This window comes from Crocodylus siamensis, chromosome 14 (assembly GCF_052110815.1).
Source record: "Crocodylus siamensis isolate JL-2025a chromosome 14, ASM5211081v1, whole genome shotgun sequence".
In the NCBI taxonomy this organism is placed as follows: domain Eukaryota; kingdom Metazoa; phylum Chordata; order Crocodylia; family Crocodylidae; genus Crocodylus; species Crocodylus siamensis.
The window spans coordinates 8,387,626-8,665,120 of NC_143408.1; the positions used below are offsets into that span (position 1 = coordinate 8,387,626).

At 55.4% G+C, this 277,495-nt stretch overlaps 9 protein-coding genes and 1 pseudogene across 21 annotated transcripts in view; 4 read left to right on the forward strand and 6 right to left on the reverse strand.

Moving 5' to 3' along the window:
• The first annotated feature begins 351 nt into the window (after positions 1-351).
• Positions 352-131,204, forward strand: NFIC (nuclear factor I C). Of its 6 annotated transcripts, XM_090027872.1 has the most exons (12): positions 843-1,893; positions 34,663-34,782; positions 38,855-39,386; positions 81,920-81,991; positions 88,555-88,629; positions 89,104-89,227; positions 91,659-91,783; positions 98,905-99,033; positions 99,948-100,132; positions 103,897-104,056; positions 107,679-107,764; positions 125,621-131,204. In XM_090027872.1, exons 1-12 carry the CDS (start codon positions 1,864-1,866, stop codon positions 125,636-125,638), a joined length of 1,656 nt encoding a protein of 551 aa, XP_089883998.1. In that variant the 5' UTR covers positions 843-1,863; the 3' UTR covers positions 125,639-131,204. The 6 variants fall into 6 exon arrangements, with proteins under 6 accessions (XP_089883997.1, XP_089884000.1, XP_089884002.1 ...); XM_090027871.1 differs by lacking the exons at positions 843-1,893; positions 107,679-107,764 and adding an exon at positions 352-779; XM_090027876.1 differs by lacking the exon at positions 103,897-104,056 and having other exon boundaries at positions 837-1,893; positions 125,621-125,757.
• On the forward strand, positions 106,636-106,790 carry LOC149853314 (U2 spliceosomal RNA; annotated as a pseudogene).
• Positions 131,205-146,429: 15,225 nt separating the features above from the next.
• SMIM24 (small integral membrane protein 24) lies at positions 146,430-153,910 on the reverse strand. Its single transcript, XM_090027366.1, has 4 exons — positions 153,751-153,910; positions 149,282-149,417; positions 148,005-148,043; positions 146,430-146,845 (listed from the first exon to the last, which is right to left on the reverse strand). The coding sequence occupies exons 1-4, from the start codon at positions 153,812-153,814 to the stop codon at positions 146,734-146,736; spliced, it is 351 nt and encodes a 116-aa protein (XP_089883492.1). The 5' UTR covers positions 153,815-153,910; the 3' UTR covers positions 146,430-146,733.
• Positions 153,911-159,017: 5,107 nt separating this feature from the next.
• On the reverse strand, positions 159,018-161,321 carry SMIM44 (small integral membrane protein 44). Its single transcript, XM_090027924.1, has 2 exons — positions 161,036-161,321; positions 159,018-159,647 (listed from the first exon to the last, which is right to left on the reverse strand). The coding sequence occupies exons 1-2, from the start codon at positions 161,319-161,321 to the stop codon at positions 159,412-159,414; spliced, it is 522 nt and encodes a 173-aa protein (XP_089884050.1). The 3' UTR covers positions 159,018-159,411.
• Positions 161,322-164,860: 3,539 nt separating this feature from the next.
• On the reverse strand, positions 164,861-172,022 carry DOHH (deoxyhypusine hydroxylase). 2 transcript variants are annotated; one of them, XM_090027652.1, is made up of 5 exons: positions 171,867-172,022; positions 171,338-171,671; positions 169,398-169,474; positions 168,224-168,461; positions 164,861-166,110 (listed from the first exon to the last, which is right to left on the reverse strand). In XM_090027652.1, exons 2-5 carry the CDS (start codon positions 171,609-171,611, stop codon positions 165,794-165,796), a joined length of 906 nt encoding a protein of 301 aa, XP_089883778.1. In that variant the 5' UTR covers positions 171,612-171,671; positions 171,867-172,022; the 3' UTR covers positions 164,861-165,793. The 2 variants fall into 2 exon arrangements, with proteins under 2 accessions (XP_089883778.1, XP_089883777.1); XM_090027651.1 differs by lacking the exon at positions 171,867-172,022 and having other exon boundaries at positions 171,338-171,860.
• A 2,632-nt stretch (positions 172,023-174,654) lies between these two features.
• LOC149853318 (uncharacterized) lies at positions 174,655-178,742 on the reverse strand. The gene is made up of 2 exons (XM_090027650.1): positions 178,314-178,742; positions 174,655-176,713 (listed from the first exon to the last, which is right to left on the reverse strand). The coding sequence occupies exons 1-2, from the start codon at positions 178,458-178,460 to the stop codon at positions 175,595-175,597; spliced, it is 1,266 nt and encodes a 421-aa protein (XP_089883776.1). The 5' UTR covers positions 178,461-178,742; the 3' UTR covers positions 174,655-175,594.
• Positions 178,743-186,492: 7,750 nt separating this feature from the next.
• On the forward strand, positions 186,493-219,815 carry FZR1 (fizzy and cell division cycle 20 related 1). 2 transcript variants are annotated; one of them, XM_090027348.1, is made up of 15 exons: positions 186,526-186,595; positions 196,916-196,956; positions 199,168-199,304; positions 202,975-203,100; positions 203,424-203,487; positions 204,028-204,155; positions 205,107-205,189; positions 205,577-205,760; positions 206,448-206,513; positions 207,565-207,667; positions 208,964-209,148; positions 210,406-210,639; positions 210,730-210,834; positions 214,108-214,200; positions 216,024-219,815. In XM_090027348.1, exons 3-15 carry the CDS (start codon positions 199,236-199,238, stop codon positions 216,063-216,065), a joined length of 1,482 nt encoding a protein of 493 aa, XP_089883474.1. In that variant the 5' UTR covers positions 186,526-186,595; positions 196,916-196,956; positions 199,168-199,235; the 3' UTR covers positions 216,066-219,815. The 2 variants fall into 2 exon arrangements, with proteins under 2 accessions (XP_089883473.1, XP_089883474.1); XM_090027347.1 differs by lacking the exon at positions 196,916-196,956 and having other exon boundaries at positions 186,493-186,595.
• A 2,824-nt stretch (positions 219,816-222,639) lies between these two features.
• On the forward strand, positions 222,640-228,664 carry TEKTIP1 (tektin bundle interacting protein 1). Its single transcript, XM_090027695.1, has 4 exons — positions 222,640-222,776; positions 223,712-223,944; positions 227,893-228,018; positions 228,521-228,664. Exons 1-4 carry the CDS (start codon positions 222,694-222,696, stop codon positions 228,661-228,663), a joined length of 585 nt encoding a protein of 194 aa, XP_089883821.1. The 5' UTR covers positions 222,640-222,693; the 3' UTR covers position 228,664.
• Positions 228,665-230,686: 2,022 nt separating this feature from the next.
• Positions 230,687-250,024, reverse strand: LOC149853321 (uncharacterized). 4 transcript variants are annotated; one of them, XM_090027286.1, is made up of 13 exons: positions 249,809-250,024; positions 240,375-240,512; positions 239,852-239,933; positions 239,355-239,424; positions 239,177-239,280; positions 237,691-237,789; positions 236,560-236,631; positions 236,026-236,100; positions 235,035-235,098; positions 234,169-234,237; positions 233,388-233,484; positions 232,988-233,095; positions 230,687-231,241 (listed from the first exon to the last, which is right to left on the reverse strand). In XM_090027286.1, the coding sequence occupies exons 1-13, from the start codon at positions 249,859-249,861 to the stop codon at positions 231,226-231,228; spliced, it is 1,047 nt and encodes a 348-aa protein (XP_089883412.1). In that variant the 5' UTR covers positions 249,862-250,024; the 3' UTR covers positions 230,687-231,225. The 4 variants fall into 4 exon arrangements, with proteins under 4 accessions (XP_089883412.1, XP_089883410.1, XP_089883413.1 ...); XM_090027284.1 differs by lacking the exon at positions 249,809-250,024 and adding an exon at positions 243,626-243,913; XM_090027287.1 differs by lacking the exons at positions 234,169-234,237; positions 249,809-250,024 and adding an exon at positions 243,626-243,913.
• A 17,494-nt stretch (positions 250,025-267,518) lies between these two features.
• Positions 267,519-277,495, reverse strand: part of MFSD12 (major facilitator superfamily domain containing 12) — a 20,481-nt gene continuing 10,504 nt past the window's right edge. Inside the window, exons 3-10 of one of the 3 annotated variants that reach the window (XM_090027599.1) lie at positions 277,035-277,167; positions 276,343-276,540; positions 275,367-275,459; positions 274,998-275,090; positions 273,040-273,210; positions 272,371-272,465; positions 271,526-271,656; positions 267,519-270,024 (exon numbers count right to left, since the gene is read on the reverse strand). In XM_090027599.1, coding sequence (XP_089883725.1) covers positions 269,936-270,024; positions 271,526-271,656; positions 272,371-272,465; positions 273,040-273,210; positions 274,998-275,090; positions 275,367-275,459; positions 276,343-276,540; positions 277,035-277,167 — 1,003 coding nt within the window. In that variant the 3' untranslated portion in view covers positions 267,519-269,935. The remainder of the gene's footprint in view (positions 270,025-271,525; positions 271,657-272,370; positions 272,466-273,039; positions 273,211-274,997; positions 275,091-275,366; positions 275,460-276,342; positions 276,541-277,034; positions 277,168-277,495) is intronic. The other 2 variants (XR_016439169.1, XM_090027600.1) reach the window with 2 other exon arrangements.

Sequence of the window (277,495 nt, forward strand, 5' to 3'; positions counted from 1 at the left end):
GCAAACCCTGCCCCGCTCGGCCGGCCCGGCACCTGCTCCGCCGCCGGCCCGGGGGAGCCGCCCCGCACCCCGCGCCCGTGCCGGGGGCCTCCCGGGCGCGACGCGCGCTCCGCGGCGGCCGCACAGCGCAGCCCGTGCCCGCGCCGCCGCCGCGCCCGCCCTACCGGCACCGGCGCCTCTGCCCCGCTGTCCGGGCGGCCCAGCCCCCGCCGCCGCCGCCGCCGCCGCCGCCGCCGCCGCCGGAGCTCCCCCGCGCGCTGCCGCCGGCGCCCGGAGCAGGGGGCGGAGGCAGAGGCGGCGGCTGCGGGGGGAGGAGGGAGGAGGGATGGGGCCGGGGCCGGGCACGGGGCGCTCCGGGCTGCCGGCTGCGGCGATGCCCGTCCTGAGCCGGGCGCGGGGGGGGCGGGCAGGCTTCACTCTCCGGCGGCAGCGAGGCGGCGCCCGCCCCGGCCTCTAGGCTGCGGCTCGGGGGCTCCCGACACCCCCGCTCCCGGCGTCCGGCCCTCCGCCGCCGTCGCGGGAGGATGCGCCCCGGGGCGGCCCCGCAGTGCCCCGCCGCCGCGCGCCGCTCGCCCCGCTGAGCCGCCCGCACCGCCCGTCCCGCAGCGCGGGCTGCCATGGGCCCCGGAGCGCGGGGCAGGAGGCGGCGCCCAGGACACTCGGCTTGCATTTGCGACCGCCGCTGACGCCCCGGCCCGGCCCGGCCCCGCTCGCCCCGCGGCTCTTGCTGGCGGCGGCGGCAACTTGCCCTGGAGCCTCGCTAGTCCCCGCGGGCGATGGTAGGTGCCGCGGCCGGGTCGTGCCCCGCGGGGACCCCGCGGCAAAAGTTGGCGGGGAGGGGGGGGGGGGGGGCGCGCGGCGGGGGAGCCTTTGCCGCGTCTCCTGCCCCGCCCGCCGGCTCCGTGGGGCCGGGGATGGAGGTCACGGCCGCGCGGGGGGGGCTGCGCAGCCCAGGGCGGCTCAGCAGGCGCAGAGCTGGATGGAGCTGAAAATGGCCGCTCGGAAAGGGGCGGGAGCGCTGGCAGCCGCACCGACTTGAACTTGGAAGTGACGCCCAGGAGCGGCGCGATCAGTCCCCGCCGCGCCGCGCCGCCTCCCCGCGCCCGGCCAAGTTCACGGCCTGGCGGGCCGGCTGGGCCGCGGCGCCCTGCCGGGATCGGGCCCCGCCGCAAAGTTATTTTTTGCAAGCGAAACGCAGCCGGGGCCGGGGGGCCGAGTCCGCGCCGGGCCGGCGGGCGCAGCGCGCGGTGCCGCAGTGGGCCGGGGCCGCTCCCAGCGTGGCGGGGCCGGGGACGAGGCGCGCGGGGGCCCCGCGGGAGGCGGCGGGGTGTCCCGCCCGCGGCGGCCCCGGCCCCGGCCCGGCCCGGCGAAGTTGAGCAGCGAGTCGGTCCGTCCCAGACAAACCTCGAGAGCTGCCGCCCCCCGCTCTCGCTTTCGGAATGAAGCGGCAGGGATTCCCTGCGCCCGCCGCGGGGTCGGGCCGGGGGCCGCAGCCGGGAGGGGGGACCCTGCATCTTTAAATGGGCCGGGACATTTCGGGACGGGCGGTCTCGGCGCGTCACTTCGCCGCTGGCTGTTTTCTGCCTTTTCTCCTTCTCCCTGCCGCGGCCGCGGCGCTGCCCGCCGCCTCCCGCCGGCCGCGCCCCGCCCCCCGCCGCGGGGTTCCCTCCGAGCCGGGTCTCCCCGCCCCCCGCGCCCGCCGGGCCGGCCTCTCCGCGCCCCCTCCCCGCCCCCTCTGCACCGCCGGGAGCGGCGGGAGGCTCCGGAGAAGGCGCGGGCGGGGAGCGGACGAGCAGCTCCAGCCTCCGAAATGACTCAGTAACTTTTGCGCCGCTGCGATCCGCTGCCCCAGCTCGGCTCGGCATGTACTCGTCCCCGCTCTGCCTCACCCAGGTAACGAGGCCCGGCCGCGGGCTCGGGCGCCTGCTCCGCGGGCCCTGCCTCGTCCCCCCGCGGGGCCACGCAAGTTTTGCGGGAGGCAGACGGGGCGGGCTGCGGGCTGCGCGGGTGATTTGAAGGCAGGGGGGCCGGGGTTTGTCTTTCTCCGTCCCTCCCGGCGCTCCAAGTCGGGCAGAACTTGCGGCTCCGGGCGGGGCCCGGGCAGGACGGCTGCGCGGGGCGGGGTGGGGCGGCGCGGGCCCGGGGGGCGCCCGGGCTCGGCTGCCTTCGCTGCCCGTGCCCTGCGCCCGCCGGGCGGCTCGGGGGTGCGCAGGATCGGGCGCCTCCGACGGCAGCGCTGGAGGGGGTGGGCACCCCTCGTGCCCAGGCCGTGGGCGCTGTTCCCGCGGGCGCGTGTGCCCCACCGGGGGCAGCGTCCTGGGTGGAGGCTGGGCCGCGCAGCTGCGCCTGCCTTTGCTCTGTCCTTATTGATCCTTGATGTGTGTTTAATTAGGGAGCCGGCCTCTTCCCTTTCCCTTTCCCGGCTGGAGGCTCCCGGAGCGGAGTGGCCCTCTCCTGGCCCCTGCCCGGGCTGGAGGGCAGGGGAAGTGGCAGCCCCAGTGACTGCCTTGGGGCAGGGCCTGGGCAGGAGGGAGGGCTGCTCTGCCAGAGGCAGCAGGGGTAGCAGTTCCCACCTCTCTGGCCCCTCTGTGCTGGGACTTTTCTATCCAGGGAAAGTTGGTCCAAGTTGGGTTCTCGCGTTTCCTACCCACGCCTCCCAAGGTGGCTGTGACGGGCACCCCTCTGCTAGGCGTGGGGAGGAGCCCTGTGAGGTGGAGGCGACATAAGGGGCCTGGGATCTGGGTGCTGCGAAGAGAGCAGGTGTCCCCCCGCCCACCACGGTCTAAGCGGGGGTGCTTGGGGCAGCGCCTGGGAACAAGCTAACCTCTCTGCTCTTAGCCTCTCCCACCCCCCAGTGCAGGCATCCTGCCGCTCCTTCCACCTGCCCGCCTCTCAGAAGAAAGGGCTGGAGTCTGGTGTTGCTCCCTCTACTGCTTGGTGTTTCCAGGCCCACCACAACCGTTTGGCATGATGAAGGCCTGGCATCCCTCTGCCAGGAATCTGTCACGCTCCTCGCATTTTGCAAATATAAGGCTGCCCAAGGTCACTCCTGGCAGAGCTGGTGCTAGAGCCCAGCTGTCTCGTTTGGCAAGCCCGAGCCCCGCTGCCTCGGCCCTGCTGCCTTTGGGGGAACGTGCCAAGCCTGTGTGCTTGAGTGGCGCCTGGAAGGGCTGTTCCGACCCCACGATCATGCTCTGCTCCCGGAGCCGGGCTGGGACTCCGCAATCCGGATCCTCAGTGCGTGACAGCTGCCTAGTAACTAACTGCGCAGCCCATTGGCAAAGTGTGGGCTGGTTTCACTCGGGGCAGGCGCTGGGCCACGTGGTGGGTAATAGCCTACGGCTGTTGCTGCTTCTCCCTTTCATTCAAGTGGACCGGGCCTGCGCTGTGAAAGGAAGGGTCCTGGCTTCGCTACTAGGACTCACTGCTCTACCGAGGGTGGGAGCGGGGGATGCTTTGGGAAGCAAAATGCATGCAGGAGGCTGCACAAGTGACCGTAGGCCTGGTGCTTCTTTCTGGGGGGGACTTGACTTCACCTACCCAACACCTGGGAGGCAGCTTCTTTCTCAGCTAGCACTTCCTGGGAGGCTGCTGCCTCTGGCTGCCATTGCTGGCGCTCCGTGTGGAGCTCCCCAGTCTGAGGCTGGCTGTTCAGGGTGAACCCTCGCTAGGGGTCGAGGTGGCATGGTGGTCCCGGACTGACGGAGCCCGCGGCGTAGACGCAGGTCTACTGGCAAAAACGGAGCTCTGGGCGGTAGAGCTTATTTTGCTGGAGGAGCTGGCGTCTCTCAGCGCTCAGGGCGCTTTGCTAGTATAGCACGCTGTTTTTTCCTGCGCGAGGCGAGTGCTCCGCCAGCAGCCTCAGAGGAGCTAGGGACAGATTCGGGGCTGTCCTGGATACTCCCTGACCATCCATGGCAGAGGCAGGGCAAGCTAAGGGCGAAGCCGTTGCCAGGCCACATGCTCGGCAGGGAGACTCACGCGGGCTCGGGGAGCTGCAGAAACGGTGATGTGGATGCAATGGAACGTGAACGAGACCCGCCCTGGGTTGGGGTTTGCAGAACTCCCCCAGACGCCTCCCTCCTTCCTCGCTTGTGGACTTGGGGGAGGGCAGCGGGGAGCTTCGGCCTTTGGGAATGTCCCTCCCCGGCCGGAGCCTGTCCAAGGCTGGCGCTGCTGACTGAAGGAGCCGCGTAGCCTCCGAGCTCAACCCAGCAGCACCAAAATAGCCCTGGCAAGGCCCCGCCGCCTAACGCAGCCCTGGCCAGGGCTCCACAATGATTTGCCTGATTCCCAGCCAGAAGCGCGATGACGCTATTGCATGCTCTCCTGCTGTGTCTCCCTGACGGGATTTCCTTCCACCTGGAGCCAAGCTCACCTCCTTCCCTTCTTGGGATGGTGTAGGGACAGATGGGGAGTGGCCTAGACTGGGGGTGAGGACGCTCAGCCCTGCCACTGGTTGTTGAGATGACCTTGGGCGAGTCACTACTCCTTCTCTGCGCCTTCATTTCTCCCCTCCGTAAATTGAAGCAAGCAGTAATCACCTGCCTCCACACAGGGGGGCTGTGAGGCTGAATTAGTAACTGTGAGGTGCTTTGAGATCTTCTTTTGGAAAGTTTTTAAGGAGCAGATAACAGTAGCAATGAAATTCATCATCATGTCAATGTTGTTTTATGGTGGTGGTTTTTTCTGGCTGCATCCATCCACCCTCTGCTTGTCAGATGATCTAAGACTGTCCAGCCAGGCTGTAGCTTCTGTGCAAGGGTCTTCAAGCTAGTTTTGAAGGGCAACTGCTTCTTTTGTAGGATGCAGTTTGATGGCACCCATAGCTGGCTTCCACCTGGCCTGGGGGAAAAGAGGCTCCTGGAGAAGACTCTTGGCTATTAAAGCCTGAGGGGCCTCCTTGTGCTCGTGGCGTCTGTTCTCCTGCTCTCCCTGGGAAGCTTTGCCTGCTCCCCTTTGCAGGCACTAATTTGAACCCCACCGCCCCAAGCTCTGCCCACCAGGGAGCTACCCCCGACTGCCTTACACCATTCCTTTTGCTGGTGCAAATGAGTGCAAAATCCTTGCTGTGTTGCTGTGGCTGACAGCACGAGGCACTGCTGGCCCTAGCTCCTGGCTGCTGCTCCAGGCTGAGGCTTGGGATCTGCTGTTTCGACTGGCCTTATGCCAAGCAGCTGCAGTCCCACATCAGCTGCACCTTCCCCCTCTGACCTTTGGTTTGCTGCATCCCTGGTGGCTTGTCCTGGGTCTCGGTCTCTGGTGCAGGCCCTTCGGTGCCACAAAGGTGCAGAGAAAGTGGAAGGTGTCCAGAGAAGAGCAGTACTGGGGAAATGGTCCTGAAGGGCTGAGCTAGGAGCAGTGATCTCCCAGCAGCGTGAGGGTCCAGGATCTGCTTCCAAGATGCCCTCTCCCACTCCCCTACTCTGAGTCTGGAGGTGTCTGGATTCAGGGCCGTGATGTGGAGAAGATCCCAAAAGCTTGAGTACATGGGCAGGCAGTGCTGAGGGGTGCCCTGCTTGGGAAGATGAAGAGGCATTGCTTAACGTGGTCCTAGGGTAGGAGTCCTGGGCAGAGGGAAACACAGGGTTGCTTCCTCCGTGGGCAGGGGTAGGAGTGGGGCAGTGGCAGCCAAGGGGAGTGCAGCCTTCTGCACCTCGCTGCCACGGGCCTTGGCTGTCGGAGCCTCGTGAGGTCCCCTATGGCACAGGCAGAGCTTTGTCCGGCGTGAGAAGCCCCTGCACCAACGTCTGCACACCTGGGCCTTGGCCGTGCATCCAACTGGTAGGGCTGGGACTGGCAGGATGTTGTCTCTCGTGTCGCTGCTGCTTCACCCTGTCCACAGCTCCCAGGAAGCTCCGCAAAGGGCCTAACTGATGCAGACCGGGACCTCCCCGCTGGCACTAGCTCTGGGCCGTGAGTAGTGACGCCAGCTTGCCCAGGTATCCTCAGGAGGAGAGCCAGGCAGAGCTCATTTTGGAGCAAGCCACAGTACGCAGGAGCCACTTGAAAAACTCACTTGAGACGAACTTGGCCCGTGTTGCGGCGACTGTGTGCCAGGCCTGGTGGCTGCAGGCCCAGCCGTCTCCGCAGCGCTTCAGGGCTCAGCCCCAGTGGCTGCAGGAAGGGGAGCCTGGGCACCTCCGTGCCAAGGGAGCGCAGAGCAGAGCAGAGCAGAGCGGGCTGCTCCCCTCCTACAGTAGCTGAATTCCAGCCGTGATCTCAGATCATGTGCTGGAGATGAGGAGTCACTAGCCAGGAACGCAGGGGGGGCGCGCGGGGGGGTGTAGAAGGTTGCAACATACTTTCAATTCTCCCATCTACCCAGCATTGTTTAGGAAAAACAATGAGGCCCTTCATTTGGACGGCGCCTTCGCCGGGCTCACGCTTACCCAGCAAGCATGCGCCCACTGTCCGTGCCCGGGCTCGGCCAGCTGGGCACTGTCGCAGGGGATGCAGCCGGGCGCTGGTCGTGCCTTCGCCACAGCCCGCTCCCCTGCAGCAGCTTAGCAATGGATTTCACTCCTGCCTGATCTAATTTTAAATCCCAAGCCGGTAAAAATAGATCCCCCTTTTAGTGCAATTTATGAACCCGGATGTGAGCGGGGCAACGGGCGCTGAGGTGAGTGGGGATTGCAGTGCCAGAGAGGGCACAGGAATGAGTTAGGTCAGTACCAGGGAGGCAGCAGGGGCTGTCTTGGCATGTGTGTGCGAATGTGGACATCAGGCCTAGCTTCCTTTTTTGGCCAGACCAGAGGCATCCTGGCCGTGGAGCAGTCAGGCTAACCGAGGGCAGAGTCCGGCCCTCCCAGCATGACAGCCCTGCCAACGGGGCCACTGTGAGGGGAGAAGTGCTGGGGCAGACTGATGTTTTGGAGAAGCCTCCTGGGTTTCCCTGGGATTGCACAGGGTAACTCGGGGCTTGACTTCGGCTCCACGTGTTCATTTATTAATCCTCTCCTCCCTTACCCTCAGCAAAACAGCTTTTAATAATTAATGCTAATCACCCAATTCTCCTTGCACTCTTTCTGCGGTGGGTTTATGTGCTGCATTTCACTCGGCTTGGGCAGGGACGTGTTTCTCGCTGGTGGTGGATTTTCCTGCGCAGGGCTGCGAACGCTGCGTGTTCCTGCCAAGCTGGGGCTTTTCACAGCCAGAACCGAAAACATTGGGCTCAAACTCTCCAGCCGTGTCTCTTTAAGTGAGCGGGAAAGGGCTAAGCGTGCCTGGTTGGCTTTGTTTTAGCTGCGCTGGCAGTAGCAGCATTCTGGGAAGTGTAGTCTAAACACCGAACTCAGTTCCTCCGGCTGCTCATCCTGACTCCAGGCTGTGACTCGCCTGCTTTGGCTGTGGCAGAAACGAGAACTGGTTTCCAAGAGCAAGGGCGGGAACCTGGTCTCAGCTATTCTGTGAGCAGGGCAGGAAGGTACAGGTGACAAGGGGAGGACAAAGTCAGCCTGGCGATCTCCAAAGAGGATGTGATGTTGGTTTGACTCTTTCCTCGTCATCGTACATTGGATTTGGGGTGCTGTTGAGGCAGAAGCAGTCCACGGGCTCGGGAGAACTCCTGACCCAGGCGTGCATGCGAGGGACATTCAGCCTTTCCTTGCCCTGGGCTGCTGAGCCAGTACCGTGTGCATGCAGCTGTCCCCACACAGATATGCCCAATGCGGCTGGACCAGGATAACGTGGCTGATTAAAAACCATCTCGCCCTCGACTGCAGTAGTTTTACCCAAACAAGAGCCATGCACAGGCCCAGGCTGCGTCAAGCTGATTAAAAACTACATCTGCTGCAGAGCCTGCGTGGCCTCTCATCCAGGCTTGGGCCCTGGCCACACGCAGCCCTCTGCCGGGTCGGGTGCTGGCTCCTGCATGGGCTAGCTCCCCTTCGGGGGGTGAGGGGTACAGCCAAGGAGCTGCTTTGACTTTCTAGTGTAGATGCAGGCTACAATCCCTCGAGCGCTGATAGTCCTCCGGGGCCTTCCCGCAATTCCCCCCTGCGCCCAGAGAGGACAAACAAGTTCTCTTACACGTCCCTTAGACGGGAACCCTAGAGCTGCTCTGTGTACTGCGGCACAGGGGACCCTGGGACGTGCCCTCCCGTGTCCGGGGGACAGATCGTGAGCGCAGGGCGAGCAAGGGCACCGTATCGCCCCAGTGGGCCTGAACGGGGCTGCTCCCGTCTGCCCACGCGGGCACCCTGTTTTGGGCTTTCTTTTGTTGCTGTCCCAGCTGTTTAAAGCCAATACTGAGATTTGTTAAGGCCTGATCTCCTTCCCCCGCGACAATCTCTTTACACAGAGAGCGTACACATACAGCACAGCGTCCTCCTGTGCGACCCTCCCGAGAGCCCCAGCGCAGGCGGGCAGGGCAGGTCTGACGTGCCTGAGACGCTTCAGACCTCAGTGAGCAGGGAACAGTCTGAGCCCTTTCTCAAACCTGCCCAAGCCACAGCAGGCTCGCTCCATCCATGCCAGGACAGCTCCAGCCAGGGCAGGCAAAGGCAGCACGAGCTGGGGTTGCTCACACTCCTTTGTTGGCCGCTGCAGGGAGGGCGTTGGATCCCCGAGCTATTTCTGGACACGGCCTGCTGCTGTTAAGGGGGAGCTGGGATCCAGGTCGTGCTCCTGGTGGCTGAGCCCCGCTGTGATGGATGGGGATGCCACGAGCCCAGCCTGCCGGGAGGATTCCCTGGCCAATCGTTGTGGCGGGGGGGGGGGGTCGGCTGGTCCATAATCAATAGGCACCGGAGCTTTTACAGGCACAAAGTGTAATTGGAGATTGTGCCAATTAATTATGAGACCTAGAGACCTCTGCTGAGATCCCCCTCCCTCAGTCTTTCCCCACACAAAGAGACATTGCACATCCTTGAGAGCTTGTGATTTAGACAGGGCCTCTACTGGGGCAGAAGGAAACTGAGGCACGGTGCGGGGAAGTGACTTCCTCTGCAGTGGATGTTAAGTGAGTTATGTGGACACCCCCCACACTCTTGCCTGCTCTCTGAACTGTGCTGATCTAAGCCCAGTGTGCCTCATTCAGACACCTCGGCAAACTGGTGACATTTGGCTCCAGTCCTGCATTTCCTGGCTGGCCCCATCCGTCTCACACGTCTGCCCTTTGCAGGCATTCACAAGGGTTTATCTTGGGCACGTGGGTGAGTTTCACCCATGCTAGAGCCTGCAGCAGTGCTGTGCCATGCTCAAGCTCTGTCCTGAGGTCTCAGCTGGGACTTGCACAGATCGCAGCCCTCCACCGCGGGTGAATGTTGTCCTGTCTGAACAGCCGCCCAACCCCCCCCCCCACCCCCCCCCCAGCGCTAGGGCATCTGTGTCCTGGGTCTGAACTTTGTGGCTCTGGCCCTGTCTCTAATTAGGAGGCACTGGTCGGAAGCAGGCCCTCTGGGTTTGATCCCTGTGCTTTTAGAAGCTCACGCCCACCCCATACAAACGAGAAGGCTGTAATTTTTTCAGCTGGCAGATCTGACAGGGCAGCCAAGCCGCTGGGGCTTTCCTCCCTGGCTTTTGCTGTCACCAGCACTGCAGCCACCTCCCCCGGAGTGGTGCCTTTGTCTGCTCTCCGCGCAGGGGACTAGAGACTCTCTTGAGGTTACTTTGTGCCCCGCACCATGTCACAGGACAGGGACCCTGCTCCCCTTGCAGCGCGGGGACACGTTTGGGCCTGCCCCGTTCCTTCCCCTCCCGTGTGCCAGGCACAGCCCCTGACTCCCTCGTGCACTGAGATGCGCAGAGCTGGGCGTCCCAGAGCCGGCCTGCGGCCCAGCCTGCGGGATCTGCGGCAGGAGCGGGCAGGCCTGTCTGTCCTCCCTTGTCTTGCACGAGTCTCCCTCGCCCTCGCTCTCCCAGTTTCTCTTGCACCTACTCGGGCTCTCGGTATCACACGCTAGCACTACGCTCGCACTCTCCTCTCCCACATACAGCCCCAAGCGCCGCCTGTCTCACACGCGCGCACACGCACCATTCCTCTCCCTCGCTGTTCTGCACGCCCCCCCTCGCCTCTGCTCCCAGACCAGCTGGGCCCGCATCTCCCTGGCAGGTTTATGTCCCACCCTCTGGGCTTGCCACGTCCCCCCCTCTCTCCAGGACGAGCCAGGCTCTGCAGCACTGTGCTCAGGCCCGGTGGGAGCCTGCGCACTCAGCGAGTGGGAAGGAGCAGGAGATTGCAGGGTCACTCGGGGTGGAATAGAGGACAAAAAAAATATCCGCCAGCCCAGATTACACCTCCCCCTTCCCCGGTGCCTCTTCTGGCATCGTGATGCACTTGAAGACCCCAGTGCTGCCGAGCGGTGATGGGCAGGGTTGAGCATGGCCGAGAGTGGGACGAGACCCCTTTGGAGCCTGGTGTGCCGGCGCTCAGCTCGCGTGCAGCCCTCCTCCGCAGCTCAACTCTTGTTCCCCTAAGCTGCCCCGGTGCCCTGGAGAGAAAGGGGTTGGTAGTATGTCCAGCCTGGGGCCTCGGTGTTTGTTCCAGCGGCGGAGCTGATGGATCAGGAGAGCAGGTGGGGACGTCCGTGTTTGGATCCCTTGGGTCCCTCACTGCTGTTTCGAAGGCCTGGGGAGCGGGTGGCTTTCTCTGAGATGCCCAGTTCAGGCTCAGGCCTCGTCCTCCCACACGCGTGGGGATTTGCTGTGAAGGAGCAGGACGCAGCCACCAGCTCTTGCCGTGCCAGGAGCGGCAGGCACACAGCCCTACTCTGGGTCAGGCTGAGAGCACATGGCATCTTCAGCCAGGAGCCTGCTCCGCCTCCCAGCCGCTTGCCAGGCTCCATTCAAAGGCTGGCTGCGATCTGCATAAGCCCTTTCCTCTGGCTGGTGTCTACGGGCTGACAGGCTGGACGTTGATCCCAGCAGGCGCTGAAGTCAGGGGAGCGACTTCAGAGCTCTGCACCAGGCCCTTCCCCTCCAGCCCAGGCTGATTGGGATCCGCTGGAGGCCCTGGATCTGGGCACCTGAGAGAAGGCAAGGGCTTGCCCTGGACGCTGGTGTTCACCTCCTTCGTGGTGCTGACCTCTGGTTGCCCAGCATGCCTCTGTCCCCAGACTCTGGAGGGGGCTGCAGGGAAGGGCCCCTTTGCCTTGTTTTCTGGGGGGCCTTGCTAATGCTATTTGTTTAATGTGTCCAACTGCAGCTGCACCTTGGGGAGTGTTGGGCTCCCAGGACACGCAGGGCAGGGAACTGCAGGTTCTGCCCGGGTCCAGCATGCCCCGCTCCGCTTGCAGAGCCCCTGTCCAAACTTCTTTGCATTTGTCTGAATATTTCATGAGCCAGAAATGCTGTTCCCACTGGCTCCACACAGCCTGGCTGGGCTTTGGGCTCATCCTCTTGAGTGGAGCTGAGTGCTGGGTCTGGTGTTTTCAGGTGCCAAGTCCGTAGCAGATTTTGGCGCCGTGCCCCTTTCTCTCACTATTGGGCTCCCACCTTTGCAGCACCTGCTCTTGGGGAGGATCTCGCGAGCTGGTGGCTTGCCAGCTTCTCCTCAGTCACCGCCAATTGTGGTGCTTGCAGCAGAGTGCTGTGTGCGGAGAGACACCTGCTTTTCACCACCATGGGGGAGAGAAAGGGGGCAAGATGGAAAAGGGATGTGTGGAAATTGGGACCCTTGTGCCCCTGCTGCCCCTGAGCACCCCTAGTCCCTGGCTCCTGGCTCTGGGATTCAGGAAAGCAAGCCAGCGGAAAAAGCTGTAATGCAAACCTCGCTGAGCACGGCTATAAAACCTCCTTTATAAAACCTCCTTTAGTAACCTGTGCGCCAGGCCGGGCGAGTGCCACGGTGTGAATACAAATGAAGTGGTGCTGCTGAAAAGTGCCGAGCAAAGGGTTTTCTGCTGGAAGTGGCAGTGCATGCAGGAGCGTGAGCGCGTGCGCAACCCCAGCTCAAGGGGCAGGCAGCCAGGATGGTTGCATCGGCTCCAGCCGGGGAGCCCCGCAAGGCTCAGCTAGTGCACGTGTCCCATTGGGTGCGTGGAGAGAACGCCCCCTCCATGGCCCCCCCCGGTCCTCCAGGGCTAGGGCTGGCTCTGAACACTGCATGTGTGCACAGGCGTGTGTGTGTAAGGAGTCATGAGTGGGTGTGCAATAGAGCACATGCACACAGGAGAGCTTGCACATGGGAGGGGGGGACCATGGAGGATACATTACGTGTGAGTACTTGCACTGGGGGTCTGTGGGAAGGGGGTGCCCATGTCCAACCTGCTTCTGCGGGGCAGGTATGCGAGTGTTTGTGTATAAGGCAGCAGCAGCAATATGAGGGTATGTTTGTGCCACGCTATGACAGAAGTGAGTTGAGCATAAGAGGGGCAGTGTGTGTGCGCCGGGGTGTGAGAAGTAGCTTGATGATTGTAGTCCACGACTGGGGAGCTGTTGACCATCTCTCCCAACCCAGCTCTCCTAGCAACCTGTTTTGGGGCCACCCCATGTTAGGTGTGGACCCTTCTAGTGCAAAGAGGCTGTGTCTTTGGGTGACATCTGGCTGCACTAGGGCCTGGGGTGGTTTGTCCCTCTGGCTGGGCATGCAGAGTGGCCTCTACTTCTTTCCTCTGGATGCATCGTGGGACTTAGGGAGCTGCATGCTGCATGCTGGGCACTCGGGTGGTCGCGGGAAGGGGAGCATGCTTGAGGATAGCTTGGAGTGCAGGGCTGGAGGGGGCTTCCTCTGTGCCAGGGAGGGGCCATCCTGCCTTTTCATCCTTGCTGCCCGGCCCTGGAAGGCTGTGCAGGTCTCGTGTGAGATGCACCAGACGGAAATATCCCAAGAGTTGAGAGTTCTATCGCGAGATCACGAGTCCGACTTAATTTTACTTAGAAATCGCAACTTTCACAATAATTTCACAAGAGTTGGCATTACTGCCGCTGTGCTGGCATCCCTGCACCAGGCAGCGTCAGCTCTGACTAGGGGAGGCAAAGGACAACAGGGAGCGTGGTCTGCCCAGGGCGCAAGCCATGAGCAGCACCCAGGGCCCGCCAACTGCACGCTCCCACCGGCTGGCACGGTGGCGAGGAGCTGCCTGCCGTGACCCACAGGTCCGAGGCGTGTGTGTCACGGTGCATTGTGCCGCCTGATGGGGGTTAGCCTTGGGCTCGCCTCCTGCCCCAGCTTCCACCAGCTTGTGGCAGTGGGGGAGGACATCCTCTCCCTGGACCACTCTGATGGCAGGGGCCAGCATCACTGTGCGCCTCTACCCTCCGCTGGATGCACTCAGAAGTGGGAGCTGGGGGGCTCCTTTAGTTCAGAAGGCAGCTCCGGGGAAGGGGGGCACTGTGCTTTCCGGAGCTGGAGGACCTGAGTCTTGTTTCTGCTCTCACCATGGAGCTCCCGGCGGCTGCAGCTGGCGGTCTGTGCATCTGGGGAGTTCTCCCCGTGTCACTGATGCCGCCGGGCAGCCCCGTCATCCTCAGCAGCTCGTGCGCGTATCTGGTTCCTCTCCATCCCCAGCGACTCTGTGGTTCCACAGCTATCTCTGCCCAGCGTTTTGTGACTGCTGTCTTGAAAGGGCCTTTGAAAGCTGCCCATGCGCCTTTGGGAACCCTTTGAAATCAAAACTCCTTCGTGGAGTGAGCTTTTAACAGGAATCAAAGCCTCCGGTTGGAGACGGTTTAATCTCTTTAGCAGGTCTGGTGCTCCGGTGACTGCCGCACCTAATAAAGGGAGATGCGGGCCTGAGAGTCTGCTTAGGCTCCAGCTTAGGTCATGGCTATAGATAGCCGGCAGCGTTGTAGATGAGCAGCAGCTAAGACAATATTAGAGCTTACTGAAGCGTAATTCCAATGAGGGACACATGCCAGCTCCAGAGGTACAAAGCCTAACTGGGGCCTGACCTGTATTAACCCGTGGGACTCTCTTGGGTGCTGTTTTCCAGCTGAGTTGCACCTCATTCCATTGATTTCAGCGGGAGACGTCCTGCAGCGAGGTCCCGGGTGGTGTGAGGGGGACATGAGTGGGGCATGCCCTGCCCCAGAGCACCTGAGTCCCGGCAGTGCCCTGCGAAGGGGAACACGTGCTCCGCGCTCAGGCTAGCAGCTCAGGTTGAATTAGCAGTGAAATCAAAGGAGCTGGGGCTTTCCCTGGGTAAGAGCTGGAGTTCGGTCCCCAGCCAAGTGAAGGGCACCCCTTTGTCAGCGTTGTCCGTCTGGAAGGCGCTGATTCAGGGCCAAGATGGCGCTCGTCCCGTCAGGCCGTCAGTGCCTGCCTCCGGGCCTGCGGTTGCTGGTCTGCAGTGCAACAGCCCTGATTTGCACCCATGCATGCAGCAGGAGGCTGAGCCAGGCCCTAGCCGGCTATGCCGACACACGCCCTGTGGTAGCGAGGCAGGCGCGTCTCCTCCCTGGCGCTGCTGCCAAGTGTACGCGGAGTCTCCTGGCTTGTTTTGGCCCACGTGGGTCCTAGTGCCAGGGGAGCACAGACTGGGCATGGTGCTGGGGAGAGTCCTGCCCCTTGCACCCTGCCCCCCCTCCCCCCGGTGTGTGCTAAGCACCGGGATCAGCGGTGGCAGTGAAGGGACTTTGGAGACCTGGATTTTTATTACTTCGTCGGGCTGTGCTGGTTCCCTTATGCCTTCTGAGTCAGGCTCCGCCGGCCAAAGATGGTGTCGCTTTCACTTTTGTTTCTTGCCCGTTGAGAGTTGGTTTCACTTCTCTGCCACCCTCGGGCTGCTGCTTTTGCTTGGGGAACCTGGGCACTGAATGGAGAATCGGTGCCAGTCCTGATTCTGCAAGGGTTAGTGCAGAGGGCAGCATGAGGCTGTGGCCCTGGTAGAGGTTAAGCAGCCTGCCTTCTACCAAAACCTCTGCGGGAGGTGAACTGTAGCGTCAAGTGCTTGGGCCCAATCCCGAGGTGCCCACTTTGATGAATACTCCCTCTGCAGTGAAGGGGCTGCCCACCCTGGTAGCCTCGCATTGGGCACTGCTGGCAGGATGAGGCTCTTGGGCCCTAACTTAGCAGAGAGCTAAATGGGGCTTTTGCCCCAGGGGAGAGTATGTTAGCCACCCCTTTTCTGGTTGATGTCTGAGAAGTACTAGGGATAAAACCATCAGAAGCTCCCAGGTGATTTAGGATCTTAGGTCCCATTTTCAGAGTGACTTAGAGACATAGTGGCCGGATCCTTGAAGTTACTTGGGCACTGAGATCAGTGGGAGTTTGGTGCCTAAATAATACCTTGGTCAGAATCTGGATGCAGGAGCTGGCTGTTTAAAGGCCCCTACAGCAGCAGATAGATGCCTAGGGGAATTAGTGCAGCACCCAGTCTCCCATAGCTGTTTGGTGGGACTCAGACTTCTCTGCATCTGACGGAGCACCCCTCTGTGTTTCGGCACAAAAGACCCGTGCAAATCTGGCCGCGGGTCTCCCTGGCAGCCCATGGGACTTAGACTCCGAGGCCGTTCTGGCGGGTTTCTAACTGCTGCCCCACACGGCCACGTCCCCTTTAAGGCGGCTGAAGGCAGGGCGCCGTAATGGAATGCCATTGTGTTTTTTAAGAGGCATTGTTGACGAGGCCTCTAAAAATAGTCATACTGGGATCTTAATGGGACTTTGTGGGAAACCTGGAAACATTTTCCATCCCTGTAAATGAGTCCAGATGCATTAGCAGTGACTGCATCGCATCCTGAGGCAGTGCCAGAGGAAGCAGGGACGCAGGCAAAATTCTCTGGCTGCAGCAGTACAGTGGTAACAGGGATGGATCGTCTCCTTCCAGCCCTCCCGCGAGAGCTCTGCCCAGGCCAGGGCTGCTGAGGACAGGGGAGCTCTGCCCACAGGGTTGCTCCAGGTAGAAGTTATAGTAGCCTGTGAGCAGACTGAGGTCCGTGGTAGCTGCCCCCTGCATGGCTGTTTCAGAGACTAGCAGCCTCGCCCCACCCCAGGCTGGGGAGGTGCAGAAGGGGAGCCCGGAGCTATGCAGAAGGGATTTCCTAGGCTGAGTGCTGCCCCCTCTCTCTGTCACAGGCCGGCAGGGAATGCAGGACTGTCCCTCTGGTGATCCTTGAGGTTGAAATAATGATCTGCTCACGTGCTGGCACGTTGATCATGCTAGGGCTAGGGCTAGGGCTGAGGCCTGCTTGAGTGTCGTGCCGCGCAGGCACAGCATATGCCCCGCTCTCTGCTAGGACACCCGGCCCCACGGCCACGCAGGCTGGCTGGTGCGGGAGCTTCGCTGCTCTAGCCTCTCGGCTGGGCCTGCCGATTTGGGGCCAGATGTACCGGCAGCTCTGGAGCGGGGGCCGCGCTGAGGTTGCCCGTGCATTTTGCAGAGGCTGGAGAGCAGGCGTCAGATGGAAGCACATCCAGTCCTGGCTGATGGGAGACCCCTGCTCCAGACCCTCTGAGTGGGCCACTCCCTGCCCCCTGCCGGCTCTTCTGCAACTGCAGCATGGCATGGCTCGAGCCCCAGATTGAGCCCATTTTCAGCTAAATAATAGCAAGCTTTTGGGCTCAGGATCAGGGGGAAATTCTTGGCCCCATCCCCTGGTCTTTGGCCACAGGAAGTTTGGCCTAAAGGAGGACCGGGGGGAGCTGTTGTCATGGGGGGGATAGGGGACATACTTCTTTCTTGTGCCATAAAGCAAGGTCTCAGGGTTGCTCCGGCTTACAGGTACATAGGGCTGGGCTGGGGTCAGGGTCAAGGCAGGTCTCTGTCAGCTGTCCCACTGTTGGCCTCCCGGGGAGGAAGGGCCAGCAGGGCTGACTGCAGTGCCAGTGGCGCTGATCCCAGACTGAAGCCCCTGTTCCTTGCCCTGGGTGTCTGGCACCACACGGTCAAAGCATGTGTAAATCTACTGGCTTCAGTGAAACCTGCCCCCTTGCTTAGAGGGCAGGACAGCTTTTCATGTCTTTGCAGAAGGCTCTCAGAGTGCCTTCCTGGCCTGAGAGACCATAGAGGACCCATTGCGCTAGGTGCTGTACAATGTGCATACTGTAAGACAACACAGCCCCCATTCCAAAGAGCTTGGAGTCTGAGCAGACAAGGCAGAGTGTGGGTGAGGAAAGGCCATGGCAGAGCCGGGATGATGACCCCAGTCCCTTAATTCAGGCTGGTGCCCTGCCCACTACTCTATGCCAGTGATCTAGCCAAGAGGCTCTCTGGTGGTGGGGAAGGGACTCGGCCACCCCCATCCTCTTTTCCTCAAGTATTTCCTGTTATCTCCCCCCACCCCACCCTCTACACACGTGCACTAATATGCACACACACATGCGCACACACACACATTTAACACTCCCATCAGCTGGCTCCTAGGGCTGCATTATGCCCTCCAGCCTCAAACCTCGCTGTGTTGCTGGGCTACCGTTGCGAGGGGGTGTGTGCTCCTTTCGGTAGGCGTCACAATTTTATCAGTGACCTAGCGGGCTGAGATAAGGGCAGCGCAGCATGGGACATGTTGATAACATGTTAGCTTGACACTTTCCATGTCATGGACCTGTTATCTTCCTGCTCTCTAGAGTCACCCGTCTGCTGAGGGCTTCTGTACGCCAATGAATTCCTCCTCTCGGCCCAGATGTCTGGTCCTGCCACGTTTCCTTCTTGGGCACCTGCTTCCCCTGGCATCGATAGTCTGCTCCACCAGTGCTCAGATTTTTCTGTGCAATGACTGGAGCTGAAGCTGGTTCCAGCACAGGTTGTAAATCTGGGGAGTCATGAGGGTCTGGCTGCCCCCACCGCAGGGGGCTACATCAGCCTGGCACTTGGACCCTACCCAAACCAATGCCCCTCCCTCTGCCTCGGCCTCCTCTTGTATATGTGGGCTCTGGGCTCTGGGTGGGGATTATCACTCATGGCATTGGGGGAGCACAGCGGGCCTGGTCTCCATGTGCATCTCCTGGCTTTACTGGGGCACGGATGACCACACAATCGCCATGCAGTGGCTGAGCCCCGGCATAGACCCTGAACAGCGCTGCGAGCAGGGTGCCTGGCTTGACTGTGACTGCTGTACCTGTGGGGGCAAGGACCCTCCTGGCTCTAGTGCTCTTCAGCCATCTCTGCTGCAGCATCCCATGGGACTGTCCCATGCAGGGAGGCTACTGCCGTGGTGTAGATATCGTAGATAATGCATGCAGGAGGTGGGAGCTCCCGGACCCTGGCTCCAGGCCGTACCCACTTTGGGTGACTGTGGATGGCTCTTGCAGTGAACAGCGATGGGGGTGTTCCCAGGGGACCAGGACAACAAAGTCCTCCGAAGCATCTTGCTCTGGTCACTGAGGGACTGGGCTACCTGGTCTTTGTCTTTGATGTGTTCCAGCAGTGCCAAGGGCCCCATGTGCCAGCAGATCTTTCCCCACAGGTGAGCATAAACCTGAGATGCCAGGAGAGAGCTCTGCTGAGCCCCCCGGACCGAGTGTGGCGCTGCTTGCAGTGGAGCAGACGGGTCCGTGGGCCAGCCTGGTGTCTACCCCCACACAGGCAGGTTCTGCTCCCACCATTCAGTGCCATACCCACGTCATAGCCCCTTGGTGGTTTTGGCTGCTCCTCTGTGCTCCATCAATGTTTTTGGGTGTTAGTGTGGTTCAGCAAAGGGCGTGGGGGCCGGGGCTGTCAGCTGGTGGGGCAGACCTAGAGACCAGGGCACTTGATATCCTATACAGCAGCAAGCCAGGCTCTGGCCCTGCAGCCCTTTCTGCCAGCGTTGGGCTCCTTGTGTACCCTCTGCCTTTCACGCTCTCCAACCTCTCCTCCCCTGTGGCTGCCCCCCTCCCTCCCCCCCACTCCCCGCAGCATTGCGGTCTGATGTACTGCGCCTTCGCAGCGAGTTTCTCGGCCTCTCTGCAGCACCACGCGATTTTCCACCCTCTGGACCTCCTGGCTCGTAAACCTGATCAAGTGCTCCTGCTGCGGGCATGCAGGCCCCGGCGCTCGGCAGAGCTGCGTGGCCAAGCCCTCACCCCCCGGTCCAGCCCAGGGTGGGGAACAGGGCAAGGGTTAATGGGGAGCCTGGGCTGTCTGAAAGCAGGCTCGGGTCCTTCCACATCGCTGTGGCATTTCGCTTCCCCTGGTCACACGCGCTGTAGCCAGCCCCTGGGGATGCCGTGCAGCTGAGCTAATCACACAGGCCCAAGTAGGAATTCCACTAGAGACCTGTAGCCGGTCTCCTAGGTTGTTCAGGTGTCTGCCGGCCTTGCTGGCTGGACGAGGAGCTCAGGAATGAATGGCCAATATAGCTCTGGCCTTGCTCCAAGAGCATGCTGCCTGCCTCCAGCTGGAATTTCCTTCTCTTGGAGACAGGTGGGCTGGGACCTGGGACTGGCCTGAGATGCCAGAGACTTGGGTTGTGTCCTTGGCGTGGTCGCTGCTTGCAGGGTGACCTCGAGGCCCAGGGGGCTACAGGACATATCCCCTGAGATGCTGCTGGATGGCCATGGTGGTGGGCAGCCTGTGTGTGGGAGGGCCTGATTTACTCCATAACTTTGTGTCAGCCACTTCTGTGCTCTGTGCCTCGGTTTACCCATCTGTAAGACAAGGTTAATGCAGCTAGCCAAGGGAGGGTCGCTGGGGAATGTGTGTGATGGGCAGTGCTATAGCGAGCAGGGTCCAATGTGCTGCAGCCTCTTACTTCAGCTGCAGTCAGTGGGGCTGTGAGGGCTGCTGGGAACATACCATAACCTTGAGGGGCTGAGAGAGGACGCCCCATGAGGCATGCACCAGGATGTATTGGTGCCTTCGCCATATCTGAGGAGTTCGGCAGGCAGTCAGTCGCTGGAGTGATGGATAGTTGGAGCCGGTCAGGCGTTGCTGCTGCTGTCCCTGACCATGAAGCCTCGGCCCAGGTGGGCCTGGGCTGCCTTTTCTTTAGAGTTGCAGTCCATCATTTAGATTTGGCTTGGTACAGAGACAGCCTGCAGGATGGGGCCCTGGGGCTGGAGCCAGACCCCCTCTTGGATCCAGGGCTCTGCCTTGGGGTTGGTTTTAGGGGTCACTAATACTTCACTAGCAATGTGGGCCATTGCCTGAGCCGGAGGCAGGTGCAGGAGGCTGGCGGAGCACCCAGCAGAGGCGTGCCCATCATGGTGCAGTTCTGCTCCCAGGGTTGCTCTGCAGGTCTCTGCCAAACAGGTTCTGCATTGGGTGCTGCCGCCAAGGTGCCAAGGTCCTTGGGGCTCTTGCAGAGGTCCTTGGGGAATCCTGGTGCGGCTGCTGTGAAGTGCCGAGAACAATCGGAGACTTGCTCAACTTGGGGAGGTACTTAGGAGCCTTGGGAAGCCGCCCTTGCTTGGTTGGGCCAAAGAGCCCTCAAGGACAGCTGTCTTCAGCCGGATTCAGGGTGTGTCTGGCCACACCAGCTCTTGGAAATGCAGTCCCTGGTGATCGAGGTAAAAATCTCTAGTCTAGACAGACCATCCCCATGTTACAACTTGGAATTAAGAGCTCTCCGTGTGTTGTCCTCTGGCTGATCCAAAGCCCCAGCTCACCTAAGGTTTGGGATATCTCCAAAATACATCCAAAACATAATGTCGCCAACCCAAGCATTCAAAAATTGTGGGACAGGCCAAAGCTCAGGAGTTTGCATTAAAATCATGAAGCGTCTTTAAAAGAATCTATCTTGGTGCCTTTCTGTTTGTATTTCTGAGCCTGGAGGTCACACTCTTGTCTATTTGAGAGCTTGTTCCTCGAGCCTTGAAGGCTAAAGTGCTGAGGATGTCCTGTTATCACAGGATCCCAGGAGCTGGGGCTTTAAAGATAGCAGCAGCTCTCAAGAAAGTTATCATAAAATTAGTTATCTGGTGGAGATAAAGGACTGTAGTGTAACAGGAACTCTCCTGGCTCCTTCAGGCACGAGGGCATTGGCAAATTAGCTGCCAGGTGCCACTTGACTTCCATTGCCTCCAGGCAGTGTGGGGCAGTGGGTGGAGCACAGGGCTGGGGGCAGGAGACCTGGCATCGCCTATGCAGCTCTGCTGTGGTCTTGCTGGCCGGTGGTTTGGGATGCAGCAGAAACAGTAGGTTATCAAGGAGGGGGCAGATTTGTTTCCACCTGCTGGGCGCCTAAATGCTCTATTCCATCCTACCCGAGTACCCGACAAACACTGGTAATGCAAAAGGTGCTGCTTTCTGTGACTCAGCCTTAAGGGAAGATGCTGGGTGTTACAAGAGCAGGTGAATTACGGTACTGTCTTTTCAGGGACTTGAACAAGGTAAAAGAGATTCACACTGAGGCACCTAAGTCCACTTAGACATCCAGCCTGTGGTTCAGGATGTGACGCATGCACATGTACACCTGCACCCACCCTCTTCTCTCTCTGTGTCTCACCAAGACTTTGATTTTATTTTCTCTGGGTGGAGACTCCTTCCTTGTCACCAGCCTGCTTTTGGGGTGGGACAGAGGGGAGCACAAAGAAGCCATCACTTGCTTTTAATTGCAATGGGAACAATAAAACAGGAAAGAACAAAAGTCAGGTCTCTGGAAAGACCTTGCGGGAGAGCTCTGTATCTTACCACTCCACCTGCTCCAGGCCTCAGTTTCCCCATCTCTAGCCGGGGGACGGGGCTAGGAACAGCATTTCCCTGTAACGAGCGTTGGGGTCTGGATGAAGAAGGCCTGCCACACGCTGAGCGCTGGCTGACGTGGGAGGGAGGTGAGGCAGAGCTCTGCTAGTCTCCCCGGACTGAAGCCCCCTTGGATATGACTCCACCTTTCATGGCTCGGGCCCCTTTCACCTGTGGAGCTCCTGGCACGTGGCTAAGCCCTCCCAGACGCGTGCTTTTAGCATCCTCCTGCTCCTACGGGGCAGAAACGGGTAACTTGTCCAGAGGCGCAGCTGTCCAGCTCCTTGTCTAACCTCCTTCGCTGCCTGCCCGGGTGTCCCAGCACGGGGTTTGCACCGCATGCTCTGCACAGACCTCCCCCCCAGCGCCTGCCTGGGTCACAAGCCGGGGCTCTCTGACCCCGGGCTCTCAGCCACCGTGCTAGCCAGGCGCCGGGCTACGTGCAGCTCCTTCCCCTAGCACACGCTGTGCAGATATTCGGAGCGCTGCCTAAGCCAGCTGCGTCCGAGGGCCAAAGCCCGCTGGTGCTGCTCCCTCCCTCCGGAGGACGTGAACTTTTCACCTCCCAATCTAGGGACAGGAAGCCTGTCGGCCTGCGCTAGCCAATCCTCTTGCGAGGTTACCAGCTTCCCTGCGAAAGGCCTGGGTTATTTTTAACCGGTGACTTAGCTTATTTCTCTGGGGCCTTGATTTGCAGTGCAGTAAACACGCTAGCGAGGTGTGCGCAGGGCTCGTCTGTGGAGCAAGGGGGGAAACCAACGCAGCCCTGAAGCCCGCTCCCGAGACCGGGCCGCAAGGACAGCTCCAAGGTGCTGCTCGCGAGCCAGCCCGTGGCGCCGTGCCCCATGCCCTCAACGCCGCGGCAGGGATGCGGGGCCTGTGGCGGGCAGCTGTGCCCCCTGCTCCTGCTGGCCTGCAGCGTGCAGAGGCTGCCGACCCAGCCTCGAGCAGCTGCAGGGGCCCGCGTGCATGTGCTGTGACGGTCCTGTAGTGGAGCGGGGGCTGTGCCTGGTCTGAAGGGATGTTTCTTGGGGGAGCGGGTGGTTGAGGCATGGCTGAGGTCTGGGTTCTTCCTGGGGGTGTGTTTCAGGGCGGGGTTTGCTTCTGTGCAAGCCGCCCCTGCTGGGGGGGCGGTTTCTTAGCTGTGCTTTGGGATTCACTTGCAGGCAGAGACTTGGTGTGACCCTTGCCGGGTCTCCTTCTGCTCCCCCAAGGGCAGCAGCACGGGACAAAGACCCTCCTCCTCCAGACGATAGGCTGCTGTGTCTGTAGTGGCCTGGGGCATGGTCCGTGCCAGGGCACCTCACTGTCCCGGGTGATAAGTAGATTCCCTTTCTGCCTAGGCTCCCACCTCTGCTTCAGACTCCAGGAGATGCCCGAGCTGGGCTCAAGGCACCAGCCTCTGCAAGCCAGGCATCTTCTGGAGCCAAGCTGAGCCGTGGCTGCCCAAGGGCCTGGGGATCCCCCACCCCCAGAATGTCTGTTTGTATAAACCAGCTAACTCTGGAGAGGAGATGCCCGGGTGGGGTGGGTGGGTGTGAGTGAGGCAGCGGTGGGCATCGCAAAGGCTGTCTGCGCAGCTCGCCAGGCAGCATGGGAGCAGCCCCCGGTGGGGAGCCCAGCATGGCGCCCTGGCTCACCTGGAGATGAGTTCCCCTGGCAGAGCTGCTCCGCACCCCACAGAGCCCTGCCTCCGCTGCCCCTATCCAGACCCCGCATCTTCCAGCTGCCCCCGATGTGTAGGACTGGCAGGGGGGCAAGGAAGTCTCTCCTGGGAGAGAGCCTGCAAAGCCCAGGGGTGTTCTCCTGGGCAAGGAAATGCAGGAGAGCAGACAGGTTGCTGCTGCGATGCCTCAGGTAGGACTGTCGCAAGATCCCCAGCAGATGAGGCATTTCAATGGGATGAGTTGGCCCAGGGGTATAACAGGGAAGTGTTGGATGGGGTACAAGCCCCCCCACCCCCCCATGTCAGGGCTGGAGCCAGTCTCTGTAGACAGGGTGAGACTTGTGCTCCCTCCCAAGGTATCACCTCCATCTCCCCCGTCTTGGGTGCAGGGCTCCAGGCAGCCCTCCTGGGCTCCGGCACATGCCGGCGGGCTAGCATACCATGTGGGCAGTCCCATGCCCCATGCTTCCTGGAGGTGCCCAGGTTGAGGGGCAGAAAGTCGCAGGTCTTGCCCCTGGTTATTCACCTGTGGGTTTTAGTGGGTCCTGAGGTTGCAGGTCACAGGATTAAGGTGCCTGTGGCTGTGGCTGATGGGGGAGTGTTATGGTCCTGCCCATTTCATGGAGATGAATCGCCCTTTCCTGAGCACAGGGCTGCACTATTCCAGCCAACCAGGCCACACGCTCCCAGGAGGGCAGAGTCTGGACTCCTTTGCATCCTGCCCTCTCTACCAGTCTCGTCCCTGCCTGCAGCAGCGCTGTCCCCTTGTGCTGTCCCTGCCTCCCAGAGCGATGTGTCGAGCGAGTGGAGACGCAACCGCTGCTCAGATCAGGAGTCAGTGGCTGTAAATACACAACGCCAAGTCTTTTCCTCGTCTCTGGACTGGAAGTCAGCTATCCCTTCAGCCTGGCCCTAGCTCAGTCTGTGTAGGGAAGACCTGTCCCATCTCTCAGATCTCTACAAGGGAAGTCACCGAGGGCTGCTGAGCAGTCCGTATAAACCGCCAGGAGGAACGGGGAAGGGGCTGCCCATGGTGCCCTGCTGCGGGGATCCGATCTCGTGGCGAGCAGGCCGGCCCGGCAGGCAAGGAAACAGAGAGGGGGCAGGGCAGGGCTGGGAGCTGGCAGGATCTGTGTCTTTTGCAAAACTTTTTCCAGTTTCGCAAAACATTTCCCTTAGTCTGAACCCCTGGGAGCTGGAGGCTGGGAAGCCACGTGGCTCCAGCTCTGTGATTCTCCAGCTGTTCCCCAGAGGACCTGCACTACTTGGCACCACTGATCCCTAGCACAGCTGGGGGCTGTCAAGGGGTGGGCTCCATCCACCTGACAAAGACATTTCCACAGGAATCTCTCATTGGTGTAGCTGCTACCCATATCCCTGCAGGTATCATGCCTCCAGAGCCCAGCAAGCAGCAGGTGGGGCATTTTGGTATTTTAGAGCTGGGCTCTAGTCCTGCTCCTCCTGCAGACTCCCTCCCCCGTCCATGCCTCAGTTTCCCCATCAGTCAATGCTGCTTATGCTGGCATAGTGATCTCACAGCCAGGAGGCAAAGCACCAGCCAGTTGTTTCGGTTCTTCCCATGCTGACGCCTGCTATGGATAGCTGGGCTGGATCGCACCAAAGAAACACCAGACAGCACTGGCTAGTAATGTTTAACTCTGAAGTTCCTGGCACAGGGACAGCTGTGGTGGACATGCGGGAGATGCAGCAGTAGCCTGGGGCCAACCCAGGCTGCAGAGTTGGAAGCAATGGGCTACAAACAGGTCCTGGCTTGTCTTAGCAACTCCTGCACTAATTCTCAGGGAAGCAACAAGGCTCCTCTGCCAGCTCAGGCTGCCCTGGAGCCTTCTGTCCTGTCCTAGGGACTCAATAGCAGGAATGCAGCTTTTTCCTTCATTTTTCAAAGTGACCTCCCACTCCCAGGGCTGGATGGAGCCCCGCAGCGACCCACAGAAACAGCCTCAGCTCTTTGCTTCCCATTACAACCCACGCCATCCGCAAAGGTGACCCACTGGCATACTGCTCCAGCTGCAGCCAGCGGAGACATGCAGGCTGCTTGACCCCACCGGCTTGCCTGGGTGGTGACTGAGGAGCCCAGCTGGGAAATGAGCTCCAGGGAGGATTCATGGGCCAGGCCTGCTGCAGGTCACGTGCTGAGAGCCAGTGGAGACACTGCTTTCTCTTATAGCAGCGTTGAAAGGCCCCTTCCCTCATCTCTGGGACAGCCTGTAAAACAATTCCCACCCACCCCCGTGATTCCTTCCTTGTCTCTGGATGGTGAGCTCCCTCGGGCAGGGGCCTGTGTAATGAGAACAGCCTACTCCAGAGCACTTCTCAAGGTCAATAGACACAGCATCCATATCTGAGATCAGACAGTGAGCTGCTGGGGGCAGGGGCTGCGTGTTGTGGTTGTTGTATTATCCTGCTACCCCTTGTATTACAGAGGGTCTGATTCTGGTGGGTCCTGAACACCTGGGACTGCCGCGGGGCTCAGGCCCAGGGGTACATATGGAGCTGCTCTTCATGGGTAGCCTGTTTCTCATTGGCACCCACTAGTGCTGGCCGCTGTGCCAATGTGCTGCAGTGTGGCTTGTATCAAGTTGGCATCCGGTAGCACCCACAGTCATGCCTGCTTTTTGCTTCCTTGCCCAGACCTCCACATCTACCCCAGCCCTTCACACCCCCTCACTACTCTGCACAGAACAGCAGCCTGGGGCCAGATGTGGATCCTTCCATCCTACCCCCGATCGCTCCCTGCAGTTGGATCTGGAGTTCATCACTCCCTGCCTCGAGCTGTTGTGTAGCAGCCTACAGTGACTGTGTCCACCTCAGAGGTGGCTGCAGCTGTGGGTATGGATGAATGAACATGTGATGGCAGCTGCCCGTGTGCCCGCTCTAGCCTGCGTGCCTGTTCTAGCCCAGCCGTAAGCAAGAAACCATCATTTTCTCTGCACTGAAATACGGCTCAGTTGTCTCAGTTCAGCTTCTGATGGCCATCAGGTAAGAGCAGGCACACAGGCCATTACCCCAGAGCACCTGGTGCAGTTAAATCCACACACCCTTTGACCTGGCTGCTGTTTGCTCAGTGCTTCATACTGGGAGTATGTGCAGGGAGCTGGGGAGGTGCCTTGAGGTGAGAGACTAGTTCAAAGGCACCGGGTGCTGTTCTGATCACCCAGGATCCTGGCAGGAAGAAGCAGTGAAGCACATTTTGTGCCGTTCCTCTGACTGCTTCATGGGCTGGCAGCAGACCCAGAATTCAGCATTACCTGCTGACCTGCCAGTGGGAGAGCTGCATTGCAGGCACGGACCCAGTTGCCAGAGGCCCTGCACCCTCCTGGAGGCTGGGATTACCCCAAGAACAAGCAGTGCCTGGGAAAGGTCCTGGCGTGTTAATGCTGCAGACTGACGGGTACAGCCTGGACAGATTTCCTGCACCTCTGATGCCCCCAAGCTTGCTCCACCGCCAGCGTGCTAGTGCCGGAGCTGGAACCAGGACAGCACATTTTTGGGTTCTCAGGGTGATGCTCAGTCTCAGAGGAGACCAGTTAGCCTCACTGGTGCTTGCATGGCTACCTGCCAGCTGGGCTTAGGCTCTCAGATAGCTGGCAGCAGTCTTCTGGCTGCTGCCTTGGGCAGGATTCAGACTGACAGCTTTGGGGTGGATGGGCCAAAACCCACTTTCAGCAGAGCCCGGTGTAACCCCCAGCTGGCCGAATGCTCAGTTCCAGTGACTGGCATTTCTATACCGTGTGCTGCCTTGGAGTCCAGTGGTTAGGGCAAAAGATCAGGCACCCAGTGCACAATTTGGGCAGGACTCCAGGCCCCTCTGAGCCCAGGTGCACTGGGGAGGTTTCTCCTCCTGCTCGGGCAGGCTGTGGCCTCTGGTAGCAAAACCCAGCCCACACCTGTGCCAAGAAGACAGCTTCTGCTGGACCCATGCTCTATCCAGGCATGGCACCACCTGTAACACAGCTGTCTCTGCACACCCCTGTGCAGCAGGGCAGTGCTGTTCACACTGTCACGTGGGGACTGTTTGGTTTGTCTGAAGTTCTAGCATCAGAGTGAGGATTTGAACCTAGGTCCCTCAAGCCCTGGTCAGTGCCCAAACCACTGAGCTTCCCTCCCCCTAAGCTCCTGGGTGCTGAGGAAGCAGGCAGGACTCGCACACAAGGAATGACTTGCTTAAAGCCACAAAGGGCATTTCTGGGGGAGCTGAGACATGACCCCCCCATTGACTACAGCCACAGAGCAGCGCTTTGCCCAGGAGGCAAGCCTGCCATTCTCTTGTATCTTGTCAGCGCCTTTCCTCTTCACCCCGTCTCCTTGCTCCCTGGAGCCCTCTCACTTTGAGCTGCTCTCCAAAGCCCTGGTCAGCCAGAGCTCGGGATGCCAGTGATTGCAGGGAGCCAGCTGGCTGCTGGCTCCCAATAGCAACATGATTAAATGCCACCTCTGGGCATGTGTCATGGGACGTTGCCTGAGGCTGGGCTGCCTGGGCAAGAGGAAGTGAGAGGCGAGGAAGGGGACGATGGAGATTTTATTCTGCAATTCATCATTTTCCCTTTCACATTTGCATTGATTCCTCCTAAACTAACACTCTCTGCCTTTGTCCCTTTCTTGAAGGCTCTTTTGTTTGGTGTTTATGAGAGCTGCAATGCGACCCAAGTACTTGGAAGCCAGGATGCCTGGGATGTCTTCACAGCTCCGCTGTGTAGTCCGGGCCTCCATCGTCTTGCCAATTCTGGTCCTCGGTCTCCCCTGTATAACTGAGCATTCCCGGCAGTGCTGCATGGCCGGATTATTGCAAGGCACCTGGAGAGCTGTAGATGAAAGGTGCTAGAGGCGTAGCTACAATTATAAACAGACTCGTCTTAATAATTAGCTAATGATGAGTAGAAATGGATTTCCGCCTCTTGATCAATTATTGTAAAATGGTTTCTAATATGTTGCAGAGAGAGCGTGCCTTTGAAAGACTGTACATATTTCAGGTGCTAAGTGCTGTGTAACAGTTGCTATAACATCCTATAAGTAAGGATTTTAAACTCATTAGTATTAGCTTGCAACAGGTTTCTAAGCTTTCTGTAGTAACGCATTACCAGAAGCCGTATCTATGTGCCGTTGAGTAACGGCTACCGGAGGCTTTGTGTGTGCAGCCAGACTTGGAGAGCTATGGCAAGGGCGATGCAGGATTCCAGCTGGTTGGGCCTGTTGTCTGAAGGCCGTGGCCCCCAAACTGGCACAGTCACGCACAGGCAGGCAGCTGATTGGGACTGGGAATATGCATGGTGAACCCAGACCAGGGAGCATGTGGTGGCTGCGGACATTGGTGCATTTTATGAAGGAGGGGGAAAAATCAGGTGGTGTAAAACAGAGGCTGGAAAGCAGGGAAAACTGCAGAGTGAATCTGTTTCAGAGCTCAGCAGCAACTCGGGTCTCCTGCTTCCCAGCCCCTGGGTTTACTCTCCCAGCATTTCCTGGTTTATAACAGCCCCAGACCAAACTCTGGGGGTGAATGCTGCCATATAAAGGTATGATATACAGGTTAAGGATACTAGGTTAGCTATTAGGACAAACTTTCTCACCAGGGTAGAGAAGCACTGGAACAGGATACCCAGAGAGGTGGTGGAGTCTCCATTCTCGGAGGTTTTCAAGACCTGGCTAAGCAAAGCCTTGGCTGGGATGACCTAGTTGGGAACAGACCTCCTGAGATCCCTTCCAACCCTCATTTTCTGTGATTCTGTTATTCTGATCTATAACTACTACTCAGTGGTTCAAATCCAGGCCAGATTGCTGTTCTTGCTTCTTTGATGCTCACCTCCTCGGACTCAACCAGCCTCCCATGGTGAACAGTGATGAGAGGCTTACCACAGGCTAAAGCATGGCTCCCAGCACAACCAGCTTGCAGGGGAACTGGTCAGGGTACCTGTGGTAAGAGGAGGCATTCAGGGCCTGGTTTTCCAGTGCCTTGATCAAGGCCAGGGCTCAGCTCCCAGTTCGGCGTAAAAAGACGAGCTCAAATCTGAAGACACGTGTGGCCCCCAACATGCAGCTCTCACACCAGGTGGCCATAAAGGGTCCTGGTCTTTGGGGAGCACTGCGGGACCAGCACTCAGCAACCAGCACGACATGCAAAGCCATCCCTCTGGGCCTCTGGCTGTGAAAGAACAAGCCAGAGAGCTCCCCGCTGGATCTCGGCCCTCTGCCGTTGGCACAAGACCTGGCTGCTCCCTGCCAAGTGCCATCCTCTGCTCCCAAAGGGATTGCGCGGCCTGGAAGTGGAGACTGGAAGCTTGCAAGGACTGGGACGGCAAAGCGTGGCCTCGGCCAAGGAGCCCCCTTTACCGGTCTCTCTGGGCCGGTTCTGGAGCTCCGGCTTCGGGGATGGGCGGAAGAGGAGGCCGCCAAGGCCAGCAGCATTTTTTGAGGTGTGCGGTTGGCTGGCAGAGCGGCGAAGCATCCTTTAGTAAAATAAACCCTGTGTGGTCTCCACACAGGCCAGGATACCATTAGGTTGCCCTGGTGTCTCTCCACATACTATGGGCCTCCCTGTGGGAACAGCCTCCTCCTCTTCTCCTCAGCTCTGAAGACATAATACGCCTTGCCAGGGCCAGTGGCTGGGGCAGGGGCTGGAGAGGTGGGGGACACTCGCACCGCGGGCGGCAGAGCTGACGCGCTCCGGGATTGGCACTCCCTGCTCGAGCAGGTCGGGAATTTCCGGATGAAACAGTGCTTCATTGGAAAATTCAGGTTGTCAAAACTAAAACCGTTCCTGGAAATGAAGCGGTTTTGGCGAAACTCTCGCCGGGGAAGATTCCTCTGGCTGGGGCAGAACGTCCGGTCCCAGGGAGAGAGCTGGAGCCACCCCGGAGCAGCCGGGCGTGCGGCGCGCGCACCTGGGGAGTGGGAGACCCGGGCTCAAGTCCTCACCTGCAAGCAGCGGAGGAGGGACCTGTGCCTCCTTCACCCCACTCCAAGCATACGCCTCCATAGTCCTGGGTCCGTAGTCTGTACAGGCCTCGGCCAGGTTAGGATGGTCTTGATGCCTCCGCTGGGCACAGCTCCACCTGGCACAAATACTTCCGTGCTCCTTGGAGAAGGGACTTGCCCTGGGTCTCCCACGGGGGCCCTAATGGGGCTGCAGAATCAGCCTCTCCTTATTTTTCATGACAAGCTTCCAGATGTCTCGGTTTCATTCCCAGCACAGGGTGGGGAAAGGTTGGAAATCTCAGCCATTTTCCCAGGGAGGAAAGTGGTTTCCTCTGCTCCTGGAGCCATGGGGTTGCGTGCTCGTTCCAGCTTGCTTTTGAACTCAAACTCCGCTTCTAGGGCTCCACCCCAGGACAGAGCCAAGACCCTGGATTCGGGGGCACAGAAGTCCTTCTCTCTCCCCCTGTAGCCGGGGCGGAGGGGAAGCACCGTTGTAGTTTGCTCCCCTTGTTTGCCATGAGCATGGGGGAGCTAGGAGCTGGGAGAGGGTGGCTTTGGGCAGGTGGGGCAGTCTGGCTTACCGGCCCTGCTTGGGACTAGGGGCCAGGTGCTCCTGAGGTCTTATCCCGGTTTCCCCAGTGACTCTGTGTTGATCTTACATGGGTTTTCATGTCTCAGCTCTCCACTTGTGAGTGGGGGCTATTGCTCCCCTTCCTGCTCAGGCTTCGGTGCATCTGCGCCGTGTTCTGGGCCCCCTGGTTCAAAAAGGCTACGGAGGAGTGACATGGACGGGCTGGTCTGGCTTGTGCCACAGTGACATGGCAGCTATGTTGGGAGAGGAGGACAGGGCCCCCTCTCTGCTCAGGCAGGACCCCACAAGCTGGCAGGCTTCTCCAGACCTTGCAGAGTCCACACAACCGGGCTGGAAATCTCCCAAGGACAGGATCTCCTGCCAGATTCCTGGCCGGAAATGCCACAAGAACAGCCTTTGCTGTGGTATTGCAGCACGTCTGCTCCAGCAGGCAGCCGCGCAAATGAAAACAACACAGGAGAAAGTTAACCAGACCGTTGCTGAGCCGCTGGAAAGGGCTGGTCTGACTTGGAGGCGAGTGGGGGGCCCTTGCTTTTTCAAAACCTCGTCTCTCGTCCTCCTGCAGTTGATGCTGTGATGACCTGGCTGGTGTCCGGAGGTGTGTACACCAACCGTCCTCTACGGGAGGAAAGCCAGAGTCACTCAATGCCTGTCATATGCCTGTCATATACCCTATACTGCCAACTGATGTGATCCTCCTATAGTCCAAGTGGGTGGGGGGGAGGGTCTGTGCCTCTGCGCCTGCTATTGAAGATGTCCAGGTGGCTGCTGTCCCCAGTTCAGCTCGTACCCATCAAATCGTAAGGGGTGCAGTTTGTTGGGCTGGGGCCAGGCATCAGTGTTTGTCCACCTACAACTTGTGATGTTATTGAGACAAGTAAATAGCTGGAAGAGCAGATGTGAGGCAGGCTGGGCTCCAAGCCTTCCTCTGGTGGCAGAGGGGGTGGCACCAGCTGGCCAAGCTGAGCTGGGCTGGAGCTGCCAGCTCTACAGACAGGCCATCCTGGAAACAATGAAGGAAGGAACATTTTGGCTGGGGGGCGAGGTTTCTGTGCCATTTGCTCTTGGCAGCTCAGGGCAGCAGGGCTGTGTTTTGCTTCCTGGCATCTCCCTTATGTGATAGTAGCACCCAGAGGCCGCAGCCAAGGTGTAGACAGCCTCTGCCCCAAGGAGCTTCCAGTCTCCACATGAGATCAACGCGGGTGCGGAGCAGGACCCAAGCCCCTCCAGCAGGCTGCTGTTAGGAATCGAACCCAGATGTTCTGGCCTTCTGTACAGTGAACTTCTTTCACTCCTGCCTGCGCATCAGCGTAACCCCAAGCCTTCCTCTGTCCTTCCATCCCGCAGTATTGATGTGGACCGGGGCTGGGCCTCACTTCTTCTTCTTTACATATACAGTGTCTACCACATTGAGGGCAGTGTCTGTAAGTGGGGTTCCTTGGTACTACAGTAGTAGTAGGAGTCCTAATAACAGGGCACGTGCTCAGGCTCAAGAGAGGATCAGTCATATTATAAATGGATGAACCAAGCTGGCTGGAGATGAGTATCAAGACAAGCACGGTCAGGTCGGGAGTGCTGGGCACGCTCTGGGAAGCATGGGAGAAAGCCATATGCCAGATGCAGAGAATAAGAGCATAGCAATAGTATGGGATGTCTCAGTCATTACTGTTCGGAAAGTAGGTGCTAGAAAACGAGGAAGCGGTGGTGATGACGAGGAGGGCGAGTGCTTAATTGCAGACTCCTTATACCTGTTCGTTGCAAGCGTTCAACTAAAAGGGCAAGAAAAGCGTGACAAGCCGAATGTGATAGAGCAAGGACTAAAGAAACCCTATGCGTTATAGTGCTGGTTGTGGAGCACAGGGATTTCAGGATGGGAGGGGGGCACAACCCTGCATTCATCAGAAACTGGCTCTATTACAAGAACCCGGGTCCCTCAGATGCTAATGCTGATGAACCGCTGAAGTGCTGGGGGAGATGATAACATGCAGTTACCGATGGGTTGGCCTGATGTAGACTTTCCTGGGGACCATGTTGCCTCCAATGCTTGAGTGGTGAGGATCCATCCTAATGCTCACTGGCCATCAGTCTGACCTCCTGCCACTGCTTTCTCTGCCCTTTTGCCCTTCCATGAAGAGCCCAAGCCTCAGCCTGTTCTGCATCAGGAATGTAACTCTCCACTGGGCATTTCCAGGCCCGAACCCTCACAGACAGTCCTCCCTCCACTATATATAAAGCTAATTTCAGACCCGGACAGTCACTTGCTGCTCCCCTACTAACACTTGTATTTATGTTCCCTTGCCCAGCCTGGCCCTTTTAAAGCAGATTAACTGTATGTGGCAATTTTGTGCAGAGATAATCCAGGCAGGGAGGGAAAGTGGTTGCAGTGGCTGATCGGATTTCAGGAGCTGCCCCTGCTTTCAGTTCGTCTCCAATCCCCGCTTAATCCCAGTGCTGAAATCAGTGCCGCAGCCCTTCAGGGCTTGGGGGGCTTCTGCTCCTGACAGGTCACATGTGAAGATAGCTTGGCTGTTTCCTCAAAGCCCTGGGAATAGAGAGTCCAGGGAAACTGGACCAGGGACTCAATAATAAACTATGGGCCCTCCTGCTAGAACAAGGGCTGATCTGTACCGGCCCCAGGAACGTGGCTGAAGAGTTAGGCTGGGAGCCCTTCTAGGCCTGCTCTGCATTTTGCAGGGTATTTGCCCACTGGGGCCTGGATCCTGGACACTGCTGCAGTTTAAATAGTCATTATAATCATGGGGCAGGATGATGCAATGGAGCCGTCAGCTCCGCAGACCTGGTTCTCCATTTTGGAGTCTGCTGGGACTCAGCAAAGCCCCTTCAGGGAGTTTGTTCATGTTAAAAAAGAAAGTCGGTCTGATCAGAAGGGGCCAGGAGTGGGGCTGGTGTCTGCTCTTCTTGGTGTGTAGATGTATGCAGGCACACCCAGGGCTGGAGCTGGAGGGGGTGGGTCAGCATTGAGGGGTATCTGCTGTGCTCTGTGCATGTAAGGTGCCCGGGACTGGAACAGCAGGAGGCTGCAGCTTGGCATAAGCGGGGTTGGCACAGCTGTGTGCATGTGGTGCTCAGTGCTGGTGATGGGCAGTGGGCTGCAGAGTAGTAGCATACTTGTGGGGCGGGGGGAGCAGGGCACCAGTCCCAGGTGCCGATGCAGAGGTGGCACGAGAATGGCAGTGCCCAGGGACCACGTGCCACTGCCATCACAGTGGTGGCAGCTGCCTGCAGCATCACCACAACTGTGGCCGCCCCTTCTGGGTCAAGAAGGAGGGGATGGAAAGTGTGGGCGCAACCCCGGCCTGTGTGGCCCAGGGTGTCTAAGAAAGCTGAGCCCCAAACTTGCCTCTGTCTGTCTGCTCCGTGCTATGTTTGCAGATCAGGGCAGGGATTCTTCTCTCCCATTGTTTTTCATGGGGGAAAGGGCTAAATGGGCCAGGCTGCTCGGGCATCCAGTGGCCCCTGGGGCCCATCATGGCAGGAGCTGGTGCAACTGCTGTAGTGAGTTATGGGACTTGGCCTCCAAGACTGCCCCTTGCCAGCCCTAAATTAATGTGCTTTCAAGCCCTCGTAGAGACCTGGGAGCAAGGATCTCTGCCTCCCCTGGAGAGGGGAAGCAGAGCCCCCAGCTCCTCTGCCCACCACCCCCATGCACACCCCTCAGGGCCAGCCTGGGCCTGCTCCCTACAGCCTCTGCTCCAGGGCTTGGCGAATGGTGCCAGTTGTCCTCGGAGGGCTCTATGTCCCCTTCCCTGATGGCTCTGAGGAGGGACATGCAGAAACTTCTTGACCCTGCCAGCAACACTAGAGGGAGGGAAGAGCAGAGCAGGGATGCCCCCACCGGCTCCGTGCAGAGAGATGCCCGGGAGGTAGCCCACTGGGTGCACGCTCACTGCTCGTCCCACCCTCTCCCTTTGCCCCCAGGCTCCTGGTCCATTCCCCTCCCCTAACTCAGTGCCCTGGGTTCCCTCCTACAGGAAGTGCTGTGGGCTCCCCTGGACAGGCTGCCGCACACGAGGACTCGTGGGCATCACTGGGAACAAAGAGGTCACTGCACACCGGCTGCTCCATGGGGCTGTACACTCTACAGGGAGCAGGTCAGCCCAACTGGAGGGGGCAAGCTGGCCCCCCAGCCTCCCTGCCCGCCTCCCCCCCAGCCAGTTCTGGTACCTGGCTGCTTGGCTGGAGAAGGGCCTGAAAGGCAGGGCTGGTTGGGGGGGAGGGGGGCACAGCAACAATTTGTAGGACTTGCATGAATAACTGGCCACCGTGAAAGATCAACCAGCCGAGGCCCCGGCCCCAGCCCCGGCCAAGTATTGTTTTTGGAACTAGCTGCTGCTTTTTTCAGCTCCTGTCTTACTTTTCCTTGACCTTCTTCCCTGATTTAAGACACATGCCCAGCCCTTGCCCAGCTGCAGTGAATTAGCAGCTCCTGCTGAGGGCTGCTGGTGGTGCCTGGAGCTTGTCAGTGCTGGGGAGGCTGATAGGCGATCAAGGCCGTCCTCCCCTGTGCCGCTCCATCCCTTCCACTCCCTGTGTTGTGCTCCAGCTGAGTGCTGGAGTTGACCTAAGGCAGCAGCTCTCCAGAGGCCTGGGGCCAAGTAAGCAGCTCCCTTGCTGTCTGAGGCCCCTGGCTGTGCTGCTGCCCCGCTTCTCCCTCCCGCCCTGCATGCATCACCGGGATTAGAGCCAGCACCGGTGATTCTTTGAAACCCAGCGTACGTGCCCAGCCGTGACAGCCAGTCTGGCTAGTGCCCACCTGACCCTGGGGATGGGGCAGGCTTTGGGCTCCAGCTCTCTCTCACTCAGGACCGTTGCGTTTTGTGACCCTGTGTCCCCCTCAGGGGGACGGGGACTCGTCTGGGCGGGGGGTTGCAAGTATAAAGTGCGAGTCTGCAGCAGAGTGGGACAGGGTAGGGGCCTGGGGGCTGGGAATCGCAGGGTCTGTGCTAGGGCTGGGGGGCTGCCAGGGCTGGGAGCTGTAGGTGCTACACAGGGTCATTCAGGGACAGGGTTTCCTCGGCCTGGGAACAGCAGAGTCTGCCCCAAGGTCAGGCTGGGCAAGGGCTCCCTGTCTGTCACACCGCTGAAATAATCTGCTGGCTGACCTTGTGCACGTGCGCACAGCCTGGGACAGACCCTAACAGGAATCCCCTCCCCCGGGCGCACGCGTGCCGTGGGCTCTCACCGGGCCCCCGACTGGCAGCCCATTCAGCTCAGCATGTCCACAAGTTGTGCGGAAAGGAGAAGCCGCCCAGCTGAGCAGTGCTGACAGCAGCCTGCCTGAACGCGGGACTCTTGGGTCCCCTTCCTCGCTCCGCTCTTCACCATGTGTCTGCAGCACATGGCAGGAGGCGGTGTGATGGCGGTGCTGGTTTTGCACCTGTTCTTTGCATAAGCTCAGAGCTGGCTCCCCAGGGCTGTCAAACTAGCACCTTCCGCTGGCACGACATCCGCTCGGGTGTAACCCTACGCTGAGAAGGAGCTGCGAAAAGCCCGCGCTCCTCTCGTCGTCCCTCTGCGGGCCCGTAGCCGATGCGCTCGGCCTGCCTCTAAAACATCGAGCTCTTAGTCTAAATTGCCAGTGGTAGCTTTTTTCCCCAACCCTTGGCAAATGCTGCCTGGGCTCCGAAAGCCAAGCTGGGCTCCTTCCTACTCCCACATCATCACCCCATAATGAGAGGCCTCCCGGGCCAATTCCTACCCTCCGTGACAACCTCATTTCCTCTGAATCCTGTTCTTGGTGACGCCTCTGCTTTCTTATTCCCACTGAGGGGGCTGCTGGGGTGCAACTCCCTGGCACACAGCAGGCGAGTCCTGCCGACCACGGTCTGATCCAGCTCTTTCTCCCAGAATTGGGATGTCCCTGCAGGCGTGAAGAACAAAAGCAAGCAAAGCCTTGGCTAGTGGTCGGGGGTCAGCCAACCTTACCCTGAGAACACGCAGTGGGCAGGTAGCACCCCAAAGAAGAGGCCGCTTTTATATATTTGTCAGAGCAAAACCACACTCCAAAGCAAAATCATTTCTAAGTGGTTTTCCAAATTCTTGGGTAAAAGTGCTGCTTCTCGCAGTTCTGGTGTTTTCTTAATAGCTCCAGGGGATGGATCCGTTTCTCCTCTGACTCCGGCTTCACCCAGAGGTAGCTGCACTGATTTCAGGCGGGCTGTGCCAGTTTACACCTGGGGCAAGTGGGGGGAGGGAGGACAGGATCTGGACCCCATGTGAGTAAGTAGGAGCAGCTTGAGCTGTGGTTTGCAACCTCCTGCCACGGGAGCGTGCTGAGCGGAGATTCAGCACTGCAGCCCCGTTCAAGGAAAACATTTCCCAACTGCTGCCATTGCAGAGCGGTCTTGGCATGCGGGCCTTTTTCCTGATGCAATCCCAATTATCTTTAATGCGAGCCATATTCAAAGCAACGAAAGAGCCCAGCATTTCAGGGAGGTCTGGCACAAGGAACCCACTGGCTCTTGGGTTTCTGCTTGGTTCAAAATCAACCGGGATTTTTCCTTCCTTCACACACACACGCAAGGGCGGCTGGGAACCTGGCTGGGCTGTTTTTTTTAGTGGCAGGAGGCCTCCATAGAGTCATCCCACAGCCTGTCCCTGTTGTGAAGAGCCCTAACAGTTATTGATCTCTTCCAGTCACTCTCACATGTACTTTCCCCCAGCCAGGAAGGCAGGATTTTCCGCAATGGGAAAATCAGACACAGGAGGGGGCAGAGACATGCTTTCCATGTTTTCTTTCTGGGATGGACTCGATCGGAAGTTCCCGCCAAGTGGAAAAAGGCAGTCAGAGCCTGAGCGGCTTGCCAGTGCCATGGCCAGGGGCCAGACGGGCCAGAACTGGAGCAAACTTGGGGCGTTCCCTGCATAGTAGGCAGCAAAACAGCTCCGCTGATTAACGTGCCACCTGTCTGTGCCTGGGCAAGCATCTCGGTGCGGAGGCCTGGGAGAGGAGTGACCACAGGTGCTCCCCTGCACCCTTGGGCTTGGATGGGGACGCCTGAGCTTGCGCACTTTCACTGCCCTCGCGCACAGGCACCGAGCGGCAGTGCCCAGGAGTTCAACTCCGCTCCAGCACGGAAATCCAATCCGCCTTTCCCTCCAGGAGGGGTTATTGGAAGTATGCAGCACCCCCCAGCCAGGGCTTTGCTCTCTTTTCTCGGGAGGGAGAGGAGCTGCCTGTGGCTCCTCTCCTCTCCTCGCTTGGCACCAACACAGGTTGCATCAAGGGATGCTCTACACCTGGCACAGCCTCCGTGAAATCTCAGCCTGGATTCCTGTGCCCGTTGGGAATGGATTCTAGCGCGTGGGTGGGAAGGGGAGAGGGTTAGGTTACTGCAGACGCAGCACAGGTTACGTAACGCCTCTCCCTCCCTGGCCCGATCAGCTCCATTACGCCCAAGCCGGCCTGGAGAGTTACAGCCTGCAGGATTTATGAGCAAACTCCAGCCACTTGTGCTGGAGCTGCTGCAAAGGCTGTGTCCTCCCGTGCCTTTGCGGCAGTGGGGCGGGGGCTGGAGGGCAGACTCCAGGCGCTTCACACCCCTGAGCCCCCAAGGCTGTAGGCTGCTGCGAAGGCAGAGGCCCTTGGGAGCGAGCGGGCAGCTGGGAGCAGGCCTCCTTCTCCCCAGGGAAGCGCACGTACTCGGTAGCACTGCCTGACCCCAACCAGCCCCTCTGCACGTTTGGCTGGGCCGCAGAGGCTGGGTTTGTCTGTTAAACAGACCCACGGGCCCTTGTTTGCTCAGCAAACTGCTCACATCACACTCCTGGGGGGATCCCCAGCGGCCACCTCCACTTCCCACCTATGAGTTGTGCCCCAAACCCTGGGCTCCTCTAGCCTGCTCTGGGGTGGGAGCAGAACCCGGAGCCACCCTTTTTTTGAGCACTAAACCCCATTCCCTACGCGGGGTTGGGAGACAATGCACGAGTCCCAGCCCTGGGTCCCCTAAGCTGTAACCCCTGGACCTCAGTCCTTTTACATGTCTGGCCATAGGAGCCAGGAGTCCTTCCTCCCCACCTTGCTGTGCTCTGCTCAGGAGGCTATGCTGCTACTGGACCATTGGCCCCATGAGAGTGTCACATGCGGGGCGCTCTGGGCATCTGCCTGTGCTGCCAGGCCCGTGCTGTGTCTGTCCTAATGGTGCGTCTCTGCTTTCCCCGCAGGATGAATTCCACCCGTTCATCGAGGCGCTGCTCCCCCATGTCCGGGCCTTTGCCTACACGTGGTTCAACCTGCAGGCCCGCAAGCGCAAGTACTTCAAGAAGCACGAGAAGAGGATGACAAAGGATGAGGAGAGGGCAGTGAAGGACGAGCTGCTCAATGAGAAGCCCGAGGTCAAGCAGAAGTGGGCCTCCCGGCTGCTGGCCAAGCTCCGCAAGGACATCCGGCCCGAGTGTCGCGAGGACTTTGTGCTCTCCATCACGGGCAAGAAGCCCTCCTGCTGTGTCCTCTCCAACCCCGATCAGAAGGGCAAGATGCGCCGCATCGACTGCCTGCGCCAGGCAGACAAGGTGTGGCGCCTGGATCTGGTCATGGTCATCCTTTTCAAAGGGATCCCTCTGGAGAGCACGGATGGGGAGCGCCTGGTCAAGTCCACGCAGTGCACCAACCCCATCCTGTGCGTCCAGCCCCACCACATCAGTGTCTCTGTCAAGGAGCTCGACCTCTACCTGGCGTACTTTGTCCGCGAGAGAGGTAGGTGCTGCGCACGGCCTGGCCTGGCCTGGTGGCGTCTTCTTTGTGGTCTGAGACCCCGTGAGAGCTGGTGCTGCGGTTTTCTCCTGAGGAGATCTGGACAGAGAGGGGAGGAGGATGGGTGCAGAGGTCCATTCCAGGTGGGCACTGAAATCCAGCTCTGCCTCTTACGTTGCCAGAGGACCTATCCAGATCCCACTGTGTGGGGAAATGGGGGTCCAGTTCAGGCTCTTCCCAGTGCGGCACCCATGGTCTCTTCCATGGGGCACATAAACTCACCTGGCTGTTCTCAGAGTCCATCCCAAAGGACCACGAATCTAGTTCTGGTTCTTCCCTCCCTTGAGCTCACCCCAGCTGTGCACTAACATCCAGCCTTTTCCTTTTACCTGCATAGCCAAACCCAGCACGCATCAAATTCTCTCCCCTGGGACCAGTGCCCCCACCCAGTTCCCTGCCAAATTCCTCCGCAATTCCTATGCCTCCTCTTTATGGGGTCCTGACCCCTGCTCCCCATGTTAGCACAGAGAAAACCTCAGCCCAAGGGTGCCATCTTGTGCCCACCTGGAATAGATGCTGGCTGCCAGTGGGGTTTGTCCCCGACGACTTTGCCCCGAGTGCGTGGGTGCCGGGGCTGTGTGTGTTTGCACCCTGTGGAGCACCATGGTGGGGTGGGGTGGGGTGTGGGAGTGTTAGAGACACACTGGAGTATGTTGGTTGTTGCGCTGCTTTGGGTATTCAGAGATAGAGAGACTCTGGAAACTGGGTCTTTAAAGAACTCGTCTGCAGTCTGCCCCACAGACAAGTTAGTTCCCAAACCACCAGTGAGACTCCTGCCCCCCTCCCACGCCCCGCAGGGTCTGCTTCTATTGCTGCCATGTTTCCCAGGCTCCTGGATGCAGTGCCAAGCAGACATGGCATCCCAGTGCTAGGGCGTCTGCATTGCCACATGGGAAATGTGCTGGAGGGAACGGGCAACCTGGGCCTGGCAGTGCTCCCTGTGCCTGCATGGGGTCACGGATGGGGAAGGGTGGCACGGTGACAGGCCAGCCCTACTACCAAGCAGTTGTGGCTTCTGTGTCCCCTGATCCAGCAGGGATCAGGTGAAACCAGGACAGGGGTGGTCAGGCTGGCTGGGCTTTGTGGGTAGTGGACTACTCTCCTCAAGGAAGTAATGGATGCTGTAGGTGTTTGAATGTAGACGGGAGGATAGCCTGCAGGGGACAAGCCAGCCTCACCCCAGGGAGCCGGACCAGGGTGGACACTGCCTCAGGTCCTGGCTTTTTGTGTCTCCTGGCTATGTAGCAGGAACAGGAGCAAGTCTGGATGTGCAGGGGTGAGGAGAGGGTGACTGCTGCTCCGAATGCTGTTACTACTGGCAGTCCCATGGTTCCTGGAGATCCACGCTGCGATCAGGGCCCCTCTGCACTGGCACAGAGGGGAGTCTGACCTAGGTGGGCAGATTGGACTGATTTAACAAAATAACAGATTGGGCCTGCCCCAAGGAGCTCACAGTGTACATAGTAAGATGACCGGAGGAGAAACTGAGGCATGGGGAGGGGAGGAAGTGAAGTGCCCAAGGTCAAGCAGCAGGTCAGTGGCAAAGATGCTACTAGCCCATGCTGCCTTCCCACATGTGAAGGGAGCCAGAGCCAAAGTGTTTCAAGTAGCAGATCAGGTCAGTTCTTATTTTATCCAGACAGGTCCCATCCCCGGGCGATAACGCGCTGGCTTGCGTCTCTCCAACAAATCATTTCTAGTGCATGAGTTTTGGGCCAAGATGGGACTTGCAGGTGTAGCTCTTGGAGGAAAGGGCCTTTTTTGGCCTGAAAGCTTGAGTGCTAGACATGATTTGTTGGTCCAATAAAAGGTCTCACATTATCTTGCTCACCGCCGCCCTGTGTAATTCACACTCCACATCACCCTGACGCACACGCCGTCCGTCTCCCTCCAGCTCCGGCATTAGCAGGATCTCCAGCAGCCCTGCTCGAGCTCCTCTGTGGGCCCTTGGCACGGGGGCTGAAAGAGCATGCGGAGGGACGGGGGTGTCACAGGAGAGGCGTGCTGTCCCCCAACTGCTCCAGGCCAGGGTGTCCTCTGTTAGGTTTCTTTCAGCCTGAGGCCAGAGCGTTTCAGCCAGTCGCCCTGGGATTCCTGGTATTATAACTGCAGTTTCCCTTAGGGAGCCTGCTTCCCCGAGGCAGAGAGCTCTGGCCCTGTGGGTGCTGGCCCAGACTTCTTTCACTCCAGGCGGGTGGCTTGGGCATGCCCTGCACCTGGTACCAGGACCAGGGGGTCACACTTGCACATCAGAACAAGCAGGTCCAGGGGCAGCTGGCACCTCCACTGCAGTCCTCCCTCCTCATGCAGGCCCCGGCGCTGCTGGATCCTCCCCTCACTGCCACGGGGCTGGGAGAGGCCAGGCTCAGCATTGCTTCTCCATCTGCCACTCCTGGCTCCCTGGCCCAAGGACAGAGAATGACACCTCAATGGCTGCAACTCCAGTGAAGGGGGTCTGACTAAATCACATGGAAGCGGGGAAATTGAAGAAGACGTTTCTGCCCCACAGGGAGGTTCGATTTGCCCTGTCATTTCTCCCACCCCGAATCTTCGCCCTCTCCTCTGATGGGCTGCTGCTTCTACAAGCAAGCCAACAAGGAGCAAGGCTAGCGCAGGGCAGGGCCACCATTGGGAGTATGAGAAGCCCTCGTACACCTGAGGGGCACTGGGATCTGCAGTGCAGCCTCAGGGAGGCTCTCGTGGCGTCCATAGGGTCTCTGGGCCATGATTAATCCACAGTGGGGTCTGTGCTGAGGCTGTAGGACTCAGATCGTCCCTGTGGTTCTCTTGCTCCGCAGCCCCTCGCTGGTCTCGAGTCCTGGTTTGGGTGCAGAAGGGCTTTTCAGACTATCCTTGTGGTTACAGAGCAGAGCGTGGCATTGCGTGCTCCATGTGCCGGGCCTGGCCGGTGCAGGCGGTTGATATGGGGTGGCACCGGGGAGGCTGCAGCGCATATTTTTGGCTCTGCTCTGCAAGGGCTTGGCATGCCCCAGGCCCCGCGTTCTCCTGCTGCGAATGGGACTGCGTGGCAGTGGGGGGCGGTGGGCAGGGCAGGACGGATTCCCCTTCCCTCCCCAGGCTGCTCCCAGACTTTCCCTGGGAAAGTGCCACAAATGCAGGAAACTGGATCACAGAGACAGAAACTGGATCGCAGCTGCCTCTGCACCTCCTCCAGGCCCTCGCTGCACGCTCTAGGCTCAGCAGGTCAGGCTGGCTCGAGTGACAGCCAGGCCCTTCGAGAGCGACCCCAGGGGTGGGTGCTGAGCCAGGCCATGCCCCTGGCTCTGAGACTGGGCACACTTTGGTGGTGCCTGCGACTCCCAAGCCATTTCCCGGGACCCTTAGACATCAGCATTCAGCTCCTTCTCTTGCATCAGCTCCTGCAGCCTGAGAGGAGCTGGGACTGCGATGCATGGGGGGAACCAGCCGCGAATGCAGAAGCACAGGAGAGGCGAGAAGGGCCGGAGGCAGGAGGACCCGTCCGCATTTCCAGGGGGGACCTCAAAACCAGCGTAGGAGAGGCCTTGGGCAGCAGGCGGGACCCAGGGTCCGAGTCCGCCCGCCCGGCCCCACTGGGAGCAGGGGTCAGCCTCGCGAGGCCAGCCCGGGCCTTCCCGGAGAGAGCAAGTCGGGCTCGTCGCCCAGGAGCGTGTTTGTGCACGTGCGCGTGTCTACCCTCCCCGTCGGAGGAGAGCAGGAGCGTGGCCAGAACCGGAGCTGGCAAAGCGGCTGCCGTGGCAGAGGGCCGCGCCAAAGGGCTGCGGGCCCAGCAGGAGAGAGGAGAGGCCGTCACGCCGCGTCCCGGTGCCAGCCGGGCAGGGACAGTCCACCAGCCCCGAGCACTGGCGGCTCCCAGGCTCGCTGGTTTCTGGCTGCGCGTGGCCGGCTGGGCTGAGTCCTCCTCCTCACCCACTGCCTCCCGACCTTGACCCCAGACGTCTGGGTCCTGGAGGCAGCCTTGGAGTCACCTGATCTGTCTAATTGGTAACAAACCCTGGGCTGTAAATACTCAGCTGATAAGGCTTCTTAACTTGTCACTTTCTCCAGGCGGAGAGGAGCAGCCCTTAAGGTGGCTCCTCGCCCCCGTTTAAGGCGGACCGGGCGGCCTCCAGCACGTCTCTGGAGCAGCGGGATTCGGGGCATTCCCACGCGGTCTGAAATGGCATGGGCACCGGGTGCATCCACTTCAGGGGATGCCAAGCCCGGGGCCCTCTTCTCCCACCGTGGAGACAGTGCCCAGCCCAGGGGCTGCCCCCTACGCAGGCAGTGATCCAGGCTAGAGCCCGGGACCCCTGCCCCAGAGTAGTTGGCAGGCCAGCGCCCTGGAGTAGCCACCTGTGTGAAGTGGCTGCAGCGCTGGGGCTGCCCCCATCTCGCCCTGTGAAGCCCAGCATCTGAGCTAGCAGAGCCCGCAGGGAGGCGAGGATGCTTGGGAGCCTGGAAGCTGGCGAGGGGAACTCTTTATTGCATTGCGACCTCTTTTCCCCTTCAAAGGCAGGGATATAATCCCCTGACAGAGGCCAGGTCAGAGATTAAATGGATGTGGCATTTGATCTAAAAAATAATCCCATGCCCTCCTGCCCTGTGGCTCCACAGAGGATCCCGGAGCGCTGATGAACTGAGCCTCAGCATGTGCTTTGCAATGCACACGTGTCACTAGCCTGGTGTCATGGGAGGAGAAACTGAGGCCTGACAACACTGAGACCCTCATGCAAGGTCACTCTGCAAGGCAGGGCAGAGCCGAAGCGAGACCCATGGGTGGGGGGGAACCCTGTTTTGTGCTGTAGTCACTAAAAAATGTTTGTGCTCAAAGAGACTCAGGAGTCCTGACCCCATCTGCTGCCTGGGCCCTTGTACATCCCTGAATGCAGGATCCTGGCTTTGGGCTCCGGGCGCTGGCAGGCAGCCTAGGTGGGCAGTTGAGTGCTTTGGGGCTAGGTGCAGGGAGCAAGGGGCCCTTGTGCCCCAGGGCTCTCCAGCTCTCGCTCCTGCCCCTGCTCTGTGCAGCCGTAAGTCTGTCAATCCGCCCCAGGCTGCAGAGCCTTCCCACCGTGCAGCCATGGAGGTGAGGCAAGAGGCCCGTGTGCGGCTGCTGGCAGCTCTCTCCCGTGCCCCCCGGGAAGCCCCGGGAGCAGGTTCTAGCATTGCACACGTGGGGGCTCGGTATCAGGCGTGTGCATCGGACTCGGGCTCTGACGGGAGCATGGACCTGAACCTGGCAATCTCCATCAGCTGAAAATCAGCTCCCTGGGGCTGGGGCGGTCCTGGGGAGCAGGCACTGTGTGTGTGCTAGCGAGGCATTTAACACAAGAGCTTCTGTACCCGTATCAAATCCTTCATGCTAGTAATCTGGGAGCTCAGTCCTGGCATAGGATCACAGGAAAAATGGGCTGGAAGGGATCTCAGGAGGTCACTAGTCCAACCCCCTGCTCAGAGCAGGATTAGCCCTGTCTAAATCAGCCAGATTGCCAAGCTGCCCCACCGGGCTCCCACCGCCCAGCCCACGGGGCCGTCTCTTTCCAGACCCACCTCCCAGCATGGGATCGTTGCCTCCGTGGCCCCTCGCTGCCTGCACCGTGGTCCTGTCGTTCCCAGCCCCCACCTGGCAGGGGAGCAGGCGGGGCGGTGCCAGCTTTCATCTGCTCCGTTTATTTTGAGGGGACGTTGAAATTTTTATGCTCGTAAAAGCACAAGGCTGGATCGGGAAGCTGGAGCCAGTCGGAGCGTGGGCGAGAGGCTTGCAGGCTTCCTCAGCGCCAGGCTGCCAGCGGGTTTCGATCCTCTGGTAACACCTCCCCAGATCCCTGTCCTTGGATCAAACCCAATCGGTAGAGTCAGGCATGCTGAGAGCAGGCACTGTGCAATGCTCCAGCGCCACCCCCGCCCCCTACCCCAAGCCTGGGCTTCACCCTCACATGTGCCAGCACCTCTCCCTCCGGACACAAAGCCCCGCTGCTCCAAGGCCCGGGCTCCTCGCGCATGCGCCCACATCCGCCAGTGCCCCTCAGTCCTGACCGGCAGCCATGCTGGGACACCCCCCTGCAGATGCTCTTAGTCCTGAGCCGTGCACCGTGCTGTTATTCCAGCGCTGGGGCCCTGCGCAGCCCTGCTGAATGGGGAGGGGAGTGGAGAGAGGCTGCGAGCGCCCTGAACTCCTGTTGTTTCATGAACTCAACCAGATTGATCTCCCCCTCCCCCAGGAGGAAATGTCCCATAAAGTATATGTCCCATAAAGGTCACCAAGTTCCTCGGAGCCTCCATCCTCCACAGCCTCCCCCCGAATGCTACCCACGTTCTCCCACTTCCTGTGCCCCACAACCCGCAGTCACTCTCTCCATGCTCAGACACACACGGTCTGGCATACACGCCCGGTCCCACTGTCTGTCGCACACACAGACTCGCGCACATTCCCGCTCGCCCTCTGGAGCAGACTGTCTCTGTCACACCCCCACACATTCCTCTTTCACGCTCATTCTTGCCCATTGAGTCACACGCGCTATCTCACACACATGTGCATGCCCAGGTTCACACATCTAATCTCTCTCTCTCACACACACACACACACACACACACACACACACACACACACACACAGGGAGGGACCAGGGCCCCAGGCCTCCCAGTGCAGGACCCAGAGCAGGAGAATCGGGGCCCTGGGATGGGGAGAGAAGGACATTTCCCCCTAAGCCAGCTGGGGCCGAAGGGTCGAGACCAGCCCAGATCCTGGGGCACTGAGGCCAGTGCTGGTAGGAGAAGCCTCGTTAAGATGCAGCCTCTGTTGCCTCCCCACTTTATCAGTCTGGAGCATGTCTGAGTGGCTCCCCCCGCCCCCCACTCCCAGCCCTGCTGATAACGGGCTGAGCAGCGCGAGCACTTCTCTGGTGCTCTGGTGTCAGCACAATTTCCCAGCCGCTGCTCTGGAAACTGAGGAGCGGGAGATATGGGAAGAAGGACACAGATGCCTGCACCTCCATGGCCCGTTCCACCCATCCTGGCTCCTTCACCCTCACAGCCCTCCTGCCGGCTGCCCCAGTGCCACCCTCACCCTTCCCCAGCCCCTGCCTTCCCATCCTCCGTGCCCCTTAAACTGTCCTCCCCAGCACCTCTCCCTGCCTCGGTGCTGATCCTAGTCCCCCTTGATCAGCCCCATCCCCGGCAGAAGCATAGCAGTATCTCCACTCTGGACGGGGCCTTTCTCAGGGCTTCAGGGTTGGGATTCAGGATGTGCAGGGAGAGGGATTGGACGCAGGGATGAGTGCTTGCCTCAGCCCTGGCCGTGCCCACTGCCTCCCGCCGTGGGAGCCTCTGTGTGCCCAGGTGCCAACATGGTCTAAATGCTATGGGGAGTCCCAGCAGCCCCCTGGATGTGCACCCAGGCCGCCTTCATCACTGTAACACAGAGACACAGCTCAGCTTGCCCCTGCTCCTTGTCGCCCACACCCCCTACCACTGTCTGGGGAGCAGCCATATCCATTGGGGGTTCCTTTCCTCCAGCCTAGCTCTGCAGCAGCTCTTATCCACGTGCTTGCCATGCCTCTTTCATCGGAGAGCCCCAGAGCACCACACAGGCCCCAGGGCAGCCTCACATGTGCAGCGCAGCTGTCCGTACCCATTTTCCAGATAGAGTCACTGAGGCACAGAGCAGGGAAGCAGAAAGATAGGCTTGAACCAGACTTCCGTGCCAAACTCCTCTTTCCTGGGCACCAGAGTCCTTCCACCAAAATGGTGGATCCTTTGGTTCCTCCCTCAGCCCATGGAAAGGCACCTCTGTAGACCCCAATGAGACAGAGAAACCCTGATTCCTGCTCCATGTTCACCTTTCAGCACAGGCCCTGCCCCAGCACTGGAGAAGAGGCAAGGCTGCAGGCAGGGCTGGACACAGGCATGGGTGAACCGAGCGGCCGCCTGCGGCCCAGACAGAGAGGGGGCCAAAAATGGTCATTTTTAAATTATTATTATCATTTTCTCTAGCAAAGGGGGGCCCACAGCTAAAAGTTTGCCCAAGGGCACCAGGAGTCTAGGTACGGTGCTGACTGCAGGCTCGCATGCAGCGCGCGGGTGGACCCCAGCACAGCCTGCCATCCCCCGCCCCCTCCCTTGACAGCAGAGACAAGGGGGAGGGTCCTGGTGCTGCCATCAGTCCTGGGCACCACCAGGCTGGCACCACAAGCACAGGCACTGCCCCATGTGTCCCAGAGCTGACGCTCCACAGAGGTGCCGGCTCTTCCTCCTGGTGCAGGAGCGATGCCATAAATAAGCCGTTCTGCAGAGCGGATTGATTTTATTACACATTATCTTGCAGGGGCCTCGGCAGCCGAGGAGAGCGAGTCTCTGTGGTTTATGCCTCCTGCTGAGGTGGTCAATGGAAAGGCAGGGGCGGGAGGCGGGGGAAGCCCCCAGTATGGAGCTGCCTTCAAGGGCATCTGGAATTAATAAGCACTGGGCACCTGCCATTAAGGCGTTCATCAGTGCCGAGATTTATAGCGGGGGTGGGAGGCCAGGGGTCAAAGCCCACTTGGAAGGGGTGGCTCCCATAACCTGACTTGGGGGGGAGCTGGAGCAGCCTCTGGGCTGAAGGCCTGGTCTTCCCTGAGATGGCATCAGGTGGAAGGGGGAGAGGAGGAGGCATGGCCACGAGTAGGGGAAGGGGCCCCAGGATCTGGGGGGAGCGCCTCCACCTTAGAGGGCAAGGTTCAGGCAGATTCACCCTACTGGGAAACAGCACCTCAGACAGGAGCTCAGCCTCTTTGAGTGACACTGGCTGGGATGGGGATGGGGATGGGGATGGGGCCGGTAGCAGTCTGGTGTCCCAGCCTCTCCGTCACCCCGCTCTGCTCCCAACATCAAGGAGCTCCAGTTACCGGAGCTTGTTGGTGTCTGGGTGCAGGGAAAGTGCTGCTCCTCCGGCTGCACTGAGCTGGCAGGCGATGCAGGGTGGACACGGGGACTGTGTGAACAGGGAGACGTGGCTGGCAGCCATCGTGGGGACCCGGGGCTGGGATGGCAGGTGGCTGTGGGCTGAGCCTGGGGGCACCGGCGGGGCTGTGGTGCTGGAGAGCCTAGGACTGGGGTAGCAGGGCTGGGTGGTGGGAGTGTGCCGTGGGGAAGCCTGTGCTCTGCCTTCTGGCCCTTTCCTGAGCACAGGGAGAAAACAGCCCTGGGGCTCTGGGCCCGTTGCTCAACCTCCCTGATGTGCCTCCACGGTGAGTGACCCCTTCCCCCAGTCCCAGCCTCCCCTTTCCACTGCAGCCTGGCTGCCGCCGTGTAGATAGGATTTCCGGGGGTGGCAGGGCTGGGCCCTGGGCTGATCCCAGCTGTGGCGCGCAGCCAGCCCATGCCCGTTCCACAACAGAAAGCATGGGTGGGACCTTGGGCACCTGCCCCTTCTTTGCACTTGCCCCTTTGGCCTGGTCCTCAGCACCCTGCTGAGCACTGCGAGCTCCTGCTTCCCCCAGCAGCCCTGTTCAAGTCAAAGCATGGCACAGCCCCTCCTCCTTGCTGCCTAGCCCTAAGTGCGGGCTGCTCCTCACCGAGGGCACTCAGCAGGCCAGGGCGGGGGGAAGGCATCTCATCCAGGGCATCGCTGCTACGGCTAGCTTGATCGAGGATGCCCCTTCCCAGGGGCGGGAGACAGAGGCAGTACATTGCAGTGGTGGGAGCAGAGCTCTGGCTGTCCGGCTCCAGGACCCCAGCTCCTACAGCCAGGTCCAGCTTTCACCCCCCCACATATGCCTCCAGCCCTGTCTGTCCCCTCACATAGCCCCGCTCCTTCCCAGTGCTCCCAGCACACACTGGCCCATCAGTAATGCCGGGGCCCCCCACCCAAACCCACCTGTCTCTAGGAGGTGCCAGGGCTGCACAGCCCAGGTGCAGGGCTGGGCTGGCTCCACTGCAGTGGGGGAGGGGGCCGCGCTCTGCAGCCCTGGGCTGGGAGCGCTGGGGGAGGAGGGGAGGCAGGGAGGTCGCCAATGAAAGTCAAAAGCATTGCAGTATAATGGTAATCAATCTCCCGGATCAATTGTGCCGGGACCTCCTGAGCATTAAAGAAAGATTCCTCTAGCGCTGCTTATTGCTGACTCGAGTCAGTTTGGGGGGAGACCCTCCTCCCCCATCCCTGCCTGCCACCCCTTCCCCTAAATAAAAGGTGGGGAGAGAGCAGCGGAAATGCCAGGCTACCACAGAGCAGGTAGCGATGCCAGGCGGGAGCTGGAGCAAGAGTGAGGTGTGAGCAGCAGCTCCCCGCTGGGGCTGGGGAGAGCCAGGGGCTGGCAGGAGCCAGTCCTCCCACGCCCCGCTGGAATCCAGACAGGGCCCCAGCGCTGCCCAGCACTGCCTGCCCCACGTGCTAGTGAGCAACTAGTAGTGCTGTGAGCTTCCCTCAAGCAGTGCCCTGCTCTGTGTGTTTGTGAGGAACCTTGAGTGCTGTGAGCTGCACTCCCAGGAGTGCCACATTCAGCGACATGAGTTAACTTGATAGGAGGTCACCGATCACTGGACCAGTGACCGCATGAGACCAGTGTTTCTGCGAAGATCTGGTCTGTCCATCCAGCCCAGCCCTGTTTCCAGATGCCCTCACAGCAAGCTGGGCTACGCCAAGCTCTGACACCTCCGCTGCTGGAGGATCTCACCGACCCAGAGTCTTTTGAACCGCACGTCTGATTCCTGCTTCCCCTGGCAGCTGCCTCCTGTCCTTGTCTTCTCTCGATACCCTCCCTCTCCTTAGCTGTCTCTCCCCCACTCGGCTGCCTGTGCTTGCCAAATGAGCAGGTGTTCAGCCTGGATTCCTATAGCAACACAGGCACAATCCCACTGCTTTGCTGGTGTGTGGCAGGGACTTTGTTTTGCTCCTCAGTCACGTGGCAATGAACTTGGAGCCCCACTTCCCCCGCCCCACCCCGCACAAAAACGTTCATGCCCAGTAGCGGTAAATCCCTGACTCCCATGTGCTGGCAGGGGCAGAGTCAGACCTGGGGCCAGTCGCAAGAGGTTTCAGGGCAGTCCAGACTAAAGGGCTGGTTGGAGCAAGGCAGAGATGGTAGGTTGGCATTGAAGCGTGGCATCAGCCTCTGTGGAGTGACCCTCATGTGCCAGTGATATAGCAGGGGTGGGACTGGTTAAACTCAGGGCACATTGGGTAACCCAGGCAAAGGCTATCTCCTCCCCCTGACTCAGTCTCAGCCCTCCTGGTCTCTGCAGCATCTCTAAATCCAGGGCTGGTTTAGAGCGGCCTGGGAACTGCTTGGTCAGCACTTTGGTGGTAGTGCAGGGCAGAGCAGGCAGGGAGGGCAGAGCACGTGGGGTCTTTGGGGTTGGAAGCTCCCACCCTCCACGGGGTGAATGCAGCCAGCGCAGGAAGGGGGAGGGAAGGCCAGCAGAGAAGGGCCATGCTGAGGGGTGGGGGAGCCTCAGTGTGTATGAGCCATGTCGCGCCCCCCCAGAGAAAAGCAGGGCATTGCTGCAAACTGAAGCCTGAGCCCAGCACCCAAGTCAAGAGCACCTTGTAGGAAGAAGCAGGAGGCAGAGTAATGCAGCACGGAGAGCCAGTCTGGGAAGCTCTCCTGTCTATTTGTGTTACCCAAGTGCCATGGGCTGGGAAGCTGTCCCGAGAGAACTGGAACTGAATTGCACTGCCCACCTGGACTGGGCTCTGGCTCCGAGGCTGCAAGGGAAAGGACCAGTCCTGCATCCCTGTGCTCACCTCCGTGGGCCATAGATAAAACACAGACTGGAATAAATTATTTCATTGAACTGGATTTGGGCACAAACACTTTGAAGAAGAAAACGATCTGGAGGCCTGTGCCCCGTGGAACGGATGCTGGTCCCTCTACAAAACTCTGCAGCTGTGGCTCTGTTGCGTGCTACTTTAAGCATGGCTAAAGCCCATCCCACTGCAATGCGATAGTGGAGATTCAGAAAGCAGGGTACCAAAGGAGCCAGAACTGCTTCCCTTCCAATGCCCTGCTGTCGGCTTTCCTCGGGGCGAGTTTTCCAGGCTGGTCTGGCAGAAGGTGGGACAGAAAAGGTGGAGCCAAGGGAGGAGAAACTCTACACTTTGCGCTGGGCACCGCTCACACACACAGCGAGGGACAGCCCTGCCCAGGAGCTGCGGGTGGAAGAGACCAAGAGCAGGAGGGGAAGGAGACACACAATGCGAGCAAGGCAGGTGGGAGGTGAGGCCAGTGTGACATCCACTAGCCATTGCTGCCTTCTTTCCTAGAGTTTCCCCTGATGCTTGAAGGGGCTGTGCTGTGTGTGAAGCTCCTTTTCTCTTCCGCTCATTGTCCTCATCTCAGAGATCCAGGACCCTTGGGGCTCTCCCAGGTGGCAGAGGAAGGACAAGGGGAGGGAACTCCTCTCTCAGCCAGCCCATCTGTAGCTTTCCAGCAGCCAGCTATCTCCACTCACCAGCCTAATGCTTGGAGAAAAAGCAAGGCAGATGGCACCAATCTGCCAGGTACCATGTGCCAAGCCTCTTGTCCTGAGCGTGCCTGATGTCTTTGCCAGGGCGTCTGTGCCAAAAGTCTGTGCAGCCCTTCCATATGGAAAAGAACGTGTTTCCTCATACGCAGGCTGTACACGATGCACCAAACAACCCGGGCACAAATATTTATCATCGAGAAAGCAAGGGAACTGATGACTTTCACAATATTTTGAATGTGTCTGTTGCAGACACATGCAGAGGTTGTGCACGCACATGCACACACATCCACATCCACATCCCAACACATGTATGCATGCACTCCCACACACATAATGATGCTTACATGTAGTTTGAGAGTATAATAAAGCACCCAGAAATACAGAGCTGTTGCAATTAGCCCAAAGCAAACAGTGCAAACCCAATGAATTCAAAGATACAAACACTCCAAGACGAGATTCGACCAGGGTAAAGTCTGTGCTGTCTGGTCAGGACTCCGGGCATGCACCATCCCATCGTGTTATGGGAGGTCCTGTTTGTGGCAGCTTCATCTGATTTTTAAAGATATTGCAGGGGGTGGTTCCCCCCTATTTTCTCTTTTATTAAACCCGTTCTTAGAGTGAGAATAAATTAGTCAAAAATATATTATTCACCCGCTGGCAAAGAATATTTGCAAATAATTTGGGAATTAGCAAGTCACGGAGCTGCCTGAGCGACGGGAAGACAGCTTTTGAATACTTTTGTTCAGCACAGATCACTAGTATTTGCAAAGGGGTTGCTCTTTCTTTTTGGTAAGTAATGATTTGACCAAATGCATGTGTGCATCCTTCCTCAGGGTGTGGGTGCACACTGCCAAATCCCTCTGTAAACGGCATAGGAGAGGGACATTTGCCATATGGCGCCTGGCAGAAATGCGAGTGCTCTGTTCAAATTGTACTGGCTGGAAAGAAGGCAGCAAGGACAGGGTACGAGAGAGAGCTTCGCTTGTCTGGAAAGGGCCGGAGGGTGACCCAGCCCCCACTGAAAACAGATGGAATTGTGCCATTGATTTCAGTGAAGCCGAGGTTTGATGCATAAAAACCAACTACCGACAGGCCACGTGGTTCCTCATAACTCCTGTGCAGCACCGTTCACAGTACATTGCAGCCTCTCACTGACGACTTACGAGCACGCTGCTTAGAAAAGGGTAACAGGATGACCTAGCTTATAGCTGTTCCTAGCATGCAGCAGTGCGCTGTTATTAATATTAAAATTGCACTTAGAGGTTGCTTTGTGCCAGGTACTGGATACACACAGATCCTGTCTTAAAACCTCTCTAACTCGAAGGGTAGGAGGAGAAGCAGAGGCAGGAAGTGATTTGCCAAAGCTCACACAGCAGGTCAGTGGCAGAGATGGGAAATGAACCAGGAGTCCTGCATAGGACTGCAAATGAAGGCCTGATTGTAGCAGGGAGAGGCGTACCCCTGGGATTTTAATCTAACACAGGTAACTGTAGCAGTGGAAGTAGCAGCACGGGATTGCGCATGAGCTAGGCATCTCCTGACTGCTTCTGGCGCCCCAGCCAGCTAGAGGAGGAGGGCTGTCATGTCGGGAACTGCAATCGTGAGTCCAGTGATTACAGATTGTGTGCCATCGTGGGAACAAGGGAGGATCCCAGGTGTGACACCCCGATCCAGCTCCGGAGGAGAATCCAGCGCAGGCTCCCTTCGTTCTGGAGTTCTGAGTCAAGCCTTTCTAGCAGCAGGTCTAGGGGCATGAACCTCACGGCTGGCTACAAACGTCCCCCAAACTGGGGAGCAGTCTGGATCTGGGGCTTGGCTGCACCTATTCTGAAGGCTGAAGTATTTCAGTGATGAACATTATAGAAAAGCCTAAGGTGGAAGCTAGCGAGCCAGCCGGCCAGATGGAGCGAGATCTCACTAGAGCCCAAGTCATGAATTTCAGTCTAGGATTGTGAAACCCAGGGCGGGGGCATCCCACGAGCCAGCGAGCTCCTAACGGTTGTATCTGGGTTGGCCTGGCACTGATGGTCTTTAGCAGCAAGGTTGCTGCCCACACGTGATGATGTCAGTGAAACCCTGCGTGACACGTGTGCTGTTTTCACAGGCCCCTGGCTGTATCACATGCCTCCTCTCCACCCTGCCCACGGGAGCCACAGAGCATGGCTGCATCCACACCCCAGGGAGACCGTGTCCTCTCCTGTGCCAGGCAGGGTAAGCCTGCTACTGCAGTGGAGTGATTGGCAGGCAGCAGGCCAGTCAAGGAAGAAGTATCCACCCCTTTCCCTTCCCAAGTCCAGCCCAGCTAGGAGCGACTCCCCCCGCCGTGGTGTCATCTGGACACGCTCCCTGCCAGGGTGACCCCTCTGCCCCGGACTTGTCCTGGACCCGCCAGCCAGGGATGCGGCAGGCCTGTCCCCTTTGAAAGGCAGCACCGAGTCGCCTCTAATCCCTCAACGCTTCCTGTTTTCCCTTTCTCTCCTTTATTTGGTTTAGGTACTTGGGGCGGTTTTGAAGATCTTAAGCTTCCTGAATCAATTTGCCAGTGACCTTGGCTAGGTCAGGACTTCCCCGTGTTTGATGCATTGTGTGGGAAAGCTTGCAGTATTGAGTGGGCTGGGAGGAGCTTGTGAGCAGCTGGCTTCAGACCTGCTGGGCTCCTAGGCCAGCCTCTGAAAAGCAATGAGATGCTGTCCCCGCTGGCAGGGCTCCAGGCTTCACCGCCGCAGGAAAGGTCGTTGTTTGAGCTGGGTCAGGGGTGGGAATGGGCCCGGCAGAGCAACGCTTGCCTTGCTGGAAAGCTGGGTGGGTTTCTAGTGGCTCCAGTGAGCTGTCACCAGTGAAGCGAGTGCGCCAGGCTCAGCTTTCTGGCTCTCAGAAAACCACTGCTAAGCCTGGGACTGCCCCAGCACCAGAGCGGGCAGAGGCGGTGAGTATGCCAGGCCAGGGTGGAGGTGCTCTGGCAGAGCAGTGCCAGGGAAGCTGTGTAGTCTGTGTCTGGCTGAAGGCACCATCTGTCTGTGCTTGGAAGAGGCCGAGGATGGGAATAAGAAGGGGTTTGTAGGCCAGGACAGAGGCGGATTGGCAAAGCCGTGCGGGGAAACCTGCGAGCTCTGTCGTTGGCTCCAGCTCACCTGGGGAAGCGGCGCTGCTCAGCACCGGATCACGCAGTGGCCCGTGGGGATCTCCCCCGGTTGCTGTGTTTCCAGGATCAGACCCGTGGCGCAGCACAGCAGGAGCCACAAGCAGGCTGGAGGGACATCCTCAGAGCTAGGGCGAGTGCAGGACGGGGCCAAGCAGGGGTGCGGACCAGGCTGCACTGGCAGCGCTGGCAGGGGGGAGCCCTGACTGCAGTGAGCAGTGGCGGGGCTGGCTCCTGGCCTGGGTGCATGTCACGGGAGCAGTTGAGTTTTACAAGTCATAATTTCAGCAGGCTTCTGGGCTTAGACGCCAGAGGCCTCTCCGGGAGCGTGCACAGGTTTGGGCTGGTGAAGGACCTACCGAAAAAGTGCCACCCCCTCAGGAGCACAGCGTGTGCACTCAGCCTCCGGACCCCTCGCTCTCCCAACGGGGTTGATGGCGCCAGAGGCTGCAGCCGAGGGGAACCCAGCGGGGCGTTTGAGCGACCGGGGCCCGGCATGCCCGTGCAGCGGGGTAGGGCATGCTTCCAGGTGCAGCAGGGTGTGTGGGTGCCACGTGGGCCAGCAGGGCCCTTGCCAGAGCTCGTGCTTTCTTTTCCTTCCATCTCCCTTCGTCTTCCTTTCCCTCCCCCTCTTTCTTTGCCTTCCTCCCTTACCTCTCTGCTCATGCTTTCTCTCTCCTTCCTGCAGTTCCTCCCTCTCCTCCCCACCCCCTCTAGTCTGGCTCTGACAAGGGACCAGAGCAGGCCTGAAGGAAGCAAATGTGTGTAGACCTGGAGTGAGCTAAAGATGTACCCCCGCCCCAGCCCCCAGGCAGTGAGAGCAGGATCCAGCCCACAGCAGGAGGAGAGCGGGATCCAGCCGCAGAGCAGAGAGGGGCTTTTGCTGCAGCGGCCCGGCTGCTGGCTGCTGAGTTGGGTTCCAGCCCAGCAATATGAAAAATGAATCTGCCGAGTCTGCTGGGATCCGCTCCGAGAACATTGCTGTTCTGCGAGGTTTGTTTATACAGAGCGGCTGTCGGAGACACCACTCCTATTACTTATTTATAGAGAAGGGGAGGAGAGAGCAGCCAGCAAGAGAGGCCACGTGTGTGGGGGGCGCAGAGCCCAGCTTCCCTGACAGTGCTGATGGCTATGGGGAGGGCATGGGGGGGGCTTGAGTGAGCACCAGGGAAGGATGGGGGCTTGGGCGGGCATGAGGGGTAGGGCAGGTATTTGAGACACGGGTGGCCTGGTGGCAACTGGATGGGTGGGTTGGAGGTGCGAGGGGGAAATGCTGGTGCAGGGGCTGTAGGGCAGAGACCTAGTTGGATCAGTGGCGGGGGAGTTGGTTGGGGTAGAGGGTAGGAGTGAGTGCCCCGGATGGGGGCCAGACCCCTGGGCGCAGGGACCCAAACCAGAGCCTTCCAGAGAAGCCGGTCCTGGGGGCTGGGCGTTTAGATCAGGAGAACTCGTGATGTCCCCCTTCGGGGAGCAGGAAACAGGGCCCTCAGTGCTGGCTCTGGGGGAGATGCACACAGGGAAGGGGCAGCTCATGGCTGCACAGGAGAAGGACGGGCCAAAGCTATGGGGAGAGAGCAGGCGGCAGGAGCGCAGGGGCAGGGCAGGAGTTAAACCCGGCACGAGAGGGCTGTAAAGCATCCCACGGGCAGTGCTTCCGTGCACGCACAGCCCTGGGCACGCACAGGCCTGGCAGCGAGGGAGGAGAGGGGAGGGAAGCCTTTTCCAACGGCATTTCAGGGGCTGATGAATAAAAGATGAGCGGGAATTTGTCTGGCTTGCACCTGTCACGCTCCCCCCCCCGCGCACAGACGTGGCTTTGCACACTCTGGCAGGCTCGGTGCCCTCTAATGGGTTTGCAGTTGCCACCCTGGCCGGCTGCCCACTTTCGCTCCGTGCTGTGGTGCGGGGAGGGGCAGCTGGGCCAGCAGATGCCGATGCTTTCCTCCCAGGCACCCCCTCTCGCCTCCTCTCAGCTGCTGGGAATGATGTACTCAGAGTCCAGAAAGGCTGAAATTGCAGATGCCCCTGAGCAGGGAAAGGCATGTGTTAACACCAGCCTTCAGGATCCGGCCGGGGGCAGGGTGCTAATTCCCAGAGGAGCGAACCCTCCATGACGCTTCAGTGTGACATTTGGTGACCGGCCCAGCTGCAGCCCTGCAGGCAGCCCACTGGCTTCCTGGGTACAGGGCACGTCCACGCCAAGGCCCGGAGAGCCAAGCACTGCCTGGAGTTTGTCAGGGTGCTCCCCCGTCCGTGTGGATCAGGATGAGCCCCTTGAAGTATGGTAGGCCTGGCAGGGGTGGCCCAACCTGGGTCTCCTGGTCTCAGCTGTGCTCAGCACTTTGGTTTTGCAAACATTGGCTCCCCCCACAGGGGGTTCTGACCCCCAAGTTCCCATCAGTGGGATTAAGGCTTCTGGATTTTGTTCCATCCACATCCAGGGCAAAAGGAAATCTCCCCCGTGAAACCAAAACCAGAGACTGTTGTGCTCAGGGATCTGGTTTAGTTGGGGGAAGAGAGCTGAAGGTTTTGGCTCTGTTCGGTCTCTGTGCTGGGCACAGCAGAGCTGGTCTGGGGCTTGTCAAGCTATTATCTATTATCCCAGCACCAACAGAGTACTGGGAGGCAGCTGGGAGGGGAATCACATTGCTCCTCTACCTCCAGCTGCTGGAGAGAGATGCTGCTGAGGTGCTGAACTGGCTTGGCAGAGCCAACGTCTTTCCTTGCTAGTCCCAGGCCAGCTGGTTGCTCCTTGAAGCAGCATCACAGAAACCTGAGCCCAATGCCAGCCACATACAACTTATGACTGCTCACTGTATCTTGGCCCTCTGATGAGCCTCTGCAGTCCTGACAGGAAGAACAAGGCCAAGCTCTGGGCCGGTGCTCCCCCCAGTAGGGCTCCTCCTCCGCCTGCAGTGTATACCCGCAACTGCCCCTGCCTCCCGCCCTGCCCAGCTGGTCTCTGAACTCCTTTAAAATCCCTACTGGCCAGTGGCTGCAGCCCTGAGCTGCATGTGGGACAGCCCCACTGCTTCAGGCCATGTCCCTAAACAGCAAGGGAAGGGGCATTTTCTAGCTGTAGCAGGACTTGTGGCGGTCGATCCCTGCCGCTGTCTCAGGGCACAGCCTTGCGCAAAGCAAATCCCCACTCTCTGCCGCAGTTTCCCCCTCTGCTTCCTGGGGCGGGGACGAGGCCTAGCTTAGACACGAGGCTCAATGAATGCACGCTCCTTGACGGGCTTGGAGACAGTGCCAGGGTAGCATCCACGTGGCTCAGGCTGGACTGTGGCTGCGTGCCCCAGCACTGAGGCACTGGATCACTGAGGGTTTGAAAGAGCCCTTCTGGCCGGCACAGGGAAGAAGAGCCCGGTTCCACGCAGCCCGTCTGCTCCTTAGCATGTTTGCAGCGTGTTGGGGTCACCAGCCCAGACACATGCTCATGCCCGTCCGTGCGGGGGGCCGGTAGCAGTGGGGGAACCAGAACAAGAGTCTCCCCCACGTCACCCGTTGCCAGCACAGTGTCATCATCACCTCCCAGCCGGAGCCCGGTGCAGGACCTTTATTACTGGTGGCGTGGGAGGGAGAGAAGCCCGAGAATCCATCTAGCCTCCTCCTCCCTCCTTCTCTGGGCTCCGGGGGGATACTGTGGTTACACTGCACCTTGTTTTGTTGCACCTGGGGCCCCTGTGGCAAATTCCCATCAGGCCTCGACCGGCTGGTGCCATGTCATGGCGTGAGACTGGCCAGCTGGCCAGACCTGCTCAATGCAGAGCAGAAGAGTCGGGGGCGCTGAGGGAACTTGGGGGTGAGACCAGAGGGGCTGAATACTGGGCAGGGGGGCCTCATCCGTACCATACCTCTGTCCGGCCAGACCCTACCCCCCTATAAGTGCCTCAGCGGACTTAAATGCCTCAGTGCAATCCTATTCCAACCCTGCTCGAGTGCCTGAAAACCCATTATTGCCTCTATTTTTGTAACATGCTGTCATCGGAGCCTCAACTAAGGCACAAAAAGCAGCGAGGGGGAGGACCCGCCCACCTTTTGCATAAGCAGCTTTTCAGGCAGGATGGGGTAGGACCAAACCTAAGCATCGGAGTCCACTTAGGGACATGCTGCTTAAGGCAGGACCCAGTGCAGAGCTTCTACAATGAAGGTCTGATTTGCAAAGCACGGGAGCTGCTCTAGCCCCATCTGAAGTCAAGAGCAACTTCTGGCTGTGTACATGCCAAGCCCTAGAGCCGCGAGCGGAGTCCGTAGCCAGCCAGTGACACGGTTGGTTCTACGCCATGGCCATGGTTAGCAGCCGTGGCAGCCAACCTGCCAAGGCCTGAGCTGATGAGTTGCTGCCTTCCTGGACCTGGTTCAGCAGTGTAACTGGGTTCCCCTGACTGCACTCATCCAGCTTATATAGCCTCCCTTTGTCAGGGCAGTAGGACATCCCAGGCTTCATCGCCTCACTAATGCTGCTTGGTGCACAGCCCATCACGGCTGAGGCACTGTGGGATTTTCCCACAATGCACAGGTCTGCAGCCTTGCGGATGCAGATCCAGACCCAGCCTGACCTGCAGGATGGCTATGAGCAAACCTGCCAAGTAGACCCCAGTGGGGTGGGATCAGTGGGGTGACCTACTGGGAGCCTAAAAGACACAACCTTGCAAAACTCCTCATGGGCAAGCAGCCATATCCCATGGGCTGCCTCGGCAAAGAGACCAAGCACCAGCCAGGCCCTGGGATTGAAATTTTGGTTGCCTATAGGGAGCTCTTAGCACTTGTAACAGTGGGATTCCTGGGTGGTGGGTGCTACACAAGCACAGGGAAAGACAGGCCCTGCCCCACAGACACAGGATTGAGGTGTGGGGGGGGGAGGAAAGAGATTCAGCAGCTTTCCCAGGGCCTGAAACAGGCCCTGCTGCTTGCCCAATGTGCTGGGATAGCCCCCAGAGAGCCTGAAAGGGAGGAGCAGCAGGGAGACCCCCCGCCACTGCCAGCTGAGACAGCTGGTGGCACCCAGAGGTTGCCACGGAGGAAGGCATGCTCAGCTGGCTCACAGCCCAAGCTGGGGAGAAGGGGGAGACTGGGCAGAAGGAGGGAAGGCAGCAGCATCTCCACATGGAGAGATGTACAGGATTCTGCTGAGCAATTAGCATTGATTAAGTCACCCTCTTGCATCTGGATGGGATAAACAGCTGTTAAATGAGACCCTGGTGCAGCGCATCCATCAGGAGTATGCTGGCTCCCGTCTTCTGGCCAAGGTTGCCTCAGCGAGCAGGAGAAGGGGGCTGCAGTCTCCTTCCTTGTTCTCTCTTTCTCCACCTTGCGCCCTGGCAATCCTCCTGGCAGGGCAGGTGGCAGCCCAGCTCCCTGCAGGAGTCTCTGGTGGGCAGTGGGCCCACCTTAAGTGGAGGACATGTGGATTAGGTTTGGGAAGCAGCTTGAATAGGGAACCCCACCTTGCCCTGTGGCAATACACTGGTCCAGAGCCCCATGGATCTCGCCCCATTGATTGGAGGGGCTAGCAAGGGGTCTTGGCCAGGGGGTCGGTGCGCCCCACCACACCCCTGTTAGGTGCCCTGATGAAGAAACAGGAAAGGCAGAAGAATTTGGCGAGTTAACCCTTAACATGCCAGCGTGTACCAGGCTCTCCGGTGCACCCTGCCGTGGGAGGAGGTGGTGGCTCCAGTTGGGCGCCAGCCGTTCCTTGCAAGCTCAGCAGTTAGGTCTGGTTGGTACTTGGAAAGGAGGCTTTGGAGACTAACGGAAGGTGGAGCCAGTGTTCTTGTTTGGAGCCCCAAGCTGCTGCCTTTTGGGTATGGCTCCAGGGAGCTTTGGGCCATTAAGCATCCCCTGGCCCTTTTTCTAAGAACAGTTTGTTACCCCAAAGTCCACGTTTGCCTGCCAAGTGTCACCATGGAGTTTCACCGGGGTCTGCCGTTCTGAACTGTACAGCAGTCTGTCCCCAACTGTGGCATGGCTGGACCCCGTGCAGCAGCTGCTGTGGTCCACCCTAGAGAAGGCTGCATTTCGGGCAGGGTGACCTCATCCATGGGTGGGCATGTGGTTCATTGATCAGCGGATGCATGCCTCTTGCTCCAAAAGGAGCCAAGTGCAAGTCAGCTGTTAGGGCTACGGTGTGAGGCATCAGTTGGCCCAGATCAGCTTCCCCGGCTGTGGGCTATTGTTTACGTTTCTCTCCATGTGGTTATGCACCTAGTCCCTGGCCTGCAAATAGACCCCCAACACAACCCCAGTGGTTCCCATGGTAAGGGAGCACCAATCCCCAGGCAGCGGCTGCTCCAGGCTCGCCTGCCATCTACGGCAGACAGACAGCTGCCATGCGAGCGTGCCAGCCCAGAGACAAGGAGGAGCCTTCCCCGCTCCCTCCAGCCTTGGCACTGCCGCACGCCCAGGGCAGACCAACGCCAGCTGCCAGTCTGAGGCTTGGGGCGTCGTGCTGATAAGATGAAGCAGCTAGCAGTGCCAGTCCTGGGCAGATGGTGGCAGGTGGCAGGCACCCCCAAGCCAGTCCCTCTCTACAGGAGCCTCACCATTTTCTCAGCTCTGGAGGCAAAGGGCTTTTACAACCTTGCAGATGTCTCCATTAGCCCCAGTCACAGCCCTGCCGGTGCCCCATATCTGCCGCCCTCCCCTCCACCCCCCACCGCCATCTCCTTCCCCTCTCATTTTCCTTTCTTTCCTTCTTTTCCTTCTCCATTTCCCTCTTTCTCCCTCACCAGCCCCATGCAGAGCCTCCCCCGGAAGCTTTCCCACAGACCCTGCTCCCACCCATGCCCCTCGCCCACATTAGCTCGGGCACTTCACTGGGTAAGCTGCATTTGCAGAAACCAGCAGTCCCCTCCCCCTCGCGTGTGCCAGGAAGGGGCAGTGCTGGCAGCTGCCATGAGCAGGTGGTGGAAGAGGCTTTCAGGACACTGCACTAAGTGCTTAATCAGAGGCCGCCCAGCTGCCTGGAGCCGTGAAGGTCCCTGGGCAGGAAGAGCCCCAGCGACAGGCGATCTCTTCTGGCTGGCGAGGACAGCCTGTCTGAGGAGCCTGCCAGCACCCTGTGGCGCGCCCTGGGCGCAGTGACAGAGGCTGGTTGTCCTAGGGAACATGCCGGCCAGGAACGTCCTGGCACTGCCTGATGCTGCTGGGTGACATTCGGCCTCGCTCCTCCTCATCCCTCTCGCTCTGTGACTCAGCGGGATGGCATGCGCCCCGCAGGGCCGAGGGGCCAGGCCAGCCGACAAGGGCTGCCAGTGCTGGAGAGGGCTTTGCTGCCTCTCCCCTTTCTGCGTGGGCACAGTGGAGGGCAGGATGTCATGAGCAGCCCAGGACTGAGGTCCCCCTCTGGCGCCTGGGGTAGCCCCATGATGCTGGATCCTTGCGGGGCCCCCCCTGCACTCAGCGACTTCCCGACGCCTCCGCAGATGCTCACGCCGCGGATTCCTCCTTAAAGGGATCCACAGCTGTGGGACGACGATGTCTCCTGGGGGCTGGGAAGCGACGCCCCCACCCTTCCCAGAGGCGACTCCAAAGTGCCCATCACCTTCACTCTGGAGGGTTGAACCCGGCTGTTGGGGCAGAGGCAGGACGGTCCATCAGCCCCTGAGCAATCTCTGGACAGGCCCCTGGCCTGGGCAGTGCCCACCCCTGCCTGCCTTGGCCGGCAGTGGGTTTCCCAGCCTGACAGAGCAGGGAGGGGACTCGTCTGGGGCTGCAGTTTGGGAGCCGGGGCTCGGTTCGGCACCATGCAGGAGGGAGCTGGCCCCAGCCTGCTCCTCCACGCTGCGCCCCCTTTCCGCTGTGCATTGCTCTCTCCACCTCCTTCAAGCTCCCTCTTTCTTGTCCCCTCCTCCTCTCCCAGCCCTTCCCTTTCCCCTGTAGCCTCCCCCCCGCCCCCCCGCTTTGTCTCCTCCATCTGTCCCTTCCTCCCCCTTGCTTTCCTGCATCCCTGTCACACTCCCCCCACCCCAGCCAGCCCCTGGATTCGGCCCAGCGCTGGCAGGAATGTAGGTCAGCCCAGGCGCTCGCTCGGAGCCCAATGGGGAGGTTTCCACATCGCAGAGCTGCTGCCATCTTATGCTGCTGGCTGGGGTCAGCTGAGGATAGCCAGAGCCAGCACTCCCAGCTCAGCAGCCTTAAAGGCGCAGCTGCAGCCGCCTTTCCCTGCCACACAGCGCGGCCCTGTCCTTCCCCGCACAGCCTCCGCCAGCTGGACGCAGCCCTCTAACGTGGCAGTGGGCGCGCTCTGCTGCAGGCCTCTGATTGCATTTGCAGGCTCCTGCAGACTCCGATCCCAGCGCTGCCTAGTGACAGCAGCTTGTGCATCATTGCCCAGGCCTGTCCCCTGCGGGGCTGCCTTGTAGAGTGGGTGCAGTGTCCCTTTGTGGGCTTAGGGCTGGCACCAGGCTCCCAATTCCACCCGGGTGCTGAGAACTCTGCTCCAGCAGTAAGCTGGGCCACTACCGCTGGGATCTTCCTTCCAGCAGTGCCTTACACTCGAGTGCTGGCTTGGGTCTCCAGCGACTGGAGGGCAATGGGAACCCCAGCACTAGCTTGCAGGGGCTAGGCAAGACAGATTCCTGCAGTGTGCCCCGCTCTCCCTGTGGCGTCCTCCCCATGGCTGTGTGACTTCCCCCAGCTGTGCAAAGCTGCAGTTGCAATGCTGTGCTCTTCTGAAGAGCAGTGCCAGCTGCTGTTCTCTTTCTGAGCTCCTTAGCAGCAGTGAGTGCTGGGACTCTGGCCCCACATTGGCCTGGGAATGAGGGCATGATATTTTGTGGGCCCTGGCACAGCTGGGGGTAGTAGGTTGCTGGCAGAGCAAGAAGCCTGATGATGATAATGGTACTCTGGATCTCAGAACTGGTGTCGACTGGAAACCGTCCTCTTGGTGAGGGATATCCACACCCCTCTCAGGGGCTAGTTCATCAGGGAGCTGTGTCATTGGGAACCTTGGGCAGAAGAGAGGCGGGAAAGTAGCTTTTCTTTTCAGGCTCAGGTTGGATCAGCAGCTGGAAGTCTGGGTGTTTTCTGACTTCCCAAGTATGTGAAATAGGGTTGAAGAAAACCATGAAACACCACACAGGATTGTTACACAGGGTGAACACAGGGACATAAAACTACTTGGGGCACAGTTGCTGCTAAACTCGGAGGGGTTTGATTTGAGCTGGGGCCAGGGCCTCTCTGGCTGGTCAGGCCTGGCTGGCCCCCACTGATAACAGGAAACTAGGTGTCCCCAATCCTGATCTTCATTGAGGTGGAGAAGGCCATGTGCATTTGGGGACCCAGCTGTCCCGCGTAAGTCAGCTGTCTGCTTCCCTTGGAGTGGGAGAATCAGGCCCCTGGGCTTCCAGCCACCTGCCCAGAGCTGCAGGCGGGTGTCCTGGGGCCAGAAAACGGAGCATGGCATCCACCCAGAGTCTGCTCTGTCTATTCTCCCCATCACCACAGCTTCCAGAGCCCCATTGCAGGGAGGGGTGAGCCTAGCACTGCAATGGTTAATGTCAGTTTATCACCAGGGATTTCCGGTCCGTCCTTTGGAAAGCTATTAATTAAATGAGCTGATAGTCCCGGGCTGTCAGTAAAATCGGGCGCAGCTGTCAGCTTATTTCTTTGCCATATTGAGCTCCTGCCACCAAATTTAAACAAGCGGGGCTGTCTTGGGCTTGTTGTCGCTCAACCAATGATTGCTTTTGATGGGACAACAGGCGCCCCCTCCTCACAGTTCTAGCTGGAGAGTGGCCAGGTTGGGGGCAGATCTGGCCTCAGCTGGGATCATGCCCACCCTCACCAGCAGCACTTCCCCAGGTGAAGCAGTGCATGTGAGAGCAGGGCATGAATCCCAGAACTGGATCAGCAGATCAATGGAGGCATCCTTCCTGGTCCATGGCATGGGGGACAGAGGTGGGCATGAAGCCCGGCATCAGAGAGGGGATAGGAGTGTGGGTGAGGCTGGGGAGGGTGCCCCGGCATGTGCCAGGCAGAGGTCTGCGCAGGTGCCAGCTGCGTGGGACGAGCCCAGGTCTGCTGCAGCTCTCACGGGTTGCTGTGCCATGCTCCCCATGTGCCCTGGTGTGTTCGTCCCCATGCTGTGCTACATTCTGCCTCGGACATGTGCCTCCCCCACACAAAGGGACAGGTTTCGCTCCCTGAGTCAGACGCAGGAGCTGTGCTTCAAGGGGCAGGGCTAGGGTGACAGCAGACCCGCTATGATGGGGAATCTGGGCCGCACCAGGATGCACTGAATCCCTGGGAGCTTCCTAATGCCAGGAACTGGAGAGCACAACAGTGAGCTGGTATCGTAGCACCACACCAGGCACTTCCCCAGCCACCGTGTGGTAGGCTGGACCAAAAGGAAAAGCGGTAGCCGACCCGTCCTGCTCTGTGTTCCTTGTTCCAGCCAGCCCGCCAAAGTCAGCGCTTCCCTTCCTCCTGGGTCCGGTGCTCAGACAGCAGTGGAGACCTGGGGACCACCCAGCGAGCGCTCAGCCCTGCTCCACACTCTTTTGGAAGCAGGAGATGAGACTCTTTCCCCTGTGAGCCAGCGCCTTCCTGTCTTGGAAGCACCCCCAGAGGCCAGCGGGATGGGAGAGAGGGGCTGGGCTGTCGGGGGCAGAGGTGGCGGTGGCTGCTGTGGCCCAATCTGGAGGGAAGCTGGCCCAACCCCTGGGGTTTGGGTTGCAGCAACCTTTACAGAGGACTCTATCCAGCCCAGTACAAACCATCTTGCACTTCTCTGTTCATCCAGGTCCAGCCACATCCCACCTGCCTGCTAAGCCCCTGCCCGTACCTGAGCAAGGGAGCAGGATGCAGAGCTCAGCTGTCCCCCAGGGCAAGTCTGGCCATTCCTCTGTGGAGCTGGTGGCCTGCTATATATCAAACATGGAAGGGAAGTGAGCACCCTGGCGCGAGTCCCTGGACACTTCAGCACCGTGGCTGCCACTAGGCAGTGATCCTCTGGCAGAAAAAAGGGAAAGTCTCCCCTCACGTTGGACCCGGTCTGTACGGTGTCCAGCCTAACAAACCTGCCGACAGGTCAATTAAATCCTGATGCCAGCCTCCGGGTTTCCTGCAGCTGGAGCCTCTTGTGCTCAGGAACTGGACTGAGAACTGCCAAATTCACTTCGCCTGTGATTGCCAATAGCCAACTGTGCTGGCAAAGCCAGGCCTGTCCTGGCACAGGTGGGGTACGATCGCCCTGCTGTAGCCACCCAGCGCTGTAGGGGAAGGCGAGTGACTCAGTTTTCTCCTGCCTAGGCTGAGCAGCACTGGCGAGCAAGCCACTGCCCTGGCAGGTGCCCCCTCGCCTCCCCTGTGCAGATGCCCGCTCAGCCAGCCGGACTGACCCTGGCAGGTTCAACCAGGATTTGCAGGGAGAACGCGGTGTTTGTGAGGGTATTATATAAGCAGAGGTTACACAAGCGGCGCTGTTCCGGGTTTTATGTAAGGGCTACTTTACCCGGAGTGTGTGAGCGGGAGCCGGGGAGAGCAGCTTAAGTATGCATTAATGATCAGCGCAGGCTGCAGCGGGTGGGGGAAGGGGCCCGGCCAAGCCCAGAGCCAGGACGGAGCCTGGGAGAAAATGGGAGGGTGTGAGGAGGGGGAGGGCAGGATTCAACCTGGCTCCGGAGGCTGCCTCCTGGTCCAGTTGCTCACTGGGTTGCATCCTTCTCAGCCTCCTGCCTCCCAGGCTCATTGGTATCCAGGCCTCTGTGCAGTGTGGGGCCAGACCTCTTCTTCCCCTTCCCCTCCATGCCTCCTCTCAGGCTCTCCGCTTCTCTGGGACAGGGGCAGCAGCAGAGTGCGTTTAATCTGCCCCTTCTCTCAGTCCCTCTGTGCATTAGCTCTCTGTCAAGGCCTCTGCATTTGTTTTAGCTGGTTGCTGATCCAGGTCCCTAGTGATGGACCCTATTGCCAACAGCCTGCCATAAGTGATCTTGGCTGAACCGTCCTGCTGCAGTGGGACCCACTGTGTTGGGTACTGCACATGTCCATGTGAGAAACAGCTCCCGCCCTGGTCTAGGTGTGCCAGAGAGGCAGGGAGACTGAGGTACAGAGAGGAGGAGGGACAAGGCCAAGTTTACTCAGCTGGGCAATGGCAAGGCCAGGAATTGACCTGGGTCTTCTGTCTCCCAGGTGGCTCAGCTAAGCCACTGGCCATTCCTCTGTGGAGCTGGTGGCCTGCCATATATCAAACATGGAAGGGAAGTGAGCACCCAGTGACCTTCCAGCTATGCGTGCGCGCACGGGGCTTTGCCCGAGCTGTCTGTGCAACGTGAAGCAGAGGGTTGTGAACCCGTACAAATGTTGCAAGGCTGGATCTGTTGTGCTGGCAGGGCCATAGGTGAGCGTGGCAGCACCGATGACAGTGAGGAGAGAGCTGGGTTGGGGCGCTTTCTAGACCCACTGACAGCATTTGAGAAGCACCCCCTGGTATTTCTCAGGCCTGGTTTGCAGAGGCAGCAAGCTGAAGCCCCAGGAGGGGCAGCACTCTGAATGCACTGAATTATCTATCCCCCAGGAGCATTTCAGAACGACAGGCTGCCTTTGCCAGCAGAGCTGTCATGCCTGGGGCAGGGGGCCACTGGGGCCAGTGAGAGCCCCTCACCCTCAACAGCCGGGTGGTGAATTGGGGTTTGGGTTAGCCTTTGTGATGGAGGCTGCAAAACTCACTGCCCAGAGAATCCCAGGAGCTTCAGCCCCTTCCTGGCAGCTGATGTGAGACCCCAAACAGGCCTGACGGGTTATAGGTGGGACAAGTGCTGGTCCTCATGGGTGTGCAAAGGGAGGAGCAGGCAGGGGGACCCCACACTGCTCCCCTGTACCCTCCCCACCCCCAACCAGTGACAGCCCTAGCTGGAGTGGGTGCACAGCTGTGATGGGGCACTGGGGCCCACCCCTTGGCTCCGGCCAGATGCCTGGGGAACCCGTAATGCTGTCGAGCATCCTTTGGTGCCCCTGCTCTCCCTCATCCATCCTCCAGTGCCAACCCTGCACTCTGGGCTCCAGGCTCTCCCCTGCCTTCCTCTCCTCTGTCTCTCCTCCTCCTGCAGTTGATGATAAGTACTGCCCTTGTTACCGTAACTGCTTGGGCAGGCAGCCAGAGAGCCGGGCTCTCCCTGCATTGCACATGGGGCCTTGCTGCGTGGTAGCCAGAGCACAGAGCCAGGGGAGTCTGCTGGGCACCGTTACCCAGGGCCACCCTTCCCAAGACAGGATGGGACCCTGACAGTGCAGTCGCCTTATCAGGGGCAGCCCAGGTGTGAGAGCCCTCCCCATCCGCATGAACCTAGGGAGGACTGGGTGCTGCAGGGTAGGTGGACAGGGCACTGGACTCTCTCTAAGCTGCCAGGGAGGTGTGGTGCCTCTTTAAGGGGCAGCTCGGCCAGGCTTGCACACTACATGCTAGCTTGGAAGGAGCGTGGGGATCAGGCTGTGAGGCAGCGCGGTTCTGGCCCCAGTGTCCCACGCAGCTGCAACGTGTCGCCCAGTACGGGGGCGCTTCGGATAGTGTCAGGGCTGGCAGAGCCCCCTCCTGTGCACCATGCTTGAGGTCCAGCGGTGGGGACAAACCAACAGGGACCCGCCATGGCCGTGTCGTCGGCGCCCAGATGGCACAGGGCGCAGCATCTGCACTTGCCTAGCTTTGCTGCTAAATGCTCAATCATTTTGGGGGCGGGGAGGGGGCGGCTGAGCTGGAGGGTGGGAGGGAAAGCTCGTTCCAGCCGAGCCCTGTTGTAAATGTTAATCAGGATCCGGCGTGCTGCTGGGGTCCAGCGCTCGATCGATGGCATTGATCCAGCTGCCAGCGAGCAGGCCTCGGGCGGCCCAGCGTGCGCCCACCCCTCCCCCACCGTGCTATTTTTAAGAAAACAAATTATTGATCTGTTTGGTCACTGATATTTTTTCCCCAGCTTGTGTGGGGTGGAAGGAGCAGAGGGGAGGAGGGGCTGGGAGGAGGTTAACCCCTTGGCTGCCTGGACCACATGTCTGTGGTTTAGCAGGTGGGCTTGGACTGGGTCCCTGGCAGAATCTGCTTCCCCCTTCCCCACCTGGCCGAGACACCGTGGTGCAGGCAGGCTGAGGCACATGGCACAGTGCCGCGAGGCAGTGTGGGCCCATGGGTAGGGCACTGGTTGAGGAGTGGCCTTGGGTAAGTCCCCGGGACTCAGTTTCCCCTCCCACTCTTGGCTGCTTAAACTGGGAGGTCTTTGGGCACAAGGGTCTTGTGTGTGCAGCACATGGGGCTGGCATTGGGCAGGGCTTCTGGGGGCCACTGCTTTAGTCATACTGATTGTCCTCATCCTTGTGATGCCAAGAATGAGCTTCCCCAGGGAAGATGCCCCCTGTGAGGGGAAGGGCTCCTTAGCGAATGTGCTTGGAGATGAAAGCACTAAAGCCGGCAGGGATCACTGGGAGATGCAGGCTGTCCTGCCCAAACCCGGAGTCCTGCATCCCAGCCAGGAGTGCCTGGATGAGCCCAGGCAGATCTCGGCCAAGCTTCATTCAGAGACTCTGAGGGATGAAGAATGCAGCTCTCTCCCTGCTCCGCTGCCTCCGGGGCTTGTGGTCTGTGCCAGCAGAAGTGTGAGCAGTGCCTATCTCCTCACAGGCATGGCCATCCCCAGAGGGCTTGACCAGGTCTGGCACCATCGTGCCAGGCCCTGGACAAATGCATGGGAGATGGCAGCCTGCCCTGAAGAACTCACCCCGCCTGTGGCCCCGGACAGCCTTATTTCCCATGTGCCTCTGTCTGGTCTGGTTCCAGCTGGCTCAAGAGCACAAGCTTCTGCCTTGGTCATCACAGGCTCTCAAGGCCTCTTCCTCCATGACTGTATACCACATAACTTGGTATCACCAGGCCGCTATTCACTCCCCTGGGAAGAAAGAACAGCTCCACTACTCTCCAGACCCCTCTGGCCCTACTGCTTTTCCTGGGTGGTGGGGTTAGCGCAATGTAGGCTCCTTGTCCCCATATCAGTGACTCATTGCACCCCTATGGGCTTCCTGGGTTGGTTCAGCAAAAGTCATCTACCCATGCTATCTGCAGGACTCCCCGATGGGGTATCTAGAACCAGGGTGGTGTGGCATGCTGCAGCGTAGCCTATTCTGTGCAACACATGAATTTTCTTAAAGCCTCAGCTCCCGGTGTCCTGTGAATCTCTGAGAATGTCATTTGTATTTGCTCCAGCCTCACGGGAGAAGCCAGCTGGTGTGTATCAGTGAATGTATGGGGTTCACTCTGCTGGGGCGGCCTCAGTGAAGATGTCAGGGTCTGGACAAAGCAAGACAAGGGCTGCACCTTGCCATGATTCAGCCTAATTCCAGCCTAAGGAGGGGAAGGGCACAGTGCTACCAGCCAGCACATGCGAGAGTGTATCTCAGCAGCCACAATCCACCTGGCCCAGGGAGCAGGCATGTGATGTATTAAAGCCCTGGGCTGGGAGGAGAGGGGGACCCTGAATAGCAAGCTGATTAGTGAGATTTCCTGGAGCCTACAGTGCTTTCCCATCCTGACCTCTCAGATGGCAAGGCTGTCTTGTGACCTGCTCCCTCCCTACCTGGCTCCACTCATTTGCCTCTCTGGTATCTGGACTGTGAGGTCTCTGGGCCATGGACTTGTCAGGGCAATGCTCAGTGCAACAGGGCTGTGACTTGTGTTTTTAGGTAATAGTACAGCATTGGTGTTAATGTAATGTGTGGGGGGTGAGGAAGTGCATGGTACCTAGTGTGGGTTGTTTTTCTCCAACACCTGGCGCTGTGCCCTGCACCCTGCCACTGCAATAGGGGATGGATCTCTGCAGCGTCTTGACTTCTGTGCTCTTTAAGGATGGAGGAAGCAACCGTAGTGTAGCAGCAGCAGAAATGATAATGCAGTGCTTCTCCGCTGCAGCAACAGCAGGCTAGTGGGAGCCAAGCTGGGGGAGGCTCCCACACACCGCCTGTCTCAGGAGCACTCCAGGTTCAGACAGGGACATGTCCTCCCCTGCATAGGAGGCTCACACGTGCTGGGACAAACTGGAGTAACCCCATTGAGGTCACTGGGGTGAAGGCAGCACAGAGGAGCAGGAGATCTGGCTCTCAAGGTCTCCCTGCACAGCTGGATCCTGTCTCTAATCACAGATACTCACAGGCAGCCTCCTCGTTGAGTGTTGTCACCTGCAGTCCCAGCCACACCTGGAACCCAGGGGCCAAAACCCATGAGAGCAGCAGCCCCTAGGGGTTAGAAAAGACCCATCTCAGTCAGATGCATCAAACCTCAAAAACAGCTCAGGCCTGGGGTGAGTCTGAGCTGAGGGTTGCAGGCTGGTTCCTCTCATTAGAACCACTCTGGAGACCCTGAAAGGAAAGATCTGAAATACACCCAGCACGGAGCTTGAGAGCAAAAACAGCAGAGTTGTAGCAATGCTACAGACAGTTAAAGATTAAAGGAGCCCTAATGAATACATGGAACATCTGTCATGTCAAATACATCAGCACCATCAGTCTAGGATGTACTGTACAGCGCATTCAAATGATGGGAAACCACTTTGTGCGTGCACGCGTGTGTGTAGAGGGAGAGGGAGGCAGACAGAGAGATTCTGATTTCATAGACGCTAGTGCAAATCCAGATTAAGCCCAGGAAAGCAACGCAGCTTCTCTGGATTTCTGTTGGGTGTATCTGAGATCAGAGCCTGTCTACTTTTGGACACCGCGTACAGCAAAAATGCTTTCCTGCAAATTAACTGATGCACTTGCTATCACCACACTAGGCATAAAACACAAAAGAAAATTTCTGCAGGAAATCATCTGGGTCTAAGGAAGAGGCAGCAAAACTCTGCCCTGCCACCTACTCCCCAGCTTTTGATCTCAGCGGGTTGTGCGTACCATTTCTTTAAACCTGTAGCAGGAAGCCAGGGGTCTGGGAAGACTTGAGGATGAAGGGGGAAAGGATAGTTGTAGAGATAATCCTGTTTATGTCCTAATAAAGCTCTTTGTTCGCTGTCAGAAGAAAGTAACTCTTTCTGTGATGCTTTCCAGAGTAATGTGGGGATTGCTGGGCTGTGTCGGGCCAAGGCCGAGCTACTACAGCAGCATGTCCGTGCAGTGGCCAGCCCCGATTGCATTCAGCATTAGGCAGCTGTGGGATACAAATGGCTTTGTGCTAATTTCTGCTAGTTAGAAACTGCCTCAGACCCTCAAGGAGGAGGTCTGCGATCCCTCCACAAATTATACTCTGTGTTCCCTGTTGCAGCTCTGGCTGTCATAACTCAGTGGTCACGTGGCACCGGAGGCCACATTTGGCCCCGTACCTATTAATCAGGGATCTGGGAGCACGCTGCAATTCATCCAGTGGAGCTGACAGAGTCATGCCAGCTAAAAAGCTGCCCTTGGCCCTTCCTTTGGTGCCTGGGTGGGGATGGAGCTCTTTGGAAGATCTGGGCTGCACAGCACAGTGGAGCACCTGGAAGGTGTTGCCCTTCGCCATCCCCTGCCACAGTTGGCAGACACCTCAGGCCTGGAGCCTATGCACGGTAATCCTTGTTTTATGGGGTTCTTTCCTAACACGCATCCACCTTTACCTGCTATTGACAGCAAAGCCTGCAAGTTATGACAAGTTAAACCGTGTTTGGAGCCTGCTTATCCGAGCTCCTCTGCACTTCTAACGCTCCACCACATCTGAGCCACTTTCTGCAGGAGCAGGGAAGCGCACAGCCTGCTGTGCAATGTTGTGCAGTGCTTGACCTGGGGAGGGTTGGCTCAGACGAGTTTTCCCAGGGCCAAATGTGCCAATCTGTGGATGCTTTGACCCCTAAACATGTCTCTCTTGGGCTGTGGGAGGCTGCTCAGATGCTTTTGATCGAAAAGAGTCACGTTCTGGGTCAAGCCTTGGGGAAGCAAGCTGGTTTTCTACAAGCTGCAAGGCCTGGTAGATTCAACTTAGGGTTAGGACTCAGGATGCCACTGGCTTTCTTCCCGCTTCTGCAGCACGTGCCCGTTTGCCCATTGGCAGTGCTGTCCAAGCATGAGTAACGCTGGCCAGTTGGCTGCGGCTGTCCCACAGAGCTCCGCCAGTACCAAACACACATCAATTATTAACCCACCTGGCAAAGTGCACCCGGGCTGTGGCTTCCTCGCATTGCAGGGCTGCACAGAGTGGCTGCTAAGGTGGGCAGATGGGAAAGAGGTCTCCGGGGCTCCAGCACCAGCCTAAGTTCTCGCTTCGTGGCAAGCTTCCTTGCGGCCAGATGGCAGGCTGCTCTCCCACTGTGCCGCCAGGCTGGGCTTTCTCTTGCTCTGGTCTGAGTTTGACCCTCGGCTGCGTGCGCACTTCTCCCACTGACTTCTGGGGACGCCACATCCAGCAAAGCAGCAGTGCAGCCCAATGGCTTCGAATGGCGTTCCTGACCTGAACTGCCCTTCTTGCCCCTTTTTAGGCCTGGTGACACATCTCCCTGGGGCCTAGCTCTTCCTTGGCTCTCCTTCCTGGCCCCCAGCCCCTCAGTGTCACTTATGTCAGTATTGTGCCCATTTTACAGAGGGGGAGCAAGTGAAACAGAGGGAGGGGCATGGTTACCCAAGGACTCAGTGGCAGAGCAGAGGGTAGAGCCCGGGCATCTGGATTCCCAGTCCTACCCTTCCTGCTCCAGTAGCTGCGCCCCCATCCCAGCACCGGGACTGGACTCCCAGCTCTCCAGGTCTCTTCGCCCTAACCACCAGGCACGCCCCCGTCCATGGGCGCCGCACTTGGCTCTGCCCGTTTCCGTCACAAACGACTTCCAGATGCTACATGACTCTTCATGGTCAAGGAAGAGGGGAGGCACGTCCTGTCCATAAGCGCCAGCGTGCGTGTGTGTTTGTGTGTACGCGCACGTGGAGCCGGGTCAACAGCGTTAAAGTCTCTCCTGGTGCTGCCAGGGAGGGATCCGAGGGCAGCCCTTTTCTCTGTCTTTCCTGGCACTACTCACAGCCCGTCCTGCTGTCGCGTCCTCCTCTCTGCCCGGGAGTGACGTATTTCTAAATCAAAAGGAATTGGGGGGGGGGGAGAGAGGAAAAAAGACACCCACCCACCCCTGCTGCTCTCCCCTGCCTCAGCCCTGGCACCGATCCCCATGCGCCCCCCTCTCCCGCCGCTGGCACCTTTCCCTGGACTGCCGGAGGAATTCATGCTACCTAAGATGGCTGCCAAGAGGAAACTTTGTGTGTGTGTGTGTGTGTGTGTGTGTGTGTGTGTGTGCAAGTGCGCGTGCACGAGGGTGTGTGTTGGATTTCTCTTCCCTCACGCTTCTGAAATGGCTGCCAGATAAAAAGGGAGGCATGCGGCGGGGAAGGGGGGGAAGTGGAGGGGAGAGAAAAATGCCGTGTGGAAGGAAAGCGCAGCCAAGCATTAGACCCATAAGTAAACAGGCAGGGAGTGGAGTATGTATTTTCCTTCCCTGGATTACTTCTCTCATTCATGTCTTCTCTCCTCTCTTTTATTTCCCCCCCGCCAATAATAACCCGTCCCCGATTAGGGATCGGACTCGTTCGCGTGCCTCATTCCAGGACATTTACTTAGAACCAGACTCGGTTTCTTTGCTGTTTTTGGTCAGCGAGGAATGTAAATTGAGGAGGAAAAACCGAAAATGGACGAGGGAGGAGTGCCTGGGGTGGGGGGGAAGAAGAGAAAGCCTCTCAGCATGGCACGACGGGTATCATTTAACCCTGCCTGGGCTGGAGCAGCGTCCCCGAGGGGCGCGCGCGCCATGCATGATGGCTAGAGCATGAGCACAAAATGGCCGCCGGGCCGGCATGGGGGGGTAATACCAAAAAGTGGGGAGGGCAGAGAAACAAAATGGCTCCCTCTCCCATTACGTCAAGCAGGATGCGCTGCTTTTTCAAGGCTTCCCCATCGCCTCTTTCTCTCTCTCCCTTTTTCTCCCCGCCCACCAAAAACGTGTGCCGCGGGGGTTTTTGGGAAAACAATGCCCTTTCCCTGTTTTTTTGGGGGGGGGGCGGTGGTGGAGAAAACCGAGGTCTGAACCACCCACGCTTCTTTGTCCCCCGGGGCCGAAAATAGCAGTCGCTGCCCCGTGAGCCGCGCTTCCAAAAAGGTCTCGGGAAAGCGCGTGAAAGGAAATGTGAAAAAATAAAAAGCTGCCAGGCTGGTTGGCAAGGCTGGGCCGTTGTGTTTTGACTGCGTTGTTTGGATTGTCTGAGCCCTTTCCCGGCATCGGCCAAATCTGCGAAAGAAAAATGCCGAAGGCCAAACGGGTGGGAGGAGGAGGAGAAGGATGGAGGGAACGGGAGAGAGAGAGAGAGGGAAGAAAAAGAGGAGGGGAACAAGTTTTGGGCCGCTTTGAAGCCAGCCTGGCATCTCACCAGCTCCCAGAGCGGAGCGTGAAGCTGGTGGAAAGCACGGGACAGACTCCCGGGGAAGCAACTCGGCAGCTCAACGCCGCAGCCCGACTCGTTTGGACTGCGAACCGTGGCGCCGCAGGAGAGCAAAGGCCCAGCCAGGCCCCGGGCTTTCAGTGCTTGCCCCACCGTTCGCTGCTGCAGCGATAGTAATGGCTCCAGCCGCCTCAACTTTTCATTTAATCAAGGACTGTGCCTGTTGGGAATAAAGAGGCTACCAGGCTCTCTCCGCTTAAAAAGCATCTTTCATCGCAGCATCTCAAAAGCACCTCACAGGCGCTCACTGAAGAAGGACTCGCGACACTCACCCCGCCTCCTTATGTGGACTGGAGGAATCGGATTATCACCTTTGTCCTGGGGGAAACTGAGGCACCGAGGCAGGAAGTGCCTTGTACAAACCCACAAGGGGGAATGGCAGAAGTGGCACCCGGGAGCTCTGGCTTTTAATCCCCACGTGCCAAACACTAGGCTGGCGATGGGCCCTGGGGTGCAGGCGCTCGCGGACCTGTCCTTGAACGGCTGACTCCTGGTGCCCCACTCCTGTGACTACCCCATGTCTTGCGCCAGAGCCGGGAGTAGTGTCGGCACCCAGGGATCCAGGCTCCCTGGCTTCTTCTCTAACCATTAGCCAGCCCTCTTCTCCCACAGCCAGGCTATGGGATAGCTGAAAGCCCAGCTGATCCCCCTGCTCAAGGAATGGGGATTTTCTTTACCCTGGGCAAAGATATGTTTGCTCACCTCCTGCAAATTCATGCCCTATCCAGACCTAACAAGCAGCAATTCCCAAGTGGGGGGCCTGTCCCGGTCTCTCCTGGGGGAGCGCTGGTTCCCCCTCAGACCCCAAAGGTCTCTTTAATTTCAGGCTGAATGGATGCATGAACACAAACAAGCTGCACATATTTATCAGCACTGCTGGTGCGCAGTAGACGGACCTTGCCTCTGTGATTAATGCTGCTTTGCTCTAAGGTGACCCTGAGGGATGCTTGGACCAAGGGTTCCCACCGCTGATGTGTGGAAAAATGGCCCCCAAGGGGCATGAGCTTCCCTGGGACAAGGTCTCTTCCAAGCAGCCTCAAAGAGGGGAAGACAGAAGCAGTAGAGGCTCCTGGAGCACTGCCCAGACCTAAGGAAATGAGCCACTGGGAAGATCCATGGCCTGTCAGTGCAAGTTGCTGAGCACCCTCCACTCACACGAACCCAGCAGGATCGGGCCGCAGCATCAGTCTTCCAGCACCAGTGTCCAAGCTGAGATGTGGTAAGGAGCGCTGTCCTTGTGGGGCCCTTGGGGTCCCAGCTCAGGGCTCAGGATGACCCTTCCCTCCTGGACTGCTAATGGAAGAGGGATCCCAGCTTGATCCTGGCAAGAGAAGAGGGAGGTCCAGATATGCATGGTACGGATAGGCACATGGACAGTAGAGACACAGGATATGTGTAGTCTCACTCTGCTACATGCTTCAAGTACGTGAGCAAGGAGGAGGAGGAGGAGAGAACCCTGACCCTTCAGACATCGCTCGTGCCGTGGGTGGAAAGACCGCAGACAGCGCCCGCACTTCCACTCCTCTGAGCGCTGGGTGAGGCAGGCCGATGCTCAGAGCAGGGAAGAGACTGAACTCCCTAAGAACTGCCATCCCCTTGCACAATTCAATTCAAATCAGACTCCTACCCCCAGGTTTGCATCCCACAGCCCCACAAATTGTGGGGGACTGAAATCCCCTGTTACCAGCACAGGGGATTTGGAGCATCTCATCTGTAGTGATCTGTATGTGGGTCCGTCCTACTAGTGCTACAGCCCGCTCGCTCTCACGTGCCCTGCTCGGGCACTGCATGGGGACCCCGGGCCGGATATGCCCTTCCTTCAGCCTTGCACTGGGGTCAATGCATCAGTCTCGGTAAAGCATTGTCATCAGAAAAGTATCCCTCCCTCGGCTGGCTGTATGCGGGGGGCTCAATTCGGTGGTCCTTGCTCAGGCAAGAGCCCCAGCTGAAATCAATGGGCATTTTGTTTGGTTGAGGGCTTCACTTTCATTTCTGGCTTGGTCCAAGGGCCAGTGAGTCGGACGGGATGGCTTGCAGCATTATGCTGTGGTGAAGAGTCAACCTGGGCTCGTTGTGCCCAGACACTGCATCCTGCCTAGGGGGAGTCTGGGGCACAGACCAAGCCCTGCCCTGGAGCATCACATTCATCCTGCTTGGGGCACCCAGGCCTGGGCCTAGCTGAGGATGAGGGCCCAAAGCTGTGCCCAAGTGCAGAGGAGGGCACCCGGGGCTACCCAGCATCTAATAGGAGAGTCAGAAGGACCTTCCCCTGGGGTCCTGCAGTGCCAGCTGAGAGGCAGGCCATGCAGGCTGAATTTTGGCAGCAGCTGCAGCACCCCTGAGCCAGGCTGGCACTGGCTGCTCTGCACCCATCGTTGGCACGGGCCTTCCCCCAGCAGCCAGGGGTATCAGCTTTTGAACCTCAGCTTTGTGGTCAGGCCTGCTGCGCCACGCTCCGGGGCAGCGAGCAGAGCAGCAGCACGGCCCTGCATGGTAGATGAGGGTGGGGGAGGGAAGCCAGCTGTGAATTTAATCCAGGATGCTCTAGAAACCAATAGCGCTGAGCTCAGCGTCTGCAAGGCTGCCCAAGGAGTCTGATTATTTTTAGATAAGATGGAGCAGGGACGGGGAGTGCTGGGCTGCAGCCCGCCAGCGTGAGCGTGTTTCTGATGAGGCGCGGAAGGAACAGGACGGGAGGGGAGAGGGGGCTGCAGCAAGCACTTCCTTTGCCTGATTGCTCTCAGAAATGCAAGCCAGGCTGGGCTCTCCTTTGCAGTATTATTATGTGTTCTTGCCTTTCCCTTGGGAGGGACTGGCGGGCATGTGAGCCCTGCAAAACTGGAGCACCGCCCCCCCTCCCCAAATCAGTGGAGCTGCCCAGGATTTAGGCGGCCCAAACTGAAGCCAGGATTTGGCCTCTGCTCCCAGGAGCTGGCTCGACACAGAGGGTACCGTGAGGCTCAGATCTGGCAGTCTGTACACAGTCAAGGCTCCTTCTGAACAGGAAGATCAACCAAGGCAGCCCCATAGGGATGGACTAGCAGCTTGCACGGTGGGGAGCGGGTGTACTTCACAGCTGGCTGTGACACTGCTCAGAGCCACGTGAAACAGGAAGTGAAGGGAGAGTCTGTCTCCAGATGAGAAAGCAGGAGGAATCATAGGAAGCTGTTTGACAGGACTTTGGCCAGGATGCTGGGAATAATGCCCAGACATTGTCACGGGTTCTGCAGTGACCACAAATGGACCAGGATCCTGGTTCCAGGTCCCAGTGTACAAAGGGTTAAGCTTCTGCAGGAAGTTGAAAGTTGCCAAATATCCTGCAGGACACTATGCAGAGCTGGTAGCACGCATGCGCAGACACACGCGCGCACACATACGCTTCACACGTGTGTACCCCCCCCCCGACACAGAGGAACCGGTTGCATAACATGAGACAGGCTCCATCACAGGAGCAGCGAGGCTGGGCTTAGTATGTATTTTAGTCCTTGGTGTTAATGAAGGAAATAAGTTGCCCAGTCATCGCTCAGTTGCCACGTGGGACCAGCAGTTGGGGCAGGGAGTGCTGGAGTATCTAAGAGCTAGGCACGCAGGTGGCAGATACATAATGGACATTTCACAAGCCGGAAGGCAAAATGCCACCACCTGCTACGTGATGGCAATAGGCACTTCCCCCCTAGAGATCAGAGCAGGCATGCCACGGTTTCAGGCAGCCGTGTAAATTGGCTGAGAAAGTCAGAGGAGCTGGCAAGAGGAAAAGGAGCAAAATTATACATCCCAATTGGTGCTGTCCTTAATGTGTTCAGGTGCAGAGACACTGGGTATGGGCAATGGATACGTGGAAGGGGCACATGCACTGGGTATATATTGTAGGGGATATGCCATGGTATGTGACAGTGGATGGCAATACGTGGTAGGCACACGTGTAAGAGGGCAGTATATGCAGTAGGTTTGGCACTGCATCCGTGTCAGTGGGTCTCACACTTCTTGGATTTGAGGCACCCCTCACTGGACTCGAGGCACTTCTCCATGTGAATTGAGTGCCACCAATTTAAAAAAACCAAGTTATGTATTGCAGTGCTTACCTCCTTGCAGAGGGACAAGCCTGAATCTGCTTATCTCCCCATACCTCGGAGCGACCTTCAAAGTATCTGACAGTACTCCAGGGTGCCCTGACACCCTGGTTGAGAATCCCTGGTCTATGCCATGGGTCCTGGATCAGGAAAGGAGTGGGGAAAGGTCTTGAAGGAGACATATCAAAACTTGGGGATCATGGAAGCCCTAGAAAAATGTGTGCCCCATTCAAGGACAAGGACTTAACACAGAGGGGACAGTAGGGCTGATCTTAGGAGTTTCTGTGGACAGGGCGTCATGCTGGAGGCAGGCTGGGAGCTGAGTACCCTGAACATCTTCCTGCCTAAGGGTCAGAGGGTTTTGGGAGCACAGCAGAGCCAAACCATGCAGGGCAAGGCTCCTCAGCTGGGCAGTGGGATCGTAGACACAAGGCAGACATGTATGCTGGGGTGCACGGAGCTGGGGCAGGAAGGGAAGAGGCAGGAGGGACACTCAGCCATGAGCAATGTCCGGTAGCTGGGCCAGGGAGAGAACATGGCCAAAGCATGGAGACTGGGAGCCACCCAGCCACGTGGCAGAGCGAGCAGGGGAATGCCCAGGCAGATGCTCCGGGCAGCAAACACACTGGTGTCAGACTCAGGATGGGCACCAGCTTGCCCAACCTGCCCAGCTTGCTGACACGGTGTTGCTTTATTTGTGCTATGACTTCACATCAGGCCTCGTGCTCTGCAACTGCACTGCAAGACCCACTGGCCCCACGCAGGCCTGCAAGCTCCCCGCAGGGGCCAGCGCTGTACCACCAGCCATGGGAGGGGGCAGCCGCTGGCCCCATGGGGCAGTGGCTCACAGGCTGGAAAAAGCAGTTCCAGCTGCTCCGTGATTTCCCTTGACACCGCTGCCTATAAGTGGCCTGGACTTGCTGTTGCACAGGGGAACAGTGGCCAAGGCAAAGGCTCTGCAAGTGAGGCAGCCGTTGCTCCGGAGCCCAGCTGCAGTGGGGAGCAGTGATTTCTGCAGGCATCCACGGCCGCCTCGTTGGAGGGGGTGGGAGGGTTAAGCCACGGTGGTGTAACCTGGGGCTGTTTAATGGCGCCATCTGTTCTGAGGTCACGCGCTTCCTCCATTACCGGCGGCGGGCGGGCAGCGGTGAGGTGAGGAGGCTCCGTCTGGCACAGCGGCTCATTAATCATCGCACGGGGCAGCAAAGTGAACTCTGGTTAGTGAGTGCAGACCACGGAGGGGGCCATTACGGCAGCAAATGATATTACATAAAGCAGCCATTAGTGTTTGTCTGTTGCCATGGGAACCCTAAGAGGCCAGGACCGCTCACGGTCACTATTCATTATTAACTGTATAAGGGAAGGGCCTTTCTTGTTCAGTGGCTCCTCTTTCAGCCACCGTTGGGCAGTTCCAGTCTGCCTCCATCATCCCCCCTCCCCATGCCTTCTGCAGCTTCATCTGGATCTGGCATACTTCTCTAGTTGCAGTGCTGTGCCCTGGGAAATGGCTGCTGGGTCCACCCCAGGGGTGGATGCATTTCAGGGCTGAAATGGGGATGTGAAGCTTGTCTGGAATTGCTAGGTGGCCGCTGTGGTCAATCCCAGAGCGGGTTGCTTAAAACAATGTCAATGACTCGTATTCCCATACAAGGTTGACTTCTCACTGGTCCTCTGGGTGGGGCTGGCAGACAGACAGACAGAAACCCTAGTGTCAGCATCCAGCGTCTAACCGATACAGGGCGCAGCATCGTAACTAAGGCCGGGCAACCGGGGCAGTGAACTGGTGAGGGCAAAATTGTCAGCTGCACAACTCTGCCAGCAGCAGCCAGAAGTTGCCACTGCCCCTGTGTCACCGCTCCCTGGTTGCACGGCTGCTCCGTTACACCTCTGGGGGAATGAGACTGTGTCACTTATGTGGGGCCATTTCTAACCATAGGTTCAGCGTGGGTTGGTGTAAGGCTCTTTGGGGCATGCTGCGCAGGGGAAGCATGAGAGGGTGGTGCTGCTGGTCCAGCGAGAGCTGTGGTGGCCAGTGGCCATCTGTTGCCCTGCTCTGATGCTGTCATTGTTCCTGCTGTCACTTAGTGCAGCCAGGATTTAGCAAGACTCAGTCTGAGGCCCTGAGGCAGTGCTGGCTGGGAGGCAGGGAGAACCGCTGTGTCTGTCTGGGTCCAGCAGCCTCTGAAGAGATTTGCCCCCCGCTCCCTTCCTATTTGCTACAGTCTAGTTCCACCTTTTCTTGATTGGGAGGGATGCTGAGATGCCGTGGCTGAGGCAAACAGGTCCCACCGTCCAGACAGCGGTGGGGGTGCTGCTCAGGGTGGTGCCTCTACAACTGATGGAGAGAGGAATCGGGCAGGGCTGGGTAGAGGTGCTGGCAAGGTGATGTCTCTAGGCACTGGGCAGAGTGCCTCACATGTCACTTTTCATTTCAGATTCAGAGCAAAGCAGCAGCCCGAGGACAGGGATCGGCTCAGATCAGGAGGACAGTAAACCGATCACATTGGGTAAGTAAGGGGGGGTCCTGAGATGGTGTCTGCAGCCCCCTCTTCCACCCAGGCCCCACTCTCCCCTGCCTGTTTGCGTGAGGCAATGGGTAGGGTCTTACATGCCAACTCTATTCAGAGCTCTTCCCTGAGGCGCCTGCTGTAAGAAGGACCCCACGCTGGGGCTGGCTCAGAAGGGTTAACCGCCTGCTCACTTACCCGTCTGCAAACGGGATGTGAATCCCTAAGAGGTTGCAAAAGTAAGGAGTTTCGGGGCTTTGCTCAGCCTTATGCCCCCACTGGGAAATCATGGCACAAAGGGGCATAATTAACAGCTTCTCAGCGCTGTCGGTCCCATGATAGGTGCTATGTTTGCTTGAAGCCCCAGCTCCTGGAGTCAGGTGATTAGGTGAGAATCTCAGCTTTCCTTTAAAAAAGAGGTGATTTTCCAGCCTTTGTGGCTGGAGAAAAAGTTGGAAAATGTTAAGTGAATGTGATATGAAGTCTTAAAACCCAAAGGCAAAGAATGAGAACCTCATTTATCACTGTCTTTATTAAATCATATGCTGTTTTCTGGCCTGCCTCACTTCTAGGGTTGGCAGAACTGGTTTCTGCTCTGGGTGGGACCCAAAGGGGACTATCAAGGGGGCACAGAGGGTGTAGGTTAGGGCTGAGAGAGGCCCGTGTTGCTGAACTGAGGAGCCCAGGACCAGGACAGCATGAAAGGAGGGCAGCTGGGAGCATTGTGTGGCATTTGCACAGCTGATCATGCCAAATTTGTCCCCACACTACGCCCAGGACTCTCATCCAGCTGACTCCCAGTTTCTTTCTAAAACAGCAGACACTTGCAATGAGATACTGAGGAGCACAGAGGCCAGTTGAAACCAGGCTGTCCCCACTGCAGATTCCTTAGTATGGAAACCTTCAGCACAGGGGAGAGAGCACCAGGACAGTATAGCACAGGACAGGAGCACCTTACGTGGATGCACCCAGCAGCGCAAAGTTAATGTATCCGAGTGATGCTCACAGCCTGCTTGGCCAGGAGCTTCAGGTTGGCTGCTGGCAAGTTGAGCATCTGATTTCAAGAACTGCTCACCCCCATTTGCCGGAGGTGTTCAAAGGAGCTGGGCTCTGTTTGGCCCCAGGGCTGCAGGGCACAGCTTACTGATAAAAGCCCTCTGAATTAAAGAGCTCCCAGCTCAGACCCATATATTTCTCACAGGAACGTGCTTTGGAGGTGCTGCTGGTCTCTGATTATTGCAAGTCAAAGAGTTGCTTGTAAAAGAATTGACTCCCCCTACCAAGCAGCTGCAGTGTGCTAGCCCAGCACTGAGAAACCACCAGAGAGTTAGTGGGTTTTTAGTCTGTAATTGGGAGGCTCATACATTGGCAGCATAGGGCGGAGGGGCTAGTGCAACACCACTAGCTTCCACATCAAAGATGTATTTGGCCCACGTAGCTTTATCGTTGTTATTCATTATCACACTCCAGGGAGCAGTAAGAAGCCCGCCCAAAACAGGTCAGGGCCCTGCTGTGTCACATACTTCACAGACACATAGGGAGAGGCAGGCACTGACAGTCTAGGAGCCATAGGCGACTGGTAGGGGGTACACGGGGGTGTACATGCCCCTCCAATGGGGCTGGTGCCCCCCTGACGGCCAACACTGATGCTGTCGGTAGGGCTGGTGCCCCCCCGACAGGGCTGCTGCCTTTGGTGGCTTCTGCAGGTGCCCCTCCAGACTGAGGAGGCACCAGTCACTCATGCTAGGAGCCAAGACAAGGCAAGGGTGAGAAGGGAGTCAGAGCACAGAAACCTGCCCAAGTGGTTAGCAGCAGAGCTGAGCCACGATGCCCAGTCTCCCATGCACTAGATCTAAACCCCCAGCCCTGGGACCCTCTGTGGCAGAGAGCGCAGTCCTGCATGTCACCTAGAGTCCTCCTTGTCCTCCTTGTCTGGCTCACAAGTAAGACGCAGGCTGGAGGGTGGCGGGGGGGCTCCTAGCCCACACTGGGCAGACTGTACTGGATGCCACTTCCCTGGGAACAGCAAACAGGAAGCGCAGAGTGTATGAAAGGTCAGGAACGAGGTGGGACGGGAAGGAAAAGATTGGATTTTGTTGGATGAAATAAATGCCACAAAGGAGAAACTGCTGAGCAAGGAGTTTCTCGCAGCCTCAGGCTTCTACCAACAGCTTCTCAGCCTCGGGTGATGCGTAGACCCCACCCGACCCCGGGCCACTGCTGCACGGACCCAGCGCGCTCTCCTCCGCAGCACAAGTGCTGAGTCGGCAAAGGGAGGCTGCAGCATTTGATCGGCTCCAAGGCACGCGGGTGTGAATTATGTATGCCGGATAAGGATTGCGGCTCCAGGCAGATCCTGAATAGCTTTCTTTGAGGACACTGGGCCCAGGCGGCCACCCCTCTGGGTGGCCGTAAGCAGAGTCTGGATCAGCTGGATTGTGGAGCGTGGCACGAGTGTGGCGCAGTCTCAGCCCAGTTCCATGTCACAGCAGCTGTCACTGACAACAGGACTCCTTGCTGACAGGCTCAGCAGAGAGATGGACATTTGCCTGGGCCTGGGCTGGAGTGCAGCTGACAAGGGGTGGCCAGGTCAGGGCTTTAGGATGGCTGCCTGGGGCAGAAGGGCTGCAGGGCTCTGGGCTGATTCCCCGGCTGGCAAGTCTCCAGTTTGCTCCCACTCAGCTTTTTCACCCGAAGCAATGATAGGGAAGGAGTCTTCCACCAACACCTGCACTGCTTTCTGCTGAGTCCTGCTTGTGGTGAGGTCTGTTTTCCTGCCCAGGCATCTCTCCAGGTTTCAGAGGCTCCCCTCCCTCAGCCTCCCACCATGCCAGGCCCAGACAGTGCTGACAGGGCTGCCAAGGGCAGCTCCCCACCTGCCCCTCTCGCATGGGGGGTATCCTATGAATTAGGGATTGCAATATGGACTGTGGAGCCATCGGGTATTATATGCACAGGAGTATTTGCAATTCTCAGCCTGGAGGCACATGAGCCCTAGGCACTGCACCGACTTAAAGCTGAGTCCCGCCCTGCCCTGAACTGCCTCCAGCTTGTCAAGAGACAAGACAGATCAGGGAAGGATTTGTAGCTCCTTTTTACAGGCAGGGACCTGAGGCCTACGGGGTTTAAGTGACTTGCCCAAAGCCTGGCAGAGAGGCTGTGGCAGAGCAGGACTTGGAAGGCAGAGCAGTAGGTTCTCGTGACCCCCAGCCAGCGCCCTCTCTACCAGGCCGCTCTCCCTTACCGGCAGCCCTGCTACTAAAAACAGTGAATGCTGGCATGACCCAAGTAGCATAATGTGACGGACCCATGAGTCACACAGGCAGAACGGCATGCTCCAGCTCTTGGCTTCGAGACAGCACACATCAGGCTCCTGGTACAAAAGCGGGGACGGGGCGCTGGCCACATTTCAAAGAGGGGGAAACTGAGGCACAGGAAAAAATCCTCTGTCAAATGAGTTGAGACTTTTTTTGACAAGATCACAAGTTTGGTTGATTGAGGTCATCATGTGGATATTACGGACTGAGCTGTCAGGAGCAGAGAACAGAGGATGGGGGCAGGGGGCTCCTCAGTCACTGAGCCCAGACCCTGCTGTGACAGGCAAATACATCATGTAATCACGTAGTTTGTGGAGCTTCCACTTGGTCCCTGCACAGCAGTTCGATTAAGATGAACCTGGCCCAGGCATTGAAATGGCCAAATGATGGGCCTCAGAATGCATCTGAAAGGGAATCACCCACATGTGACCCTGTTTCTAGCAGGGTCTCGCAGGGCTCTGTTCCCAGCTTTGTATCAGTGACCTGGGGGGAGCCCTAAAGCCCTCGCTGACAAAGCTGGCAGGTGACTGTAGCTGGGGAGGTGTAAGCAGCACAGGGAGCAGGGGCTGGCACGGAGCCCTGTGTATCATGTAGAGAGCTGGGAGCAGGAAACCGTTCACATTTCAGCGCATCCATATGTAAGGTCCTTCCACCAGGAAGGATGGGGAGAGAGGGGAGGATCAGCTAGCTGTGGGCTCCAGGTGATGCTGCAGCCTGGAGACCTAATGCAGCTCCTGGTTCTGTGAGCTAGGGAGACTTGAGCAGGAGCAGGGAGGTCCTCTTCCCTCAGGTTTTGGCACTGGTGCGGCTGCTACTGAAATCTGGTGGCCAGTCCTGGTGTCCCAAGGTCAAGAAGGAAGTTGATAAATTATACAAGGGCCAGAGAAGAGTCACAAGGGAGATAAAAGAATTGGGAAAACACAGGCTAAAGTCAGAGATAGCCCTCTTCCCATGAAGGGAGCTGGCCAGTAGACAGCTTTCCAGGGTGCGGGGCAGATTCCCCACCACTGGATCGTGAATCAAGGCTCATTCTTCTCCAAAAGTTCTGTTCATGTTGTCCTGGGCTGGCCAGGCCTGCACTGTGCAGGAGGGCAAAAAAGATGATTGCAATGGTCCCTTTTCTTGCCCATGGAAAAGCTAAGGGCCTTGATTCGCACACAACAGTAATAATGGAGCCATGGAAAAGCTAAGGGCCTTGATTCGCACACAACAGTAATAATGGAGCCAGGACTCAAACCCTGGAGCCTCAACTGTAAGACCTGTGCCTGCCCCATGGACCCCTGAGATGGGTGGTAAGAATCCAGGAATAAATATTTAAAAAAGCGAGGAGATTTGGAAGGGAGCTGAACCTTCCTGTTTCAGGGGATCTGATCTGACCGGGGTCAGGAAGGAGCACCCCCGCCAATTCTCACATCTGTCCTGGGGTCTTGCCCCTTCCACCATGGCAGCTATTGCTGATGGCTCTCAGGGTCAGGATCTTGGGTTGGTCAGGCCCTGGGTCCAATGCAGTGTGGTGATTCCTCTTCTGCCTGTGGTGTATCCCTGTTACAGTGCCATTTCAAGTCAGGAAATTCAAAGTTGCAGCCCCCCCGGGCACCTGTAAATCAGCCCCTGTACACCCATGGCATGAATTAGATCTGCTTTTGCACTGTGGGGCTGGGCTCTAGAAAATGTGTGTGCACGAAATGAAACCAGGTCAGCCTGACACGTACGTCATTTTTTACTATCTGACACACAGGTGCAAGGAGTGGGAGCCAGCGCCAGCCACGTGGTAGGAAATTAGATTCACAGCCGAGTGGCAGTGGCAAGTGACCCAGCCCCCTTGCTCTGCCGGAGCCCAACAGAGTCCAAGTGGCAGGGGCAAACCATGAGCAGTGGGCAGCAGTATAGGGTGGAGAGGGAGCCCCTCTCTTCCCCCCCAGCGCACTGTGGGCTGCTGCTCTTGCATTGTCAACAAGGAGCAAAGTGAATGGGGGGAGCCAGGGTGTTGGCAATGCTGCCCAGGGGGCTTTGTCTGCTCACTGGTCTGGGATGCTGGCAGAAGTCCCAAGGGCAGCAACTGTAGTTTTACTGCTTGCAGAATGGCCTGGAGTGCTAGTCACCACTAGAGCAGGCTTCCCCCCCTTGCAGCTCAAGGAGGTACCAGGAAAGGCAGAGGTGGAAACACCTGCTGCTATGCTCACCTTCATCTGCAGGGTTGCCACTGGCCTGGGGACAGCACCATCTGGACACCCCAGTCCTGGCAGGAAGCAGGAGGGACAACTTCCCAACATGGCCTGGCAGGGACAGAGCCCTGATGGTCCCAGCCTCTCTACTGAGACTGGGTCCAACCTGGGATCAGCTGTCTGACAAGTGTCTGTCACTCCCCTTCTGTAGGCTATTGAGGAGCAATGGCTCTCAGTCCCTAAGGAGGTGGGCTGGATTGTGACTCAAGTGCTAGCAGGGGCAAAAGACTCTCCCTCTATTCCCAACTCAGAGGCCTCCTGCCCTGTGACTGCCACAGCCAAGTCTCCCTGAGCCTCATGGCCAACTGCATTGGTGAGAATGAAGGCCACCAGTTTCTATAGCCAGTGCTACAAAAGGAGTGATGTGGCCTGTGTCACACTGGTGCCTTTGATTCCCCAGCCTGTTTACAACTTGGTCAAGTGGGGGCAGCCCATAGCAAGACCCCAAAGCAGGGCACGATGGTGGACCTCTGGAGCCATAGCAGGGCACATCAGTGGCTCTGCACCACATCAGTGCCTGCTTGGCTGTAGGAGCTCTTAAGCCAAGTTGATAGGCTGCAGTTAAGCACATTCGCATGTTCAAATGTGCTAGTCTAGGCTATAAACATTGGTGGTTTGGGTGAGGCCTCAGCTAACTCAAGTTATTGACTGCTGAGTAACTCAGGTTGAAAACTAGTGTGGGCAGAGGAAAGCCCCAGAGCTTCTATGGGATCCTCCCTCCTCTTCCTAAAGCCAGATACTGCCGATGAGCCTGCCAGCTTCCCCCACAGAAACCTCATCCCGGGGCTGGTGCACCCCTGACACAGCAGGAGGCAAAAAACACTACCCCTCCAGGGTCCACCAGCAGGGCCCAGTGCAAAGGGCAGATGAGCAGCTGGCCATGGGATTCATGGTGAAGGGCAGGGGCAGGTGGGTGGTGGTGCCCTCTGAGGTCAGCTGGTGCCTCTGCCAGTAACTTCAGTGGGGCCAGGCCCACGGCGCCCAGCTCCTCTCAGCTTTCCCCTCTCTTTTTCTTGGGCAGATTCGACAGACTTCCAGGAAAGCTTCGTCACTTCGGGAGTGTTCAGTGTCACGGAGCTCATCCAAGTCTCCCGAAGTGAGTACCGTGTGAGTGGCGGCAAGCTTGCGTCACTGCAGCGGTGCAAGCTGCCAGGGCACTGGTGTGTTCACAGGGGGCTGGTGAACTTGCTGTTCCTGGGTGTGTCAGAGCCATCCAGACAGACTTCCCTTTCCACCTCCACAGCCCCTGGAGGGAGAGCAGAACACGCAGAGCTCACTGCAGGCCTGGTGAACAGGTCTGGGCAGGGCCAGGTGGCCTTGTGTCAGTAGCTGTGTTACAGAGCCCCTGCAAGACACCGGTTAGGACTGGTGAAAAGGCAGGGAGGCTGTTGGATCTGGGGCTGAGTGTACCACTGGGGCAGGTTAAGAGATACAGTCAGCAAATGCTTTTCCCTTGGCACAGGCCCAGGGAAGCCTGGGATGGGGGCACTGTGCCCAGCATGGGTGAGCACACCCTTCCAGCCCTCCCCCATTGCCTCTCTGACGCACCTCTCTCTGTTGTGGTCCACAGCACCGGTGGTGACGGGTACAGGGCCAAACTTCTCTCTGGGAGAGTTGCAAGGTCATCTGGCCTATGACCTGAACCCCTCGAGCACCGGGATGAGGAGGACGCTCCCAAGCACCTCCTCCAGTGGGTACGTACTAGCGGGTCCAGGAGGAGACGGCACAGAGCGGATGGAAAAGCTAAGGCAGGTCTGGGCTTGGCTTGGCTGGTTTGGCCCTTCCCTAGAGCCTGCCTGTGCCTCGCAGCATGGGAAGGCCCAGCCCTATGCATATCCTTAGCTGGTGCATGGAGCCTGCATGAGAGTCATGTGAGCACATGCAGAGCTGCCCAGGCACTCGTGCACACATGGCGCGTCCATTCTGAGGGATGCCCGCGATGCACAAAGGGGGGCACTCACTCACGGAAGCAGAGCCTGGCGCCGTGCACATTGGACATGGAGTCACCTGCCTCCTCCCTGAATGTCCACGTGGAGACAGCCCCCCCAGAGATCCCAGCAAGGAGACGGGGCCACGCAGGGAACCACCCACACACATCTCACACGTGGGATCATGTGGACAGTCCTCTCCCTCACAACACATGCAGTGCAGAGTTGTGAAACAGCTCCCCTGGCCCTGCTCTGCTCCGTGCCCCTCGGTATAAATCCAGGTCCAGCTTTATCCTGGCTGGGGCTGCCAACTGGGGCCAGGCAGGTGGGCACAGCCAGCTTGCCTGGGTTCCTCTCCTCCCCTTCATTCTTTGCCCTCTCCCTGCCTGACACGGCCACCTAGGTGAATGCATTCCTTCCAACCTGGCCTAGAGCCGAGCTGGGGCTGTCTCACCAGGCAATGCAACCCTAGCCTGGATGGGGATGGGGAGGGAGGAGGAGAGCGCTTATTGTTTAACCTCATCAGCGCTGCCTCGCATGCCAGGGACATGGGGCCCAGCACAACCCTGCAGGGAACAGATCCAGCAGTAAAAGGGTTAACCTGCGTGTTTTTTTGGCGTTGTGGCTTCCAGGCCCAACTTCGAATGCCCTTGACCTTGGCAGCTGTAGTGCTGGAAGGGGGTGGGGGAGATGGTCTTGTCAGCTCTCGCAGGCGAAGCAGGGCCAAGGCTACTTATGACTTGGATGGGTGACAGGCTGAGGAGCCCTGAGGTTCTGCAGACAATAGCTGGGTGACCCAGCAGTGGGGGCTGTTCCCTGTGACGCAGGCCTGGAGCTGTGCCCCAGCACGCTGCTCGGGGCCACGCGCTGCTGGAGGTGATTTCCTCTGGAACAGACCTCTGAGGCTCAGGGAACTTTTGGAATGAGCAGAACTGCTAGCACCAGACACAGCTCCCACCCTCAGGTGGGTGGATCTGCCTCCCTCGACTCCCTCTCATGGTTCCCAAGAATATGGTCTTCATCACTTCCTGTCCCAGACACGGTGGCTGTCAAAGAGCCCCCGCGCTCCATCCCAGGCGCCCTGTGCACAGGGAGATGGGAGCTATTGTTTAAGTGCCCTGTCATGTCAGTCGGTACAAGATCACAGGCTGGGGGAGCTGAGCGCTTGCTTTGGGCCTTTGGGCAGCAGTCCGTCCTGGGCTGGGGCTGGGAGCAGAATTTGGCCCAGAGCAGCCTTGCTCTTTGCCGGGACAGGCCCACTAGATATTAGATGGGTTGTAGCTGCAGTCTCAGCTGAAAGGACAAAGTGAGCGGCACAATGCCCTGAGTTTATATATAGCTGCATTAAGCATCTTGAAACTCTGCTGGGCCAAGTTCATTTCTGGTGTAACTCGATTAGTGTTGCGGTGAGAACAGACTCTGTGGCACCCTGTGAGGAGCCCACCCCTGGCGCCCCATTTGCAGTGGTGTGGTGCCAAGCCTCCATCCTTGCTGCTAAAATCCACTGCCTTGTTGTAAGGATCCCAAAGCAAAGCCCTCTGGATGTTGGGTTTCCAGTCTCTGGTTCTCCCGATGTGCAGACCCCCGTGACCTCCACAGACCCACTGCTCCACTGGAGAGTATCCCTGTAGCTAAGAAAGCTTTCCAGTGGCTCTGGGGCTGGATGACCCTGGGCTGTTGACTTATGGGATAAGGGCTACAAGACCGCCCCAGACTTGCTGAGGGTCAAACAGCAAATCAGAGGTCTGGACTCCTGTCCCTGACAAACCATTGCATGACATTTCCCTCCTCGAGCTGACAGTAGAGCCCAGGTGTCTCAGCTCTCAGTCCTTGGCTCTGCCCAACAGACTGGTCCACGCTGGAGCTGCTGGTGGGACCCAGGAGTCCTAGCTCCCATCCCCCAGCTCTGTTCAGGAAGCAATTCCAGTGAAATGGCTTGGTGCCTGGGTATTATTGAGGTGATGTTGTTGCCATGATGGTCCAGGAGGTACATGAAAAGCAAGAATTCTTGTGGGCAATATCTTTTATTGGACCAGCTGTATGAATGGTACAGATATAGGCAAGCTTTTGAGTATCACAGTGCTCTTCCTCAGGCCTCGGAGACAAAAGCAGACACAGCTGGGCTAAACGGCAGCTGGAACTGATGCCTGGACACAGCCCTGTGGGTTAATCACTACTAACCACATCCCTTCCCCAGGAGTAAACGGCACAAATCTGGCTCCATGGAGGACGACATAGACACAAGCCCGGGGGGAGAGTACTACACCTCACCCAACTCGCCCACGAGTAGCAGCCGCAACTGGACAGAAGACATGGAAGGGGGTAGGTCTGCCATCCATGCGGTACCTGCCCCTCTCCCCGGTGAGGCAGCCCCCGCCTGCAGGGCCCAGGCTGGCCTCTGATCCCACTGTCTCTTCCTGGCTTTGTGTCAGCTTGGCTTCCGAGGTGGTTACAAGTTCAGGGAGGCCCTGCAGAGGGAGGGAGGGTCAGGGCATGGGGCAGGGCAGGGATGGGGCTCTTCCCGTCTGGCCCCCGAAGGACCTCCTTCTCGGTCTGCTTTGCATTGCAGCGGACATGGCCACATGCACAATACCTCTTGGGGCTGAGCTGAGTTCAGGGGCAAATTCCCTAGCAGGGCAGGTGGCCACAGGAGCAGGAATTGCAGCCCAGTCTCTCCAGGGCTGCGCTAGAGGCTGTGTATTCTCTCCAGGCGCACACGGATCACTAGGGCAGTGTCCCGTGGTCTGTTGGCATTTCAATAGTCCTGCCCAGGAAAGCCCCTTGGGTGCCCCCAGGATATCCCTGATGGAGGCACTCATGGGGTGTCCCCAGTGCAGGGTCTCTGGTGGGGCCAGATTCCCACTGTGGCTGTCTGAATGAATCTGCTGGCAGAGATCAGATGCTTGCTCCAGTAGTCCCCCCAGGCAGGAGCCCACAGAGCCCCCACTCCCGTGCACCGGAGGGCCGGGCCTGCCTGTCTCCCACACTCATCTACCTACCCCATAACCCCTCAGCGTCACACTAGCCCTGCACCCCGGCCAGGCGCCTGCCTGCCCCGCCACTGCCCGCGCCACAGGTGCCTGATATTATTGGGGACAGCTTGCTTTCTTGTGTAGGTTTTTGTCTTCCTGTCTAGACAGCCCAATTAGCTGTTCATTAAGAAAGGGGAGGAGTGGGACGGGCTGAGCTAATTAAAGTGATACTGCCCCTTTTTCAGATGCCTGCTTCCCAGACTCCCACGCTCCTGGGTTTCTCTCCTTAGAGCCATGGAAGGGGTGAGGGGAGGTGGGGGGAGTCTTTGCAACTTTTACTTTGTTTTAATGCAGCAATATCTATTCCCCGCTCCCTCTCCTGCCTCCTGAAAGCACCACTTGCAGCCCAAACTGGGGAGGGGGTGGCTCACAGACTTTGCTGGGAAGAGCAGGTGTCCCTCGGATGCTGGAGAGCTGCTGGGCTAGAGCCATGGGGGATGCCAGCAGCTACATGACAGAAAGTGGGCTTGCCACCCGTTTTACCTGTCCAGGGACAATTTTTAAGGGGCCATTTTGCTTTCAAACTGGGAGCATAAGTCTGGTCCGTTGCCCTCAACATCCATACAACCCCAATCCCAACAGCCCCACTCTGTGTGTGTGCGTGCATGTGTGTCCATTTGAGTGCTTGCATGCATGCGTGTCTGCTATCACAGATCTGCCCCTTTCAGGGGGAGCTTTTCCTTGAGGCACCCCAAGAAGCAGCCTCATTTGCTCTCCCCAAGGACCCCCAGTGCCGATTCGAAGGGACAAGCCTTTGGCTTTGAGATCGCAGCTCCTCTCTGTCCCTGGCTTCCCTGGTGATCAGTGGCACTCCCCACTCAGAGAGCTCCTTCGTTCAACTCAATGATCTCCCGAGGTCCCTTCCAGCCCTGATGTCTATGAAATCTATGAAAGGGGGGGTATTCCTCCTCAAAGAGGGTTCAGAGACTCCCCAAGCTGCACAAGAGGCAGTCTTTATTGTGCCATGCTGTTCCCCCAGTCCTCCCTTGGACTCTGCTGTCTCACTAGCTCTATCCTGGGACTATGCCTTTCTCTCCCCATCTCTCTCAGAGCCTCATTCTTCCTCTGGCCCAGTCAGCCACACTCACAGCAAAACTGCTGCAAAAGGATGTATCAACCCAGGCACCAGCACCCAGTCAAATGAAACACATTATGGGGAAACAGCTGGGGAGCAGTCTCTGTGGCCTGTTGCAAGCCCCAGATGGTCACCTTCCCTGGGCACGACAAGGGCTTTCTAGGTGTCCTGTTTATGAAGCTGTTCACAGCAAAGCCTGCTCACGCTGAGCTGCCCAACATGTTCCCCAGCAGGGGCAAAGGGGCCAGGAACAGGTTTCAGCTGGATGGTAGAGAAGGTTTCTCACCCTTGGAGCAGGAAGGCTGGGGAATACCAGCAGTGCCCAGACACCCGGCTGGCTGCGAGGTGAGCCTCTGGGAACTTGCAGGCACCCGGCCATCCCCGTGTTCCTACTTTTTGGACAAAAATAACTTATTTTTCCCTAAATGATTTTTTTCCAAAAAAAATAGTTGAGCCCTGCTGAAGCGTGGGGACATTAACAGACCAAACGCACTAGGCGGCTATTTAAACAAAGAAAAGTTGTTCGCACCAAACAGTAGCAAACCCCCTTATCCAGCTGCCTGTTCTCATTGCTATTCATTGCTGATAGCAAGAGCCCCCCATCTGCGGTTCTTGCAGTTCTTTCGACCTGTCATTAAAGACCAGCTTCTAATAGTGACCGGATCCTGCTGGCGCCTGGGGTGCTGCTCCAGATAGATTTCACAGGATTTTTCAGTAGATCTTTTGCTCTGGTTATGGCTTTGCCTCAGGGGCCAGCAGGAGAGTGCAGTAAAACTTGAAGTCCAAAAAAAAAAAAGGGTTAGGTAAAAAATGTAGATTTGGCCTCATGGACCCATTTTCGCCTCTTTTTTGCCAAATTGTTTGCATCCAGGAAAAAAAAAACCAAAATATTTCAAGAATGTTTCTGTTTTCCCATTCACTTCTGCGCCTCGCTTGGCTGCTCCCCTCCATTTTATTTTTTTAAAAAGGGCTTAAAAATTGCTCCAGGACAGCTAATGTGTCTCGTTCAAACCCAAACAATTGCTTTTGTGTATCCTGGAGTTGTGAGCAAACTGCATGAGATCTGCAGAGTGCCAGGCAGGCTACTCTGGAGGACTGCAGAACAGAAATGTCACTAGGACCTCAAACTTAGATTGTACTTTGGGTGTTGTCAACTAGGGGCTTGCACTGGGACCAGTTTACCCCTAGCAAGCAGCTGAATACCTTTGGGGTGGCTCTTCCTTACCCACTGGCCTACAGAGCAGTGCAGGGCCCAGATCAACCAGCACACACGGCACATTTTAAGGTAGGAGCTAACCAGTAGACAGAACTGTCCTTAGGGGGTGCGAATCGGGATGACTACCTGAGACCCTGCGCTTTGGGGGGCCCTGTAGAGCCAGGCCAGCTTCACGTCCAGCCACTCGCCATCCCCTCCCTCCCCCACCACCATGCCACCGCCAAGTCCAGGCCCCGCACCCTGCTGTGGTCATCTCTGCCGGTAGATACAGACTAACTGACTGATCGGGACCACTGAGATGATAGAAGTCAGCTTGAGGGGTGCAAGTGTCAGCACAGCAGCTGCTGAGACTTTGTAAGCATCTTGGCAAAGGAGGATTGCTAAGAGGCAGCATTGTGGTTTGCAGGGCAGCCTGTATGTATATCTATACCCGCAGTTCAATCCCGTGCCCTCCCAAGGCTGCTGTCTCCTAGTTGAGCAGCATAGGCTGAGGAATGCTGTCCACAGGGGCAGGCTGGTATGGTCCAGAGCCAGCGTATTGCGGGAGCCCAGGCATTCTGCACTGCACACACAAAGCTGCCCTGGGAGCAGCATCCTTGTGGTCTTTGAAATGATTTGCTCTGACTCACGCAGCTGGGAGTGCAGAGCTGGGAATGGTGCTGTGTGTCCAGGATCCCCACCCCTGCTCCCCCCCAACACCTGCTCCGTTCACTGCCCTGCACACCTGCCCTGCAGCTTGCTTCTCATTTCTTATGGTTAGCTCCCTATGGTGGAGTCTTGGCTCAGTGGCTCTTGAAGTCATCAGGGATCAGAGAGGTGCATCAGCTGCAGGTGTGTGTGCACAGACACACATCCATGTGCTCTGGTGTGTGTGGATGTGTGCATGTATTTTCATGTGTGGGGGCATATCTGTGAGTTCACCTGTGCCTGAGAATGAGCAGATGTTTTCATTTGTGTGTACACATGCATGCATTTGTGTGTGGATGTGTGCTTTTGTATGTGTGCTCACGTATATGTGCATGTGTATATGTGTTCACATGGGTTTGTGTTTATGTGCAAATGTGTAAGTGCACACGCTGTTTCATATGAGTGCCCCCCACCCCGCCCCACCGCCCTCCTGAGCCTGGCATCCCAGCAGTGCACTACGCCGGCTGGTGGGGGCAATAAGCCTTGTGAGAAGTGACGTGCTTAGCCGGCGCGTCGGAGGGGGGTTTATTTCAATCCTGTACTGGATGTTCTGTGAAATCCTCCTAAATGAACGTCTGAGAAAGGGCTAAACCCATTAGCGCCAGCTAGGCCACATGGCCACAGCTAAAGCCTCTGTGTCATTGTGGCAGCAGGATCGCCTCCCTCCAGGAGTGCCAGCCCATGGCACAACCCATGCCCCCACTTAGGGCCAGGTCCCTAATATGCTGTCATGGGAATGGGCAGAGAAGCAGACCCCCTCTTTAGTGAGGTGCCCAGCATCCTGCAGGGACTTACAGGGCCTGGGCACAGGGCAAGGAGGACTGCAGGATTTCCTGGCACAGAGGTACCAGGGAAAGCAATGGTGGGGCTGAGTGCAAGGAGGGCAGAGAGAGGGACACAGGATTGAGCTGGGGAGTTGGCAGCAAAGGAGGGGCAGCAGAGAAATAGGGAGAGGGGTGGATGGAGGCTGCAGTCCATCTGCCACTGTCATGTCCAGCCAACAGAGAGGCCAAGGAAGAGGGAGCAGACAGGGAAGGAACCAGTGCACAAAGGTGGCTCTGTGGCATCCTATGTAGACCCCCTTCTGGGCTGCCCTTGGGGGCCGGAGACCCTGGTATGGGTACAGTACCTCCGGGGCAGCCTGCCCCCCCCACGCTGTGCAGCACAGGAGAGCAAGCACGCACCTCAGCGCCCTCCCCAGCACTCCGGTGCCTGGGGCTGCCTGCATCAGACCTAGGTCGCACCGCACGGGGGGCTTTCTCTTATGGCCTAAGGAAGGGCAGTGCATGCCCCAAAGCTTGTGCAACTCTTCTCCCAGCTATATGATTGATCCAGTAAAAATGTCACAAGAAGCCCCTGGTGTAGTGACCCGACGGGGCCACAGGGGAAGAAGGTGTCCTATCCATCAGCATGGAAATGTCCCAGGCAAGGAAGCTTCCACATCCTGTGGGCAACAGCCTCCCCATCAGGATGGTTTCCCTGCTCCGAGGCCTCCTATCAGCCTTCCCACCCCCCAGCCAGCCTGAGCCCGCCCCTCCTCCTTGGTGTTTATGCCATTCAGATCCTCGTGCTCCGTCTCATATCTCCTCCCGGTCAGTGCCCGGCCAAGCCAGACATATTTTTAGTTCTCTTAATCTTTCCTCATAAATCAGCAGCCAACTGTCTGAGCTGGGGCCCAGAATGGGGCAGGGCAGGGCTGGGCTGCAGGGTGTCCTGTCCCATGCCTGCCGGTGACTCAGCACGACCTGCTGCCCCACTGGACAGGTGAGGGGCAGGGAGTGCTGGCGGCGCTCGGGGCTAGGGGAAGAAACAGCATCTTCCTCCTGTTTGTTCGCCCCTGCCTTCCCAGACCTCCCTGTCCCACCTGGGCAGAAAGCCACAGCCCAGCAGCCTTGCTGGGCTCTGGGGCAAGGTGCCCGACTCCCACAGAGAAACTGGGGGGAACATACGTGGCTTCGTTTTCCTTGGGCCCTGGAGCACCCCGGGGTGTGCTTGGTTCCAGTTGTGTGGCCCCACTGCAGTCTGGCACCAGTAACGTAACCAGCCTGGGCCTGCACTTGCTGTGCCCCGGGCCTGTTCCCCTGCCCTGGGCTTGTCAGGAGGAGGCAGACCCGGGGCAGGTTAGAAATGCTGTCCTGTGCAGGGGTATACTGGGAGCAGGTGGTGAAGGGCACAGGCTTCCTCACTAGAAAGGGGAGAGAGACTTTCATCCCACGGATCCTCCGCAGATGCACACGCACACACATGCTGGCATGCCAGTGTACACCTGCACTCACACACCTGCAGGTCACGTGCATACACATCCACACACCTGTGGGTACCTACACACACATCCACTCACACCCCTGCACACACAGCAGCAAACCCTTCATCACAAACACACCTGTACACCCAGGCACACACATGCACATCTGTGCACACCCACAACATACACACAACACAGCACATCTGCTTCCATTTACACAAACGCCTGCACATCCACTTGAGTATACACACACGTGCACACATCCCATACCTGCACACCCAGCTGTACACATAGCTGCTCAGCCATACTCATCCATGTGCACACAGCACGGCTGTGCCCGCCCTGGGAGTGGTCCAGTTGACACTTAGGCATCCCCAGAGGCCAGTGCTGGCAGAGCTGACATGCCCTGCTTAGCAAGTGACTTGGGCCCTCAGTTTCTACCTCCTTAGCCAAGAGCAAAGTGGCTGCTGCCTGTGGGCCCAAGGTCTCTCTTCGGGCTCCTGTGCCCCCTGCCGTCTCTGCCGCAGCAGTAACCTCCCCATATTCTCCAGGCTGATCTTCCGACACCAGTGCCCCCATTCATCTCCCCTGTTCCTCAGCTCGATGGACTCAGTGCAGCAGTTATCCTTGCTGTCTCCAGACACGGCCAGTGCTGGGGTTAGCCTCACTGCAGGGATGGGACCTTCCTCAGTGCAGCCCCAGACACTTGAAACACCCTCTCCCTACCCCGGTCAAGGAGCTCCCATTAACCCCTAGCTGCTTGGCATGTGTGCGCCCCCTCCTGACACCAGTGCATACTCCCACCCTAGTGTGCCCCCCACCCAGGCTGAGGTGAACAGCCCAGCTAGGCCCAACCAAAGGGGTTTCTTCCCCTCCCTCCCTAGGCTGTCGAGCAGGCTTGCCAGCCCATCAGGGCAATTGTTTCTCACTCAGGATTACTGTCCTACTGGATCAGAGTGCTGGCCTGGCTAGGCCAACATGCAGCCCCGATAGCAGCACCCCAGAAAAGTCAATAAAACCGTGGGCTGGGGGTGTGGGAATAGCCTTCCTAACCTGGGGGAGATCAGGCTATGCAGTGAAATGCTCCCCTGGTAGCACCACTCAACTCAGACCCAGCTACATCCCTCCCCTTTGTCTCAACCTTAAGAAAGGTGGTACCCTAACGATTGCTGCTTTTTTGGCCCCCAGGCATCTCCCCCACCGTAAAAAAGACAGAGATTGACAAGTCACCTTTCAACAGCCCGTCGCCCCAGGACTCCTCCCCAAGGCTGAGCAGTTTCACGCAGCACCACCGTCCAGTCATCGCCGTGCACAGCGGTAAGTCAGGCGCCTCTGGGGCGTCCTCTCGGAGTCTCCCAAAGCACAATGGCATGGCTCTCTTGCTGTGTGATGTCAAGACAGTCATGGCCTGTGTGACATCAGGACAGATGCAGGCGGCCACACTGCTGCAAACACAGTGGGGAACTGCTGGGGGACCAAGTGGTGCTGTACAGACCCATGGGAACACAGCCAGCCTGTGCTAAGGAGCTTCTGAGCTGAAGCAGAGGCCATGCAGGCACAGGGAAGCCAGGAAGTCTCTGTTCTGTTTGGGCCCACATCCATGCGGGGAGGCAGGAGCAGATAGAGTTCAGCCAGGCATCCAGCTCCCTCTGGTACTGATGGTTAGTGTGGACTGAGCCTATGTAACCTGGCAGAGAGGGGGGCTATGATGGGCATCTGTGCCAGGCCATTCCCACAGCAGCTTCTCTAAGTGGGGCTGAACTGGAAGTGACCATGGGTACCACTGTTCATGTACTGAGCATGCCTCCTGCACCAGGCGAGGCGTCCATGCCTCCCCCTCCTGAAAGGCAGGTAAGGATCCTTGTTCTCACTTCACAGAGGGGAAACTGAGGCACAGTAAGATGTTTGGTGACTTGCCCAAGACCACAGCACGGAGTCAGTGTCAGAGGCAGGGGGAGGGAGAGCCCCTGGCTCCCTGACCTGTGCCTGGATCCCACTCCCCCACCTCACTGCCCATGTGCTGTGTGACAGAGACATAGGTGTGAAGCAGCTTGGGTCACCAGGGGCTGCCAAAACAGGGGCCTTCTCAGGGGCCTTTCTCCTGCTGCCATGAGCCCAGAGTGCTCCTGGGGTGGGGCTGGGGAGCAGGAGCGGGCGCTGGGTGTGTCTGCCTGGCCTGGTTCTTGGAGTGAAGGCCGCCCGGTCTCCTGTTTGTCTCTCTCCCCCTCCAGGTATCGCTCGAAGCCCACACCCTTCATCTACTCTGCATTTCCCCACCACCTCGATTCTCCCCCAAACAGCCTCCACCTACTTCCCCCACACCGCCATACGGTACCCGCCTCATCTCAACCCGCAGGACCCTCTGAAAGATCTCGTCTCCTTGGCCTGCGACCCGTCCAACCAGCAGCCTGGACCGGTAAGGAGCTGGAGAATCGTCCCTTTCTCTCCCTCCCACCACCACTGTTCCCGGCCTGGGGCCTGGGTGGGGGAGAGGTCCTGACTGGGCCGATACCGCTGGGCTCCTGCCAGACTGGCTGGGTATATCCCTCCCTGAAAGCAAGTCATGAGGCGGGACCAACCCAATGCAAAAGACTCAATGGCACCTCTGAACCCCTGATTATCCCTGTTTTGTGGTACAGCCAGTCCCGAGGCAGTCGGGGTTGGGGCTGAAGGAGCATCTGGCCAGTAGGTTAGATAGAGTGGTCTGTCTGGCTCCTGCAGGGCAGGACTTCCTTAGCACACATGGAGCACACCATGCACGCCCCTGTGTAAGGGCTCGCCTGGTGCTTTGTTCAGTGCTTCAAGTGGGCTGGCTTGAATACAGTTGCAGAAGACACCTTTATTTTGTACCATCTAGGGCAAGCGGTGCTGCCTGACCCACTGCCCCCTGTCCTGGCAGGAATGTGACAGACAACGGATGTGGGGCTGGTGACGGACCCCATCATCCCTCACAGACCACTCCAAGCACTAGTTTGGCTGGCATTTAGGCTTGTGCTGACCCCTGCGTGAGGACATACCTCACCCTGGGAGAACTTCCTCTCACGTGCTGCAAAGAGATAAGAGCCCTAACTCTTTCCCTAGCTGAAGGGGGCGGGTAGGAAAACCCTGTCCCGACCCCCCTCCCCAGGAGGTACCCTTCTTCCCCTGGGACAGCAGGGACCATGGCCCAAGAAAGCCAATCCCTGGCAGCACAGGCTTGATTAGCTTCAAAATTTTTCTTCCTGTTAAATTCATTGAAGGAGGACTAAGGGGGGTGGTGGAAAACATGGACTCAGACCTTCCCCAAAGCCCAGGGAGCTGCACAGCTCTAACCTGCTGGTGAAGAGCAGGAAATGAAACAGTGAGCGCATGGCGGGGAATGAGCAGCCTGAGCCAGTGGGGAGGGGAAAGTCAGTCTTTGAACGGCTATCGCTCATAACATTTGATGGTGCCAGTGGCACGGAGCAGGCTGAAAAGCTGATGGGCAGGCAGACGGACAGACAGACTTGCAGAGTAAAGAGCTACTGAAATCCTAAACTCCATCCTTGGTGAATGCGAAGGACACGTGGACATTATTTCGTTGCCCATCCCACCAGCCATGAACTGCTTCAGAGTCCAGGAAAGTGCCAGGCGTGACCCCTGCCCGGCTGTACTGCCCAGCTGTACTGCCCTGCCCTGGGTGGGCACCACAGGTTCTTCCTGACCCCTGGAGCACGGGAATAGCTGGGCACACATTTGTGCCCCGCTCGCCCCATGCTTGGAGCTGAAGGGCAGCCCCCGGTCCATCTTATGTAGTGGTCCGTCCTTGGAGGGGGCAGAAGGGAGGGGACTGTTCTTTCTGTGTCATCTTGTACTATGAACCCCCTTCTCGGCTTCGCTGGACCCTCCTTCCCTACCCCCTTGCAGTACCTTGGACAGCTCCGAATACGAGGGACAGGCGCGGCCCACCTCCCACCTCCCGCGTTGCCCACACCCCAGCACCAGCGCGCTCCCTTTGCTGTCTGTAGTAGTGGTGCTGGGCCAGCTGCCCCATGCATGGCCCGTGAGTGACCCCAGCCTTCAGCTCATCTCTGCACACTTGCCCTTGGGCTCCCTTCCCCAGCGTGGGACTTTGGCTGCGCCCCAGCCGTGCCCCTGTTCCCAGCCCATATCTATTCTGCTGCCAGGAGGCATCCTCTGTCTTCCCAGCTCAAGCATGTTGCCTCGTTCAGCCCCTTTCCTGGTTCCCCTCTGTGGGCTGCAGTTGAGTTTTGCACCCACTGCAGGGGACTTCCCCAGAGAGACTCCCCTCTCCCATGGTGAACAAGAAACCTCTGCTTCTCCACTGGCCCTCCTAGAAGGAACAGGCCTCCTCGGGGACATTTCACCACCCTCGTTCCCCACATCCATAGGGACGCTGATAGAAAACTGCTGTCATCAGGGCTAGCAACCAGGGCTAGACTCCCTGCACTGGATATCCCAGCACCCGCTAGTTGAGCGGAGGAAGTCAATTCTCCCACCAGGTATCAGTGGCCACCAGCAAGTAACATGACCCCATGCCCCGAGCTTGCACATCACTCTCATGGTGTACCAGGAACAACCCCAGGAGCCTTTGGGGGTTTCTCTCTCAACTCATTTTGGCCCCAGAAGGATAGGAGGCTAAAAGGATATTCAAGACACCTGTTCAGCAGCCTTCTGCACCACTACTGGGTCTCCTTAAACTCCTAGGCAGAGGAACCAGAAAGTCAGAGGCCAGAGTGAGGGGCATGGTTAAAATCCCCCCATCTCCCTCCTTCCTTGAAACCCAGCTCTGTGGAGAGTACAAGGAGATCTCCCCTGTGCTGCCTGCTGCTGCCCTCCCCCTTTGAAGTGCAGGGAGCAGCACCCAGGATCCCAGGCAGCAGGCAGGGCTGGCTGGAGGCATTTCCAGCAGGAAAGGCAGAAGCCCCCTGCCAGTGTCAGGTAGGGGAGATTACAAAGGAGCCTTTGAAAGTCACAGTGGGTGGAGACGGAAAGGAGTGGGCTCCACAGCCTTTGAAGCCTTTCTCTGGCTTCTCCGTCTTCACCAGGCCCCTCACCCCCAGGTTTTTGATGTACCAGCAATTGCTTCCCAGCTGCCTGTGCGCCACCCAGCTGGGTGCCCCTTCCCCACGGGTGGTCTCTTCAAAGAGCTCCCTGCTGTCTCAGCTACCTGCAGCAGAGACGCTGCCCAAACCAGGGCCCAACTACAGAATTCAGCCCGTACTGCTGCTTTTGAATGCTGAGCTGAATTTGGCCAGTTTTAGTGAGTTTAAAGAGAGAGGCTGTGAGCGCAGGGCCCTGCCGGCACCCATTGATCTGGTTGTGTACCCCCTGTTATCCCTGCGCAGGGCTGCCCCCGACAGCACTGCTATTGTTCCACTGGCGCCCTTCGCTCCTGACCCACGGCCCCTGCTTCTATGGTACTGGCTTCCCTGCTCCTGCTCTGCCTCTCAGGCCCAGCCTGCAGCCTCCGGCTACTCCAGCCAGTGGTGCCGACAGAGCCGTTCTGGTCCCCTCGGCCCCGGCTGCATGTTCCTGCTGCTTGTGGCTAAGCCTGTGGTATTGAGTGGCTGTTTGGTGATCTAGAGCAACACCCACTAGGGACTGATCTGGGACCCAACAAACTCGTTCCACTGGTGAGCCAGGCATTGGGGAAGCCCCGGTTCTTGCCATGGGGCTCAGTTGCTGGCTTTATCCAGAGGATCCTCTGCTTCTCCTCTGTGTGCCAGGGCCTCGCCTCAAACAGGTCTAGTGCTAGTGTAGGGTATCAGAGGTGGCAGGTGCTGGGCTGCTGGCCTAGGCCAGGCCTCTGAGTGACTGCAAGCCTGCATGTACCATGGCCTGGGACCCTCTGTGATGTCCCTGACTTTAGGGACACCCCTTGGCTTTGTGTCCGCTCTTTTCTATCAGCTGGTGCCAGAAGCCCCTCCTTCCCAGCAGCCCTGGGGACCCTCAGGGTCAGTCAGGATTCAGCTCAGGGCTCCATGCCCATACAGTCCTATGGGCACGAGGGGCTCTCCTCTCCCTGCCTCTGTCCTACTGCTGCTGCGGCCCCTGTCCTACCTCCCGCCGGTGCCTCCCCTGAAGCACTGGGGGGAGGCTAGCACTGGCAGCCCTGGGCAGGGCACACCAGCTGGGCTCTGTGCTGCTCTTGCTTCCTAATGGCTTGCTGTTTGTTTTTTGTCTGTGTTGTGTCCCCAGTTAAATGGAAGTGGTCAAGTGAAAGTGCCCAGCCACTACATTTCCACCCAGATGCTGGCGCCGCCACCTCCCCCTGGCATGCCCCGGTTGGCAATCTCTCCTGACACCAAATCCACCACGACAACTTCCGAGGGCGGGACGACCTCACCGACATCACCCAGTAAGCAGCCCGCGGTGCCACCAACCCTTGCTGGCATGTCCTGGTGCCATCCGTCCAGTCAGGCCTCGCCCTGCCATTCCCATCATACATACCTCCTCCCTGCCTTCTGGCTACCCTTCTCCCATCTCGCTGGCAACCTGGCTTCATTTAAGTGCTTCTGAGCAGCGGGGGCAGTCTGCAGGCTGTGCCTGGGACCGAGGGACTCAGGGGCTGGTGTGTGGCGCCATGTCGTAGACAGGGACCCCCTGTCCACTAATGAGCAAAAGCAGTTGCCACCTGACAGCCTGTGTGGAATGAGTTTGCTGGGTCTCAGTTAGTTCTCAATGGGCAGGTCTTTTCATCCCAAGCCCAGGTTAGTCCTCAGGGACATTCTCCCCAGAGAAGCCATGGGTGCTGGGCTGCCTTTGTTCTCATAAGACCTGGCCCCTGGGTCAGGTCAGGGCAGCACACTGCTGGGGGAGATTTCCCAAGCAGGTTGGTAGGGTATCGGTCTCTGCTGCAGCTGCTCTAACATGCGCAGAGGAGAGTTACTGGGCAGCGGATCTGAGCTGATGCTGTTGAGAACCCCCACCCAGGGCTGCTTCCCAGTCCACCCAGTGACCCTGTGCCCTCAAGAGCCTTCTCCAAGCATGTCTCACTAAACTGGTAGGTCTGTAAAACACAGGGTGTCGGGGAGAGTCAGGACTCCTGGGTCTATTCCTTTCTCTGACCCATGATTCCTACCAGTCTTGAGCAAACTATGTCACCTCTCTGTGCCTCAGTTTCACCCTCTGAAAAATAATGGAGGTGGGATGCTGCCTGGGGTGGCAGTAAGGTTTTTTGGCGCATTGGGAGCTCAAGATGAAAGTGTTTGAGCAGGGTGGTTTTGGCTTGCTCACCCCATCTGCCTGCATGGTGCCCTGGATGGCCTAGCCAGTCTGAACCATGATTCCCTTGCATGCAGCAGGCCAGCCTGCATTTGGCATAGGTAGCACCTGCTGGACTGTCTCTTCAGCAGGGGAATTGTTACTCCTGAGTCCTGTGTTAAGAGTTTCATGCTTCTGTCCCATGGAGCTCTCAGGAGATGCATGGAAAAAAACCACAATGGGGCAAGCTGCAAAACCCTTGGGCTTTAAAGGAAAGAGAAATTTAAAGAGTGAGCAAAGGGCTTTGCTAAAGCTGGCAACCTAGTTCCAACCATGATCATCTCCAGGGCAGCTCATGCAGCACGTCAGTCTGAAGGCCTGACCTGGTCCCCACAGAAGTTGGGAGAAGCATTTGGATGGCATTGTTTCCTAGAGTTGCTGAGCATCAGCAGTGGCACTATTGACCTAGTGAGGCTCTTGGCTGCTTTGGAGAACAGACCCACCAGCAACTGGTGGTGCCCCAGCCCTTTCCTTGGTACCAGCAACTGTGATGCAATGTGGCTTTGCAATAGAGCCAAGTAGGGGACTCAGGATTGGACAAAACAGGGACTGCTACCTCCATGGCTTCCTTGCCGTCCAGTCCACCTGCCACCATCCTGCTCTGTCTGCCCACTGTTAGATAGCACAGCCCAGAGAGCATCTTCTCAGCTTTGCTTGGCTGCCAGTTGTCTCATCAGGACAATCATGGTGGGCAAGTCACACTGGGGAATCCCTGTGCAACATCAGCATCTCATCATGAATCGCACCACAGAGGCTGAGCTCTCTGGGCACTGCTGCTGCCCCCTGACCTGGGGGGATGGCACATTGGTGCAAGGCACTGGCATGGCTCAGAGCTGCCTGCGTGTGAACGTACACTAAACTGCAAAGCAGCAGAGCTGAGTGCCAGCCCTGTGTGGAGTTGAAACAGCTCATCCATGCCAGGCCCTGCCTCTGTGAAGAGAATACCTTACCTGCTAGAGAAATGTAACTGCTGCACTTAAATATTGTTGGATAGTAAATAGATGGATGGATCAAAAGAAATTCATTAAGGCTTGTCCACTAGGAACAGGCCCGCTTTGCATGAGCTGGAGGAAGTACCTGTCCAGGTAGCAGGGAGGCAGCAAGATGGAAAGGGGGCTGGGGGCCCTGTTGGGAGCCTCTCCCCTCCAAGACTGAAGGCTGACTTCTTTGTGCATGCAGTCTGCTCGGTTGGATAGTTAGCAGGGGGCAGCAGGACCTGAGAGCCGGTTCCAAGTTAGAGGAGCATCCTGGGAGCTAGAGAGTGGTGGGACAACAGTCAGGAGAGGGTGTTGTGCAGGCCGGGTTAGCTCCATGCCCCTGGGAGCAGGAGAGCAGGGGTCAAGAGTAGTGTGGGACATGCTCCTCCAGAGCCACAGCCCAGAAGGTGGCAAGCTGAGACAAAGAGCCAGCACTCAGGGAGCAGCAGCAGGAGCAGATCCAGCCATGAGAGGGAGACAGCGAGCCCCCCTTAGTGAGCACAGGTCCCGCCTGAGGCAGCAGCACACAACGGACCTGAAGCTCTGGCTCACTGGCCTGAGGTCACCACATGCGGTCAGCCTGGTGCCCAGGTCACAGCCAGGAATGACTACGGCTGGGGTTGCTTGGAGGAAAGCCCTCACACAGGCCCCTGCAATGGCTACTTACCTGGCAGGGGAAGCAGTGTGACCACGTGGGCGAGCTCCCCAGGGTAATTGTCTCTGATATGTCCTCCATAGGAGGTCTATATTGAGCAGATTCTTTTTGGTATTGGGTGGTGGAACTGGAGCGTGCTCCATCCACTCCATGCATTGACCTGGTATTGCAGTGCTTCCAGGACCGGTGCAAAAAAACAGAAAAAAAAAAAAAAAATCCCTCCCGACCAAAGAGGGGACTGGAGACGTGGGCGCGTGGGCACTCTGGGTGTGACAGCTCTCAGCATGCCCTGCAGCAACCAACGCTGCCTTGCTTCAGGGAATAGCATTAAAAAAAGCAGCAGTAGCTTATCTGCAACGGTGTGTCCTAGTGGCTAGAGCAGGGAGCTAGAAGCCAGGCTTCCCTTGGGCTAGTACTGTTCTTGCCACTGCCCTGTTATGTGACCGTGGGCAGGTTGCTTTACCCCTTGGTTTCTCTACCTGTGTCTCTGAGATGTCAGTGCTCCTCTGCCCCAGGCCAGGGCTGTCACCTGGATGCTTGTGAAGCCCTCTGCTTCTTGCTTAGAGAGGGCAAAGCATGATGATAAGCTGGCTTGTGTGTGTTACTCCATCCCGGTGCTGAATATGACTAGAGCTGTGTATCTTAGCCCCCATACTGCAGTCTCAACCCAGGGCTGCTCAGGCGGATTCTGCGGGTAACCAGGACTCCAGCCTCACCAGGACATTGGCACAGCACCTTTTGCTCTTGCTGAACAAATGCGTTTGAGAAGCCGCTGTGTGAATGGGCTGCAGCCTGCTTCCCTGACCCTGCCATCAGCCCCCATCCCACCATAGCCAGCAGCACTGGGCCATGCCTTTTAGGAGACGCACAGAGTAGCCGCAAGGGGCCGGGAAGCCAGGAGCTGCCAGGGTCTCGTTCTGCAGTGTCACTCTGTGGCCTTGGCCAAGCCACTTTGCCTCTGAGCCTTGCTTGTCATGTGGAGAGAGTGATGCTGAGCTGCTCCTCAGGGGGTTGCACTGGTTCATGAGCATAGCAGGGGGTCTGCCCTCAGCCCAGTTAACGAGCTCTCTGGTTTATTTCCCCAGCCTACTCTGCACCAGGCACGCCCCCTGCGAACCGTTCCTTCGTGGGATTAGGACCAAGGGATCCTGGGAGTATCTATCAGGCACAGGTGAGAGCCGTGAGCGCTGCGGGCGGGACTCTTCCCCACAGGTGTCTCTTCCGGCCCAGCCTGTCCCAGCTCTGGCAAAGGGGGAGGTCTCGGGCCTCCTGCCTCCGGGTCCATGTGCCAGACACTTGCACAGAAGGGACCACTGAGGCAGCTGGATGCCAGCAGCTGTGTCCTGTGGCAAGGAAGTGCAAGCAGGTTGTGCTGAGGAGGCAGGTCAGGAGCTAGGCAGGGGAAGAGCCAGGGAGCATGGTCAGAATGGCGAGACCTTCACTGGAGACCAGCATTTGCGAGGCACCTGGCTGGAGCCTAGGCTGCCTGGGGGGATGTGAATAATCCCAGGGGCCATGCCTCCTAGGGTATAAATGCCTGGACGGACAGACAGACAGGTGTCCTGCAAAGGTGGAGTGTAGCCACCACCCCAGCTGGTAGTGTCGTGTGATAGCAAATGAAGCCTTGTAGCTCGCTGGAGTCTAGGGTGGCTGAATTGGGGCCTGGCTCCCTGTTTGCGCCGGCTGCTGAACTTTATCCCAGGGAGCAGGGGTGAAGAACGCCCCAGGTCAGAGGTTCGTGCTGCACCAGCAATGCTGCCCAGGCCTGAGCCACAGCCATGATGGGAGGTGCAGGATAAGGAAGCTTGAAACTGTCTCTGGGCTGTCCCTATACTCGAGCTAAGGGCAGACCTGCTCTACCAGTCCGGGCAGCCCCAGGGTGGTTGCGGCAGGCATGCTCCAGGGATGTTAACAGAGGAAGATTCGTAGGAGGCCCTTTATGCCAACTCTAAGGTTTCTTAAAGCCAAGACAGCTGAGTGGCTGCGAGGATCGGGCTCGCACCGGTTTCCATGTCTGTGCCTGTGCTCCAGCCTAGATGCAGCCGAGATTTGCCCCCAAGCCATGGGTTGCGTCCACATTGCTGCCTTGTGCGTCTGCCCTGCCCACGCTTTCAGTCTATGTTTGTCCCAGGGCATTGTGGGAGACTCCAGCAGCAATCCCATGGTGCCTGAGCAGGGGGTTCATCACCCAGAGCAGGGCACCCAGTAGCACCCTGTGGTGCAGTGCATTCTGGGCTATGTTAGCACGCAGGGAGGAAGGAGATGTTGCCCAAACTGGTTACCACGGAGACACCCAGGAGCTAGGCCAGGCTTGTGGCAGTGGCACAGGTCCAGTTGCCATGGTTACTGACCCAGCAGCGGCCATGTGCGAGCGGGCACCAGCTGCAACGAGTGGACGAGGAAGGACCTGATGCGCCAGGCACTGTACAAACCGGCAGGGCGGGTTTCTGCTCCCGCCGCGGAAACACCCAGATAAAAGCTGTGCCAAGCACGGGCACGGAGGGGAGCCTGGAGCTAGAGGAGGGGCCTCTGCTCTCAGTCAGCAGTTATTTCACCTTCTTAAAGGACAGTGCAACTCTGGTCCTCCTAAGCCCGAGGAAGGCTTGGCACAGGCTGAGCTGCCAGAGACGGGCTGCGGGGGCCAGGATGAGAGCCAGGCTCCCCTCGCTGGTGCCCAGCTGGCCCGTGCAAGCTGCAGGCACCACTGTGCAGGGCGCTGGACTCTCAGCCGAGTTCCCAGGAAACAGTCGCCTTCAGTGGCCTCGAAGGGCGGCCAAGACCTGCTTGGGCTGTGAGTTGGGGTGTCCTGCATGGAGATCCCTCCTGGGCACAGGTCAGGCAGAGGAGGATGTCCCCACTGACGTCCACACTGCGCCCAGCACGGGCAGAACCCAAACCCCACTGCAGCCAAGGGAAGGCGCCCCACCGGGTTTGGCTCGGGGCTGGGGCTTGGCCCACCTCCCACACCCATCCTGGACTCTGCTCTCCAGGTCTTGGCTCTGCTTTTGAGTCCCTCGTGTTTTCCCAGCCTGCTTCTGTGGGACTGCAGCTGCTCGGAGCCCTGCTCCCACCTTGGCACCCACCCAGCACGGCGGAGCCGCGGCACAAACATGCCACTGAAAGAAAAGTTGGCACCAGTAACTGGCGAGGCTGCATCCACGCTCCGCCCCCGCCGCCCGACTGGCACAGCCACCGTTTGGCACCTGATTGGTTGGCCCCGTAGCGTGATGGCCATCAGCCAATGGGATTCCTCTTCCTCCTCCTCGGGCAACGTTGGCACCTGGCAGGGCCGTTAGGCGGAGCGCCGGGCGGAGGCGCGGCGAGGTTTTCCGGGCCGCGAGGATATTGCTCCCCACGAAGCCCCCCAAGGGGCAGCTCTTGGCTCTTAAAGAGACAGGGCCTTGCACCAGCAGCTCACGGCGGTGCCAGGGCACTGTCCACTGGGGCACAGCCCTGCTGTTGGGAGCGCCTTTGCCCCAGGCCACGTCCGTACACTCCGCCACTCCGCCACTGCATCCCCGATGGCCTGTTAGAGCCACAGTGGGATCTGGCATGTGCGTTTCCAGCTGCTTTTAATTAGTCACACTTATTATTTAATCCATAATTCATTAGCTGATGTGTACCCAGCGCTGAGCGTGATCCACAGCATTTGTCGCACCATGCTCCTGCCCATGAGTGGGCTTCCCTGGGTCACTAGAGGGCACACTTCCCCCCCAGGCACCAGTGGGGAGCAGCACGCTGGGGGTGCCGCGCACCCGCAGGTGGTTGTCAGTAATTTGATGGTAGGCTGTGAAAGCTCACACCTCTCTGAACACGTTAGTCTGTAAGGTGCCACCTCGCCTTGTCTTCTGACTGCTCCTCGTGGCAGCCCAGAGCCATCGCGCTAGGCACCATGTCTGCATAGAACAGAAAAAGCCTCTTTCCCAGAGTTTCCCATCTGAATATAAGACAAGAGACAGGAGGATAGAGGCACAGGCAGAGGAGCTCCCAAGTGACTCTAGGGCAATTAGACATAAAACCCAGCACCTGGGGGGAGGTCACAGTTTTGTGGGGTGTTTCATGAGGGTACAGTGAGGGCCAGAATCCTGCCAGGGCTTCTGCTCTCTCCAAATGATCCTGGGATTTCCAAGTGGCTTAGGAGCCCTTATTTCCCATCCTACATGGCCACTGTTCAATGCTGTGCTCCACCCCAGAGCTAGCTGCATTTCAGGAGGAGGTGAAATGTTCTCAGTGACCTGCCCCCCCAGACACCCAGGTTTGATGGGCTGGTGTATGAGAAGCGCTGTGCAGCTCACAGGTGGAAACTCCTGCATGAGGCATTATTGGTGCCCAGTGTGTGCATGCAGGCTCAGAAGCAGACTCTGCTGAGGGATGCTCCAGCTTTCCCACTCTGGCTTTGACCTGGCAGCACAGTCACACGTAACACAAGTGAGGCAGGCTCAGCTGTCCCCAGGCACTGCCTCAGACATGCAGCAGTGCGGCTCCACACTCAGGGCTTACACAGGGCAGCCATTGCCATGGTGGCTATTTCTGCACCCCCTTGCAGAGGTGGTGGCTGCTGCAGTGGCTCACCAGCCCCTAGAGACTGCAGCCTTCTCTGTAGCTCCCCCTGCGCTGCCCAGTCCTTGCCAAGGGGCCGGAGGGGCTGGCAGCCTTTCTGACTCATCCAGCCCTTATCCAAAGTGCACCAGCCAGAGTGCCCATTAGTGCCCATTGTGCTGGCGCCTTGGTGCTGCACAGTCGTCAGTCAGGAAGCAGAGAGCCCCGGCCTGCCGGAAATTCCTTCCCTTTCTGCTTTCCCCTTCTCTCCCTGCGTCCCACGTGCTTGTGGAATAAATGCAAGGGCTATAAACACAGGGCTGTTTGTCTAGTGTCTCTGGAGAGGCCAGAGGCTGGGAGGGAGCCCAGGTGAACACTGACTTCATTCATTGTGGTTTTAATCCCCAGGGAACAAAGGCATTTGCACAGAGACCAGGTGCAGCATGCAGCAGGCTGCCTGCAGAGCCCTGGCTAGCATGACCTGCAGCTCTGGGACTGCTGCCGGGGACTCACTCACTCAGAAACACCCCATAATTGCTGACCCGACAAAGTCAGCCCCCTGCATTCGCTCCATCCTTAACGAGAGCCAAAAGCCTTCCCTCATTGTACCTCGCCGCTAATTACACCATTGCTTTTTCCCATGATACCAGCAACACAATGGGTAGCAATGAGCTTGCGGGGGTGGGGCTATAGTGTGTGTGTGTGCACGTGCACCTGCACCTCTACTGGTTGGCCTTGGAAGTACACAAAGGTGTGTCATAGCCCCTATACTTGTAGCTAAAAGAAATACTGTGTGTGCATGAGCTGTGAGGGCTGTTCCTAGCTGTGGACTGGGAGGAGGGACCAGCTGGTGTGGTGAAGATAAGCCATGGACCATGCAGGCAAAATTCTTCCACTGAGTCAGCTGTGGAGCAGCGACCCAGCCGTGCAGCAGTCGGCACCATGCAGTCAGAGTGCTTTCTCCCCCCAAGTCAGTAGCAAGTGGCCCCCAGCCCGGAGACAGAGGGTGCTGTGCTGCAGGCCATGGGGGAGGACTTCAGTAGGCAGCACTGTCCCCTGGCAGTCAGCGTTAGGGGGTAGGATGGGACCTCAGAAGGGGGCACCCTCCCCTCAGATCCTACCCCACCCCTCCTGAACACGAGTGATGGGCGCTTCCCAGGTGCCCGGCAGTACATGAACAGTGTTCCCAGAGCCACGTGAATGCCGAAACTGTGTCTGCCTCTGCCTGCCCTCCCCTGGCCTTTCCCCACTTCCTGGCCTGCCCTGCCTGGGCCCACTGGATCGAATGAACTGTCCAAGGGAAAGCAGATCTTTAAAGCAGGAGCGCTTGCAGAGCTCCAGCCATCCGCAGCCCCCTGCTCTGCCCGGCCAGTGTCTCTGCTCCATCCTGGGGAACAAAAGCGCCTTGTCTCCCTCCTTTCTGCCCTAGCCCTTGCCTCTGCCTCAGTTTCTCAGATATGTCCCCATGTGCATGATCTGAGGGCTCAGTCCAGTTCTGAGCAGGCAGGTGTTGCTGGCAGGTCCCTGATGGCAGCCAGCAGGGAAACTGCATGGGATGTTGGGGCTGAGCCCAGGTCCCCTCCAGTCCAGCTGCAAAGTGCATTGCCAAGGGATGCTGGCAGGTGAGGCACTGGTGCTGCCACCTGCTGGGAGGTGGCAGGGCTGCAGGAGGGGGGTCTCTTGAAAGTGTTTGCAACTCCGTTCACTGCTACTGCGGTCCTGGCTTTATGGAAAGCAGCCACTCAGCCCCTGCCAGGGTTTGGGAAATGCATCTGGTCCTTTCTGATGATTCATTCTGGCCTGGGACATGTAAGAACTTTTTCATGTCCCAAGCCAAATCAGCCAAATCAAGTCCAAATCCATGAGTCTGTCTAGAACCATAAGTGGCATAAGGTTTGGCTTTTTTCTGCCTAGAAATGCAGGCTGTATCTACTCTGGAAGTCTCTGTAGGTGGCTGGTGAATGCCACAAGAGACTTCCGCTTAGCTACGTTGGCACACTCCGGCTGATGCAGATATGCCAGATACCTCCTGTCCCCACGTGCAAAGGCTATTGCCAGCTACACCTTGTCTTTCAGGAAATGGCAAGGCAAGCCTGGCACAAAGGCTGCTTCTCCCGCCAAGTTCCCCGTGTCCACCAGGGAACTCCACTACCATTGCTGTGCCAGCACTGCCGTGACGTCAGCCATGCCGTCATGCAAACAACCCCTGAGGGTCCAGTGATGGAGAGGGAAAGAGAATAGTCCACACCAGAAAGGTTGCATGGCTTCACATCAATTCCTTTGCAAGGGTGCAGGTCCTTCACTTAGGTGCTCTTAAGCTAGAGTGAGCCTTGCTGATGGGTTTAGATGAGGAAGGTTTAGAGTTAAGCTAAATGTGTTTAAGCAAGGATCAAACCAATGTGTGTCTGTCTGGGGGATTAGCACCACTTGTAAAGAGCTGGGTTTTAAATCCAGGCTGTTCAATCAGTGCAGCTTCTCTCATGTGGACAAGGCTTTTGTCAGCTAGTCATAAACCTTCATGTCTGCTTTTATGTTATTTGACTCCAATGCCTAGCAATTACTTGGGAGGCAAGAAGCCTTTGAGGCATTCCTTATCCCCAAGCCTTCAGCTGAAGGGCCCAAAGAGCGCCCACGTAAGAGGACTGCGTGCAATGAGATTTCTTTCTCCCCATTTCCCCGGCCTCTCGTCCCAACCTCCCCCTCTCCCCAGCTAGCCTGGCTCCTATTTCTCTGCACTCCAGTCAGCTCGTTTCCTCTTCCTCCTCCCCTGTGCTGCCTCTGCCAGAAAAAGGGACATCAAAAGCACAGGAGGGACAGGCTCCCTGCACCCACTTGGGGAGATGTCTGCACAGCAAGATGCAGTGCCATGGTGCCGAGAGATATCCATGCTCATTTGCCAATTAGCAGTTTGGCTAATTAACCTTGGCAGACGGACAGACAGAGAACTTGCTTCCTTAGCATGGGGAACTCTGCATGGCACTGCAGTATGTAGACACACACTTAGTTCCCGTGCCTGGCCCTGCAGTGGCCTGGGTGCCAGGTAAAGCAGTTTCAGGGAAAGTCCCACTCAGCCGTGGTAGTGCTGGACTAAAATGTAGCGTGTCACCAGATGGGGATTGTGTATGCACAGATGCGCTGAGTGCAGGCAGAGCATGCTCACTGCAGACAAACTTTTCAGAGCAGAACTTTTCAGGAGTGCCGCTTGCCCGCTGAGCATGTGCAAAGTAAGACATGGAGGGTCACAGTTTGGCCAAACCAGGGTGATTTTTCCTGAGGACAGCCCAGAACACTGCAGGTCCCTGCTCTGAAGCATGAGAATGCTACAACTTCTCTGTTCAGTCCCCCTGAGCTTTTGTGTGGTGCCAGGCCTGGGACCAGAGCTGGGAGCACTTCCCTTCTGCTGGGATGGAGGAGACTTGACTGAGGTACTCTAGAGATCTAGGCACATCCCCCACTAGGGATCCTGCCCTGTGTTGTGGCATCCTGTGCTGGGCTAGCAGGAACTGGCTGCCACCTGCCAGTCCCTTAGTCACTAGGCTGAGCGCTTTTCAGAGCAGTGCCCCCGTTGGCGTGCAGCCCAGGTGCATGCACTTGCAAGGTGGTTGCAGGGTTCATAGTTTCATAGTTTCATAGTAGCTAGAGTCGGAAGGGACCTAGGTAGATCATCTAGTCCGACCCCCTGCCTTAGCAGGAAAGAGCACCGGGGTCAGATGACCCCGGCAAGGTGCTCATCTAACTTCCTTTTAAAAATCCCCAGGCTCGGAGCCTGCACCACTTCCCCTGGAAGCTGGTTCCAGGCCCTAGCCACCCTGACTGTGAAGTAGCGCCTCCTAATATCTAATCTAAACTTACCCTCCGCCAGTTTGTGACCGTTATTCCTGGTCACTCCTGGCAGCGCACGGGGGAACAGGGACTCCCCCAATACCTGCTGATCCCCCCTGACCAGTTTGTAGCAGGCCACAAGGTCCCCCCTTAGCCTTCTCTTGTGGAGGCTAAACAGGTTCAGGTCCCGTAGCCTATCCTCATAAGGCCTGCCCTGCTGACCCCTGATCATACGAGTGGCCCTCCTCTGAACTCTTTCCATATTGTCCACGTCCCTCTTGAAGTGTGGCGCCCAGAACTGGACGCAGTACTCCAGCTGCGGCCTGACCAGTGCCGCATAGAGGGGGAGGATCACCTCCCTGGACCTGCTCGAGATGCATCTGTGGATGCATGATAGGGTACGATTGGCCTTCTTGACTGCCTCCCCACACTGCCGGCCCATGTTCATCGTGGAGTCAATGACGACTCCAAGATCCTTTTCCGTCTCCGTGCTGGCAAGAGGAGAGTTCCCCAACCTGTAAGTGTGGTGCCGGTTCTTCCTCCCCATGTGCAACACCTTGCACTTATCAGTGTTAAACCCCATCCTATTCTCATCCGCCCACCGTTGCAACCTGTCAAGGTCAGCTTGTAGCCTATTGCACCCTTCTAGTGCACCCACATCCCCCCACATCTTAGTGTCATCAGCAAACTTGAACAGGGTGCTTTCTACCCCCTCATCCAAGTCACTGATGAAGATGTTGAACAGTGCAGGCCCGAGGACCGAGCCCTGCGGAACCCCACTGCCCACATCCTTCCAGGTCGAGAAGAACCCATCCACTACCACCCTCTGGATGCGGCCCTCCAACCAGTTGGCGACCCATTTGACCGTGTGGGCATCGACACCACAGTCTCTCAGCTTTTTGATGAGGACAGGGTGAGAGACAGTGTCGAAAGCCTTCCGGAAGTCCAAAAAGACTACATCCACAGCAACCCCTGCGTCTAATGATTTGGTGACCTGATCGTAAAAGGCCACCAGGTTGGTCTGACAAGACCTGCCACTGATAAACCCATGTTGGTTGCCCCTGAGCATGCATTCCCCCGCAAGGCCCTCCTGGATGTGTGCCAGGATAATTTTTTCAAAGAGCTTACCCGGGATTGAGGTCAGACTAACTGGCCTGTAATTTCCCGGGTCCTCTTTTTTTCCCTTTTTGAAGATAGGGACCACATTGGCCCTCTTCCAGTCCTCCGGCACCTCGCCAGAGCACCACGAGTGCTCATAGAGCCGTGCCAGGGGTCCCGCAATGACCTCAGCCAGTTCCTGTAGAACCCTAGGGTGAAGATCGTCCGGACCAGCGGACTTGAACACGTCCAGCTTCTCCAGAAGTACCCTAACTAACTCCTCGCTAACCCTTGGCCCAGGCGTGTCTCTCTCGGGGCCCGAGGGGGGCCCAGCAGGGAGGTGGCTGAACTGGTCCCTACTTAGGAAGACAGAGGCAAAGAAATCGTTAAATATGTTAGCTTTGTCATCTGGCGTGATGACTAAGTTGCCCATCGTGTCCTGCAGGGGCCCCACATTACCCGGGACCCTCTTTTTACCCCCTATGTATTTGAAGAAGGACTTCTTATTGTCCTTAATCCGGGAAGCTAGTCCTATCTCCAACTCTGCCTTGGCCCTCCTGACTGCCCCCCTACATCCTCGGGCGACTATAACATAGTCCTTCTTGGCGATGACCCCATCTCTCCATTGGGTATATGCCTCCCTTTTAGCAAGGAGACATTCCCGGATGCTCTTAGTGAGCCATGGGGGTTTATGTGCCCTCCTGCTCCCTTTGACCCTTGTTGGGATTACCTCCCTTTGGGCATGGAGGATCGTCTCCTTAAGGAGCAACCACTCACCTTCGACATCTGATTCCCTTCCCCTCTGGGTCCTCAGCGCTTCCCCAACTATCCTCCTTAGCTTGTTGAAGTCAGCCCTCCTAAAGTCTAGGGCTGTTGCCTTGCTGCAGCCCTTTGCCACCTTACGCTGGATGGTGAATTCCAGCAAGCGATGATCACTGTCTCCCAGGTGGCCCATCACCCGCAGCCCCCTCACCAGGTCATCACCCGTGGCCAGCACTAGGTCCAACAAGGCGTCTCCCCTGGTGCCAGCCCCCCACACCAGCAGGCCATAGTTTCTTCCCTAACCGTCCACCCTTGGGCCCTATGCAGAGAGCAGCCCCAGCTACATGAAGTATTAATATAACTCAGTCAGTCCATGCTCAGAGCTGAGCTGCTGGAGCCCCAGGGATGCAGGGAGCTGCAAATAATTCATAGTGCTCTCCAGCAAGTTGGAGGCGAGAGGTACAACTTCTCCCCACCCTCTCCCGCCCAAAGCACAGCAGGAGCCAGGACTTCAGAGGGACCCTGCCCAAGCCCTGCTGATGGACAGAGCAGGTGGTAAGGGAGGATGCAGGGGGTGCTGAGATGCCCCCAGCAGGGTCCTGCTGTCTGATCTAAGCAGGCTGGGTGCTCCTGGGTGCTCCACATGACCCAGCCTGCCAGAGGTCTGAATCTGTTGTGCAAGACTTAGACCCCTGTGCAGGTTCCCAGCTCTGGGATGGGGGGGAGGCTTTGTTTTCCAAGTCAGCTTGGGGAAGCTTAGGACTCCTGGCTTCTCTGCCAGGTTTTGCTATTGTCTTGTCCTGCAGTTTTGTGGGAGCTTCGTATGAACTTGTCATGAAGTCTTATGTGTCCCCACCTCTGATACTCAACAACAGGGAATTGCAAACACTTTCCTTGGGGAACAACAACCCCTAGAGAGCATTGTGCCTGGCTGATGGTCCTTCAAAGGACACGTGAGCCCTCCCGGCTGGCAGCATGGCAGTAGCATGGGGCTGTATGTGCCCCAGGGTGAAGCATCCTCACCCCAGACAGCAAACAGGCTCCACAGCAGGTAGACACAGGGGCTTGGAGGAGCCAGGGAGCATCCTGCAGGCCACCCTACAAGTCAGAGGCAGGCTCCCAGGACCCAGGCTGGGGCTCTATGCACACTGCCCTGTTCTCTCTTGTCCCTGCTGTCCTTTGCATGGGGCATGCTCCATCTGGGGTGAGGACAAGTAGGCACCTGGGCAAGGGACAAGCAAGCCTGGAGGCTGCCCAACCTGCACATACACCTGCCTTCTGCTCCCACTGGCACACCCTTTACCTTCTATTTGTTTCAACCATCTCTTCCCCTCATGTCCATGTGTCTGTCCCATCCAGGCCCTTATTCTGTAAGACCCTCATGTAGTGTGTTCATTGTCCCTGTATTAAAGTAGCTGCCTCCTCCCCGTTCTGCTCAGCACTGAGGGGTTGGGAAACTCCTAACAACTCCAAAGACAGCAGGGCTGAGCCTGTGGCAGGCCAGTAGGGGGCGCTCCTGCGTTGAGCCGCCCACCTCCCTGTGCCCGCCCACCTGCCAGGCTCCAAATGCCTCCCTAGGAGCGCCTTATGCTCGGCTGACCCCTCTCCCGGAGCACACTCGCTAGTCTGGGGGTAACATCGCTGCCACCACCCCAAGAAGGGACTGTCTTGGCCCCGTGTCCTCAGGGAAACACAGGCCTAATAGTCCGACGGGTACTCGACCCAGTACAGGCACTTGGGGCACTTCCCCAAGTCAGGGGGCAAAAAGTAAAGTCTCCCTTAGTCCACAGATCTAAGAGGTCTCTTAGGCATAATTTAGACCCACCCCTCAATAAGTCTCCCACACCAGTCAAAAAGGAGAACTTTATTGGTTACAAGGGGTAGGGTAAACTAGGGTACAGGGTTGAGCAATATCTTAGAAATCCTAGAGAGCAAACAGTGTGGCTGAGGTAGCCTTTTGATTACGCATCTGTGTTACTGCCAGCTAAATATCTAATCAGATCTCAAGTAGCTTACTCACAAGCATCTTCCAGAGGCTGGTGAAATTCCCCTCTGTAAGCAGGCGGTTTCTAGCTTGTGAGTTTGGGGTGAGAGAGGCAACTTTAGATGGTAAAGCTCCTCTGTGTCCCCTGCATGGCTGCTGCTTCACCTCATGGCCAAAGAGAGCGAGCCTCCTTCCCCCCCTGACATAAAGCCACCGTGACCTCATTCACCTGGGCCAGTGGAGGTCAGCCCCAGTTGGCTGTCAGCCAACCAATTTATAATACATCACCAGTTGCCGGGCAGATTCCAGCTCCCCAGGTAGATGCCCCTCGCCCAGGTAGCTGATGCCAGTCACGTAGGCAGAGGGAGCAGGTTTCCCCCCTCCCTCAGGAATGCAGCCAGCTCAGGTTACCTAAAGAGACCGGCTGAGGTGTGACTCCTCTGTGCTGGCCCATCTAATCACATTGTCGCAGGGCAGAGATTTTGGGGAGAAACCAAAGTGGCTTTCTGCCACAGAGCCCTTCCACCATCCAAGGGCTGAGGATCACTTCTCCCGCTCTTAGGATGCAGCCACCTGGGGTGCGTCCCAGTGGCTACTAAATATTGTACAGGGTTGCACAGAGGGATGGAGCCCAAAGCACGGGAGGCCCCTGTGCATTGGGATAGCAGCGGTGGGTTGAGGTGCCTGCCCCACCGTGGAACTTGCCTGGGACAGCTTGACTCTTGCAAAGCAAGCCTGACGAACACCAGACTCTGAATGGTCCCATGCGGCCAGCCCCCAGGGCTCGCACAACCTTTAGGCCCGCAGCACTGCCCAGTCGTAGCACAGCGCTGGGAAAAGGCAGGCAGTCAAGCTCTGAGACGGCAGAGAAACCCAGTGACCCAGAGCAATGGCTCTCTGGTTGAGTGACTCAGAGTGGGAGGCATCTCCAAAGGGAGGCAAGATCTTGCTGCAATGCCCTAGAGAAATGGAGACATTGGGGACCAACAGAGGCAAAATGAGCGCAGACCCCTGCACTGACAGGTGTGCCAGAGATCCTGCAGGCTCTGATGCCTGCCTGTGGGCAGGGCCTCCAGCCCCTGCCACCTGGAGGAAGCTGATGAATTTGGAGAGGGGTCACACAGTGCCTGGTGCTGAGGACATGGCTTTGTATCGGGTTCAGGGAGAAGTGGGGGTACATATTCTGGGAGCTGTGAGTCTGGCAAGGGGCCTGGTTCTGTACAGGGGTCACAACCAGCAGCCTTGATGCTTTGTTCCTGGGTAGTTTACAAACCTCACAGCACTGGCGCTGTGCCCACAGGCACCAGGACCTTGCCCCATTGCTCTTTCTTCAGTATTTGACAGCAGGGCCCAGAAAAAGCCAGGGTGGGAAATTGAGACCCTGAGCAGCAGGGACTTGCCCTGGTCACACACTGCTCTGTGGCAGAGCAGGAAGTGACCCAGGCCCAGACACTGAGGAAACCATGGGGAACGGGTGGCAGGGAGCCAGGGTCCTGATCCAGGGCATGGCTTATGGGCAGATGGGGGCTGCGTAGGGTGGGCAGTGCACAGGGTCCCCAGGGCCTCAAGGGCTGGGCCAGGTCTGCTTCAGAACCGGGGTTCTGCTGGGCCTGATCCTGGGCCACCTCCAGCCTCTCTGGCTGGAGGTGGAAGCAATTCCCCATCTCTATCAGTGCTTGGTGGCACTGCAGGGAGGCTGCAGCTGCTGTAGTGCAGGGGGAAGTGTTGCAGTGGTGGCTGGGCAGCAGCACCCACATCCAGCTCTGCCTGGGCTGGGGAGTTGGGTGCACAGCTCCATCAGGCTCCCCACTGCAACCCTGGGGCTGTGTGGGCGTGAGGTGAGCATGGCACAGCATGGGGTGGGGCAAGGGCAGGGGCAGGACAGGAGTGGGGGCCTGGGGCACAGTGCAGGGTAGACTGTGGCGGCTCGCCCAGCTCTGGGTTGGAGCACCTTTGCCCTGCCACCACCCTCCAGCTGAGGCCACAGCCTGCTCCAGGGCCAGTGGCCTGCACAGAGTGCAGATGCAAGGGTGGGTTTCGGGGCCTCCTGCTGGGGCAGTGCTGCCTAATGGCTCCAGGATGGGGCTTAGACCAGCTCTGCCACTGGCTGCCCTGGGCAGGCCATCCTGCTGCAGCTCCTAGCACAGAAGAGCCCTTATGCGGATCCAGACACCAGCAGAGAGGCCCCGTCCCTGGGGCCAGCTGTCTTGGGTGTGAGCACTGACCCAATGCAGCCAGTGCCCCAGGGCAGCCGGCCAGAAAGCTGCTCCTGCTCTCTGGGATGCTGGCTGCCTCCCTCCCTCTTCCTGTGTTGAGCAGGCCAGGATTTTGCTGGTGTGACACTAAGCGCTTGTGGGAAAAGGGGAGCCGAGAACTGAGGACAACTTGCCGAACAGGCGCCACTGGGCAGGGAGGACTCCCGCCCCCCCGGCTGGGAGGAGGCTGGGCTAGCCTTCGCTGCCCTCTGCCCCACACACCTTCCGCTGGGGCCACGAGGAGGAGACAGGCCTGCCCTGCACATGTTCCTTCTCTTGGCTAATTATAACAGGCCTAAACCACACCAAAGGCCTGGTCTCTGCGGAGGGTGGAGGCGATCCGCCCCACGGGCTGGGGTTCAGAGGCCAGCCCACACCGTGGGCGCCCACCCAGTGCCAGTTAACCAGGAGGGAAGCTGTGTGATTACAGAGGAATCCAGCAAATTACAGACCTCTGCTTCCAGGATCAGAGGAGGCGGCAGTGGCACTAATGGAGGCTTTTACATCCCTGCTGTCCCTCCCCACAGCTGCCTCTCCCTAGGCTGGGCTGCAGCTGGGGTTTGGAGAGCAGCAGTGACAGCGCACTCCGGTTGCCTTCGCCTGGCTGGGGTTGCCGATCCAATTGCTTCTGTCCAGATGCCCTCAGGCTCGCGCAGCCTTTGAGGTGACCATGCCCAGAGAACCTCCCCTGGGTGCTGGGGTGGGAAATCCTGGAAGCTCTGCCTGCCGTCCTCTGACATAGCGAGGGCTGAGGGAGGTGACACACCTTGGAAATTCAGGTCCTCTCCACTGGCGGATGCCTTATGGTGGCTGGAGATGTAGTAGGAGGGAGAAGGGAATTCCACTGAACAGAGAAGGGAAAGAGTTTGCATTGCAGCTTCTGAGCTGCGCTATATTTAACTCCCACTTGACACAACCACTTGAGTGACCCTTGGGAGAAAAACACTCTGATAAAATACATAATCCAGGCCCCATTCCAGCCTTGTGCCGGAGACTCCTCCCAGCCTCTCACCCCACCCCAGTGACCTGTCCGTCTTACACCTATCTTGTATATCTTGATGCTGTATCTGGGCACTTGCCGGTCTTCAGACAAGGTAAGGGGTACTTGGGCAGGCCAGATGAGTGGCATGGGGCTGGTGCATAGGCTGGAGTAAGCCTCCTGTGGCCTTGGATCAACCCCATACACTGGGATTTGGCCCCACCCCATCCCTGTACACCAGGATCAGACCCTATGCCAGGATCAGGCCCTGGGGCCCTGCCTGACCCCACGTGCTGGGATCAGATCTTATGCTCTGGGATCGGGCCTAGGGTGACCACTTTTTCAAAACGGAAAGACAGGACACAAGCCTGCCCCTCCCCAACCCCCAGTTCCTCTGCCGGGGAGGCACGGCTGGAGCACAGCTGAGCAGAGAGGAATGGGTTGCCCACTGCAGGCTCAGGACTCCCCACACTGCTGCCTTTCCCCCAGGAAGCCACGCTGCCATGGCAAGGCACCCCCTGCCCACATAGCAGCAGTGGGGGGCACAACTCCACACCAGTGCCACCCCCGCTACAGCCAGGCAGGCAGGGGGACCTCACCATGGTGGCACGGGGAGCCCTGAGACCGCAACAGGCAGCCCATATCTGTCCCAGCCCTGCGTACAAATCGGGGGGGGGGGGGCACATGTCCCCCCCTGTCCCCACAGGGGGCACACACAGCAGCAGGGAGCTGGCCCCATTGCTGCCCCCTGGACAAGCCGCCCACTCTACACCCAGGCCTCATGCCCCACCCTGGCTGAGCAGCATCCCCAGCCTCAACCACACTCCCTCCCTTGCTGTGGTGGCCTCAATCTGCCTCCCCCTCCTCCTTACAGACTTACCTGCAAGGAGCTGCTCTCTGCGCTGCCTGGCTGTGATCCCGGCTATGTGCATGCATGCAGGTGCGCACATGCACGTGGCACCCCTCCCCCAGCCCCAAGCAGCATTCCAGGGGCAACCTGCCATTTCCCACTATTTTCCCTGGCAAATGGGAAACCTGGATCCCTGCATGATATCGCAAATCCAGGACAAATGCTGTCCCAGAATCGTGCAGTCCTGGACTGGGACTTGATGTTCTCATTCCAGGACTGTCCTGCCCAATTAGGGATGGGTGGTCTCCCTAGTCAGGCCCTATGCCACCCACACCTGGTCCCTTGTGCCAGAATTGGGCCCTGCATGCCAGGATCAGGCCCCATGTTGCCCCTACCCAGCTCCACATGCTAGGATTTGGGCCCACTCCACCTTGTACACCCAAAATAGCCTGCAAGGCCCTGTCTGTCTGGCCTGTGGAGCTCCCCACAGGTCTGGAAATTAGTAACGGGAGTGGTTGCACTGCTCCCCCACCACTAAATTTAAGCACCTCCGCACTAGATGATTGCAAATGATCCCTTCTGGCATTACAACCTGCGGGGAAACCTTGTTCTTACCCCTTTATATAGATGCCCCACAGCTTGGTGACAGAAATGGGGAGACTTGGTCCTGTGGGCCAAAACAGCCTGCATGTTGCCATCTATGATTTGCCAAGATCCCAGAGGCCCTTGTAAGCTCAGGGCTGCCAGCATCCCAGGCCAGGACCCTGCACCTGGGCTCTCGGGGCTAAAAAGGAGCCCATTGCCAAACTAAACCATCCGCGGCTGGCAAAGGAGCAAGAGGTGCCTGTCCCCACCCTGGGCCATGGGCCAGAAGGGCGCAGCTGGTCAGGCCCCGTCTGCTCTGGCCAGTGTCCCCCTCATGCAGGTTTCCCAGGTGTTTCCCTCGGAAGCCCCTGGGTTGTCACTCCTGAACGTGGCCTCAGAGGTGCGGGGTGACGGGGAAGGCCTGCTCCTGACCTGATCTGAGCTCTTGGGCATGTGGGTCTGCAGGGCTGAGAGGTGAGAACTGTCAGACCAGCTGGGAGGGGGAAGGCTGGCATGGTACTGGTGCTTGCTGGCTCATGTTGGTGGCTCTGGTGGGCCGGAGTCAGTGCACTATAATTCCCCATGAGCCTCCGGGGAGACAGTCCTGGCCCCCGTTCTGCAGTGATTATCCCTGTGCCCCAGTCATAGCAGTGAACTGTGTCAGAAGAGGCCAAGCACAGCAGGGGGGCTGGTGCGTTCCCCTCTGCATGGCAGGGCACGCTTGCTGCGTGGTCGGAGCCTCTGAGATCAGAGTAGGGCGGCAACAAGGTCCCAGGGCAGCTAGATGGGGCGTAAGGCTCCCATGGGAGAGGGAAATGTAGTTAGCCACGATAGTCTCAAGTCAGGCAGGCCAGGGTGGTGCTACTGTGGCAGGAGGGAGATTTGCCATCTCGGGGAATATTTAAGCTCAGATGCATGCTTCTTGGGCAAGACGTTCTCCAGCTATTGGACTAGAAGCAGCACCGAGTTCAGTGCAGCCTGTGGCCCAGGCTGGGCAGTAGGGCCATCTAGAAGATTGCAGTAGATCTTTGCAGCCATGACACCCACATATGCCCGGCTGTCTGTCCAGATGTTTGTGAGGCCCTGGGTACGCAACGGTAACTTGGTGTATGCTCACAGCCTAGTTCTGAGGCAGGGAAGGGTTAAGTCCAGTTACAGATCATGGTGCCCGTCTCCGAGGTGATCAGTGCTTTACAAAGGAGGTCGGCATCTTTGTCCCTACCACAAAGACAGGGAAACTGAGGCACAGGAAGGGTGACTTGGCGGAGGGGCTCAGAATGGTATTCAGATTCCCGGAGTTGCTTTGCAGCGCCCGAACCCGCCTCCCTAACAGGCAGCCCCTTCCCTCCTCAGAGCAAGGGGGAACCATGCAAGCCAAGACCCAGCCCTGCTATTTTTATCCGCTTCAGCGAGCCTTGGCAGCCAGACACTCCTGCCCTTGCAGCGGGTCTGGGTGAGAAGTGGGGGGCCCCTGTCCAACATGCCCTGACTTCAAAGTGAATGAAAGAGCACAGGGGTGAGGATGTGCAGTGCCTGCTTGTGAACATGAAGGGGTGCTGGGGGTGCAGAAGGCAGGGGAGGAGACCAGCCCATGGGAAGAGCTGTCCAGGCTGCTCGTGATCTGCAGCTGTGGCAGACTCCAGCAGCAGGCATGGGTCACCGTGTCCTGCTCGGTGGGGTGGATGCCCTCCCCAAGTGGGACAGGCGCTGTGCTGGGGTTTGCTCCCTCTCTCCCTAGAAGCCTCCCAGTTCCAGGCCTGCCAGCAGGCAGAGCTGCTCAGGGCACCCCAAACCTCAGAGTATGCATACATGCCCCTCACACCAGTGGGGAAACTGAGGCACCAAGCCAATAAGGGACTTACCCGCATAGAGCCATGTCTCCCTTCCCCAGTCAGTGCCCGCCTCCCTTCTCTCTCCCTGCCCCTCTTCTTGCCCTAATGTGCTCTTGGTAGCACAGCTGTGTCGCAACTGCCTGCAAATGGCACAACACCCACAGGCTCAGGCCTGGATCAAAGTGGCAGCTGGCAGTGCCAGTGGCCTTTTGCCCCTACAGAACGACGGCCGGTGGGAGGGAAAGGGGGTGGCAGGAGCAGGCAGCAGGCAAATCGCTAACATGAGCCTTTCTCTTTTGTTTCCCTTTCTCGCTGCTTCAGTCCTGGTACCTAGGATAACTGCAGCTGCCCCCTCCTTCGCCTCCCTCCTCCTCTGCTTTAGGCATCCCGAGAGGAAAACGTACCACAGGACCAGGCCCAGCCTTTCGGTGACGACGGAGAGAGCGAATTCACAATGATGACGACGACAAACACACAACGTGACAAGAAAGGAAGGAAGGAAGGAAGAACGAAGGGAAAGAGAGAGAGAGAGAAAAAAAAAGGTTCAAACCTTTTTAGAAACTAAAAACCAAGAAAAAAAACCCCTAAAAACCAAGCGAGCCCCGCGTGCACACATGGCCGCCCAGGCAGACTCGCCACAAACACTATTTGTCCCATCGGTCAACCTGGCAAGAGAAGCAACGCAGTTCGTCCCATTGGCCGTCTCCGCAGCCACGGCGCTGGAGTCTTGCTGCCACTCTCCAAAGGGTTGTTTATGCAAAATTGTCTTTCTCGTTTCCTGTTTCATTTTTGCCTCTTGTGAATGAAAAAGAACAAACCGCGCCGGGCACCCTCGCCCGCCCCGCAGCAAACTTTCTACTTCCCGGGAGGGCTCTAGGAACGAGACGGCGGGTTCAGAGCACAGCGGCCAGTTGCTTCTGAGCCCATGGGCGCCGGGTGGGTCAGGAGATCTCTCGTTAGTGCTGTCGCTTCCCGCTCCACCCCAGACACGCTGCAAACAAGATGCCTCCGGCCTCCCGCTGCCCCAGCGTTCGGACGACATGTACACCTTTCCTTTGTTTTTTCTGAAATCCTCTATGCCATTAAATGCTCTTTGGGGGCAGGAGTGAGCGACATCCCCGCGGGACTCCTTGGAGCAGCAGTATTGCAGGGATGCAGGGACACGGCCCCTCTCATCCTCCCACTTCTCCAGTTGCCTTTGTCCGTGACCATCTACGGAAGGGGAAGGGGATTCCATGACTCCTGCCTCAGGTCTCCACCCTCAGTGCGTGCGTGGGGAGCAGGACCTGGGTTCAGCAGCACCCCAGCCCCATGCTCCCGGTCAAGGGCAGGCTGGCCGTGGAGCAGGGCACTGGGCTTCGGTGAGTGGCATTTCCACAGCTGGGAGATACTGTGCGACGGGCATTGCAGGGAGGAGACGGAGGGGAGGGGCACAAGACTTGTGATGGGCACAAGTGGGTGCAGCAGGAGGGTAGGGCAGCCCACAAAGAGCAGAGCATACTGCTGTGTGGATTGGCATGGCCAGGCACTGCAAATTATCACTGGGTCTCAAATCCCAGAGGTGAAATTTCTTAATTACAGATTAACGACTGCATTATGGAAACTCCTGGAATCCAAAATTCCAGACCCTTCCTCCACGGACAATCAAGTCCACTGGCACCTCCCCCACTCTTGCCCCACTCCAGACCTGGGACAGCCACAGTGTCCAGGGGAAGCGGGTCTGTCTCTGCAATGCCTTCGACACAGCAGAAGGAATGAGGCCAGGGTTGGGTTCCTCCGCAGTGCAGCATGACGGCTCCGCCACCCTGCCCCAAGTCTTGCCAGGACCAGCACCTGGCCAGGGATGACCGTGGCGCGTGGCTTCCGTGATGTAGCCTGGTGAGCTTCCCATACTGTAGCTTTCCATTTGCAGCTCCTGGCAAGCGCAGGCCATGTCTCCTGCTACCACAGTTCCTTCTGTGCATTTCCTTTGTGCTGGGGCAGGGAGGTGAGGCGGGGACAGACTCTGGGTTGGTAAGCTGTAAGAGCAGCTCGTGATGGGCCAGGGCCTGCTGTCATACTGGAAATGAGACTGACTTAGGCTAAGGCCTGTCCCTAAATGGCAGGTCTGGGCAGGGCGAGACAGGCCAGCTGGGTGGGAGGGCTGGCATGGGACCTGGGCACAGCTGTATGTGCAAAGCTCTGCGTGCCAGTGAGCAGGGACTGTGTGGGCTGGGGGCAAGATGGCTGTGATTGTGTTGCACATTTTGTAGGAAATGCACTTTGAAGAGGGAATGATAGCAAAGCCCATTCGTGGCACCTGGTTCCCAGCACTGGCTTGCTGGGACAGTTTGTAGAGACAGAGTCTTTCTCCCTGAGAGGCCACGCCGCAAGCAGACAGCCCCCCTTGCGGTGGCAAAGTCAGCCTTTGACTCCAACTCGGGTTAGCTAGGGGTCCTGTGCTCTTACCTGCAGGGACCAGAAGCCCCCCCCATCCAGCTCGCAGGCTCCCCTTCCCCACTGTGAGCCCCTCCCTGCTCAGCCCTGCTGTGAGGTGATGCCATCACATTCCCAGCAACCGCAGCTCGGAGGCAGAAAGCCGTCACTGACTGGTTAAAGTGCCTGAATTTTGTATCCCAGTCCTCCTGGTTTGGAAAGCTCACACCCCACGGAGAGTAGTGCGGTGGGAAGGGCCAGGCCACCAGGAGCTGTGGCATCTCCCCTGGCCTGCAAGGGCCTTGCATCTATCCTTCTCCCCATAGCGTTAATGAGGTCCCTGCACACGAGGCAGGAAGCCAGACTGAAACACCCTTTGCCTGGCCTAGGCTGGAGAGCACCAAGTGCAGATATACTGGGGGAAATCAGTTGAGTTCAACTCCATGAGCTGGAGAGCCAGGATGTGCACCAAGCAGGAGAGACCACCCCAGCACAGGTCCGATGGGGCCTCACTCCCCCAGACGGTCACGGATCATGAATCACAAGCAGTACATCAGACAGACCTTCTTGGTTGATCTTGGGGACAGAACAGCACTATCCGGCTGGCTGCAGAGGCCCAGCTTCCCCGTGTCACACATGCTGCACCAACAGAGACCAGGGCATCTGGCCTCACCATTTGTCAACTCATTTTGCCATGAGGGACTGGGAAACTCCTGCTTCCTGCCCTCCCTGAGCAGAGCTGGCCTGGATGGAGCAAGCTGTGGGAGGCAGAGGCACCTGCATGCTGTTGGCTCCGCGGTTTGCTCGTTGCAAGACAGAGACCTGCGACTTCACCTGCCTGGCAGGGCAAACCTCTCCATTGTTCTCTCTTCCTGCCTGTTTCCTGCCTCCTAGGCTGGCACATGGATCCCTTGCTGTGCCAGGGCCCTAGAAGGTGTCCTTAGATGCCAAGCAGCTGGAATAAAGCAGATGAACCCACTTCTTCGCAGACACTGCCCAGCACATGATCCTGGACAGCTGGCAACTCCTGGGCTGAGAACAGCTTTTGCTTATTCTCTGGACCTGGGTTTTGGCTTCGATCATTGCTGCTGCGAGGAACAGGTGCACGGTGGTAATGTTGCCTGGGAAGCCTCAAGGATATGGCAGGGATGGACCCAAGGCCCCTGCCAGGATGCGTGGGGTGGCTGGGAAGGGCCCATCTTTGTGGACATGCCAGCAAACAGAGTGGCAGCAAAAGTGACCCACTGAGCCAAACTCTGCTCTCAGTCACACAGGCTTACTTTGCACAGTAACATGGTGCAGCAAAGTCTGCACAGGGCGATGGCCAGGGTCTTCAGCAACCAAGGACACAAAATCCTGTCCCCCTGCTATGCCTGAAGCCCAGTTCCTGCCCAGGCACTGTCTCATCATGGAGAAGAGCAACGCTGGACACTGACCGAGCCGTCCGTGGGCTGTGACGGGGCCTGAGGGAGCAGATCCGCTCTCCTCCCTCCCTGGCCCACACACTGGTTAGTGCCTTAGACCCCAGGAGGATGCTCGTGGGCTGCCCCCAACCACCCCACCCACCACAGGGCCAGGGGCTCCTCCCTAGGGCTCTCCTCTGCTTTACAGAGGCTGCAGGAGACACGGGGCTGCTTTCCCCCTTCTTCCTTCCCCTAGTGACCCTGAGGGAGAGGAAGGGAGATTCAGCAGCAGGACTGAGGCACCAGCTCTGCAGGAATCCAGCAAACCCCACTACCTGCACCCAACCTACAGAGCCCCAGCACCAGGCCAGCCCCCAGACACCGCAGGGCTGGGGAATCCCAGACTTAATCATGTCAGTCCCTGGCCTTGGGACTATCGAGGCCGTTTGGGAGGTGGGGAAAAGGTTCATCCACTCACAGCAGGGCTGGCACTTACCTGCCCACCTACCCTTGGTGAAACCCTGACACCCCCATGAGCAGTAGTGTCACAGCCTGTCCCCAGTTCACCCCCTGTGCCCCACTCCTGAAAGATATCCCCAGGCCAGGGCCCCTTCTGCAGCTGGGCCCATCACCCACCCGCCCTGCTTTCTGCCAGCCAGAGCCAGCCAGCCTCTGCCCTGCTCCAGGGTGCTGGATGCTGCTCTTCTCCTCCCTGTGCAGGGGAGCAGGGAACATGGGGATGCCACCACCAGCCAGGCCACATTGACTCCAGCAGTGGTGAGGCAGGAGAAGGAAAGAGGTGACAAGAAACCTGAAGGGGACAGCAGAGGAGAGAGGGCTGTGCAGGCTGATGGCAACGGAGCAGATGGGCGAGGGGAAGGAACTGTCCCCATCTGGGGGCCAGGAAACATTCAGCCGCCTCTACGCCAGCCTGCGTCCATTCCAGGCAGGTGGTCCACTCCGGTCCAGGCACCTCCCACCACCTGTCTGCAGAGGGCCCAGCATCCACTTCAGGCAGTGCCAGGCAGGTTCCCCCTGTGCCCACGAGTCATCCCAGGTGGGCAAAGAGCTCCAGTGCCAGTCCGTCCACCGGCCAGCCCGTGGCTGCACCTTGAGTCCAGTCCAGGGGTGCACAGACAGATCCAGGCCCAGCTTTGATACCTGATCAGTAACTGGGCAGGAGCGGAGGCTGCAGTAGGTGCCGACCTCCAAGAGTCACTCACAAACGCCCCGCCACCTCCATGCCCATCAGAGCCGGGCTCCCACTCAGGCAGTGCGCATCTGTGCATCGTGTCCCCAGTGGCATCTGGGTGCTGATCCCAAAGGTGACACAGCGAGCTCCCCTTCGAATGAGTCCCTGAAGCCCAACACAGAGGGATCCAGCTGCTCCTCTTATGCAGGTACCCGTGGCTTTGTAAGCAGCATTAAACCAAAGGCTGAGTCGCACAGGAAGGACGTGCGGCAGCTCCTTCCCATCCAGCTTCCACTCTGCTCCCTGCTTCCCTGGAGCTTCCAGCAAGTCGCTCTGCCGAAGCGCCCAGCCCCGGTACGATTCCTGCAGCTCCCAGCACCTGCATCCCAGCCGGACACCGACCACAGCCAGCACCAGCCCTGGGGAGGGGACCCTGCTGGATCCCAGCCCAGTTTTGCAGCGGAGAGTTGAGCAAAGGGCTGTCACGTAGGCCCCACTCTACGCCAGGCACCTGGGGTCAAGCCACCTGATCCCAAGCAGCTATATGCATGGTCCGTCAGCACTGCAGAGCCCCGAGGACCAGGGCCAGCTTAACAGGGGAGGGGCAGGGGGAAGAGGGGCCCCAGTGCAGAGACCCCTAGTGGAAAGGCCTGATGCAGGAAGTCAAAGAAAAGGGCAATTGATGGAGAGGGGGGAAAAAAGAAAAAATTACAAAAAAAAAAAATTACAAATAAACTGCATGGTGCTTTAACAGGAACTCATGTGACCTAGCTCAACCAATCAGCGAATGGCTGATAATGTGCATGGCAGACTGTATAACTGGCTCTACCTTCCCCCCTTCCAAAATGATGTATAAAAAGAAAAAAAAAAGTGAAAAAAATCCATGTTTTCCTAATTTGCACGAAATTTTATACCACATGATGTGCCTTGCCTTCGAAGACTAAGTATTAACTCTACTGATATCACTGCACAGGAATAACTGCATGCACTGGGTCTCGTAGTAACTAAAGGGGGGATGGGACATGTTGCCATTTGTAAAAACGTTCACAGTTCAATTTGGGGCTGTTGGTTTGTTAACCTTTTTTGTTAAACCGTGTGTTCGGACACCATTGGGAAGATTCCTTGTGGCTCGGAAATATTGTGATATCATCGCAATGTGCCAGACTCTCGTCTCAGCAACACCGGCGTGAATCCAGGGCATCTCCTTTTCGTCCTGCTTTTATCTATTTTATGCCCTTCCTGGCCCTGTTTGCGGCTACTGGAGTTACTCCGGTCTTATGCCGTGATAACCCCATGTGTGTGGATGGAGTTACTCCAGTGCCACCCCAGCGTACCTGAGACGACCGATCTGTCTGCCCTCACTGTCATGTTATTTTCTAACCAGGCACCTCCATATTGGCAGAAAGGATAAAGAATAAATGACTAAGGAACTTTATTGGGTTTCCATCAACGTGGCAGCGCTTGACACTGATGGACTCCCAGGTGCAGTGTCGGGGGCTGATGGCAGCTGGTCGGGATCGAGCGCCTTGTCCCTCCCAATTCGCTCCAGCCTGCTGGTGCCATCAGCCAAGGGGATCTCTCCATATCGCCCTCAGCCTTGCCCTCCCTTGCCCAAACAAGGAAATAGCTGTCCATAGTAGCCATGTGCATGTTCCCTTTCTCCTTGTGTTGGGCAGAGTTGCCAGACCATCCCTTTTCTCTCTGTTTTTTAACAGCTTCCCCTCGTATACGTCTTCCAGCTGTTAATACAAAGTGCATCCTGTATGGAAAAATATGCAATACCTGTTTTGTCTACAGTGATAAATCTTTTAGCTAAGGTTCTCAGTGACTGATTACAAACCTGCAGGGTGCGGGCACGGGGGGGGCGGGAATTTTCTTCTGGTGGGGTTTTTGTGCAGGGGTGGGAGGGGAGGCGGGATTTTTGCATTGTGTTCCTTTTCTTCTTTTCCTTTTGATTGACCAAAGCGAGCAAGCATGGCCATGCACAGGTGGCCAACACCCTTCCTCCCGGGCGGATTAGGGAGGAAGGGGAGGTGGTTTCAGTTGTGGTGGTGATGGAATTTGTCGTTGGTATTAGCGCGCTGTTTCTTTAAAAAGGGCAGATGTCTCCGAAGGGGGTGGGACTAGAACCCTGGAGATCAGCTGTGAAGCACCTGGCCACTCCCACACCCGGTCCCGAGTCCCAGGATCCAGCGGGGGGGAATCATTTGGATCTTCCCGGCAATCTTAATTTGCAATCAAATCAATTCGTTTTGTTGAGAAGAACAACAAAACCCTGTTGAGGTGCCCAGCGCACCGGTTTGCTAAGCTGAGCGGGAGCTGGAGATGCGGCCTCGCCAGCTCCAAGAGGCAGCATGGGCAGCAAAGGCTGCAGTCCGGTCCCTGGACCCGTTTCCTAGGAAGGGCACGGCCACATGCTCGGGGCCCAGGGCCTGCGCTTCCCAGTCTGACGGCGGGGCGGGACGTTTTGCAAAGGACAGGGGTTGCGGGGGGCTGGGCTGTGGGGGACCCGGCGGGGTTGCGTTGGGCTTGGTGTGGTAAGGCAGGGAGGAGAAAAGCAGAGCAAGGGGCAGGCAATGCGGATGGGAGATGTCTTAGTGCTGAGTGTGTCGCCTCCTTCCCTGCAGATGTTCCCATGCAGACTCTGGGGGCTGGGCCTGGGCTGGCCAGGCCGCCTGGTCTTCTGCAGAAGCATCTCCCACCTCCCCACGTTGTCCCAAAGGGCCTTCGGGCCTGGGGCAGAGCTGTCTGGGAGCGGCAAAGCCAGGAGAAGGGAGTTCTGCTGCAGCAAGGAGCAATCGGTGGGCTGTGGCACTGCCACCTCCCCCTCAGGCAGCTGAGGCCCTGGTCAGCGATGCTGCTACCACAAAGCACTTACCATATGCAATCCACATTTGCGTGCGCACTTCTTTCAGGCAGGGCTGAGGCTGGTTTGGGGCTAGGGTAGCAAGGGGAGTATTGAGGGGGCTGTATGAGCTGTGTGCCCCCCACCCAGGCTCCCCAGGCCCTGGCACTCGGGGCTGCCCAGGTGCTCTGTTGGGCCCTTTGTCTTGCTCTGCAGGGACCCGCTCTTGTTAGCTAGTCAGTGCATCCCTAAGGCAGAAAGAAAACCTGAAAGCACCTTTTGTAATATAGAGAAAAAACACAACAACAAAACCCATGCACATGTTTCCATGACACTAGCTGGAGCGGGATGTTCCCATCCCCCAGGCACCTCACAGCTCTGGCATCCTTTTGGTCATTTCTTTCATCTCCAGGGTTTCCTTTCACCAGGAGTTTACATATTCTTCTGATTTCTGGGGGCACGGTGGGCCTGAGTCGACCCCTCTCGAGGCTGGGGGAGGCTCGGAGGCTCGGGAGTAGTTTAGCTTAGCTGTCCCCCCATCCCATAGCCAAGGACATGCTCTTCCCATATCCCCACGCACAATCAGAGGTGGGACAGCCCATGTCAGGGGCCAGGGTCAGAGACTGGCTTAAGAATTCATCATAATGTTGGGCCTTGCTTTTTGCCGTCTGGATCCTGAGTCCCCCAAGGGATGTCACACTTGCCCCAACATGCACCCACCAAGGCTAAAATCTCACCCTTTCATTTTAAATAGGACCTGGGATTCTCTATATCCCCGAACCTCCTGGAGAGGAGAACCGGCCTGGTGAGGTCCATGATTACAATGGCACCAATGGGCAATGCTGGATACAGCATTCAGCAAGGCCCCAACCCCCTTCTGGACATCACACTGCAGGGCCTGCCCCGCTGCCAACACCTGGCCCCAAACTGTGGAGTCACACCTGATTTACAGCAGGGGAGTGAGATCAGGGCCAAACCCCCCTCACCCCTGCCCCTACCCTGGGAAGGCACAAATGACTGTCCGCTGCAAACCCAGCAGTTGTACGGACACCCCTGAGCGAGTGGTCACCCTTGTGCTCAGGTCTTGTGCTAGACTTTTGTTCCTGTTGGGCCCAAGCAGCCCTTGAAGTGAGGCCCGGAGCTCACGGGACTGCAGTGGTCTTGCGCTGGCTTTCTGCAGAGGGGTAAACTCCACCCCAAAAGAACAAGCTCTGTACAGACTGGGTCTAAACATGGGGGCAGTCAGTTATCACCCCCCTTCTGGTCTCTAGATGACCTCTACATTGCAGTCCAACCATGAGTTGAAGCCAGTAGAGATGCCTTCAACCAATGGTGCATCCACAGAGGCAAAAGTGCCGGAAGCCACCACGCTAAGCACAGGAGACTCCCTCCATTCATGCAGCATCTCAGTCAGACACGCACACACTCCATGAGCAATGTCAGCCGGAGCCATTGGACATGGAAGAAAAACGTGGCTTTGTTTTCGGAAGATGTTTTTGCCGGCAGCGTTAGGTAGCGGGGTGGGGAAGGGGTGGGATGAGCCATCGTGGTGTTGTAAGGACTTTTACTTGTAGAAAGCTCTTCTTTTTTTTGTGTTTTGTTTCGTTTTCTCTCTCACTTTTCTAATGATCTGTGTTGAGTTTCCATGCTGTGGGCCGGACGGGCAGGCATTTGAAGCAAAGGACGGCGGGATGCATGCTTTGGGGGCTTGGAAAGTCCTTGGGAGACTCCTCTTTATGCAATGTGCAGTATTGTTTTCTGCAAGGACAATGCAACGCGAGTAGCTTTAGTTTATTTTAAAAAAATGCAAAAAAAAAAATTGCTGATAAAAATGTTTAAAATGATTCAATTTAAAGCAAAAAAAAAAAAAAAAGACAAAAAAACCAAAAAAAAAACAAAACCAAAAAAAAAAAATCACATGCAACCTAAAAACAAACGCAAGTGAGTCACATGCCTGGCGGGGACGGACTCTGGCGGCGCTGTGGCAGCCCAGGCTGGGATGTAGCATTGTTAAAGAAACCCTTGACAACAATCCAATCCCTTTAGTGCAAGAGATACTGACACAGCAACTTGATTTGTGTTCTTATCGAGGAAAACAAGGGGTGGAGGTGGGGGGCACTGGAGCTTTCTTGGTGGACAGGGGACGGAGGATGAGAACGTGCATCCTACCCAGATATCTCTCCCTCAGCGCATCTGATCTGGCTGTTCTCCTCCAGTTGTACCTGCCTGGAGACCAGCTCCAAACTGCACTTGAAGGCAAAACTCTCATGAACCCAGCTGGAGTTTGGGGGGCGGGCAGCTCATACCTCTAAGCCTTGGAGCAATCTTACCACGTGCAGTAGATCATGGCCGCGGAGGGAGCGGCAAACCAAGCCAGGCCAGATATCTGCTGGGCATGTCTCCACTCATAGCTGTCAACTGCGGCAGCTCTGCTGGTGACAGCTCTTGAGCTAATGGGACCTGGCAGGTCAGTGCTACCCAGATTCCAACCCCAAACCCACAAGCACCGAGATAAAGCACTTAATTTTTGTTTGGTTGTTTCAAAGACAGCAACAAAAAAAATCCCTACAGAGAAATGCACCTTAAACCAAATGGTCCTAAACATCCAGACAGGCACTATTGGCGCTCCAGGAGCACACAGATGGGCTGGTTGCCTGGGTAGTTTCTCATTGCCTGTTGCCAAGATGGTGTCCACCATGAAAGGAAAGCACACACCGCCCCCTCCTCCATCCCTGGGAAAATTTGCACTGTTCCACTCAACACATTTTTTTTCCCGTCTTGTAGCTACGCCCAGCCACAGGGCCCACAGAGGAGCACACCTGACACCGCCTACCGCAGCACTAGGGGGAACCCCAAGCAGGGGAGGCATGGACCATGTACAGCCTGGGAGGTCTTTTTGGGCTCCAGTGTCTGGGACTGTACAGATCACAGATCAGGCCTCCCAGGTGCAGACCTGGATCCAAACTCAACCAATGTCCAGGGTTGGACAGGCCCTGGGTTGGGGCTTCAGCCTATGATTGAGAGAAGAGCCAGGCAGGAAGTTTGCATCTAGATTCAAGCTTCCTGCAGGTTTGGGGGCTGTTTAGACCTGAGGTCCTGGTCCAGGCCCATCGTTGCTAAAGACTAACAGGCCAATTGCACTGTTGCTTGCACTGCCCCTCTGGGGGTAGCTCTGCTGACCCCAGTGGTGTTACACCTGCTGAAGACCAGTGTAAGTGAGAGCAGCAGTTGGCCCACTGGCTTCTCCTCCCAAGGGGATGAGCAGCCAGTGACCTGCTGAGGACCCCCCCACCCACCCGCTCCCATCAAGATGTGTCACTGAGCTCCGCCTGAAGGGAATATGCAAATTCCATCCCAAATCCATCTCTAGTTTCTTTTGTATCTGTTTTGGGGGGGTTCTTTTCTTTGGGGTTTATTACTTTTTTCTTCTGTGACTTTTTAACTCAACACAAGGCAGCAGGGAGACCCTGCAGAGCAGACATCACTGACTGCAGTAGATCATCAGCATGGGATGTTGGGTTTGGTTGTTTTTTTCCCCTCCGCCGTGTTGATGCAATCAAATAGCTCAGCCATTCAAATAGACAAGTAGGTATGCTCACAAGGATCTCTGGAAATATCTTGGGTGGATGAGGGTCTTGGCAGGGGAGACGGAGGGAGAGAAGGAATTGTCCGTTGTTTGTCGGGAAGGGTTGTGCTGCGGGACGTTGGCTGGAGAGGGCAGGGAGGGGTGGTAGAAGAAGACAAGCACGGTGGCCACCACCGACAAGCTAAGGGTCGTGTTTCTTGAGACAACCTCCTGGAACTTGTAGCTCTTCCAGAGTCTCTAGACAATCAGGCTGGGCGGCAGCATGCATAGCCTTCACTTGCATGGGGGCTGGTGGGACATGAGCAGAGCTTCTCCGTTGGGTTCTGAGCAGTCGAAGGCCAGCTTCCCCAAGAGACAATCCCCGGCCTCAACAACAGGTGGCAAGGGAGATGTGGGAAGAGAAACGTCCCTCCCTAAGGCTCCCGGTGCCCACCCTTCAGCCTCCCTAACCCTGCCAAGCAGGACCCAAGCGACCGCCAATCAGCCGTAGCTTCCATGCAAAGCAAGGTTAGGCACGATGCTTAGTTATTTCATGCACTACAGTTTCTCGGGAGGGGTCCTCATTTGTTGTTGTTGTTGTTGACTTCTTTAAAAAAGAAAAAAACTAAAAAATGTTCTTGTGATCTATAAATAAAAAATCCTGTGTACATATATATATATATATATATATATATTTAAAATATATATATATATATATATGGTGCTGCAGGGGCTGAATCTCAGAGCCTGGGGAACCAGGCACCATGTGAAACGTACTACAGCTCTCCAGCCTTCTGCCTCCTCTGCGGAGAAGATGATGTGGCTGTGTTGTTTTTATTTGTGCTTGTTTCTTCTTGGGAAGGAGTTGGGCAGGCAGGACTTGTGCATGCAAAACCGAAGAGTAGACAATCCTCAATGTCCCTGTGGCCCTGCAGACAGTCAAGGTACTTTAAATTGCAAAGGAAGGTATATGTATATATATTCCCTCTCTTCCTCTCTCTCTCTCTCTCTTTATATATATATATATATACACACATAGCTATATTTTTTTGTAATATGAGTTTGAAATTGCTGCTTTTTGTTTCTTTAACTTGCACATTCATCTTGGGGTTGGTCCTTGGGTTTTTTGGTATTGTTCGGCGCGAAGATGCTTATCCGCCCCTTGCTTTCAAATTCAGCTTTGTTCCTAGGAGATGGGGGCAGATTCTCAGCTGGCATAAAGGCCCTGATGCTCCAAAGCATTTCTGCGCATGCGGGTCCCCATCCAACCGAACGCAGCCTGTTACAGCCCAGCCTTGCTAGCGCGGCACGTCTTGTGAGCCTTAAGCACATGCTTAAGTGCTGTGCTTAGGAGAAGCAGGCTGCCAAAGAAGGGCCAAGCGCTGCTTCATGGAGGTCAGTGTCACCATCCCCATGTATCAAGTGAAGCCTGTGCATTGCTCTTGCAGGAGCAAGGGCTAAGTCAACAGAGCAGTTTATCCCAGCAGAAGGTCTACCTCCATTCTCTTACCTTCCCCTCTTCTCCCCCAAACAGGTGGTTTCAAGGGTAGAAGTAGAACTTTTTGCATTAAGGCCCCTTTATTGGGCAAATCTGGATCTTTATGTAAGCGGAAGCATTGGAATGACTACTAAGAACATCCGTTCCCCGCCAGGCTCCCCCACCCATTACTCAAGTGCAAGTCCGTGCCCAGCTATATCCCTACCGGGGTTGCCTGGGGCTTCCCTGATTCCGTTTTGGACCTCCCGAGGTTCTGCATGCTCCAGAGTCCTGTTTGTATGGATGCTGAGGATGATGAAGGTGATGGTTTTACACACACACACAAAAAAAAGAAGCGACCAGCAGGAACCTGAAATACATCAATACCAAAAATTCTGACAAAGTAGTGCCTCTGACTTCCCTGCTGGTCTGACTTGCTTTTTTTTCCTGGGTTCCCCTCCCTGCCCTGGAGTTTCGGGTGGGGACAAGCAGCCAGGGTGGGATGTTTGCTTGTATGTTCCACACACTGCACCGCCTCTGTCCAAGAGGAAGCCCTGCTTCCCTTTCATGCCATGCTGTCAGGAAGCGGGGAAAGGGGCAGGGGCCCAGCAGCTGAGCGGAGTCTCCTTTTCGTGAGACCTGGAGGCTCTTTGTAGCGAGAACCCCCAGGGTTCCCCTCCAGCCTCTCCCTTTATAAAACCTGGGATTTCACTTGCGGGAAATTCTGTTTTTGTGAATGGCGGGACAGAGTAGTTGCATAAAATTGGAGCTGACAATCGGGGACAAATGATTTCTCTGTCTCCCCTCTTGAGCCTGACCTGAAGCAGCAGGGGCTGTGGGTCAGGTTCTCAGAGCCTGGCTCCTTGGATAAGGCAGCCCATTCAACGGCCTGTCTTGGCGCGTGAGCCTGGTAGCGACTGGCAGTGGGGTTGGTGTAAACTGGACAATCAGTGCCGCCATTCTCAAAATAACAAGGCTTCTGAGCATGCCCCTGCCTGGGGCTGGGGAGCGTGGGCCTGGGGCTCCTGAGAGCATGGCCGGCAGGGACACGGGGCTTTCCCCACCTTTCAGCACATGTCAATGTTCAGCAGCCGCCATTCATCATGGGGAATTTTGTGTTTCCATCCAACGTCCCTTTCCGTTGTGGTTTTTCCATGAGGATGATGACAACGGCAACGATGCAAGCGCTGGGAAGAAGATATTTCTCTGAGAAACGCTGAGACCGAGTGGAAAGTTGTTTCTTTTCTTTTCTTCTTTTTTTTCCAGTGGGGAGGATATTTTCTTCCTTCCTTTCATTTATATTTTACAGACATTACGGTAATAGTTATTCTGTTTCTTGCTTCTTGCTTGCTGTACCACATTACACACATAAACGCACCAGGGAAAGCAGAGCCCAAGGGCGCGCAACGCATGGATGGCTTCTTAGATGGTGCCTTTGTCGGCAAAGCTCTCCGATCAAAATCAACTCCCCCAATGTTGCAATCCACCCCTCCCGCCGTCTGCCCCAGGTCTCCACCTGCATGTACTGCCTCCCTTTCTCCCAGCTCCAGGCCCCCATGCTTCAATAGCCCCTTTGCTTGCTTCCCTGGTGCCTCACAATATTTGATTATAACATTGTATGCAGCCATTACTGATTAGCAGATGCTCCTACCTACATACAATTTACTGAAAGTGACTAAGGTTTTTTTTCCCCCCTATGCAAAAAAAAAAAAAAAAAAAAAAAAAAAAAGGTTAAAAAAAGAAAAAAAATAAGGAAAAAATGTATAAAAATTAAACAAGCTATGCTTCAACTCTACCGCTGTGTCTGGCCTTTCTTTGGCACCTCCTGACCCTGAGGCTAGCTTCTCTGCTCCCACCTGGGGGTCTGTGTCTTTTATCTCAGCTGGGGAAACTGAGGCATGAAGCAGGGCAGTGATACCTGGTCCCTTATTTCTATTCATACTCCCTCTGTTCAAGAGTAGTATTCCACCGGGTAGTGGCAGCACCTCCTTCTGCCTCAGTTTTCCCATCTGTGCAGTGGCCGTGTCCCCTCTGGACCCGCTCATGGGTCTTCAGGAGATCCTGTATGGTTTTAGATTTTGCCTTTGGGAAAGCTGTCCCTATTGTTTTGAAGGTGGGGAAGCTGAGGCACGGCAGCCCCGTAGCAGAAAAAAACTGAAGCCCTTGTGAGGTGCCACCGCGTCTCCTTGGCCCCAGTGCAGCGGCCAGCACGCTGGCCTCCTCCTGCCATAGGGTTAGTCATCCACCGTGAGTGCAAAGACGATCAGGATCACCCTTAAAGGTCCATCCCAGCCCTGTGAGCTGCTGACTGCCAGGGGCAGTAGGAACGGGCTTCGGTCATTGCCCCACTCGGGACTCGAGGGGGATCTGACCTGTCTCTGGTCACGTAGCAAGACTCTGGGATTGGAACCCCACTGTCCTAACTGGCTCCCCAGGGAGGGAGGTATGAGCTGTGCACCCCTTCCAGCTTCGTCCTGGTTGGTGCCGGTGGTCTGGACCGGAGGGCACACATGCCCTCTAACACACGGGTCCCTCACCTGGTGTTGGGCACTGAGGTCGTAGAGCTGGCTTGGTTCTTTTCAAAGGGCTTCTGCCTCGTAGCCTTCCTCCCACCGCACCAGGGGCAGGAGGTCTCTGCCCCCTGGCCTGGCAGGGGACCTTGGGGATCACATTCACCTGTCCCCAATGTGGGCACCTAGCCCCCTCTCCCCCGCGCGGCACCCCCTGTGGAAGAGCACCCACGCGCCCCTTGAACCAGCCCAAGGCTGCCCAGGCCTGGGGCACGTCACCAAGGCGGCGCTCCCAGCCCAGCGTGCAGCAGGGTCACGACAGCAGGCTGCAGTGGCTGAGGGCAGGAGGCACGGGGGAGGGGCGGCCTGAGCCCCCTTGCGCTGTCCGTCTGCCCAGCTGGATTAGGGATCTGCGGCTTAGCAGGGATTACGGGCACTGACATGAAATACCCCAGCAGCCAGATGCCTGCACCCTCCAGAGTGACCCACTTTGGCGCTGCCAGGCTCAGGGCCTCTGCCACTGCACAGGGAAGGGACCAACATCGGGTGTGGGGGCAGGATCCTGGCCCAAAGGGACATGGGGCCCCCAGACTTCAGGAGGGGATGTACCCAGCCCCGACCCCGCCTGTCCTTGTGGCTGTGTCCGGGCCTGTGTTGTGCTGCCACGGGCATAGCCAGCAAGTGCCCTGCCGTGAGTCTCGCGTGACACTGCCGCTCAGGGTCCCACTGCCCCCGGACCCCTGGCAGGAGGCGCTGGGGCAGGCAGCGAGGATGCCTGGGGACTCTGGTCTCTGCTCTCCATGGGCTGGAAAGAGCCGAAAGCACTGGGGCCAGACACACACCAGTGTGAACCCCACCCAGGCCCGCCAGTGCCCCTCACTCCTGACCTGCAGCCCTTGGGCATCCCACGCTTGAGCGCCATTCACACAAACTGAGCTGATCTGCAACTTCCCACCCCCTCTGCTACTCAGGTGCTGGTGCCCTCCATCCCAACTCCAGCTGGAGGGGGGGCATCAGCTTCCCTGAGCCCTTGAGCAAGAGAAACCCCTGGGAGCTAGGCCTGCCTTACCTAGGTACCACCCAGGGCCAGGGCGCAGCAGCTGTCCCCCACATCTTCCCAGAGACCCCTCTGCCTTGGCTGAGCAGGGCCCCAATGCTCTCACTGGAGCAGCTCCCACTGATCAGACATCTTCCTGGAGGCCTAGGCCAGGTCTGGACCCTGGGCTCAGATCCAACAGCCAGCTGGCCCCTGTGGCCTCCGTCCTTGTGGGCGAGGTGGCCGGTAAGGGCTCAGATGGGCAGAAGTGGAGTGGCTTTTACTGGCGGAGGCTGCTACTCTGCTGGAGGCTGCGGTGCCAGTGAGGGGACATGTTTGGGTGACTCCTGCCCCCTGGCACAAGGATTAAGCTGAGTCCCTTGACACCCCTGCAAGCCCACTTGGTATTACTTTTATGCATGTTCCCCATGAAGGTGGCCCAGCCAGCACTGTGCAGGGGTCCCAAACAAAAGGTCCTGAGCCGCTGCCTGGGCACCAGCCCCTGGTCTGGCCCAGCCCCTCCCTGCTCTATGCCTGTGCTTGGTGGTTACCACTGGAGGCCTCTGTGATGCTCCTGGCCAAACCCACCCATCTCTGGGGCTCGCAGCAGGGAGGCAGGGCTGGGAGCAGCTGGCCCACAGGAGCTCTGGGGCAACAGATGGACTTGGGCTTCCTGCTGCTTTGGACTCCAAGGCAACTCCTGGCACCGCTCCCTGGGCACTGAGTCCCAGGGTGCTGGCTGCCCACCCTGCAGGACCCGGTCCCATGGGGGTCTCAGAGCTCGGACATGTGCCTGGGCCTCACGCCAAAGGTTTGAACTGGGCTCTCCCTGCCAGGCCTATGCATTACCCCTGAGCTAAGCACAAGCACCCACCCAGGGGCCCGAGCCTGACTCTGATGCAGAGACAGGAGGGTGTCAGCTTCCCTGTCCCTAGTGCTGCCCTGGGCTCCTCTTGTGCTGTGGATCGGGTGGTGAAGCACCAGACATGTCCGTGCAGGGGCAAGGAGCCCGTGCTCCCCCAGGGCTGCGTCCCTGCTTCCGCGTCCTGCCAGATGGCATCTGTGGGTCAGGTCCCGGGTCACTTGTCTGATCCACTCAAGGGGCAGAACTGAGTCCCGGGACATGCAGGGCCAGGCTACGCTGGGCAGACCTGGGGTAGCAGCACAATGGAGGGTGCTCGGAGCACAGTGGCAGCGCTGGAAAGGCGCCACATACAGCAAATCCACTTTGGCCCATTGGGTGTGCGTTTCAGCTGGAAGCCACTGGCTGGAGCTGCTCAGACTTCTCCAGGAGCCCCTGTCCCAGCAGCCCCGAGCCTCACTGTCCTCTCACCCTCCTGGGGGCAGAGCAGTGTTATGAGCCACCTTACGGCTGGGGAAACTGAGGCAGGGAGATTAACCCAAGGCCACACACGACCTCCACGGCAGAGCTACAGCTCCAGGCCTCAGCGATCCCCAGCCAGCCCTGGCATTGCAGACTCTGGCAGCCCTGGCATTGCACGCTTAGCCCATCAGCAGGGCAGGTACAAAGGCACCACAGAACAGCCGGCATCGATGTCCTGGGATCCTTCACTACACACTTCCCCACATCGTCCCCACTGGGCCCAACCAGCCCTTCTTCCATCTCAGCTTGTTTTCAAGTCAGCTCAGCCAAGGCCCAGAGCCGGCGCCTCGCTCTAGCCAGGGCTCTGCAGCCTGCGATGGATAGAAACACTCCCATTCATTTTAATTGAATACCATGGAGGCTTTTAGAGGCCTCCTGGCTGCAGGCTGAGATGCTGCCAGCTACAGGGGAGCTGGAGTCTCCATTATCATTATTTTATTATACAGGCAATAGGCCAAGTGGTTAGAGCCGGGGCACAGGGTGCCTGAGTTCTTCCCCATGGCTGCGGTGACCGGCCCTGGGGCTTACAGCTGGAGCAAGACTATTAACTTCTAGCCTGGGCTAGTGACTCCAGCAGGATGCCTGGGTTTTCTGCCCAGGGTTGCTACTGACTTGTGACAGGGAGCGAAACCATGAGGTGGGAGGGGAGGCTCTAGCTGGGGGCAGGAGAGGTCCCGGCTGGGCTGGGATGCTGCTCGCTGCCCCCAGCCCAAGCTGAGCCTGAAGCCTGGTTTGCCTTGATTTGGCTCACATCAAAGGAAGGGGCCTGGTGCCTCCTGGTGGGCAGCACGGTGCCCTGCACAGCTGGAGAGGGGCAGGGCAGGGCAGGGCACGCTCAGCCAGGCCTGGAGCCCTGTGCTCCCGGGTCCAGCCCCCTTCCCAGAGCCCAGGATTTCAGTGCTGGGCACTGCCAGGCCCGTCACTTCCCCGCGAATGGGGAGCTCCCCTCACCAGCCCCTTACCCAGCCATGGGCTCCACAGGCAGCCGTAACCCACCCCTTGGAGGGCAGCAGCCAGCAACCTTTTCAAGCAATAGGATGGATCAACCCAGCTCCAGTCCAACATGGGCCAAGCAGCTTCCACAGCACGCCAGAAGCAGGGGGCTTCATGTGCACCCACGCCAGCCTAGGCAGCTGGAAGCTGTGCCCATGTCACCACTGCTTTCCCCAGCCCCTGACTCAGCTTGCAGTGGGTGGGAAACTGAGCCAGAGCCTCTGCTAGAAAGCCGGGGTAGGAGAGGGGAGCAGAAATGGAGAAGCAGGGGCAGCCTAGATGCCGCAGCTTGGCGAGGTTTGTGGGTAGCATGTCAAGGCCACAGCTGGAAGTTGTCCAGCCCTGGCGGGCATGAGCACAGGAAAAGCCCTGGGCTCCATGAGTCACATCCAGTGGCTTTGCAGGTCATATCTGGCCCGCAGGCTGCTGCTGCCCCCTGCACTAGGTACCTGGGGGAGGTGGGGGGGTAGAAGGAGGGTTATGGGAAAACAAGGGATGTACACCTACCCATCCAGCACTGCCCAGGGAGGGGGGTGGGGGGAAGGACCAGCAACGGGGGCTGCATGGAGCAAGCGCAACCACTGTGAGAGCTGCCGACAGCTTTGCACCAGCCTCCCCTGTTGCTCTCAGGCACCTCTGAGCCCAATGGCCTGGAGTGACCCATCAGCACTAGCCCAGGGCTGGGACCCCAAGCCTGTCAAAGCAGCCATCATCTCTCCTGGGTGTTCGTGCTCCTCTCTGGTCACAGTCAAAAGGGGGTGCCCAGCTCCTGGGATCCCAGTGCACAGGCAGACACAGAACCATGGTAGCAGTGTGGACAGGGCACCCTGTGCAGTGGCCCCTGTTCGACGTAAAGTGCTTTAGGCTAGTTGGGTGCTCCGGGGTCTCCCCATGGCGCTGCAAGCGTGTGAGCCCAGGGGCACCTCCACCTGCAAGCAGGAGCCCCATGTGGTGACAGCGCAGGAGCTCTGCACGCTGCCAGCCCCGCGCCCCAGCAACTGCAGAGCTCCAGTCAGGCCGCTGAGCTCTGGTGCCAGGGCTGCAAAGGGGTGCTGGCCGGAGGAGGGGGTGGAAGCCCTGACATGGTAGCCCCTGGTCAATCCATGGGGCAGTTCAAGCCATTCCAAGCGCGGGGCTCAGGCTCTCTGCAGAGCCAGGCAGCACTGCTGCACTCCCACCTTCAGGGCTGTGACCCCTTCTGCTCCCTACAGACCTCAGCTGACAGCGCTGCGGTACTTACGCTCGGGTCCCCGAGATCGGATGCTTGTCTCTGTGCCCGTGAGGGAAGAAGCTTTTATTCATCGCTCCTGCCAAGGCAGATTGGACACCAGAGCCCAAGTCTGCAGCAGCAGCCGAGGAAGACCCAGGGTCTGACTACTAGGCCCAGCGCTGCTCTCCTGCTCCCCGTCCCCACCCTCCCATCCCTGCTCTGCCAGGCTTTCCCCAAGGCGGGGGGTAGTTGCAGGGTCTCGCCCGCAGGTGGCACCCATCAGCCGTGTTTCCTAGAGAGGCTCTGCCCAACTGGGCAGGGAGGGGCAGCCTCCTGGGCCCTTCAAGGCCAGCAAGGGCAGGGGCTGTGGGGACTGGAGCACCTGTGTCCTGCCTTCCCAACAGCAGTTGCAGGCTCTGGAGAGGCAGTCTCAGCCTGTAGCAGCGCCAAGCCCAGCTACCTCCTGCAGGGGCTGGCCCTGACCAGTCCCCACTCTGCAGAGCCCCTGCACCCCTGCTCTGTAGGTGGGGGTCAGCGCTAGGGCCAATTTGGGCTGTCCTGGGGAGAGCCAAACCCCCGAAAGCAGCCTCCGCAGGGCTGTTGTAGCCCCTCCGTGTGCAGCAGGTGATGCTGGGTTGGCACACAGTGCTAGACGCCACAGTGATCCTTGGCTCTGCCCCTCCTCAGGCCTGCACCCAGAGCCCGTTCCAGGTGGGCATGGAAATCCAGGCCAGGTCCTTCCCTGCTGCAACCCCAGGGACAAGGGGGACCCTCTGCCTGCCTGCTCAAAGCACAGGGATCTCCTGCTGCTGGCCACAGTAAAGTTTGGCCTGGATTTCTGCTCTCACTGGACAGGGTCCTAGGTGAGCACAGCACCTGTGCGTTGCAGGGGGACAGGAGTGTGGGCTGAGCTGTTCCTCCTCCCTTCCAGTCCTGGCCAGGGACTTGGGGCATGCACTGGGGGCCCCCGGGGTCATGTTTGGCTGTGTTTTGTCCCAGGGGAGTTGCCTCTGGGACCTCTCATGACCTGGTTGTTAGGTTAAGCCCCGGCCCACCACGGAGCTACAAGCCGCACTCAGTGATTCGAGGGAGGCCGCTACGACGTGAACTCCTGGGACATGTAATAAATGACGCCAGGCACAGCAGTGCAGGTCACGGGTTAATGCCCGGAGGCCCTGGGGGGCAGTGAGCAGAGAGCACTGGCATGGGGCGAGATGTGATCCAGCAGCCTAGAGCAGCCCGTGGTGCTGTTGTAGCTGGGGGCAGTGGCACGTGCAAGCAGGGTCTGACGCGGGCAGGAGACTCCTTGGGCCGAGCTAGGCAGCCAAGAGCTGACTGGTTTGTCTCAAAGCAGGTGTGTCCAGGGCAGATCGGTGCAGCAGGCTCCAGCGGGGCAGCGCACCCTCACAGAGAGGTGGTTTTGTTCGGCTTCGCCCCTTCCTCCTGCTCCTCCTGCTCCTCCGGCTGCTCCTGCAGCGCCTCGTTCTCGTAGCCATTGGGGGTGAGCCTGCCAGGACTAGGGAGAGACAGAGAGGACACAGCGTCACCGGGCAGCTCTGCGCAGGGACGGGGATGCCTCCAGAGCTGCGTCTACTCAGGCCCTGGCTTCATAAGGGGCATTTTTAACACATGCTCATTAATACGTTCATTAACACTTTTTCTATCTGGCTGGACACCAAAGGGTCTCCTGGCGAGCTGGCTGCCCTGGCTGCCTCTGGAGCTCCCCTTGACCGGCTCTGTAACAGCTCATCTGCACTGGTGCTTTCCCATGTGTTACTTTACGTGTGACACGGATGCCCCATGTTCCCTGTGGATGCAGCTGCCAGGCGTGAGCTGTGGAGGCAGGGGCTGCTGCACAGGGTCCTGGCCTCGGGGGTGTGACCCGCGGCTAAGAAAGCTGGTGGTGCAAGCCCATCTTTCAGGGCTCCACCCAACACAGCTGGGCTCTTGGAGGACTGCTGAGTCTCGTGGGTCTCTAGGTAAGCATTACAAGCCTAGGTGCTGCCCTGTGGTTGTATCTGAGTATTTGCGGTCTCTTTGTGCACTGAGAAGGCTAGGGTGCTGCCTGGGATGGGGGAGAACAGGGATCTGCAGCCCTCTCAGGGGCTGGGAGCCTGTGCGGGGGCTAGTGCTGCTGGCTGCCATGAAGTGCTTTGAGGTGGATGGCAGAAAAGCTCTAGGTGGGAGCTGGGTGCTCTTCTCACCGTGGTGTGGCTGGGACGTGGGCCTGGTGGCTTACAGGAAGGCAAGGGAACAGCACCCAGCTTTGCCACTCGCTAAGCCACAGCTCCAAGTGCTGACTCCCTCCCTGCTTGCCACAGCCTCTCCAGGGCTCGTGCTGGGCATGTGCACCCCTCCTGCACTGCAACGTGGACTCCACAGTGCAGTGATCCAGCCTATAGGAAACCTGCTTATCTTTTGTTGTTGGGCAAATCGAGGCACAGAAAGATCAGGGACCTGTCCAAAGCCCTGCAGCAGAACCATAAGCATGGTCCCAGGCTCCTGGGCTGCCCCCTTGGCCAAGCTGATGGGAACAGCCAGGGAGCCTGTAGCTGCTCAGCTCTGCCCTCACAACAGCCAAGGGGCACAATGGAGCTGGAGGGATCCTGGTGCACTGGGCAGTGCCCTCAGAGTAGCCCCATGGGAGGGCCGCAGCCATAGAGGGGAGGCATTACCTGGCATCAGCCTGGTGTCCCTGGGTATCCTCCTCGTCCCTGGGAGAAAAGCAAGGAAGCAGAGAGTCAGCCAAGCTCTGCGGGGCTGTACACCCCAACCACAGGCTTTGGCTCAGGCACCAAACAGCCAGTACCCCTGACTCTGCAGAGCCTGGGAACAGCTCCAACAGAGACCTCCCGGAGGCTGCCAAGCAGAGCCCTCTGGAGAACCCGCGCGCCTGGGCTCCTCTCCTTGCTACCATCACCCAGGAGCAGGGGCAGATCCAGAAGGGATGCTGCTGGGGCATGGCCACATCCCCATTTCTCACCATGCGGCAGGACCAGCAGCCGGGGACTTTTTTAAGTCCCCAAAGCAGGTAAAATATTCCCCTCCATGCTCAGAGACACGTCCCCTCTCCTTTCCCCAGTCTTCCCTGGCCTTCTCTGTCAGCCCAAGGCAAAGATGTAGGGAGGGGGAATGTGGCCACCACTGCTGCAGTCCCAGGCTGAGCCTGCCTCGTGCAGCCCAGCTGGAGCTGGGCAGAAGTGACTCTGGAGCTCTGCTGGCTCTGGGGATGGCAGTGACAGCAGCAAGTGGAGGGGGACAAGCCTCTGGGTAGGAGGCAAATTTCTACCTGCTTTGCGTAGCTAATATAGCCCCTGCCCACTGCTCCTGCAGCATGGTCTGACTGTCCTGGTTCAGCGGGGGGGAGGGGAAGGTAGGGAGGGGGTGCAGCTGCCCTGAAGCACCAGTCACTGCCTCCGCACCCCCCAGCCCTTCTCCCCGGCTTTGCAAAATCCTGCATCCACTTGTGCCGAGGAGGTCAGAGGCTAAAGTCTCTTTTGGGGCCCAGGATGATGCATTTATACAAGGGCATAGCCGTTTTCTGGAGCTGCCTGTTCCTGCACTGGCGCAGAGGTGTCACTGCTTTAAACACTGCCTGAGCCCCCAGTGCTCATACCACCCAGCTCCCCTTCAGCCAGGCAGGAACCGAAGCTATCTTCCCCTCTCAGCCCTCGGAGAGGAACCCAGGAGTCCTGGTTCCCATTTCCAGCCTGAGCCATATGCAAAGCATTTTTGTCTCTCCGTAAAAACTCTGTGCAAGCTCAGAGCAGTCAGCAGGGGCCTGCCTGCACCAGCTCTGCAGTGCAAGTCACTGTGAAAGCAGTGGCAAAGAGAAGGCAAATGGGGGACAGGGAAAGGAGCAGCACAAGAGGGTGCTCAGGACCAAGCAGGATAAGGCCACGTTAAAGGGGACAATCCCTTTGGCAGCCCAGGGGGACAGGCAAGAGCCCACCTGTGCTTCTTATAGCACAAGACTCTGTTGATGATCATCAGCAGGAAGACGATGAAGAGGAAGACCACGACGGCTGTCAGACCCACCAGCCAGGGCTGCAGCTCATGGGAGCCTGACGTAGTGCCCTTCACAGCCCCTGCCAAGCCAAAAGAAGAGGGGTCACTTCAGGAGAGGGCCCGATCCTCTCACAGGTATAGGGCCCACTGGCACTGGGGAGCTCCCTAGCCAGCCCCAGCATCGGGGCAGCCAGCCTCCAGTTCCAGCCACAAGCCTGAGCCCGGGCCTGGAGGGACCAGCCTTCCCCAAGACTGCTACTTGCCCCAGGTTCCCTCCAGCATCCCGGAGCTCCATGTGCTCCTGCCGGCCTGGCAGGTCCACCCCCAACACAGTCAGCTCCCTAAAGGCACTGGCAGAGTGCAGCAGGGAGGCTACCAGGCTAGTGCTGGGCTCGGGGGACTCCATAAAGCTCCCTGGGCAGGGACAGGGCAGTTCAGACCCTTGTGGGGGTGAGCACAGCCCCTACCCCAAGCTCAGGGAGGGGACACACACTGCCCTTTGGATGGCCCAGCCGGCCTCCCCACTATCCAGGGGTAGGTGATGGGCAAGAGCTTTCCCTGGGAGAAGGGAGTCATCCCAGAGACAAGGAGACCATGATCTGACTTTCACTGGAAGGGGTGCCTGTCACTAAAGGGGGAGAAGCTGGTCAGGCACAAGGGGGCTAGGGGGGTGGGGGGTGCTGGACCCACCCAGTCGGTCTCAGAGGAGCGGGCTGAAAGCCTCTTGCAGTGGTGCAGGGCATTTGGGCTGGGCTGGGCTGCTGGGGCCCTAGGGCACAGGTAGATGCCTTAGTCTCTGTGGGGGAAGGGGTACTGCCTGGCACAGCCCTGAGAGGGGGTCAGTCCCTGCCTTCGTTCCTGGCACTGTTTGGTGGTGCCAGTGCCCAGGGTTAACTCCTGCCTCCCCAAGCAGAGGGGTGATGCCTAGTTAGAAGCACATGACTCAGGACGGGAGATCCCTTTGCCCCCTGAAAGCAGCAGTTCAAACAGGACTTGAGGTTTGCAGACAGGGTCCCTGGGCCAGGTCATGGCCTCCCCCAGCAGCTGGAGCTACTGGGGCCCTGTAGGTCAGGACTTCAGCCAAGCCTTTCCTGGGGCTCGGGCACAGCACAGGGGGGCTGGGAGGGGCTGCAGTCAGACTCTCAGCTGTCTTGTGCCCCCAGCACTGGGAAGGGAGCTCTGCTGAGCAGCGTAGCGTGGTCCTCGAGGACAGGCAGACATGGCCAACCAGGAGCCCAGGGCTGGAGGACTTGGTGGTGCCTGGGAGTCACCCTTGGACATCTCTCCTTCCAGAAAAGACAGACTTTTTTTTCCAGCCTCAAAAACCCATTGAGACTCCTAGAGCATTTACCACCAGCCTTGACTTGATGCTCCCCTCTCAGAAGGGAGGAGATGGTCCCCACCCCACGGACTCAGGGTTCAGGACCAAACCTAGCGGGACAACTTCTGGCTCCACTGTCTGACTAGGACCAGCCTGGATTCACTGCCAAGAGCCCCTGGTTCCTGCTAGCCTCAGCAATGGCAGACTGGGGCCATACTGGACACTGGTTCCCCGGTGATTATTATCCACCAGGGGAATTTTTTCCAGCCTTGGCAGCCACAGGACTTAGCAAACCCTTCCAAAGGTGCATGGGGCTGGGCTCCAACACACACCAGAAGGGGATTGTCGTTAGCTGTACAAATAGCAATGCCCGTTGTAAAGGGCATGGATGTTCTCCAGCACTGCAGGCTCATAGGTCTTGGCTGCCCCTGCAAGGGAAGGGCAGATAAACCAACACAGACCTACCAGCCTGGACCTGACCAGGGCATTGTGTGTCTGTACCAACAGCCCGATGGTTACAGCACTCAGCACCCCCATGCTTGAGACTGTCCCCTCCCTGACTTAAAGCAAGGACTTCCACACAGGTCTCACGCAGCCCAGGAAAACTCTCCTCTTGTTGAAGCTCTTCCATGTTGCATACAGACTCAGACACGTAGGATAGCTTCACCAGGAGAGGTTGCACCCCTCACCCCTGCAACCAACCCTCACTCCCACCAGAACGGCCTGGTGGGGAGGATGTGATGCTGGGATGTGAGGCTGGTGTTCAGATCACCCACCCAACCAGCACGGACTGAAAATCAAACCTTTCCCTGTGCCACGCTGGAGGAGTAAGGGGCCATCCCCCGGCAGCAGAGAAGATTCAGGGTGTCATGGCCAGTATCAGGCAGTGTCTGATTTTTCAGGTCACTGCCAAGGCCCAAAAGCATCATCCAGAACGGCTCTGAGTCCAGCCCCAAGGAGAACTCTTCTAAGCAAGTCTCGCCAAGCTGAGGTGGCTTTGTGTTGGATGGAACGAACCAGCTTTTTGGGACAGGAGGGAAGTTTGAAATGAGATGTTTCAAACTGAGAAATTGTTTCCAGCCCCTAAAACAGGAAGTTCCACTTTTCCCGTTCTTTCTCTTACTTGCACAGTTTGGCTAAATGGAGACAGATCTGTCCAACGGCTGGGCATCATCACCAAAGCTGCACTTTTCAGCAAAAGTTTTCCTCCAAACTTGCTCCCCAGCTCTAGTCCTGACAAAGCCTGCAGAAGTGCCAGGACTGTGCAGGATACCAGAGGCCCTTCCCACCCACACCGTACCCCTCTACGCCCTGCAATGGGGGCTTTTAAGCCTTAGCTGCAGGGAGAGTTGGGACACTGCTGAGTCCCCAGCATCTGCCATGGCAAAGACCCTGCCACAAGCTGACTCCGATCCCACCCACCTGTTCAAGGTGCACACTGATGATGGTGACCAGGACAGGCAGGCGTGGGTGATGGTAAGCACTGGCCAGGGACTGAAGGAGCAAGACAGAATGATAAACATCACAGCTGCTTCCAGCTACAGCTCTTGGCCCTGAGCTGGGCCCTTGCCAGCAGTAGAGGAGCTACCTGGCCAGATGCCGCCTCTCACAGACAACAATGCCCAGCAGATGACAAGGTTCCTGTGGCACCAGGGACCAGTGCTGGGCATAAAAGCCAGCTTCCAGCTCTGCAATTCTGATCTGGCCAGGACAGGGTGGCTGCAGATACACGGCAAGCTGAACAAATGAGATCCAAAGCCATCTGTGTGTGTGGGGTAGAGGCTGCTGTCCCTCACCATGCAGCAAAGAGCCCTTGAGGAGGATGGAGACCTCTGTCATTCCAGAAGCATTAGCCATCATCCCACGCCACGCTGTATGCTCTCCCTTGACCGGGTCACTCTGCCCCATGATACTACCTGGCTGCTCGGGCAATGCCTCTATACAATTAGGAGGCAAGTTGGTATACTAGGACAGGGACCCAGAATGCATGGCAGGTCACCCAGATTGTATGGTCCCAAGCACAGCCCAGATGATGCTCCAAGCCTGCCTTGAGCAACGCTCTAGGCTACACTGGCACCAACAGGACTGAGCTGAACCGCCACAGGGGTCCTATGGGGTGGGACTGCCCCAAACTGCGTGCAACAGTAGTGCCACGACTGTTGCGTCTGCCCAGTAGAAGGAACCCAAGGAGCAGGAGCAGGAGCAGGGACCTATGGAGCCGGCAGAACTAAAGGGCAAGCAGTTGGAGCAATCCTACATCCTTGGCACGGTGGGTCACTCCACCAAAATCTGAGGCCCAGGGCCCACCAGGGAGGTCACAGCCAGCGCAACATCCTGTGTTACTTCTGTCCAACCTATGGCTGCCCCACCAACGTACTCATTGATGAGGACATGGCCTTTATGTCAGAGATCTACAAGGAGCCGTGTTCTCTGGACAGCAGCCGCAAGTTAAGGACAACAGCCTGCACCCGCCAGGTCGTGGCTACTGCAAACAACCCAGCCAGATGCCACCAACAGAGCTCTGCACCCGAACAGGGTGAAACCTGGCATCCTGCATCTTAGCATGGCCCAATCTGCTTCCATTGTGATTTGGTGCAAAACCAGACATTTTGCTTTTTCCTGTGAAACAGAACTGCTGGGACGCTTGGCTTGGGCCATAGAGATTTTGGCTGGATTTCCCGAATCTCATTGCAGAAGCTGTGGGGTGCATGCTGGTTTGTGGGCCCCCAGAGCAGAACTAGGGAGTGGGGCAGAGGGCACTGGGGGTGCTGGTCTTGGTGGGGAACAGGAGGGTCTCCTCCAGGTTCCCCCAACAGTCTGCAGGCTTGCCCTGCACAGCTAGCCGGGTCACTGTGAGCCTGTGAGCGGACTCCATCCCCAGGGGAACTTCCCAAGGGGGTTGGTGCTGGTCAGGACCCAGGTGTGGTATGGGCTGGCACCTGAGACCCCCTAAACCAACCCTGGGGTCCCGCACCCAACACTCCTCTTTTCCCTGTGCCCCCCCACCCCAAACACACACACACACACACACACACACACACACACACACACACTCCCCCGGTCTCAGGCAGGGAGTGGGGCACAGCCCCTACCGTCCTGGGCTTGCGAAGAGGAGGCGAGGAGCAACAGCAGGAGAGCAGCTTGCAGGGGGGCCATGGTGCCTGGCTTGCTGAGCGCCTGCTGGGGGTGTGGTAGTGCCTCTGTGCGGCAGCAGCAGGTGGACAGGGCTGCTCGCTCACTCGACACTGAACCTGAACTCAAAGGGCAGCGCTTCTTCCTGATAAGCTGCCCCCGCCCTGCACCGAAGGTTTCCCTGGGACAGCCCACCAGCCGGCTTGTCCTGTTCAGGGGAGCCCATGCCAACACTGGTCTTAAAGGCACCAGGGCACCTAGCTGTCTCTACCTCTTCGGAGGCGCTGACAGAGCGCGGCATGGGAAAAGAGGCACTTGCATGTTCCCTGCCAGCGCCGCGGGTTGCTACGACTTCAGCGTGGCACAACACAGGGCCCACTGTGTGAGCAAAAGATCCAGGCCAGGGCTCAGGGGCACCCATGCAGGGTGTTCGCCTGTGAGCCAAAGCTCCCAAGGATTTTCTGGGGCCTGTGTGTGTCTGAGGGAACCCGGCATCTGGCAGCCGCAGCGGAGATTCCCACCCCGGTCCGTGGCAGCCCGGACACTGCTTGCACACTGGGCTGAGCCATGGGATGGGCCATGCAGCGTCAGGAAGTAACTGGTCCTCCATGCTCGAGGCCTCTAGGGCAGTGCCCACAGGCAACCCAGCCAACACCACTGCAGCCAGCGGCATCCCAGTCTGCCTGCCCTCCCGGTTCTCTCCCCACCCCATCCACCTGCAGGGAGGCTGGGGGCAAGGAGAGCCAACAGCACTGCAGGAGTGGGTGCACTGGTCACAACTCTGCCTCTGGGCACCTCCCTGCAACCCCTCCCCATGGGTGCAATGTCATGTCCCCCCATTCTGGACACAGCAGCACTGGGCCATACCTGCCTCCCCTGCAGGTTCGGTGGACAGGCAGCTTCCTCCTCCTGCCTCTGGGCCAGTGGGGGTATGACCCAGCGCTGCTGTGTCCAGAATGGGGGGACAGATGCCTCCAGCTGGCCCTTCCCTGAGGAGCAAGGTGAAGGAGGACAGGGACTGCAGCCAGGGGGCTGTGCCGCAGCCTCCCCCCATGCAGTGGCCTGTGGCAGCGCTGGGCAAACGGGAGACAAGGCCTCTGCCCACAGTGCTCCTGTGCCCACGGCACCACCATTTTGCCAGACTGAGCTGAGCTCCCCACAGGTGGTGCCAGCCTAGGTCAGGCATGATCTTCTCCAGCCTGGTCCAACAAACTGGTGCCTCTTCCAGTCCTGCCCGCAGGCCCTGGCCCTTAGTTCCAGCTGCAGCAGCAGCCCCTGCCTGTAGCTCTGGAGGCCCCTGGTAGAGCCCCTGCGCTGGCAGCCGGGGTGTCTGCGGGCACCAGGCTTGCTCCTGGCCAGGAGCTGCTGTTCTGTGGGCCTGGCTGCTGTCCTGGTAGCAGGAGCCTGGGGCCACTTCATGCTGGGAGAGTTTGTGCCAACCATAAACTGCTAACCATTAATGCCATTATCTGGAAGACCTTGGCCGATCAGTCCCAGCAGCAGGACTGGAGATCTGCCTCAGCAGAGGACATAGGGCACCCTGCGCCTACACTGGCAGCCAGGGACTGCACCCCCCGACTGCAGCTGGTGCCTGTGGGTTAGGATCGCACAGCGCCCCGGATGCCACGTGGCTAGGATCTCACAGGGCAGCAGCTGTGCGCCCTGCACGCCTTGGCTGTCACAGGAGCCCAGAGAGGCAGGCCATGCTATTTTGCAAGGCCACCTGAGGCTCAGTGTAGTAATGTGCTGCATCAAGCAGACTGGGAGCTGGTAGCAGGATCAGGAACCGGGGCCCTGTCCCCAGCTCTAACCACTACACAAACTACCTGCCCAAAACAAGGGTCTGGCTCCCAGCCCCTCTAACCCACCGGACCCCAGACTTCTCCTGGAGCTGGACAGGCCTGGTGCCCAGCTCTCACTGCTTTAACCCACCAGACCCTACTCCTCCCACCGCAGAATATGGTTTGGGACCAGCGAGAGAAAGTTAGCTATGTTAGTCTGAGTCAGGCAGAAGGCATAGGAGAGTTGCACTTTTTAGACTAATTCAGGCGCATACGCTTTCATAAGCAGCCGCTCACTTCTGCAGGGAGCAGGTGTGCTAACAGAGAGAGAGAGTTAAACACAAAGGACAGGGAGAGGGATGAAGGAGAGGGCAGTGCTGAGAGGCAAAGGTGGACTGAAGAAGAAAACAAGGCAGTATACCTGTAGGGGCCATAAAAGTTGATCCAGGTAATGTGATAAAAATCCAGAGTCTGCCTTTAGACTGCACATCACACACGCCAGCCTGCAGAGGATTTCTTGTTGTGCTGTTTTGCATTCATATTGGGTTTTAAAGTTTCCTTGTCAAAAAACAGCTACCTGAGGTCGGCGCTGGATGGTCCAGGGAGGTCACGGCGCATGGCCATGGGCGTGCGTGTCTTTCTGCCACTGATGTCAGCTCAGTATCTGTGCTTTCTCTTGCATAAGGACTGCCCAGCTGTCCAGTGTACAGCAGAAGCACTGCAAGCAGGTGATGGCCTATATGACATTGGCAGAGGTCATGTCTGGTCCAGTGATGACATAGTCTATGCTGATAAAGGGGCACAGCTGGCATCTGGGTCTATTGCAAGGCTGGTGCCTCAGTGAGAAGAGGAGTGAGGTGGTCTGTGGCTGCAGAGACACTGTTTGAGGTTCGGGGCTGCCTATACGCCCGGACAGGCTCATCTCCCATGGCTATCTTGAGATGGTCATCATTTTCTAGGCAGGGCTGGAGGTCCTTAACAGTGGGACTACTGGCAGGGTGCAGGAGAGGCTGGTCAAAGTCGGGGCAGGTTCTGAGCAACGATGAGCAGAGCAAGTGGGCCAGCTCCCCGCCTGGCCCCCGCTCCCCTTCTCCTGGCACGTGGGCTGTGCAGGCAGCCTGTCCCCTGGGCCCGAGAGCGGAGCTGGCATGCACGTGGGAAAACCAGAGCCCTCTCCCCTGAGGAAAGTGCCTGGCACCGTTCATGCCAGCTCTGCTCCCCTCAGCAACCAGCTCGCTGGAATTTGGACTTTAGCACAGTGGTTCAGGGCCTGAAGATGCCATGGAAACAGCCCCAGGGTGTCACTGGGAACAAACAGCCACTGCCTTCCAAGCGCAAGGCTCATGGGAGGTGATAACCCAGGGACCGCCAAGGCCCCGAGAGGCCCCTCTGAGCCCTGCTGTTCAGACACACCCTGGGCAGCCTCTCGAGGGACCCACGTGGCAGGGGACTGCGGAAAAAGAGCCCAGCCTGCCCCGAGCCAGGGGAGATCTGGCTCCAGCCTTTCCCTCTCTGATGCCCAAGAATAGTTCCCGGGGGGGCAGCAGAAGGAGGGCGCACGGCCAGCCTGCCAGCAACTCCCGGGGTGTGCGACAGCCCTGTGCTGCCCCTCAAATGGGGGAAGTGCCTAAGGTCACAGGGCCAAAGGAGAGACATAGGGGCAAGGGAAGCCCCTTGTTAGTGGGTACCAGCAGCAAACACACCTACAGGTAGCCCCAGACAGACAGCCCCAGGCAACCCTGTCAAGTGTGCATGTGCCTGAGCCCTTCGTAGGTGCAAGCGTGTGCATGCCGTTGTAGGCAGGGTGTGTGGGGGCGGGATTGGGCATGCGTGGGTAGGGTGGCGCCTGCTCCAGTCCACCTGCCTTGCCCCCGCACAGCAGCAGCAGTGCTTTCCACCCGTCTGCCTGGCACACCATGCCACTGACTTGGGTGGGGTGGGGGGGCAGCATACAAGTTCTCTCAGAGTGCCATTTTCCCTAAGGCCCGCTCTGAAGGCAGACGTGAGCATTTGCCATCACATGGCATGGTGGGAGTGGCACAGGGGGAGAACACCCTTGCTAGGGAGGGCACAGCAAAGCGCTTTGTCTGGGAGCATGCCAGCATGTGGTCAGGAACCTCAGCCTCCTTATCTTGGACCCGCACTCACCCTCAGCTTCCTCGGCAGAAGAATCACAGGGCTGCGCTGCAGCTGGAGCGGTTTATTTTGGTGCCCACCAGGCCCTGGGGGGTATTACAGTGAGTGGCGTGGAAGGAAGGACCCAGGCCCTGGAGGACAACAGCTCCTGAGCCACAACTGCCCCCTCAGCATCCAAAACTGACCCTAAGAAGCCCCTCAAGGCCCAGCCCCTCCTGACTGCTGAGGGAGAGCCAAGGCTGGATTTGCTGGTACCTCCTGCTCCGATGCAAAAGCAAAGGGGCCTGGTACTCGGGGTCTGGTTCAGATGACTCCAAAAATCAAGCATTTGCAATGCTCGCAAGACTCTCAGGGTAGTGGAAGTGCAATGGGACACCTGCCTGCTGGGGCCAGACTTCCCCAGGGTGGGGAGGGACCGCACAGAGAGTCACGCCAACAGCCCTTATCACACAGCAGAACCAGACCCCAACCTGCACTTGGCTGCAGGGCCCCCTGCCACCTCACCCAAGCCCCCCTGCTCCCCAGCACTGCCAGAGCCAGGCAGCAAATATCTCCCATCCAAGGGTCTGCAGGAGGGAGCAGGAGCAGAACGGGCCTCGGCAGAGGGGAAGGGGATAGACTCCTTTGCAGTGGAGCCCAGTGTAGTGCCCTGTCTATGGTCACAGCTGACTTTGGCGCAGGGGGTAAAAGGCCCCTGGGGCCTGTGCTTTGTCAAAGAAATGTCCTCCCTGCCATGGCCCCTCACCACCAGCTGGGAACAGGTTGAGGGATTCCAAGTTTCTTAAAAGAAAATATCTAAGGGTGGTAGTATGGGGCAGGGCACACAATTAGCTTCTGCTGGGTCAACACACAGGAAGGAGCCAGGAAAAGCCTCCAAAAACCACTTCAGATTCTTCCTGGCCTGTGCAGAGGCCTGCCACGGGACTAGGCATGCCCATCATATTCCCTCCTGCACTGCACGGGGGCAAGGAGCTGGCAGCAGGGCTGTCTGCAGCGCAGCCTTGACCCAGGCTTAGGGCCCCAGCTGGAAGGGAACCAGACCGTGCCAGGCCTGCGGGGAGGAGTCTGTATCCACCAAGAGGGCTGGAGCTGGGGCTCCAATTCCCCTGTGAGGCTTGGGAGGGCAGCTACCCCCAGCAGAGACCCCTCATCCCCCAAGAGACTCCCTGGGGAATGGGACAGGAACATCCAACCTCCCTCCCCAGCTCCCCTTCAGGCTGGTCGCTGTTGGGAGATGAGGGAGAGCTTCACGGAAAGGCGCGGGGCAAGGACAAGTTTGAGGCCTGGCTCCTATCACACCGAGGGCACAATCCTTCTCTCAGGTGGAGCGATGCAGGCAGGCAGTGGGTGCCCATCTACAGGCTGGGTCTGGCTCCATCCAGCCGTACCGCAGTGCTCAGCAGGAGGGGTCACTGCAGGGCTATTGGCACAGGCAGGAGTGGGGCCCTTGGATGACAGCCTCAGCCCCCACACAGGGAAGGAGGAGGAAGAGACTACCTGGATGCTCAGGTCCAACTGCCCAAAAGCTCTGGGTGGGCCTAGAGCTGCAAACAGCCTCCCTTTACCAGGCTGAGCCCAAGCTGCAGAGCCAAAGAGCCCAGACCCAGGGCAGGCGGCTGAAACCTGGAGCAGAGCGGTCCAGTGCCTGCAGTGACAGGCCTCCCCTGCTCCCCCGCAATCTGCCGCCCCAGCGCCAGCCCACGTCTAGAAGAACCTCTTCTGGTGAGAGTCCGCGAAGGAGATGGACCCGCGTGGGGCTGCGAGGGGCTGCACCGGGGCGTCTTCCATGCCAGGCAGCAGGCCAGTGACCTTGCCAACTTGGTTGTCATCCACCACCACAGCGATCTCATCTGGCCACGCTTCATCTTCCAAGACTGCATCTACCAGATTCAGCTCATGGACCCCTTTCTCCTCCTCTGCCTTAGGCCCAAATGCCCAGTCTGAAATATAGGAGAGTTGGATGAGAAGGGGGCAGGGGCTTCCCCTCCCCTGTGCCAGGGTACGTGTAAGCAGGGGCCTCTGCCTGGCTTGGAAACAGCCTGCAGCCTTGCTGGGCCACTGGCAGCTGGACCCAGGACAGGTGCAAGGTCTATGACAGGCCAAGAATCTGGTCAGTTCAGGAGGGATCCCTACCTCCACACCCAGAGCCTGTGCAGAGGAGTTTTTACAGCTGGATGTGCCATCTTCCAGCTGAGAGAGAGGAATGAGGCACCAAGCCACGCTATTTTTAAAGGCTCAAGGGACCCATCCTACCAGTGGGGTGGTTATCCAGGAGCTGCTATCCAAACCCACCTGAAAACCACAGCAAATGTTGTTTCCTCAGCCAGCCACAGCCTCCCTCCCAGGTCCTGACCTACCCCATCACCGAGTGTTACTGTGTGCTGTTGCGTTCCACTCCAGAACTGGTTGCATTTCAGTGGAAAAGGCACCAGTGGCATAATTAAGTGTGGACAAGAGCTCCGGGCACCAACTTAGAGGTGGCATCAAAATGACAGTCGTGGGAGAGCTCCACTGCATCAGCGGGCTGTGTGCCAGAAGCTCATGCCAAGGCAGCATCACCCGCATAAAGCAGGGTATGATTTTCCAGCTGCATTGCCTGCCCAGGGTGCCAAAACTCCTAGTTATGCCTCTGTAGGGCACTATCCATACAGAGCTGGGGGCTGCGGTGATGTCAGCAACAGGGAAAGGGGCTGGGATCAGTATAGTACTAGATCTATTAGATCCCAGCCCCTCCCCTCCCCCCCTTTTTTACAATTACTCTCTGGCAAAAATCAATTAGAGCTCACTGAGAATTTTTTGACCAAACAGGTTTTCATTAGAAAACGACGATGCCCCAAACCCCAAATATTGTGGGAACAGCCCAGTTTGGGGAGGAACCTGGCTTGGGAAAAGCTCCCCAGGTCCCAGGCTGGAATTTCTGTTCAAGGCAGGGACTCCCTCCCCTGACCCCTGGCACACACCCAGAGGCGCAGCCCTGGGATCCAGGTGCTCACCTGGATGTGGGAGATGGACAGGAGTCCTGGCCCACTCTGCTCTCCACCCCCAGCCCTGTAAGACTCTGTGAAAGGTCTCAGGCTTGTCCTGGTGCAAACTCAGAAAAATGGGGAAAGCTCAGAAGTTTTCCTGGGACTGGCAAACCACTCCCCAAGCATTTCCAGGCCAGTCCTGTCCTCTGAGACCCCAAATCGCTACACGGAGCCACTGCCTGCTGGTCCATGTCTGCTCTTGACCCTGAGCCTCCCCCTCCACCAGGACCCATGTGCTGCACACAGAATCCCCAGCCACATCCCCAGAGCCACCTGCAGTGCAGTCTCCCAAGGACACTCACCAGCAAAGTCATGCACCAGGTCCTTGATGAGGTGGCCCACAATGGCATATGCGACAACCACCACGATCAGCGCGGCCATCAGCAGGTACACGACGTAGCGGGGCAGGCGGATGGTGTCCAGGGCAGGGGGCCGGTATTCCACGTACAGCACCCCATCCTCCTCCTCCTCTGGGGCATACTGCAGCAGGCGCCGTGAGCCCAGCACACCGTCAGCTGTGCCATTGCTGGAGTCCAGGCTCCTGCTGCCAGCCAAAAAGGCATCTACCAGCAGGGCAGAACGAGCCATTCCTGACCCCTGCCTGGCTTGGTTTGACTTCTTCTCGTCTTCGCAGCCCTCCGAGATGGCCCCTGCCTTTTGCTGTTGCCAACAGCACAAATGGGCCCCTACGCCCTAGGTCCTGCTGGCCAGAGGAACAGCCCAGTCAGCCCACTAGCCAGCCAGCAGCTCTGCACAAGGTCTCAGTAGGTGAGTCCAGGAGACCAGGCAGGGTGAGAACAAACGTCCCTACAGCTGGAGAGATGTGGGGAGCGGGGCGTCGAATAGCACAGTGGTAGTGGCAGATTGAGGGGGACAGCGCCCTGCTAGTTCAGTGGTGACTCCTCAGGACTGTCCGGTGCATGGGGGTCCCCCTCTGCCTGCCCCCAGCATCAGCTCAGCACACCCCACGCAAACAGGAGCAAAGCTGGAGCCAGGCAAAGTTCCCTTGGTGATTGAGGTCTGCCGTGCCATGCACAGCAAGGAGAGGAATTCATCTGGATGCCGGCAGCTCACTCGGGGGCTCTTCCAAGCGTTCCTCCACCCACAGGCACGCAGGAAAGGGGTGGCCTTCGCGCCAGGGCAGGCCAAAGGCTGAGCAAGGGGGCAGCCTGTGCCCCTGCCCAGACTGCACCAGGAGGGAGCAGGGTGCTGCCCTCCAGCCACCCTCCAGCAGGCAGCACTCAGCAATAAAAAGACAATAATGCAGCTGCCAGGATGAGCTTAACTCCAGCTAATCCACCGCTGGATCCCAGCCAGCCCGTGGGGGAGTCGGCTGCCCCCGGCCTTCACACTTTGCCTCTGCTGCAATGAGAGAGGAAGGGCAGGATCAAGCCAGGATCCCAACCTGTCTCATGCACAACTGAATCCTGGGGTGCCAGCTCCCTTGCAGATTGGTGCCCGCAGGACTAGCCCACCAGGGCACAGAGCAACAGGCTCTGCCAAGCTCTCTGGCAGCAGGTACGCCTGCCCAGCTCCTTCCACCCGAACTGCAGAGACCCAGCAAGGGACCCGCTGCTGCTGTTGCTTTGTGGGCATACCTGGCTCACTGCAACAAAGCCCTGGGCACTGGAGAAAATCCCAAGTTTGGAAATTGGGGTGGGGCAAGAAAAGGAAGCTTTTCCTGACTGCTTCCCCAAGCTAGTCTAAATCCGTCACCTGGGCCCTGAATCTCTGGAGCAGATGGTGTGAAATCCAGCCAGGGACGCACTCAGACCCAGGGCAAGAGGATTGCCATCTATTTTTGACACAGGGCTGACGGAGGGCAGGGGTGGGGGGCAGGACGAGGGACTCCACGAGGGCAGGGCAAGGCAGCTCTGGGACAGTCACACCTGCCAGGAAAAAAGGCTTGTGCACTCAGAAGAGCAGAGTGCAGGGTCAGAGCTGAGCTGGTTTCTTGCTTGTGCCAAGGAGCATGCTTCCCTGTTGGTGTGGGAGAGACACCCTCTGTCCTTCCTGTCATCCCTTTTGCCCCCATTTCCCTGCTCCTAGATTGAAACAAAGAGTATTATATAAGCAAAGGGAGAAAAAAAAGCAAAGATGGTCCTGATTGGGGAGGGGAGAAGTGCAGTCTCCTGGCAAGCGCGCAGTCATCTCATTCGACTGTAGATCTCATGTGAATTCTGCAGCTGAAATTGGCTGGAGCAGAGGCTTTTCTCACCACCCTCCGTGTGGGAAGAACAAGTGGGGGTGGATTTCATGAAGGCCTCTCCTGTCTGGCCCTGGCTGCCCCTCTGGGGCCGACACATTTGCCAGCACAGCACATTTGCCAGCACACGGCAATGCCGCCCAGCCAACATTCCCAGGGGAGTCCAGGCTGCTATGAATCGCCCAAACTGGAGAAGACAGCCAGCCAGGGGTGTGAGCCTTCCAGCTCACCTGAAATGACACTAGCTCTAGGTGTTTGTGAAGCAGCGTTTGCCAAGAGCCAGTGTGTAGGCTGTCAGCTAAGCCCTAAGCACAGCAGGGACTTTGCAGCTCAGGGGTTGCACCAGCTTCTCTTCTAGCGCTTCGTATCTCCACATTTGGACTTCACGCCACACTGGAAGTCAAGGGGTGCAGGATTTCTGAGTACTGGTCTAAGATGCACTCCTGTCTCAACTCCCCCGTCTCCCCAGCACAGGCCATGGGAGGCAGCAAGGCCCAGCACCAGATTTGCACATCTGAGTTGTCTTGGCCCTGTGGCTGTCACAGAGCTCCTGCATGCCACCCACCTGCATGCCAGCCCCCGAAGGATGACAGGCACTGGAGACTTGCACCTCCCTCCCCCGCAATGAGGGGGACACCAGAGCTGGACACAGAACGTAGTGGCTGCTCCCAGGAGAATGGCTGGAGAAGTATCAGCAGGTTTATGCACTAAGCGGATTGAAGATGAAGGGAGAATGAATCATAAATGGCTTTTGCCAAGTGAAAAGCATCTGTGAATAAAATGAACACAGCTGCTGCCTTGTGCCCCCTGCCCCCGAGCTGAGAACTGCAGTGCCAGGGCCTAGCACTGGGGTAGCCCAGACAGACAAGCCCAGGAAGCCCATCCTGAGCTGTCTTGCTCTAGGCCACGTTGCAGCTGACTCCGAGCACACACAGTTAGTGCTGAAATCAGGGCTTCCCCATAGGACGACACAAGTGTTTGAGGGCAGTTTGAGGGAAGAGGCAGGTTTGTCATGGGATTCAGCTAGTTCTGTATTCTGGATTAAACCACCTGCTTGGAGCCCTGCTCCCAGCTGCCCTGCACTTGGGGATGCCACTTTGTAGCCTCCACTGCTGACTCTAGCTCCACACAGGCCTTTACTCCGGATTTCATCACAGCCCTGGCTTTCTCCATCATGTCTGCACTGCCCTATGTCCCCCCGCACTGCCCTGGGCCAAGGTCCTCCACCCAAGCACATTTAAGTGCCAAGCACCCCCCAAGCTAACATACCACTTGGCCCATAGCCCCTTCTCTCTGTTCATGCACTAGGACCCCCTCCCCTGACCTCATATGGGTCACATAGGAAACTGAGACAGTGTTTCTCAGCAGCTGTCTGTAAAGCAGCCAGTGCCATAAGGCCCCACTCAGGGAGGGAAGCTGGAGCACCACAGCACGCTCAGGGCGCGAGGATGGCAGGCTGAACTGGGTGAGAATTGGGCTCCTCTCAGTCCCATTCTAAGGCAGTGGTTCTTGACCATGAGTGGCAGAGATGCTGCAACAGCAAGCATGTACACACCCAATCCCTAGTGCTCTTGGCTCCCTACACTGCAGCACAGGAAGGAAAAAGCCCCTCAGGTCAGCAAACAGGTCGGCTAAGGGCCCCTGACATTTCTGTGTCACTTGTGATCTGGAGCTAGTGCACATGGAAGTGGCTCAAGCACCACTGCCAGTGAAGACCACACCAGCCATGGGCAGGGGCAGTGGGCTGAAAAACACCAATCCAAGGAACCCGCAGGTCCAGTTACTGCTGTTCTCCATGCTCTGCTGCATATGGCAGGGCACTCAGGCCCCATGAAGTCAGAGGGAACCAGGAAGGCGTGTTCCACCCACACAGGGACAGAGAACAGCCCCACACCTCACTCAAGAGACAAAGGACAGAATCAAGTGTTGCAATGCCATTTATTCCCCTGCAGCATCTTCCCACACCTCATCAAAAACAAGCTTTTGGTTTGTTCACAAGGACCCCTAGGAATGCTATCTGCTCCAGACAGCTGCTCTAGGAGCCTTAGACAACAAAACACCTCAAGACAGCTGTCTGGCATCTCCCTCTTTGGTACACCCAAACCCAAGACGACAGAGCTGTGAAGGGCACTGCCAACACCCTGCAAATGGCAGGATTTTGCAGACAGCAGGCAGACATGACTACTCCTGCTCCTAGTCACCAGTCCTAGCATGAGCCTAGCGGGCTCCACAGGGGTATAGTTAACATGAGGCAGTGGTAGCCTCCAGCCCGGGCCCAAACAGAGACTACAGCAATTCCCTCTAACACTACTTTAAACTCAGAGATACTGTAGCCAGGCACCCATGCAAGGGACCGGCCTTGCTTGGGGGATATAATCCCCAGCTGTTGTTTACAGGAGCTTGGGAACTGCAGAAACCCCCATTGCTGCCTGCGCACAGCTCCTTACAGAATGAAAAACCTCAGGCCATGGTTCGTTTTACCAGGAAACAAGCTCACTGAAGGGCAACATGACTCCCCAAGAGCACAGAACTGAGTCTGCAAGGCACCAAGACAACTCAGGAAGATCAGGTTCTGGCACCCCAGGGCTTGGATCTGGAGCCTGGCCCATCCCTTAGACTAAAACAAACAAGCTATAATAAGTTAGCAGTAGTGGCTGAAGCCTGGAACGCCACTGCTCTGCACCATGTGCTGCCATTATTTACACAGGGCAGAGTGACCAGCTGGATCTGGCATCACACCCAGTTTTCTGTGGTGTAAATTTGGCTGTGCAGGGGTGAAACCAGGCCCTGGGTTTACCCATTCCAGCCACTGCCTTCTGCAGGCATGCGGACCCACAGAGGCAGAAGCCCCTGCTTAGCTGGAGGCCTGAAGCTTGCTTAGTCCATCCGCATACTGGAACTCTGTGCTGTTCTCATAGTTGTACATGTCCAGAGCCACCTCACAGCTCTCCCGCACCACCCGCTCCTTGTCCTGGGCGTAAGCCCGCAGGGTCTCCAGGCAGGATGCCTGGGCGATGGATCCCAGTGCCTCAGCACACTCGTGACGCACCATGGGGTTCTCCTCTACTCTTTCCAGCGCTGCGGTAAGCTGGGGGACACAGGCCTCATGCTGCATTTGCCCTAGGACGTAACCAATCTCATGTCGGAAGAGGGCGCTGCTGCACTTCAGACCTGTAGAAAGCAGGAAAGGGAGAGTGAAGAACTGGAGCAAACACACCATGAAGGGCCATCAGCATTGCAAAGCATTTTGGGGTGCTGGGCCCCATCTTGCACTGCTGCAACCACTCATGGGGAAGGCAGCCAGAAAGAGCCCGTCACTAAAGGGGACTCCAGAGCCCAGGAACTGGCAATGGGTGGTGTATGAATGAGTTCGAATCCAGCTCATGTCACCCAGAGGTGTGGTGGTCAACATGAATGAGTCAGGTGGGTCTCAGCCTGCCTCTAACCTTATGGCTTCTGTTGTTGGAGTAAAAGTAGTCAGGGAGGAGGTATTATGTCAGGGTCTCCAAGAGTCTGTCCTGGCCTGGGTCCAGTATTCATATTTTCATCAATAATTTAAAAGATTGGATTGAGGGCACACTTAGCAAAACAAAAGTTTAAGACACACTGGAGGGTAGGACCAGGATCAAGAATGACTGGAGAAATGCCCCCCACCTTCTCCCATTCAAAAGAAGGAAAAAAAAAAATCAAATGAAATTCAGTGAGGACAAATGCAAACTCCTGCCCTTCAGACAGAACATTCACATGCAAAAAAACAGACTGGCAAACAACTGGTTAGACTGCACTATTGAAGAAAGGACCTCATATTTATTGTGGACCACAGGCTGAATGAGTCAGTGTGCTTTTGCTGAAAAAAAGCCAACTGCGTATTGGGGCTGTATTAGTAAGAATATCACTTGCAAATCCAGAGAAGTGATCCTTCCAGTCAGTTTAGCACTGATGAGGCCTCACTTCGAGTACTGCGTTCAGTTTAGGGCACTCCATGTCAAGGAAGATGCAGACAGACTAAAGAGTCCAGTAAGAGTAAAAATAAAAGGATTAGAGGTCTGGAAAATGTGACTTATGAGGAAAGGCTAAAAGAACTGACATTATTTTGTCTGAAGAAAAGACAGAGGGGATTTGATAACAGTCTTCAAACCCCTGAAGGGTGGTTCTAAAGAAGATGGAGACAGATTTATCTCTAGGCGCATGGGATTGAACAAGGAACAATGGTCTCAAATTACAGTGAAGAAATTTAGGTTGGAGATTAGAAAGAACTTTCACCATGAGGCTGGTCATACATTAGAAAAGGCTACCTAGAGGGGTGTGGGGTCTCCATCCTTGGAAATTTGAATATCAGGATAGACAGACACTTGTTTAAGATGATTTAGAAAAGGATGATCCCATCGTTAGGAGAGGCTTGGACTACGTGACCTCCTGAGGTCCCTTGTCTATGAATTTTAGCAGGATCATGGGTAACTGCCCCTCTCTAGTCGTGGCTGCAGAGAGCTGCCATAGCACCAGCATGCCCTACAGCAGGGCTTGGCAACATCCAGCCCATGGAGCCAAGCAGCAGGGAGCTGCTGCCCAGCTGCCAATTCTCTCTGCCCCCCAGGTGTAGCTTGAGTGTGGCTCCCTGCTGCCCATCTCCAGCATAGGCACAGGCAAAACTCCCACCACCAGAATACAAATCAGTGCCCAGCCCCTGACCTCCCACACACCAAAAGCCTGCATCAGACCAGAGCTGAGCTGTTTCAGCCCATGGCTCTGAAAGATCGATGACTGTTGCCCTAGAAGGCAAAAAGCTTCTTCGAAGCAGAGGTGGAAACACCATGAGCATCTCAGTCCACACTGCAAGGTTTGGACAAGTCTTTAGGGATGGTGGCTAGTTCATAAGGACTCTGTCTTGTGTTTGGTGAGAAGGGACTGGGTAGAAGTGCTCACGGCAGTCCAGCAGGGCTCAATCAGGACACTCTAGCACCGCAAGGGAGCCAAGAATCCAAGTGGGACAATATACTAGGGTTAATTAGGAAACATGGCGGAAGGGGCTCATTTGACCTTTTTGGACCAGGGAGGGCTGAGTGTGCTAACTAGAGCAGGGCCACCCGTCTTTACCCAAAGTGACCCCTAGTGGACAGCATTAGGAAAAGCACCAATAAAACTTCGCCAGGCCCATGCCTATGAGCGACGGATCCCAGGGATAGCCAGAGCTGGGGCAGGCAGGTGGATCCCTGGACTCTCTCCTATGAAGATCCTGCAGAAGGGAAGAGAAACCAGAGTACTTCAGCAATCAAGGCTCTCTCACCATCTGCCAGCGCCAGCACAGCAGCCTCGCCCCCGATGTTCCTCAGGGCAAACATGGCCCGATAGCGATCAAACAGTGGGCACGACTCATCCAGGAGGGTGTTTCGCAGCTTGGCAATGTCCTCCTCCTCGGCAGGGGGAGCAGGGTCCACAGACAGGTAGGGATTGGTGCCTGGGGCTTCCTTGTTCTTCTGCAGCCATTCAAGCCTCTTAACTGCAAGCTGGCATGTCTCTGCTACCTGTAAAACAGAAGACAAGCTTGGCTGGGATCCCTCAGGGTCAGAGAGAACATACCTGGAGATCGGGGTGCCCAGCCCACAGGACTGGCAGTCACAGCTCCTGGCTCCTTTCCCAGTTCTGCCACTGCAGATGAGTCACCTCCCTGCTCTGTAAGCCCCGTCTCCTGCCTCTGCACAGTATGACTCAAGTTACCAGCCCACCAAGAATGAGGTACACACCACACATGGCATTTAGTCCAAGGGCAGGGGATAGTTCTCCGCCATGTTCCTAACAAAACAGGACCTAAACCTTGACATGGGAGCTACCAGGCTATAAACCCCTCCTCCTCCTCCAGGCTAGAACAGCATAGTTCCTAAGAAAGAATTTACTTCCTAGACACATGCTTCCTGGACATGCGCACAAACATGATGTCAAGAGGAGGCCAAGGACTGGGGCTACAAAAATCAAGTTCTGCTATTCCCCATTGACATGGCCCCTCTAGGGCAACAAGTAGAGGAAACAAACCTGAGTTCATCTCTTCCGTAGCTACTAAGAGGCCTTCAGGTCTAAACTGTCATCCACAAGAAAAAGACCATGTGAAGAAAATGTGTGTCTGCCTATCAGCACAATATCCCCAACTATTGCAGGGCTATAGCACAATATCCCCACCCCAAGCACTGCAGCAGCACCTGAAGAACCCTGGGAGAACGGAGCTCCATGGTGGTGGATACTGAACAAAAACACAGAGCGGGAACCTGCCCAAAGGTCTTAGCATCCAAACAGAAGCAAGACAGCAGGGAAAATCCAAGACAACGATACACAGGTCACTCAGTAGACTGCTTGCAGAGCTGTGGATAGAACCCAGGCCTCCTAAATCCCAGCCTTTCCCATTGCAGCAGCAGTATTAGTGGTGTTTATACGTCCCACAGGAGGCATCAGCTCAAGGGAAGCTTTACCTCGACAACTGGGTCTTCAGAATAATGTTTCAGAACATCCAGCACATCGGGATTTCCAATAGCTCCCAAGGCTTCACCTTAAAGAAAGGGCAGAGGAGGTTACCAGCTGGTACAGATGCCTGCAGATGCACAGGAATTTCATGGCTTTATGCCACTGTTGTCACCTTTTATACAACCAAGCGCTTCCTTAGTGCAGATCTGACTGCAATGCTCATGAAGAGCAGCTCCCAAGCTAATGACAAGTGACAGTTTGAGTCCAACTCATAGTAAAGATCTGGTTAAAAGGGTTGTGGGATAAACATATATACCGCGATCTCCAGATCAGGGGTCAACAACATTTTTGGCCGAAGTGCCAAAAATACCCCAACCTCAACCTATGCTTCAACTTGATGAGCCAGGGACAGCAGGGGAGCTGAAAGGGGCTCACTCCTCATTGCTGACAGCAGGTGCACACCCCCCCCTGGGTTGCACTGCCTCAGCAGCTTTCCTGCCCTACACCCTGAGGCACACATGCAACCACTGCCAGCCATGGAGCTTGACCACTCGCAACAAGCAGATTGCAGAAAGTTACACCAAGGTCTTGAGCCCCAGCCTGGCTCCACAGCCAGTGATAGCTGCACACGTGCCCAGGGGCACACAGCAAGGAAGGGCATCACAACCTCATCCCCTCCCTCGCTGTCTGCCCAGAGGCATGCATGCTCCTGTTGCCAGCAATGAGCCAGGCAGGCCTAGGCTCTGCAAACTTTGCATCCTCCCAGCTGACTGCCACAAGCTCTGGGCAGGCCCCTGCTGCCTGCCACGGAGCCTGGGCTGCTTGCAGCAAGGAGGCTGCAAGCCACTGCCCCAATGTTTAAGGAGTGCTGGCCCTGCTCACTGCTGGTGGTTGTTGCATGCACACTTCCAGAAAGACAGTGAGAGAGGGGCCACGGCTGCACTGCCCCATCCCCTTCCCCACTGTGCACCCCTAGGTATATGTGCAGTCACCACTGGCCATGGAGCCAGGCCAGAACTCCAGATCCTGGTGCACCGGTTGCAGGCCCCTGGCTGCCTGCCACAGCCAGCCCGGGCTCTAGGCAGCTGCTGCCTGCCATGGAGCCGAGGGTGCTCACAGCAGGGCTTGTAGCCTCCTCGCTGCCTGCTGGAAGCACACCTGGGCTGTGGTGTGCCAAGCAAAACGGCATCACGTGCCATGGCACCCCAGAGCCCTTCTAACCAGATCTTTACTCTGAGGTGCTGGAGGTTGCCAACCCCTGGTCTATGTCTTTATTTGAGAGGAGTCTGGCAAGCTTTCCAGATTTTTTAATACCACTGAAGACTGGATATAAGCAGACACATCACACCACCACACATGCCTCTCCCATGTCTCACAAGCTGCTGTACAAATATAGTTGTGCAAATGAAGGGACCCCTTTGTTTCTCATATCACCAGACCTAGCCTCAAGAACGATCACAGAAAAGGCGCTGAAAATGACTGGGGCTTTGGTGCTGCCCCTAAAGGTGCCAGGTACTGCAGTCAGGCAGTGAGGTAGGTGCAGCACAGAGTCTACATGTGCATTAATGTGCTTTAGTTACTATGCATTAAATCTAGCGCCTCCATTGTGAGGTACTAGGAAAATGTGCATTAGCCTGGCTTTTTTAAGTGACACTTAATGCACATTAACCTATTTTAACGTGCATTAAGTAAAAAGCTCAGCTTACATGACACTTTAATGTGCATTAAAATAGGCTAATGTGCATTAAAACACTCACTAGGTACAGGAAGAAAGCTGGCATATTATTCCCCTAACAGAAGCAGGGACCTTGCTGCTCTCCAAATTGAGCTTCAATCCCTGGCCCTGTGCAGCCCCCAATTACACCTCTTCTGGGCTGAATTGAGAGGCATCTTGCCACAGACTTCACTGGAAACAGGACTGAAGCCTCACAGATGTATGCTCTGGTACCTGCTTCGTGCCTGACCATGGGCTCCTGGCTGGTGTCCTTCAGCACCTGGATCAGGACGGGGATGGCACACTCGTCCTGCATTTGTCCCAGGCAGTAGGCCAGCTCATGCTTCAGAAGGGCAGACTCGTCCCCGAAGCCCCGGCTGATCCAGTCAATGGCTGCACGACCCCCTAAGTTGCGCAGGGTGAAGAGGGCTCGGAAACGAGCCTTCAGGGGCTGTGAGGCATCCACCAGCATCCTGCCAATGGCCTCTACGTCCTTCTCGGGCACCATGGCGGGGAGCAGGCGGGGCCCTGCTGCCCAAGCGCTCCTGCCAGTCACACGCTGCAGAACCTGGGCAGGGAGAAGAGGGGACGGGCTGCTCATCGGCTCCTCACAGCTCAGCACCGGGCAGTGCCAAGGACTGAACAACAGACACAGGCAGCGAAGGGCCCTGCTCCTGCGAGCGCCTCGAGTGACAGGGCCCAGGGCAGGTTCGGGGCCCTGCGGCTGCTGGACCCACCAGCCCCGACCGGACCCCGCACTCACCGCACGCCACGCACCGCCCCGCGCCGCTCCTCCCGTCAGCCCCTGCGGCGGAGCGCACCATGCGGCCCCCGGGGGGGCTCCCTCGCATAGCAGGCGGCGGCGCGGAGGTGTCACGTGACGCGCGCGACGCAAATTCCCCCCCTCCGCCAAGGTGGAGTTGGTGCGTTCCGTCCCGCACTTGTACCCCCTCCCCCTTCGCCATAGCGAGGCCGGAGAGTGGGCATGCGCAGAAGCTTTAACTCAAGTCATCCTCCCTGGGCTTGCCTCGCTTTGTTCGTGCTCCTTGAGTTGCCTGTGGCCGGTGGTACCGCCATCTTGACTGAGGGCAGCGTCTGACTTCAAGGCCTGTTCAAAGTAGTGGGAAACAGTCACCATTTTGTCTAAGGGCAAAAAGTCATGATGCTCCCGGCGGTGCGGGAGCCACAAGACTCGCTCCTTTTTTTTTTTTTTTTTTTTTTTAAATAAAAGGTCCAAGACCGGGCGATTTGCCACGGGCGGGGGGTGGCAGCCGTGGCCTGCCAGGCACTTCCGCGGATGTGCAAACGAGGCCCTAAACTTTGAGCAAACTCTCGAAGATGAGATTTTATTAAATTACAAATTTGGGTTTTTTTAATCAAGAGGAATAACTCGCCTCCCAGCTGCAGGGAGCATGGTTTGTGCACATGTCACCTGCAGCACTAGCTCTTGATCCCGATCGCGGCCTTTGGGCATCACTGTAATCAAGGCCCAATTTTGGAGATCCTGTGTGTCACACACCCCCTTCCTCATGCCACATGCACCCACCCTGTGCTGTGGGATCAGCTTGTTTCAGCTGTGGATGGGGCAGGGCTGGCAGCAGTGACAACTGATTGCAGAAAATGAGGGTTGAAGCGACCTCAGGAGGTCACATCTAGTCCAACCCCCTGCTCCAAGCAGGACCAGCCCAACTACATCATCCCAGCCAAGGCTTTGTCTAGTGAGGTCTTAAAAACCTCCAAGGATGGAGATTGCACCACCTGTTCCAGTGTTTCACCAGCCTCCTAGTGAGAGATTTTTTCCTAATATCCAACTTAAACTTCCCTTTCTGCAGCTTGAGCCCATTGCTCCTTCTGTCATCTGCCCCCACTGACAACAGTCCAGCTCCATCCTCTTGGCACCCCCCTGCAGGCAACTGAAGGCTACAGTCAAAGCCCCTCTGGGTCTTCTCTTTTCCAAACTAAATAAGCCCAGTTCCCTCAGCCTCTCCTCAGAAGTCATGTGCTCCAGCCCCTGAACCATTTTTGTTGCCCTCCCCTGGACTCTCTCCAACCTGTCCACATGTTTTTTGTAGTGCGGGGGGGCCAAAACTGGACACAGTACTCCAGATGTGGCCTCTTCAGTGCTGAAAAGAAGGAAATAATCACACCCCTTGACCTGCTGTTAATGATCCTACTAATGGAGCCTTCTTTGTGACAAGCTTAGTGTCACTGTTGGCTCTTATTCAGCTTGTTGTCCACTATAACCCCCAGGTCTTTTTCTGTAGAGTTGCTGTTAGCTAGACTCTAGTCTGTACCAGTGCATGGGATTGTTCCATCCTAAGTGCAAGACTTTGCATTTCTCGTTATTAAACTTCCTGAAAACATATTTTGGTTCAATCCTCCAATCTGTCTAGGTCTCTCTGAATCCTAGCCCTACCCTCCAGTGTATCTACTATTCCCCTCAGCTTGGTGTCATCCATACACTTATGGAGGGTGCACTCTACCTGATCTTCCAGATCTCTGATGAAGCTATTGAACAAAACCAGTCCCAGGACCAACCCTTGGGGCACTCCATTTGACACCAGCTATGAACTAGACAGCAAGCCACTGAATACTCTTTGAACCCAACAATCCAACCAGATTTCTATCCATCTGACAGTCCATTCATCCAACCCTTACTTCCTTAGCTTGCTTGCAAGAATGTCGTGGGCGACCATATCAAAAGTCTTGCTAAAGTCAAGGTATATCACATTTGCTGCTCCCCCTGCATCCACAGTCATACCATCATAGAAAGCAATCAGGTTGGTCAGACATGAGTTGCCCTTGGTGAATCCGTGCCAACTGTTTCTAATCACCTTCTTCTCCTCCAAGAGCATCGAAATGGATTCCTTGAGGACCTGCTCCATGATTTTTCTAGGGACTGATGTGAGGCTGACTGGTTTGTAGTTATCCACACTAGAATTTATCATGGACATAAAGCTCATCACTTGTCTTGCACCCATAGCCCTACAAGCACTACTGTAGGCCACAGACCCTTGTTCTAAAGGCCCAAATATCCCTTTACAGCTTATCTTGCAGAGCCAAAGTGCTAGATTTCCATGAAAAAGCAGGTTGTTAACCCCAGGCACAAACATGGGATATTAAAATGACTAACATATTAGTATGTCTGTAGCAATACTGAAGGTCAGAGCAGGGTGGCACATTGTAATACCAGAAAGCTTGTCTAGCAAAAAGAGAAAGGTATCAGCACATGAGGATAAACACAGTCCTGATGAAGCAGCATCTCTAAAGAGGGTCAGCCACATGGGGCCTGAGTCTTTTTGAAAGATCATTTCCCTCTTAAAGCAATCCCATAGCTCTGACCACTTGCCACTACCTTGTCTCCTTTTTTTATTTTTGTGCTCCTGAAGGCTGCCCTGTGCAACTACTTACCCAGTACAGATATGCCACACACATGAACCAACCCCCACACCACACACACTCACTACTCCACTAACCCTCAGCTTTAACCAGGACTGGAAGGGCCCCTGTTACTCCAGAGAACAACTCATAACATTGCTTTCACGGACAGATGAGTCAAGAGGAAGGAACTTTTATCTAAAACCAAGAAGTCAGTCTCCATGGCTAAGCAACATGGAGGGGAAGCCTATCTTAGTGAATACAGTACTAAACTAGGAGTCTCCAGACCCAGATTCTAATCCCTGCTCTGCTACTGACATTAAGCAAGTCACTTCCCTTCTTTGTGCCTTTGTTTCCCATCCTCTCAGCTTATCTAGTTAGATAGTAACCTCCATGTTGCAGAAACCATTGCTTTGTATCTATCAGCACCCAGCGAAACAGGGTCCTGGCCTTGGGTGTGGCCTCTAGATGCTAGTGTAATATAGATAATACCTATTTAGTTCTTTGCTCTTTCAATCTGGCATTTTTGGAGCACCCATCACCACAGCATCTATCACCTGAGTCCCACCAGTTCTTTTCATGCACTCTACCAAGCAATCACCAGACACTAACAGTTTTCATCAGGGGCCAGCCTGACACCAAGACTGGTTTCACACTGATGACCTGGAAGTGAAAAGTCTCTTTTTCCAATTACCTGGGAATCTGGAGCCCCCCAGTTTATCCTTCACAGAAAACAAAAACAAAAAAAGAGACATACTTCTTTGTCCAAACCTAGATCCCCCATTTTATTTTTATATCACAGAACATGTCTCACATTTGTCCATATCCTAGAAGATTACAAGCATATGAAATACATTCCATTGCCTGAAATCTTTATGGCAAAAACTGTATAACCGTAACATAACTGACTTCCTCTGGACTGCACCTGGTGATGGGGCCAGGCTATCTCAGCTCCAACCTTGCAAGCCATCCTCGTTCCTCAGAAAGGTGTTGCAGCAGACACGAGTATGTCATTCCTGTTTAGCAGCCCTTGATTCCTGGGACACTGTTATGTTTATTAGAGTTAATCTAAAGTCCAAGAGCTGTAGCGTATGGTTGCTACCTCTGTAGCCATCAGCCTTCTCCACAGCTTTCAAAGTACTGGCACATGAGACCTCGCACTTGCTCAGCACTGCTGTCGTCCATGGATGTGGGCACAGGGTGACAAGGTTTTGGGATCTCTGCTGGCTCGATGACCTCCAGCCACTCATCATTGAAGGGGTTGTCATGTGCCTCGCATATGTTGTGCAGGGTGCAACAGGCAAGTATCACAGTGGGCAGCAGGTCCAGGCTACAGTCATTGCACTTCAGGAGGAACGGCCAGCGAGCCTTGAGGCACAGGAAGGCATTTTCGATCACGCTGTGGGCTCGCTTCAGGCAGTAGTTGAACTGAAGCTGCTGCTGGGTGAGTCTCCCATCTTCCTGGTAAGGCTTGAGTATCCAGTCTTGCAAAGGGTAAGACGCATCTCCCAGTAGGACATACTTTTGTGCCCTCCCCATGAAATGTTTTGGGGGGTTTGGGAACAAGTAGCCACCTCTGGCTAACACCCACAAGCTCGAACTCTCCAGCATGGCACTGTTCTCCATGCTGCCAGGGAAGCCAGCACAGACATCCCAAAACTGGCCTAACCCATCCACCACAGCCTGTGTGAGGATGGAGTGCCAGCCCTGGCTGTTGCAGTAGTCAACACTGAGGTGCAAAGGTGTGTTGATGGGGATGTGGAGGCTGTCCAAGGAACCGATGCAATGTGGGAATCCCCACCTGGCCCTGAAGATGCGCACCATGTTCTCCAGTTCCTTTTCACCGGGCAGGCGGAGGTAGACTGGCTTTAGCAGCAGGACAACCATGTAGCTCACCTCCTGGACACACTTCTGTACTGTGGAGGGGCCTACTCCAAAAAGAGGGTTAATAATCTGGTACTCTACATTGGTGGTCAAATGCCAAAGGGCCACAGCTACCCTCTTTTCCGGAGGCAGCATTGGGTGGAAGTGGATGCTGTGATGTGCCAGCTTGGGCCGCAGCTGGTTGCACACGTAGAAGAAAGTCTCCTTAGACATCCAGAACTTCTCCAGCCAGTCGTGGGGCTGGAAGTCTTTCAGGACCACCCGTTCCCACCAGTCAGTGTTCCTAATGCTGGGCCACGCGCGGGGGTGAAAGTAACAGTTGCTTCTGCGTCGTCGTGCAATCAGGAGCTGAAATTTTACGTGGGAGATGATGACAGGCAAGAGGCAGTGTCTCTATCAGACATTTACTCTGGGATATAACAATTTGCAGCACTTTTATAATGCTGCATCTTCCAAGTGCTGTGCAGACAACCAATTTGTCCTCTCGACGTACCTGGAGATTGGGTCAGTATTACCCCTGTTTGCAAGGGGAAAAACTGACTCACCCAGATGCTAAGTGACCAGCTCAAGGTAGTCAGTGGAGCTGGCTTTGGAACACAGTCATTCCTGACCTTCAGCCCATGCTCATTCCCCTTATCATACTATATATGCGAAAGACAAATTAATGAGACATAATGAACAGTATTAATGAGACATAATAACCCCAGTATTCTTTCCTGCCATGGCAGGGGGTTGGACTAGATGATCTGCTCAGGTCCCTTCCGACCCTAGAAACTATGAAACTATGAAACAGGAGGCAAAGGGCCTCTCAGATACAGATGGGACTCTAGGGACCTGGATTGTATTCCTGATTGCCCTTTGGGGTATCAAAGGCACCTCCCATCTATAAAATGGGGATAATAATATCATCCACTGTAAAGTATTTTGAGATTTGCAGCTGAAAAGTGCTGCATCAATTGTTATTAAGTCGCTTTGGGGCTTCTCACTCTTACTAGTCTCCAGAAGGTTCATAGATATCATCTCTCACTCTGCCTCCGTAACACCTTTAGCCTATGCATTGAATACATCCACCTTTGGGACACACCATAAAAGCCATTTAATAGCAGAAAGTAATAATAGGCAGTCCAGGACAAAAAAAACAGTACTGCAAAAAATAGCCCAACGTGCAATTAAAAATGCTGAGGGCCTTCTGGGCTGACAGAATGTAAGTACTAGAACTGGGCAAAATTTTCCGTCCCATGGGAAATTCCTTCCATTATCATTTATTTTGGTTCTGAATAGAGATGCAAAGTTAAAATGTTTCACAAAACAAACTTTCTGGGGACAGAAAACAGAAACATTATTTCCAGTGAAGCACAACGTCTTGTTTTGATTTCAGTTTTCTCCCCTTATTATTTGATTTTTCAACCAGGGTTTGGGAATCATGTTTAAGTGGCAACATAAAATAACTGCAGAGCTACAAATACAACCTGACAAGGACGTGCATCGCACTTTGCATTTTAGCAACTAGCCTGCTCCACCAGACTTGAACAGAATTAGATGTCTCCAAGTCTTTTTCCTTCCTGGCCTCTCTCCTGGGGCTCCCCTTCTAATGTCCTTGTCATCCTCTCCTTTGCCTTCAACCCTGATCCTTCTACACCCTGGCTTGTACTAGTATGTCCTCCTCCACCCTGGCCTAGCTGTGTATGATGTACTGTACTAACTAGCCACATTATTACTCTTAAGGCCTTTTCCAATTCTTCCCACATGCTTGAGACCCAGTTAGATCTTTGTTGCACGCACAAGCACTGTCTGCAGGCAATGCCCCCCTTCCCCAGGGGTGCAGCAGCCAGCACTACACAGTAGAGCTATGCACAGACTGCAGGGCTGGATTTGGCCCTGGACCCCAGGTTAACTAAGTGCCTGGAGAGTAAGTCTTTCTTATTTTGCCTTCCACTGAGATACTCACTGCCATCAGTCTCTTTTGTCTCTGCATGTAATACTGCTGAAGCCAGACTGTCCTCTGCATCTCATCCCATCGCCCAGCCAACTCCCACTGAGGACTGGCGCTTCTCTTCATCAGCAGGTACAGCAACAGTAACAACGACTCCTGCATTTTCAAATTCAGAGGGTGACCTTCCCAGGAAGTAAACTGGATGAGCTCCTTGTGGGGTCAGAGCATGGCTAAGAAGCACAAAGGAGAGGGGAGGAAATATGTCTTGGTAGCTGAGCTCCACCTACTGGCACTCAGAGCTTTCCCAGGGAACCTGTGAATGCAGAATTGTGGCCAGCACCTTCCAGAAATCAGAGGGCGGCTCTTAAGTTACAAACCATCTATTTAAAAACACACATGGCCTCACCTGGGGATGTACTCAGTTTTGATTTCTGGTTTTCATGCTCTAACACTATACCGTAACATGTGGGTGGCAAATAGGGTAAGGCAGTGGTTTTCCTTTCAAATGCATATATAAAAAGTTCTCTTAATGTTGTATACATGTTACTTTTATACAACCCAAAATAGTGATAGCAACCCCTTTTTAAAGTAAGATTTGGTTGTAATGGAAATTCTTTACTGAAACAGCTGGAGACAGACATCCCCTGTGATTCCACTGATTCTCTCTCGGCCAAATTGACCGATAAAGCCAGCACTGAGCAGGAGCATGCTGCCTGAACAGGAATGGATCGGACTGCAGACTGTGCTGCAAGCCCAGGCTTTGGTACCGACTCTGCAACCACCCCTGCAGTTTTCACCCCCCTGTGGTGTAACATATACAACTGACATGAGTTTTGCTTTCAAGAATTTGGGGTGCAGTTCCCCCCAAACCCCTTTACCAACCTTCTTGAAATATGGCAGGTTTCATGTTCTCAGCAGTGGCTAGCACCCCTGCAAGTTTCATCCAAATCAGACAAAAAACAACAGAGTTATAGATACTTCGTTGATTCCCCATTATACCCTATGGCCAAATCTCCGAGGTTGCTCCGAAGCTTCGGAGCTGCTTTGGCCGACTCGAAGCAGGAAACCAATCCGGAGCTTCGGATCAGATCCCTGGCATCTGAAGTGGCTGGATCCAAAGCTGAATCGAATAGCTGCCTATTTGCACAGGCCTAATGCATTTGAGCAGTCCCATTAAACTCAATGGGTCTCTTCTGAGCCAGAGGAGCCCACACTTTTACACTCACAGTGCTTAAAAGTGTACGTGCCTTCTACTGAACAGGGATTTCAGGTTCTGTCCCAGGTATTTCTGTTCTACTTCCCAACTACATAGCCAGAGTCTGGATGGAATATGAAATGTTAAAACCAGCTGCTTGTTAATACCAGTGTGTTTTGTGAGGTATTGGTCATCTAGTGGTGTTGTTTAGAGTATTGCTGCTTTGGAGGTCTAACTTTATGTGTCATCTGAGATGGACTTGCAGTTTTGGTCCCTACTCAGAATGATAAGATGGTTGTGTCCTGCTCTCTTCACTGGGCTAGTCTAACCCCAGTGCTGGGAGCCACATGATATAACATGTTTAATTTGCAGTTCAGTTGTAGATGACTGAAGGAATCTGTGTACAGAAACCTGCTGCAATATTATATTTTATGTTAATAATTTTTTCAAAATGTGAACTTTCCCTTCCTGACCAGTAGTGGATCCTGACAAAGGAGAAGCAGATATTTGGGGCTAGCCAGAAAAGCTGGTTCCAGTTTTTCCCCGCCAACAGCTTTATCTAAAATACCACCACAAAATAGAACAGGATGAAGTCTGCATGGACGCAGTGTCCTCCCCAAGCACCTCAGGGTATGTTGCAAGTTATGCTCACCTACTTTCAGTGTTCATTTTTAAGTTGATTTGCAGACACTGATGCAACATGTTCAGTTTCTGAAGTATTGGAGAAAAGCAGTTTCCAGTTTTACCAGCCTCTACCTCTCCTGCCAGCATTTGTGGGTTTTAGTATTCCCTTCCCTACACCATTTGGTGGGGAAAAAAATTGTACAAACAAAAGAACAAACTCAGCCAGATGCACACAGGCAGAGTCGTGAGCTAGTGCTGAACGCCACTGAATTCAGCAGGATTCCCAGGTGCAAGACTATGTCCTGTGCATTGGAGAGCCCTGCATGGCACATAGAAATTAGAAGACTTCTAACTATCAGGGGAATGGAGTTTTGGAAGGGTTTCTAAGTTGAGTTACAGGGGCAAAGAACCTGAATTGCTTAAAAATTAAACTTGATCAGTTTATGGAAGAGATGGTATGACAGGCCCTGGAGTTCTTGGTTCAACAATCAGTATGTATAATATGTGGAATCAAGTACAGGCAGTCCTTGACTTACAACATTTTGAGTTACAACATTTTCCACTTGCAGTGTTTCTAAATTGACACCCTGTTTCAACTTTATGACATCAGTTTTGACTTTACAACGCTAGATCGATGCGACGCCAAGCCAGCGAACAATTTCGCTGCGTCACTCATCTCCCTGGAGAACATCTGTCCAAACTTCCTTGGGCGCTTTCTTTAAGAAAGCAGACAAGGCTCCAGAAAAACCTGCAGCCAAGACTCCTGAGAAGGCTCTAGCCAACAACCCTTCAAAAAGTCTAACCAAGAGTCTTTCAAAAAGTCCAGCAAATTCACCTCAAACAAGTCCTTCCAAATTAATATGATTGCTATTTACAATATAAATACATTAATGTAGCTATAGTACTCGTCAATAATTGATATAAAATTCTGGGGTATTTTTGGTGAAAATATGGTATCAGGCCTTGGTTTAGGAACCGATCCCCCATTTATAACATTGTTTCTCATGAGAAAATTGGTTCCGAGTCACAATGTTTCGACTTGAGACTTGGTTCTCAGGAACCAATTGTGTCGCAAGTCTGAGGACTGCCTGTATTTGATTCTACGTATCAAACTGCACCCAGTTTTGAGTGCCGCACTGCAAGAGGGATGTGCACAATCTCAAGAGAGTTAAAGAGGAGGCCACTCGTATAGTCAGAGGCCTGCAGGCAGGGCCCTACGAGGAAAGACTGAGGGACCTGGATCCCTTCAGCCTTTGCAAAAGAAGGCTGAGAGGTGATCTTGTGGCTGCCTATAAATTCATCAGGGGACGATAGCAGGGAATAGGAAATGCTCTATTTATTAGGGCACCTCCTAGAGTAACTAGCAACAATGGCCACAAGTTGACAGAGAGCAGATTTAGGTTGGACATTAGAAAGAACTTCTTCACAGTAAGGGTTGCCAGAATCTGGAATGGGCTCCCAAGGGAGGGGGTGCTCTCCCCTACCCTGGGGGTCTTCAGGAGGAGACTGGACAAGCACCTAGTTGGGGCTGTCTGACCCCAGCGCTCATTCCTGCCCAGGGCAGGGGGTTGAACTCAATGATCTGCTGAGGTCCCTTCTGACCCTAACATCTATGAAACTTTTTGCAATCCTTATGCTGACATACACAGGAAACTCTCTTGAGATGTGGTAGATGCCTGGCAGTCCCTTGTTTCAGGGCTTTTCCTGGACACATGCAGGGACACATGCAAGTATTTCCCTCGCCCCCTCATAAATACTGCCTGGTTTTCACAGGAGAGGCAGGAGTCTTCTCTGAAGCATTGGGCATTGGTCCTTGCTAAGGCCAAGAGGTTTTGATTGAGGTACACTGGTGGCCTTGCCACTACTTCAAGCATCATAGGTTCCTGGCTAGAGAGGCTTGCTCTTCCTTTCAGGGGCATACTTATGGTCAGATTTGAGGTCAGGAAGGAATTCTTTCCCAAGGTTAGATTGTCAAAGACTGTGGGGATTTTTTTTTTTGCCTTCCTCTGTAGTATGAAGAGATATTAATCAACTACTTCCCCGTTGCTGAAGTGACAGGCCATTGGCAGAGCCCTCATCTCTCCTACTTTTCTCTATGTGGTGTTGTTGGGTGTTCCTGGCGTTTCTATTTTTGTGCCCTATATCTGAGTGTGAGGGTCTGAAGGGGCAAATTTTAAGACCCTTTGGCTTGGTTCCCAGCAAGTGCAGGGGGTTGGATTTGATGGTCTAGCAGGCCCCTTCCAGACCTATACTGGAAAGTCAGAGCTTCCCCTTGTAGCCTCCTTCTCCAAGGGGCTGACTCATAAAAAGGAGGAATTAGTGGCTGGCAAATGTGGGGTATCCTGAATTTAATTGCTTAGTTCTCTCGCTTTTGTTTTCAATTATATACAGGACATCCAGGTAGCCAGCTGGCATTAGGGGCAACACAAGGGGCCCTGAGAAGGCAGGATGAGGGGAAGCGGGAACAAACTGTGATCAGAACTCAAATTCCAATTCTCTCCACAATCCTAGTAGCCAGAGCTCAGACACTCCCCCTATCCTGACCTGCACCCAGAACTCTGTCTTCAATTCCCCTTTGAGTCAAACCCAGAATTCAGCTTGCAATTCATTTCAATCTGCTCAGATTGAAAACTCAGGGGCAGATCATCCTCCCAAAACCTGCCGCAGAACCCTGATTCTGATTATCACCAAACTCCTAACCTGCACAGAATCTACACCCTGGTCCCTTCTTGGAGCTCAGGTATCAAACTGCTTCCTCCCCAGCTCACCCAACATTTGGGAAAGGTCAGGATTGAGCACAGTGGCATAACTGGTTCTAAATTGGTTATTTTTTAAAATGAATAAACTCAGCTTTCTTAGCCTCACTCTTGACTATTTGGTTGATTGTTAATAGGCATCCCTACAGAGTTGAGCCAAGTATCTGATTAATCACAGGAGATTGGGCTTTGTTAGAAATGTGGAAACCATATTACTATAGTTTATGGCATTACAGCAGTAAAAAGGAATAAAATAAAACAGTTTTGGACTCCACATTTTAATAACAACATGGAAAAATTAGAGAAGGTTCAAAGGCAGGCAACAAAATGATGAAGTGCTTGGAATGCAAGTCATATGAGGAGAGGTTCAAAGAAATAAGCCTGTTCAACTTGTGGAAATGTGATTAAGAGGGGATACGATACCAATCTTCAAATCTCTGAAGGGCTACCATAAAGAAGAGAGAAAGCACCTTTTCTCCATTGTTGCTGAGTAGGACACATACCAGTGGGTTGAAATTGCAGTACGGTACACTTAGATTGGACATTAGGAAAAACTTCTTCACTGTCAGGTCTGTGGAGTAGACTGCAAAAAGAAGTTATATAATCTCTTTCACCAGAGGTTTTCTAGAAGAGCTTGGATAAGCGTTAGTCAGGGATGATCTAGGAGAAGCAAAGCCTGTAGTGTGTTCTGAAAGCAACAGTTGAAAGCTCAAGAAACTCCAGCAAAATACACATTGCTTGGAGATCATGAGACGAGCTCTGCAGCCCAGAGCAGGGGGAAACTGGAAAGGGCCAGGTTCAGCATTGGGTGAATGAAGAAGAGCTCTACAACCAGACTGGTCACAAGAGAAGATTAAAGGAGCTGGGGATAAGATGATAGAGAGTTCTGGCTCTGTAATCAGGGTGTGTGTTATGTGCAGTTGTGTTCACAGTTCCCAGGCTGTAGTGCAGAGTGGAAAGTGTCTGGTTATTAACCCATGCTCCTGGGCTTTGCTGGTTACCACATGGGGCCAGGAAGGAACTTTTCCCCTTCCTGTTGCTACTGATGTCAGCATTTCCCTCTCCCTCCTCAGAAGCATTGGGTGTTCAGCTGTAGCCAAAGCTGGGACTTTGACTGGGTTGTATGACAGTGCTTCTACTAACTAGGACTACAAAATCCAGAGGTTCCTGGCTAGAGGGTCTTGTTACTCCAGTCAGGGTTAGATTGTTCACCACATCTGGGATCAGGATATACTCCACGGTTTTGAGATCTACCCCATGATCAGATCAGCATGGACTGTGGGAGTTTTGTCTTCCTCTTTAGTAGGGGCACAGCCCTCTTCCTCGGATCTAGCAATGTCCTTGCAGTGGCAGGACATTAACATTGCCTTCATCCCACACTTTGCCTGTGGCAGATTAGGTGTTTTTGGTGCATTGTGTTGGCAGTTGCATAAGAGGGTTGTTCATGTAGTGTAAGAATGAGTTAGACCAGGGACCAGTCACCTTTTGCCAATGCAGCCAGAGCTTGTGACCTGGCCCTGGCTGCAAGCCGGAAGTCACACTTCCTTCCACCTCTCCCCTCCCCTCCAGCTGACAGCTGCCTCACCTTTGCTGCAGATTCCTGACCTCTCTGCAGCAAAGAAAGTACAGACACTGCAAAGCGCTAGAAAGGGCCTGGGTAGCATGGCAAAGCTCCGTGCCACCAATCCCCTGGGCCAGATTGGAGTTTGCAGGCTGGATTAGACCTCTGCAGGTTGGATCCAGCACATAGGCTGCTGACCCCTGAGTTAGACAAATATTTGTATAGGATGGTTTGGATAGGGATGATCCTGCTTTGAGCAGGGAGTTTGACTGCCTGCCCTCCTGAGGTCACTTCCCGCCCTACTTCTCCAAGATTCCATGAAAAACATTTCAAAATCATTTTTCTTGTTCAGCGTATTGCTAAAATATGGTGGGCTGTCTGTCTACCAAAGACAGATCCTCTAAAAGAGAAGTGCTTGGGTATATTTAATTTCCTTTAACATTTATCAAACCCTCCAAGGATTACCTGGATACAACAGGTCACTGGCCATTTTGATCCTGAAATTCATTATTAAGTTCATAGTTAGGAAATGCTGGTAATCCCAGCTGAAGCTGTACTTCATCCTGGGATTTGTGCAAGGACTCCTTTTGAGACAGACTGATACTGGTGCTGAGAGCTGCCACCATTCGTTCCTCCTCCCATGTACTACCCGGAGTGTCTGAGCACTCCCCCAAGACTAACACTCTCCATTCCCAATGCCATCAAAACCTGGGCCTGAAGTTGCTGTGCCATTCCTCACGGTCACAGCTCGAAATCAGGGCTCGAAATCACACCATGCCTTCTGCTGGGAGAACTGTAGACTGGAGTCACTGTGAGCTAGCTGCTGCCTACCCAAGGAAGCTGAACTCTTGGCTACAGGTTATACTAAAGTCAGCTAAACTCAAATTTCTGAGTTGCAGCCTATTCCTGCCACAACTGCAAGCATCATGGAAAACAGATGAAAATCTCTTAGCTTGCCATAAAGTTGCGAGCGTCAGCAATCCTGCGATTCGTATCTCATTCTAAGCTCCCAGGAGAACTTGCCTTTGATCCCAGCAGCCAGAACCACGGCAAATCAACCTTCGAAGCCATGGACTGAAGAGGCATACACCAACCCTTCATTTTTCACAGGGCGTCATGAGATGATCCTTCATCATCGTAAGACACTTGAACACAGATTGGAGTTTGTGTTCTCACTGCATTGTGAATGTATTAAATGGACTTTTTTGCCACAGGGAAAGGAGGCAGAAATATCCGAAACGTCGCCACGCCCGAGCATTTCAGTCACTCCACCCAAATCACGTGATTATGTTTAAATCAAGTAGACGTCTTTAAAACCAGTAGTATCCAGATGATGCAGCTGTGATGGTGCAGAAATTAGGCAAGAGGCAAGGATTTCTTTAGGGTAATATTCTGTATTAGATCATCTATGCATTTGGGATCAAGTCAGACAAGGTTTAGGAGGTGAGGTCTCAGGCTTCTTTAAAAATCCTTCATTTGGTTTTTGGGACCTTAGGTTTCACCCGGGTCACACTTTTCTTTGCACAGAAGCAATCAGAGGCTTATTTTTTATAACCAATAAAGCCAACAGTCTTGTATAAGCACTTGACTGCAGGAGCTGAGGCTTTAAGAATCAGAAGAAATATTGGAAAGATTGTAATAAAATCTGTTGTGTGAACCATACTGGGTCATCACACACCTCCCTGCCGAGAAACATCTTCATATGACTACGGGCCACCGCTGGGCTGTAGCAAGAAGCTTTGCCCCTGGGCGCGGGGCCCAGCCCCATTCCCTCCAGTCCAGTATCGGTCAAGAAGTGGGGGGGATCGGATATGCCCTGGGCCACTGCGGTGCAGCGCAGCGCAGTACCCCCTGCCCCCGCTGTGGTGAACCAGCCCCTGCCAGTCACGTCAGCGCGGCTCATTGCACCATCTCGTCACAACATGACGGCATAACTCGAGCACAGGCCGGGTGGCGCGGACAGGCCGCAGCGGTTGCCACAACAACAAACGCGTCCTTCCTTCCTTCCTGTATTGATTCGAACGGGCCCGGGGGCGGGGCTCCCGTGATGCCCCGCGCCGGGGGCGGGGCAGGGGCAGTGGGGGGAGCGGAGCGGCCGCCATATTGGGAGCTGTGAGGCCGGCGGAGACTGACAGGAGGCGGAGCAGGGCCGGACGGGCAGGTGAGTGGGGTCGGGGGCCTGGGGAGGGATTCGGCCCGGAGCGGTCGGGGGCCCCGGTGCCCTCGCTGTGGGCTCAGGCCGGAGGGGCTGGGCCGGGCCGGGTTGGGCCGGGCCTGGCCTGGCCTGGCCTCACCTCCTTGCTCCCGGGTGGCAGGGGCAACGTCCCTTCGCAGACCCCCTCGGGCAGCTCCCGCGGGCGCTGCGGGGAAGCCTGGGTGGAGCCCCGGGTCTTGGCCACCTGCGTCCCTCCCTGTGGTTGCCAGCAGCGGGGCAGCCAAGCTGGCTCGGTGTAGGCTTGCCCAGCGCTGAGTAAGTGGCAGGAGGCAGGGACGTGCCCACAGGCTGACAGCTCCAGAAACCCTGCAGGGCCGTGCAGAGTGAATTTGCTTCATAAATGCTCGAGGAGGCCCTTTGGGGTGGAGGGCGAGGGAGGCTTGCACTGCCAAGTCAGTTCCTCTGGGAAAGAGAGGGCTTCACACAAGGATCATGCTGGCACCTCTCAGTAGCACAAAAGCATATAACGGCTGTCAGAGGTAACAGTCTTCGTGTTTTAGTGCTTCCTAAATTTAACCTGTCAGAAGATGTCCTGATGAATATCTTGGCATATATTAAGTACAGTTGGGTGAGTCCGTATCCTGCTGTTCTCCGTTCTGCCTCAGGTCTTGTGAGCTGGGCACGGCCTCAGCATTTATGATGAGGCTGCAGACGAATGCTTGAGTCAGTACACGGTGTGTCCAAGGGCTTAAAGAGATGGTCAGGTATCCAGTGTGCGCAGCTCGAGTATGAGGCATCTCTGCTTATACAGTGCTCTTCAGCTGTGGCCAGCAAGGGTCTCTCTTGGAAGTGAGAGGACAGTTCATCTCCTGTGGCCTAGTCACTGCTTATTTTGTTTGCTGAAACAGCCAGTAGTGGGCTGCGTAGACTTGCACCTGTCTAGAGCACTCCTTCTCAACTCTTTGGGCGCATCTACGTGTGCTTTTTAATGTGCAGTAGCCTATTGTACTGTGATTTAAAGTGACACCTAAAAAACTGCAGTTATGCTGACATGCAGTAAAATAGGCTACTGCACATTAAGAATCGCTTAAAAAACATGTACGCTCATTACTGTACATTAAGGCAGCCTAATGCGCATTTGTTTATTACCTCATATTGGAGGTATTAAATTTTAATGCGTGTTAGAAAAAGCACGTCTAGATGTGCCCTTTTAGACTCGAGGTGTCCCTCAGAAAGTGCTAGCACTTGGTTTTCATTTATTTTTGATGATAGGAAAAAATAGTGCAGTTCTTTTGCTGTCAAGAACTCGGGCTACCAGGGCAGAATGCTTTGGACACCATAGATTCCTGTTTAAAATTTCTTGGTTTATCTTGTGAATCATGTTAGCAGTGCTAACGTTGCGTGACAGCTTGTGGCGTTCTTGAAAAGATCTCGAGGTACCTTGGAAGTAGGTGTATGCATGTGTGTGCGTGTGTGTGCACACATCACAATTTTCTGTGAGCTGAAGCACACTTCATCATCTGCTTTCATGCAGGTGAAGTAAGTTTCAGCCCACAAAAACTTGTGATCTATAGCTTCAGTAGGTCCCTATGGGTCTTGTGAGCTGGGTACAGCCTCAGTATTCATGACAAGACTGCAGACGGATCCTTGAGTCGGTATGTGGTGTGTCCAGCGGCTTAAAGAGATGGTCGGGTATCCAATATGCACAGCTCTAAATAATATTTTAGATAGAGACCTACTGAATTCACAGCAGAGTGGGGTGCCCAATAGCTTTCAATTTTCCAGGCCCCCCCCCCCATGTACTCCCCCTTCATTTGATTGGCAGAGGGGCCCCGCTGCTCCCCACTCTCCATCTGCTTTTGATTGATGGGAAAGTGAAAACTGCAGTTTTAAATATGGTGCTGTCTTTGCCTCCACCCTGGTCAGGGACCACAAGGACTGTTGGGGTCCTTTGGCCAATCAGCAGCAGGATGCAAGAACAGCAGTTTTTGCCTTCTGCTGCAAATTCGGTCGGCCCCTAATTATACGTGCATATTTTGGTTAGTCTCTAATGTACACATCTAGCCTGGCTTCTACTTGACTTCAGATTAATATGACTGACTGTCTCACTGTCAGCTGTAGCAGTAACTGTGATGGTGCCTTTCATGGCATGATGGGCATACCCATTGGGAGCCATCCCCAAATTCAGCTCTCAAACCCCACTGAATACATATTAAAAGCAACAGCATAATATCAGTGGTCTGGCCTGTATATAAACAAGCAGCCAACATGTAAAAGCTTATTGACTGTCCCCTCCCAAGCATTTTCTTTTTCCATGTATTTTAAGATCAGAAGGTTCTGTTAATACCTTTTAAAAAGGTACTGCTCCTGATCTGCAGTTTATTACTCGCTGGTTTAGAAACACTGAAGTCAGCTTTTTTGTTTTGTACGAGGGAAGAGCTTTTCGTTAGAATAGTCATTAAAGCTAAATGAAACCTTAGATCATCTTGGGGTTATCTGTCAAAGCGCCTGTCTTAAACTTCATTGCTTGAATGAATTTTATTTGATTTGTAGCTCTCTTGAAGGCACTGTGCTCACTTTCCTGGGGAGAAATGCTGAGTCTTATCAAATTAGTGTGTTTAATGATGCTAGCCCAGTGCTTCATGCTTAAGAGTTCATCACTGAAAGCAGTTCTCCTACTGGTAACAGTTTGTCATATTAAAAATTATTTTTAATGTACAAACAGAATTCTGTGCAACTGTCAATAGGGGCTGCTACATTTATAAATGTTGTGACTTACTACTTTTGTTCATAAATGGCCAAGAACCACATTGAATTCAAAGTAGTGGAAATATTGGATGCAGCGATCAAACTGACTTCCTTTTTAATTGCTTGTTTTTCAGCAAAATTCTGTTAGGAGGTGGAATTGAGAATTAAATGTTTTGTTTTTAGATCTATCAGCATCTGTTAATACTTTGTTTCAGTAAAGCAGATGTTCTCTGGATGTTTGCCTTTTAACAACCTGTACTCCTTATGGGTTGTTTAAAAAACAACAACAAAATATCAAGGTAAATTCTAATAGTACCTACATTCTAATAAGTATAGTTATTTTTATAGTATATGTATGAATATAGTGAAAGTATTTAGATGTTTCTCCAGTCAGATCTTCAGGGCTTGTATTGAACTGTATGGTATTGGTTTGAAAGACAGCTCAGTAGGGAAGTTTCAGGCCAGGTGTTGTAGCTGAGCTGTACCATCTCTAGTGCTCATGATTACCCATGCAGTAACCATTTTTTCTCAAACCATCTAGCAAAGTTCTATTTAACTAGAACATAAGCTACTAAAAAGTAAGCCCATATGTTTTGTGTGTAGTCAGAGTATTTCATGAAACTGTATACAGTAACCTTTCTTCCTTTTATTCTTGTGTGTCCCCATCTAGAATCCATATAGTCTGAATTTGGATTCTTTAATGTGGAAAACAGTCCCTTCTTCATACAATCTGTATCCTATGTAGAGTGCAATCCAGTTTTCTGCAATTATTTTTTTTGAGATATTTAGATTCTGTTTTTAATTTTCCTTGTTGTTATTGACACACTTTTAATTTTCTGTTCTCTGTCCAGTAATTTATGTAAAATACCTTTGGATAAAAGAATTCTGACGGCAGGGGTCAGTACATGAAGTTTTTTTTTTTGTTTTTTTTTTCTGCTTTTTTTGCACCGGTCCTGGAAGCACTGCAATACCAGGTCAATGCATGGTGAGCACATTTGGCCCTTTGCATCCCCTGTTGGCAGTCTTGGCAGAGGCCAAGGATTGACGGGACATAGAAACTGAATGATTTTCCTCTTGCAGTGAGCGCCCTTCCATCTCAAAGTACTGGTACAGCAGTTGAGTACTTTGAAAGAAGCTGGGTTTGTCATACTCTATGTTGTTCCTGCTTGTGTACAGAGAAAGTGAGAGGTCAAACTCTAATTGTGATATATTCAGTTTAGTTTCTGGTTGCTTTATAAGAAGTAATAATTCAGTTAGGCCTGGCTCTTATTAGTGGGTAGCCCTTTAATGTCTGTGGAAAATTGTGGCATTTTATTCACATCTTTCACTGATATAGATGAGGGTACCAAGTATACAAAGTATAGGCAGCAAAGAATGTGGTCCAGTATATCAGTGGGAGTTAATAGCGTAGATATAGATAACCAGAGGTTCTGAAGAAATTCACCTGAGATTTAATATCTCAGATGCTAAAACTAGGTTCCTGACAAGATCTGCTGGAATTGAGCTTGATTTTTTTTTTCTCTGCCTTTTGATTAAAAGTCTTTTTTGCAGCAAAGGAGATGGGGACTTCAACTGTTGCATTGTTTTGCTACAGCTTTCTTTATTCATTGAGGCCTTTGAATTGAAAGATTTTTTTTTAGAGCTGTTCTTCCATTCTGCCTTTCATGTTGCCCTTTCTGTTTGTCTTTCTGTGATAAGGAAACTTATCAGGTCTTTTTATTAAACAAGTGCAAAGTTCTTGTTTTGGGGACAGAGGCCATTGATTCAGGCTCTCTGGTAAAACTTGGGCATGTACTAAGTCGGGGTAGACAGCATGTAGCAATCATGCCACGAGTGATATAGATAGTCTCTGTGTAGCATGTGGCAGATCGCAGAAGGGACAAGAAGAACAGTGGCAGATAGGGCAGGGAGCAGCAAGCAGAGCAGGAAGGGAATACAGGGCAGGGGGCAGAAACCAGAGCAGCTGATTAGGCAGAGGAAGGGGATTGTAGGAATTTTCTCACTTGGGATATGGCATTTGTATGCAAGGAATAAAATTTGCATTGTCTCAAAAACGATCATTCCCCCTTGAGTCCTGCATTGATCTGCATGTTTATACCATTGGTCTGAAAGTATACTTACCTTTTTCTTTTTTCTTTTTTTGGGGGGTGGGAATACAATATTTCTTCCTGGTAGACTGTTCCCCTGCCTTAGTGAGGGGAAGATGATGCTCAGTCACTGCTGTAGTATTCATGTCTCTTTCAGTTAAGTGTTAGTAAAGCAAATCTTGTGTGGACCTAATGGAATCTTCTGTGTGTCTCTGTATGAGGGTAAAACTCAGTTGTGTTTTGTTCTGTGTTCTTTAATCCTACCCTAAGCAAAGAGCTAACATTGGTTTCATTGGTAGTAGTTCTTCATGATGTAAAGCTTTTCAAAGCTATATGGTATATCCTAAAGGTGGTCAGACTCTAGAAATGTATTCCTTGGTTAGAACCTGCCAAATATAAATTGTTAATCCCTCTGTCTTTCTCTGGTTTTGTCATCTGTATAGTTCTGGCTGAGCACAATTGCAGTCCAGCATACAGATCACAATGCTGTCTCTAATGTAGTCAGGGTTAATTTTCAAAGCAATTAATAGATCAGGATCATTGGCATCAGAAGCTTCCTGAGAAGCAGTTGAAGAACTTGTTGTGCTCACAGCAGCTTCAGTCATAAGATGGTGAGCAGTCTGCACTCTTGGCATTACCTTTGCATACAGCTTTAGATTCAGCAAACTACAGAAATTTATACAGGAAGTTAAAAATGCTTGATTCACTGTGATCAAGTTCTTTATTATGAGGAAGGGGTATGGCTTTCTGACGAGATGGATGTAAAGGATGGCACCTAGTTATCCAGGCTTTTGATGAAGTCAAACAGGTCTTGAGTCTGCACAGCTCTTCCTAGTTGGGTGCTGTATTGTTGCAGTGGAAGGCAGAAACAATGTTTTGGCTAATTCTTTAATGTATCTTTGCTTTCAGACCAGCATGATTCTGGTCTTGTCTTGGTTTCTGCTTGAGCCAGCTGACTTAAAGAGATGTCAGATTTCCTACATTTTGTAGCAGTTGGGTGTGAGTTGCTACAAACTGGTCAGGGGGGATCAGCAGGTATTGGGGGAGTCCCTGTTCCCCCGTGCGCTGCCAGGAGTGACCAGGAATAACGGTCACAAACTGGCGGAGGGTAAGTTTAGATTAGATATTAGGAGGCGCTACTTCACAGTCAGGGTGGCTAGGGCCTGGAACCAGCTTCCAGGGGAAGTGGTGCAGGCTCCTAGCCTGGGGATTTTTAAAAGGAAGTTAGATGAGCACCTTGCCGGGGTCATCTGACCCCGGTGCTCTTTCCTGCTAAGGCAGGGGGTCGGACTAGATGATCTACCTAGGTCCCTTCCGACTCTAGCTACTATGAAACTATGAAACTATGAGATCTGCATACCACTCATCACTAGGCCTCTGGGATCTTTTTGTCTCTCCCAAAGGTCTTAGTACCAAAGAAGTTGGGATATTGTGGATCCTTGTAAGCTCAGAGATGAGGAGGAGTGTTTGGTGAGGGGTGGGCTATTTATTCCCATGTTTTGGAGGGGTTTGGCAATGTGTTGCGGTCTAACTTCAGAAGCTTCAACAGTCAGTAACGTGAGCTTTGAAATCTTACCTGAGTCTGCGGCCATAAAGGGTGTGTCCAGACAAGTGTGCGTATGTATTTTCCCCAGGGACAAACGGCAGTGGCACATAGCCATGCTGCTGCTGTTTGTCCCCTAGGAATACTCTTGCAGGTGTGCTCTGGTACATGGCAAGTTGCCCCGGGTGGAGTGGGAGAGGCTGGGGCCAGAGCCAGGGTTCATCCCAGCAGCCTTACCTAGGATCCAGCTTCCTGTGGCTCCAGTGGCAGTGATTCAGCACACGGAGCCTGGCCAGCAGCTGGAGCATGACTCTGGCTAGCCAGGCTCCAGTTTCAGGTGGCGCATGCTGCAGCCACGTGCAGCACCCCAATGTCAAAAACACCCACCATGCTGCAAATTAGCAGTGTGGCAAATGCCTGCATGCGTGGTGTGTGCAGTTTGTGGCACGCACCAGACGTGCATGATCACTAGGGCTGTGCAGAGCTTCAGGTGGTGATTCTATTGGGCCCAATTCGGTGGCTGAATCTCTGAATCCAAATCGAATCGGGACCAATTTAAAGGTATGAATCGATGCCAAAGCTTCAGAGAGCTTTGAAAAGATTTAGAGAGCTTTGATTCAGGCAGTCCCCAGCGGCCGCAGCAGGGTGCTGCAGCTGCTCTGAGCTGGAAAGTACTAGGGGTGGGGGAGGGTGGACCATGGGGGAACCCTGCCAGCCCCCCCCATGGCTGCCCCGGTACTTTAAAGAAAAGCCATGGTGCTCACCAGGTGCTGCCAGGTGGGGTGGGGGGGCAATCCCTGCTGCCCTCCACTGCCCCATGCTACATAGGGGGCTCTGCATGAGCCCCCCGGACCCCCCACAGGTGCCCCGGCCAGGCCAGCTTTGGCCTTTTAAGAAAAAAACAAACAAGAAAAGCCCCGGGATTCAGTGCTCTGGCAGCAGCCTTGAGCCTTTGGAGGCTTGTGCAGAGTCCCCCACATGGTGCAAGGTAGCGGGGATCGTCCCTGCCACAGAAGTGGTATGAGTCCAGGGGTTTTCTTGTTTTTTGGCTTTTTTTTTTTCCTTAAAGGGCTAGAGTTGGCCTGAGCGGAGCACCTGTGGGAGAGCTGGGTGAGTGTTGAAGGGGTTTGTGCAACACCCCCCCCCCCCATGCACCTCGGCGGGGATTGCCTCCTGTCTGGCAGCACCCACTGAGTCGCGTTTTTTTAACAAGTGCTGGGAGCTGGGGCAGGCGGGGCAGCCATTGCCAGGCTGGTGAGGATGGGCCGGGCTGGGCCTGGCTGATTTGGCTGAATTGGGACAGTGATTCGAATCACTGAATTGAATCGCTGTCCTCTCAGTTGGCCGGATCTGAATCTGAAACTAATACTAACCACTTTGCACAGGCCTAATTCTTACCTGGGTGTGCCCAAAGAGGTGGTTCTTTAATGCTCCTGGAGCTGCCTCTGGAGCACCCCTTGTGATGCAGCTAGGACGTTGGCTGATGGTTACTGCTTTTAGTCAAAAATAAAACTTCTTATGCATGTGCCTTCATAGACTATGCAAGATGCATGATAGAGCCTGGGGAATAGTGACAAATTATTTTTGTATCTCAGCAGCCTAGTGAGTGAGCTACTCTGAATGCCAATAGTAACTAATTCACTAGGGACGCCATTATCTTTTTTCTGTTAATGGAAAAGCTGCTTCTGTTTTCAAAAAAAAAATCAGTCATTATTATAGCTCTTTAAAATATTAATGTTTATTAATCCATTTAGATGAGATGGATGGACTTGTGCTTTAGTATTCTGGTTTAAATTTTGGAGCATCTCTGTGCAGTGGTTAAACTGGTGTAAACTAATGCATCTAAGAATTGATGCTCATTCCTCTTAAATCCGGGCTTAAACTGAATGAAGAGTTCTCACTTAAATATCATCCTTTATGGTTTTAATTTGACCTTTTAATAACTTACATGCTATACAATAGCAACTTGCATTTAGCTTGCACTGATTTTTCTAACAGCTGGGTCTTAGCAGTCTTGGAAACAGGTGTTCATAATTAGCTGCTGTACATACAACACCTTTTTCTGTTGCTTAGTAGTAGTCTGAATTGGCGAAAGCATTGTATGACAATTTGAAGGGTTGGAAGCTAGGAGGCTTGGGTTTGATTCTGTCCTTAAGCAGATCATTTAACCTCTTTCTAGTTTTCCTCTCCGAAAGTGATTTTCCCATAATTTATGTAAGGCTCTTTGAGAGTTGTTGGTAATACTTTGGACTTCAGTATGTTACTGTTATCTGTGGCTTGTACTTAACCCTCATTAAGCATTAATTTATTTTTTCTTGGGTAGCCTTTCTAACTTTTGGAAAGTTTTTTGTGCATGAAAGTTGGTCAACTTAAGTTGGCTTCCTTGCCCCCCCTCCCCCCGTTTTTGTTTTTTGTTTTTAAATTAAGGCAAAACTAGGCATTTTTATTGTTAAGAATTCTAGGTTTGTAAATTAGTGTTTGAAAATGTAGGTTGAAGAACAATGCATGCTGGTTTATATTTTGATGGACTACAGTATATTTGTTGTTAAGGCCTGTTAACTTTTACTTGAAAAAATAAATTGCAGCCCTCTGATCCAGCTTTTCTGCAGTTAAAAACAATAAATGATGGTATAAATGCTTGAAACTATACAGAACAGCTTTAATCACATGAGGGAAATTTGTTCTCAACTTAATGTGACTGAATTGCATCATAACTTTTTGTTCTACAAGAAATATTTTCTTGAAATGTATTTTAGGTTTTCTCTTGTATCTCTTAGAATGGAATTGCATTTAAAAAGAGCAAAAACTCCACAAGATCAAGAATAGTGACTGCTCATTTAAACATTCTTTTGAAATAACATTCTGAGTGCCAGTTTAAATAGTCAACATAGTTAAAATTCAAATGAATGTAGTTAAACTATATACTTTGGCTGGCCTTGTTGCTGTCTTGTGAGAAATGTCTGTTTCTACCCAGTCTTCAGGAAATTTTGGTATTGGGTATGTAACGCAGACTTTGCCACTAGCTCAATCATAGCGGAACTCTCTTGACCCCTCTATTGAGCAAAAGTTGAACACTTGGTTTTAAAAATGTCTATCCAAGTGATTTCTTCCTGTGGTTGAAGCTAAACTGTTTAGCTAGATGTTGCACATAGGCTATATTGATGTTCTGCTTTTTTATTTATTCTAGGAAAACCTAACTCTATAGGAATAGTAAAGCCACTAAAATATGTAAGGTGATTTAAGTAATGTACCCCTAAATTAGTGATTCTCAGCCAGACACTTCCTCTGCCTGATTGAAGGGTAATTGTACCCAAAAGCTTGCAAAGATTTTTTTTTCCAACTATTTGAATTGGTCTAATAAAAGATACTGGATTTACCCAAAGAGACTTGATTCTCAGCCAGGGTTTTGTGGTGTCCCACAATGCCTTCAAATCCTTTTAAGGATGATGTGGTGGGGCCATGCAACATTAGCACTATTATATGTGACATGATTCACAAGGTAAACCCAGAGTTTCCGAATAGTCATCTATAGCGGTAAAAATGCTGACCTGTTGTGCTTTGCCTGAATTCTTTGCAATCAGAGAATTGCTCGTTGGTTTTTTTTTTGTACCCAACAAAGAGTAAAAACTCAAATCTGGCATTTTCTGAGGACAGCCTTGACTCAAAGGTTGAGAACCGCTGTTACAGATTACTTGATTCTCTAATTTTTAGTTTTTACTTGTGTTGATATAAAGTTAAGGTGTTTAGTTTCAAGCGCTTGTAATCTGGAAAGCTACAGAAATCATGGTTGATCTGACTATTAAAACCTGTCTGGCTATTGTCCATATCCAGTGTTCTTCCTCATCTTTTAATGTTTAAGAACATAAACAGTTTTAGCATGTGTACCTGTGCTCCCAAAATCCTGTCTGGGTAGTCCCTATTCTTATCAGCTTTATTATCTGTATACAGGTTTCCCTCGCTTTGCGCTGTACATGTCTTCCTGGAAAATGGTGCGTAACTTGATTTTTTTTTAAAAAGGGAGCCCACTTTACAATGTAACAAATAGGGATATGTTCCAAGACCTCGACTGTACTGACCCCCAGACCCATTTCTACCACTTCTACAAGACAATTTTGGTACTTGCCAACAGCAGACAAAAGTACACACAAGCACAGGGAGAGGGGTTGGAGAGAAGCTAGCGGGACACTATAATGGGGATGGCAGCTACACTAATGTGTGTCCCAGACAACAAGTGAGGAGCACAGATCCACACAGGAGACTATTTTGGTGCATGTCACTCCCACAATGCACCACACAAAGCAGCTAACTGCGGGCTTCCACCACACCGATCTCACAAGAGTGAGTTTACCTTGCAAATAACATCTTTGGTATAAAAAGGTTCATCGCATAAGAGCGAATTTGCAAATACAGAACCCACATAAAGTGAGGGAAACTTGTATTACTCGGCTGGTCCATCTAAGGAAAATGGGTGTTTACCCATCTGTTGTTATTTTTTTAAAAAGTGGCTGCATTTGAGTGATGAGTGAAGTCTTCCTCAGTTGTTTTTCTGCAAAGAAGGATCTCAAAGAGTCCTGTCAGTAATGAGTGATGAACAAAGTGTGATCTTGTAATATAATAGTACAGACGTTAGTAATTGAAAAGCTGTAAGAGTATGTCACTTTAAGATAGCATTACAAGTGTTACAAGCTTAATTCTGTACTGGACACTTAGTTAAAATCTAGCGACCAAATGTATACATGTACCTACTCAAAGTCGTGGCATCCTGGAGCCCTTGACTGAGACATGCTCAGTAGAGCAGTGTTCCTCATCCAGGATCCTGCAAGACCTTTTCAAGGGGCCACGGTGCCAGCATTTCCTGCATAGGGTAGTTTCACCTTGCTGCAGTTAAAGTCCTTAGTTTTCAGGAAAACTTAGCAAGTTTAAAAAAAAAAAAAAAAAAAAAAAAAAAGCAAACAAAAATCTCCCAAAAAACAAGGCATATACAGGAGTGGGCCTGGATTGGGAAGCAGGTGCAGCAGGAGGCAGTATTGTTGTTGGTATTGGGTTTGTCTGCACCCCCTCTTCCTGCATCTGCTTCCTGGTCTAGCCTTGCACGTGCTTCCTGGAAACAGGTGTGTGGAGCAGTTTCAGCTGGCCTCAGTGTTGGTGCTGGTGCGAGTGCTATGACACCCTTGAAAGGAGGACATGCTCCTGCCTGCCTTAGGTTTATCAGGTGCACCTAATACAGACTGGAGTGCTCCTTCCAGCCCTAGCATCTTCCCAGTCTAGCCCTACATGTGCTTCCTGGAAAATGAGGTACTGCTAAATTCAGGAAAGTTACGGAGAGGTGACATAAGTTTAAAAAGGCTAAGAATCATTGCTGGAGAGACTAGAGAGAGATGATCACTGTAGTCCAAAAGTGTCTTTGTAGTTCTTATAGATCTATTTGAAGAGAGCTTTTTAAATCGGGTAGGAAAGATAGCAGCACAGGCTTCAGTAACTAAGTATTTACATAGTATCCCAGGCAGGCTTGTGTTGTCTCCATTGCATGAGGCTACTGGTTGTACCCCTGCTACCTTGGGTATGTCTATAGCACCTTTTCACTTGCCGCAGAGATGCGACCATAGTGACACGGGCTCCAGCCCAGTCTTTAGATGTCTACCTACAGTCTTGGGTAGGTAAGTGGCTAATTTGTGCTGAAGTCCACACTGCTGCAATTTGTTCACTATTGTCACTTGACCTATCTTAGTAACCGGTGCTGCAGCTGTCCCTCTGGTTGCAGTAGAAATGTGCCCTGTGCTCAGCTAGCCGCACAAAATGATAAGAGTTATGTTAGCTGTTAAGGAACTACTAGTGTGTAATGTTCCCAATCACCTATTGAAAGAACATTCTGATAAGCTTGACCACTTGAATTTCTGACTACTGTGCTATAAAATAGTAAAACTGGGATTTCTGGGTTTTCTGATCTGTCACTGACTTGCTTATGTGCATTTAGACAGCTCATATAGCCTGTCTGTGCCTTCTCATAGGTTGGTAGAAATTTGGAGGTGATATTTGTCTACTTTTCTAGTTGTATGGATTAATATACAAATGTCTCTGAGCATTTTGGATATCCAGTAGGGTAAGGAGAAAGCATAGGTAGTGTGTTTTAGAGATGTGCTGCATTTAACACCCCATTCCCTTTTTTCCCCCACCCCCATTCCAACCTGTTGTTGCATCAGACTGATTGGTGATTGAACTCCATGAATACGAGGTTTTAGGATTTGAACTCCCCAATTCCCTGTCTACCATGGACCAGGATTATGAGAGACGTCTCCTGCGCCAAATCAACATACAGAATGAAAATACGATGCCTTGTGTAAGTATGCAGACTCAGGTTTCCCTGACCTGTAATATCTTTTTACTGTCCCTCCTTTCAGATTTTACAATTTGAGCCGTTTATTAAAGAAGGGGTGTGGGAGGGGGAGATCAGACTATTAAACCTTCACTGAGTTTCTGAGTTCTGGAAAACAGCTGCTGCAAACAACTGGTTAACGTAGCTAACTTGTCATTTAAAATCAGTTTAATCTCTATATTATATATGTAATACTTGGAAGTCTAATTGGGGACATAGCATCTTTACTCGGTACTTGACATAATAAAAATGGCATTGAGGAGCTACATAATGACATTGGGTACTCCTGGAATGTAAATAGTTTGGGGTTGTTAATCGAGCTTTAGAGAAGGAGAGACTAGTACCATGGGAAAATATCATCGGAGGGCAGGATATCCAAGTTGCACGTTCTCCCCATGTTTCAGCCATATCTGATCCTTGAAGATTTAAACTGTAATTCCACTTTAGAACACGTATAATAGAACCGACACCACACTGGCTTCATGCGCCTCTGCTGGCTCCAGAACTCCTTGGTGATATTGCAGAGCCCTTTATCTTTTGCTTCCTCCTTGGTCACCAACTGCAACATCATAAAGAGGTCATTTATATGCATTAGTTAAAGTTTTTAAAACGTCCCATGGGATTTGGGGGTGGGGGAGGGGAGATTAAGCTGTTTCAGTACATGTCTATTACTAACCATATAGATATTGCACACATTACTAATTGTTAGCCTGGACTTTAAAGACAAACTCTCTTCTGCAGTGATCCCATATGGTATAGTTCAGTGGTGACTAACCCTTTTGCTAGCCATGCCATAAGTTTAAACCCTCTCTGCTCTGATCCCTGCCCCCTTCTTCCCTCCTTATCTCCGCCCCCCCCCCCCCCCCCGCGAGTTTGCATCCTTCCTGCCCCTGCTTCCCTCCACAGAGTGCCTCTGGCCCCTGCCTCCATTTCTTGCTTCTCTTTACTGAAAGCCCAGGGCTCCTGTGTCACTCATCAGCTGCTTATGCCACGCATGCAATGATTTGGCCACTCTTGGTCTAACTGATCTAGGTTCAACACTAAGTTGAAATGGCAACTGATGCTGAATGCTCTTTGAAGGAATGCTGTTGGACACCTGTATATCTAGCAGACTTAAGGAATCTGAAATGGAAAGTTGGGTCCTGATCCATGACTTGAGGGGTCTCAGGCCTGCAGTAATACACACAAAGAATCCCCTTTACATGCCTCCTACCCAAAGACTGACATCCTAGAAAGAACAGTACACTAATGTTAATGAATTTGGAAATAGTGTTAAAGTGATACTTCCCACACGACCCAGCCATAACACTGCTCCATAGCAATGCCACAAGGACCTTGGAACAGTACGTTAGGGCAGTATTTACCTTAAACCCTAACAAAACCTTCCATCTTCTCTGTGCATCCAACTACTCCAACCAGGCTTGTAGTTGTATGCTGCAGCAGAACCTCAGTATGCTCTGGGACAGCAGTACAGATCTAGTGGGTGGGGCTGTGTGAAGCTTTGGGTGGTGATTCGATTTGGAGGAGATTCGGCCAGATTCGGTGGCCAAATCTCTGAATCCAGATTGAATCGGGGGATCAATTTAAAGGTCCGAATTGATTCAGAGCTCTCTGTGAGAGCTTTGATTGGGGCAGTCCCTAGTGGCTACAGCAGGAAGCTGCAGCCACTCCAAGCTGGTAAGTACTAGGAGAGGGGGAGGGGACCATGGGGGGGGACCCCTGCCAGCCCCAGCTCTCAGTACTTTAAAGAAAAGCCCCGGTGCTCACCGGGTGCTGCTGGGCAGAGGGCGATTCTCAGTGCCCCACACTGCATGGGGGCGCTCTGCACGAGCCCCCTATGGCTACCTTGCCTGCTGGGGCTCTGGCTCTATAAGGAAAAAAAAAAGAGAAAAGCCCTGGGACTCACTGCTCCTGGTGCAGCCTTGGAGCTTTAGGGGCTCGTGCAGAACCCCCATGTGGCGAGGGGGCAGCGAGGATCACCCCCGCTGGCAGGAGTGGTGACTCCTGGGGTTTTTTCAGGTTTTTTGTTTTTGTTTTTTCTTAAAGGGCCAGAGCTGGCCTGTGCAGGGCACCTGTGGCAGGGCTAGGGTAGGGGGGGTTTGGGGGCTCATGCAGAACCATCCCATGCAGCGTGGGGCAGTAGGGGGCAGTGGGGATCGCCCCCCGCCTGGCAACATCTGTGGCACGAGGGGTTTTTTTTTTTTTTTTTTTGCCTGTGAAATTCCTTCAAGATAAGATCCTGTTTTATGGGAAGGCGAAGCAATATCTGAGTTGCCCGTACTTGGGACACTTTGCATGTCTTAATACCATATTTTTTTTGCACGCACCATGCACCATTTCCCCCCCCCAATTGGGATGTGTTTTTAAGCAGGAAAGCTGACTTTCTTCCTGGGATAGAAGCACCATGCTTTGATTCCTGCCCACAGTGTAGTCACCATTGTATTAGTATTCAGGCAGGTGCAGGAGTCTGATTTAATGACTCATTGCTTTTCATTCCAGAGTTGTTAATAGTTGTCTTTTCTTTTTAATGGCCTTGATTCCATTAATCAAACTAACCTTAGGGCTATTTTGCTGTCTGGTAGCAGCTCCTGGTCTACCTCTTCCTATTTCACAGCCTTGGAAACTAACTCTTTTCAAAATCATAAATCCTACATATGGAGACCAGTCTTCAGTGAGCAGCTTTGTTTTTCAGGGAGGTTGGGTGAGCTGAGGATTAAGCTGCCTCTGCTTTACAGAGCCATGTTGCTGGAAAAATCTTTTTTTATTTTTCCTTCATTCTACCTTTCAAAAACAAGATATGTATTGTATTCAGGTGCACGTTATATACAAGTAACTAGTATACTGTAGTTTAATGCTACTCGGGCTTCACTCCAAGGAAAGAAATGGCACTTAAAAGCATTGTCTGCTGTCTAACACTGCAAAAATCTTTAAAATTGCATTGTAATGCATATATTCACGTGTGGAGAGATTGAAAGAGATGGGTTGCAAAATAAACAGAGGATTAAAAACTGGGTCTTTTTTCATTCTATCATTGCCCCTTACATACCTACTTGTACCCAATGCCCTGCCTTCAGTCTTCCAGCTTTCAAGGGACATTCTCTCAACAATTGAGATGAGTAGTAAGCACGAGGAGAGAGATTCTGTATCACAAAGATCCCCTGAAGATGTGAGGGTGGGAGTGCAGTTAGGCTTTTAAGGTGCCAACCTTTTACAGCCTGTCCCAGATTTGTGCGGCCTGAAGGAGAATGGATTTCTGTGGGGTCTTTCAATCTTCCTGTGACCAGCATTTCTCTCTTTCATAGAATCATAAAAAAGTAGGGGTTGGAAGTGATCTTAGGAAGTCATCTTGTCCAGCCCCTGGCTCAGAGCAGGATCATCCCTATCCAGACCATTCCATACAAATACTTGTCTAATTTATTCCTAAAACTGCAAATCAAGAACGTCATACAACCGTGAGGCTGTGTCTCGCCACTGCAAGGGTTGCTAAAATACATCCAAGAGGGCCATGCCCCCTACTACAGGGGAAGGCAAATTCTTGTCTCATCCCCACCCTCTCCCCCTGCAGTCCATTTGAACTTGTTCTGACAGTGTTTATTTCTGTATGTATGATTTTCCCTGACCCTTCAAATTTCAGGTAGCAGAGATGAGAAGAACACTGACTCCTTCCAACTCTCCAATGTCTTCTCCAAGTAAACATGGAGACAGGTTTATTCCCTCCAGAGCTGGGGCCAACTGGAGCATTAACTTCCACAGGATAAATGTAAGTATTGCACTGTGCAATGTCAGGGCAAGGCCTTGTGGTGATAGGCGTGGGGGAGGATGTGACACCTTGCAAGGAGTTACCAAAGCTGATTTGGCAGGATCTTGCTTCTTCCCCCTCTCTGCATCAGTTCTCTTGCTGATTCAGAACTTGTCTCCTTGGAGAGTTACCATCAACTGTGTCCCTGATCTTTGTGACTATACATCTGCAGATTTCTAAAGAGCATGGTGCCTTTCCCATTAACAACATTTTTTTTAAAGATTTTTTTCAGATCTCTGTTCATGCGAGGGTTGGCTTGATAGCATGCATTTTTCTTCCTTCAGGAAAATGAAAAGTCTCCGAGTCAAAACAGAAAAGCAAAGGATGCTACCTCAGACAATGGCAAAGGTTAGGGGTTTTTTGTACCACTGTTCCCCCTGCATTCTTAGCTTTGATTTGAGCCTGAAGTCCAGTCTAAGTCACAAGCATGAACAGCAAAAATATAAGCATTCCTCTCGGTGCCTTAGTGTTGGACCTGCATTTTGCTTGGAACCATTTCTCAGTGGAGAAGGATATCTTGCTCCAGATGACCAATCTAATCTTGAATAAAGAAGTTAACACTCCTGGCACAAATGTGATGTGGATACTTCTTTAGAAAGAACTAGATTGAACTTTGGGTGGGCTGCTGAGCTCATGACTTAGAAGAGAGAGGCTCTTTGGTCCCTTTTCTGTTCTTTTGAACAGTCCTCTCCCAAAAATGTCTGTCTTGGCTGAATAAAGCTAGGAATGAGGTTAGCGGTATATTTTGTCTTCTCCTCATGCAAATAAGTGGATTTGAATTTAAAGGATGACCAGACATGGCATCCTCGCTTCCAGCTATGGGTTTCAAGCTTTAGTCCAGTCTGTTTGTTTCGGGCTTCACTCAAGCATGTGTCTTTGTTGATACAGATGGCCTTGCATACTCTGCCTTGCTGAAGAATGAACTCTTGGGAGCAGGGATTGAGAAGGTGCAGGATCCTCAAACAGAGGACAGGAGGCTGCAACCGTCTACACCAGAGAAGAAGAGCCTCTTCACAGTAAGTGTGGCTAATGGAAAAACATCTTTTAATCTTCAATGCTTGTGCTATAACTTGCAGAGAGGAGCAGGCATTCCTTAAATATGTTAACAGGCACCTGGCACATTGCTGTATCTGGCAGTCTCGACAGATTAAAGTGAGTCATTAACAATGATGCTAAATAAGTAGGGTAGACATCAGGGGTGTGCAAAACCGGCCGCATTCGATTTGGATTTGGATTCGGCCCGAATCGGGGACAGTGATTCGATTAATTGATTGGCATCACTGTCCCGGTTCAATTTGGCTGAATCCAAATCTGAAGTCAGTGCTGCTTCTGAGAAGATCTGGTGGCCGAATCCTAGTAGAGTTGGGAGACCCTTTAATCTCTCCAAATCGAATTGGAACCCTCTGAATTAATTCTGAGAGTTTCGATAATTCGGACATAGACACGGCTTTAAATGTTTTTTCTGTATACCACAAGGTAGGTACCAGGCACAGCTTGCAAATGCTGTGATGCTGAGGTAGATGGAGCATCCCACAGGAGCGCAGCAGGGTCTCCAGCATGCTCCCAGGTGGACTCGGAAGTGGACTGGAAGTGCTTCTGGTCCACTTTTGGGTTTGCTGCCAAGTGCACTGGGGACCCACCATGCTTCTGTGGGACACTCAATCTGCTTGTATCCATAGCTTATCTTCAAGCGTGACCACGCTCCCCCATAACTTGGTGTTGTTTGCGGGTCTTTGTCTAGCCAGGTCTTAAACACCTCCAAAGATGGAGATTCCATAACCTCTCTGAGTAAAAATGAACTTCTCCATATTGTTTTAGAGTAAATATTTAAAGGAAATGTTAAGGGAAGGGACAAACAGAGGTAGAAAACAAAACAGACGTGCCTCGATGCAGGGTTTTGTAGGTAGTGTCTCATGCTGGGACTTGTACTGTGTAGGGTTGTTATATCTAGTGCTTTCTTTGTACAGTATTCCCTCAGTACCAAACGCTCCAGTCCAGATGATGGCAATGAGGTCTCCCCGTATTCCCTTTCACCTGTCAGCAACAAAAGGTAATAAGCTACCCACTGGGCAGGAAAAGAGGATGAGGTTCTTGACATTCATTTTATAGTAACTTATTTCCAATTGGCTACAGAATTTTGGACAAAGGAGTAGAAAGTAGGAGTTGTCCAGTTCCTGAAGAGCAGGCATCCTTAAAAATAGAGATTTTTTTGGTCAGTGTTTCCACTGCCACGTTCCTTCCTTTTCTTAGCTTCGTTATAGGAACAAGAACCTAACTTAATTCTCACCTTGGGTGGGTGTCGCTGATGAACAAGCCACTAAAATGACCTCCTGTATTCTGTCCTTTAGAAAGGCTGTGATCAGTACAGTAGCAGTTTCTGTAAACTGGCTGGTACCATCACAGAGCCTTATAAGATATGCATATCTTTGGGTAACAGCCAGAAATTGCTAAGATCGCCTCGAAAGCCAACAAGAAAAATATCCAAGATTCCTTTCAAAGTGCTGGATGCTCCAGAGCTGCAAGATGACTTCTACCTGAACCTTGTGGACTGGTCATCTCTCAATGTACTCAGTGTTGGCCTTGGTACTTGTGTCTATCTGTGGAGCGCTTGCACTAGCCAAGTAAGTAATAAGCTAATCTATTTTATTTGCAGTGTCACTTCTTCCCCCGCACTCTGCACTAAGATAAAATGAAATATGTTTTATATTAAGTGCAACACTAAGGCCTCTGGCAGACGTTCACTTAAGGCACAATGGGATTTAATTTCCTATCCCAACAATCGTGCCTCCTCCCATGCCACACCTATGACAGATGTGCAATTTTTGGGATCTGATCCCAGTCGCACCCTACTTGGCAGTGTGCCCTAGAGAGCCATGGGCCTCGTGAAGCTGTGTGGTCCTAGGACTGAGACTTCCCTTCACCTGATGGGTGTCACAGCCCCAGGACTGCACTGGAGTGAGTTCCACACCCTGGTGTTGTCCCACAGCAGGGACTGCCAACATGATTGGCAGTCTCAGTGCACTGATCACAAGTGCAGTTTGAGGCGTAATGAAAACTAGTCACAAAATTATTACATGTTCTGTGAAATAATTTGGGGGGTTATTTTCACCCTTCTATCATGCCGTTAGTATCATGAACATATGGCCAGATCATTATTTAAAATGTGTGTAACTGGTTAATCGTGTCTTAAGCGTAACATTTTCCAGGGGTTCAGTAGTGCTCTTAGTCCCAGTTTTTAGCCTGTGAAATAGCTAATATGTTAATATTGTCATTATGCTGCTGCTGTTTAATTTCTTTCCCTTTTCAAGGTGACCCGGTTGTGTGATTTATCTGTGGAAGGTGATTCTGTAACATCAGTGGGCTGGTCAGAACGGGTTCGTATAATGCTGTCAGACATGATTGATTTCCTTTTCAAAAGTGCTGAGGACTTTTTGCCCCTCTCAACTACTGTTGCATTTCAAGATACCCAGAAAAATGAGTGCTTGGTGTGTAAAAGCAATTGGAACTGTTTTTGGTGCTTCACCATTGATAGGAATGCAGTTTGATGTATCCGTGTGAGCTGTATAGTTTAAGGGGGGGGAAAAAAGTGATGCCACAGACCATTAATTGCTTTTTGCCTTTTGTTAAAAGCTAGGCAGATGAGTCAGCTTTGACTAAAGCGACCATCTCAACTATCCTACTATGTAGATAAGGGCTTGGTGTGTAGAAATGTATCATAAATGGAGTAGAGAAATCTGCCCATGTGTGGGTAAGTTATGCTGTCAGACCCCACAATGCAACTCCTCGAGTACCACAAACTTCAGTTAATATTTGCTGCTCATTGTGGAAAGTTGCTGACCTAAATTAATACAGTCAGTGCATTTCAAGTAATTCTTTGTAGTGCTACCATGTTGCATGTATTGTTTCTGGGGAAGGCCTGGGCTAAATATCTCAGCTTCCTGTTGAAACCCTGCAGCCAAGTCCTCAAATACCATTGGATATTCTGGAGAGGGTAGGCTAGACTGTGACAGGTGGAGGACAAAGTGATCACATCTCATTGCAAAGGACTTAAGATGCTTCATCTCGTCTAAACCAAGGACTTGATAAAAGACTTGATGATGCTACAGTGCTTAGAATGTGCATGAAAAGTGCCAGTATTATTTGCCTTGAAAGGATTCTCTTGATGCATCTAGTTTAGTTCCTAGAGCAATTTTCTCCTAATATAAGTAGTAAGATGTTGAGGATGTGTATATACCCTGTTTGAGCACTCCCAGGTTAGCTGGAATTCCTTTGAGCATGGATGATCTCTCCTGAGACTTTATCCTTCTGCCGCCCCCCCCACCCCCCTTTCAGAACCTCAAGTTTATGGTGTGGCTCTCTGAGTCTTTTTGTGTGCTTCTCCTTGCTGGCTTTATTGATTTGGAATTTTTCTTTTAATTTATTTAGGGGAACTTAGTAGCAGTTGGAACTCACAAGGGCTTTGTACAGATCTGGGATGCAGCTGCAGGGAAGAAATTATCCATGCTTGAGGGTCACACAGCCAGAGTTGGTAAGGAGCAAGTGGGAGACAAAGGATGAGGTGTTTTATTTTTAAATATCACCTTCTGATGTAAAATACTGATCAATGAAAGCTAGAGCTGTCCACCTTCTGTGGGCCTTGGTAGCGGGGACCGCACCATGGTGAGCCACAGGTAGAGCTGACCCAAGCAGGGTGCGGGGCCCAGGGCAAATCAGCTTGCGCAGGGCCCTGACCCTGTGCACCCTGGATGCGAAGAAGCCACTGCCGCCACTGGCGGGGTTGGGGTTTGGTGAGTGGCTGGATGCAAAGCCAGCGACGGCGGTACATAGTCGCCACAGCCACTCCTCCCAGCTCTGCAGGGGCCCTGGGATGGCTCTGGCCACAGGCCTCCTGGACTGCACTCCCTGCTAATGCCTCCCTTCCTTCTGCACCATACAGGCACCCCTCAGTTCACTGCTGTACTGCATGCTTGCATGGCCTCAGTCTGGGCCTTGGCTCCCCACCCTGTCCCTTGAGGCAAGGGAAGGCAGCAGAAGCCGGAGGAGAGAGGGGTGCTTGGAGGCTCTGGCTGCTGTTACAGGCACAGCAATGTAGGGAGTGGTGGTGGGTGACAGTCTAGTGGGTCACAGTTTATGCCCTCACAGGCTGCCAGCCATGAAATTCAAGCCATGTAAATACTGCAATAGTTCCTTAAACCTGATTAACAAGGAGTGCCAGAAATGTGGGGAGCAGGCATATCCTTGCAACTCCTGGGCTTTCTTCAAAAATTCATTTTAAATTTTCATTCTGTAGCAGCACTGACCTGCTTTGGGTGTGGTGATACATGAATCATTGCAGCACAAACTTCTGGCAAGTGCCATTTTTTTTTTTTTTTTATTCATGTGCCTGAGGCAGATGAGGGTTGGTGTGCTATGTTACTAACCTTGTTGAATGTCCCTTATTTTCTGGTTTCCAGTCTCCAGTTAAGTTGTTAACACCGGGAAGTTTTCAGTTCATTTTATCTTTAAGCAAGTAGTTTTATGGAAGAAAGCAATGCAACTTTAGCTCCCAGACCTAGACCTGGTGACCAGAACTCATGAGTCCCATTTTCCTTATCCACTATTGACATATCAAATGGTGGTGGTAACTCATAAGGTTTGTGTTTTGGAAACTGTTTTACAATCTTCAAACAAGTGCTGAAGACTTTTTTTTATATATAATGTTATATTCATATAATAGTATTGGTGCTTAACATTTGCATACTGTTCCCCACCCCCACCCCCCTGCAATCCAGTTCACTATTAATGACTGCATCAAATATGTCACTGTGCTTTGCCTACTTCACAGGCGCCTTGGCATGGAACGCAGACCAGCTTTCTTCTGGGAGTCGGGATAGAATGATCCTTCAGAGAGACATCCGGACCCCACCACTACAATCTGAGCGGCGGCTTCAGGGCCACAGGCAGGAGGTGTGTGGGCTAAAGTGGTCTACAGACCACCAACTCCTTGCATCTGGTGGAAATGATAACAAGGTATAGTACTGTTTTTGTTGGAAAGAAATTTGATCTCATCTCTGAACTTTCACTGCCAATTTCAAAAAAGTTTCCTTTCTTCAAGGATATGCCTTCTTTTTTTATTTAAATTCCAGCCTCATTTACAATGTTTTTAAGGGTGGTTTTTTTTTTTCCTGTCAACTTGCTAATTGGACTTTGTTTTTCCTCAAATATAGCCAAACTAAGCTAACCTACTACCCTCTCTAGTCTTCTACCATTTACTAAAGTAAATGGGGATTAATAGTCTGTTCAGGAGGCCTGTGCAAAGTGGCTAGTATTTGCTTCAGACTCACCAGGTGTTATCTGGCAGTGGGGCAATCCCCGCTGCCCCATGCTGAGTGGTGGGGGCTCTGCCCTGCCTGGCCCAGCTCTAGGCCTTTTTAAAAAGAAGAGCCCTGACTCAACAGGTCGTGCCTGGCAGGGGGCGATTCCCTGCTGCCCCTCATTGTTCCGTGCTGCGTGGGAGGCTCTGCACGAGCCCCCAGAAGCCCCAAGGCCACTGCAAGGAGCCGGTGAGTCTGGGGGTTTTTTGCTTTTTTTTTTTTTTTTTTTTTCCTTATAGGTCTGTAGCTGCAGCATGTGGGGCAGCCATGGGGGTCTGGGGGAGTGGGCGGGGGCAACATTTCGCCATTCAAAATAACTTATATTAAACTTCCGCCTGCAAATGTAAGTTTTTGAATTTGGTGTATGCAACGCAAGCTTGCAGTTTACCAGTGAGTATAGAGAAATATCCTGTATTTCTAAGAAGTGGTTCTGAGAGCACCCTTTGGAATAGATTCCTGCACAGGTAACTTATGGGATGTATATTGGACCAAAGTCATGCGTACAGAGTATTACCAGTTTTGGCACTCCTCCTCCAGTAAATAAGACTTTTTGTCTTGTGACGTAGTTGGATTATTCAGTCACAAAGCAAGATAAAGGCCTTGCTGTTCATATTCATGGACCAGAATTCAGATCCTGGCTAAGGCTCAAAGGAAATGAGCTTTGGGATTTTACCCTAGGCTCATATTGCAAAATCTCCCCTCAGGCTGAGCATGCTTGGTGGCTCAGAGGAAAGGTCCCATTTCAGGAATCTAAAATACTCAAGATGGAGGCACGCTGGCAGAATTGTTCAGGCTGAGCTGTTCTGCTTTAGCTCTGTCTAGCTTTGGCTGGTACTATTTCCTTTAGTGTAGGGGTTTGGAGACTAGAAGGTGGTACGTGTGCTTAATTTATCTTGTTGTTTCTTTCCACTAGCTCCTTGTCTGGAATCACTCCAGCCTGAGTCCCGTTCAGCAGTACACGGAACACCTAGCAGCAGTGAAAGCTATCGCATGGTCTCCGCATCAGCATGGCCTGCTGGCCTCGGGTGGTGGGACAGCAGATCGCTGCATACGTTTCTGGAACACTTTAACTGGGCAGCCTTTACAGTGTATTGATACTGGGTCACAAGTGTGCAATCTGGCCTGGTCCAAACATGCCAATGAATTAGTAAGTGCTTCCCTATTCAGTGTCCTGCTGCTAATCTTCAGGTATTGGGAACTGAGCCCCTGACTGTCTTGTCTTTTCCTCCTCCTGCAGGTGAGTACTCATGGATACTCGCAGAACCAGATTCTCGTCTGGAAATACCCCTCACTAACCCAAGTAGCAAAGCTAACAGGGCACTCATACAGAGTTTTATACCTGGTAAGCTATAATCCATACCTTTTTAACCAACTCTTCTGTAGCTTCTGATTCTGCTGTGACTATGCTATGAACGGTGATGGAATCCAAGGTGCTGTTTTCAGCTGGATTCGTGACTTCAGCAAGGTTTTCGATACGGTCTCCCACAACATTCTTGCAAGCAAACTAAGGAAGTACAGGTTGGATGAGTGGACTGTAAAGTACATAGAAAACTGTCTGAATCATTGGGCTGAGAGCATTCCTATACACATGCAGGGAGCCTGCTCCAATGCGCTGTAGAGCATTGGAGCAGACTTGATTAATTGATTCTGCTGGAGTGTGGAAACTGATGCACTCTAGCAGTCCCCAGCATCACAGGCATCAGCATGCTCACGCTGAAAAATGCCAGTGTGGCACTTTTAAAGTGCTCTGCTGTCATTTTTCAACACAGGGATGCTGATGCACATGACGTTCCTGGGCGCTTTTAATTAGCACAACTCTCAGACCTACGGTAATTAAAGTGCCCCTAACACCTACACGGACATTGGCATCAGAAGCGGACTGGCCAAGCTCGACAACGACACCAAACTTTGGGGTAAAGCGTCCACACCTGAGGACAGGAGGGCAATCCAGGTTGACCTTGACAGGCTCAAGAAGTGGGCAGACGAGAACCTGATGGTGTTTAACACTGAAAAATGCACGATTCTCCACCTTGGGAGGAAAAACCCACAGCATACTTATAGGCTTGGCAGTGCTACACTGGCTAGCACTTTGGACAAAAAGGACTTGAGGGTCATGATTGACCACAAGATGAATATGAACCTTCAGTGTAATGCTGCAGCCAGTAAAGCAAGCAAAACGCTGCCTTGCATCCATAGATGCTTCTCGAGCAAATCTCAGAGCATCACTTTTCCATTGTACTCGGCCCTGGTGAGGCCACAGCTGAAGTACAGCATCGAGTTCTGGGCTCCACAATTCAAAAAGGATGTGGAGAAGCTTGAGAGAATCCAGCGGACAGCCACGTGCATGATAAGAGGCCAGGAAAACAGACCTTACAACAAGAGGCTGAGAGCTATGGGACTCCAGCCTGGAAAAGTGCAGGCTCAGGTTATCTTGTGGCCACCTAGAAGTTTATCAGGGGTGCTCACTAGGGTCTGGGGGAACATCTGTTCACCAGAGTGCCCCAAGGGATAACAAGATCCAGTGGTCACAAACTCCACCGTGACTGTTTCAGTCTGGACATAAGAAAGAACTTCTTTACTGTCCAAGTCCCCTAGGTTTGGAATAGACTGCTGCCGGAGGTAGTTCAGGCACCTACCTTGAATGCCTTCAAGAGACATTTGGATATCTATCTTGCTGGGATCCTATGACCCCTGCTGACTTCCTGCCCTTTGGGTAGGGGGCTGGACTCAATCTTCTGAGGTCCCTTCCAGCCCTAATGTCTATGAACCTCCTGGAGCACATGTATAAACACCCAGAGGGTAGTAGTCAATGGCCCCATGTCTGTTTGGCAGCCAGTATCAAGTGGAGTACCCCAGGGGTCAATGCTGGGGTTGGTTTTGTTCAATATTTTCATCAGTGACCTGGAAGATGGGATGGAGTGCACCCTTAGCAAGTTTGCAGATGACACCAAGCTGGGGGGGAGTAGTGCATACGCTGGAGGGTAGGGCTAGGATTCAAAGAGTCCTAGACAAATTGGAGGATTTGACCAAAAGAAATCTCATGAGGTTCAATAAGGAGAAGTGCAAAGTCCTGCATTTAGGATGGAAGAATCCCATGCACTAGTACAGGCTGGGGACCAACTGGCTAAGCGGCAGCACTGCAGAAAAGGACTTGGGGGGAGGTTTACAGTGGGCAGTAAGTTGCATACGAGCCAGCAGTGTGTGTATGATAGTGCAGGGCCAGGGTTTCCATGGAGCCTAGCCCAAGCAGCACTGGTGTGGCACATGGCTAGACGAGGAGCTGCTCCGGGGCTGGGATCTTGCAGTGTGGTTCCCTGCACAGCCATGTGCCCTGTCCACACTGCTGGGGCCAGTCTAGAAATCCTGGCCCCATGCTGCTGGGGTCCCCGTGGAAACTAGCTGCAGCGATGCAGGCAGGAGCTGCTGGGAAATGGAATCCAGCTGCCGGCTGGATCCATCATTTTGCCCACCTCTGAGCTAGACTGTTCTCAGTGGTGGCAGATGACAGCAAGGAGCAGTGGTCTCAGCTTGAAGCAGTGGAAGCTTAGGCTGGGTATTAAAAAAAAAAAAAAAGGTTTCTCACTAGGAAGGTAGTAAAGCACTGGAATGGCTTGCCTGGAGAAATGGTGGAATCTCCATTCTTGGAGGTTTTTAAGGCCCAGCTAGACAAAGCCTTGGCTTGGATGATGTAGGTGGGGCTGGTCCTGCTTTGAGCAGGAGGTTGGACTAGACCTCCTGAGGTCCCTTCCAACCCTAATTTTCTATGATTCCCTATAGCTGTTTGTTAAGCAAAACTGCATGTAGCAGGGCCGTTGATAATTTGGCTCTTCCCACTTGTTGACATGGAATAGGCTTCTTGACTTGACACTTCACATTGTATGGTGAATTTTACATCTTGACAGGTGTCAAAACTTGCCAAAAGTGAGCTTCTCTCATTCCCAAAGGAGCATGGTAATTAGATCTTAAGGTAGTAAAAGTCAGCTGCTGCTTTAGCATAAAAGGCTCTTTACTCTTCTCCCCTCTTTCCATTTTCTGTTCTCTGTGTTTTCTTCTTTTTAGTACAGTATAAAATGTCCAGTGTGATTATTTTTTTGGTTAGTTGTTTGTTGGGAGTTTTTTGTGTGTTTAATCCACCTCTGTCTCTGGATGGATTCTTCTCTTGTTTACTTTATGTGCATAGCCCTCACTCACATAGAGCTTTTGGGAGGCTTCACTAGAAAATGGCATGAGTCAAACCTGTTGAAGGGATATGTACTAGCCAGAGTGGGTTTTAGAAGTAAATCATTTGTGTAAGCAACAGGGCTTAAAATGTCAACAACACTTCTGTATCTCATTGCCGTTTTTATAATAGGCTAATGCATATCCCCTTGAGGTTAAACAAAACACATCGCTTTAGGCAGGAATGAGATCCAAAGGTAGGAGTTACCCTTGTGTATCCTGTAGAATGTAAATAAAGTCTATTCCCAAATTTTGCAATTTGATTTCCTCCTGGCTAATCATCTAAGGTGCCCATTCAGCTCAAACGCTGCTGGAGAATGAGGGTGGGGGGATGGGGATTGTGATCGCTCAGTAAAATGTATTTTGCAGTCTCTTTATTCTCTCTCTTTTGCCCTAGGCAATGTCTCCTGATGGAGAAGCCATAGTTACAGGAGCTGGAGATGAAACCCTGAGATTCTGGAATGTTTTCAGCAAAACCCGCTCAACAAAGGTAAAATCCATAGCCTCTAGTGGTCAGTTTCTGGAGCAAACTAGATCCATCAGGGGAGGAGTCACCAAGGCTAAGGCTTAATGGTTAGCTGTCCTATCGGCTTTCTGGGTGTTTCTCTTGCATGATCAGTTCACCTCTTGTATATTCTTTCCCGTAGTTGTTTGTGTAGTAAGTTGTCGTGGGAGTGGGGCCAGGGTCAGAGCCTGGGCATAAGTTTAAAGGGGTTTGTGATCCTCAGTTGAAAGTTACACATTAGGTCTTCACATGGGATGCATCTACATGTGCACGTTAGTGTGGAGTTGACTAATTAGCTCCACAGTAGAGCATCACAGTCTACACGTTTCTATTTTTAAAGAAACCTCACTGAGGACACAGAAACAAACCATTCTAATGTGCTGGAAGAACAGCAGATATGGCAGATGACCAGCTTGGCTTAGCAGAGAACACTTCAGTAAACTTAAACATAAAAAGGAAGCTTACAAGAAGTGGAACCTTGGACAGAGGACTATGGAGGAGCATAAGAATATTGCTTGTGCATGCAAAGATGAAATCAAAGGCCAAAGCGCAATTGGAGTTCCAGCTAGCAAGGGACATGAAGGGTTTCTGCAAGCATGTTGGCAAACAAGAGGAAGGTCAGGGAAAGTGTGTGTCTCTTACTGAATGGGGGAGTTAACCTGGTGACAGATCACGAGGAAAAGGCTGAAATATTTGATGCCTTTTTTTACCTCTGTCTTTACTGGCAAGGTCAGCTCCCAGATTACTACGCTGGGCAGCACAGTTTGGGAAGAAGGTGAGCAGCCCTCAGTGGTGAAAGAACAGGTTAGGCACTATGTAGAAAAGCTGGACATGGACAAGTCCATGGGGCCAGATTGCAATGCATCCAAGAGTGCTGAGGAAGTTGGCTGATGTGATTGCAGAGCCTCTGGCCATTATTTTTGAAAACTCATGATGACAGTGCCCATCTTTAAGAAAGGGACAAAAAAAGATCCAGGGAACTATAGAACAGTCAGACCCACCTCAGTCCCAGGCATACATGCAGACACTGTGCCCAGGCACAGTTGACTCTGATGTGAACTGCACCGAAGTTTATTGCATTGCCTTAGTTGCATGTGTAGATGCACCCGCAGATGAGTATCACAGCTAAGCACAACATTGTTTTTAAATCTGTGTTTATAACACTGGGTGTCTTGCTATGCTGCTGACATGCCACTAGAACATGTGCAAGATGGTGTTGTGTCTTGGCCATATGCTTACAGTTGTGTCCTTGGGATCGGTATCCTTTAACTTCTAGCAGAGTTGTCCAAAACAACGACTTCAAGAAAAAGGGGATTTTGTAAATTTGACCCTGAGAGGTACCATGGATAGCGATTTCCTCAAAATATAGTTCAGCAAAAGTAGACTTTTGCAGGACTGTTCAAGAAGTAGCTTCAAACACAAAAGGAGGTAGTAGAGAGTTCTAAGGGCCATGATGTCCTGAATGGGCTTGAGAAGGGGGAGCACAGTGGGAAGGGAGAATAAACTCATTCCCTCATGATTTATGAAAACTATGTACTACAGAATTAACCCTTTTCTTCCATTATTGCAGTTGCTCTTCCTTATACATGTTTATGTGCTCTGAGTGGCTGATCTCTTGCAACAAGGATGCTTGGAGTTTGAACCTACCTTTTTGAAGGGTTCCAGACCCTTTTTCCCTAGACTTGTCTCTGCTCAAGTGCAAGCTTCTTGGGGGAATATTTCCTAGTGATGTTGTATGTACTGTACTCATCTCTCAGAAACTAACTGAATTGGGCATCTTGGTACAACACTGGTTTCTCTTTTTCCAGGAGTCTGTGTCTGTTCTGAACCTCTTCACCAGGATACGGTAAACTCCACCCACTCCACACCATGAGACCACAGTGTGATATACCGGGAGAAAACCACTAAGTTGGCGTGCATGGATCCCCAAGCTATCAACCAGAAGAGGGGGAGGGAAGTGTCAGTGGGACTGAAGGATGGACCTTCAAGATCCTTTATTAAATATGTGATTGTGAACCATATTGGACAGTATTTGGGTTTTGGACTGGGAGGGTAATGGAACTGCCAAAGGCTTCACTCTTCATCAGGGGGCATGGGTACAAGAGGGAAGACTGAAGAAAAAAAAACCTTAATCTTATGTTGTACATTGGGCAGAACTTGTATGATATGGACCATTAACTAAGACCAGACCAAGAGCATCCCAACTGCTGCTTTGTTACATATGATGGGAGAAGAGTTTCCTTGTCGCTTTGGAGGGAATAGTTTTAAAATGCTGCTGTGGGTCTCTCATTCTGCAATTTGATCAACACCTTTGAAAGCAGGAGCTAGCCAGGCTTGATCAGATCTAATTGGTGCAAAGGGACACACCTTTGAGCTGGGCAATGGCCTCTCAAATAACAAGGCACCGTTCTAGCCTTGCATCTATTTTCCAAATAAAATGGAGAAATGCTTATTTTTTCCCCTTAACACAGTGTTCTCCATTTTTAAAAAGATGCTGCAGTACTTGATATTTCCGTTCACTTAAGTCAGTTTAATTTTCAGCACCTCTGATGCCTGGCTATAAAAATTTAATTCTTGTCTCTCAATTTTTAGAAGGGTTTTAATGGCCTTCTCATGTGTTGAAGGGGAAGATTACTGCACAATCAACATTTTTTGTTGTTTTTTTAAAAAAAAGAAAAGAAACAATACATGTTCAAGCCTGGTCTTTAGATTTTTAGTTGAATGCATACAAACAATGGCTTTTACGAAGACCCAGGAGTGTTTTATTTGGAGCTTCCTTCTGTGCCAATTATTGCAAACCAGTCGCTGCAGAGTGTCTTTCAAAGGACAAAACCAGTTGAGATGAGTATGTTAAAAAAGACTACTGTGGATCTGTTTTCAAGGCAAGGTGGTTGTCTTTTCCGCTTAAGAAGAAGGAAACATCATGTCTAAATCTCTGCACAAGACTTTTTTTTTTTTTTTTTTAAAGAAAGGGAGAGGTGTTTCATGCTTTTTCTTTCTCTTTTTTTTTTTTTTTTTTAATGAATTAGGTCAAAGCCAGGGACCCATTTTTAAGTTGTTATGGGAGAGAGATCCTGCCAGTTTGGAGCCTGTGTGAAGAGTGCAGTGGGATGTGATGCAAAGCACTTGAGTGTGTATGTTGTTTTTAATTTAAGAGAAGCTGTTATGCTCGCAGCAGCCTCTTCCTGTCTCACTTTGTATGTGTGCCAATGCTCACCCAGCTGTGCTTCTGGCTCTTCTGCTCACCTCTTTGCCTCCTTTGTAACACATTTGGATGTAAGTGCTGTGTCCTGTTTTCTTTTTTTTGGTTTTTTTGTTGTTGTTGTTGTTGTTGTTTTTCCGTGTGTGTGTATAGACCTTGTCTTGTGTCAGTACAGTGTGCAGGCAGATACCTTTTGTGAAATTTGGACTGTGGGGCTGGGGGAGGTGTGGAACGTAGCTGCTTTTCTTTCCCCTCCCCCCCCAACATCACCTAACCCATCTTTTTTGGAAAGCAAAGGCATCCAGGGTGGCAAGGCTGGCAAAGTGCATTGGTTAATTCATTCCATGTTCACAACGGCCTTGACTGAGCATGCCATTCACATAGTGCCTGGATGCTGCTCTCCTCAGTGGCTTGACACAAGCACTGTGTGTACTGCGGATGCTTCCAGGCTCTTGTGTGCCAGGTACCTGCCATGTTCCTTAGCAAAGTTGACAGCCTTGGGCATCTTGAAAGCCAAAAGTGGGATCAGAAAATTCTTATTTATTCCCCTGCCCCACTCTCCTTTCCCAGTCACAATCTCAAACCAGGCCTGCTTTGCTGTTTTCTCGCTACGAAACTACTGGGAATTGTAAAAATAGTCTAATGGCTTCCAGACTCCTCTCCTGCTGTTTTTGTACATTCATTGGCATCTTTAAACATCACAATGCTGAAATAGCCATCATAAAACTCTGCAGAATTGTTACCCAATTAGTTTAAGTTGGGCAAGCATGTCTGAACTGAAAACACCACCTGCGGTTCAGCATGGTTTATAAACACTGCCTGTTCCATTTTGTAGTTGCCCCAAGAGAGTAGAGTAGACTAGGGGAAAGTATTGCGTGTGTTTATATTGGGGGGAGCTGCTTCTGTGGATTAGTATCGCACCTGCAGTCTAGGCTTTGAGAACTCTCACTTAGTCTAGAGACTGGGCATTAGCAATTATCATGAGACACTTCTTCCTCGTAGAGAGAGAGAGATCTGCAAAGGAAGGGGAATTTGGAAGCTGCCCCTGAGGCAGGTGTAACACCTGAGAGAAGAAGATGCTTTGGTTTCTGTTTGGAAAATGCACGCATCTATTTAATGAGAGAGTTTGGAGGGGTTTATAGAAAGGAATGGCAGAAAGCCATGCATACCAGCAGAGACTGTTGTGGGGTGGGAAAGGTGAAACTTGGGATGTGCAGTGTTCCTAGTCTGCTCTTTTAGGAGTGAGTGACTACACTGACCTCAGGCAGGCACTATTAACAGTTTGTCCTCATTTCTCCCTGCCTTGTGATAGAGCAGAGCAGGCTCAGAGGACATTAGCCAAGTTTTTCCATATATACACCTTAAAGCCACTTTTGCTGAGATGTTTGCCTGAAGTATTCAAGCTTTAGATAAGAAGTGCTGTGGTCTGATGTGTCCAGCTGCTATAGGGATATGTGTGGCAGCTTCCTTGTTTCCTACTGCAGCTCCAGAGTAGGATTACATTCCCGGAGTCCAGCAGGGAGGGGGCATCTCCTTAGTCATTCTCTTTTCCCCTCAATAATATATCCCTCACTTAGTCACACAGGTTTGGCAACTGAATTGCTGTCCCTCTGTTTGCTTAGAAAGCAAATCCAGACCTGCTCTGAGATGGGACCATCACTTTTTCACTTCCTTATTTGATCAGCTCAGCAGGGAGGATAGTTGCCTCCAATCCATATCTGACTTAGGGTGGAGTGAATTGGCAATCTGACAAGCATTTAAATATATCTGCCAATGGAATGAATGGTGGGGCTAAGAGAGGAGGAGGGAAGTTATTTTACTTCTGCTTATAGTACTAGAACTGTAAAATAGTGTCCCCTTTTTTAAAAAAAAAAAAAAAAAAAGGATGATGGCAAAATGTAAAGGGAACTGTTCCAGTGACTGGCTTCATGTCTGTTCAAGTAACAGCCTATATTCCCCTCCCTGCCCTTCCCCTACCATGTGGTCCCACTTCACATGCAGCTGCCAAGGAAGGTAGATGGCTGGGTCCATGAAAGTTCCCCCAAAAGGTATCTCGCCAGGGTGTGCGTGTGTGTGTTTGTGGGTATGCAAGTTTGTCTAGATTTTTCATGTAGGCAACTAGTGTGAAATGACCGGCTGTCTGGCGTGTGCTGATTAGCGTTGTAAATGGGGAAAAAAGCAGAAATCTTGTATGCTTGTATTTTCAATGTATGAAGCATAAAAGTACTGAAATGTACAGTTCAGTTTGAACAAAGGGTTTCCCCTCAGAGTTTATGCAGATAAATCTAAGAACTTGTGGTATTGTTACATATAATAACATCATATGGAAAATATAGAGAACATTGTAACTTTTTCATGTAAAGCAATGTTACTGGCATTAAACAAGTTGTGAATTTAAGTCTGTCACTGCATGACGCATGTATAGGAGTGGTCTTCTCTTGTGCATGCCAATAGACTGTGCTCAGATATTTAAGTGGACTCTCATGCCACAAGTTCCCCTGCCGTGGGGCAGGATATGACCACAGGTTTCAGACAACAATCAAAGTGACCATATAAACATGAAATTTTGCGTCATTTTTTAAAAACATCTGTTTATAATAAGACAAAGTACAGCCCAGGACAGATATGATGGGATGTTTTAATGGAGAAGGGTGGGGGTATCATTGCATTCTCAATTGCTGTGTTATGTAAATCCATCTGGCTTCCTCTGGTCTTCACCCAACCGTCTAATACAGTGGTTCTCAAACTTTTTCAAACTCAGGAAATACCAGCTCTTAGCTTTCGCTCTATTTTCCTGTAGGCAAAAAAACCCAAAACCAAAATGATTCTTTTGTGCAAAGAATTCAGAAAGATCCTAATAGGTCAGAACGTCTCTGACACTCCAGATTCCTATGTGAAAGCTCTACATTTTATCTTGTGAATCATGTTTGTACACCTACCAGTTTATACCATTTGCGTGGCACCCTTGAAAGGCTCTCAAGGTACAGTATAGTGCAGCAGCACCCTGGCTGAGAATTGCCACTCTTGTAATTCCTGCAGTAGGAATTTAGCTGATGGATCTGCTAGTATCCCCCAGGCTAGGCTAGATTCAGTCTTGCTCCTCTCCGTTCTTCTGGCAGAGGGAACTGATCAGTTGACTGACCTGCCAGTTTTAACATCTGTTGTCTTAGGCTTGAAAGCAGCTCTATGCAAAGTTTGCCTCCTAGAGCTCACTAGGTTTATCTACACATGCAAATACTGCAGGATGGGTTTACTCTAGAGTAAATTACTCTAGGGCAGGGGTTCTCAATCCACGGCCCAGTGCTGGGATGAGGCAGGTTGGCTGCCAGTCTGCAGCATGGTTGGCTGCCAGACGAGAAATGGTTGCGGGCTGGCAAACTGTGGCCCACCAGAGCCAGGCAGAGAGGCTGTGGCTCCTTGTGCAGGGTCTGTGGCAGCGCAGGGTGTGGCCCACCCCACTGCCTGAGGGGTGGGGGTATTCTTACTTGTCTTCCAGCCAGAAATTCTGGCTGCAGTTGGCTGTGACTGCTGGGCCATGGTTTGTCAAGCCATGGCATAAAAACTTTGGGAACCCCTGCTCTAAGATAAACCCACCCTGGGCAGGTGTCTACATGTGCGGCGATTTGGGAGTAAATTTGCTGCTCCTGGCAGCAGCTTGCTCCTGGCCCTGCACTGGCTCCCTGCAGTAGCCAGGGGGAGCTAGCCCGGGGGCCAGCAGGTGAGCACAGGACCAGGAGACAGTTCTCTTGGTGGGGGCTGAGAGATTGCTCCCTGTCCCTGGGAGCTGTTTGCTGCCAGGGCAGGGGCAGGTGGCAGAGCTCAGGTAGCAACAGTGTCCACCTGCCCTGGCAGCAGGGAGCTCCCAGCCCCGGCTTCCTGGGGTGGGGAGCTTGGAAAGAACTGCAGGGGAGGGGAGCGATTGCAGAGCTGGGACTGGGAGCTCCTTGCTGCTGGGGCAGGGGGACATTGGCCAGGCCCAGGCTTCAGTGGCAGAGCCTGCCCCTGCAGCAGGCAGCTCCTGAGGGCAGGGAGGGAGCAATCTGCTGCCCATCTACCAACTACACGTGCCATACTGCACGATAATTAATCGGCAGTTAATTTACTACTTGTATTTGCAGGTGGCAAATTAACTGCTGAGTACAAGAAATTAATGTGCAGTAAGGGTCGGCACATGTAGACAGTGATGCCTACTGTGCAGTAATTAGCTCTACTGCACAGTAAAGCATCTCTTGTAGACATGCCCACTAAGTAGGAATGTTAACCCGCTTTGCTGTTCTCTTGCACAGTTCTAGGCTCCTCACACTCATTCAGTGTGACACCGCTAGAAGTGGGTCATATACATACACAGCAGCAAGCTGAGCTGAGTAGCTAACATACTTACTCCAAGGTATCGGTGGCAAGAGAGGAAGCATGTACAAGGGGAGTAGGGAACGACCACAATCTGTGCTGTGTGTATTTCACTGGAGATTGCCAGTGTAGGGCTCTGGGATGGCAGGATGCAGGTCTCCTTCCTCCCCTACCTGCTAATTGACAGCTCTGAGCAAGCCTCCAAGATAGTTTTGGAGACATCAAACTACCAGGCTGGCCACAGTTTGTCTGAGCTGCTGCTTCCTGGATGTCTGACCCTGTTTTGTGCTTCACCTCCACGTTGAAACCCTCTAGGGCATCCAAGGCAGAGGATCTGAAACTAACCCCCTCCAAACCTCTTGATTTCTGCCCCCATCCCTGCTACCAGTGACAGGGGAGCGGGGTGGGAGGACCACGTTCCCAGAGAGGGTTGCTGTGCTAGGACAGGCTCGGTGTGTATTGGGAGCCCTTCCTTTAGCAGAGCAATGAACTAGTAGCTTCCTGGTGAAGGAAATGCATCAAACCAATGAGCAGGCATCTCTCCAGAGGGGGAATTCCTGCTTCATTAAGGTACCCAAAGCCTCCTCATTCCTCTGTTTCCCAAGGGGATGATGTAAAGCAGCTTCAGCTTAGCTCTGGCAGGCCACGCTGCCCTTGGGCTAGGATGCGAACAGCCCAAGGGGAATCGGCTCTGGCCTACTGCAGCAGGTGCCTGAATCCCACCGGCTCAGTGGTCTGGAGAAGCTGCTCTAGCCCACCTGCCATCCCTCCCGCAGGACCCATCCCTGCCTGCTGGGACTTCTGGCTGCCCCTGCTGCTGCCCGGTTGCCCGGGGGATGGTTGCCATGCTCTCCTTACAGCAACAATAGCCTGGATATGGCAGCTGCCTTGCAGGTGCCGTGCGAGCCGTGGGCTGAGAGCAGGCAGCCATGGAGGGCCTGGATTTGGAGGCAGACCGTCCATACGTCCCACAGGGGACTCTGGAAACTGATTTCCCCACCCCCTTGTACAGGTGAGAGCCTCCCCGTGCCTCGGAGCGAAAGGGTCGCGGTGGAGGTGGGGGTGGGAGCCAGGGCTGGGCCCCAGCTGGGGTCAGGCAGCCTCAAGTTTTTGCCAGCTGTGGCGCTTGGCCGGCTGGGCCTTGGCTTCCCGGGCAGCACAGAGGGCAGCTGCAGTGTAGATGCTTCAAGTGCTTTGCGGGCACAAGGCACCTTCCCTGTCTCCAGCACCGGAGCTGAGGGGTGAGAGGTTGTTGGAAACGGGGGAGCAGGGACCCCTCTACCCTGCACCATAATCCTCAGTCTAGAAGGGTCTTCCTGCTCTGCCTCCTGGTTCTCAATAGACCCCCAAGCACGTCCCCCCATAGTAATCCCTGCTGTGTATGTGGGCTGCAGGAGGGCTGAGCCACCTGCCAGGCTTTCCCCTTCCGCAGCTGGCTGTTCACCCACCTGTGGGTATGGGGTGGGAGAGTGGGAGGTGTGCTCCCTAGGCTTGGCTCTGACCTGAGTAAACCTTGAAGCCCTGATCATCTGTGGGGAAGCACCTTTTTGTGGGCTCCCCTGCCAGCTCTCCCAGGGCCGGGCCTGCCTCTTGGCCCTGACCTGGCGCTCTGGGGGCATGTCAGGGGTTCACCTTGCAGCTGGGGCAGGCAGATGGGAGGTGCCTGGAGTCCTGTTTGTAGGGCATGGAGCCCAGCACAGGCAAATCAGTCCGGAGTATGGCAGCTGAGGGGTTTGGGCAGCTTGTGCTGTGGGCAGCCCCATGCCGGCTCAGGTGCTGCACCCACATCCATGTTCTAGTGCCCTTGGACCTGACTCAGGCCCCAGGTGGCATAGGCCAGAGTCAAAGGGGATGCGACCCAACAAGTCAACGGTGGGGGCTCTGGCTATGCAGCACCTCCTGTTTGCAGGCCCAGTGCCCAGCTCTAACCACCCTTCTTGTCTGCAGTGACCAGTACCTGACGCTGCGTGGGCCCCGCAACGCCCCCATCCTGAAGCAGGCCGTGCGCTGGTCGTGCACCCCCATGGGCTGGGATGCCTGCGGGCAGACCTGGTACACGGGGCTGACCAATAGCGACAACCGGGATGCCTGGTACACACTCACCAGCCCTGTCAGCCGGGAGGCCTACCACCGCTGGGCCCAGGCCCACGCCAAGCGGGAGCAGAAAACCCTGCCCCCAGGTACGCTGGAGCAGGGCGGGGACCTAGAGGGGAGGCTGGGCCACTTGAAATGCCCTGTGAGGCCTCTTGTTTCTTGAAATGCCCTGTGAGGCCTCTTGTTTCACCCTGTGCTGTTACAGTTGGTGGTGCCCTGCCTCTGCAGAGCCAGGTCCCACAGGGATTAATGCCAGCAGCAGCTGCCTCCGCTGCCCTACAGTAGCCGTTGGCTTGAATTTAGCAAGGTATCTGCTGCCTGCCCAGCCCCAAGCACTCCTCACAGCCTCCCTCCCCTGTCATATGCCCTGCACTGGCCTTCTGCTTGAGTTAGCACCAGCAGTGGGAGCAGGATGTGCTTCCCTGCCCCCACGACCCCAAAATGTATCCTCACTTTGATGCCAGCCAGAACGTAAGCCTGGGGCAGGGCACCTGGGCTATGTGCTGGGCTGGGCAAGGTGTGTTTCCCCCAACATGTAGGTCAACTTATGCAAAGAGCTGTAGGAGATGAGCCAGGGAGGACAGCACCAGAGAGGTGTGCTGGTTCCAGTGCCTGCTTGCACCAGGGCTAGGTGCCAGTTGCCTGCATTAGCTCTGCGTGGCAGAGGTGCTTTTGACATGCACTGAGTACTTCCTTGTGATGCTGCTCTTGTGTTTTCCTGCCTGCTGCACCCTGCTGATGCAACCTGAAGGGGCCCCCGTCACTGTCTCTATAATTGTCCCCACTGTGCAGCTAGGAGGTCCAGGCTATGCTTGGGAAGGGAAGGAGTACTGCTTGCACACCCCAGCTCTGCCACTGCCTGGCTAGGGGACTGCTGGGCAAGTTGCTGAACTGCTCCATGCCTCAATTTCCCTGTGTTGTGAAGCCCAGCACATGTAACACTCTGTGCCTTCCTCCCAGGGAGCCCCTTGGGGCATCTGGTCATTCTGGAGAACACCTGGGAAGTGGCATTGAAACAGTCCCTCTCCTTCCCAGCGCCCTGCCCTTTCCATCCTCCCGTGCTTCCCAGGCTAGAAGACAGCAGCTCAGCTGAGTAGCGGCATCTCCCTTCCAACATCGTTGGAAGCATTGTGTTATTGCAGACATGCAAGTGGGAGCTGCATTTCCTAGGACACGGGGCTCTTCAGGCCAGGGCTTCCTGTTGGCTGCTCTTTCATTACCCCTCAGGTGCATGAGCACGAGGGCTGGAGAATACGAGTGAATGTCAAATATCCCCTCTCCCCTAAGTGCTGCTGGGGCTTGGAGTGCCTGACAGCATCTCAGTGTGTGCTTGTACACAGGTCATCACAGGGAGTTCCTGGGCCAGGAGCGGAGCTCTGTGATGCTACTCTAGTACATATAAAATAAGATGCCCTGAAAAGAAATTTGTGAGGGATGCAGACACACAGCTTGTATACTTTAAAGGAGATGGATTTTCCTGTGGTGTAAATGGAGTGGACGTACAGTGCACAGCTTTACAGCAGTGCAAGCCAGTCCACACCAGGAAAGCGAGGCGCATCCTTACCCCAGTGTACTGCATGGGTGTCTGCTCTGAGCAATCTTTCCCAGGGCAGCTGTCTGCTCAGAGTAGACCAGCTCCTCTGCTGCCTTGCAGCTGGGCCCTGTAATAGCTCTTTGCTGCAGGCAGACCATGAGCACAGCTGAATTTGCTCCTTATACAGAGTAAACTCTGGACTGAATTAGTCCCTCATAATTGTGCTGTGTGCACATGCCCTGGTTCCCCTCCCTGCAGGTCCTCCTCCTCTTGCATCTGTGTATGCCTGGAGCCTTGGGGAGATGCATTTTGCAAAGGCAGCTGTTTGCTGGGGCTCTTATTAATGGTCCGAGCTGTTGGCCCTGTTCCAGTGTCACCCAACGTGTGCTGTGCAGGTGCACGTGGCAGGGGCCACCCAGTGCTCAGAGATCTCCGGGGCTGCTATGGCAACGTTTCGCACCCATTTTCCTCTCCCTGTGCCCTGGTGTGTGAAGACACGAGGAGCCAGGAAATGGGGACTTGAACCTGGAGATCGGACCCTGCTGCGTGGCTAAGGGGTTTTGGATCTAGCGCACCTGCTGTCTTGCTCGTGTCTTCCCAACTTGTTCAGGAAGGGAACAGGCAGTCGTGATGTTAGTCTGGGAACACGTTGCAGGAGAAGCTGAGGATACAAGCTGTGCATCTCACTAGGGGCTCTGCTTGTAGAGAGCTGAATGACAGGTGGTGGTAAAGAATTAATCCCTGGTGACAGATCTCTTAGCTGCCTGCTGCCATTATCCTGTCACCTTCTGAAATGCCGCCCCCATCACAACCCTTGCTTACCTTTGTGCTGTAACATGTTTATAATGTCTCTTAATCACCAGCCTCTTGAACCACGTGAGTGGAGCCCTATAAAGCAGCCATTATCAGCTCCCATGGAGACGGGCAGCAGCATAAAACCCTCAGAGAGCCTAGGATCTGGTGAGGGCATTGCTAGGCCTGGTGCTGCTGATCGATGCCAGCAAAGCTCAAGGCCTTGCTGTGCTGGTCAGGGGAGCAACTGGGATGTGGGTGGGTGAGGGGCTGGCTCTAGAGAGTTGCAATGCGGGGGAACTGAGGAGTCAGCAAAGGACCAGTCTAGAGGTGGGGTGAAAAAGAAGCAGTGGGTCAGGGGGCATCAGAAGCAGGATGCAGGGATCCAGACTGGCATCACTGGCCTGGGGGTCCAGAGCAGGCAGCAGTAGCCATAATAGACAGGGATGCAGGTGACTGCCAAAGTAAAGCCACAGACAGGTTTGAACTGGAGCCAGGAGCAAAGCGGGGCAAGGAGCTGGCAGGCCTGGAACAAAGAGCCGGCAGGTGGGAGCCACCAAATGAAGGACGCGGAGTCAGAAGCCTGAGGCCATGGGCACACCTGTCAGGTCCCAGGGGCTGGACAAATGCAGGGCAGCAAAACAGTTCCTGCCCCAAAGAGCTGATGTGCAAAGAGCCTCGGGACACAGGGGGCTGGAAGAGCACAAAGGAGCCGTGAGACACCATTGGTCTCAGCCTCCCAGCCCTGGGCAAGGACAGGGCTCCCATGCCTGTACCCCTGAGCAGTGCACAGGCTGCATCCTGGCTGCTTGGGGCTGCAGAGGGGAGGAAGCTGCGGCAAAAGAAGTGCAGATCTGTGCCCTGCGATCTCCACAAGAGGTGGCCAGGCCATGGCAGGGGCTGGGGATGCTGGGGGTGAGTATCTGAGCTGCAAGCACAGGAGTGTGGGAAGGAGCCAGGCTTAGGGCTAGGAAGGGGGCATCGCACTTTCTGACTCGCGCACCTGCTGCTACTGCCCCTATCGGCCTGCCCGTACATGTGCTGCAAGTGTCCGGCAGAGGGCAGCTGGGCTCCTGCGAGCCGCAGGTGGAAGCAGTTGTGCAACATCCAGCAGCATCAGCTGGATCCTGGCAGGGTCATGCCCAGCCTCCACCTGCAGTGCCTGCATACTCACGCGCCTGCTGTGCCCTGTATTAGCTCGGCAGCCGGCCACATCCTTGGGGAATGTGACCTCTGTTTTGAAACCTCCTTTGTGCTTCACACTCTGGCTGCACTCCAGCCCTGACTCTCACTCCCTGGCTTCTAGCAAGCACCTCCGCTGGGCTGGGGCGCTCCCGGGCTGGTCCCCAGCCCCAGGCTGCCTTCCCTTGGAAGTGTCTGGGAAACCATCGTGTCCCCATGGCAGCCACAGTGGGGGCTGAGGAGGGAGGGGGGGGGTGTCTGCCCAGCGCAGACGTGCCACTGCTGAGGGCCCCGAGATGGTGCTGAGGGCTGCTGTGTGTCTGACAGACACAAGAGGCCGGGACATGTGGCTCCATCCAGGGCTGCACCAGGCGGCTGAATGTGTTTGTTAAAAGGCAACTCCTTTGCTCTCTGTGATGGTTCCCCTGTGGCTAACCCCAGCATTAGCTGCTGCCCTGGCAGCTCGGGGCCCTGGTCTGCCTGCCCTCCGATTCCTGCTGATGGCTGTGCTTGCTCCCACCCGCAGCCTATGCCCAGCACCTGCGAGAGGTGGCGTGGTACGACCCCATTGTACCTGCTCAGTACCTGGAGCCCAGCACGCGGTGGGGGGCCTTCCACTGGAGAGACAAGCCCATCCTGGGCAAGGAGTACGGTAAGGGCATGGGGAAGGGAAGGAGGGTCTCGGGCCCCTGCTGCACTTGCGAAGGGGTGGGGTGGGATGGGCAGCAGCTGGAGCTGGTTACCATGCCCATCACTACGGTGCTTTCGTGACCTCGCTCCACGTCCTCCCAAGGTGTAACTTGGGGCGTCACCTGTCCTGGAGCACCCCAGACACAGGGCTCCTTGTGCCTAGTCCCAGTGCGACTCCACACAGGCCCGGGCAAATATATCACTGCTCCTTGCCAGCCCTGAATTAGGACCAGGAGCTGCAGTGCCCCTGTGGGGCTGGGAGCTTTCAGTCTGCCACGCCAGGGAGTCATTTGAAGGGGCTCTGGCCACCGGGTATGGCTGCCTGGAGCCCTTCTGCCCAGGCTGCTCCTGTTGCCCCTTGCTGTGGCCAAGTAGGCCTGGGGTTCCCCCTGCTCGACTTCTTGCCCATGCCCTGCTGCTGCCCCTGCACCACTGCCCCCTTCACCTGCTCTCCTGCTTTCCAGTTGTCAACCGCAACCGCTGCACCAGCGAACTGAAGGGCAAGGCCGGCTACGTCCCCTACCTGTCTACCCACACCCCCCAGTTCACCACCAGGGACATCCGCACCTGGAGCCTGTTCAGCCACCAGCCATCCACCAGCCAGTAAATGCCGCACTGCAGCTCTGGCTTGTTTTCCTGGGGGAGAGGGAGGGAGGTGGATGGGCTGGGTTTGCTACTACGGTGGGGTGGCTGGACAAGTCCAGCCTGTTTGCTTTACTGGGCCCTGTGCCCAGCTGAGTCCAGGCTGCCTGTGGCATTCATGCAGCACCTGGCTCTGATATTGCCAGTGCCACCTCCAGGCTTGTGAACCTGCTGTGGGGGAGCCAGACCTATCCCAGCCCCTGCCTGCTCAGAGCCGCCTTACTGTCCCTGCCAGGCCCTGGGAACACCCCAGGCATCCCCCCAGCAAAACTGCTCTGAGTCGCCTGGCTCACTCGGCTGTCTGGCTGGCCTGGTCCCTTCACCAGCCACCCCAGCCTCAGCTCTCGCTCAGCTCCCTGGAGCCCATGGGCAAGCGGAAGAGGGACCGGAAGAGTGGGCTGAAGATCGCTACCAGGCCGCCTGCGCCCTGCGCACAGGGCTGAGGCCTGTGCTGTGGGGGGCTAGCCTTTCCTCGCATCCTGTGGCTATCCCTGCATCTCCCCTCGTGCCAGCACAGCAGGGCCCAGGAGCTTGTCGCTCCCCCCACAACATGGTGCCCCCGGGGGTCTCGGGTGGGGCTGGCTGCAGCACTTCCCTGCTGTGCTGGTGTTTGGAGCCTGGGCCAGCCCCACTGCTCACATGCGTTCCCCCTCCATCAGCTGCCCCACTGGCCTGGGCAGCAAGGCAGGGCATGGCCTTGATGGCTTAAAGATGACCCTGCAACAGAGCTCACAGGCCTTATGCCTTAATCATCAGCTCTCCTGGGGGCTGTCAAGTGCAGGTGGGGCAGGCATGAAAGGGCCCCACTTCCCAGCTCGGCTGGTCCTGTCTGCTCTGGCTCGAGGACAGCAGCCCTTCCCCTAATGCAGATCCTCATCCCCCGCCCCCCCGCCCCATGCAGCTGGGCCAGCGACTGGATCTCATCCGAGACCTGCTGCCCTCTGGAGAGGCCAGGAGCCTCGTGCCTCCTTGCAGGGACCCGCTCTGAGCAGCCCCCTCAGCCTACAGGCTCCCTGTCTGGGCCCGAGGGAGGGTGCAGGGAAGGGGTGTAGGGGGCAGGCAGCAGAGCAGGGCCATCCTTCCTTCCGCTCGCCCCTGAGTGTGAGCACTCGATGCATTGATGGACATGGGTAGAGCCTCTCACAGCCAGTGGAGAATGAGCAAGGCTTGCGGACTGGATGAATTCCTTTACTGATAATACAGTGCAGCTGTCCTCGCCCCCACCCTGTCCTTAATCAGGCAATCAAGCCTGGGTTTGGCCAGGGCCTGACTGTACACCTCTAGGGACCAGCTTGTCACTGGGCGCAAGCTGTGAGTACCAAGAGGTATAAGGGGCACCTTGCCCGCAGTGCCCAGCTCTCAGCCTGGCAGCATAATGAAATGGTCCCCAACAGCACTAGACTCAGCCCCGTGCAGACTGTGGCTGCAGGGGCAGCCTGGCCCTGGCTCCCCGCTCACACCAGTGGTGCCACCACAGCTGTCACATGGTGCACAGCCAAATGGCTCTAGCATTGCCTGCCCTTTCCCGTCGCTCCCGCCAGTGTCCCCATGTCCGTTGCCTTCTGGCTGGGGGCTGGCGAGGAACTGCAGGCCCAGCTGGGGACCCTGGAGCATGCCCGTGCTGGGTAACAGCAGCTGCAGCCCCTTCCTCCCCCTGCCACCCCCATTCCCTGGGGCTGACTGTACTGAAGGTGCTAAGAGAAACCAGTGACAACCCCACCGCAGTGCTCTGCACAGGCAAAGCCTGAGCCAAGCCCGTCTCCAAGAGCCGTGCGTGGTTCCCTGCGGCGAAGAACAGAGCTGCAGCCCTGGTCGCAGGAGACAGGCGAGAGGCTGCGACCCTGCACTGCTGCGCAGCCGAACCCTGGAGCCTGCTCGCAGGCTCGGCCGGCTCCGAGCACGTCCCACCCAGCCTGGCACGGCCAGAGCACCAGACGCCCACCCCCACGCAGATAAACTACACACATGGCAAAGCACATGGATCCGAAACTAGAAATGCCCATTTCCTTTCCCGTACAGCAAAGGGTGTTGCCATCCCTTTTGCTCCGAGGTGTGGCCAAAGTTCACTGGAAAGTGGCCTGCCCAGTGCAGTTAAACCATTAGTCATTAGAGCCGAGGCAGAAATCAGCAGGGCCAAGGAGGAGCTTCGTGGTCCTCGTTGGGAACGGTCCCAGAGGGCAGGCTGGGGAGCCCCAGGGAGAGGTGCGGAGGAGCGTCGCTCTGGAAGGCATGTGGTGCCCGACCCCAGGGGAGTGCTAAGGACTAAATACAGCTTGTTCAGGCCCCGGCTGAGGAGGAGCTCTGCCCAGGTCCCTTCCTGGGCCTTGCCCTGTCCCGAATCCAGCACCTGCCACACTGCTTAAAACCAGCCTGAGCTTAGCTCAGCATAAGATAAAGATGGGTCTCCCAGCAGTGATGGGGGAGCTGCTGAGAGGTTGCGAAGTCTCTGTCCCATCCGTCTTGGGTCAGCGGTGGCTTCTGTCCAGCAGAAAGCAAGGACCTCCAGGGGCCGGATTCTTTGCTGACTTCATGTCTTCTTGTATCTAAATACATAAGAGCAAGAAGGTTGGGCTCAGGACGTCTGGGAGCTGGCTCTGCTTGGCAGGGCAGCAGCTCTGGGAGTGAGGGTAGCTCGCTGTTGTAAGGCACAGGTTCCCTGCAAACTCCTGTTCAGCCCCTATGGGCATCACCGCTGCACTCTGCCCCTCAGCGTCCTGCCACTTGTGTGTGCGGGTCCCTTAGGAACAGGCAGTCCTGCATCAGGAGTTGGACTTGGGGGTCCTTGAGGTCCCTTACAGCCCTGCGATGGCATGCTTTTAGCCAAGTGCTTAACTGGCAGTGTGGGCTTGCCCAGGAGGCCTCAGTTAGCCTTCCCCTTGCTGCTGTGCTGTAGGCAGCACCTGGGCAGCCTACAGGGCAGGGAGCTGCGTGTATCCTAACCCGGCCCCATGGAGGCCTGGGGCAAATGCCGGTCGCCTCATTGAAACACAGACCGCAGCCCCACATGGTTTCTCCAGCCTGTTTCACCACATGCAACCCAAGGGACTCTGGCCTGGTGCTGCCCCATGGCCCTGCATGGCTACAAGGCCCAGATCAGGTCCCAGCTCTCCAAAGCACTTCCTGGGCTCAGGCAGTCTCTGGGCCTCGGCTCTCCAGGTTTGCAGTGGAAAGGCCCCAGCCCTGGCAGGGAGCATGGGGCAGGTGAGGGACAGGGAGGGAGCAGTACTGTACTGTCCAGCAGGCAGTGGGCTGGTGGGGATGCTCATCCCAGGGGTGAGTGTCATGGGAATGAAGCATACTCCCAGCCAGATTCCTGGGAGTTGCTGCAAGTCCCACACTCAGCTAATCACAGGAACAGTTGCACAGGCCCTGTTGGTCTCAGACTCCCTGGCCAGCTGCTCACAGTGAGCCACGGCCAGAAACAGCACCGCAGGTAACTGGCTTCAGCAGAGAGATCTGCCTCAGACAGGACCAGGCTGCAGGTGCTGGCCTGCAGCCCCCTACACTGCATCCTAGTGTACGTGTGGGCACCACGTGAGGGCAGCTGCGTCATGCGAGAAGACAGGAGGTGGCCTGTGTCTGCTCTCAAGGTCCAATGGTCACAAACTCCAGCAAGACCGTTTTAGGCTGGACATAAGGAAAAACTTCTTTACTGTCCGAGTCCCGAAGGCCTGGAACAAACTCCCCAGTGCTCTGGGGAGAGGGGATATCTGACATCCACTTCCTTGTATTCTCCAGCCTCAGGATCCTGCCACTATGTGCTGGCGAGAGCCTACACACCCCAGGAGCTCTGCTCAGGCCCCCAGGGCAGAGCTGCAGGGCCTGAGTCTCAGAGGAAGAAGTCTGCCAGGGTGGGGTCTCCCCTGTGCATGGTCACGGCCCTTGGAGGTTGGCCTTTGACAGGCAGCTCCACTTTCGAGCCCTTCAGGCTCTTCCGCTGATGCGAGGTGTGATGGCTTAGATCAGGAGCTGTGAACCTGTGGCACTCCTGCCACCAGTGGCATGAGCTCCCTCCCCCGCAGGCCTGCAGTGCGGTGCTGGGTGCTGCACAAAGGCAGCGAGAAGCAGTCCCTACCCTCCCATGCCAACAAGGTGGAGAAGGAAAGTGAGTCCCATGAGCAACAGCAGGACCCGGTCTGCAGACTCCCTGGTGGCAGGTGCCCTGGCCCATCAGGCTGGGTGTGGAGGACCTTGTGACCAGGAGAAAGCGGCTACTGGGCCTCCACAAATATCCACTCCAAATGCCCACCCCAGCACCTAAAGGACAGGGACGGGGTTCCTGCACTCACTGGCGCTCCAGGTTCAGCTCCGGCCAGGCCCCCATCGACGTCAGCTGCTGCTCCAGCTCCACGATCCTCAGGCCGATGTACCCCGAGGACAGCAGCAGGATGACCACCCTGGAGAGAGGGGCAGCATTAGCCCATGGTCCCTGGCACACCCAGAGCTGTCGAAATGGGTGGGAAGGGGAAAGAGTGACATTAACCCTTGCTTGGCTGCTCTGGACATCAGAGCCAAGATGGTATCTGATTGAGGCCAGGGTTGCAAGGCATGCCAGCCAAGCAGCATAAGACCTGGAGCCAATGGGGTGCCAGTGCTAGGCACCGGGTGGCCCTGGCATAGCACTGCCTGGTGCAGACCTGGCCGTGCCCATGGGAGGGCGCCTCATCAGTGCCCTGCCCCAGCACTCACAGCAGCAGGTAGATGAGGATAACCACATTGAGAGTGCTCAGCTGCGACCACCAGCTACTCGTCGTCACCTTGGTCTGCCCGATGACCCCGGTGCCCCCTGCAGAAGAAGATACCATTGAAGATCTTGTGGGGGTACAGGGGACTGCATGGCCTCCCCCTTGTCCCATAGCCTCTCTCTGAATTGAGGGGGTAGAGTGGGTGCATCCCCATACATGCCAGCGAGGGGGCTGAAGAGCCACAGGTTTCACACTTGCAAAAGGAGGGGAGCCACAGCGCTTACTGCACGTGAAAGCTGTGGGAGTGATGGCAGGGGACGCTCCACTGCTCTGGGCAAGGGATCCAGCTGCCCAGGTCCTGCCTAACCTGTCCCAGGGCCAGCCTGTGCTGACTCCTTCAGACTGACTGACAGCAGGTTAGCACCTGGTTTCAAAGCTGTGGCAGGCCTGGCAAGGGGGCATGGCCATGCCACTGTCAAGCAGTCACTGTGACAGAGAAGAACACACAGCCCGGGGTACACATAGGGTTTGCAGGACAAGCTGGCACTGGGGGGCACCAATGGGGACCCCGTTTCCCATTATCCGGAGTAGCACACGTTGCAATCTCCTGGGCCAGCTGAGCTGTTGCCTAGTGTCTGTGCAAAGGATGGGCGCTGGGGAGGTGGCCTGGTGACACATCCCCACAGGGTGGGTGGTGCAGTGCCCAGCAGGACAGGGTCTGCAGAGGTGGCCCCCACCCTCACCCACCCCAGGGCTGTGACTCTTGGCCCAGAGGGCCCGCTCACCTTTGCTCAGAGCCGCTGAGCGCTTACCCACGTCCTCCTTCATCCTGTTCTGCTTTGGCCTGGGCCCATCTGCACACACAACAGGATCCCCTTCACTAAGTGCTCCACATGCCCAGCAGAAGCCAAGTGCAGGGGTGTCCCCCCACCCAGGGAGGTCAGTGCACCAGCAGGGCAGGGCAGCGACATATGTGACTGCGGGCACTGATGTAAGAGGCATCCTGCTCTCCAGGGTGGGCTGGGGCAGGCCATGTTCCTAGAGCCTGCAGTCAGGAGCTCTGGTGAGTGCAGGGCAGTGGGAGTGGGAAGGGAGAGAGGGCTGCTGCATGCGTGTGTGTGTGTGTGTGTGTGGTTGTGCCTCCCCAAAGGGGCTGCGTGGAGCAGGCTGGTCAGACTCCTTCCAGCCAGAACACTTGGGTGATGGTCCTGGCATGAAAGTCAGGCTGCGTGGCTGACGGGCACAGCATGGCTCTGAGCAGCATGGTTCTGTGCAAATGAGTGCATTTTCAAGGAGAGGCATGCTCCCAAACTGGGTGCAGAATGTGAAAGACTGCAAATGGGAACCAAAGTGCACGTGCCTGCTTATGAGTGAGCCTTTCTGCATGTGCAAGTGAGCGTGCATGGGTGCAAATGAGCATGCATGAGTGCAAACACATATGCACATGAATGCACATGCAACTGAGCATGCAGCCTGTGTGCAAATGTGCATGCACAGACAATAGTTGTGCAAGTGGACTCCCGTTAGTATGGCTACACATGGAAATGAGTGTGAGAGCGTGAGAGTTGAGCTGTGTGCAGGCACACGTGTGAAGGCAAGAGGGTGAGCGTGTGAGGGGTCAGTGCACCCGGCAGGGAGGGCCCAGCCTCACCTGGCGTGTCCAGGAGGCTGTCAGTCTCCTGCGGGTTGTGTTCCAGGTCCGACTGGCTTGAGGTCTGAAAGAGGAAATGTCGCTGGTCACAGAGGGGCCCTGCTCCCTCCTTCCACTGCTGCCGCCCGGCCCTCCCCATCTCTCTCATCACTCCTAACGCTTGGTACTGACCAGCAAAAGCGAGGAGGGGTGACAGCCTGCAGGATCCAACACAGCCAGGCTTCCTGGCAAAGGGGACAGGCCCAGGGCCTCCAAGATGCTGGGCTGGTGCCAGGGCCCTGCTGCCTCTAGAGATTCCCCACCTGGTGCTTCCTGAGCCTTCCAGGGACCTGGCTCTCTGGCACCTCTCTTGGGAGCCAGGAAAGAGGGTCCTGGAGCCCTTTCCAAGCACTTGAAAGATGTTGGCAATGAGATCCTGCGTGTCAGTCATGCCTGAGCGTGGGGTAAGGGGTGATCCCTCATTAGGGAGGGCTGCCGTGGAGGCTGGGGTCAGCCTTGGGCTTGGATTTGGAGCCACCTCCCATCCTGGCACTCTTAGAATTGGCAGCCAGGCTGGTGCAGGCTCCCCATGGGGTCTTTTAAATCAGGGCAGCCCAAAGGATGGGCAGGTGAGGGCAAAGATGCCACAGCAAATCACAGGCATCGCCAGCACTGCTGCCCAGTGAGCCAGCTCCACTCCCAGCCTGGGACCCTGGCAAGGCAGCTGTAGCTCAGGGAGAGCCCCCAGCTGGTGGGTGGCCCTAGGAAGGTCCCAAGCCAGGTCAGTCCCTTGAGAAAAGGGCTGGAAATAAGGCACCTGCCCTGTGTGAGCCTGAAGCAGGGTCCGGACCAGCCAGCACAGCAGGTCCAGCTACAGCATGGGGCCCCTGCCAGTGTCCTGGAGCAGCACCCCCAGCTCTAATGAAACCAATGCCAGCAGCAGCGCCAGCCTAGACCCCTTGGCCTAGTGCCCAGCCACTAGTCAGGGCAGAGGGGGTGTTTTCAGCCGTACCAGAGGCTTCTTGAGGAGGTGCTCGGGGCTGGCGATGGTTGGTGTGGCTGTGGGGCTGCTGTTCCTGCTCTCGTCCTAGAACAACAAGAAGTCGGGGGGTCACCGTGGGGACATACGCCAAGTCACCAAGGCCAAGGGGGGCTCTATGCAGCCGCTGGGCGATGCTTCCCCCAAACAAGGAGCCCCAGGAGCATTCACCTCTGGGAATTTCATCCTCATCTCCCCACTCTGGCTCAGAGATAACTGCAGAGTGTGCGCGCCGGGGCCAGGCCTGAGGGGCTCCAGCCGAGCTGTGAGGCAAGGGAGCGGATGAACTGTCTGGGCTGCTGAGGGGCCTCCCCGGAGCTGCAGCCATGAGAGGAGCCCCTGGGGGTCAGGATGGAGGGACACGCCAGAGGGGCAGCGGGGGGTAGTGGGCTGCAAGCCATGCAGCGCTATGCAAGACGGCAGCTGGCCAGCACTAGCCACACAGGGACACGCCGCCCCACCTCCCCATGAGTGTTAATGTACAGGGGCAGCCGGCTCGGGCCCTACCTCCGGGTGTTTGCAGACTGATCTCAGCAGCTGGTAGGTGGCTTCCCGGGTGCGCAGCGACACGAAGAGAAACTGCCCAGGTAGGGTGGGGGAGAGGTCAGTGTTGGCTGGACTCCACTGGAGAGCCCCTTCTGCAGCGCTTGCTCCCCCCAGACCCTCCCACCTGGAGCCAGGGGCAGTTTTTAGCAACCAGTACATCTGTTGAAAATTGCAGTTTCCATGGTCCCCAAAGTGCTCGGGAATTTGGGTCAAACTGGCCAAATGTTGCTGGAAAATATTTTCCAGGGCCAGACAGGTGCCTCCCTTGATCCAACAGCCCAGGGTTTGGAGCACCCTCCTGGCAAGCGGGAGGGCTGGGCCCAGGTCACTGCTTTGCCCAGGATTTAAACCCACGTCTTGCAGGAGTGCGCCAGATGCCCAGGGCACACACCGTACCGGGGCTGAGCTCAATGTTCAGCGTGACTTGGTAATTTAGCAGGTGCTGGAATGGGAACCCAGGTCCCACTCCCAGGGAATGGCCTAACCACTGGGCCAGACGGCTGTTCTGCCTCTCACTCTGTTTCAGCGGATAGTTAAGCATGTTACAGTTGACATGTAACTCACTGGGAGCACCCCCAGCCGGCAGGAGGGCTCTCCTGGGAAGTGGGTGATATTAGTTCAACCTCTCAGGCAGAGGCAGGCAGTGAGACTTTGTGCATCACCTCCTGGGAAAGGGCCACAGCCCCAGGGTCAAAGGGAAACAGCATTCTGGTTTTCCATTTTGGTCTGGGAAACAACCCACATCTTTCAAAGAAATTTGGTTCAATCCAAGCCAATTTTCCTCCTGACTTTTCCTTGCATTTGCTGGACCCAAACCACCAACTGTCTCCACAACCTTCCTCCCTGTGTTCACTGCTTCCCCTCCTGTAACACTGGCACCACTTCTCTGTCTCCACTTTGCCACCTCTCCCCAGGCTCCCGCTCGCTCCCCTCCCACCCCCTCAGCCCATCCCTCCGGCTTCGTCTTCGCCGATGCTTAGCAAGGAGCTCTGCCATGTTGCCAAACTTCAGCTGCCTGCTGCCAAGAACAGGGCGTGCTCTGCTCCAGAGACCCTGAGGACGTGGTGCCACACAACTCACACCTCCTCTTACCTTCTCGCCTTCCACCGTCCGGATGCTGAGCGCGTTGGGCACCAGGAGCGCAGTGTTGGCCTTCTTGAAGATGGCGATGGATGAGACAGGAATCACCACCTGAGCCAGCACAGAAGAGCAATAAGCAAAGGGTTATTGGCACGATGGTGAATCCATCAACCCCTCCAGCGGGGATGGGGTGGGGAGCACAGGCCTGGCGCAGAGAAGCCTGGAACGTGCCCAGCGCTGCCTGGGCTCCAGAATCCCTCCTGCGGGCACCGGGCCGGCCGGGGGAGTCGCCCCCGCCATTGCCTGTGGCAGCGGAGGGGCCCCCTCAGGGCTGCCACCCTCAGCACTCGGCTCCGGCAAACTGTCCTGAGCACGAGCTATGGCCGGCTCCCGCAGCACACGGATGAGAGCACCGGGTCCCTCCAGCAGACCCCCAGCACTGAGTGTCGCTCCGGCCCCCTGCAGTAGCCCTGGCACAGACCCACCGCAGGGAGATCGAGCGCCCACTCCGCGAGCTACCAACAAGATCTAAGACCACGGCCGCGTTGGACAGGGAGCGGCGTGAGGTCTTCACCGCTTTCCAGGGCAGCTGCTGCAGGCTCTGCCGGCCCTGGGGAGCCATCACAACGCTCTGCCAAGCTACCGGGCCCCTGCTGCCAAGCTAGACGTCCGGAGGGCAGCCGCGGGGAGAAGAGGGCAGCTGTGAGCAGACCAGCTCTGGGGCCAAGCCCGCAGGCGGAGGGTTTGGCCCACGGGGGCGGGGGGGACAGATGAACTATACAAACCCATGCACAACTGTTCACACCACACACCGCCATCCCTTGACCCCACAACACTGTCCTCCACCCCTTAGGCCCTCCCCCACATGTCACATGCATGACCATCCTCTCACACTGCCCAAGCCCCCAGCCCACACACATGACACCATCCCCATACCGCACACGCCACCCACACACACTCACATAGCACCCTCCCGGTACAGCACACTCAACACACTACACTCCCCACACACCATTCATACACTATCATCCCTCCACACTGTGCACACACACCAGTGTGCCCCAAACCACTCCATGCGCCCCCACCCCCTCATACCACCCCCCTACACATACCACCATCCCCAGCAGCACCCCCCCAAGTTCATCACCATCCCCTGCTAACATGCACTCTTGTCCCATCACACCACACACAGCCCTCCCCCATGAGCTGACTTCCCCCACACGACACACACACCACGCAACAACCACCATCCTCCCATACAGCACACCCCACCCCATCGCCCTGCACACTACACCAAGTGCCATCTCCCCCACAACACAATCCTCCATTCTTTACTCTCGCTGCTCCCCACAGTCCCACACTCACCCCAGACAACTCCAACACACACACACACACACTTTCCCCACTTTTCCTTAGCACTACGAACAGGTGCTAAGAGCCCCTGGGCACTGCGCGGGGTCAGCGACCCCTGGACAGCTGCCAGCCCGGCGGGTCGCACCTTGACGTCCTTGAGCAGCATGCTGCAGCGGAAGCAGACGTAGTTCTGGGACACGTAGAGGCGGCCGTGGTAGGGCACTTCCTTCTGCCAGGCACATGAAAAACCTGTGGGCCGGGGGGGGCCAGGATTAGCGGGAGTGCCAGAGCATGTGGTAGGGAGCAGGAGGAGCAGCACTCACTGTCAAGCAGGGCCTCCTCCTCGGGGATGTCCTTGAAGGCCTTGTGGAAGCTCACCATGCGCTTGACCAGCTGGGGACAGAACAGAGGGGACGCTCAGCCCTGCAGAATCTGGCCCCACGGCTGGTAAGTCTCCGCACAGGGCCTAGGCTGAGCCGCGGCGTAGGGGGAGGATCCCAGTAGCTCTGGGGCAATCTCTAAATCTGCCTTGAAACTACAGCACATCCCTCCCCTGACTCCAGGTGGGTGGAGGAAAGAGTCCACGGATGTGACCAGCAACATTTGCCGAGGCCAGGCCAACGCAGGGGTGTTTATGCGGAAAAAGTCCTGGCTGGCTTTGAGGAGGGCCCAGTGGGACGATGTTACACCAGCGGGGCCCAGGAGATCCAGCAGCGGGACAGGCCCCAGTTCTACCCGATGCCCGTGGGCAGGCAAAGCCAACTCATCCCACCCACATCCCAGCCCCAGAGCAAAGAGTCCAGCCCAGGCAGAGACCCACCGAGGAAGAGGAATTCTTTTGCTTTCCCAAGACCAAGTCCTTTTCAGGCTCTTTGGAATAGGATGGGTCATAGGTCTTTGATCTGAAAGAAACCAGGAGCCAAACATCAACGCCAGCAGAGCCCTAGGCAGAGGGTACAGCTGCAGGCAGAGGTGTGTGTGCAATGGCATGTGTGTGCACACGTGCTGCATGGCAGGGCTGGCTCTGTGGAGCAGTCTGGCCAAACCCACAGGATCATGACAGGCACGCACACACTAACAGCATATTTGTCCTGGGGAATATGAGGGGATGGGCTGTGGGGATGGTCTTTGCGCAAAGGTCGTGCAAAGGGAAGCAATAGAGAACAGGCCAAGAGGAAACCTGAGAGGTAGCGAATTCAGCCGGTGCCACTGGGACAGCAGGCCAGGCCCAGGGGCTCCTGGCATCTGAGATGGCAGGGAGGTGCTCTGGGCCTTAGAAATGAAAGGAGGGGGCAGCCTGGTTTGTGGGAGCCCACGGCTCCTCGGGCAGGAAGGGACCTCACCTGGCGAGCAAGGCGTGTTTCCCTGGCTGCGAGACTTCGCTCCTAGTCTCTTCCAGGCTCTGCCATTTCTTCTGCTCCAAAACCTTCTTTTTGCTCTTCTTGGCTTTTCCAGATGGCACAGCCGGGTTGGCCAGGCAGCTGGGGACGGCAAAGGCCAAGTGAGGGGTCAGTTCCACAGCGCGAATCCCGCTCCTGCCCCCTCACCAAGGGTGGGCTGAGCAAGGGGCCGGGCTGGTGCTGCAGGCTAATGTGCCAGCGCAGGAAGCATGGCTCGCTTACATCCCAGTGCTGCCCACGCCCTGGTGCGCAGGCCGCCTGCAGCTCCCCTCCCGTGCCCCGGCCCAGCTCCGCATCACAGGCCGGGCACTGGCCGCAGCCCGCCCCAGGCTCTGTTCCCTCTCCTAGGAACAGGAGGGCAGGTCTCAGCTCAGGCCACCCAGGAGCTAGGAGGACATATCTGTGCGTGCCATTCCCATGGCAATATGATGCCAGCTGCCTCCCTCCCTGCGCTGCTCCCCAGACTCTCACGTCAGAGCGGGGGCCTGAGAAAGCCCCTGCTGTGACTCTCCTCCCTGCTCACAGCACAGGCAGTGTGGGGCGGAGGGGCTACGTCGCTCTGCTAAAGCCTCTCCAGTAAGTAGCTCAGCTCCTCGCCAGGGCTTGAACCTTCCCCGGGGATGAGCTACCCTGCAATCAAGGCTCGGGGTGGGCTCACCACAAGGCCCAGGCTCTGCTGGGTTCATTTCTACTAGCTACTGAGCCCCTTTGCTCCCGGGGGGCCTGAAGGGATCAGAATACCCCTGCGGGGCTTGGAGTCAGGCTGAGAAGCCGGAGCCAGGTGCCAAGCTTGGGGGAGCCTCACTACAGCAGAGCGAGGACCCTCCATCCCAGGCCACACTGTGTCAGACTGCCCCGATCCCTGTGCTGCTGTGACGTGGCACAACCGTCCCACTGGCTGTAGGCGTCCCTCTGTCTCCTGCTCACTACTGCTTCCCGCTCATCCCAGCATCAAGGCAGCAGCATTACCTGTATTTTCCCAAAGGGGTGACAGAGGCACAGGAAGGGGGAGTGAGTCACCCACAGTCGCCCAGGTCACCTAAGTGCCTAGCTGAGGCTGCGTCTAGCAGGTGCCCTCTCAGTCTCCCCACAATGCAAACAGATCAGCTGTGACAGGCCCATGGTGACGCACCAGGTTGGGGACAGGGATAGAAACAGAACCCAGGTGTCCCGAGTCGCCCTCCTGCTCCCTTGCATCGGCCCATGCCACATCCTCACACAGGACATCAGCGGGCATCAGCAGTGGCGGCGCAACGAGACCGCTTGTGCTTCCTGCCCTCCCGACTTCCCAGAGCGTTGCACTGGGTCTGTTCCCCCATGGGCTGCCCCACAACACTTTCAGGCACTCTCAGTCAAACCTCCCTGTCATTAGAGGGAGTTACCTGGGCTGAGCTGTAATTATTATCTGCAAGTCATAATAAACCGACTCCTAGACAATTGGTTTCATCTTATATAATCCCCTGCGTGCAAGAGGACAACAGACCCCAGGCAGAATCACAAGACAGGCAAAGTGCAAAGGGGCAGCGCTGGGCAAGGGATCAGAGTTTCAGATACTAGATTTCTCAGCGCAGAGAAGGGAGCAGACCCTCCTGCATCAGAGCATGGGCCAGCCGCTCATCGGGGCTGTCTTGGGGGGAGCAGATATCTCAGCCCTTTGGCTGAAGCAGCTGGTGCTGCCACGGTTGCAAGTGGGATTCTGGGCTGCGAAGCTCCTCCATCTCCCCTACAGGCTGGAGGGAAGTCTGTCTGTACCTGGACACCGGGGCTTGGCCCCTCAGCCTGTCTCCTATGAAGTCTGCAAACAGTAGCTGATATCATATGCTACAGATGGGCACTGGAGACCACAACTCCTGGCTCCCAGCTCTGCCTCCCCCCCCACCACACGCCCCACTGAGAGTCCACATCCCTCTTGACCCAACCCCCATTCACACCAGGATCCCAGGTCACATTAAGCCCTCTGCATAGGACCGGACCCACCAGGACCTGCCGGAGGTTGAGCTGACTGATGACCCCACTAATCCCTGCTGAGTTTCACTGCTGCCTGGAGCCCTGGCCACCTCCCAGGGCAGGCAGGACTGGGATTTTCAGTACACAGTTGCAGGAGACCTGATGGGACTCGCGAGACGCCACAACTGCAGCCTTTCAGGAAGGAGGGAAGGAAGAGCCCAAGGCTAGATGCCCCCAGGACATGGGACACCTGGGGTCACACTCCTGGTCTGCCACAGGCTTCTTGTGCACCCTGGGCAAGTCATCCTGGCCCTGTGTCTAAGCCAGGGGCTAAATACACAAGGAGCCTAGACCTTGGTAACGGACACCCAGTAAATACCTTGGATAGAGCAGAAAGCTTTGCTGGGAGCCGGATGGGAGGTTCACAGAGGGGCAGCAATTTCTACCTCATTGTCTCAGTACTCCTCCTATCCGGCAGCCCTGGGGGGAATCCTGGAGTGCCGGCAGCTTCCCACCTTACTCACATCCTGCAGGGAAAACTTCACTTCCTCCACGTGGTCTGTGGGACAGACTCCACCAGCACCCCCAGCTCTCCCTGCCCAGCAGCGCCGGGCAGCTGTGGCACAGGGGGAGTCTTCTGCTTCCTCCGATAGACAAGAACCACCCCCCCACCCCGCTGGATCCTTCACTGGAGGCTGAATCCCCCCTGCCACCGGGCACAGGGTATTTATAGCCCTGTGGGAGATCTCAGGCTTCTTTGGGAAACCACTGCCTGATGCTGTGGGCTAGAGCAGGGGGTGGGGGCACAGGACTCCTGGGGTCTGGGCCCTGCTTGGGGAGGGCACGTGGTCTCGTAGCTATGCCAGGGAGTGTGTCAAGGCTCCTGCCTTCTCCGCCCAGCTGTGATGCTGGCTTGCCATGATGCAAGTCTGCCACATAGGATTGAGCAAGCCCCCCTCAGCCCCCACACTGCTCAGAAAGTCTCTGCGGTGCTGGGAAATGTGGTCTGTGCAAAGGGCTTTCAAGTTTCTCCTGTCTGCCGCCAGTGGCGGGGAAACAGGAAGGGGAGCAGGAGCAGTGCTGAGGGCTGCGGAGTTTGGATCTGGATCTGGGCCTCTCCAGGGGGTGTGCAGTGCAGAGCTGTGCCTTCCCCCATGCCCTCCCATCCCCCAGGCCCTGCCCATGGGCCAAAGCACCCTCCTCCCCCACTCCAGCAGAACCCAGCGGAGCTGATCCATGCCCTGTACCTCGTCACTGGGAAAGCGGAGATCCCCGGTCCTGCCCTGACTCCCAGCTTAATCATCCCAGCTGCCCCGGGCTCCAGCTCGCTCCTTCGGGCTCTGAGCAGCTCCATCTCCCTGCCTGTCTTCTCACTCCTCTGCCGGGCTCTGATGCTCCTCTAGTCCCTGCCCCTCAGCCCACATAGCCCGGCCTGCTACTCCTCCCAACTGGAGAGGAAGGGCGGGGATGCCCCACATCCAGCTGTAGGAGCTCACTTGCTGGGACCAGCTTGATCGAGTTCCTTGGGGAGGTGTCATGCCCACATACTGTCTCCTTAAAGGGCTGGGCCAGCCCAGGAACATGCTGGGAGAGCCTATGGTACATGCTCCACCAGCACATTCCTCCCCAGTGACTCCAGGGCTGGGGCAGATCCTGTTGGAGCAGCTCTCTGGATCTGAGCGCGGAAACCAGGGGCTGGGCCCAGTGCTTGGAAATGACCTCAAATCCTCCCCAGAGTCCAGGCTGGGGCCGGGAGAAGAGCCTCACAAGAACCAGTGCTTTCCCCGCACCTTAAATCTCCACCTCTTGGAGTCACGTGAACGTTCAGGAGAGACCACCAGCTTTCTGTCTCTCCCAGCCGTGCAGCTCGTCCAGCAAAAAGAAACCACCCACAAAACTCCTTGCCTCGCGCAGCTTTGATTTAAACAGAGAAGTATGTTTGCAGCCCTCCAAAACCAGGACCAGTGGGGTCTTTGTCATTTTGCTTTTCTGTCTCAGCTTTCTCTCTGGATATCCTGTCAAGAGGCATATCTCCTTTCTGCCTCTGAGATCTCCCGATGGCCAGTCTATTAGATTAAGGCAGGATATGAGGTAGGATGATTGTTTTTTTCCAAATGGCCTCTCAGTCCCCAGTGGCTTCCTCCATGGGGAGGGGGAAAACACAGCAAGGAGGAACAGCAAGTAAATACCTCCAGGGGCTGGGGGGGAAGGTAATTTATACCTGGGGGGGGAAGGTACAGCAGCATATGGTATGTTCTTGTATGGGATGGGGAGACAGCTCTACGACACTTTTATATGAACACGAGAGGGGAGATAGGAGCAGCTAGCCTCACAGCTCAGCATGCAGACAAGGACTAGGGGCCAGATGCGGTGCACTGTAGGCTGGGGTCTGCCCCTGCCTGGAAAGAAATGGCCAGAAACCCAGCCAGGCTTCACATGGACAGGACAGCCCAGATCCCTGGCCAGCAGCACACAGCCACGGTGTGGGTGGCATCACATCTCACCACCTCGGAAGGCCAGCCCAAATGGGCAGGAGTCTATTTGCAGCCACCCGGGGCCTCGGGCTCAGGAGCGGAGGAGGGCTCAGATTCCCACCTCTGGAACCAGCGTGAAATGCCTTAACTGCTCTGCTCCCATGCCCTGCTCCTAGACGCGCCGGCAGAGCCGGTGACGCCACGGACTCCAAGTGACGCGAGTCCAGATTCGCCGAGTGCAGCTGGGAACAGGCCCAGGGCCAGCAGCTGCCACATGGTGCACAGTGCCCCCCCTCCCCTCCCAAGAGTCTGGGAGAGGCAGGAGGCTCGAGATGTTGGCAGCACGTCACTGGAGCCAGGTTGTGAAATATGTGCCTCCACCCCGGGCTGCGTAATGAGTCACTCAGAGAGACACGCCGCGCAGGGCCAAGGCAGCAGATTGGAGGCAGCGGGCGGTGCAGGCACCTGCTCCCAGGCCCCTGCGCTTTCCTCCGCTCTGTCGCAGCAGGGAAATAAAGAGACAGGAAATGAAGCCCCTGTCCCAGCGCTCCTGGGCACTGTGCCTGCCCCAGTAAAGAGCAGGCAGGGCCTGGATGCTGAAGACAGGCTGTGCCAATGCACGCTGCTCCCAAGCGCTGGCTAAAGAAGATGTGCAATTCTGCCGAAACCCATTAACCCTTTCATTGCCCCAAAGTGAGCAGCCCAGCCCCTGCCACAAGGATGCTCATCCTTGCCACTACCCAATAATCGGTGACCTGGGCAGGGTGGAGAAGGCACCAGGTGAAAGCCTTCATGGAGAAGAAGCAGCTACAGCCAGAAATCCTGCTGCACTGTTGTGTTCCAGCCCAGAGTCGGCTGCATTTGACTAATGGGGGAGCTTGTCTATTGTAGCACTGGGGAGCCTGTTTCCCCCTTCCCATTCACCTGCCAAGCTACAAGTTAATGTATAACCCCCTGGCCTAGATTTAGCAGGCACAAGCAGTGTCTAGCAAGGAGCTAAATATACTCCTTGAATACTACCTGTGTTAACCCAAAAATGACAGCTCACTCGCATTCAGGATCCCTTTTGCTTTGTTGCCATCTGCTCAGGGAGTGATGAATTCAAGCCTGTTCTCTGTGCGTCACATACCTTTCCCAGGCATCTGTGGTATATTTGGCCTCCTGCCTTCCCTGGGGAATTTCTATTTCTGGTGGTGTGAGTAGGAGGCCTGGTGGATCTGGGATTTGGGGTTTTAAGCCAAAACTTCCTAAGAACACAGAGGAGCCTGTTGTGCAATGCTGATTACCCTCCTGGGTCCCCGAAAGGGCTGCGGAGAGGAGTGTGGGCACCCCCTGGCCTGCCTGTGCTATTGGTATTTACTGGTGGGCTGTGGGAGCACCTAGGACCCAGCCAGGAATCAGCATCCCATAACGCTGGGCTCCGTGACACAGCAGACGGCCACTGCTGGTGTCAGGCAGGGCAAGCTGGGCTGATGGCATGGGGGACATGCTGGGGGATCATCAACCATGGTAAGCCCTAAAGAAGTCCCCGAGTGGCCCTGGCAGAGGTGGCTGCTCCCTGCCTCCAGAAGGCAGCCACAGCTGTCCCCTTCCCACCCTCAGCTATACAGGGGCTCTGTGCAGCACAGGCCTGGCTGGCTGGATGTCACAGCAGGGGCTTGGCTGTGCATGAAGGGACCGTGTGGAGCACAGATGATGGCTCAGGTCGCATGGCTGTCCTCACTGGCTTCATAAGCACAGTGGATTCATAAACTCCTAGAGTGGGTCAACTTGGGGGGAACCACAAAAAGCCTGAAGGCAAAAACAGGTACACTGTGTTTGATGTGTCTGGTTGCAGGGAGCTGGGGACAGTAGTGTGAAGGTGGCGATGTAAGCCAGGAAGATTCACCTGGCAGGAGCAGCCCTCCCTCACCCCAGTGCAGATCCCAGGCACACGGCCCCCAAGCCTCCCGGGGTGCGTGCAGCTGCAGGAGCCGTGCCCCCCAGACAAGTCGCTCGCGGCTCAGTCCCACGTCCTGCCCCAGCTGTGCAGTGCTTGCCCCAGCCCCACTCCCTCCCTCACTGCTGCGTGCGCACCCCTTCCCACCCCTGCTGCAGCCACCAGAAGCCCGCGGCGGGGCTGACTTGTGGCCCTACAGTGGCCCCATGTTTGAGGGGGCTAAGCCCCGTTAGCCACCCCCTTCCATCGCCTATGACACCCATACTCTCTGCTCTGTCGCATAGCTGGGAGGATCTCCTCAGACCATGACCCCTGTCATTTCTTCCACTCAGCCTTCTGTACCACCCACGGTGCTGCTGGAAGCTCACATCATCCAGCCCTTGAAGTCACCCACTCCTGAAGCACTTGCCACCATTTCATAGATTTCATAGACTTGTCCTACGTCATCCATTGATGCTGCCTCTGTACGGCCTTGCATCCACAGTGTGACCCTACCATTGACCAGCTAAGAAGTGCACGCATCCCTTTGTGTTCATGCCTTACTTCACTTCCCCTGTTTACCAGCGTGGAGTCCTCTCACTCCGTGACTTAGCCTGGAGACAAACTCATTTGTCAGACCAATATGTCTGCACTGTGCCCCACGCACAGGACCCCAGGCAGGGGTGACTTTCGGTCGTGACATTGATATTCATGTTAAATAAGCAATAATAATGTTATTGGAGCCCACTGCCAGCGCACTGCAGGGAAGCTACTTCAGGTGGCAGATCTTATGCCGCTTGGCCTCCTGAAAATCCTTTCATGCATCTGCTTTTGTAGCCTGCTGGTGAATACACTGGGTAGAGGAGCTATTCTTTAGCTGGAGAGACAGGTGTGTGCTTGTTGGGCTGATGGGTGAGAGCTGTAGTCCGGTCTTCCCCTGCGCATGTCTCCAGGACTGTGTCTCTAGCATTCACCTTCGCCCAGATGGTAGGGTCACAATGCAGGCTAGATCAGGATTAAAAGGGGAGAAGGCAGCTCAAGGCTGGGTTTGAGCCTCTGTCGAGACCGCAGCCTGAAGTTCTCAGACTCTCCCCCCTCGTCTGACAGAAAAGAGAAACGAGTCCCTTGAGTGTGCCCCAACGTGCTCTCTGCTTCCTCAGCCTAGAGCTCACATGGTGCTTTGCACCTTGCTCTCTGCACCTTCTGAGATAAATATTTCCCATCACCAGCCCAGGTGATTACCTGGGAATGTGCCATAAAGTCTGGTTTACAGCTCAGGCCGTGCACCCCCACACAAGGCAGCACACATCCTGGGGGCAGAAGGGAGGAAGGAAGGAGCAGCCTGTGGCTCCGATGTCGTGCCTGGCCAATTCTCCAACTCCAGCCACAAGCTGGCGAGGCTAAAAAACAGCTCGTGGGAAGGAAGGTCTGATCTGCTGGGTATGCGGCTGATCTCCAGTATCAGGCCTTGTATTGTGAGCAAGTATGGCAAGGCTGAGCACCAGGTTTCTTTGCAAGGAGCCCTGGTGCAGAGGCAGTGATCAGTGCCTTCCCCTCGTGACTCCGACACCTGCAACTTCTGCATGGGGCCACGCAAGAGCCTCATTTACCCATAGACTGGGGCAAGGGTCAGCACAATAGGGGATGTCAGGAAGAGGTGAGGAGGGGTTCACATCCCCCCACAGCAGGCAGGGCAGACATGGAGCATCCCTCAGCCAATATCCAGTTGACAATGGGGCTCTGGACCTGACAGGCAAGGTGCAGCCCAGGTGCTCAGTGCCATGCAGCTGCCTCTGCAGTGCCACTACCCACCATGGCTCTAGCACAGAAAAGGCACCGACAGCCTTGCACCCAGCTGCATATGTAGAGGGGGCCAAGAGCCCAGCACAGTGCAAAGTCTGGACACAGGTGCACACCGTTCTCACGTAGAAAGGGCTGACAGCCTAGTAGCATGCGCATAGGCTGGAGATGTAGCACACAGGTTCGGTCCCAAACTCCCCGTGTGTACCGCCTTACACAGATACACACTTCCTCACTCCTCAACCCTGCACGCACAACTGCACCCAAACTGCACAGCATCATTTCCTCACATCCAAGCCCACACGCTGCAGTCCCGTGTTATACCACCACTAACACACATGGTCTCTCTTACACTTCACACACACACTTCCCATGTACACACAACCACTCAGACACTATCACTTGCATCCTGTGCACCCTCCATATTCACCAGCAAACCATCCACACTCCTCTATACCTTCATCCCAGCCCGATCGCAACTCCCTCCCTACATACATTGGCTCCGTTAAACATACATGCACCCCTGTAAAGTATATCCCTGTCTAGCAGCTCCTGGCTGTTGACATGCTTTAAGCAGACCCTGCCCCTGGCTAAAATACCCTGCCTCATGGCTGCATAAGTGTACACTCCCACTACATGAACATGCCATCGACTGAACAAGCCAGGCAGAGCCTGAGAACAAGATAAAATCTCTTTGCAATGCCTCTCCCTTCAAGCCCCGGGTCTCTTGAAATCCCATCCAGCACACAACCACTTTGGCAGGGGGCTACCACTGTGACCATCCCACAGACGGGCACAGAGCCTGTAGGAGACCTGCCCGGAGGCATGCAGAGTGTCAGTGGTGAAACAGAATCTGAGTCGGGGGGAACGCACGTACACACACACACACACACACACACACACACACACACAGAAGAACAATAAATCCGATCTCTAAAAACTGAAGTAAAGTGAACCCAGCTGCTGTGTTTCTGGCCTGTGTCAAGCAGTGTCCCCATTGCCCGCAGAGGCACGGGAGAGAGGGCAGCGGGGGCAGAGATCCCCATCCACACGCACACCTGTGTGTTTGCCTACAGGGAGAGTCCATGCCCTGCCCCTCGAAGGCTGCGTCTGTGGGCAGTGCGGGCTGCGTGGTCCAAGGGGCAGGTTGAATCGCACCCATCTTATGCTGTTGGATCAGCCCCTGAGAGTGGTCCCAGGAAGGAACTTGCTCAAAAGAAAAAGAAAAATGCACTTACTGGTCATTGGGCTCTCCTGGAGCGTTGTCCACACTGCAGCTCTGGAGGTCCATCGGGCTGGGTTTCCTTCCTCCCTGGCCGGGCACCTGCCTGACAGTCACGAGCTGCACTGGGTGCTCCCAGGAGCTGCTTTATCAGCCACCAGCACAGAGGGAGAGTTCAAAGCTCAGGCTGGGACTTGACCTGCCTTAGGGACCTGCCCTTACTAGGAAGCCTGTGCTGATTTAAAGGCTCTGCAAACCCTGGGCACAAAAGGCGCTGCTCACTTCCAGCTTCCGCTGACTCAAGGCTCTTTCCCCTTGCGACGGTTTCCCCAGCGACAGCAGGTGTTTCGCTCCTTCAGGGAAGCCCGAGGACGGCAATGCTTCCTCTGCAACGCTGGCAGTGCCGTGGGTTTTATACCCCTTCCCCAGCACCGTGCACCCACACACGCGCGGTATTCGCCAAGGACAGGCTGGGGGCGGCTGGTGCTGAGGCAGCGTCTCATCTAGAACAACTGCAGTTCTGCACTCACATCCGTTCCACCTCCGGCGCTGGGCAAATGTCCCTGATATGAGCCCCCCACCCCGATGCTGTGACAATGTGCAGCTATCTCACACTGTAAGCCTCTTCCTGTGCTGTATGTGGTGAGAGCATGGAGTAGGCCCACTGCCTCCAGCTGCCAAAGGGAGCTTGTGCCAAGGAAGAGCATCTGTAAGCAGTACAGAGCCTATGACACACAGCTGAACATTAGTGATTCTAGGCAGCAGGAGGCATTAGTGACACAGCTGGGAGCAGGGGCCAGGGATGGAGTCAGGGATCACTCATGCACCTCTGCTTATTTACAAGGTCTTGCTCTTCGGGGCATAGGAGGAATCGACCGACCAGAGGCGGTTGCCTTGCTCGGTGCACGAGCTTTGCTCAGCCCGCCCTCTCTAGACATCACCTGGAGCAGAGACCGGTGCTGTTCAGCCTGTGACTAGCTTCCTTCACTGCCTATTTCAATGTGTGGCCCCCTTTTACACCCGAGCCCTTTTCATCTGCCCGCACTAGTGACTCCCCAGACAGCAGGCAGCCAAACCCTCTTCCCCTGCATCCTGAACAGTCTCATATGCAGCTGCCAACAAGAGAGGTTTCCTCACTCAGTTACAGCCTCCTGAGCCAGCCCCACGCTCCCCGCAGTACAGGCCCATGGAGTTGCTGCAGGAGAATGGGGAGGCTGGGTGCCGTGCCACAGCTTCCCACCACCGCTTCCTGATCGCCCGATCATCGTACCAAACATCCCTGCTTCCAAACCCAGCACCCCGCCACGCTGTGCTCGGCTACAGCCTGTCCAACTGGACACACGCGCTTTGCACTCCCTTTGGGAGCCTTCGCCGGTGTTTTCTCTTGGTTTTGCTGGGTAGGGCCTGTTGGTAACTTCTCTTCCACCTTGGAGAACACAAAACAGCAGCAGTCTCCCAATGCCTGAAGAAGGGCGTTTATGCCCGAAAGCTTGCAAAGAGCTTTTGTTTGCCAACTATTTAGTTGGTCTAATAAAAGATATCACATCTACCCAAAGAATCTCGCCTGCCTCCTGTTGATAATACACTCACACATGTATGCTTGGTGACGCGAGCTCCCCGCAACCTCCCCTTGGCTGGATTTTTCTACAGCGGCGGTTCTTAACAGTTTGAGTCTCGAGGCACCCCTCCTTAGACCCCGTGACTTGTGTGAACTGAGCAGGGCCCCATTTCAAAAACAACTTTATTTATCCCAGTGCTTATATCCTAGCAGAAGGGGCAGGCAGTGGGGGCAGGGGAGCAGCCAGGCGAGGAAAGCCTGAGCCTGACCGTATCTGCTAATATTCTCGCGCTTCCTGATACACCCTTCAAAGGATCTTGTGGCACCCTGGGGTGCCCCCGGTTGTGAATCGGTGTTCTACGGAGTCCATTATAAGTGAGCGGGGGTCTGAAATGCTGGGTTGGTATCATGCCACAAGAACTGCAGCACTGGTGCAAACTCACGGGCTGTTTATCCCCTAAAGCCCAAAGGCATGTGCGTAGTATGCTGTCTCCACAAACTAGGACCTCCAGCGTGGTCACAGCAGTGCTCGTTGTCACACGTGGAACTGGACAAGTCTGTGAGCATCGAGATGACTATATTATGGCCGTGGCCACACCAGTTTTTACCTTCTGCTTGACAAGGCAGCTACAAGGTTTCCTGTAGGTGCTGTGACACAGTCCTCTGTTACCTTGGGATCAAACCTTCATCATGTGCTCTGTGCCGGGATACTCCATGAAACCACTTAGAGACAGCAGCTGGTGCAGGATGCAGCGGCAGGACATCTGTCTGGGGAGTGCTCTTGCATTCATGGGGCTGCCCCTTGGATCCTGGGCGGAGATTAAAGCATGTATTATGTTCTGTAAAGTTATACAGGGCCTGGGACTGCTCTTCCCCGGCTAAACAGGACCAGCGGTGGGGAACAGGGGCACTTGAGCTGGGTCCTTGTTGTTGTAACAGAAAGCGGGTGGCTGGCACGAGGTTCGCTGAGACCTGGTCGCTCTCCATTCTGCGGTAACCTGAATTTGGTGCCTTCTTGGCTAATGCCGACAGTTTATGAGAGCCCTGCGAATGCTGAGGGTTGGCCCCTGGGAAGATGAAAGGCGTTCATAGGTTTCTAGTTGGCTGACCAAAGAGCAACTCTTTAGTTATTTTTAATCAGAATAAGTACCAAACACCTCACTTTGTCTGAACCAGGCCTGTGAGAGCACGTCTCTTAGACCGCGAGTGTCTCACCGCTCCATCCCGCTGCAGACAAAGGCACGGTGATGTGCTGCAGCCTATAAAAGCCTGGCCCACGGTGGGAGATCTTTTCCCAGCCCGTAGTCACTGATCCTAGAGACTTCAGACACACGGGCAGAAATCTGTGGTGTGACTGACAACGAGAGTCTAACAGGCGGTCACAGGAGGCCAAACTGACCTGGGCTTACACTGACTGGCAGGATGTGGGGCCCCATGGGGAGAAGTGGAGCACAGCTGGCTGGAGAAAGGCCATCCTGCTTTGGGGAGGAGTATGGTCCCATCCCAATAAGCAACAGGACGCAAATCTGCTGAAAGGGACTGGCCAAAGGGAATGGAGCTGTGGTGCAGGGCTTCCAGCTGCCTGCCTGGCTTGGAGCTCAGGACCTGATAAATCATCCAGGCGCACCAGAGCCTACCCACACAGCTCTGGAGGAGATGAGTTTCCTCTGGGGAAGAAGGCGGCTTTTTTTGCCTTTGCCCATCCTCCATGGGGGAGCAGAAATGTTGCAGTGCATAGCCATGGGAGACTGTGCCTGGGGTCCCAGCTCACTCTGGTCTTGGGATCCAGGGCCGCAGGGCTCTATTTCCTGCCCTGCTTCTGTCCCATCCTCAGTAACAACTGCCTAGGACAAGTCTCCTGCTTCCCTCTGCAACATGAGGATAACAATGCTGGTGCCAGACGGGCTCATTAGTGAACACCTGACAAATGCTGAAGTCATCCTCTAATGTATTAATTTATCCCCCTCAATCTGTCCCTTTCAGTGCCTGGAATAGCTCTGGAAGGTGGGTGGCTTGTGTTACTGCATTAGGAAACCACAGACTACTCCACTGAGACATACAAATCTTGGAAAATTCTTACTTCTTTCCAGGGAGACTTCATTCAAGCAGCACAGGAAAGAGCAACAGCAGTGCAGACACCTAGGCCAGTGTTTCTAAGAATGGCTGTAGCTTTTGGGACCCTGGCTGCATGCCCTGGGCCTGGTTCTCAGGAGTGCAGAGCACTGGGATCTCCCACCGATTTCATCTGGCACTCTGGGTACTCAGCACTGCTGGTAATCAAACCCACTGCTGTAAAGTCAAACACCCCAAAATGGGGTCACCCCAAATGGGCAGCCACTTGGAAGATGTTGCTCGTTGTCTCTCAGCCCGATGCCTTGGGTTCTAAATATTTCTGTTACTTATTGGCTATAGATCATAGATCACCGAGGCTGATGTAATCCTCACTAACACCCAGGGCTGCCAGCTTTAGAGATGTGATTGTGAGTCTTAGAGTATAGGGTGAGTTTTGTAAAGCCCCAGATGCTGGAGTCAGGGAAATGTGGGAGAATCTTGACTTCTGTTTTAAAAGAAGAGAAGTGACTTATCATAATTGACGCTCTAAAAGATGGGTGTCCACACACACACGTGCTTGACTCTCAGACCTCTTGTCTCAACCCATGGAGTGTATCCTCACCCACCCTGTGCTGGGGGAATAAAAAGCAGTGCGCACTTCCAGTTCCCCAGCTCAGCCACAAAGTCTTATGGTATCTTTGATTCCAAGGAAGAGAAGGAACCAGCAAGAAGAACTTGAGTGACCTGGTGCCATTTGTTGGAGCTAGACCTGGTCTATCACTGGACTTGTGATAGTCACCGGACAGACCCTGGAGAAATATGAAGGGTCCTAAGAAATTGGATGTGGCGGAGTAAAACCGGGGTTGTGACGGAGTCTATACTGAAACAGTAATTAGACAACGTTGATTCAACTGGGGATGCCTGTGGAAGCTGCTCTGCTGGAATAGGTGAGAGCTGCTGGAGGGTGGCACTGGGCATGGTGCTGCTGTTGAGTGAATGCCCTTTGAGCAGTCAGTACATGAAATATGATGTATCCCTCGAGACATAGTATAGGACAATGACATAGCAGGACTGCATTGGCAGAATGGGGATGGAGATACCACACGCCAAGCTACTTGCTGTGCAGGAGTAACAGGAATCTCAAAAACTCCTGGTGAAGATGGTGAGGCAGATGGTGCAGCTCCAATGGGTGGTACCAAAGTTTCTTGACTGAATGAGAGCGTGGCTACTCAAAGAAGAAAAGTACATTTCTAGACTTCATGGTTATGAAGGGAATCTGGAAAATACGGAATTGATTATACCCTTAGCAAATCTGCAAACTCCAAGTTGGATGGAGTTGGGTGGATATTCCAGAGAGTAGGGTTAGGATCTAGAATGACCTGGATAGCCTGGAGAAATGGTCTGCCATCAATCAGATGAGATTCAGGAAGAACAAGTGCCAAGTCCTGCACTTGGGACTGAATAGTTACATGCACAAATACGCATTAGGGAATGACTGGTTGGGCTGCGGCGCTGCAGAGAAGGGCCTGAGGGTTACAGCAGACCATAAGCTGTATATCAACAGTGTGCTCTGGTTACAAAAAAGGCCAACAGCACACTGGGTTTTATCAACGGGAGTGTCACGTTGCTTGAGCAATGGCCTCAAGCTTCAGCTGGGGAAATTGAGGTGGTCGATCAGGAGGAACTTTCTGACTCTGAGGGTGGTCAAGCACGGGGACAGGCTGCCGAGAGAAGTCATTGAGTCTCCATCCCAAGAAGCTCTCAAAAGCGGGCTGGACACACACTTGGCTGTGATGGTTTAGTCAGGGAGGATGCAGGGGGGATGCACTACATGACCTTGTGAGGTCTCTTCCAGCTCAACTTTCTGCTGATCCTATGATTCCTGTGCAAAGGCCCAAATGCCAGAAGGAAAGGAAGAGACCCTGCTGTTGCTATTGCTGCTTTCTAACTTCATGGATTTGAATCTGACTATTGCATGTGGGGACTGACAATACTGACCATGTATATATAGTCCCACACCCAAATACACCCAGGAATTGTACACACACAGGCCTCACACATGATCATGCGTACACATGAACACACACATACACCATACTCATTCATACATACATACATACATACTGCTTTCTACCTGCAAACAACCCCACCCATAGGTAGCAAATTCCCCTTTCCTCACTCGCTGAGGTGCACATTTCCTTCTCAAAGCAATTGTGTAATCTGCACTGGGACTGAAACATCATGTCTCTGCCTGGTGCTCCTCTATCTCTGTTTGAGTTCTCACTCAGCCTGCCCCCCATGTGCCAGATGTCTTGCCCTTCCCTCTCCAAATTCATAAATCTTCCACCTGTAGACAAGGTCTGGTGCCATAACACTCTCTGGATCCACTATAGACCCGAAAGATCCAACCAGGTGTGGTACCTGTGGTTCCTCCCTTTGAAAGCAGGAGGTGGATGCATGACCAGATAGCCTTCTGAAACCAAAGCAAAGCAAAAGAGAAAAGAGATTTTCAAACCCCAGCTTTGTACCAGTGATTCTCAACTGGGGACCCCTGTGAGATCCTTCCAAGAGTGCCGTGATACCCAGCTTCTGTGCCAGGATGTAAGTGATCCCTCCTCCTCTCTGTTGGGTACCCTGGCATCCCACAGACAAGCAGTGTCCATGGCTATCCCACTCCCCAAGAGCTCCCAGGCCAGTCCCAGAAGTGTGCTGTGCTGCATGTGTGTGTGTGCAAGCAGGGGCAGCCATGGGGCTACAGGGCTGCTCTTTACAGCCTGGTTCGTCTCCTGTCCCTTCACCCCTCCTCCCCTGCTCTGGGGTCTGGCAAGGGGGGCCATTGGTGCACATGGCTCCAGTTGTCAGCATTTCACTTCCCAGAGGAGCAGAGCTTGCCCCTACAGGTACAGGCCAGGGGCTGGGAGGGGGCAGCTGGTAGAAAAAGCAGGGCACAGTGGGGTGAGGTCCTGGCATGAGCAAGGTTTTAGCTCAGTGGCTCTCAGCTGGGGAGTCCCAAATTCCCAATTTTGGGGTGCCCCCTAATTCCAAAAAATTATGACCGAGTGTCCCAAGGCTAAAAAGTAACCTATCAGTGATTGGGGGAGGGGTGTCCCCCCACAGCCAATCTCAATGACTGGGGGGCAGCCAATCTCACCGACCGGGATGGGGGGGGTCCCCCATGGCCTGTCATGCCAAACAGAGGGGAGACATCCGCACCCTGCAGATGGCACTGACTGGGGAGCAGCCGCGGCGCTTGTCCTGGCGCCCCCACTCCGCAGCCGGCACTTGCGGGGGGGACACCGGTGCATCCACCTGCCCCACCTGCCCGTCACCTAAGTGAGGAGTGCGGCCCGTCAGGGGATGCACCGGCGCTCTCAGGGGGTCACCACTGCTATACATATTATTTGTCTTATCAACAGCCCCAGCCCCCTGTGATAGGGACCCGGGCAGACCTAGCTTTAGCCGACACATTGGGCAAGGGGCTGTATCCTGCTGACCAACTCTCCACCAACTCTCTGTGTCCTCAGGAGACAGTCAGTCCCAGGAGCAGAGTGCTCATCATATAGCATTATCCTGAGCATCGTGGATATTGCCTTGCCCCATTTCCTCCTTTGCATCATGTTTCTTCAGGGAAAGTCCCCCCAAGCTTTTGAGCTGTCGTTATGTAAAGCAACATGTTTCAGCTTGCTGGCTTCACAGCACCACTGCTTTGTGTTGCAGCGAGAGATCTCTTTATAAAAGACACCAAGTTCCTTTGTCTCCTCTCAGCCAGCAGCCTGGGCATTGTCTCTTCACAGGCCTGAAGTGTTTGATGGCAGGCATCTTATTTGAGTCATTGCTTCATCTCCCACTTGTTTCCCAATATCCCTATTGATACCATTTAATGTATTAGTACAGTAAACACTGCAGTGAACAGGTCAACAACCAGGATTTACGCATGATGATATGACAGCTCCACCTACACAATGTACTCCAGGTGCAGTTGATTCTGCTTCCCTCAGTTGGCTTGCTGAAGCCATCATCTTTCTAATAACTAATCCAGAGAAATTCATGAAGATATGAAAACTCTGAGTGCATGTGATGGATGGAGTCAGAGATATTAAGGGCAGCATAGCCTGACTTCTTGTGAAGTACAGGTCACGGGATGCTACCTGTTTAGGCTCATGCCTTGTACATGTCATAAATGTATGAGCCAGAGCTCTTTCCTGCCTGCCATTAAACTCCAACAGTGCCAACATATAAGCTCCACACATACAGGGAATAGCCTACTTTCTTCCCAGGCAGCCTGGAGATTCCCTGGCCAGAGGTTGAGCTAGAGCAGGGGTTTTCAACCCTTTTTAACAAGTGTACCCCTTCTGTCTCAAAGTTTCAGCTCATGTACCCATTTATCAGGTCGGAAGGGACCTGGTGATCTGCTCAGGTCCCTTCCAACCCTACCAACTATGAAATGATATTAAAAATTTTTTTGAGGGGGCTGAGCATGAGCATGCATGCACGCACATGCGCCCCCTTCCCCGGCAGCTAAGTCTGTGGGGGAGGGGAAAGGGCCGGGGGGGCAGATTGAGGCCCCCACAGTGAGGGAGGGAGTGGGGCAAGGTGGGGCAGGGGCTAGGGTGAATGGGGCCCTGCCCAGGCCGGGTTGTGGGACAATCAGAGCCTAGGCAGTTCATTCAGGGGTGTGGGGGGATCCTGCTGCTGCACATACCCCAGCAGAGGCCGGGGGGGCATGTGCCCCCTGACGTGTATGCCGGGTAGAGACCACTGCAGCTGCTCTGCGAGCGATACGATGCCATGTGCCTGCCACCGGTGGGCTGTGCCGTGCCCACTGCCCAACCAGTAGCAGGACCCAGGTAGCATCACGCCACTCCCAGGGCAGCTGCAGTGATGCACAAAGCCCAGTGTGCAGCAGCAGCTGCCTCCGCCCCATGCACAGATTGTGGTGGGGGTCAGGGGTGGTATGTGCCCCCTGGGCCCCTGCTGGGGTACACACAGCAGAAGGATTCCTCATATCCCCCGTGACCTTTTTAAGTACCCTTAGGCATATGCATACCTCTGGTTGACAACCACTGAGCTAGAGAAAGAGGTCTTGTCTGTGGCACAGATGCCACTACAGGAGAGCTGCTTCTCCATTGCTCAGATTTGGGTCCATTGTGTTTAGACCCAAACCTGGCCCTGCTAGCCTCATATAAAAACACTACATGGTGGTGATGTATCCCACATAGGAGTGGGGGTGCCCATGTAGGAGGAAGGGGTGCTTCTGAGCCCAAACACTACAGGCTCATTAGTAAAAGTTACCATGACTGGAGAAGGCTGGAGAACTGCAATAGGAAGAACGTCAGCTTTCTGGTAGGGCTGCTGCAGAGCTGGGGTGCGGGGAGAGGTGTGAAGGTGGAAACCGAGTCCTGGCTTCAAAACATGATACTTCAGTTCATCTTCCTGCCCCCTACGCCAGCCCGTGGATTCCTGTGGCTATGCTGCATGGGGCCAGGGCATGAGCCACCTAACAACTCAACAGATACAAGTGTCACATATATAGATGCAGCAAGGTCAGTGCCTCTGACCTGATAACTGGCTGCCTTGGACCTTCCTACAGATTAATTTATACATTCATGGAACTGAAGGCAAAAAAGGACAGTTCCATCATCTTGCCTGACCTCCTTTATCTCCCAGGCTGTTAAATTTCACCCAGTTGTCGAACCTAGTAACGGGTGTCTGGCTGAAAGGGTGTTTCTTGCCTTGAAAACAGCAGAAGATGACTGCTGCAGTGTCCCAGTGTTTAGACACCCTTGCAGCTGAAACCATGTCCCTCATTCTGAGTGTGTTTGCCTTCAGCCTCCAGCCATTGGCTCTTGCTCTGCTAGATTAACACCCTTTTTGTACCTGGTGTTTTCCCCCATAGAGGTACATGCACTGTCATCAGGTCACTTCCCCTCTTGATAATCTAACAGCTGAAGCTCTTTATATCACTGCAAGGCATTTCCTCCAGTCCTCAGTTCAATTCTCTACCCGCTTTCTGTGCCCTCCCATTTTGTGACATCGTTTTAAAAATGTGGATGCCATAACTACGTGCAATGGCCCACTGTCAGTCTTACCAATGCTCTGTACAGAGGTTAAACCACTGTCTATTCCTTTCTACCCTCTACTTGTCCATACATCCAAGGCTTGCACTAGTCCTTTTTGTCAACACATTAAAGTAGGAGCTCATGTTCAGTTGTCCACTGTGACCCCTATATCCCTGCAGAGTCACAGCTTCCCAGGATACAGTCTCCTAATTCTGGAGTAGAGGCCTGCACCCCTGTTCCTAGGGCTATATCTTTGCATGGGGCTGCATTAAAGCACATTCTGCTTGAAGAAGCTGACAGCCCCTGCCGATCACATCTCTATTAATCATTCTGCCAACCTTTGTGCAGCCTGCAAGTGTTACCGGCAGGCTAGGTAGATTTAGTGCCTGACCAGCCCAACCCTTCCTGAAAACTCTAGGGAATAAAGTGACTTGCCCAAGGTCACCCAGCAAGCCACTGGCAGCGACAGGGTTAGGACTTCAGGCCTTCCTGGATGTCTGCCAACCCGGTGCTCAGGCCATCTGGTCACATTCCCCAGCTCTCCACATTTCCCCTCGCTTGCTCTCACTTTTGCGGTGGAGGTGGTGGGGAAGGGGCGTGGAGTTAGTCCCCTGAAGCAGAGTGTTTGGGAATCTCCATTTATTGCAGTCTGGCCTTCACCCTGGCAGCTGGGTTTCACAATTACTGCTCATAAAAGCATTTACCAGCCTTCCAGGTGACAGCTCAGAATTGCACATGGGCTGAGCACAGGACTCTCTTCTTAAGGCTGCAGGGGTCTGAATCATGGTCCTGGCTGTGTGCAGCCTCACACAACAGGGGAAATTTTCCCAACACTCTTTACATGGCTCAGGATAGACAAACCCTTTGCTTGTCCAGATGTGAGTTGGGGGTGGGGAGGGGAGAAATAACAGATACAAGGCACGTCTACATATGTATTTACACGTGCCTAAACTTAACGCGCCTTTACTTAAGGCGCATTAAGTCGATTTAAGTGTGCAGCTACACATGAACATGCTAATGCGCATTAAGGCACATTCGATTTAGATGTGAATAGCTAGGTCACATTAGCACACATGCAGACACTCTAATGCACATGAACGCGGTGTGTTTCCACTGACACACGCCGCGTCAATGCACATTAGAGCATCTACATGTGCGCTAATGTGACTTAGCTATTCGATCCTAAATTTGATACCTGCTTTATGCAGGTATCAAATTTAGGCTCACATAGCTTTAAATCACCATTTTTAAGGCACATTAAGGGTGTGAATGTGTCCACATATGCCCTTAGTGTGCCTTAAAAATGGTGATTTTAGGTTAAGCCCTCTTAAGAGGCATGTGTAGATGCACCCACAGAAATTCATATTCTGGCATGGGCAATGCATACAGCTTTTCCAGTTCTCAGACTCGCACCAACACACACTGATACACACTCACTAATGACTGACATCCTCCTGCAGTGTACATGTGCAGACTGATATACACCCAAAGCACAGACTGACATATATTCATAGAGTCATAGAAAGTGAGGGTTGGAAGGGACCTCTGGAGGTCATCTAGTCCATCTCCCTGCTCAAAGTAGGACTGGCCCCGACTAGATCATCCCAGCCAAAGCATTGTCTAGCTGGGTTTTGAAAACCCCCAAGGATGGAGCTTCCACCATCTCTCTGGATAACCTGTTCCAGTGTTTTTCCACCCTCCTAGTGAGAAAATTCTTCCTAATATCTAATTGAAACTCCCCTTGCTGCAACATGAGACTGGAGTATGCATGCCCCCTTTCACGCAGGGAGGTATTCATTCACTTGTGTACGTCTAAACACTCGCACAAGTGCAGATGGGCATGCAGCACCTGTCCCTGAGAGCTCACAAACCGGCAAGTACTCACATTTGCGCGGACATCAACATATGGACACGCTGACGAGAAGCACCTTGCTGGTGTATGCACACAGTGCTCCAGCTCACAGGCATATGGGTGTATGATGGTCTCCGGCTGGAATTTTCAGCCATGTTTGAACCCAGGATCCATGGCACAGACCTCTACCATGTGAACTGAGTAACTCCTTTAGATGTTAGTGGGCTACTACCCAATATATAGACCAGTGACAGGGAGTGGAGTACTGAATACACATGTCACAGTACACTTGGTGTTCACCACCCGGCCTGACCCAGATTCCTGCACCGCTGCTTATTTGTGTTGATGTTTTTCAAAGGCTTTTAAAGCACCTCAATGAACCATTTATGGCCCTGAACTAACATGACTCTGATCTCCTGCTGGTATTCATTTCTTGGATGACAGAAATACTCTAAGAAAACCAGCTCGTGAACATAAAAGTCCCCTGGAGGCTTTAAGAAAACCCATGAAAAATTGAAGCACAGACCCAATTGCAGGAAAAGGTGGGTCTCTTCAGCTAACTGTGCAGCAGCACTGGAGAGTGCTGACCAGGGGAGAGGAACAGCTGGCAGGACACGGGCCTTATTTGTGCTCTGCTGAGTGACCGTGGGCATATCTTTTCTCTTCCGTGAGCCTTGGTCTACCTACAAGGGGGCAGGTAATGACACTGCCCCACTCTGTGTGAAGCCTTTGACAATCTGTGGATTACAAGCGCTCTGTTGAGGCCACGGATTATTATTCTAACACATGCTGAGCCAGGAATAAACAGTCAGTTGGCACCAACACAGTCTTCTGGGGCCCCAGGATGAGTCCCGACAGCCCTGGACCATGAGCGACTCCCTGACCAAACTGAACCAGGGAGGGGAACCCACATTACATCAGGCCTCGAGCATCTTTGGCCCAGGCCGAACACCACCTGGAACATCAGACCTGGATTCGTGCTCGCACCCCCAGCCAGTGGGTCCTTTTCCTTCCTCATTGTATTTCTTCTTTTCTTATCTCTCCCCTTCTGCCATCTGTTTAATATGTCAAGCTTAGCTGGCCTGCACCAGGTACTTAGCAACACTGCAGAAAGCTCATGCTCCATGGAGCAGGTAAAAGAAGTGCTCTCAGAAGTCTGTTGTGGGTATAAGAGCACCAAGCCTTGGAGTAGCTGGGACATGGCCAGCAAACACAATGTTATGCCGCTGAAAACTTTTGATTTTATAGGGAACAAAAATCCTAAACGGGCTGAATTGAGTTTTGGGTGGAAGCATCATTCTGCAAATGGACATCCAGGACGCACTGGGAGGGCATCACCCAAGAAGCGGGCAGCCTGTGGTGCCCCGCAGCAATGGGACGCATCTGCCCAGGGAGATGGGGAGGTTGGGCTGGCAGGAAGCCTGGTCTCCATCGCAAGCTGTGAGGGATGTCGTGAATTCATGAAGCAACATTTTCCAATGGAAATGTGCACAGGGGAGAAAGGGCTTCATCCCTCTCTCCTGATAAGGGCGGGTGAGGGGCCAGGTTCCCCAGCAGCAAGGTCGCAGTACCAGCGCCAGACCCTCTTGTTGCTGCTCTTTGCTCTCTCCTTTTGTGGGGGTTTAATTTTGGCTTCAGCAAAATCCAGCTTTCCTAGCTGCTGCATCTCCATCCAGCTGACTTCTTTGCTGTCCCCCCCAAAAGGACAGTGACAATAAGAAGTTTTCCCTTATAAAAATCTCTCCACGGGGTTTAACAGACACTATTAAAATGAGAGCCCAGCAATACTTTCCACGGTCAGTGCTTGATCTGGTACATAAAACTTTTTGCTGTCTTCTTTCATAAAAGGTAATGCAGAGCTTCAATGGTGGTTGTTGCCATGGCACTAAGCAGGCTGTGGACTTAGGACTCAAAGCCAGAGCCATATTTAAGGCATTGCAGCAAAGGGACCTGCGATTGCTCCTTACGCTGGCTGGGCCTCGTCAGCCCACTGAATGAACAGGTCAGACCCCCTGCATCCCTAAGCCAAGCACTGTGAGAAGCAGGGCAGATTGCCTGCAGGGCCAGGGCAGGCTGGGGCAGGAGATCAGGGAGCGTGCCGCATGGGTGCCCGTGCCACGCAGACCGCCCCGATTGCAAGTGCTTAAAGGCTTGTGGTGACTTGGACCCCAGGCAGTCTTGTCCCTTTCTCCGGTCATGCCTGGCTGAACTGGTCAAGATGAATCTGCTCTGGCAGCAATAAAATCAGAACTGGAGGAAACCAAGTCTGTGGGGTCCTGCCAGGAGTGAGCCCCAGCACAGAGATGGGGCAGGAGTCCCAGCGCCGGCAGCAGTACTCGGTATGCCACGTGCTGTTGAGGGTTGTGGGGGTCTCACCATCAACCGAAGCATCAGCTGCCTGGACGGTCAGGAGCAGCGTACAATAAACCAATGGCACCGGCTGTCAAAGCAATCCCAGGCCTTCCACTTTCCTGAAGGACTAAGCCCCTAATGGCTAATGGCTTGCTGGTGCCTCTGTGCCGTCGACCTCAGGAACCACAGCATCATAGTTTCATAGTTAGTAGGGTTGGAAGGGACCTGAGCAGATCAAGTCTGACCCCCTGCCACGGCAGGAAAGAGTACTGGGGTCAAATGAGAGCCAAGGAAGAGGGCTACAGAGGAAGACCAAATCCCCCGCAGTCCATTCCCATCTGACTGTGGGCTCGAAGCCCTTTCACACCATTATGCGATGATTGGGCTGACCCTGAGCACAGGCGTCATGATGTTGGCTGCGTGTGGCCTCATGCAGACAATGGGGGGGAATTTCCCCAACACTGTTTATGTGGCTCAGGGCAGAGAAGCCCTTTGATTTTTTTGGCCAGGAGCCTCCAGGCTTTTTCAGTCTTAACAGGGGCATCAGCACACCCCAGTCAAAATCCCCAGCCTTGAATATGGCCAACACTCAGTGCTTCTGAGGAAGATGAAAAAACCCAGGAAAATTAAATAACAGGAAGAGGAAAATTTCCTTCCTAGCTCCATGCGGCAACCAGCAAAGCCCAGAAGTATAGGATAACCAAACATCTTCCACTCTGCTCTGCAAGCCAGGGGCCAAGAGGACAACCCCATGCATCACACACCCAGACTGCAGAGCCTGAAGCCATCTTCTGTCATCTGGTCCCCAGGTCCTTTAATTTTCTCTCATTCCCAGCCAGTCGTGGAATCTCCTTCCTTGGAGGTTTTCAAGAAGACGCGGGATAAGCATTGGTCGGGGGTGACCTAGGAGTGCTCTGTAAAGAGCAACCGCTGGAAGCCCAGGAGCCTGATGATCAGAGCTCGCAGGGAGATCATGAGAAGGGCTCTGCAGCCCAGGGCAGGTGAGTATTGAAGAGTCCCAGGCTCAGGAGCAGGAGAGCGAAGCAGAGCTCCACACCCAGCTTCGTTACAAAAGAAGATGGACGCAGTTAATGGGAGGTTTAGGGAGGGGATGCAGAAAGAGGAGCTCCGGCTCTCCAGTTAGAGGGGGTGACGTGTGGAGTTATGCTTGTTGTCTATGACTCCTGCTAATGAGCCTGGTCCTCTCCAGTTTCCACCTGCTCTGGGCTTCATAGTTTCATAGATGTTAGGGCCTGGAAGAAAGGGACCTTACAGACATCATTGAAGATCTCTTCTTGTGATCTCCAAGCAGCGTGCATATGGGGAGGTCTTATGGGCTTCCTCATGTTGCTGTCCCTACCGCATTGCAGGCATTGCTAGTCCTAACCGATCAGTGCTTTTCCAACCTCTTCTTGAACACCTCCAATGAAGGAGACTCCACAACTTCCCTAGGCAGTTGGTTCCTCTGCCACCTTGTTCTAACAGCAAGAAGTTTTTCCTGATGTCCAGTCTAAACCTACTTTGCTTAGCTCTGTGCAGTCCCATCCATATCACTCCTCTCCATCCCCAGTGCCCTACCCTGCCCCTGAAATGCGGGCAATCATCTTGCCTGTGACCTTGCCTTCACTGAGGACAGTTGGCAATAGCAGTGATGCTGGTTAACGGCAGCTATTCAGAGACCGTTGGGATATGGCGGTCCTCTGGGTGACTTCATTTGCAATGACGGTAATGGGAGCTGGAATAAGCGCTAGTGTCCCATAGTATCCGCAGCACCTCCTGCTGGGCCAGGCAGGGACTGGAGTAGCTGACAACTCCCACGGGCCATGTACCTGCCACTCCCTGGCATCCCTTGCAAGAAGAGGCTGAAGCTGCCCCACAGCTCTGTTGAAATGGCAATACCTGTATCTTCCCCACTGCTCTCGGCCCATTCTCTAGAAGGGCAACCTGTTGCCAGTGGGGCCTATAAGGGCTTGTTAAGGGGGGTAATCTTCCTGGTAGACATCGGGGGTACCACTGTGCCAGGCCCAGGGTGCAAGCCCTTCTCCAGGAAGAGGCAGAAGCAGCTACCAGGGCTTGTCTGCAGTGTTGCCTGGCAGGGGCTGACATTTACTTGCTGGCCTGTAGCAAGTGCCGAGCAGGCGGCTAATCAGCAGCCAGTGTTTACGTGGGTGAGAAGGAAGGGTGCCCAGGTGAGTGGTGACAGCCTGTCCCAGACAGCACTGCATGATGGCTTCAGCCCAGGGCTCTGGAGCCCGATGGGGAGCAGGCAGGAGCTGGGACACCCAGGCAGGGACAGTAACCCCAGAGCTCGCAGTAATGGGGAAGGGAATAGAAAAGATCTGGGGTGGTGTGGCAGGGGGGTCTGTGGGTGCGGGTGGCCCAAGAAACAGCAAATTACCTCCCCAGTGGAGTGACAAGAGCAGGTGTTGCCCAGGGACAGAAAAGGCCCCCTTGTACCTGCCCCTCCCTTCCCACGATGGAGGTATTGCACCTCCTCCCCCAGCTGCCACGTGGACACGGCTACTTCAATTCAGTGGCTGCTGCACTGAACTAACCTGACCACAGACTGGTCTAGCATCCCCTCCATGCCTCTCCATGGATACAGTAACTAGGAGTAACCAGGGATGCTGCTGCCTCTGTTACCAGAGGATGGAGGAATCACAGGGCAGACTGCAGCAACACGGCCTGGAGAAACTGGGGGATGCTGGAGAGCACAACCATGTCCAACCTTGTACTATCCACACCGGGCTCTCAGCGCATGCCCTACATGTCCATGCACTTCCCCTGCTCCAGGGAGGGGGCAGCTACTACAGCCATGCTCCTAAGCAGCCTCCTTCCTGGCCCTGGCACAAGGTGATCATGGGAGCTGAGGCCTTCATGCAGGGTCCTGGGCCTTCCTGCCCTGCTTCCGTGGTGCCAGAGCACGAGCCGGTCCTGTTCAGTTCTGTGCTGCTGGCCACGGGGCCAAGGCGGTGACATGGCCATGGTAACAGGTGCAGGAGTGTGCCTGGCCTCAGCAGAAATCCACCCCGAGCTGGAGAATCTGGCCTGGATCCTCAGTCAAACCACTACCTGCCCCAGCCACAGCCAGAGACTGTGCAGCACCCAGCACTGACGCCAAGGACGCTGTTATCTTGTACCAAACCCAGCACAAAGCCCAGCTCAAGCCGCTGTGCCCCCATCAGAGTGCCACCAGCAACAGGGGTGGGGGAAAGAGCGGGCAAAAGTGTGCCAAGGTCTCCTGCTCCACAACCTCACTGCGGAGCCTGGGGTTTCTGCCAGGGGCAGAGGGCAGGGAATAGGGGGCTTCAGCAGAGGCACAGGGAAGGTTTCTTCCTCTAAGCCAGCACTCAGCCCCAGCTAGGCCTGGGTGAGGCTTTGCCAGCTGGAAAGCAGAGCAGAGCAGGGCTGGAAGCGGCATCGCAAGCCAGATGTCGGCATGGCTTGGATGACAGGCTGCTGCACATACAACAGCACCTCCCAAATCCCTGCCATGCAGACAGGGCTCTGGACTGTGCTAGGACTGGGTGGGTGCAGAGGTTTTACCTTGCTGTGTATTTACTCAGCCTGGTCCAGTTAGACCTGCTATTTTAGAGCCCTATGGGCTTGGCCAGCCCCTGTTCAGGGCTGGGGATCTGGGAGCTGCTCAGCTTGGGCTGCTGGAAAATGATCTGCCTTGGAGTTATTCTTGTTTAAATGACAGAGGTGGTCGGTCAGCCATGGTGGCTGCTGTCAGGCAGAGGCAGGGCAGGGCGGCACCTCTGAGCCTCATAGAGGGGGCTTAAAATAGAGAGGAATTTAAATACAAAGGGAAAAACAATTTGAACACAAAACTACAGAACAAGGAGTTATCCACATGATATATTGTGTCAGGTACCATGTCAACAGACACTAGACTCCTATCCCTTTACCTGGACTAGCTGTTAATGCCAGCTGCTAGTTACTATGTCCCTCAGTACATTAACCACCTTGTCTGTCCCCTTACCTTTTCAACTCGCCTTTGCCTCTCGCAGCACTGCCCCCTCATCCATCTTCTTTGTATTTAATTATTTTTTATTTGATATCCTTTCTTTTTGCAAGGCCATTCATAGGAAGTAGGCTGTTGCCTGTAAAAGCTCACGTCTCTACACCAGCTAGTCTGTAAGCTGCTATCCTGCAGGGCTGTCAACTGTCCTTAAATTTACAATTTGTTAAAAAAAGATAAAAATTCTTGCCTGGAAAATAGTAAAACAAAATTAAACTGCCTGTGAAATAGTGAGAAACCACCAGCTTGATGGATGATCTGCGATCAGAAAGAGACTGGATGCAACTGCTGATAGAGCACAAAGTGCCACATCAGGGCTTTATGGCCTACCAGAGCCTCCGTGGTCCTTTCCCCTTAGCCATGTGCTGCCACTGTATCCCATCTATAGTTGCCTGCCTGTAATGACTGCTCACCTGAATGGTAGAAGAGGCTTTGTGGCCTGGACAGTCTGGAGCACCAAGCAGGGGGTGTGCAACCAGAATGGAGCTATAAGGCCAGGGAGAGGAGGGGGATAGGCAGTGGCTGGGAGTCCATGACAAGATGGGGGGAGCAAGACCACCACAAATAAGGTGGGGGTGGGCTGCTGGGGGGCAGGGGAGTGTAGCACAGTGCAGGGTGAAATTGGGCTGTCAGGGTGTGGGGTGAGTAGGGAATCTCTGGGGTGGAGGCTGTATGGTGCAAACTCACTGCTGCTGGCAATGAAGCCCTGGCTATTAACAGTTTGGGTTTCACTTAGTTAAGGTTTGCTTTAAGGTCACGTGTTCATTCCTTTTCCCACTGCCATAAACCTGCTTTAGCCGAATGCTGCTTGTCAGTGGAGAAGTTTGTTCACGTTACAACACCCAGATAACACTTGTTTCCCCAGGTCTCTGGCTGGGGGCTTGAGTCAGATTTAGAAAGTTGGTGTTAAACCTCTGCATTTGAACCCATCCCTCGCTACTGCCATCCAGTGCCTGGCTGAAGGGTTACATTTACAATATGTAAAACGTGTCAGTAAAAATAAATAAATAAATAGAAAATCTTTGGCTTGGCAGCCCTGCCACCCTGCCCAGCCCCCTCACTTTTTCAAAATAAAAACAGAAGAGATTTAGTCATTTAAGCTCAGAGGTCCCAGGTAGCACCAGCACAGGGAGCACACAGCTAGTACAGAGGAGCAGGACCAGTGCAGACAGTCCCAGCCTTCATCCCCCTCCTCCCCGGGGAAGAGCACTTCTCTTGCCTCCCTGGGAGGAGGGAGGGGAAGAAATCCTTGTGCTGCCACCCAGCTGAACCAGCCCCTGCCTTGGCTAGCCCACCCCTCAGTACCAACCGGGTAGGCGGCACCTCAGGAGCCCAGGCCTGGGGTGGGTAACTCAGCTTGCTCCCAGGAGGTGGAGAGCAAGACGGCAGGCACAGAGAAAAGGGGGCAGGGGACTGCAGCCATCTGAGAAGTGGGCTCTGGGGAGAGACCAGACTTGATGCAGGGCCAGGGCAGGGGCAGGCAGTGCTGACACTGGACAGGCAGCATCACCAGCCCCAGCAGCAGGTGGAGAAGCTGAAGCCCAACTTCACAAGGAGAAGAAACCTGCTTCAGGATGGGATTTGTGCTTTCTGCAGGGGGGGGGACCTAGGGGCAGCCTCTCAAGTCTCTTCTAAGGCAGAGACTAGAAAGGGGCCAAAGAGTTACAACTGAGTCAGTCCCAGGAGTCCAGGACCGGGGGCTTTGAGCAGTGAGGGCACAGGCACACCTGGATCCCAGAATGAGACAGAGCGGCAGGGGCCTAGGGACTGGGACCATGCCAGCCCCACTGGGTACTGCAACCTGCCGGCACATGCCCACCTCCCCGAGCGTGGCACTCAGCCCAGAAGACACTGCTGGCACCCAACACCAGCTCTTCACGCCAAAGCTACTTCGTACAAAAAATGTTATTTTACAGACATGAGGTTATGAGCACGGTAAAACGTTCAGCTCTGCCCCGCGGCCCCTCCCCCGGCCTGGGCAGAGCCAATCTGTCCATCCAGCCAGTCCTAGTGTTACAGGCATATGCAGGCATGTGTGGAGGTACGCTCCCCCACACCCATGCCCGAGCAGCAGATCAGGAATGTTGCACATCGCAGCAGGGAGGGGAAAGCCTGTGCAAGGGGCATGGGGCTGTGGGGCAGCCGGCCCCAGGCATGGCCTCAGCAGGAGCCCTGCCCCTGCAACCAGCCCCTTGCCTTAGAGCATCCTGCAGCCCGGCACAGTCCTGGCTCAGAGCGAGAGCCCCTCAGTTGACCGTGTTGCTTCGGCTCCTGTCTTCAACACTCCTGGCCTCCCCAAGTGCGTCCCCGGCCAGCCCCAGCACCGAGACATCATCTGTGGAAAGAAGAGCAGTGTCTGCCTTGCTGTCCATGGGCAGTCAGGCATTCGCTGGCCTCTCGGGGCCCTGCCCAGCTCCCCCTGGCATTCACTGAAGTCCCTTCAGCTGCTTCCACCGCCTCCCTCAGCTCACACTAGAGCCCCTGCTACTGGGGATCCTAAACTAAGATGCTTAGCAGTTGCCACCCAGTTGCCGCCCTGTAGGGTGGAGGGGAAGGGAGCAGTGTTCATGTGTGCTGAAGCCCACGGCCTGCCCTCCTCTAGGGCCCAGTGCCCTCAAGGCCTGCAGGACAGAGCCACGGGGGGCTCTGCGGTGGGGGACTTGCCATGCAGATCTCTTAGGAAACCTTGGGACCTCAGTGCTGCAACCCACCCCCCAGCCCCAGCCTGGCCAGCTCCCCCAGCAGTAGGCAGTGCTGCAGCTTTGCAGAGAGCACCAAGTGGGCCAGGGCCAAGGAACAGCAGCTCATCCAGCATTGGACCCTGGTGCCCAACTCCCCCTGCCTGGCTCCAAGTATGAGGACAAGGTGCATTGGCTTCAAACAGCAAGAGCTTGATGAGCGGCAGGAGCAGGCTGCACTGTTTTGGCATTCAAAGCAAGCTGAAGCCCCCAGCACATGGGGCCATAGAGCAGTGTCCCCCAGCCCCTGTCACACTCAAACTGCTTGGCTTTGATGACCTGATCCCACCAGCATTGGCACTTCTACTGGGAAGTGAGGAGCAGGAGCACCACCCTCTCCCAACGCCTGTCTCAGGGCTGCAGGGACCACCTGGTGTCCGGGAGTTTAAGGGACTCTGCCAGTGGGGCTGGGTGACAATGGGACACGGCCACCTTCTGGGGTGGAAATGGCGCTGCCAAGCCCTGTGGGAGCCTGCCCCGCGCCTCCCTCCTGCACAGCCAGCAGCATCGTGGCAGAAGCTCTGCTCATTTTACCTTCAAGGCTTTGCCATCCAGTGCACTGCAGAGGCTCACGTGCATACATGCGGCAAGCAGGGACTAGGAGCCCCAGCTTAGGCATGCAGCTGGGGCCACGGCCTGGGTTGGCTGACCCTCCTGGAGACAGGGCTGGGGGAGGGAAGGGGAGGGGGTGGTCTCTAGGACTCCGTGTGAAGAACAGCTAGCGGCTGGGCAGGGGTGGGGTACTTGCCCAGGAGACTCGCAGGGGAAACTGCAGGCACAATGAGAGAGGGAAGAGTGTAGTTTTCTGGTAGTTAAACATGCCACTTATGGCGAAACGTTACCTGGCTCCCCACAGCATCCCTTGAAGGACACCGCGAGATGCCCCATAGCCGGCCGGGCTACACACACCCTACTGGGACACAGGTACGGGATTTCCCTGTGGCCAGAACGGCTTGAGAAGGTTCCTTCACTCGTAACCTGGTCAGACAGGGCTGGTGCCTGCCCCTGCAGGAGATCCTGCCCGGCTAATGGGCCCATAAAACCCGGCCCCTGACTCTGCACATGGCAGACCAGCCCCCTCCAGGACATGGTACTCACGGAATCGGATCTGGATCGGCCAGATCATGATGCAACACAGACATACAGTAGCAGCCACAGCTACCCCACCAGTGACCACCACCATCACCCAGTGGTAGAACTCAATACAAGCAGTGCAGCAGAGCTGGGCCCTGCAGAGACAGAGGAAGAAGACTGCAGTGAGGCACCAGTTGGGTGTCCAGCTCCCAAATCCCACAGGCTCTGACACCCACGCTGGAGAAGATGGTGCTCTGGGCAGGCTGGATGAGAGCTGGGTGCAGCAAAGTGCAGCCACCCATACAGCAGTCATTCCTAGGCCATGCACCAACACTAGGGATGGCGTAGCTGCCCCACTGCCCAAATGTGCCCATATCATTCTGCTGGGAGGTGGGTAGAGGATTGCTTACTACAGCTGCCATTTAGTGGAGCTCTTTTTGCTCAGAGGGCTGTGCGGATAGTTGCAAGGTCACTCCCTTTGGCTGCCAGAGGACACAGGGGCCTATTGCAAGGCAGGGTGGGGAAGAAGGGGAACCCTCTTGGAGCCCTTGGCCTTCCCCAGGCAGTCATGCTCCAGCCACGTCAACATTCACTGTTTGTATCTGGTCTGCAGGGAGTTCCAATGTGTTAAGAAAAAAAAAAGTGGTTTGGGGGCAGCATGGCTTGTTTGAGGCTGAACAGTTTAAACCCAAGAGGATTCCAGGGAGTCCTGAGAGCGCTTCATGCCCAGAAGCTGAAGTGTTTGGTTTCCATACAGACTGGGGGGGTAAGGGGCCCGTTTTCATAGAGACAATCCCCAGTCAGTCCAGATCTCCGTCTCTGGTGAGCTGTCTCAGCCCTGCTCCGCACCCAGCCCAGCGACCACTTACGGGCAGGGATGCAGGTTCTGGATGGCCATCACTGCCAGCCCATTGGCCACTTTGTCTGTGAAGCTCATGGCTCCATAGACAAAGGCTCCACTGTGCTGCAAGGCAAAGACAAACAGTGCTGAGATCTTCCTACCACTAGGTGAGAGTGGAGGCCCCCACATCCCAGAGTTTGCCCGAATCCAAGCATGCAGGCCTATGCTGGGCTCTTTAGTGCTCAAGCACCCTGTTGCCAGTGCTGAGCCAGGGAGACCTGGCCATGACCATGAGGAATGGGGCCCTTGTGCCCTCTCGTGGGAAAACGAGTTACTGCAGCAGCATCCTCAGCTTGGGGCAGGGGCCTTATTCTGCATGGACAAGCTGCATGCTGAGTAATGTTAGAGGCACAGGGACAGGAAACCCCGGAACAGCTCAGCCCCAAGAGCCCAGAGCCTGGTGTTGCCAGATAGCTCTACGCCAAAACCATCCCTGAATGCAGCCCTGGCCCCAGCCGCGTTGGCAGGTGCCACCAAAGTGCCTTTCCCTGGGCTGTCCTAAACCAGTATCCAAGAAGCCCTTGCATACAGGGATGGCAAGGAGCTGCGCACTGGCTATTCTAACCCCAAAGAGATGCAGCCCAGCAGCAACCAAGCCCATCCCACTGTCCCACCTGCAAGAGCAGAAGGAACATACCGTGTTGGTCCCAATCAGGTCAGCAGTCATGGAGAGGGACGTGACCAAGATGGTGGCTGAGCCAGCCCCAAGCAGCACTGCTGCTCCATAAATCTCAACTCCTATCCAGCGATCCAGGGCCACCCAGGCGGCAAAGGCCAGGATGATGAGTAGCCCTGCAAAGTAGGTCAGCTGCTCCAGAGACAAGAAGTGGGTAGAAGAAGAAAAACTCTTTAAACCCTGGCTTCCTGGGATCCTTGTGCTTCAGCTCCACCCATTAGCAGAGCAGCGCACCAGGTGAAGTCAGGACAGGAGTGAGCAGAGGTGGGGTCAGGATGATGGACCCATTGCAGAGCAGCATGGAAGCCTATGCAGGCTAGCACAGCTCTCTGGTGAACTTGGATATGATCCTGTTGGCAGGATCAAACACGGACCCTCCTCCTAAAAGAGGAGTCCCTTCTGTAGTGCACACTGGTGTCACCTCTGCAGCTTCTGGACAGTGGACATAATTGCCCAGAGGGAAAGATTCCCCAATAATCGGAGCCTGGTTGTCATAAGACACCGAACAAGCCGTCACACACTGCCCTGGGCTGAAGCAAGGCTCCAACAGTGGCTGCATTCTGCTCCCGGTGCTGCTCGCCCTGCCTGGGCCGTCTCCACTGAGCTGCAAGGTCCTGCTGAACCCTCAAGACCAGTCTGGCGAACTCCTGTGCCCTGGACTTGTGCATGAAATAACCAGGCTGTGGGCGAGCACTGATGGGCTGGAGAGTCTAGTGTCCCATGCCCTAAATGACTTTGCATGAGCCCTGATTTCCAGACAGGCCTGAGCTAAGCACTTTCTGAGAGCTGGGCCTCTTGGAGGAGTCTTAACTCAATCTGGGAAACCCCAAGCAGCAGAAACACCCTTCCCTACATACAACAGCCAGTCCAGCACTGCAGTTTTGGGTCAGTGCCCAAGAGCCTGAAAGCCACAGCCAGCTCTGCACAACGAGCCTGTTCACTTTCACTCTCTCCACTGTGAGACTGAAACGTCCCGAAACCGGCGGCTGCGGCAGTAACAGAAGCGTAGGACAAAGCTGGTTTGGTACACAGCCCAGAAAAGGGGGTTTACTCAGACTTAGTGGTTTGGGCTCCCACTCAGAGAAACTCTGCTGTGCCTGGGGAGGAGAGGGTGATGAACTCATGACCTGACCTCCCCAGCTGGGGAAACCCCAGGTCACAGCCCCAAAACAGCACTCTGCAAGAAGTATTTCAGTCAGAGCCACAAGGCTCCAGGGTAGCCTTCCCACTACAGCCTGGGGAGCAGAGCTCCAGTGAGATTCAACACAGACCCAAATGCATTTACAAATGGCCTGCATAACCTGGCAGCTGCCATCACAAGGCCCAGGCATCAGCCAGCAAGGCCCTGCCCGCCTCCATGCCAGCCCCTGACCGAGTGCCTCCACACCCCCGATGCTTCCCAAGCCTGACTCCTGCACAGCCCAAACCTGTTCAGTCCTATGCAGACATGTCCAGGCCCATCATTATTCTTCTTGCCTGCAGCTGACTCCTGTTACTGCTTGCTGTCCATCCCTGCCTCTGCTCCTGCTCACTGCCTTGTTGAATAAGCGAGTGGCAGGGCATGGGGCTCCACACAAGTGAGACCCCCAGGAATGCAAGCACTTGCTGTTACTCCCCAGCGCCATGGCACTATTAGCTGTGCAAAGCAGGAGTTGGCACCAAGAGGGTAGCCCTCCTGCCTTCGCCTGTCAGTGGGAGCTGCAACCCCTTCTCTGGGACTCCAGCCCTCCCAGGGCTCCACAGCCAGACCCTTGGGGATTTAGATGCATGCTAGGAATCACCGAGGTGTCCAGGACCACCCAGATCCCACTGCCAGGCCTACAGAGCGACCATGAGAAGCTCCATCCCTCCCTCTGGCTCAGTCACGCTTGGGTTTCAGGCTACACTGTACCCCCACCCCCCTGCGCCCAGCTACTCACATTTCGGCCTATCAACTTGTTCACTGGCTTCATGAGGAACGAGGAAAGGAAGCCGCTGATGTACATCACCAGGGGGATGGTGGCAATGAACTTCTGGAGAGGGGAGAGATGAGGATAGGTGAGCCCTGGAGCCAATGCTAGACTCAGAGGACCCTTCCTCCCCCAAGCAGGAGATGCCCTGCCCCATATCCTTCCCCAGCAGCAGAAGGACACCTCAGCCCTGCCCCTGGGCACCTTTGGGGCAAGCACATGAATGAAAGGTTATTTGAAGCCCAGTATTCAAGGGCAGCACCTGCCCCATGCCCCAAAGGGGGTGGGCACCCAGCACTGGCGGGAACCCTTCCTGCTGGCACCCCCTGCTGTTCACACCTTCGGCAGCAGCAGCGAGTTGGTCAGGTACATGGCGATGTAGGTCTGAGACAGGTTGACGATGAGCCGCGTGACCATGTACAGCATCGCCACCTGCAAGGGAGAGTCATGACAGCTCAGCTGGTGCTCGCCCCCACCCCACCCCACCCCACCATCCAGCACAGCTCAAGAGCAGCGAGTGCAGGACGAACAGGGCGCCTGGAGCACACAGCACTGAGCCCCTGCCAGCCTGGGGCACAGAGAAAGAGGGCATTACAGGGGTAGGGCCAGCATCAGCTCAGCCCCCACTAGGCTCTTGTCCCATAGGAGGCCTAGCCAGCAAGGTCCCAAAATAAAGCTAGCTGCCACAAGCAGATGTTCCTTCTCTTTGCCACTACAGCAAACTCCTAGCCCCTCCTCCCTGCTCCATGCCTTGGCAAGCCCTGGCAAGACTAGGGCTGTTCACTGCAGACTTCACGGTTCAGCTACAGAGCTGCAGGGGCTGGTTGCAGTGTGGGCAAGGCCACCCAACCCCACTGAATGCTCCAGACCTGGCAGATCACCAGGGAGGCTGCTCCCAAGGCACCCAAAAGCAGGTCTAGGGACAAGCCCAGGGCAGCTTCCCTGAGGAAGGTCCAAGATTGGAGCACATCAGCTGCCTTGGGCAGATGGGTATGCTCAGCCCCAGGCACCTGCTGTGGGAGGGGTGTGAGTGAACAAGTCCCCAGAGGCCCCAGCTTGCAAGTCACCAAGCAAAGCAAGGAGGATCTTGGTCTGTTCTTGGTGGGGCAGCAGCAGCCACACAAAGATGTCAGTACAATGGACTTCAAAGCAGGGGCCAAGCTCTGGAAGTGATGCCAATCAAGCAGGGCAAGATGAGCCCTGCAGGGGCACACAGCACTAACCTCACTGCTGCCTGGACTGCACCATCCCACAGGCCCAGGTCAGCCAGTGATGCTCAGCTCTCATGAAGCTCCCGCGCCCTAGTCCCCAATACCTGGTAGAAGGCAGGCTCTAGCAGCCAGTGCTTCCACAGCATAAATGGGAGTGGGGGGGTCCTGCCCCCATCATGCAGCAGTGGCGTGTGCTCCTCGGGGTCAGGCAGCCTGGCTTGGGGGTGCTTCTTCTCCTTGGTGCCCATGTGGAAGAGGAGTGAGAACAGGGCACCCAGCCCGACCACGATGAGGGACAAGTTCTGGGGAGGAGCAGGAAGGAAGGAGACTGAATGGACAGGCCACAGAAGCCAGCGGGGACAGAGCAGACACCAGGCATGCGTGCAAGGGTTAATCCACTGCTGCACCTCTGGTGAGTTCAGGGAGATTTGGGTTAGGAGACCCTGGGCTCCAAGTCTCAATCTGCTGGGGGTTTCATAATTGCATCTAGGTACCTCATGCTGTCCCTCCGACTCCCCCAGCACTTCTGTACTGGGGCAGGGGGCAAGCTGAGTCCCAGCACCATCTCACTGGTACCCCTCATTTCACCTGCCCCACCCCTGGAGCCATCACAGCCACAGCTCACCCCTCCTACCCAGGCCAGCCAGCCAGACAGGCCGGCCGTGCGTGTGAGCCTGGGGCGAGGGAAGAGAGCGCAGAATCCTGCCCCACACCCAGGAGTCTTGGATCTGCAGGTGACCCAACCCCAGCCCCCCCTGCAGAGCTCCACCCCTCCCCTGCACATTGCCCAGCTCACCCGGAACAGGGGGATGTCCTGCTTGCCCAGGTGATCCATCTGCTCTGGTGGCCCCGTGCGCCCAATCTGGAAGTGCAAGAGTAGCCAGGCCACAGCATACACAGTGATGTTGGCCATGACAGTGAAGGCGTACCTGGGGGGAGAGCACAGCAGTTCATGGGGTGTTCGCACGTGGCCTCCAGCTTGCACTGTGTAGTGGAGGAGGAAGACAAAGAACAAGGCTCTGTCTCTGGTTTGGGCAACTTCTTCCCAAGTTTCAATTATTTCTGCAACCCAGGCCACCAGCCTGCCACACTCATGGCAAGGCACAGCTGTATGTAAGCATGCACTGGATGCAGCCTGCTGCTGGAGGGATCGAGGGTGTTGCAGCATCCAGAGTGTATCCTGAAAAGACATGTCTCTGAACACACGAAGGGGGGAGGTCTCTGTTGCCAAGATGGGAGGAGCACTTCTGTGCTTCC

Bases quoted from the DNA above. Each gene is read 5' to 3' on its own strand.
- NFIC (XM_090027870.1), top strand. From the start codon at position 1,864: ATGTACTCGTCCCCGCTCTGCCTCACCCAG. The intron at 34,783-38,854 runs GTCAGCCCAACT...CTTTCCCCGCAG, and splicing joins GTACACTCTACAGGGAGCAG to GATGAATTCCACCCGTTCAT. The intron at 99,034-99,947 runs GTAAGTCAGGCG...CTCCCCCTCCAG, and splicing joins AGTCATCGCCGTGCACAGCG to GTATCGCTCGAAGCCCACAC.
- SMIM44 (XM_090027924.1), bottom strand. From the start codon at position 161,321: ATGGCTCGTTCTGCCCTGCTGGTAGATGCCTTTTTGGCTGGCAGCAGG. The intron at 159,648-161,035 runs GTGAGTGTCCTT...CCTATATTTCAG, and splicing joins CCTGGTGCATGACTTTGCTG to ACTGGGCATTTGGGCCTAAG.
- LOC149853318 (XM_090027650.1), bottom strand. From the start codon at position 178,460: ATGCAGGAGTCGTTGTTACTGTTGCTGTACCTGCTGATGAAGAGAAGC. The intron at 176,714-178,313 runs GTGAGTATCTCA...GTAAAATTTCAG, and splicing joins GACAAAAGAGACTGATGGCA to CTCCTGATTGCACGACGACG.
- DOHH (XM_090027651.1), bottom strand. From the start codon at position 171,704: ATGAGCAGCCCGTCCCCTCTTCTCCCTGCCCAGGTTCTGCAGCGTGTG. The intron at 168,462-169,397 runs GTAAAGCTTCCC...TCTGTTTTACAG, and splicing joins CTGAAGACCCAGTTGTCGAG to GTAGCAGAGACATGCCAGCT. The intron at 166,111-168,223 runs GTGAGAGAGCCT...TGCTTTCTACAG, and splicing joins TGTGCTGGCGCTGGCAGATG to GTCTGAAGTGCAGCAGCGCC.
- TEKTIP1 (XM_090027695.1), top strand. From the start codon at position 222,694: ATGGAGGGCCTGGATTTGGAGGCAGACCGTCCATACGTCCCACAGGGG. The intron at 222,777-223,711 runs GTGAGAGCCTCC...TCTTGTCTGCAG, and splicing joins TTCCCCACCCCCTTGTACAG to TGACCAGTACCTGACGCTGC. The intron at 223,945-227,892 runs GTACGCTGGAGC...TCCCACCCGCAG, and splicing joins GCAGAAAACCCTGCCCCCAG to CCTATGCCCAGCACCTGCGA.
- LOC149853321 (XM_090027284.1), bottom strand. From the start codon at position 243,732: ATGGAGCTGCTCAGAGCCCGAAGGAGCGAGCTGGAGCCCGGGGCAGCT. The intron at 237,790-239,176 runs GTGCGACCCGCC...GTGCTGGCTCAG, and splicing joins TGCTGCTCAAGGACGTCAAG to GTGGTGATTCCTGTCTCATC. The intron at 233,485-234,168 runs GTGAGCGGGCCC...CTTCTTCTGCAG, and splicing joins CTCAGCGGCTCTGAGCAAAG to GGGGCACCGGGGTCATCGGG.
- FZR1 (XM_090027347.1), top strand. From the start codon at position 199,236: ATGGACCAGGATTATGAGAGACGTCTCCTGCGCCAAATCAACATACAG. The intron at 205,761-206,447 runs GTAAGTAATAAG...TCCCTTTTCAAG, and splicing joins GGAGCGCTTGCACTAGCCAA to GTGACCCGGTTGTGTGATTT. The intron at 214,201-216,023 runs GTAAAATCCATA...CTCTTTTTCCAG, and splicing joins GCAAAACCCGCTCAACAAAG to GAGTCTGTGTCTGTTCTGAA.
- SMIM24 (XM_090027366.1), bottom strand. From the start codon at position 153,814: ATGGCCCCCCTGCAAGCTGCTCTCCTGCTGTTGCTCCTCGCCTCCTCT. The intron at 149,418-153,750 runs GTAGGGGCTGTG...TTGGCTTGGCAG, and splicing joins CTCTTCGCAAGCCCAGGACG to GGGCTGTGAAGGGCACTACG. The intron at 148,044-149,281 runs GTGGGCTCTTGC...CTTTTCTCCCAG, and splicing joins TTGTGCTATAAGAAGCACAG to GGACGAGGAGGATACCCAGG.